This window comes from Pelodiscus sinensis, chromosome 19, assembly GCF_049634645.1.
Source record: "Pelodiscus sinensis isolate JC-2024 chromosome 19, ASM4963464v1, whole genome shotgun sequence".
NCBI lineage: Eukaryota > Metazoa > Chordata > Testudines > Trionychidae > Pelodiscus > Pelodiscus sinensis.
In genome coordinates this window covers 15,367,440-15,642,091 of record NC_134729.1, presented here as the reverse complement: position 1 = coordinate 15,642,091, position 274,652 = coordinate 15,367,440, and the positions used below count along the sequence as shown (strand labels likewise).

The window sequence follows — 274,652 nt, the reverse complement described above, 5'->3', positions numbered from 1 at the left end:
AAGGGCAGATGGGCCTCAGCCCCACCAGCTGGGGGGCGGGGCAGGAGAGGGGGAGCAGGACTGCTGCAGAGAGTAAAGGGCGTGTTTGGGTCCCAGCCCAGTGAGCCGGGCGAGGGTCGTGTACTCCTGGTTCTGGCAGAGAGAATCTGGGCTCTGGACTTGGGTGCGGGGTTAGCCGTGGAGCTGGCAGGAGCTGCGCTGGCTGGGGGTTCCCTTGATTGGGGGGAGGTTTGCAGGGCCGGGGTGTCGCTGGAATAATCCAACAGGATTCCCCCTGCTCAGAACAGGGGAGTGCTTTAGACCAAGATGGGCTGGACGGAGTTTTTCAGGAGCCCCACAAGAAAGGGAAACGGAGGCAGGGATGTCCCAGCCCATCAGAGGGTGCTTGAGAGGCGCCCTGGCCTGGGAACAGCCATTCAGCCCTGCAGCATCAGGCTGCCTCACAGACACTGATGAACTGAGCTGCCTGCAGCAGGGACAGTGTATCCTAGTGGGTAGCACCCTGGACTGGGACTCCGGGGTCTTCAATTCTGTTTGTGTCTCTGCCACTGCCCAGCTGTGTGACCCTGGGCAGGTCACTTCACCCCTCTGCTCCTCCTTCCCCATCTTGTCTATTTATTGTCTCGCTGTGTATTTACGTACAGTGCCTGGCACAGCAAGGGGCCTCCTCTTACTTATGGACAGCTCTTGTACATTTCATAGGGAGAGGCGCAGGGACACCTCTGCCTCCCCTGCCCCAGATTTTAAGCCAGCTCCCCCCAGGACCAGCTCCTGCTCCCCCCCCCCCTTGCTGCCTCTCTCTGATAGAGGCAGCAAAGGGGATGGGTGAAGTAACTAGTCGAGTTACTACTTGACTATCCGATAAGCTTATGTTATCGGACAGTCAACTAGTTGCTTCTATCCTAACTCCAGCTTGCTTGTCTCCTGGCACAGGGTGGAGCCAGAATACGGAGGCTTTAGTGCCTGCAGCTCAAGGCCCCGGATTAAGATGTCCTGGGCTGCATCCTGGCTCCGTGTGCTGCCATTCCTCCTCGCCCACTCTGGGCTGGAGCTGTCATTCTGCGGGTGCCATTCATGCATGTCCCTTGTTTGCAGGCTCCACCCCCGCAGCTCCCATTGGCCAGGAATTGCAGCCAATGGGAGCTGCTGGGAGCAGTGCCTTCAGACAAGCACAGGGCAGTGGGCAGAACTACCAGGCCCCTCCCCTCCTGGAGACCTGCACCACCAAAGAGGAGCTGCCCCAAGTAAGTGCCCTGCAGCCTGCCGCCCTGCCCAGCCCTGAGCCCCCTCCTGCACCCTAACTCCTGCCCTGAGCCCCCTTTGGCACCTTAATTCCCTCCCAGACCCGGCACCCCAGTCCCCTGGCCCAGCCCTGAGCCCCCTCCTGCACCCTAACTCCTGCCCTGAGCCCCCTCCTGCACTCTAACTCCTGCCCTGAGCCCCCTTTGGCACCTTAATTCCCTCCCAGACCCGGCACCCCAGTCCCCTGGCCCAGCCCTGAGCCCCCTCCTGCACCCTAACTCCTGCCCTGAGCCCCCTCCTGCACTCTAACTCCTGCCCTGAGCCCCCTTTGGCACCTTAATTCCCTCCCAGACCCGGCAACCCAGTCCCCTGGCCCAGCTCTGAGCCCCCTCCTGCACCCTAACTCCTGCCCTGAGCCCCCTCCTGCACCCCACCTCATGCCTCAACCCACAGCCCTCTTCCACACTCTGAGACCCTCATTTCAGGCCCCACCTCGGCACGTAGAGGGACCCACAAATTCTAATAGCCCCGGGCCCCCAGAAGAGTTAATCCAGCCCTGGCCCTCTTTGCCCACTATGGGCCTTAAGGACTTGCTCACTCACTCAGCAGCTCCCCCCACTGGGGCACGGGAGGAACCCCAAGAAACTTGAGCTTTCACTTCTCCCTGCAGCCCTGACTGACTCAGACAGCCGCACTTTCTAAAGCCACCTAATTATTCTGAAACCCGCTGGTAGCTCACAGTAATCAGGGGCTTTAATCCAGGTGAAGGAGGCCGGCATTATCACAGCTGCCAGCAGCATTAGTCTGTGGATTTCCACCGGAATCCACCACTCGTTATGGGGTGACTGGTCGGAAGGGCCGTCGCAGGGGCCGGGGGGCGGGGGCAGGAAATATCTCTGGGTCTGTCTACACTACAGCGCTAATTCGAACTAACGCATCCAGACAAAAAAACTACTTTGAATTAGCGTTTTTCTAATTCGAACTAGCATGTCCACATTGAGTGGACCCTGAACTGAGGTTAAGGATGGCCAGAAGCAGTGCCGGCAGGGCATCAGAGGAGGACTTAGAGCCGTGGTCCCCAACACGGTGCCCGCGGGGGCATTTCCATGCGCCCGCCAGGTGCTCGGGGCTGGCCTGGCACTGGGCGCATGGCGGGGGAAGCGCCGGCCCCGGGCGCGTGGCGCTTGGCGGGGGGAGCGCCGGCCCTGGGCACGCGGCGCTTGGCGGGGGGAGCGCCGGCCCTGGGCACGCGGCGCTTGGCGGGGGGAGCGCCGGCCCTGGGCACGCGGCGCTTGGCGGGGGGAGCGCCGGCCCCGGGCGCGCGGCGCATGGCGGGGGGAGCGCTGGCCCTGGGCGCGCGGCTATGGGGGGGGGCCGACCCTGGGGCACAAGTGTCCCCGCCTCCTGGCGCCCGACAACCTTGAAAGATTGGGGACCACTGACTTAGAGCATGGAGATGCTGTCTCAGGCTATACACCCCTTAATTCGAACTAGTAAGTTCGAACTAGGCTTAGTCCTCATAGAATGAGGTTTTCCTAGTTCGAACTAAGCGCTCCGCTAGTTCAAATTAAGTTCGAACTAGTGGAGCGCTAGTGTAGCGCATATCAAAGTTAATTCGAACTAACGTCTGTCTGTCTGTCTGGGTATGTCTACACTACCACCCTAGTTCGAACTAGGGTGGTAATGTAGGCAACCGGAGTTGCAAATGAAGCCCGGGATTTGAATTTCCTGGGCTTCATTTGCATCTCGCTGGGCACCGCCATTTTTAAATGTCCGCTAGTGCGGACTCCGTGCCACGCGGCTACACGCAGCACGGACTAGGTAGTTCGGACTAGGCTTCCTATTCTAGGCTCCTTGTGAAATGAGGCGTAACGGTAGTTCGGAATAGGAAGCCTAGTCCGAACTACCTAGTCCGTGCTGCGTGTAGCCGCGTGGCACGGAGTCCGCACTAGTGGATATTTAAAAATGGCGGCTCCCCGCTTATGCAAATGAAGCCCGGGAAATTCAAATCCCGGACTTCATTTGCAACTCCGGTTGCCTACATTACCACCCTAGTTCAAACTAGCGGGGTAGTGTAGACAGACCCTCAGAGGGTAGAGATGGATGGCAGGAAAGAGATCACTTGATCATTACCTGTTCAGTTCACTCCCTCTGGGGCACCTGGCATTGGCCACTGTGGGCAGACAGGACACCGGCCTGGACGGACCTTTGGTCTGACCCCGTCTGGCCGTTCTTACGACAGGACACTGGGCTACATGGACCTTGAGTCTGACCCAGCCTGGCCGCTCTGTGTTCTGATGCGGAGTCTGGCGGGGTGAGTGGTGGTCTTGGAGCAGAGGCTATGGAGAAGGGTGACCTTGGTGAACGAGGCGGCGATGGAGGGAGGGAGCGGGACGCATGGGGACGGGGTTGGCCGGGAAGAGATGAAGGGCCATGGAGCATGCACGTTTGGGAAGGGCAGGAGAGAGAACAAGGGGGAAGAGGCAGGAAACAGGTGAGAGAGGAAGCAAGTGGGGGAAAGCAGAAGACGAGGGAAAGAGGCAGGTTGTGCACCTCCCCGCACATGGAGGCGGAGGCCAGGCGGATCAGGCCGTAGGGTAGCAGTGAGGCCTCTTGGGGCTCCCTGGCTCTAGCCGCAGGGAGGGCGGGGCCGGTCCTCGGCGTAACTTGGAGCAGCTCCACAGTGTCGCTCTGCTGCGTCGGGCCTCAGGCCTCAGGCCTTGCCCCTCGCACTGCCAGGAGGAGTGTGCAGGGCAGAGGGAGCCAGGGGCAGATTGTGGAGAGCAAAGGGCCGATTTCAGTCCTGGGCTACGGGGCCTTTGGGCTGGTCGAAGAGCTGGTCAGAGCCGCCGGGCCCCTGCCCGCGTGTTGCAGGCGACGTGGGCCGCGGTTCCTTCCCCTCGCCTCACCGCCGGGGCTCTTTGGCCTTGCAAATGGCAGCTTCCCAGCGGGATCCGCCAGCGAGCACGTGAAATGCCAGCAGCAGCTGAGGCCCAGTGGCAGCTGCCTCGCTCACTCTGTCCCACGCCCCTGCGCAGCCGAGCCGGCGGGGATCTACTGCACGCGGCAGAAGAGCACACGGGAAACAAACCAACCCGCCTCGCGGGCAGGAGGGAGCGCGCAGGACTCGCTCACGGGCCGTCTGCCGTGCGGCCGAAGCAGAGCACCTGCCCGACTCTCCCGTGCCACGCCTGGCCCTCCCTTTGCTGCCTCGGCGCCCAACGCCAGCCACACTGAGCCCACCCTGGGTTTCTCACAGGCCTCGTCTGTGAAACTCATGGGTCACCGGCCCCCTCTGTGCTCAGGGCACACGAGACAGGAGCCCCTGGCAGCCCTGGGTGCTGCTCATTACAGCTGCCAGCACCAGCTGGGAGTGGCCGGGGGGGAGCCACTGTGGAGGGGGCTCCGATCGCCCCATGTTTCCTGACTGCTCTGAGCAGAGGCGAGCAGGGCACTGGGGAGCCAGGCATGGAAGTATCTGGCCCGTTGGCATCTCTAATCCCCATCCAGGACAGGAAGCCAAGATCAGCTTCCCTTGGCTGGCCTGTCTCTAGCTGCCCCGGTCTCTGTTTGAAATGGGACGGGGGCAGGAGAGTCCCAAAAAGCCTCCGGTCGCCCACGGTCGCAAGAGAGGACTATCCGTCTGTCCGTCCATCCATAGCCATTGGTCCATCCATCCATTGCCATCCGTCCGTCTGTCCATCCACCCGGAGCTCCCCTGTGTAATCTCCACCCCACACCTGCTTAAAGCACAGCCTGGAGCTGAACGCCCACAGCAGCTCCCCCGAGACCTGACCCTTCCCAGCTTTGCTGAGGGCCCCCTCTTTATCTGTCTCCTTTTCTTGAGGCATCCCCCCGCCCCCCGCCGGGCCCTTTCAGTCTCTCTCCCTCTCGTAAAGGGAGCAGGAGCGCACGCGAGATCTTCCCTCCCTTGCTTTCCTGGGCACGCGCCCCCTGAGGCCTGGAGCCCCCCAGTTTAGCAGCCTAGCTACCCCCCACTCACTAGACGCAGGCTGGCCTGGGGTTAACCCCGTGGTGGCTGCTGAGACAGCAGGTCTGCACCGTGCAGAAGAGAATTCTAAGCCTGAGCCACTGGGCCCCTTTGCACGCACACGGATGAGCATCTTCACTCTTCCAGTCAGCCTCGCCCACCTGGCCGCACGCCCCCTCTAGCGCTCAGCCACATGGCCACCTCCCACGCCGTGGGCCAGGGCACCTTCCCACACTTGTGCAAATGCTCACCTCCACTGGCAGATGGGCCGGTGGCACAAAGCCACACACAGAATAACCACGGAGAAAGGGCTGAATTTAGTCTTGGGGATTTATTTTAGTCGCTGGCTAATTACGACGAGTGTTATGCTCACCTCTCACAGTTAGTTGACGCGCTGCTGCAAATTAGCTGTAGTCATTATGGGTCTGAATCCCTCTCCATCACATTTATTTAATTAAAAACTTCTAGACTTCAGCCTTTGTTAATTTGAATCATCGCATGCAGGGTAAAGGGGGTGCGTCTTTGTTGGAAGGAAGGGACAAAGAGAAGAGAGGAAATAGGGAGCGCTGTCAGGATTTTTCCATGAATCACTTGTGTCATTATAAAAATTTCCAATTTCTCACAAGCAAACCTGCTTGAGAACTAGCCGTGAGTCTGACAAATTTGCCAACTGCAATCTTAAGGGAAGAAGTTTTTAAATGACTAAAACGCTCCTTGTTTTAAAACAAAACAATCCAGCTGCTTCGAAGCGTCTTCTCAACGTGTAAGCTAATTAGACGGAACGAGGTGGAAATCAAAACAGAACCTTTTGATTGACCCCAACAAACATACGCCCAGCAGAACAGGTTTTGGTCCACAAATATCTTTGACCTCGTGTCCTGTGTTGTGAGGCGGGGGCGGGGGCGAGAAATGTCAAACTCTGTGATGGGGTGAGGTTCCCACACTAGCCCTGAATTGGCCCAAGTGGGCCCAAACAGCTAATTAGGCTGCATCCAGGAACTTTCGGCTGGAGGCAGCTGATGAGGGAGGCTCCGAAGCGGGTTGCAGACTGTGCCGTGGGGCAAGGCTGCGGGAAGCAGGCAGAGGCCGCTCCCTGGGAGAAGAGTTCTGGGAGCTGATGTTCCCAGCGAGAAGGGACACTGGGAAGCAGGGAAGGAGCATGAGGGCTACGAGAGGCAGCTTGGTGAGGGTCTGTGGGCTGGCACGTGGGCCTGGGTTGCCACCATGGGGCAGGGAGGGAGACTGCCCCCTAGGGGGAGGGATTTGCCACCCTGGGAGTGGGGGAAGGCTGAGGGACCTAGCCAGGCTGCTGGTCCTGGAGCGAGAGGAGCTGCAGACCAGGGTCCGAGCGCTGGGGTGAAAGGGCGAGCGGCAGCCTCAAGCGCTAACCCCAGAGAGACCAGCAGGAGGCGCCAGAGCAGCCGTGAGAGTTGCACCTCGGGACGCTCAACTAGTCGTGTTAAGACGAAAGGTTTCCCGCCCGCCCGGAAAGAGGGACCAGACCTTGTCCTGGAAACAGGTGACGGCTTCTCCCGGTGCAAGTCAGAGCAGCCTCTGGACAGGCACTGCCCGCCCCGGTGCTGGGAGAAGGGTCCGAGGAGCGGTCAGGAAAGAAGCGTTGCCACGTTCCGGAAGCCCAGAGATGCTGGGCGCACGGAGCCATCTGGGTCTTGGGAATTCACCCGGACAGAACAGCTGCTCTGCGGCGGGTGCGTAACGGGCTGGAGAACCGTTCTCGGAGTAGTGACCGGGGGGCACAGTCACTCCGAAGGGCATCACAAGTGGGGTTCTGCAGGGGTCAGTCTGGGGACCGGTTCTGATCAATATCTTCAGCCATTTAGATAATGGCCTAGAGTTCGCTTATCGGGCCTGGGGCCTCCCATGCTGCTGACGGACCCATCCTAAGGACTTTGGCACCAAGCTCTTGCTGCAGAGACTCTTCTGAGGTTGGAGCTGGTGGTTTTCACGTCTGAACGGATACACACCGTGGCCTGAAAGCCTCAAAGGAGGTGTACAGGCCACTGCTCACCTGTCACCAGTGTGCCCTGCAAGCTGAGCGTGTGGGTGGCCGCCCAGGAGAGGTTCGCCCAGCTGATTAGCAGAGTGCCCACAGCACCACACACGGCAGCAGGTGTTTCTACGGGTGGTGCATATCCACACATGCCTTGGTGCACAGAACAAAATTGATTCCACACATAAATGGAAACAATTAGAGGGAACATCACCCCCCACCATTGTGTGGATGCCAAAATCCACCCGTTCCCACGGCTGAGGCTTATTTTTAAAAAAGGCAGAAGGGAGGGAGCCTTCCTCTTCCAGCAGGCAGCTGGGGGCCGAGGGGCAGAAAGACAGGTGGTCTGACCCCAGCTGGCTCCTGAAGGCCAGCCTGGGGCAAGTGCTGGTGAGAGGTGATTGCCTTTAACATCAGTGCGAGGTTCTTTGCAGAGCCCGCAGTCTGTGAATGGCCTTGATGCAGTAGGAATATCAGCACATCCAGCTGGGATTTTTCCCCTCCCTGGCAATCAAAGGCTGCCATGTGGTCTAGGGGGAACATCATCTTCTGAGTTTGAGCCATGACGCCGCGGTAACTTGGCAGGTGAACACTGGTGACGCTGGGGAAATTGCCTGCCTAGACGTGGCCGGGAGGAGCCCTGTTTCTGGACCACACGTTCCCCCTTTCCCAGCCCTTTGGCGACAAGAAATGAGCCTGGCTCTGCTCCTCATTCAGCTGCGTGCCCCGGAGGGAAATCATAGCCCAGGCCCTGAGCGCAGATGGGAAACGCAGAAAACCGCCCAAGTGCCAAGAGCAGCCTACGTGTGAGCACCTGGCCGTGCTGCTCGGCTCCGTTTCTGTAGGGAGATTATGGGCCTGGTCTGGTGGAAGGAAAGACTTTTACAACAAAACGCTCAGCTGCTCTGTGGACTCTATCGTCACGGGAGATTATGGAGGACGGAGCTGGGCCGGGTTAGACGCAGCTAATGAGAACAGACAAGGGCATATTAGATCGGGCGCCCAATGATTGGACGGGATGTAAACCAATTTCCTTCTGGGCTAAAGCCACCCCCCAAAGAGGATTCCTCTGGAGGTGCTTATTCCATAATTACCCAGGTCAGGCTTCCTCATTGCCTCTTCCTCTGCAGTCTCTGGGGCTGGCCATTGTCAGAGGCAGGTTACTACTCCAGGTGGAACGTAAGAGCCGCCAGACTGGGCCAGACCAAAGGTCCATCCAGCCCAGGGTCCTGTCTGCCCACAGTGGCCAGCGCCAGGTGCCCCAGAGGGAATGAACAGAGCAAGGAATCATCTAGCGATCCCTCCTGTCGCCCCTTCCCAGCCTCTGACCAACCGACTTGGGGCACCATTCCTGCCCAGCCTGGCTAAGAGCAATTGATGGACCTAACCTCCATGAATCTCGCTAGCACTTTATTGAGCATCCTCTGGCAAGGAGTTCCACAGGTTCACTGTGTGCTGTGTGCTTGTTGGTTTTAGACCTTCTGCCGATTCATTTCATTTGGTGACCCCTAGTTCCTACGTTACGGGAAGGGATAAATAACTCATCTTTCTTCACTTTTTCTACATCAGTCATGATTTTATAGAGCTCGGTCATTGCTAAAAACAGCCCAGCTTAATGACGTCTGCAGTAGGATCCCAGTGTGTAAAATTGGTCCCACTCCAATGGCTCCTTCCATCAGTGGCCCCGGACAGTCAGTTCTCATTTCTTCCCTTCCTGCACTGGGGCTTGGGCAAATGGCCTCAGGGAACCTGTGACTTAGGTTCTGTTGTGTGCGTGTGCAAGCCTGCATGTGTGTGTGCGCACACGAGTGTGTGTGTGTGATGCAGGGAACAGCCACAGCACAATGCATTCTGGTCCCACACTCAGCCTGTCCCCGGTCCCACACCCTATGCTGCAGGCTGGGTCAGAGCTGGGGGCAGTCTCTTATCCAGCACAGGGGGTTTGCAGAGTCCCGTTCACTCTCTTCAGGCCCCATTATGGCCCCTACGAAGCACAAGGGGCCTCGGCATTTGCTGGGCAGCGGGGCCCAGCCTCACCCACCTCCCGCCAGCCAGGGGGTTTCGTTCCCAGGCCAATGGTGGGAAGCGACTTGCCCAGGGCAGCTGGAACAGAGCCCAGTGACCCAGGTCACCAGCCAAGAGGTCACTGGCCATTTTTCTCTTGCCTGAGCCTGTCTGATACTGGGGCCGGCTGGCTCGTGCGGGAGACACACAACCCTGTGTCCTGTCTCAACCCTGCAGTCCTCAACCCTGTGTCCTGTCTCAACCCCGCGTCCTGTCTCAACCCCGCGTCCTGTCTCAACCCTGCAGCCCTCAACCCCGCGTCCTGTCTCATCCCCGCATCCTGTCTCAACCCCGCGTCCTGTCTCAACCCCGCGTCCTGTCTCATCCCCGCGTCCTGTCTCAACCCCGCGTCCTGTCTCAACCCCACGTCCTGTCTCAACCCCGCGTCCTGTCTCAACCCCGCGTCCTGTCTCAACCCCACAGTCCTCAACCCCGCGTCCTGTCTCATCCCCGCGTCCTGTCTCATCCCCGCGTCCTGTCTCAACCCCACAGTCCTCAACCCCGCGTCCTGTCTCAACCCCGCGTCCTGTCTCAACCCCGCGTCCTGTCTCAAGCCCGCGTCCTGTCTCAACCCCGCGTCCTGTCTCATCCCCGCGTCCTGTCTCAACCCCGCGTCCTGTCTCAACCCCACAGTCCTCAACCCCGCGTCCTGTCTCATCCCCGCGTCCTGTCTCATCCCCGCGTCCTGTCTCAACCCCGCGTCCTGTCTCAACCCCACAGTCCTCAACCCCGCGTCCTGTCTCAACCCCGCGTCCTGTCTCATCCCCGCGTCCTGTCTCAACCCCGCGTCCTGTCTCAACCCCACAGTCCTCAACCCCGCGTCCTGTCTCAACCCCACAGTCCTCAACCCCGCGTCCTGTCTCAACCCCGCGTCCTGTCTCAACCCCGCGTCCTGTCTCAACCCCGCGTCCTGTCTCAACCCCACAGTCCTCAACCCCGCGTCCTGTCTCATCCCCGCGTCCTGTCTCAACCCCGCGTCCTGTCTCAACCCCGCGTCCTGTCTCAACCCCACAGTCCTCAACCCCGCGTCCTGTCTCATCCCCGCGTCCTGTCTCAACCCCGCGTCCTGTCTCAACCCCGCGTCCTGTCTCATCCCCGCGTCCTGTCTCAACTCCGCGTCCTGTCTCAAGCCCGCAGTCCTGAGCCGAGCTGCTTGCGCCGAAGCCAAAGAGAAAGCGCCCACCGGGAGCCGAGCTTGATCGGCCCAGCGGGGTGGAATAGCCCAGCCAGGAGCAGGCCTAGACCCCAGATGGAGCCCTCCGGCGGGTGAGCCCCAGGCTGCGTGTGGCAGGGGAGCTCAGCTCAGCTGGAGTTTGTGCTGACAGGCTGTGGCCAGAGCCAGGAGGTTGGGGTGCGGGAACCCCCTTGGCTTGATGCAATACTCACATCCGCACGCACAGCGCGATCGCACCGTTCGTTCCTGGCTCTCAGCGAACTAGAAACCCTGTCCCAGCACCCCTGTTCTTCACCCGACGTGCCAGTCCCAGGACCAGCCTGTGCTGCCCTCGTGAGGACTAGGGGCCTCACCTTCCCTGGCATGTGGCCCCTCCCCGTGGGTGCAAACCCACCGCCCTGTGCCATGGTATGGCCATTCCCTCCCCCCCGCAAAGCCCTCTCATTTCCATGCGTTGGGGTGGAGGCTGGCAGCGGCAGAGCGTTGATCCAGGCCTGGTTTGCAAAGGGGGAGTCCCTGTGCGGCTTTCCAGCGAGCTGGGCAGACGGCACCATGGGCTGAACCCAGCTGACTGATCCAATCGGCCCGCAGGGGCTGGGAGCCGGTCTCCCCAGCCCCCGCCCTCGATTTTGCATGAGATCTCTCCTCCCTCCAGGCTCCAGGGGATGAGCGATGGATGCAGCAGGACAGACGTCCGCCCCCAGACGGCTGAACTTGGGGAGAAGTATGTGCCTTGTTTCCATGGGAACAGGAGGAGGAAAGTTTCTTGGGCAGCATCTCCAGGCTGCCCTGGCAGAGGTGAGCCGAGCGCAGAGGTGAAATAGCAGCTGGTACTCAAACCCCCCTTCCTCCGATCCCCGCGGGCCCGCAGCCCGCCTGCCCCACACAGCCAGTCGCCCCTCCCCGGAGCAGAGGAGGCAACGGTGGTGAGAGTCAAACCCCCTCATCAGAGGGGAGTCCTAGGCCTTTGCTGGTTCCCGTCACTGCCTTTCAAGCTGGAGATGAGGCTGACATTTCGCTCTGCAGCAGAACGAATATCCCCCCCCCATCTCTCTCCCCAGAGATGAAAAGCTGCCGCTGTTCTGAAGACTCCCAGGGCTCTGGCAAAGCTGGGGGGGGGGGGGGTTGTGGTACCGTTTGATGCCAGAAGGTCCCCTGCCGCTGTGATTTCTCGGAGTAGTGAAACGCTCCCAAACTGCCCCCTCCCGGCTGCCGGCTGGGTTCTCCCCCGGGTGTATGGAAGGGGGATCCCCCGAGCCCGGGGGAACTGGAACAGTGCTTATGTGGGGTGCTGAGGGGAAGCCAGCGCCTCTGGGGGACTGTTTGCCTTCGACTGGAAATACCGGCGGCTAGCAGAGCGGGGGCAGCGGATGCAGAAGGGCGAGGAGCGGGAAGGGCTGCAGAAGAAAGCGGAGCCGCGCCGCTTAGCAGAGAGCTCTGCTCCTTTGTGGAGCCTGCGATGGGGAGGGCGCCCAGGGGGACGGAATCCAAATCAAAGCACAAGCAGCTCTGACTGCACCAGACACAGAAACACGCTTCATGAAAGCAGCCCCGCGCTGCGGAGGAATAGATTAGCCCTGGCACACGGGGCCCCGAAAGCAGACGCAGCCTTCGGTCTGGCGTCTGCGTCGCTCTTCTCTCTGCTTTCTTCCTCCCGGCCTCCCAGTCCGCCCCCTCGCCCTCCATCTCTTCTTTCTCCTTCCTTCCAGTCCATCCATCTCTCCCCGCCTCCCTAGCTCCCGCACCAGGGCCGGCGTGAGGCGTGTGCCGTCGGCTCCCTCGCACAAGGCCCCGTGCTTTATTGCTGGCCCTGCCCCGGGCTCCTTCTGCGTGTGCAGAGGTGTAGACGACTTGCTGCGTTCCCTAGTGAAACACTGAGGAGCACCTTGCAGACTAACCGAAGTGCTGGAGCACACGCTTTCGTGAGCAGAGACCCACTTCATCACATGCATGTCCTCTATACGGTGCCACAGGACTCCTCGCCGCGTTTGCAGCTTCAGACTAACACGGCCACCCCTCTGCTACTGAGGAGCAGTCCCTACTGCAGGATCACGCCCGAGGGCCTTACGCTCGGTGTGTAGGAGTCAAACGTTGCTTCGACCCACCCCAGCGAGGTGGATGTGCAGCCCCACGGGCGTGCAGAGCAGGGCGAGGAGGGAAGATGCTGCGGCTGGCAGGAAGCACGGGAAGAAGGGCAGGGCCAAGGTGCCAGCCCTGGGAAGGGTGAGGAGCTGGGCTCGGCTGCAGCACAAGGCAGGGGCCAGGGCCAAGGCTGGGCTAGGTTGGGGCTGGGCCAGTGGGTGGCAACGGGGCAGCCGGCAGGGGGAGCTGATCTGAGGGAAGGGGAGTCCTGGTGCTTAGGGTCACCCACTGGGGGTCCATGGTCGGGGTGCGGGGCCATAGGGTGGCCACGGGGTGGCTGCCTACGCCCTGGGTCCAGCTGCCAGTGGTCTGCTCCAGCCAGACCTCCGCCGGGGCCCAGAGCTCCCTTTAGGCCGAGGTCGAACTGGAGCCTCCCACCCCTCCTCCCATTTGCACAGTGGCTCCCAGGCGGCGACTCGTCAGCGTCCATGGGCGAGCAAGCCGGCGGCGGGGACGGAGCTGGGCCGTGTCACTCACTGCTCAGGAGCCTCCTGCTCCTGTGCCTGAGCCGCTGTGCCATGGAGCCCCTGGCTGCCCAGCGTCTTTGCCCATTGCGAGGCCACGGCCAGCGAGACAATCCCACCCGAGCCCCGCAGACGTGGCCGTTCCAGGGTCTGAGGAGCTCCGGCTCCTCTCTGTGTCCGGGGAGAAGCCTCACACTCCAGCTCTGTCTCCCAGGCCGGGAGCCCAGGTTGTGACTTCACGGCACACGTGCGGGGGTGAGCGCGCATGCACACGCAGCTGCACGAGCAGCCTGGAGACTGGCCAAGTGAGGGCCTGCACACAATTGTGCGTGGGCCACGTGTGAGTCCCTGGACCAGCTCACTTTGACGGAGACGGAGCCACCCCGCCGGCATTCGGTGGCCTGGGCTTAGCCAGCGGCATGTGGGCACCGTGCTGGGATCTAAGGGATGCTAAAGTAAGACCCCTCACGGCTGCTCTCCATCCCGCTGCTCCTCGGCACAGGCAGGACCCGGGCCTGCCTCAGCATCTGCGTTGCGTGTCACTGAGCAGCGGGAAGAGCCCCAGCCCGGCCAACGACCAGGGCACTTGCTGCCGCTGGGCTGGAGCGCAGCAGAGCGGAGGGTTAATCGTGCATCACAGGCAGGCTGCCCTTTGTACCTTCTCATTTCACCTGCAGCTCCTCTGCCCCTTCCTGAGCTGCCGGGGAGCCCGGGGGTTTCATTTCCATATTCATGGCGTTTTAATGACCCTGTAATATCTTGACGCTCTGCAATTAAATATGGAATATTTTCCAGACTATTATCTGCCGCGGCGAATTTGTGGCAATGGTCCAGAGGAGGGCGAGGGGATTCATTACATTTGACGGGCCAGCAGGCTCTTCGGGGAGCCTTTGCTCTGTCCACGCCAGCAGAGGCGAGGGCTGGAGAAGCTGCCGCGCCCCTGCACCGATCGGTACTGGGCCCCCCACGGGAGACGCCGAGCTGCTCTGTAACTAGAGGAACACGTGAGGTCTGAGCCAGACAGACCCTCTTGCACGTGTGTGCGCACACGGCTCTGACCCAGGCTTCCTGCCGCCGCTCCTAGCCTTGGTAACAATAATGCGCCATTCTCCATTCATGCCTTCTCCTAATCTAGGCCAGTCTTTCACGCAGGGTTCGCTGCTCCCTGCCTCGAGTTTCCTCTGCCTTAAACCCTTGAGTACTCCTGGGGTGAAACAAACAGAGCCCCCAGGTTGGGCTGCCAGGCTGAGTCAGCCGATCAGCTCTGCATCTGTGTGCTTGGGCCTAGCTCCTGGCAGAAGGGGTCCCCCAGCTCTGCCCCTCTCTCTGCAAGCCCCAAGGATGGGGCGGGCAAGAATTTTGGATGGGGGTCATGCCAAGATTTTGGTAAGTGGAAGCCCTTTTCTATGGAGGCAGGGAGCAGAAAGGAGCTCGGGGTGCAGGGCCTGGGAGGGAGGTGTGGCCAGGGCTGTGTCTACAAGAACCTGCAAAGCATCCACACTGCCCACCTGCTCGTGTGCAAGAAGAGTTACAGGACGGTGTTGGAAGACAGGGCTTCTTGCGCAAGAGCTACGCTGTTTTCTAGCAGGTGTGAGCCCTCTTGTGCAAGAGGGCAGTGTGGACGCGCGGCAGGGGTTTCTTGTGCAAGAGGGCAGTGTGGACGCGCAGCAGGGGTTTCTTGTGCAAGAGGGCAGTGTGGACGCGCAGCAGGGGTTTCTTGTGCAAGAGGGCAGTGTGGACGCGCAGCAGGGGTTTCTTGTGCAAGAGGGCAGTGTGGACGCGCAGCAGGGGTTTCTTGTGCAAGAGGGCAGTGTGGACGCGCGGCAGGGGTTTCTTGTGCAAGAGGGCAGTGTGGACGCGCGGCAGGGGTTTCTTGTGCAAGAGGGCAGTGTGGACGCGCAGCAGGGGTTTCTTGTGCAAGAGGGCAGTGTGGACGCGCGGCAGGGGTTTCTTGTGCAAGAGGGCAGTGTGGACGCGCGGCAGGGGTTTCTTGTGCAAGAGGGCAGTGTGGACGCGCAGCAGGGGTTTCTTGTGCAAGAGGGCAGTGTGGACGCGCGGCAGGGGTTTCTTGTGCAAGAGGGCAGTGTGGACGCGCAGCAGGGGTTTCTTGTGCAAGAGGGCAGTGTGGACGCGCGGCAGGGGTTTCTTGTGCAAGAGGGCAGTGTGGACACGCAGCAGGGGTTTCTTGTGCAAGAGGGCAGTGTGGACGCGCAGCAGGGGTTTCTTGTGCAAGAGGGCAGTGTGGACGCGCGGCAGGGGTTTCTTGTGCAAGAGGGCAGTGTGGACGCGCGGCAGGGGTTTCTTGTGCAAGAGGGCAGTGTGGACGCGCGGCAGGGGTTTCTTGTGCAAGAGGGCAGTGTGGACGCGCAGCAGGGGTTTCTTGTGCAAGAGGGCAGTGTGGACGCGCGGCAGGGGTTTCTTGTGCAAGAGGGCAGTGTGGACGCGCGGCAGGGGTTTCTTGTGCAAGAGGGCAGTGTGGACGCGCAGCAGGGGTTTCTTGTGCAAGAGGGCAGTGTGGACGCGCGGCAGGGGTTTCTTGTGCAAGAGGGCAGTGTGGACGCGCAGCAGGGGTTTCTTGTGCAGGAAAGCCCTATGGCTAAAATGGCCACCAGAGCTTTCTTGCACAAGACAGCATCCACACTGCCATGGATGCTCTTGCGCAAAAGCACATGGCAGTGTGGACGCGCTCTTGTGGAAGACCTTTTGCACAAGTACTCTTCTGCAAAACAGTTCTTGTGCAAGAAGCTGCCAGTGTAGCCATGGCCCAGGGGTGCAGAGGGTTTGGGGTGTGACCTGGGACAGGAGGTTGGGCTCAGGCTGAGTGGTGATTACCCGGTGACTCCCAGTCAGCCGCCCACTAGGACCCGCAGCCACTTGCCTGAACTTCACTTAGTGGCTGGCTGAAGGGGCCACTGGAGCTGCTCACGCCTGCAAGCATGGCTCAGGCCACGCCCATTGGCCAGTTTCCAGCCAATAGGAGCTGCACGGATCGTGCTGGGGGCGAGGGTAGTGAAACCAGCTGTGTGCCTGGGTTCTGCGCTGTCTAAGAGGGACTCTTCTCTTTGCACTAGCAGCACAGGGGCTAGGGGGTATTGTGGTGGGGCAGCTGCCCCGCACTGGCCAGCAGGGGTTAATGCTGGCTGGAGGGAGCCTGCGAGGAGCCCTGGCCAATCGCGGAGAGGATTTTTGTAGCCAATCAGGGTGCAGTTTGCTGGGGCAGCCCAGTATAAAAGGAGCTGCCCAGCAGCAGGGTGGCAGTCTGGCCCTGGCCAGGGAAGGGGCAGGACCTGGCTCCTATAGAAGCCCCTTTGGGTGAGCCGGGCTGGGCAGGCTCAGGGGGCTAGTGAGGGAGGCTCCTGCCTGATCCCTGCCAGGCTGTGGCCTGGCCAGGAGGATGCAGGGGTCCCAGGGGAAGTGGCCCAGGCAGCAAGAGGCAGGGAAGGGGAGGAGAGGGGAAGGACCAGGCTGCTGCCAGAGAGTCCCTGGGTTGGGACCTAGAGTAGTGGGCAGGCCTGGGTCCCCCCTTCTCCCTTGCCAAGGAGTAAGGGGCTGGGCTTGGTGGTCACAGCTGGCCACGGTGGCGGGCAAGTTGCAGGTCTGCTGATCCCCTCCCGGGAGGAGGGCGTGGTCCACACAGACTGTGGCTGGCCCTGTGACAGAGAGGCTGAGCTTGGAGGCCACGGCACACCAGAGCCACGGGGTGGCCGATATGCCCTTGGCAGGGGGTGAGAGACCGTGGGAGTGGGCGCTGCCGGAGGGCCGTGTCCTGAAGTCGCCATGGCCCGGGAGCAACGTGGGTCCAGAACGAGAGTGTGAAGTGTGGCCGGGGGGACACCAGCCCGAGAGCGGCGCCCGGCAGACGAGACGAATTCTCTGGAGCTACTAGCCGGAGGTGCCGTGGCGGTGAGCCGGCCCTGTGCCGGAGATGCGTGCGGCGGTGAGCCGGCCCTGTGCCGGAGATGCGTGCGGCGGTGAGCCGGCCCTGTGCCGGAGATGCGTGCGGCGGTGAGCCGGCCCTGTGCCGGAGATGCGTGCGGCGGTGAGCCGGCCCTGTGCCGGAGATGCGTGCGGCGGTGAGCCGGCCCTGTGCCGGAGATGCGTGCGGCGGTGAGCCGGCCCTGTGCCGGAGATGCGTGCGGCGGTGAGCCGGCCCTGTGCCGGAGATGTGTGCGGCGGCTCTTGGAGGAGCATTTGGAGGCATCCAGGGACTGGAGCAGGTGAGTAGATGCCAGGAGACCGGGGCCCGTTCCTGGCTCTGCTGTGGGCTGGCTGTGTGACCTGGGACAAGTCGCTTCTCTCTGTGCCCGTCTGTAAAATGGAGTGATTGATGCTCCCCTGCCCAGGGCATGTCAGCTAGTGGCCATGGAGCATTTTACAGCAAAGTCTCATCCATTGCAAGAGCAGAGCCGCCTTTCACCGTCCGCTGTGGCTACATCTACACTGGTGGCTTCTTGTGCACGAACAACCATTCTTGCACTGACTTGCCGGCTGTCTACACTGCTCGTGCGTTCTTGCGCAAGTAAATTTACAGTCTAGCGTTGTAAAACAGGGCTTCTTCCGGAAGAGTTATGCCTCTCCCTATGAGGAATAAGCCCTCTTGTGCAAGAGCACAAGAGGGCAGTGTAGTCAGGCAACATGACTTTCTTGCACAAGAAGCCCCTAGGGCTAAAATGGCCATCAGAGCTTTCTTGCGCAAGAGAGCGTCCACATGGATGCTCTTGCGCAAAAGCACATGGCAGCGTAGACGCGCTCTTGTGAAAGACTTTGTGCAAGAACTCTTCAGCAAAACAGTTCTTGTGCAAGAAGCTGCCAGTGTAGATGTAGCCCGTCTGTTTGTCTGTCCCCCCATAGCACCTCTGTCTGTCCCCACACACCCCCTCTTGCTATTTATCTGTCCTTGTGAGACTGGCCGTAGCAGGTCAGACCAATGGTCCATCTAGCTCAGGGTTTCATCTTCTGGCTGTGGCTGGTACCAAACACTCCTGAGGGAGTGAACTCAACTTAGTTAGTTGCCCAATGTGTCCTCTATTAGTTGGAATCAGACTGCTCACCCATGTGTCATAGGCCCTGTACTGCTAACTGCCCACAGAGACTCTCCTGCTGTACTGGAAGCAAACCCTGGGAGCTGGAGTGTCTGCACTCCACCCCATGTGGAGCTGGCTGGCCTGCGGCCCAGGGGGCTCTGTCTTTCTAGAGCAGCCAGGGAATTGTTACAGTGGAACAGGCTTGTTGGCCATAAAGATCGGCAGGGCTGAGCAGAGAGCTCCGCTTACCACTGCTTGTGTTGACCCGCCCCCCCCTTCCTCAGGCCACCCTTCTCCGCTGTGCAGTGCTAGATCGGCCTTCTTAGACGTTTCCACCTGGGGCAGCACATGGGTCGATCACGCCGAGGGACTTCGCAGGTAGAGAATCGACCTGGCTGCAGCACGCCGGGGCTGGGCGCGGCTTATTGCTAAGTCCTGCAGCTCTGAGCAGCCAGGGGAGGGAGGTCGGATCTGCCGAGGGCAGCCAGGCCAAGCCCGGGCCAGTTTAATAAGGCCACTGCTTGCTGTTTGCTGCTGCTGCTTCACCCCGGCTTCCCTGGTCTCTTTTCCTCTGTGAAAGATGAAGCCGGCGGCATCCGTGCCCTGTTGTCCGCATCCTAATAGCCAGAGGGCCCAGCTCTTCGGCTCCAGGGGCTGCCACAGGGGCTGCTGATGGAGACAAAGAGGCCGATTCTGTGCTCCCTGAGGATCCCCTCAAGTCATGGTGTGCGGGGGGAGAGAACCGAGCCCCTTTGCTGGTCCCTGCAAGCTGAGAACTTGGGCAGCCGCCCAGGAGAGATTCCAATGCTGCCCAGCTGATTAGCACAGGGTATGTCTACACTACCCTCCTAGTTCGAACTAGGAGGGTAATGTATGCATACCGCACTTGCTAATGAAGCCCGGGATTTGAATTTCCCGGGCTTCATTAGCATAAGCGGGGAGCCGCCATTTTTAAATCCCCGCTGCTTCGAACCCCGTGTAGCGCGGCTACACGGGGCTCGAACTAGGTAGTTCGGACTAGGGTGCCTATTCCGAACTACCGGTACACCTCGTTTCACGAGGAGTACCGGTAGTTCGGAATAGGCACCCTAGTCCGAACTACCTAGTTCGAGCCCCGTGTAGCCGCGCTACACGGGGTTCGAAGCAGCGGGGATTTAAAAATGGCGGCTCCCCGCTTATGCTAATGAAGCCCGGGAAATTCAAATCCCGGGCTTCATTAGCAAGTGCGGTATGCATACATTACCCTCCTAGTTCGAACTAGGAGGGTAGTGTAGACATACCCACAGTGCCCACAGCTGAGTTTTGTATTGCTGCTGGTGGTGCACATCTGCACATGGCTCAGTGCACATGACAAACTTTATTCCGCACATGGAACATATTAGAGCCGTGGTCCCCAACACGGTGCCCGCGGGGGCACTTGCATGCGCCCGCCAGGTGCTCGGGGCTGGCCTGGCCCCGGGCACATGGCGCGGCGCTTGCGGGGAGCGTCGGCCCTGGGTGCGCGGCGCTTGCAGGGGGGAGGGGGAAGCGCCGGCCCCGGGCACGCGGCACTTGCAGGGGGGAGGGGGAAGCGCCGGCCCCGGGCACGCGGCACTTGCAGGGGGGAAGGGGGAAGCGCCGGCCCCGGGCGCGCGGCACTTGCAGGGGGGAGGGGGAAGCGCCGGCCCCGGGCACGTGGCGCTTGCAGGGTGGGCCCCGGCCCCCCGGGCGCGTGGCTATGGGGGGGCCCCGGCCCCCCAGGCAACCAGCTATGGGGGGGGGCCGCCCCCGGGCGCGCAAGTGTCCCCACCCCCTGGCGCCCGGCGGGCGAACGGCCACGCCCCCTGGCGCCCGGCAACTCAAAAGGCTGGGGACCACTGTATTAGAGGGAACACTGCTGCTGACCCAAAGGCCCCGTTGCTCCAAGTCCTGCCCCCAGGAAGTGAGCAGAGCTGATTGGAAAAGAGAATTGGTCAAGAAGAACTCGGAAGGGAAGGGAGAATGGGACAGGTCCCTCCATTTTGGTTTTTTATGGATATTTTTCATTAATTTTCAACCAAAAAAATCCCCCCCCCTTTCATATTTCAAAAGCAGCTCGAGATGGGGTGTGAGGGCTGGTCATGAAAACTGAAATTTTGGGGGATTTAGTTGAAAATATCCAAAGAACATGAAAAATCCCAAACAGTTTCCAAGCGAGTGATGAAACCCAGCTCTCGACGGCGGCCAGTGTCTCTGTGCCGCTTTCTGTGATCGTCAGGCTACCCAGAGCCGGCAGCGAGTCATTGCCGTTCATGTGGGGAGTCCGGGACGCAGCCTGGAGACCCGCTGCGGAGTTGCGGCACCCCACGTAGCTACAGGGCGGGAGGGTGTCAGCCGGGTTATATTAGAGCCCCCGGGCCTAAGGATTGCAGGTAGCCAGGCTGGTTTCTCAGCTCGGCTCACGCTGAATGTGGCCGCTGGATTCAATTCGGGGCAGCAGACAGGCCAGCGGAGGGTCTGAACTAAGGCACCAAATCAATGGGATAAGCTGTCGCTCATCCAGGAGGGAGCGAGAGCCAAAGGGAGAGCTGAGCACCGCGATCAGCCAGGCCAGCGGGGAGGGCGGCCGGAGGGGGGAAGCTGGTGTGTTAATGCTGTAGGATTCTGTGCTCCTGGGGCTCTCGCTGCTCCGTCCTCCCCATGCAAAGGGAACGGGTTCTGCAGTACGTGTTAGCAACTCGTGTGTGTGTGTGTGTGTGTGTGCGCACGTGCAAGTGCACACCCTGTGAGCTGGTGTCTCTAGGAACAGTAGGGGGCGTTTGCATCCTTTCTGAGTTTAGATTCCAGGGTATTGCTCCGTGTCCGTGCATGTGGTGTGTCCCTCTGTATTTATGTGGCTGTGGCATGTTTTGGCATGTGGGGGCTTGGTGTCCCTGTGGGGTGGGAGGTTTGTGTCTCAGATGTGGGTGTGCAGTTGTGTCTGTGTACAGGCGTGTGTCTCTGTGGGACTGTATCTATGCGTGGTTGTGTCTGGGCGCGGGGGTTGGCAGACGATTGTATCTGTGTGTGTGTGTGTGTGTGTGTGTGTGTGGGTGGTTGTTCATAGGTGACTGTATCAGTGTGTGACTGAATCTGGGTGGGCGTGTTGGTGTCCGAGGGCATCTTTGATTCTGGGCACATTCTACACGGGAGTCCTGCTGGGCCGCATGAGGCTGCCTGTCCTGCTGCATGGGGCCGTGGGCCCCGCCGTGCACACCCAGGCTTGGGGCAGTAGCTGCTCCACTCGGAGGCTGGGATGGGTCGGGGCTGGGTTTGTGTGGGTGGCAGAGAGGTGGGGAGCTGGAGGACTCGCCTCTGGGCATTGGGCAGCAGGGCCTGGCGGATGCCCGGACCCAGATCCCCCAGCTGCTCAGTCGCACCCCGGAGCCCAACCCGTGTCTCCAGTGCCGGGGAAGCCAAGCACCAAGCGCAGGCTCAGTGGGGCTGAGGCTAGTGCAGGGGCCTTGTGTGGCCCAGCCAAGCCTCCCAGCCTCCGGTCTCCATAGAGAAGCCATTAAGATCAGTATCAGTGCTGGGAGCTGTTTTAATCCTGAGACGCTGGAGCTGGGGAGGGGACGGCTCTATTGCTCGGGGGAGGGAGGCCTGGGGAACCGACTCCACCCTACGGGGCGCCACTCGGGGACAGGCTGGGCTGCGGGGGAGGTATCCAGGCTGTGGGCCCCGTGGATGCCCCCCGTGGATACCACCCGTAGATACCCACCTTCTCTCCATCACCACGAAGAGGTTCCCAGGGGCCACCCAGCACCTTGTAACCCCCTGCCAAGCCCATGGTGACTGGATCATGCTGATTTCCCGGGGGGGGGGGGCAGAAAATGGGGGCCAGCCACTGGCAGGAAGGGTCACGGGTTGGGCGTGGGAGCTGGGCGGCAGTGACCCCAAATGTCAGGGCCCAGGCTGGACACTGGCTGAAGAAGCCGGGGGGCTGTGGTCTGGGTCTGAGTGAGGGGGGGCAGGCGTAGGGGGGCTGTCAGGAGGCAGCTGATAGAAGGCAGAGCAGCCTCATCTCAGCCCCCCCCCCCCCCCCACCGCCTCCAGCTCCTTGCCCAGGGCTCTTTGAAGATGCAGCTGCCAACAAGATGTTTGTGCTGCGCTGTGGGGGCGGGGGTGTGGGGGGAGGGAGGGGGGCTGAAAGCACCTTGTCATGCAGCTGTTTGATCTAAAGGACAGGCTGAATTCGTTAGGATCACTGCCAGGCCCTCGGTGCTGGGCAGGGAGGGGCTGGAGCCCGAGAGGGGGAGGGACAGGAACAGACGCACAGATGTACATGCCCAGACATGCAGCGTATGTGCCACGACACGTGCAAACACCCTGACCATGCTTGGAGAGATGCAAATGTCCACACTAAGTCATGCATAGACATACAGCGTACATGCCACAACATCTGCAGATGTACTGAAACACGCCTCAGAAGAGGAGGGACAGGAACAGGTGCATGGATGGACATGCATGGACATGCCACATGCTGACACACTTCAACATACATAGATGCAGATGTACTTAGTGAGACATGTACGTACATGCAATGTACATGCCATGACATGCAGATACACTGACACACCCTTAAACATGCAGATGTACACACTGAGCTACCCAAAGGCGTGTAATGTACATGCCAACACACACAGACACAAAACGTACAGACTTGCTGATGCGCACAGTAAGACACACCTGGACATGAAACATCCACAAGACACACACTAATTCATCCCCACTGGCCCAGGTCGATATTGTACATGCCAGGACACGCAGAAAGAGCCACCCCATTTCCCTACAGAAATACACATAGTGCTGCACGTCCAGGCACCCAGGAAGTGCCCCACAAACACGCACCACCCCCTGCAGCAGGGCCGCACGCCCACTGTGACACATGCGCAGAGCCACACAACAATTCTGCCTCACGCCACTGGGCGCAATGGGAGGGGGACAAGCCCCCGTGCGCTTGTGTCTGTGTGAGCAGCTGTGGGTGCAGGTGATGCGGCGAAGTGCCTGCCCTTGGATTGCCAGGCACGCCAACTTGCATCCTGCCGCTGCCTTAGGCTCTGCTGACATCCCCCTTCCGTGTGGCGTTTGTCAGGGCCCTTCCCGACACCAGCCAGGGACAGGAGAAGCTGAGACGCCCCAAACTGGTTTGATTCCTCCCCTGTTCCCGCCTCCTCCCCCACTTCTCCATAAATGACTCACGAAGCATTTAAAATACCCATAAAAACCCAAACCCTGGAAACCCAAAGCCAGGCCCTCCGGAACTCACCTCCTCCCCCTGGTGTCAGAGTACGCTTGCCTGGCTCTTGCTGCTGTGCGTGTGTGTGTGTGTGCGTGTGTGCGCGCCTATCTGTGTGTGCATTTGGTCCCTGCAGTGGGCATGGACGTGTGCACTTGTTTGTGCACATGTGCGGATGCATGTTTTACAGGAGATCAAGGGTCCTGTATACTGGTTTGAGAACTCTCCCACGTCTGTTTGCACATGGGCACACAAGCGCAGGCACATCCGTGCACGCACACGCTATTTCAGCTCAATGCCGGGTAGCTCAGGAGCCTGGCAGGGAAGAGCCGTGTGCCCACCAAGGGGCTCTGCAGAGCCAGCCCAGGGGTCTGGTGTTATTGCTCTTGGGCTGGATCCTGAGGACTTGCGTCTTCTCTCTCTGACGCTCGTGCCAGGGGTAACGACTGATGTCGATGGCCCGGCCCTGGCGGCAGTGAGCTCAGAACCTGCCTCCTGTTCCGTCCTGGCACCCAGCGACCTCCACGGGAGCTCCAGGCGCTGCCCCATCCGGAGGACACGGTGGAGGTGGCTGCTGGCACAGCGCCCCCGTCGGGTTAGCGGGAGTGTCCCCCCCCTCCCCCTCCCCCGGCCACACACGCCTGCTGGAGGCCTGGGCCACACGCCGCCAGCCCTTCCCCCATGCAGGGCCCTCTCGCCTGGCGGGTGATCCACAAGTGCCGGATCTCCTGGGACTAGCCCCAGCTGGCAGCCCAGGCTCCAGGAAAACCTGGCTGCTCCAGGGGAAGGCAGAGGAGGGACACAGCCCATCAATCCAGCCTGGAAATTCAGGCCACTGCCCCAGGGTCTGCCAAGGAGCAGCCATGTGACCGCACATGAAATTCTCCAGCCCTGGCGGCTCTCCCTGGTGAAAATGGGAGGAGGCCCCCGGCCCCCGTGCACACACTTACCTGTGCCCCTGGCGTACATGCTACAAATACACACAGCACAAAGACATGGCACGCACACGCTGGATGCACACGTGCCTACACCTGACGCGCGCACATTCCCGGGGGCTTGTCCGGCTAGAGGCCTGCTCCTGGGGAAATGGATTCTTTACCCGCCTCTTTCTCCTCTTGTCTCTCAGCTAACGCCGTGATGGGTGTGGAGTGGACAGACAGACAGATGACAGACAGACAGACCGCATTCTCTTCCCCTTGCTGCATCCCATCTCTACAGACCGATGCATCCCTTTAGCCCCTCCTCAGACTGCAGACAGGCACCGGGGTAAGGTCTGATCCTCCCCCCTGCACCAATCTTGTTCCGTTTGAACTCCCTCCTCCCAACTGCATCCCAGGAAGCAGGATCTGGGGTACCCCCTTCCCCCAAAATTCCCAGCCAGGGGGAGGTCACAGGCTCACTGTGGCTTGGGTGGATTTACTCCCCCCCCCCCCCCCCATGAAAGAAAGTTTAGTTTCGAGTGGAGCTTGCTGGGGTCTTTATTGGGGTTGTGCTGCCGCCCAGTGGCAAAGACGGGTTCTTCCTGTTCGGGCCCAGGCAGGCTGAGCGGCTCCAGACGACACCCTGACGGATGCTGAAGTGAGTTTCCATTCTGGCTCCCCTGTCCCCAGGCCGGGGACCCCGTGGCACGTGAAGCTGAGCCTGATGCGGTAACAGCTTGTGTCGAGCTCACACGTCTCCCTCCATAGCTCTGTGCCTGCGTAGGCACCGCCTGGCTGCAGGAATGCAGCTGCCTCTGGGGAGGAGGGCAGCTGATGCACCAGAGTAACAATGGTGGCGAGAGGGATGGACTGGAACAGTGACATATGGGTGGACAAGCATCTCTCCGAGGCATCTTTGACCCTCCCCCGTTATTAATGACTAGTGCTTATCTCGTGTGCGTCGTGGCCCCGTCGAGGATCAGGGCTGGGTTGTGCGAGGGGCTGAGAGAAAGACCACGCCGCACGTGGCAGCAGCGGGTGACCCTGCATGACTGTTCGGCACCACCGGCGAGGGGCGCGGTACGAGGCACCGGCGGGCCCAGAACGGAGCGGGTGCAGAGGCCGGGCACAAAGACCGGGCGTCGGGGGAGGCTTTTCCGAGGGGTTTGGAAGGCCAAGCGCCTGCCTCTCTCCTCCCGGCGCCCTCTCTTGAGAGCTGGCGGAGCGAGGGGTAGGCTGAGACAGTGGCAGAAAGCTGGCGGGGGCCTGCTACGTGCCTGGGGCTGAATGAACAAGCCTGGGGCCCTGGCCCCAAAGGCCGCTTCATTCGCCCGCCGGCTGCGGGGTTGACCCCAGCGAATGCCGGGCCGGCAGCTTCATTAGCGCCTGCGCTGGGGAAAGGAGCCGGGTTTGGGGGTTTCTCCTTCTCCGGGGGGCTAGGAACCCAGGGCAGGGAAGGCCGAGGGGGGGCAACGGCTGGCGTAACGCGCGGCACTGAACGAGCCGTTCGCAGGACGTAACACGTTTCATTGGGGCGCCCCCTCCCCCCGGGTCGCCCTTCCCGTCGACACCTCTCCAGGGCAGAGCTCTCCGGTCACAGGCTAACTGGGCCGGCCGGCATGACGTTCCCCTCCTTACCTCACCCTCAGCCAGCCCCCTCGGCCCTGAGCATCCAGGCTGACCCTGCAAATTACACCCCCGCCCCGCTTGGCTGTGAGGGGCCCACGCCAGGTGTGAGCGCGGGACTCGTCCAGGCTCCCTTCCTGAGAGGCAGGTAGAGCGGCCCGAGAGCTCGGGAGGGCTCTTTGCTCCGGTGGAGAGCAGAGCAGAGGGGCAGGGAGCTGGCCCTTTAAGGGGGGGGGTGTTAGCCCCACAGGTGGGGCAGGAGGGGTCGGGTGAGCCCATCCTGCCGCTGAGGTAAACAAGGCCAAGGCCTGGGCGGGGAAAGGGAAGATGCTGGAGAAGGGACCCAGCCCTGGGAGCTGCTGCTCTTTGCTGGGCAGGGAGCACACCCCCTGCCCTGGCCGGAGCGCGCCTGGGAAGGGGGCCGGGGCTGGGGGTGGGGCAGGGTCTGTCGCGGGGAAATTCCCGACCACGAAGGCCCCCAAAGGGACTCAGTGCAGGACTGCGGCTCGGAGGGTTCGCCTGACAGCCGACCCCTCGCTGACTCCGCTGGGCTTCGGCTCGGCTCTAGCGGAGAGCGGAGCCCACCCAGCTGAGCTGCTCCGGCTCCGTCAGCCGCAGCGGCCGGGAGAAACCTGCCTCCTCCGTGCCGCTCACCGGCTGCCGCGAGGGCCTGCCCCTCTGCAGCTCCACTGGGCTCCAGGCACACGCCTCGTCCTGGGGCTGCGGGCTGGCGGCCACCATCCGGGTCCCCACTGCTCCCTGCAAGCTCTGCGGCGAGACCAGAGAGAGGGAGGCCAGCTGAGTTGCCGTGTGTGGAGGGAGCTGGCCGCGCTCAGCCCCATGCCCGGCGGACACGTCTCCACAGAGGCGCCCCAGTGCGTGGCCCCGACGGGCCCCCTTGCGCCCCTCCAGACGGGCACCGGGGTCCCACACAGAGGGCAAGGCAGTTCAAGCTGGGATAATATGAACACCAATCCTGCGTGGGCGGGGCTAGCGCTCTGTGCCTCAGTTTCCCAGGTGCTCCCCTCTGTGTGACGAGCTGCGCGCGAGCAGCACTGGGGAAGGGTGGAGAGTCACCCCCTGGGGCACAGGCCTGGGCGCGGCGGTTTCCCTTCGAACCCTCCCGCCCCTCTGTGCTTAACTCCCAGGTGAGACGCTTCCTGAGCTGGAGCCCACACAGCAGCCTCTGAGGACTGCAAACCTCTGCTCCCATGGTGCCCCCTGTGACGTAGTGGGGGTACTTGCTGGGCTGTGGTGACCCCTGCTGTCTGGAGCAAGACCCAGCAGGGAAAACCTCACTAGGCCAAGCTAATGCCAAACTTGTTGAACCAGTGGCCAGACACCCCCCATGGAGAGGAACAAAGGGAGGTGGAATGCTGCCCTGGCTGGGGGGCAGGGCTGGAAGTTAGTTGGTTGGTTGGTGGCTGTCTGTGAGGATGGATGAGACAGCCTAGGGAGAGGAGCTGGAGTTTAGGGGCCCAGTCTCCCCCCAACTCAAGGGGGCCTGAGGCATCCTAGCCCAGCTCTGTGACCAGACTACATCTGTGCTGTGCTGTATCCTGGAGAGGCAATAAACTTCCTCAATTCTACTGGCTTGTGCCATTTCGGGGTGCAGGAGACGGGGGACCCCAACGCGCCGTCACACCCCCCCTTCCACCTTCTCACGGGGTTTGCAGCCTGGACCCCGCTGCGTCTGGCGGGGACCCCAAAGGGACCTCGACGGGAGACGCCTCCCGTGGGGCGGGTTTCACCAGCGCAGTTAGTGCAGGTTTCACACTCAAAGCCACTCAGGCTCCGAGCTCCCGCAGCAGAGAGAGCAGCCGGGGGCTGCAGCGTCTGCAAAGAGCATTTTCCAGCTCGGCTCCCGGCCACAGACCCACCCTGTGGGCCTCTGGTTCTGCAGCCCCCTCGGTGTCCTGGCCTGGCTTGGACGGTCCAGGGCTGAGCTGCGCTCCCCCCTTACCAGGGCTGGCGGCTGCAGCTGGCCTGGCTGGTGCGCGAGGCTCCGCTTCTTGTCCTTGCAGCGCTTGTTCTGGAACCAGACGCGGATGACGCGGGGGCTGAGGCCGGTCAGCTCCACCAGCTGCTCCTTCAGCCCGGCGTCGGGGCGTGGGTTGGCTGCGTAGCAGGAGCTCAGGGCCTGGAGCTGCTGCTCGTTCAGGACAGTGCGGACGCGGGTCAGCTTGCTGGAGGCGCCGTGGGCCCTGGGGCCGCTCGAGCCCATCTCTGGGTCAGAGAGAGGCAGGGGTCAGCCCCCAGCAGGATGAGAGAGCGGGTGGCTGGGGGCCTGGGAGGGGGTAGGGAACCATCCCCCCATCGCAATGGCAGAGACTGAAAGCTGCTGGCTGGCTCCTGCGTGGAAGGAGTTTGTTGGGTCTCAGCGTTCCCAGCGGACGGGTGTCCCTGAGCTCAGAGAGGGGGCCTGACCCACGGCCCCTCAACCCCAAGAGGAAGGCTCCTAGTGACCTGAGACCAAGGACTCGCCGAGACCCTCCCCGCCCTGTGTGTGAGCAGACAGGTGCTCGCATGTCAGCTCCCTGCCTTGCTCTGACCTGGCTCTGCGTCCACACTGCCGAGGTTCTTGTGGAAAACCGTCACTTACGTCCACGCTGCAATCGCGCTCTTTCGGGGGAAATCGAGAGAGCAGCTGGGTTTTTCCGACGTGGGCAAACCTCTTTCTACGAGGAAGAAGCCTTTTCCCGAAAGAGCTCTTTCAGAAAAAGGTGCGTGTGGCCGGGGAGGGGGGGCTCTTTCAGAAAAAGGCGCGTGTGGCCGGGGAGGGGGGGCTCTTTCGGAAAAAGGTGCGTGTGGCCGGAGAGGGGGGGCTCTTTCGGAAAAAGGCGCGTGTGGCCGGGGAGGGGGGGCTCTTTCGGAAAAAGGCGCGTGTGGCCGGGGAGGGGGGGCTCTTTCGGAAAAAGGCGCGTGTGGCCGGAGAGGGGGGGGGCTCTTTCGGAAAAAGGCGCGTGTGGCCGGGGGGAGGGGGGGCTCTTTCGGAAAAAGGCGCGTGTGGCCGGGGAGGGGGGGCTCTTTCGGAAAAAGGCGCGTGTGGCCGGGGAGGAGGGGCTCTTTCGGAAAAAGGCGCGTGTGGCCTGGGAGGGGGGGCTCTTTCGGAAAAAGGCGCGTGTGGCCGGGGAGGGGGCTCTTTCGGAAGAAGAGGGAAGAGGAAAAAGCACCGGTGCCCTGGTGGCCGCTCCGCCCATAGCAATCGCAGCGGACGTGCGAGAGTCTCCATCCAGTCTGGACGCTCTCTCCAACAAGCAGCCCGCTTTTGCGATGTGCTTTGGCAGTGTGGACGCTGTCGCAAGACGTTTTTTCAGAAGTTTTCTTCTTCCCAAAGACGCCTGCATTCTGGACGCAGCCTGCGTTTGCCTTGGAGGTCCCCGGGAGGAGACAGGCTGGGGCTGGGTAGCCCAGCATGGGGTCTCTATCGCGGCCTCTTCTAGTGCCACCCAGGCAGTGCCTTTCTGTACCAGCCCCGGCCCGGAACTTACCTGAGCGGTGCACCTTGGTCCCTGCTGACGCCGGCATCTCTGGCCCTGCCCCTCCCTGCCCAGGCCACTGGTGTGTGGGGCAGAACATCCCCTCGGGCTGCAGAGCAAACTGCTCGCCGGGCAGCAGCCGACGCTGGCACCGGGCGCAGCGGAAGCAGGCCTGGTGGTACACGGCCCCACGTGCCCGCAGCACCAGGTCGGAGGGCAGCAAGGCCTCCCGGCAGCAGGCGCATCTCCGGGAGAAGAGCCTGCGGGGGGCGAGGGAGCAGAAGGAAAGGGGCCTCAGGCCGAGGGGCAGCGTGGCATGAAGGAGTTTGCTGGTTCCCAGTGGCCTCACCGACACAGCCGCCCCTCGGCACGTGCCACAGGCGGCCACCTGGCTGTGCTGGGGCCGCAGCATGGGAGCCGCTGGCCCGTGGCACCGCGGTGAGGCCGAGAAGGCCCTGGGTCACGCTGAGCCCCCCCAGGTGGAAAGGCAGAGGCGTAGCCCTGGGGCAGCCCAGCCAGCCACGACCCCCCTGTGCCTGCTTGGGCTCTTTGTCGCCCCCCAGTGGCTGCTCCGGAGGGGCAAACGAGCCAGCGGCGGGCCCGGCGCTGGTCCCTTACCGGAGATAGTCGGCTCTGCAGTACACGCTGCCGTTGCGCAGGAAGCAGGTGGGGCTGCGGGCCAGGCTGAGCCGGCAGCAGCTGCACCGCAGGCAGCCCACGTGCCACTCGGTATCAGGCGCCACGCGGAGGAGGACGGGGCCTCTGATCTGCCCCCCGCAGCCAGCGCACACTGGCCCGGGGCCTGGGGAGAGGGGGCAGCAGAGTCTGCTTAGCGGCCGTGCCCAGTAGATCCAGGGCGCCGACCGGTCTGGCAGCGAGCAGGACCCCCCTTGTGCCAGGTGCTGCCCAGACACGGAGGGAGACGGAGCCCCGGCATTGGCATCAGCAACTCCCCGCCCCACGGCCGGCGTCTGCCGCGCTCCCGGGCTCAGCACCAGCCCCTCACCAGCACGGGGCTGCGCAGGGAGGTGTGGAGCGGCCCCTCCGAACCTGGCCGGAAGGGTCGGCAGGGAGCCAGGCCGGAGACGAAGCCGCTGGCTGAATCCAGCCCAGCTCGGCCGTCACCAGAAACCTTTCCCAGCCGTGAGTTTGCTGGGCCTCAGCGCGGTTCCTAGCGGGCAGGCGTCCCCGCAGCACGTGCCTGGTGCTGACGGACGCAGTGATGCCCTAGGAGTCTCAGGGACGGAGCCGCTTCCTCTCCCTGTCTCAGCAGCGTGGCGAGCTGGCGCTGCGGGTACCGGCCCTGTGGGGTGCAGGGGGGACCAGATCGGCCCCTCTCTGGTCTTGCCGCTTCCCAAAGGTGGGGGGGTCTGGGGCCAAATGCAATCGCTGCTCTGTCCCAGAGGGAGCCCCCTTCCCAGCCCCTCCCCTCAGCGCCCACAGGGTCGTTAGCAGGCTCGCTTACCCTGGGAACCTTTGCCACAGCCTGGCACGCAGCCCCTCTGTCCTTCCTGCCGCTCCTCCTCCCCAGTGGGGTGGGCTCGCGCCGGCCCCTCTTCCATGGGCCGGCTCCCTGCACTCGCCCCTCCTGCCTCCAGCCCGTCCTGCTCTCTTCCGCTCTTCCCTTCCCTCTCTCACCTGCTCTCCCTTTTCTTCCCCCCTCTGCTTCTCCTGCCTTGGGCCCCCGTCCCTCTTGTCCTTCACTTTCTCTGGCTCCTCCTGGCTCCTTCCCCCGTCTTCTCCCTTCCCCGAACAGTCTGGCTCCCTGACAGCCCATGGGGGCTGCCCCCCTTTATACCCGCTCGGCCCCCATCCGTCAGGTTAATTCCGACAGGCCGCCCGCCCCTTCATTAAGGAGCTGCCAGGAGCTGCCTCCCTCTTAGGAAAATTACCCTTCACGTGGCACGGACCTCCCGCCCTTCCCTTCGCCGTCCTTGGCTGCGCTGGCATCTGAAGGGCAGAGCTCCGTCCCCGAGAAGAGATCCTGGACACGCCCAGGGTGACCATGGACAAACCCTCCTGTCTTTGGCCAAGCTGGGCAGGGCCTTCCCCCACCGTGCCCCTTAGCCACTGCCCCCATGCAGTCCCGCGCCCGCAGGTTGCCAGGCAGGCCCCCAGCCAGCTCAGCACGGCCCTGCCAGGGGGCAGCACGAACCATGCTCCTCCACAAGACCCCTGGCTTGGCACTTTGCCTCCTCTTGTAGCCTGCCTCGGCCAGTGCTTCAGCTGACGTCAGCTGCCACCGCCGATGTGAACGGAGCGCCACCGATCCCCCCAGTCATTCTTGTTGCCCTGTGGCACTGCTCCTGAGGAAGACCGCAACCTTGCCTGTAAGCCACTGCCCAGTCCACATGCCCTCCACCTCCTCAGGTTCAGTGTTCATTCCCCACTGCACTCGTTGCCTCCCGCCCCATCCAGGCTGCTCCCCACTCTGGCTCTTCGAGTGCACAGGGAGGGGGCCCACTAAAGGCATCTGTTTAAAATTCCCCCAGGTTACAGATTCCCTGGCCTTGGTGCCGCTGCCACCTCTCCAAGGCAAACACCCCTTGCGGCCCCAGGAAGACGCCCTCGGGAGTTTCCTCCTCTGGGTTCCTCCCAAGCGCTTTAACCCAGAACTCGACCCCCCCCCGCCATTCTTGTACCTGCTGATGTTGCAGTTTTAGACACGCGCACACACAGCCGCCTGCCTTCCAGGACACAGGAGTGAGGCCACGGTCTTAAGAGCTGATTTACGCACAAAACAAACCCCACTTGGTAAAACACGACTTGGTTGCTGGGTGTTACAGAGCAACTGAAAACCAGAACGGGTAAGACAGAGAATTGCTCCCTGGGAATTCGGTTTACGCGTTACAGTGTGAGGGGGAGCATTGGGCGCTGCACAGACCAGCCCAACAAACGGGAAAATAATCCCATCGTGTCTGACTCACCATTCCCTGCTCTACTCCCGTCTCTGTGGGCCCAGGCGCTAGTCCTTCCCCAGCAGGGACCTCACTGAGTTCTCCATGCCTGGGTTCCTGGCTCAGCTCTGCTCTGGTCACACAGCCAGCAGCCCACTGGCTCTCCTAGCTTCCTGCCAGCACTTCCCACTTCCCTGGCATTCCTGGGGACGCTCCAGGGCCTTACAGGCAGCTGAGTTACCTCAATGGCTGGCATGCCCAGAAAGGGGGTCATGCCCCTCCCATCTGTGTCAGCCCCTCCCAGGAGTTCCTCCGGGGACGAGCCATAGGGCTCTGCTGGGGGGATTGGGCTTAGCCTGGCAATGGGACAGACATAGAGGGAACATGAACACCAGCGAGAGGGGACACGTCCATGCGCAGGCAGCAGGCAGGTGGCTGCAGGCCCCAGATCCGTCGTAAAACCAGCCTCAGTCAAGCCCAGTGGCTCCTTTACCGCGTGGCTGGCTGGGTAGTAAAAACGGGCCCCAAATGCCGACAGGGGCCGGCGCCTCCCAGCTCCCAATGGCGGGGGTGCTGGGTGCTGAGCACTCCCGAATCTGCCTGGCCCCGCGAGGAGACCCACTTCGCCACGGGCCTGAGCCTCTTGGCTTCGCAGCAGGCCAGCTCCGTGCTCGGATTCGGCCCTTTGGTTGCAGCCGTATCCTCCTCTCTCCCTGCGTCCCTCCCTCCAGCACGGCCCCTGCCGAGGCGTCTCTTGCAGGAGGAAAGGCAGGACATCAGGGGGGTTCTTCGCTGTGGCTGTGGGGCAGACAGACCCGGAGACTCTGGCTCCCTAGTTGCTGGTTTATGCTGCTGGGGGGGGGGAGAATCCCTGTGGAGGGGCAGCTGCCCCACACTGGCTGGAAGGGGTTAATGCAGGCTGGAGGGAGCCTTTGCTGAGCCCTGGCCAATCAAGGAGAGGCTTTTGAGGAGCCAATCAGAGTGCAGCTTGCTGGGGCAGCCTAGTATAAAAAGAGCTGCCCACCAGCCAGGAGGCAGTTTGGCTCTGAGCAGGGAGGGTGCAGGGCTGGTTCCAGAGACACCCTTTGGGAGAGCTGGGCTCAGGGGGCTAGCGAGGGAGGCTCCTGCCTGATCCCTGCCAGGCTGTGGCCTTGCTACTAGGTGCAGGGGAAGTGGCCCGGGGAGCAAGAGGCAGGGAAGGGGAGTAGAGGGGGCAGGACAAAGCTGCTGCCAGAGGGTCCCTGGATCGGGACCCAGAGTAGGGGGCAGGCCTGGGTCCCCCCTTCTCCCTTGCACGGTGTCTCGTCACCAGTGCTGTGTGGCCTGGCAGGGCTGTGGCTGGACCCTGCAATGAGAGCTGAGATTAAGGCTGCAGTTGGCCCTGGTGGCAGGTACTAGACCGGGTTGGGGAACAGCTGAGCTGTGTCTACACTGGCATGATCTTGCGCAAATACTCCCTAATGCAAGAGTTTTTGCGTTAAAGTATTTGCGCAAGAGAGCGTCTACACTGGCATGTGCCTTTGCGCAAGAGCATCCGTGCCAGTGTAGACGCTCTCTTGTGCAAGAAAGCTCCGAGGGTCATTTTAGCCATCAGGCTTTCATGTGCAAGAAATTCATGTTGCCTGTCTACACTGGCCTCTTGCGCGAGAACAGTTGCGCAAAAGGGCTTATTCCTGAGCGGGAGCATCATAGTCCTTGCGCAAGAAGCCCCGATTTCACACATTAGAACGTCAGTGTTCTGGCACAAGAACTTGTGGCCAGTGTAGACAGGCGGCTTGTTTTTGCGCGAAAGCGGCTGCTTTGGCGCATGATCACGCCAATGTAGACACAGCCTTGCGCAAGAAGCCCTCTGTTCCAATGCCTTACTGCAAATTTACTTGCGCAAGAGCGTGTGTGCAGTGTGGACACTCTGCGAGTTTTTGTGCAAGAACGGCTGTTCTTGTGCACGAAGCCTGCAGTGTAGACGTAGCCTAGAAGTTACCAGGGGGGTGCAGGACTAAGCAAAGGGGCAAAGCGACAAGTGGTTCTTCAGTCTCTGCTTCTGCTTTATTCCAGCCCCCATCGGAGTGAGGGGAAGACTCCAATCCACATCAAAGAGCACCTCTCCCCTTTGATTAAAGGCACCGTCAGGCCAGCCAGGGTGATTAATATAAAGAAATAATGGGAGCTCTCTTTGCCTTGCAAATTAAAACCACGCCTCAGCCCTGCCTGCCTTTATGGGGATTAGGCAAAGAGAGAGGTGGATGTGGGGGATGGACACAGAGACTCAAAGTCTGGGAGAAAATTACTAGGCGTTCCTCTCTGCTCATTAGCATATGCATCAGTCACCCCGGCGGGAATGAATCCCAGCCTGCTTTTAATTACCTGGCCTGCGCTGTGTGTGGGGAAAGAGGGTGGAGGGAGGGGAGAGTGTCCTTTGCTTATTACAGATCAACCTCTGAATATTAAATCAATTTCCTGATTAGCCCTCGGCTCCAGTGAGTCATTCAGAGGCGGCCGTGGGGGGAGGAGTGTTGGTGAAGTTTGGGGAGAAGTCAGGGAAGGACTTTGCTAGGTCGTCATGCAATGGAGCGTCTCATGCCATGACAGAAGGGGATCGGTGGGGTTAAAATGGCCTTTCCTGCATGGAGGCTTAAGGTGATGCTTGGCATGGACCCAGGCTTGAAAGGGCAGGGCGGTTGGGGGCCTGGCTTCAGGCCAGAGCCATGCCAAGGCACAAGCACCACAGGATCTTGCTGGCTTGGGCAGCTTCGCGGGGCATCCAGGGCCTGGCGGTCGAGCTGGAGGTGCATTGGCAGAGTTGAGTGAGAGCCCATCATGGGAGCGGCAGGGGCAGCCAATCAAGAGCGAAGGGCCCTTCCCCCACTCTCCCTGGCTGGCTCGTTTCAAGCCTCGGGCCTCGCTTCTGGGGTTTGAAAACGAGTGGCCAGCGTGAGAAGTGCAGCGCGTTCTCTGGCCCCGAGGCGTGGCCCTGTGGTGTGGGGCTGCCACCGTGCCTATGGGCTGCTGCCGGCCCACCCGGGCACGTGCCAGCTACCTCTCTCCCCCGCTGACAAGTGAGAGGAGAGGCACAGCAGGCTCCAAGCGCGGTGCAGGCTCACATGGCGCATCCCCAGCTTTCGGCCCCCAGTGCTCAGGGGAGTTCAGGTCAGGAGCGGAAGGAAACGGATTCTGCTCTGAATTGCTGCTTGAGGAGAGCATAACGCCTGGGGACTCGCCCAGGGTCCGTGCCCGGAACATCGCGCTACACCAAAGGGCCAGCTCGCTGCATCTGACGACGCTGGTTTTACCCACACAAGCTGCTGCCCTGATAAGTGAGTTAGTCTTTGTGGTGCCCCAGGACTCCTCGTCATTTTAGCTAATTGGGGGTTTGCTTCCTTATCCTCCCAGAGAGCCGGGGCTTCACTTGCCTGCTGGAAAAGAAGCCATTTGATGTGCACACAAGGGACAGCCAAGATCACAACCCACAGGAAAGTTAGATGTCAGCAAGTCACCAGGTCCTGATGAAATGCATCCCAGGATACTCAAGGAGCTGATAGAGGAGGTATCTGAGCCTTTAGCTATGATCTTTGAAAAATCATGGCAGACAGGGGAGATTCCAGAAGACTGGAAAAGGGCAAATATTGTGCCCATCTATAAAAAGGGGAATAAGAACAACCCAGGAAACTAGGTCAGTTTAACGTCTGTCCAAGGGAAGATAATGGAGCAGGTAATTAAGGAAATCATATGCAAACACTTGGAAGGTAATAAAGTGATAGGGAATAGCCAGCATGGGTTTGTGAAGAACAAGTCATGCCAAACTAATCTGATAGCTTTCTTTGATAGGATAACGAGCCTTGTGGATAAGGGAGAAGCGGTGGATGTCATATACCTAGACTTTAGTAACGCATTTGATACGGTCTTGCATGATATTCTTATTGATAAACTAGGCAAATATAACTTAGATAGGGCCACGATAAGGTGGGTGCATAATTGGCTGGATAACCGTAGTCAGAGAGTTGTTGTTAACGGTTCTAAATCCTGCTGGAAAGGGATAACAAGTGGAGTTCCTCAAGGGTCTGTTTTGGGACCCGTACTGTTCAATATCTTCATCAATGATGTAGATATTGGGATAGAGAGTACGCTTATTAAGTTTGCAGATGATACCGAACTGGGTGGGGTTGCGACTTCTTTGGAGGATAGGGACATAATTCAAAATGACTTTAGCAAGTTAGAGAAATGGTCAGAGGTAAACAGGATGAGGTTTAATAAAGAGAAATGCAAAGTGCTCCACTTAGGAAGGAACAATCAGTTCCATACATACAAGATGGGAAGCGACTGTCTAGGAAGGAGCATGGCGGAAAGGGATCTAGGGGTCATAGTGGACCACAAGCTGAATATGAGTCAACAGTGTGATGCTGTTGCAAAAAAAGCAAATATGATTCTAGGTTGTATCAACAGGTGTGTTGTAAGCAAAACTCGTGAAGTCATTCTGCCGCTCTACTCTGCACTAGTTAGGCCTCAGCTGGAGTACTGTGTCCAGTTCTGGGCGCCACATTTCAAGAAAGATGTGGAGAAATTGGAAAGGGTACAGAGAAGAGCGACAAGAATGATTAAAGGTCTAGAGAACATGACCTATGAAGCCAGGCTTCATGAACTGGGCTTGTTTAGTTTGGAAAAAAGTAGATTAAGGGGGGACATGATAGCGGTTTTCAAATATCTAAAAGGTGTCACAAGGAGGAAGGAGAAAATTTGTTCCTCTTGGTTTCTGAGGACAGGACAAGGAGTAATGGGCTTAAAGTGCAGCAGGGGAGGTTTAGATTGGACATTAGGAAAAAATACCTAACTGTCAGGGTGGTCAAATATTGGAATAAATTGCCAAGGGAGGTGGTGGAATCTCCCTCTCTGGAGATATTTAAGAACAGGTTAGATAGACATCTGTCAGGGATGGTGTAGGTGGAGCTTGGTCCTGCCTTGAGGGCGGGGGGCTGGACTCGATGACCTCTCGAGGTCCCTTCCAGTCCTATTATTCTATGATTCTGTGATCTCCTGAGAACCTGCCCAGCACTCTGTTCTGCAGGCTGCACACGGCGAGGCGGGGCAGCTGAGAGCCCCCTGGAAGTTGGGTGGTTTCTAATGGATGGATAATGCTGGATTTACAGAACAGTGTCCAGTGATGTTCAAAGCCTGGACAGAGATTTGTGACTTTTATTGTTGTGTGTCATGGAGCAAGGCCCAACTGAGCAAGGGGCTATCCAAACACAGCCCAGTGGGTCTGCCCCTCACCTCCGGTGACTGCTGGGGAGAGCCAGTGTCCGTAGGATGCCCCCTTCATCCTTGATTGGCCCTGGCTGTTGGGGATGTGGCCCAGCTGTGGAGAGACAGATCCCGCCTCAATCTCATTCCCCCACACGCACCAGGCTCGGTCTACCCCTAAAACGTGGGTACACCCAGGACAGCTGCCCGGGGTGTGAAAAGTTCACCCCCACAGAGGTGTAGGGAGGCTGAACGCAGAGAACTTGTCTGTCCTTCCAGCTAACTGCAGAGACACAAACGTCTGGGGTGGTGGCGAGGGTCCCCACCACAGCGGAGCTGCAGCCATTCTAGTGTAGGCCGGAGGCTCTCACGCTTCACTGCAGCGTGACCCCTTCCGACACCAAACATACTCCATGGCCCCCTGAGCCTCGCCACCGGGGGCTAAAGGCCTGAGCCCCAGGGAGTCTGGATCAGCCCTCCTGACCCCACAGGTCCTGACCCACAGTTTGCGCATCTCACCCCAGCGGGGGCATTTATTCACATAGGACAAGGGGCCGGGGGAGGCCTGAACACAGAGACCAGCTGCTGGATCACGAGGCAGCAGCACAGGGTCCTGCAGCCTCCAGAGGGGTTCCAAGTTTCCCCGCCTCCTTCGCACACAGGGTGGGACTTCAGCACCAGGGGAAGGAACAGCTCCCTGAGCTGCTCCCAGGGGCTGGCCGGATCCGGGAACTGAACACGGTGCTGAGGTGCCGGGCTCACCAGCCCCTTCTCCATGGGCTAACCCTACGTTGCTGATTTCCCTGGGGATTCCTCTTCAGGAAGAGCAGTGTTGCTTAGCCCACGGGCTTGCCAGGCAGAGGTGGCCTTTTCCTAAGGGGGGCCTGCTGTGCTGGGTGCTGGCTGGACACAGGAAGGGACAGCACCCATCCCACAGATCTCCAAAGGGTGGGAGAGAAAACACAAGGCACCTAAGTGACTTGCCCAAGGTTTTCTAGGAGGACAGTGGCAGAGCCAGTCTCAAATTCTAATCCCCAGACCACTAGGCACTCAGCCTGGGGTTCCCCTGGCTACGGAAGGTGCAACCCCCCTTGCCATGGCAACCGCCTGTCTGCATCGCTGTGTTCCATAGAGGAGGAAGGCCATGAGGAGAGCAGGCCAGGTACGGGGGGGAGCAGCCCATGAGTCCAGTGGAAGGGAGAGTGGCCAGGCAGGGCCAGGGGAGAAGTCAGAGCAAGGGGTGTGGGAGAGTTTGTGGGACTTGTACCTCTCTGGCTTCCCAGAGATTGGGGGAGCAGATGTGTGGGAAAGGAACCCCACTCAACCGTGAGGGAAGGGGGGAAGCCACGTGGGGTGAAACCCAGGCCCCATTGAGGTCAGTGGGAATTTAGCCATTATCCAAGTGGGGCAGGTTCTCATCTCTGCTCTCCGAGTTCCCTGCTGGTTACCGTAGCGCGCAGCCTCCCTGGGTCTGGGACTGATTTTAGGGCAGCATTTCAAGGCTTCCCCTCTGGTCGTTTGCAGGTGAAAGACTCCCTGTCTCAGCTCCAGAGGCCTGAAATTGACAACGTGTGTTACCAACAAAGCCCATAATTGTGGTTTTAATCTTGTGTAATTTAGCCCTTTTAATCTGTATTAGTCTGATAGGAAAATGTTCGGCCTTGGGACAAGGGCTAGGTAATTACGGCGTCCGCTGCGAAGATTAACAAATAACGGGTCCCAATCTGTGGACTTTAAACACGAACAATCACTGTTGATTTCAGTGAAAGCCGCGCTCAGTAACAGACCCCCCGACCATCCTCATCATCCTCCTTGTCGTGCAGGCCCGTAGGGATCGCCACAAGATATTGGGGCCCTGTTGTGCTAGCTGCTGCACAAACACATGCACCCCAAAATAGGCAGGTTGTTTATTATTATTATTATTATTATTTTATTATTACTAATAATAAATAAACAGGTGGGTGTTTAACAGCTCTGCCCTAGGAATCGTTTTGAGAATGTTTTCTGTTATGCTGGAGGGCAAAGGAGACGACCATGAATCCCGTTACACAGTGTAATAAATATAATCATGATCTGATCTAGGTAATCCAGATTATCGTATTTAGTCCACAGCTGACGCGGGTTGGATTTCTAGCGAGTCCTGTCATGGGTCAAAGCTGTATTGTGCTAGGGGCTGTACACACAGACGAGGAAAAGACATTTCCTAGTATTGATTCTGTCACCCTCTGATTGACCAGCATGTTCCCTACGGGGCTGCATAAGGCGACTGAGGGTAGCAGCACAGCGCCTTTTGTCCTGGGTCTCCCTGCAAACCCCTCTGGCGTGTTAGTCACCAAGTGGTTCTCTTGGACGCAAAAGCTTCTTCATCCTCCCCTCAGATATGCAGTAACACGAAGCGGGCGTCCGGAAGCAGCTCACATCATCTGGAAGGGGCCTGAGCTCAGGCGCGTTTCCCAAGCAGCTGATTGCTATGGTAACTCATGCTCAAGCATGGGACAGCTCCAGGGAGAGACGCATCAGTTATCTCGCCCGGCCAAAAGTCAATCAACAGATCATCTGCAACAAGTGAGCGCAGTTCTGCCGGGTTCCTGACGTGACGGGTGGTTTCAGTCCGGCGCCTTCCTTTCTCACCGCTTTCCCCAGACACAAACCTCGGCATCAGTCTGCTTTCCTGTACGCCGGTGTCAGTCTGGGGTCACCCCTTTGGCTGAGTGGACTGACTCTGGTTTCAGTCCGGTGCGGGGGAGGTCAAAATGTGATTTTAGGCGACTCTCGGTTTCGTGTTGCATCTTGTTTCCATTGCCAGCTTGCCCTCCGTGTCTGTTACTCTTTGCATGAAGTAATAGTGCTGGGCATGTCCATAGCCGCTCATTTTGGGAGGGGCGACTGTAGCACAGGGCAGTGAGGTGGCTGCCCTGGGGCTCGACACAGCTGGCATCCAGACTCCTTTGGACTCCTAAGATTCCCAGCTTGCCAGCCTCTCAAGGCCAGAGTTTAGCAGCCCGCTAGGTGGTTTTTCTGGGTGTGGCCTGATGTGGGTGCCAAGAGCCCAAAGCTGCGAAGAAAGAGCCGCTCTCAGCCGTGGGGTGGGGGAGCAAACGCAGCCCCGATGCGCAGAGCCGGTGACCCAAAGAGTCCGTGACAGAGAGGAACCCACAGTTCCTGAGCCCCGTAACTAGAAGCCCAGCCTTCCGAGCCTGACTTACGGCGCCTCTGGCCGCTGCAGGGGGGCTGTCTCTCAGGCTGCCGCTGCCATCCGGCAAGGGGTGGATTGGCAGTGCTGTCTGCTGGGACTGCGGCACCCTGGGTGCTCGCCCTGGCTTCTCCATCTGTAACTCCCTTCCTCTGCCTGTTACGGGTGCTGGGCTCCCCATGGGGGCTGCTAGGCCCTTGGCGGGACAGCCCATGGTTCTCTGTGCTGCCCTAAAGGAGCCGCTCGGTGAATCCCAGTGAATTGTGGGAAACTATCTGTCCTGCTGGACACACAATAGAATTGTGGGACGGCTCTGGAGGACGTACCAGCGCCCGAGTGCTGCTAGCTCTAACGGGGTGTTACCAGCCCAAGGGAAGGCAAATCTGGACTCTGCCCAGGTAGCGATATGGGCATGAGGGCTGCTAGGGGCTGTATCGGAGCTAACAACAGACCCTCAGTTTCCCCGCTGCAAAGCAGAGATAATTGTGCTCACCCACCTCTAGTGCTTGGAGACACAGGGAGGCAAAGTGCCCAGGTAAGTCCTAGGAAGGATTGTCAAAGGGGCTGTGTCCATGCAGCTGGCTGGGTGGGACAAACACCCCCATGGCTCTGGTCAAGCCAACTCCTAGCAAGAGGGGTGTGGCTGGGGCTGCTCCGGCTCCTGGCCTGAGTGTGTAGCCTGCAGGTCAGGCGGGTCCCCATTTGACCATCACCAGCGACACCCCCAGGAGCAAGATTGGGGTGTAGATGAAGCTTGGCCTGAGACTGGGCACAGGAATTGAACTTTTACCCCAAGGGGGGGCACATTCCGTTACCCCCGCAGCAGGAGCTCACGCTTCCTTCCCACCCCAGGCCCGGTGGAAGCTTGTTCTTCCGCCCCCCGCCCCCCCCCCCCCCCCCCCCGCGGTCCTGGGGCTGGCCTAGTGCTGTGCCCTGACGATTAGCAAGTGCCCCTGCTCCCCCTCCCCTGTGCATGCCTGAGCTGGGCCGAATGGGCCGCCAGTAACCTGGCTGTGTTGGATGGTCCTTGCAGGGTCTCAGTGTACTGGACAGACAAACCGCCACCCAAGGCTCACAGGTTCACCGTCCCTGGTAAGTCGAGTGTTTTGCTGCCTGATGGGAAATTAAACAACAATTCCACATGCCCTAAACGCAGTTCAATGGTGAGTCTAGGACAGCGGGGGAGGGGGGCCCCTTCAGCAGGCACCCCTTGCAGAACCGCCCTATCCCGGGAGACCGCCCTGGTTATGACAATCTTGTGGCCCCCTGAGATGAAGGAGGCTGCTCATGCGACTTACTCATGAGGCCAGGCTGCCCATTGCTGCTCCAGGGGTATGTCCCTGGCCTCTGTTCGTCTGGAGGTGGGTGACAGGGGAGGGATCGCGTGAGGATTCCCTGTTGAATTCCCTCCCTCTGGGGCATCTGGCATTGGCCACGGTCGGCAGACAGGACACTGGCCTGTTGGTTTGACCCAGTCTGGCCGTTCTTATGTTCTTATGTGGTCAGAATCAACCCAATGGACAAGTGCTAGGGCGGAGCAAACTTCCTTTTGCCCAATGTCCCCCCCACTCAAGCGCTGCACCTTCCAGAATCCAGTCGGGAATGCCGTCCTGTCCCGCTGGCAAGCAGGCAAGTAAAAGCTGAGTCATGAATAACCTCCTCCCTTTTGCTCCCCAATTCCTGCCGGACCAGGCAGAGAATGCCTCGCAGCAAAACATCTATTCAGGTTTTTATGGGCTGTTACACAGCTAACGCAATGTGAGTTCTTCAGAAAAAGCTCTGTGGGTCTCAGTTTACTTTTCTTCCTCCCCAGTCTTAACGCCAAGACAGGAAGAACTTTCTCGATCCAAAATGATCTACCGAGGATTTGAAGAAAACAGGTGGGGGAGAAATTGACTAGAAAGAATTCTGTGTTACACAGAGATCCAATTGGAAAACTGTTAACATTCAGCTGCAGGAACGTCCTAATGAATTATTTGTTATTCCCTACTTAAGAAGGCTTAGCCATCCACTGCGGAAGTAGTGAGAATGCCCCGTGATCTGAGGTCAGCAATCATGCAGCAGAGGGGACATCAGACAGGGCCACTGACGGAGTGGGGGGAGAACAATTGCTAACCCTAACCCTAACCCTTGCCAAAGCAATTTAACTACTGGGATGGCTCTTCATCAAAATCACTTAGGATGCATCTGCACTGCACCCTTAGCTCGAAGTGAGACACGCAAATTGCAGATCTTCTTTCGATTCTTTTTCAAAATAGGCTATTTCGAAATTTGGCACCTCTACACAGCACCAAGTTTTGAAATAACACACTACTTCGAGACATCCCTCATCCCTCGTGCGACGAGGTTTACGGGGTGCTGAACTATTTCGCAATGGCGGACGTGTTGAAAAGACATGGGGTAGCTTTTCGGGATACATCTGGTACCCTGAAATCGCAGTGCAGTGTAGACGTACCCTCCAGGTGACAATTTTGTCAAGTCGACATCCCCTCAGGAAGCATGGATCACAGATCACATTTGACTTGTGAGCCAGTCAGACGGTGCAAGTGAAGCAGGATTGGCCAGTTTGGCAGTGGTATGGATGAGCTTGAGCAAACGCCTCCATGTTGCCAGAAATGCTGATTCCCCAGGTTTCTGAGTGGCGGCGCTGACCTCCAGCATGGTGGGGAGGGAGTGTGAAGTCAGGAAAGAGGCCCGTAGTCTGGAAGAAGCAGTCATGGGCTGCGGATTGTGCTGCTGGAGGTACTGCACACGAGGAATGGACTGCGGCTTGGCACACTAACGCTCCTGGGGGAGCAGGGTTCACAAGACATGGGGGCTGCGTCTAGACTGGCATGATTTTCCGCAAATGCTTTTAATGGAAAAGTTTTCTGTTAAAAGCATTTGCGGGAAAGAGCGTCTAGATTGGCACGGATGCTTTTCCACAAAAGCACTTTTTGCTGTGCCCATCTAGACACGGTTTTGCGCAAAAAAGCCCCGATCGCCATTTTCGCAATCGGGGCTTTTTTGCGCAAAACAAATCTGAGCTGTCTACACTGGCCCGTTTGCGCAAAAGGACTTTTGCCCGAACGGGAGCAGCGTAGTATTTCCGCAAGAAGCTGATTTCAGACAGTAGGACGTCAGTGTTCTTGAGGCAATTCAAGCGGCCAGTGTAGACAGCTGACAAGTTTTTCTGCAAAAGCAGCTGCTTTTGCGGAAAAACTTGCCAGTCTAGATGCAGCCGGGGTGTTAGATCCTCAGAGTTCTTGCCTGATACGGACTTAGATTCCTCCTGTTGCTTCAGTCACAGACAGCATCCTTCTTCCCGTCCAGCCATAGGGAGCTGTCTAGGGTTGCTGTGTGCTGTTAAATTGTGACCTCACTCGACTCCAGAGGTGGCTGCATTCCTAACTAAATCACCCCCTTCCTTCCCTCGCTGAACACAGGTCCATTCCAATATGGCCAGTGAGTGCCCCCTCCAAGCATACTGTGGCTTCCCCCAGGGTGAAGGAGCTGGCACGTCCAAAACTGGTCAACAGTGCCTGGAAAATCGACCGCCCTGTCTACACCACAGTATGTATTCGCCACAGTGAATCAGACACCCCTCTGACCGCAAGGTTCTTCATATTTGACAGCATCCTCATTGACAACAGGGATGTTGATCTGTGTGTGTGCGCATAGGCGTGCCCAGGTGCGTGCTGGCTTTTTACTCGTTTGCCTGCGTTTGCCATTACAGTTTCAACCATCAGACTCTGCAGTCTCCATTTTCCTGCGGCAGGGCGGGCCACAGGTGGAACTCCTCTTCCACTGATGATTTTGGCCTTGATTCACTTCTGCTGCCTGCCTGGTGCATTCATTTGTACCTGTGCCAAGTGGGTGTGAAACTAACTACTGACAAAAACAACAAGGAGTCCTGTGGCACCTTAGAGATGAACATTTATAGGGCATAAGCTTTTGTGGGTAAAACCCACTTCCGAAATTACAGCAGCAGGGGGATATATATATATAAAGTACTGGTATAACAGAAGAAGGGTGTCACGTAGCAAGTGTAGGCCCAATGTCAATGAGGCCAATTTAATCAGGGTGGATGTGGCTCACGCCCAACAGCTGCTGGGGAGGTGTGAATACCAAGAGAGGGGAAATGGCCTTTGTAGTGACAGAACCATTCTAAGTCCTTATTCAGTCCTCATTTGATCATGTTGAATTTGCAAATGAATGGCAGCTATTTGTAGAAGGATGGCTACTTTTAAATCTATGTCTGAATGTCCAGGTGTGGATATACCCCTCCCTCCATAACTTCCACTCCAACTCATCGGACAAAGTGGGTTTTACCCATGAAAGCTCATGACCTAATAAATCTCTAAGGTGCCACAAGACTCCTCGTTGTTTTTGCAGATACAGACTAATACAGCGACCCCTCTGAGGCTTGTAATTACTTACAGTAGCACCTAGAGGCCCCAACCGAGATTATACTAGGTGCTGTACAGACACATGGTGAAAGTCCCTGCTCCAAAAAGCTCACAGACAATAGGGTGGGAGGGGAAACTGAGGTACAGAGTGATGATGGGATTTGTCCAAGTCACACAGCGAGTGTGCAGCAAAACCAGGGTAAGCACCCAGATTTTCAGATTCTCAGTCCCAAGAGGTTAGCCTCAAGACCACATCACCTCCCCTTTCTGGTGTGGTATTATTTGTATAGCAGCCAGAAAGCCCAGCCTTGGACCAGGTTCTGCTGTGCTAGGTGCAGCGTTTCACACCCACTCTGCACTGGCAGGTGCAAGCCAGTGAAGAATCAGGCCCTTCATATCCTGTCGGAAGAGAATTAGGCCATAGAGCCAAATAACAAAGAGCACATTAGCTGTTAACAGCCACACTGAGCATAGCAGACAAGTCACTGTTTCTACAGGGCCCCCAGGACGCAGAGTGCTTTGCAGACAAACCCCAAGAAAACAATCTCTGTTTCACATTTGAAAACCTGAGCAAGTCCCTTTGCAGCTGACTCCCCCCAGCTTTGAAAGGGTGGCGTATTTTGTGGGAAGGAAAGGGGCTTGCAGCAGCTGGCATGTCGTCATATCCACGTGTAGCAAAGTTTCACGTCACATACATGGCTAACGGCTGCATTCACGTGACGTCTGCTGCTGTTTGCCCAGCGTGACTAGAACTGTGGACGTGTGCAGCTCATGGTAATTGTCCATTTGTTTTCTTTACTCAGGAAAAGTCGGTGCTAAAGCAACATCTGGTTTTTTTGTTTTTATGTTTCTCTTTATCCAGGTTCCCATTTGGGTGAGTTACTTACCCACTCCCACATAGTAGGGCATTGGCTCAGCGTAGCACCTCCAGACTGCTCTACGATGCTTGTGTGTGTGTGTGAGTGTGCAGCACTGCTTTCTGCTAGACAGAGTCAGAACTGCACATGGGTGTGTCATAGGCCTTATGCTGCTTGGTGATACTTTCCTGTAGTGCTAGTGATGGGCACCCGCACTGCTGCAGCACATTGATCTGAGATCTTCCCACACTGAAGACATCCAATTCCAAATGACCACGCTATGTGCCATGGGGGAAGTTCAGAGCCATTAAAAAATGCTTCATTTCTTCAATTGATCTCCAGCCAGGGCAGCTGGAGGAATTCAAAACTGACCTGATCCTAAGCATTTGGGTTTCAGGTGAGCAAAGGAGCGAGGACTGCTGTGACCCGAGAACGAACCATTCATCTGGCTAAACCAAAGAAACGGGACTTCTTAGCCAAGATGGACGCCTCGTCCACACCTCCACGGAGCATCGCACAACTCACCAGGACTGAACACTTAGCCCGTAAGAGCCCACATTCCCCTCCTTTTGGACACTTACAGACCTTTTGCCTCAAGATCGGCCCTGCTACGTCCCAGGGCTGTGCAGCAACAGAAATCTCTTGTAGAGAAACATCTGGGTTTTGGGAAACCAGCTTTCCAAATAAAGGGCATTGTGTCTCCCCAAGGCTGCACAGCTTCTCTGGCCTTTCTTGGGCTCTGCAGAGATGGAGGAAGGGCTGCCTGTGTCACTGGGCGATAAGCTGGCAGGGATCGAACCCAGAATTCAAATCAGAGCCCTCGCTTTCTCTCAGCAGGTGGTAAAGAGCTCTTCTCCACTCCACAGCTCTCGGCAGCAGGTGGTTCGAAAATGCCACCTCTAGAGTTCAGGATGGATCAGTGTCTGTAGCGCTAATGCACCATACCGGTGCTAAGGATTAGTCCTGTGATGAGGAGCATTGTCTAGTGGTTAAAGCACAGAACCAGGAGCGTTGGACAATCCAGGTTCTAGCATGAAGCTCAGCCATGGTGTCTGACCTTGGACCCTTCCCTCATCCACAAACTAGGGGTAACACACTTGTCTCCCTGGGGCACTGTGGAGCTTAACAAATAAAGGCTTGTGAAATGCCTTGAGATCCTCAGAGGGAAGGGGCTAGCGACAGCCCGTGGAATGCAGAAACCTCAAGACATTTCCCTCAGATTAAAACATGAAGCATATTCCTTTTCTTTCCCTTCTGCTCTGTTCTCATAGGGCCGAAAACGGAACACCCGTCCTGCCTCCCGGACAAACCAATCCGGTGGCCTGTGTCCACGGGCGCCAGGAATGCCGTCATGTCGGCAAGGCTCTCGGAGCTCGCCCAACCCAAGGTCCGCAAGCAGATCTTTGAGGGCTACAACCCGTACAGGATCTCCGGTGCTGCCCTGCATGCAGAAGCAAGTGTCCGTGTGCAGGAACTCAGCATCCCTCAAAGAATAAGAAAAAAGAGGTTGTAAGTTTTGGGCTGCCCTGCACTGACTTGGGTCTGTCTTTGCATGCACATTAAATGGTTTGCAATGTAGTTCAGCATGCTGTCCTGTGTTGTGTGCTCATGGTCCATCCCAGAAGGTTGCTGGGGGCTGGAAGTTTCTGCATATGCTGACTGTGATGGCAGTCGTGGCATGCTGGGGAAGGGAGCTGTCGGGTGGAAAGTCCTTGCTACCCAGTGCAAGCAGGGAGGTTCTGAGAGCGCCAAACGAGCGACTGGCTTTGCAGACTTAAATACAAGGTGAAAACTGCCTGCCATTGTGGTGTCAGGAGGTATATCTGCATCTCACAGCACCCACCTCCTGGGTACGACTGGGTGAATGCTGCAGAGGAGGTTTAATTGCAATACAACTTGTGAATTTACTCCCGGGGTGCCTCCGCCCCCTTCTAGTCAAACATTTGTGCCAGCGAAATTTAATTTGCAAGAATATTCCTGGAAAGGGAAAATGTCAAAAGGCGAATGTGTATTCACAAGGGAATGTGCACCCTGCATGCCTGCACAGCCAGCTTTCGGGGTCAATCTGTCAACGAGTGGAAGCAATGCTGTGTGACAACCAGTTCCACCAGGCAGATTCCAACCAAAGCAAATAGAATGGCAAAGAGCAGTTTGCAGACTGAAATATGTCCCCATGAACCATTCATCAAATCCTGCTGAACGACAAGCAAAATCAATAAGTCCATTCATGGGTAAATCACAAAAAGAGCTAAATTCAGGGACTGGACTAGGTCTCCCAGCTGTGTCCCGCTCCAAACACCTCTGCTTTCACAGTGACAATCCCATAGATCTACTGTGGCCAGGCACGAGAGAAAGCAACGGTTCTTCTAGAAATGGGCTTGGAAGCAAGACATGGCTGGGTTCGCTTGATAATGACTGAACAACGTGTGTAATCTGATGGACGTATTCAAACAGAACTAGACAGAGAGGCCGTGCCACCGGAGAAAGGGCTGCTGAAGTGTCCTTGCTCTCAGCTCAAGGGCCACAACCGTCACTCCAGAAACACTCGAGAGCGCTTTGCTTCCCAAGCTCAAACGCATGAGTGAAAATGAATAAGGCACAAATTGCTGGGACGCCGGGTATGAAGTCCTTCCATAAGAGCTAAATGCTAATAAAGCTCCATAACCACATATTTGTGGCTGAACCTTTATTGTTAGTAGCAACCCTGGGCACAGCCTCAGAAGAAACTAGCCTGAGCAAAGCCATTGCAGAGCAAAGCCATCTTACTGGCCTTCAGAAAACAGTGGGATTGGTGTCGAATGCAGAGCTGGCTTGTCTACCCCCAGCAGTGCTGTCTCCTTCTCAATACAGCCCTGGAGCGGAAACACAATTGGGCCTATGGTTGCAGCTGGATGCCACAGAGGATTCAGGGGACCTGTTGGCTATGGACAGCCTTAGAAACACATGCAGTTAAACCGAAACTAATCCCATTGGATGGCAAATGTTCCCTCTACAACCTCCACATTCCCTCTAATTTTTTCTATCCATGTGTGGAATAAATGTTCTGTGCACCGAGACATGTGCTAATGTGCACCACTAGTAGAAACACATGCTGCTGGCTGTGGGTACTCTGCAAGTCAGCCAGCTGGCATTTGAATCTCTCCTGGATGGCCGCCCAAGTGCTCAGCTCACAGGGAACACTGATCATGATCATATTACAAAGAACTTGAAGGAGATGTAAACACGGCAGCTCATTGCTAGTATAGCCACCACAAAAAATCATTGGCTAGCATGTCACCTGAAGACAGGAATGCCCTTCACGTATCCACCCCACGTAACTAACCTGCCTCGTCTGTGCTCTTCTTTGGTTGATATTAGCCATAATAATTCCCTAATACTTAAAAATAACTTTATATTCTATTATAATCTTTATATAAAAGAATACAGGTGTGTATATATATAAATGTGTATGTACTGTATTAATATTCCTCTCCCACTCGTATTAATATTCCACCTGCCTGGCATGGAGCCTTGAGCTCTACCACTTGGCTGCTGGGTTACCCTGGGCAAGTCACTTCACAGCCCTGTGCCTCCATTTTCCCCTCTGTATAATAGGGACAGTGATACTAACCTCCTTTGAGATCAAAGAGACGGAGATTTCTGTTTTTCTCAGGCCTTGGGTAATGCATAAGTGATTTAGGAGCCTAAGCAGCATTGATTTTCAATTAAACGTAGGCACTTATGTCACGTAGGTGCTTTAGAAAACTGTAGCACATGTCTAAACAGGACTCACTTTGTTTTAGGGTACAATGAAATGATTTAGCTTAAATTGGTAAGGAGTTAATTGAAGTAGACTTGGTCTATGGCATCTGGAATAAGAATTTCAAGCAAAGTAGTTGAGCCAATTTAACCAAACTTGTTCTAAATTGATTTAGTTAAACTTACAAGCATAAGTGTATGCAAAATGCATGTGAACAGTCGGTTCTTGTGGCTCCCTATGACTGTGGTCAGTGCCTACCCAAATTGTGAGTGTTACCAGAAAACAACATATGTAAACATTTCCCACACCCATCAGATAACATCCGAGTTTTAACCCCCTAAAGTTCAGTGACCTTCTGCAATGGACTCATTTGTTTCAAAATTTGAATTGAAATGTTAGTCCAAAGATTACTCAATCATGGGCCAAAATCAGTGAATTTGCATCAGAGATGGGCTTGGTCCCATAACAGAAGCCTGGTTTTTATGACCAGGCTCTGGCACCATCACAATCCAACTGGGATCCCAAGCAGCATCTCCTATTTGCCTCCAGCTGGCTGCTGCAGGAAGAACAGTCCTACAAGACAGAAAGCACCAAGCTTCTCTCCCAACTTGGATTGTTCCAAATGTAAAGCCCATTCTGGTTCCAAAATGGTGGCATTTCCAGAGCTGCGCCTGTGAAATAATCTCCACTCATCCCAGCAGGGGCCTGTGTGTGGGCACTCCACCGATAGAATGACATTTCCTGTGTGTGGGCAAGGTGCTGAGCATGTCCATTTTCATTGCTGTTATTGGAAGTGAAAGCGCTGGGCCTTTTGCAGGATTAGGTCCCAAATTCAGAAACCAATGTTTTCCAGACAAAGCTTATCTTCACCGGCTGTTTCTGTTTAAATCCAAATGCAGCTGGGGTGGGATAGGGAAATAAAATGATCTAAAAATCTGCTCCTACCTCCAACCCCCACCCGAACTGCCCTGTCCCAGCCCTCTCCCCAGTTTCCCACCCAACCTCCCCCTCCATGCCCAACCCCCCTGCAACTGCCCCAAACCCGGTGACTCCTCCTCATCCACCCTAACTTTGTCCCAGCTGCCTTCAAGTCTGTCCCCTCACAGCACCCCTCCTTCCCTTGTCTCCCGCCCCCACTGTCCCCTCCCAACCCGCGCAGCCCTCCATGCACCCTCCAGCCCCCCACCCCAGACCTCCCCATCACTTCTCCCCGCCCCTCCTCCTCAGCCCCCCCGCTCCAGCCCCTCCCCACAACTCCCCCCACATGCACCCCCTCCCCATCACTTCTCCCCGCCCCTCCTCCTCAGCCCCCCGCTCCAGCCCCTCCCCACAACTCCCCCCCACACGCACCCCCTCCCCATCACTTCTCCCCGCCCCTCCTCCTCAGCCCCCCGCTCCAGCCCCTCCCCCACAACTCCCCCCCACACGCACCCCCTCCCCATCACTTCTCCCCGCCCCTCCTCCTCAGCCCCCCGCTCCAGCCCCTCCCCCACAACTCCCCCCCACACGCACCCCCTCCCCATCACTTCTCCCCGCCCCTCCTCCTCAGCCCCCCCGCTCCAGCCCCTCCCCACAACTCCCCCCACATGCACCCCCTCCCCATCACTTCTCCCCGCCCCTCCTCCTCAGCCCCCCGCTCCAGCCCCTCCCCACAACTCCCCCCCACACGCACCCCCTCCCCATCACTTCTCCCCGCCCCTCCTCCTCAGCCCCCCGCTCCAGCCCCTCCCCACAACTCCCCCCCACACGCACCCCCTCCCCATCACTTCTCCCCGCCCCTCCTCCTCAGCCCCCCGCTCCAGCCCCTCCCCACAACTCCCCCCCACACGCACCCCCTCCCCATCACTTCTCCCCGCCCCTCCTCCTCAGCCCCCCCGCTCCAGCCCCTCCCCCACAACTCCCCCCCACACGCACCCCCTCCCCATCACTTCTCCCCGCCCCTCCTCCTCAGCCCCCCGCTCCAGCCCCTCCCCCACAACTCCCCCCCACACGCACCCCCTCCCCATCACTTCTCCCCGCCCCTCCCCCGTGAGCCCCCCGCCCCGCCCAATTTACACCACGCCCCCTCCGGGCCGCAGCCAATCAACGCGCGGCCCCACATCCGGGGCTTCCCCCGCCCGGCGCCGCCCGTCCCCGCTCCCGCACGGCCATGGCGGAGGTGAGTGCGCGGGGGGCGGGGGCCAGGCCCCCCCTCCCCGCCGGGCCCCCCGGGGGCGGGGCCACTCGGGACCCCCGCTCCGCCCCCCCGCTGGGCTCACAGGGACCCCGGCCCGGGGCGGCTCCGTGACCCAGGCCCGGCCGGACCGGAGGGCCCGGGGGGGGGGGGGAATGTAAATGGGGGGGGCCCGGGGTCAGCAGCAGCTCCCGGGTCCTGGGGGCAGGGGCTGGGGCGGTATCTGGGCCACATGGGGCTGGGGTGGAGCCAGCGGGAGCATCTTGGGCTGGGGGGGGTAGCGGGGGCTGGAGGGGGGCAGCGGGGGCTTGGAGGGGGGTAGCGGGGCTGGAGGGGTAGCTGGGGCTGGAGGGGGGCAGCGGGGGCTTGGAGGGGGGAGCGGGGGCTTGGAGGGGGGAGCGGGGGCTGGAGGGGTAGCTGGGGCTGGAGGGCAGCGGGGGCTTGGAGGGGGGTAGCGGGGGCTGGAGGGGTAGCTGGGGCTGGAGGGCAGCGGGGGCTTGGAGGGGGGTAGCGGGGGCTGGAGGGGTAGCTGGGGCTGGAGGGCAGCGGGGGCTTGGAGGGGGGTAGCGGGGGCTGGAGGGGTAGCTGGGGCTGGAGGGCAGCGGGGGCTTGGAGGGGGGTAGCGGGGGCTGGAGGGGTAGCTGGGGCTGGAGGGCAGCGGGGCTGTGAGGAAGCGGGATGCGCAGGGACTGCAGAGCAGCAGAGGCTGGAGTGAGGCAGCGGGGCTGGAGGCGGTGCAGTCTGAGCCTGGGGGGAGCGCAGGAGGCTGTGGAGGGCAGCGTGGGTGGGTGGAGGTAGTGGGGCTTGTCATGTCCATCAGATGGCTCAATGAGAGGGTCTTACAGCATGCAAGACAGCATCACCTCCATGCCTGTGGTGACACCATATCGCACAGCGATGGTAAGCGTCACATTGCCAAGCTTATGCTGGGGCATCGCACCCTAATGCCATCGACTGTCCTGTCTTGACGTCACGTTGAAACATCCCCATTGTGTTACACCAGTTACCCGGGGCATCAGGGTGTCACATTGCAAGATCCTTATTGTGACGCTGACTTGGAAAAACAGCATTGAGAAGCCATCAAGATGCCTACTTGTTGCATTGCCCGCTTTTCTTGAGCACCACTCACAGAGGCATCCTCTCCATCACAAGAGGTCAGTTGCACCAACTTGCCACGGGAGGTGGAGAGTTGTCCCTGTCAGTGTGAGGCAGTCCTCACTACCTCTTGTCAATGGCCCTTGGCTGCAGCATCCCTGTTGCCTTGCAATATTTGTTCTGAAACGTAATTCTGAGACTTCACCATGGCATCGTCAAGTTCACCCCCTCAGCATGTTGCATGGAGTTGCTGTCCCAGAGCACTGTGACAATGTGCATCCCAAGGGGATTTTGGAACCAGTTAACATCCCACAAACTAGCCTTGCAGTGTGTGGGATCATCGCTATAAAGTTGTGACTGTGATTCCCTGCAATGGTTACGTGGACAGATGGACTGGATGGCCTATTATGTCTTTTCCGTCATCAGTTTTACGACTTGCAGAAAGAGATTACACATGTGGAGATTACAAAGGGAGTGAGATTCAGACATGCGCCTTTGCTCAGTTGGAAGTAGCCAGTAGCACACTTTCCTCAAAACATCAAGGAATGTGTACAAGGCAAGAGCAACAAGGAGTATTTCTGTCATGGGCCGGCACTAAGGGACATGCTTCACTAGCCCATGAAATGCCCTTAGCTGGCTTGGAAAATCATCACTGTTAAAAAAGCAATAAAATCTGAAGGGAAGCCTTCTTCTTTCTCTTTGTCTTCCTTTGTAGTGAGACTGCTTCTAGCCTGAGGTGTTCTTTCAGCTTGTGCTCTGGACAGACACACATCACCATTGCATTGAACAGCTTTGACAGTGCGTGAATTCCACCGCTTCATGCAAAAATCCCTGGATTTGTTAAAAATCATTGTTGTTGTGTCTTTAATGATGTTCCTGGAATCCTGAATCTGGAACCAGGGAAGGGATGTTAGAGTGTTTGAAGATTGATCAGCCAGTGGTTGTGTTTGTAAATGTTGTGAGAGGAGGGTCCGTTTCAGATCAAAGGAGCAATGATTTGGAGAGTCAGAAAGGCCTAATCCAGGTGGCCGTTTAATTTTGCAGACAGGAGAGCCAACTTTGGCATCCACTCAGGTGATCTCAGAATAATCTGAGATGCCCAGCCAGAATTTTGGAAGGTGATTAGAACTACCTCTACATCATCACGCCTTAGATGCAGCCGTTCATATCTTGGGGCCTTATCTGTCAATTTTTTGACCCGTGTAATGCTGTTGGGTTTTCATCTCCGTATCTGACAGTAGGATTTAAGCAATGGCAGCTGTGTCTTACATTAGAGAAATAACTTTACATTGCATGCCATTAACGCTCAGTCCAGCCGAGAACGTTTTCCCTCCTTGTCAATTTCTACACTTTTGAGCCTGACCTTTTTCACCCATTGCTTTGCTCTACTTCTGTTACATGGTCTTTCACATTCAAAAATAATTATGGTATTGGTCATCTGTATGGCTCAACTTCATCCATGTCTATGTTGGGATCTACAAATTGGCCATCAGCTCTGCCTGCCATCTCTTTGGTCCATTCTCAGTCCACGTACACCATTGTGATTTGATTTACTTTCATTATTACAGTTGTCTTTGTAGTGATTTTCAGCGGAGCTGGTTTCCATGTCCAGTAATGTCCTGTTGTTACTTCAGCTTTGAGTGCTTCTTCATCCTCATTAACCTGAAGATGCTCAAGTATTAGATTGTATCTCATTTATTATTAACTGTTACTTTTTATTTCACCTAGTGGCCTTTGATATAATGTATCTTCATTTATCCAATGTTGTCATTGACATTTTTACAACTAAACCATTTTCCTTTGTTGTTAGTAGAAACTTTCATCTTTGAAACATTTTGAACACATTTCGTTGCTATTCCTCCATGTGGTAGTAAAGTCAGTAGGTAGATTGTCTCATGGACAGTCAGAAAATGGGAGGTTAAATGGAATTATGTGCCCTAAACGACAGGGTGAATGATTGTAGACCACACCTTGTAGATCATCTTCATAAAATCAAGGTTATGTATGGGAAGTATATTTATTAAAATAGTCTTGTTCTTTGTCACGTCCCTTCACTCCCTGGAAGAGGGACATCTCCCCTCTTTGAAATATGGAGCCATCTTTCCAACCTCAGAAAACATAGAAATGACCAATCTGAAAACAGAGGCAGCCCTAAATCTTTTCTTCCTTTCTTCTTTATTAGCTCATAAACTCCTCCCTTCTAGCACGCACAGGTACTGGGCTGTGTCTGGAAGAAGATGAGAGGGTCTCCAGAGAGACCACATTGTTGCTCTATAATCAGACACTTGGGGGCCGATGAATTGCAATACACAGTGCATGTTCCACTTGAGGCATTCTCTTTGCATTGTGCCTCGTAGACGAAGGAGCAGTAGTTCCATGGGGCTTCACTCTTGGATCTCATGAAAATATCTGTTACCTGGTAGATGATCAGCTGTAAAAATCATCACCCTCATTATCTCTACAGCATAACCCGCACTGCCGCTGGCCTCGCAAAGACCCAGAGGCATTCGTTTTAAGCCGGCCATCTGATTTCTGGTTGGAAAGCCTTGTGTGTGATTGAGAACATGTACTTTGTGCCATCTATAGTAGGGGGAGGAAGGTCTCCCATTTTGATTTCAGCTGATCCTTTCTTAATAAGCTATGGAAGCCTTGTCCTGCTGGACCAAATGGGTATTAAGGGTGCTAGGGCTGGCATCACAATTCTGTTCTACACTGTGGTGTTCTCCGTCTGCATGATTGTGTCACTTGATTACTCGCTTGCTCCCTTCCTAGGCCTAACAACCACACAGCAGTCTCAGAAATAACAGGCGTTCTCAATTGGTACCTCGACTGCAGCTCCCATTGAGCGAATGCAAAGTGCTGCAAAACAGCTGCCCACACACACCTCCACCTGCCCTGTCCGTTATCCATCTTGCCCTTGCTGCGTGCAACCACTGGTTCCCTCACTGCCTGCTCAGCTGCTAATGCCAGTCGTGACTGTTCCAAGTCTTCGAATGCTTTGAAACAGGAGAAGATGGAAGCACTTGGTCAGGTGTCCTTAGTGGATGTATAATTTCTGATTCTACCTGTGGTGGATGGCGCCGAGTTTAAGGGAGTGCTGCATTCAAACAAAAGGGTGATAGGGTTTTAGAATAACGTTTGTGGCAGGCTAAAACCCTCCTCGCAGGGCAGTATAAGTCCTAAAGACTTTGATTCTCAAATGAACCTGTGAGAGAGCAGATCTCAGTGGTGTGATGAAGAGGCGGCACTCAGACACGCCCTTTGGGATTCTGATGAGAAGGTGATAAATCTGGGGCAGGAGAGGCTTTGGCGGTCCCTTGAATACGTCCGATTAGAAACTCTTCTTTTGGCCTCTCTCGTTTTTGTTACTTGGTGTTTACACTAATTGGCTGTGTCTACACTGGGCCACTTATTCCGGAAAAGCAGCCACTTTTCCAGAATAACTTGAAAGCTGTCTACACTGGCCGCTTGCTTTTCCGGAAAAGCAATGACAATCTACTGTAAAATTGTCAGTGCTTTTCCGGGAAAAACTATGCTGCTCCCGTTCGGGCAAAAGTCCTTTTCCGGAAAAACTATTCCGGAAAAGGGCCAGTGTAGACAGCACAGTAGTCTTTTCCGGAAAAAAGCGCATCTACATTGGCCACAGACGCTTTTCCAGAAAAAGTGCTTTTCCAGAAAAGCTTCCTGCCAATGTAGACGCACTTTTCCGGAAATACTTATGGCAGAAAAACTGTTCCGTTTTAAGCATTTCTGGAAAAGGGTGCCAGTGTAGACACAGCCATTGTGTTGCTTTTGGGGCCTGGGAACATGGTATGTTAGTAGGAAGATGTTTCTCATCCGTGTTTGTTTGTTTTCGAAGGCCTCGGTCGGCAGGCAGAGTCCGAGGGTCGTTCCATACCCAAACCACAGCCTGTGTCCTGGCGAGCCAGGTCTTCAGACTGCGGCAGGTACCAACAACTTGAATGTGTTTGTTTTCCCCATTCCTCCTCCATCTACAGGTTGGACCAGCCTGATCTAGCACCCTCAGGACCTGAGCAGTCCCGAAGGAGGGAGTTTGCTGGATCAGGGCAGGTCAGGCATGAGGTGCTCCTGGGATTCCCTTCCTGGCCACTGGCCCGGCCAGGAGGCTGTTGCTCCTCTTCGGCTGCAGGGGCTCCTTGTCCGGGGCCACTGGCAGTTCCACGCTACTGGCCACAGAGGCTCCATGTCCCTGACTCACCTTCTGGCTGGTGGGGTTCCCAGCACCAAACTGCCTGAGCCCCCAGGAGCTGGCAATCTCTGTGGCTGGGGCGCTTTGGTCCAGCAGCATCTGCAGTCTTGCCGGACCATGGGTGTTGCTGAACCAGAGAGACCGGTAGTCCCTTCCCCCACAACATCATCTAGGCAGGCACATGAACTTGTATTACAGCACTGCATTGGCACAGCTGCGGCACAGGTGGGGATGACACGCTGTGCCAAGGGGAGAGTGCTCTCCCGGTGGCGTAACTACTCCACCCCTGCAAGAGAGAGAAGCTATCCATGTGGAAGGTCGTCTCCTGCTCATCTCACCAGCGTGGACGGCACTTAGGCCGATGTAACTTTCATTGCTCGGGTGGGAGAAGGTGTCTTTGTCACACGCCTGGGTGGTGTAAGTTACATCAACTTAAGTGGTAGAGTAGACCAGTCAGGGGTCTCTCCAAATGTTGCTTCTGTAGTATGGAGTCAAACGTGGCTAATGGTTGACTTTCTGATCCCTCCAGTTGTGTCCATGGGCTCAGCTGACCACCGGTTCACCCTCGCCGAGATCCTGTCGCAGAACTATGGTGTGCGAGAAGAGAGGGAGGAGGAAGAAGAAGATACGCAAGAGAAAGAGAAATCTTTGGAAGAGCTGGAAAAGAGCTTCACTGCCTCTCAGGTAAAGGCAGCAAGGGAGGGGAAGGGGAATTATCTTTTGGATTTCTTGTCTACCTTGCTGAATTGTTGAGATCAAAGGTCTCCACTGAGCCAGCATACGGGGAGATCTGCCAGCTGTGCGCTGCACGTCAGTCTCCTGAGCATAAGGCCTTGCTTGGCCATTTGGATGTGGGGGGTCAGAGGAGCCAGTAGTGAGCGCAGGGCTTTCTGCAGCGAGGCTGCCAGTTCAAATACAGCTCGCATCCCTGGTGACACCAAGCTGCTGGCTGGCTGGTGCAGAGCCCCATAGAAGATCCAGGATGGCAGGGACCTTAGGAGGTCAGCTGGTCTGGCCCTGTCTCAAAGCAGGACCAACCCCAACTCAGTCGGGGCTTTTGTGCCACCCACGTCTCAGCAGAGATCTGTCCGTTTCTCTGGAAACACTGACGATCTGTTGCTCCCCTGTGGGTGGCCAAGAATTCAGAGAGCACCCTCCCCTGACAGAGACTGTCCCTTCAGGTCAGGGTCAGTAAACAAACGGGACCTTTGTGCTGCCCTCTTCCCTGGGCAGATACGGGGAGCTAGTCGCCAGGGCTGCACACAGGCACCTACTCAGCAGCATGAAATCCAGTGTAAACAGCCTCCCTGGAATCTGCTGCTCTGGCGTCAGGTCCCCGGTGAGCCCACAGCTTGGGGAATCGCCAGTTGTCCTCGCACATTTTGGTTTCCTTCCTGGTGGAGCAGGGCCCAGGCCAGGCCAGCGCCCCCAGAGGAGCCTGACTGCCTCTGCGTGTCTCTTTGCTGCAGCTGGCGTTGTACTCGGGGCTTGTTCCATTCCTGATGAAGCTTTGTCCTCCTCTCGCTCAGAGCAGTGACATGCCGTTCGAGGAGCTGCTTGCCCTGTACGGCTATGAGGCCTCGGATCCGATCTCCGAGCAGGGCAGCGAGAGCAATGACATCCCTCGCCACCTGCCAGACATGACCCTGGATAAGGTAAGGGCCGGTTCGGGCTATGGGCTGGCTGCTAGCAAGGGAACAGCCTAGAACAGGCCATCTAGTGGGGCCCTCACCGAGCGCTCAGTGTATTCGCAGACTCCGGAATCCCAGTAGGTGGGAAGGGGTTAACCCGCTGGCCCCAGTGTGTAACTGCAGAGGTGCTCCCAGAAACGGGGTTCAGAGGAGACTAAAGGAGGAGCCACGAAGTACAACCCCAATCCGGAAGGTAGATTCTGCCTTTCCTCCCTGTGGTGTGAATGAAGGGAGATTTACCAGACTCTGCCTGGAAACCTGCGCACCCCTCTGTTCCCAGGGCCCCCAGGCCTGTCACTCTGCATGGGAGTCGCTGAAAGCTCAGTCCCTGCCAGCACCTCTGAAGTCCCCCACGCTGTGGAAAGGGCTCCTACCCCTCCGTCCTACAGCGTCTGCAGGGAGCCCCTCTCCTCTTGTCCCTCCCAGTGGGGCCCTAAGAAACCGACTTGGGGGGGCAAGGAAACGCATGGAAGAAGGGATCTTGGCCAGGGTTGGTTTGCTCTAGGCCTCCCCTCCCTGTTTTTTTTTAATTTAAAAACATTTTTCACTTTCTTGTTGTTGTTAAAAGGAACAAATAGCGAAGGATTTGCTTTCAGGGGAAGAAGAGGAGGAGACGCAGTCTTCAGCGGATGACCTGACTCCGTCCGTCACGTCCCACGATGCGTCGGACCTTTTCCCAAACCAGCCTGGCTGTATGTGTCCCTGATTTCTAACGGGCCTTTTGTACGCGGAGGTGGCTCCAGCAGAAAGGGCATTTTTAGAATGATTGTTACATTTCTGGTTGCTAAAATTCCTGAGGTAGCAACTTTTGAGATAACATCAACCTTCCTGGTGCTGTTGCAAGGCACAGCCAGAATTAGGCTGCCATGATCAGAGGAGCTGAATGATCAGGGGGTGCGAACTGATCAGCTGTGGGGTCAGGAAGCAGTTCTCTTCAGCTGTAGTAAACAGCCTCAGGGAGGCGAGGACTTCTGTTACATGCCCAGCCTGGAGTTTTGGGGCAACTGCACAACTGGTGACGTGGATTGGGATATTGGGGTTTCTTACCTTCCCAAGAAATATCACTGCAGCATCTTGTCTCAGAGTAGCAAGGCCACTGGTCTCGTCTAGTATGGCAGCAGACTGGATCACTGATCTTTCTAATGCCTACAGGGGGAGTTTCAGATTAGTAGACCCAGTGGTCCAGCCTAGTATGGGAACTCCTGTGTTCCTGTGGCTTACATATTGGGGGTTTGTAGCGAGCCAAAGCAAGCAAGGGTCTCAGTGTGGAAGGATTGATTGGGCTAAGACCCCCCCAATCCTGCTCACGTTGGGAGCCTTGGCTCTGCTGACTGATCAGTGCTCACGTGGCTAGGAACTGAGTCTCTTCTATAGGCAAAAACCAAAAGAGAATCTGGGTAAGTTCTTCTGAATAATGGAGCAGGCCCCAGATGACTCCAGGATGGGGGCTGAGGGAAGGAGAGAGAAACTAGAGATGTAGAGGGTGAGTATTAACCAAACGACACCTCTCTCTTCAAAGCAAACTTCCTGGCTGATGATGACAAAGAGCCCTGCTCTTCTCCGTGCGCTTCCTCCTCGGCCGAGGATTCCGAAGAGGATTCCATCCCCGCCAACGAGTGCAAGAAGGTAAGTGAGCCGGACCAGCTGCGCCTCCCTGGGGAGCTGATGCTCTGTGCTCAAGCTCGAGAAAGCCGAGACCCAACTCCGACCTGCCTCCTTGGGAGCTCACTGGCAGGCTCCTGCCCCTGGGCCTTAAATTCTGGGCATGGCCATGGCAGGCCAGTCAGGCGTGTCTGCGGCCTGTGTCCGCGACTGTCCTCACAGTGAGGGGGACACTGTACCCCAGAATTCAGAGCGGCATATCGCAGCCTAGGAGAGGTACCGTCTGGTGCTGCATGCCCAGCCTGTGGAAGGGCAGAATAGACTCCTCTTTGGATGCCCGGAAAATGGAAGAGGTTCTGCTGCCTCGTCTCTGCAGCCTGAGGCAATGCAGGGTCCTGGTTAAATATTCAGCATGGAGACCAGGCTGAAAGCCAGAGGGTCCTCAAACTGCCATGAGCTTGAAACCCCCTTCATAATTGTTCTGTTGAATAGGCAGAATCCCCCTTGAGCGAACACAGACGCTGTGGGCCACCGATGCTTAGCAAGGCAGGTTGGGCCTATTCGTTGCCTGGTCTTAGACTTGATTCCAGTGCAAACACATAACACAGTTGCCTTGTGTTCATACCCTTCCCTGTGATGATTTTTCAGGAGATCATGGTTGGACCTCAGTACCAGGCTGCCGTTCCTGTCCTCCTCTTAAACAGGCACAGTGAAAAAGGTGAGACCTCCTTCCTTCCTTTGACTGTAGCATTTGTGCCTCATCCCAGGAGGCATACCTGGGTGGTCGACAAATACCTTTGATGTCGACACCCGCCCATCCAGACTAGCGCTCTGAGCCGACAAACAGCTGATCAGCTGTTTGTCGGCTCAGCGCGGCAGCCATGTAAATTTAAATGAAGCAGCGATTATTTAAATCGCCGCTTCATTTTCCTATGCCTGGTAGCCTAATCTACATGTCTCTAGCGACAGAGGCATGTAGTCTAGACGTACCCAGAGTGCTGGCTCTGTAGCTGAGGTGGTCTCGCCAGGACGGCGATGTGTCCAGCAGTACTCATTCCTCCAAACAGAAGGGGGCTTTTTAGGGTCCGGGTGGAATAGTTGTCAGCAGTGTGCTCTCTTTACACAGGACAGTTCCTCGCTCCCCAGGAGCCAGCCGTATGCTTTCTGGGATGTGGCCGTGTGTACTCGCTGCAAGATTACAATGAAGGCAGCTTAAAGGCACCTTTCATTTTTGGAGTCTCTGATAACATGGTTTCATAGACTTGAAGGCCCTGAGGGATCATTGTGATGATCCAATCTGATCTCTAGCACAGCACAGGCCATAGGACTTTTCTGAATTTATTTCTGTTTCAAGTCCAATAGCTGGGCTTGCACTAGAATGGAGCTGTTGGAAAAACGTCCCGTTTTGATTTACAAATTGCCGGGGACGGAGACTCCAGCACAACCTTTGCTAAGTCGCCTCATGGTTAATTACCCTGATGGCTAAAAATTCACCCCTTGCTTCTATCGCTTTTCAACTTCCAGCTGTTGGTTCTTATAGACACCTGCGCTCTTGGAGGAGCACAGTGCCTCTAGACACCTGGCATTTCGCAAAGCAGTGAAGTGCAGCGGAGTTAAGATTTTTTTTTCTGATTATTTTATTTTTGGTCGTTTTCATTAAAAGTTTGACCTTGAAGGCTTTCTTGTTGAAGTGGATTTTGTGTTTAGAAAGCTGTAGTGGTCTCTTGCTGTTTGTTCCCGAACAGCTGTGTTAGATCGTTCTCGTGCTCAATTCCAAGTGAACAAAGTTCTTAATCTGAGAATTTGCTCTTTTTTCTCCCCTTTTTCTTGTGTCTCTCAAATAATTACCCACAGGAGCTTATTTTGGGTTTGGAAGCCATACAGAGATGGCCTTGTTCCTGCCCTCGTGTTGATCTTCTATTTGAACCGTCGTGTCTGCCAAACTTGTCTTATTAGCCTCAAAGCTTTCCTGAAAAATCCTGCCACCGAGCATAATTCATTAGCTTGAGACCCTGCATCCGTTAGGTGGAGCTGAGATGCAGTCTGCTAGCCGGATGTCTGCTTAGTAGAAATGACTCATTTCCTCTCTCCTTCTCTATGCCGGGCAGACTCTGGGCAAGTCAGTTTCAAGGGTACACCGCCTACAAGTGTTAAGCTCATATTTAGGAGCACTGGATGCCCTCAGCTTGTATGACGTGAATGGGAACTGAGGGGCATGTTCTCCATTGTGGGACACCAGTGCGAGGTGGATGTAGAATGTGACCAGATCAGAAGGGGACAGCAGTCTACCCCACCTCTGCATTGACCGTGATCTGGTAGAAAAGAACGGGCCAAGTAAAGGGCCAAGGAGAATCAGAAAAATAACCAACTCACTACAAAGTACGTTGGATGCCAGTGGTGATAGAGCCTTATCTCTGAATAGAAACGTTTCTCTGCCTCTAATTTGAGGGCACCTCAAGTGTGTGTCGTCTGGTTGCTTTGTTTAGATCGGTTTCCTGCCTTGCTGCTGACGTAGGAGGGCACAACACACAGCTGTGCGCTAATGTGTGAGACTGGGAAGGCACTGGGATCACAGCATGGGGCCCTTCTGCTAATCTGTGCTGGCAGGACGGCCCACAGGAGGTCATTACAAGCCAATACAATGGAGAGCACCCCTAAGGCCTTAGCAAGTTAGAGAAATGGTCAGAGGTAAACAGGATGAGGTTTAATAAAGAGAAATGCAAAGTGCTCCACTTAGGAAGGAACAATCAGTTCCATACATACAAGATGGGAAGCGACTGTCTAGGAAGGAGCATGGCGGAAAGGGATCTAGGGGTCATAGTGGACCACAAGTTGAATATGAGTCAACAGTGTGATGCTGTTGCAAAAAAAGCAAATATGATTCTAGGTTGTATCAACAGGTGTGTTGTAAGCAAAACTCGTGAAGTCATTCTGCCGCTCTACTCTGCACTAGTTAGGCCTCAGCTGGAGTACTGTGTCCAGTTCTGGGCGCCACATTTCAAGAAAGATGTGGAGAAATTGGAAAGGGTCCAGAGAAGAGCGACAAGAATGATTAAAGGTCTAGAGAACATGACCTATGAAGCCAGGCTTCATGAACTGGGCTTGTTTAGTTTGGAAAAAAGAAGATTAAGGGGGGACATGATAGCGGTTTTCAAATATCTAAAAGGGTGTCACAAGGAGGAAGGAGAAAATTTGTTCCTCTTGGTTTCTGAGGACAGGACAAGGAGTAATGGGCTTAAAGTGCAGCAGGGGAGGTTTAGATTGGACATTAGGAAAAAATTCCTAACTGTCAGGGTGGTCAAATATTGGAATAAATTGCCAAGGGAGGTGGTGGAATCTCCCTCTCTGGAGATATTTAAGAACAGGTTAGATAGACATCTGTCAGGGATGGTGTAGACGGAGCTTGATCCTGCCTTGAGGGCGGGGGGCTGGACTCGATGGCCTCTTGAGGTCCCTTCCAGTCCTAGGATTCTATGAAGGCTGCTCAGTTCTGTGCATGCAGCTAGAGGGCTGCCCAGGCCAGAGCAGTGGTTGCTTAACCCCCTCCCCCCCCTTCCCCATGTCCGGAGCCGGAAGGGGCAGAGCAGAATCTGGCTTTATAAAGCCACATGCCTCGATTGACGTGTCCTCTAACAGACCTCGAGACGTCTTGATCATTGAGAAGCCTGAGCAAACAGAGCCCATCACAAGCTCTGAAAGCCAACGGCCTTGGACAAATCAGACTTTGGGCAAATCGGGCATCACCCCCAGGTTAGGAGGGAAAACATCTGGGGTCCAACCCTGGGGACCCTCGGAGCATTCCCTCTGACCATTCTTGCCAGGCTGGTGCTCAGCAGCTTCCTCTCCAATCCGTCCCCAGCCCGCCTTCCGGAAAGCGAGTGTGCTCTTTGCTCCACTCGTTTCTGACATGCCCTGCTGTTTCCATTAGCCTACGAGAATGAAGACCAGCTGCTGTGGGACCCAAACATCCTTCCCGAGAGGGAGGTGGAAGAGTTCCTGTACCGAGCAGTTAAGCGGAGATGGGACGAGGTCTCCAGTGCCAGTCTGCCAGAAGGAGAAATGGTGAAGGACAATGAGCAGGTGAGCACGAGAGTCTCTGTTGTCTCGGTGTGTGGACAGAAGTCAAGTAGCACTGGCCCTGGGGGCAGGGACGTTGAGAGATCCGCTCCCTTCCCTCTGAGGGGAGCAAGCGATCAATTCTGGGTGAGGGAGACCTGTCTAGCTGCTACTTCTCCCTCTGGATGCTCCGTGACTCAGACAGAGGGAGCCTTTCTTGCTGCATCCTGCTGAGTTGAGGAGCTGCGTGTTGTGTGCCACCAGGTTGCCGAGCTGGCCAGTTCAGGCTGGCGGGGTAATGAGCTGTCTGCGGACACGTGCACGCCCGCGGTCCCTAGGCTTCTCCGCAGGGACTGTCCCCGCTGACTGTGAAGCGGGTGGTGTTGGCCAGTGGCTCCGGAAGAGGAGGTGGCTGTCTGGGCAGGGGCAGCTGCATTGGGTGGCGGTTCGCGGGGCCAGTGCGTGTGATCAGTTCTCTCTTGCTTGCGTAGGCGCTGTATGAATTGGTTAAATGTAACTTCAATGCAGAAGAGGCGCTGCGGCGGTTACGCTTCAACGTGAAGGTCATCCGAGGTGAGACACCCCCCCCCATGGTTAGATTCGCTTGCCTGCTGTATCCCAAATGTCCCGGTTCGTTCTGCTACCCCAGCAGCCCCTGAATGTCTGTCCCAGGAGGCCCAGGCTGGTGTGGCGCTCCCCAAACCCTGTTTCCTTGTGCTGCAGATGAGCTTTGTGCCTGGAGCGAGGAAGAATGCCGAAATTTCGAACACGGCTTTAGAGTCCACGGGAAAAACTTCCATCTGATCCAAGCTAACAAGGTAAAGGGCCATGGGCCTTTCTGACCGAGGGCTGCAGGAGCGCATGCTAGCACCAGGAGCAAACCTCAAACTTCACTCCAGCTGGGGGAATTAGGGTGCTGCATTCTGATCCCAGTTTATTAGCTGTGTGGTCACAAGCCCCGTGCTTGTTGTCTGCACTGTTCGCTGCTTGATTTCTCCCATCCGCACAGCGGGGTAGATCATGCTAACTTCCAGCAGAGGCCTCATCCATTCACAGTCAGCGCTAGCTGGCTGAGGCCCTCCAAAGAGCTTTGCAAATGCTCTTCCCCCTCGCAGAGTTTCCGGGGTCAGTGATAGCAGAGTATGGGCAGCTCCCGTGAATACCGCATGAGCCTCAGAGCCGGGAGATTCCTGGCCCTGCCCCGACTCCCCATGTGATTGGATGAAGTCACTTGAATCACCTTGTCTTCCCCATCCACACAGTGAGGTGATGGTACTGACCTTCCCAGGCCCTCGGGGCTCTGACTCATTGTCCCCCGCAGGTCCGCACCCGGTCGGTGGGGGAGTGCGTGGAGTACTACTACATGTGGAAGAAGTCGGAGCGCTACGACTACTTCACACAGCAGACGCGCTTCGGAAGGAAGAAGTACGTCCACCCTGGAGCCACGTGCGTGGAATATTCTCAGACTAAGATTAGTAAACGTTCCGTACCCGCGAGGCTCCTGCCTCGACCTGCTCCCTGCTTCGGGGACCTTGATCTTAAAATTGTGCTGCCTGCCATAACCCTCATGCGTTGGAAGGTCTCCTGGCCGGGAGGGGCCGGGAGGCAGCGGGCCAGCAGCCACACCCGTGGCAGACGGAATGTAGCCCAGTGTCCCTGCTCGAGGGAAACGAAGCCGCAGGTGTCTGGGGATGGAGCTGATTTCACACGAGCGTCAGTGGTTGCAGGGGGTGGGCCCATGTGGGAACAGAAGGGGCCTGCACACCTTGAAGGGAAGGATGTTTTCTGCCACGCCGCTCCCTGTGCGTGGGGCTGAGAGGGCCGTTGTCCAGGGCATGTGGGGTGTTGCTTAGCCCCACCGAGCGGCCAGTCAGTGTCGTCTCTCCCCCTGCAGGGATTACGTCGATAATGACTTGGATGGCGGGGAGGTGGAAAATGCCAGCCGCTCCCGGAGCTCCCCACCCATTCCCTCCGCCAGCTGCCTGGAGTCTCACTTCAGCCAAGACCACCTGGCAATTGAGTGTGCAGGTAACTCCTTGGGTTGAGGCATCGGCCTGCACGGCGCTGGGGTGCAGCGCTGCCGTTTGTCCTTCTCTCGCGACCCCCTGTGGTGCGCCTGCTACTGCAGCTCCTTACGTGCCGCTGGGTTCAGCCGGGTCCTGGGAAAGCCCCGGGGCGGGCACCCCCCAGCAGGAAAGGGCTCGGTGCTGGCCTTTGCTGAATCCGCCCGTCCCGCCGTCAGGGCACGAGCTTGCAGATCCCCTCTGGGGAGCTGAGCGTGAAGGGGGGGGGGGATGATCTGCCTCTTTTCCCATCGCCTAACAGACCTGGGGAGAAAACCGCCTGGTGTGGGGGGGCCCTAGCGTCTGGTGCATCTTGGAGAGTCACGGAACAGGATCATCTTCATTTCCATAGACGCCCTGATTTCCTCCCTCCCCCCGCCCCGAGCGATCTTCCTGCGTCCCCGCTCCACTAAGAACGGCCAGGCCAATGACCCGTCCAGCCCAGCGGCCTGGCTTCCAACGGTGGCCAGCGCCAGGTGCCCCAGAGGGAGTGAACAGAGCAGGGAATCCTCCAGCGAGCCCTCCCCTGTGGCCCGTTCCCAGCCTCTGGCAAGCAGCCGCCATAAGAGCGATCCGCTGTGCCGGGTCGTGGCCCCGTGTGGGTTCACTCAGGGCTCTGCTCCGCAGCTGTGACTAGGAGCCTGTATGTGTGTGCAGCGGACTCACCCTCCCCTCCCCTCGGGCATGCAGATCCGCGGAGCGTGGAGAGCGCAGCCTGCAGCCTGGGCAGCATGAGCGAGTCGGGCCAGGGCTACGATTGCAGCACCCCCTCGGAGACAAACTGTTCCTTCGACCCAGCGGAGGACGCTTCCTCGGCCCCTTGCACGCGGCATCCCGGGAACCCCACGGACCCGGGGCGTTTCCAGCTGCCCCCGGCAGGCCCGGGACTGGCAGACAAGCAGGAGACGTTGCAGAGCTCCGGCGAAACGATAACGATGGACTTCACTCTCCCCGGAGACATTAACGAGGGGCTGCCTTTAATTTCCGGCCGGGTGGCTTTGGACAGGGACCCCGAGGCACTGGTGTCGCCCGCTCAGGTGGCCTTGGCAGTCACAGATTTTGGCATCATGGGCATTGGAGATGTGAATAGTTTCCTGGCTGCTCACCAGGGCTGCCCGGGGCCCGTGGCTCGGTCGGAGCCTTTGTCGCAGTGAGGATCTCCAGTCTGGTCGCAGACCGAGTTACGGCTTTGACCGACGGAGCGAATTCCCCGGCCTTCCGTGTTGCACGGGGCCCTTGGAGCTGTCGGTTGGAATCTGTCTTTCCGTCCTACTTGATGTTTTGGCGTCTGTCCTTCCACGGCTCCAGTGAAACCAAACACCTTTCTGCTCAGTGCTGCCGCCCCTGCGCAGGGTTGTCAGTCGGGGGCCGAGTCCGTGAGCCCCACCCCCGGTGTCGCGCAGGCAGGCACTGCCCTGAGGACGGTGGAAGTGTCCGTGACCCCAGCAGCAGGCACGTTCTCTAGGGCAGGCCGGCGGCAGAGTGGGGTGCTATGGAGGAGGAGGAGGTGTCGCGGGCACTTTGGGGGCTGGGCCGGAGGATGGAACGGGAGGTACTGACCCGAGCCCAGTCAGGCCAGGCTGGAGGGGCCGTCTGGATGCAGAGCAGGGCGCGTTTGTGCCGAAGGGGGAGTGGAGAGGCTCTTCCGTTCCCCCTCGGATTTGGTGCTGCAATAGAAGTAACTCTCCTTTTCCTCTCCAACAGCGGGAGAAGCCTGCTGATTTGTTAATCCAGGGGCTGCCTTTGTCCTCTCCCCTGCCAGGTCCATCTGGCTGCCCCTCAGCTCTGGGACCGTCCCATTTAGGGTGGGCAGCTTGTCTGTGTGTTGCCCCGTGCCAGGCCCAGGGTGTGCTGCTCCACGGAGAACAGGTTCTGGCAGGGGAGGACGTGCTCTGTGAAAATCCTTGCTCGCTTGCAGAGGGGTTACGTCCGCACGAGCTGCCTCGCTGGTTCCAGATGCTGCCGGCTGGGGAACGGGGCAGTGACTGGATCTTGGGGCTGGCATTGGGGCTTGACAGGAATGGAGGAGAGGCTAGCGGGCTGCCTCCAAGCGCATGGTGTATGTGCCCGGGGCGCCGGCCCAGCTCCAGACGGAAGGTGTCCAGCACCAGCACGTGGCAAGGTGATGCCTCAGCCCCACGGAGCATCAGCCCCGATACTCAAAAGCATAAAGAGACCGTGTTTGTGGGAGTGCTTAGCCTTGTGCTGCAGGGTCGTTAGCCGCTGCGTAAAGTGCCAAATGCGCCCAGGCTGCCTGAGCATTGCCCGATACCTCAGACTGGGGCCGAATTCTCCTTCCTGCTCCCACAGGAGTGCCACATGCCCCTGGTGCGTCTGCGTTCACGGCCACGTGCAGCGTGCGCACGCAGCCTGCCCAGCTTGCACTGGTGCACGCAGCAGTGGAGAGAGCCGGACACGCCTCCGCTCCCAGAACACACGGGGGAAGAGTCTCCTTTCAGACCACTGACCCCCAGAAAAAATCAGTCACAAGCCACATACAGCACCGGGGGGCAGGCTCGCACCAAAAATGGGGGGTTCAGGGTGCAAGAGGGAGCTCTGGCAGGAGGCTGAGGGGGTGGTGCTGGGTCTAGGTGGCTGGGGTGGGGTTTGTGGGGTCGGAGGGGTGGCAGCTTGTGGCGACATGTCCAGTGGACAAAGCCACAGCCTTCACCCCGTCTCTGTCCAGCCAGCCCCGCCCCTGGTCGCAGCCTGGGTCCTCTATGGGCCAAGCAGGCTGTGCTCTGTGAGCGTGAGGGGTGGAGAGTGCTGCTGTCACAAGCATTTCACACCCGCTTTGCACGGGGGAGTGGCTCCTCCACACGCCTGGTGACACTAGCAGACCCCGCCTGGGGGCAGCGAGAGGCAGAGGCGCTAGCTCGGGAGTCTCCCCGCCCGCGAACCTCTGCTGCTTGCCCCTGGCCGAGCTCCTCGGGGTCTGGCTCCCTCTGGGGGTCTCTCGGAAGGGAGACGGTGGGAAAGGGAAGAGGCTTATCCTGGGACGGGGGAGCTCCCAGCGCCCCACCAGCAGCCAAGTGCATCGGAGGAAACTTTCCTTTCGTTTGTTTCATTTCTGAGTCCTGACGCGGGGGAATGTCTCTTATTTATAGTCTTCAATGTTGTTTACAGACGAGCGGGGTGCGACGCGGCACGTTTTCCGCACGGCCTCCCCGGGGCGGGCAGCCTGGCTTTGGTCCGGTTTGTCTCGCAAAGCGCATTTACTTTGACCCGCTCCTGATGCCGGACTCTTGCCCCTCCCTCCGCCCCAGAGCCCCGCACTGTGAAGTGATGCTGCCTTGAAAACCCCTCGCCGTTATTTATTTAATTAAACCAATCGGATTTGAAAGCGACCGGGGGCCTCGTCTTGCTTCCAGAGGCGTTGGGGACGCGAGCAGTAAGGGGACGTGCTGGCAGAGTGTCGTGGCGGGATTCCCCTACGCGGCTCCCGGACGAGGGGCGTTGTGCGTGTGGCTGGCAGGAGAGGCGCGGCTTTGTTTGTTCCGGGCTTTAACGCTTTTCAGGGTGCAGCTCTAGGGTCTCTTTCTGGTGTAGATTTGCTTGTGCTGCGGTTCCAGTAGAGCGAGTGGCACTTCCGTAGGGATGAAGATGGTGGCCATCCAAGTTACAATCCCTAGATCTCAAAGCACGGTACATAGGAGGAGGTGTCTTTACCCCATTATATAGAGAAACTGAGGCACAGAGCAGGCCTGAGAGTCACCCAAGATCACCCACAGAGAGAACCCGGTCTCCTGAATGCCCGTCTAGTGCTCTGTCTGCTAGGCAATGCTGCCTCCCCTGAGATGGGCTAGTAGAAGGCAGCAAGGACGGGACCAGCGAGCCCCAAGAAGAGATGCCTGCCAGCTCAATCCAGCAAGAGAAGGCAGCCCAACGTCTCCTCTGCCTCGGGCCTCCCTGAGCAGCTCTGCTGGCTGGATTGGGGCCTCCCTGCTGAGTTTCTGCCTCCCCTTGCAGGCCTCAGAGCCGCTCTAGCCTGGGGGTTTGGCTAAAAGTTCTGTGGAGTCTCAGCTGAAGCTCTCCAGCCTCCCATTTGTTCACAGGGGTCCGACCCCTGAGTGGGAGGGCTGAGCTCGCTGTTCTTGCCCCGATCCAGAGTCGAGCGCCAGGAGTGCTGGGCCCTTCAGGTGCCTAATGATGGAGATGGGCACCGAGGGGCAGAGGGAGGTAAAGATGCCTAAGGGGCGATCCGCGTCTCTAGGTGCCTAAACACCTTTACGGATCTGGCCCTTCAGCCTTAGCCAGTGCTGGGCCCATTAGAAATAGAGCCACCCAGAGAACTTCTCCCCTCTTCTTGTGGCCCAGCCTTGCAAAATTCCACTGGCCCGGGGCGCGGGGGGCGAGAGTTTCGTTTCTTTCAGTGGTGAACGGCTGCAGCTGGAGCGTCCAGCGTGTGGGACCAGTTCTAGGTGCGTGGGCTCAGCCGGGTCTCGGTGCCGTCTGGCCCGTGTCAGACACAGCATGTGTGGCTGGCAGAGGGGCTTGACTCAAAGCAGAGTCTGCTCGGGCTCCCTGTGCGGTGCAGACAAGCCATTTGGCAGCAGGGGAAGGGGGGTCCAGCCAGGCAGGGCTGGGGGTGGCCTGCCAAGGCAGGGGAGGATGAATGCTGAGGTCTGTTCTGAAGGGCCCTTGATCACAACCTGGAGCTTTATCGGCCAAGTGGGGGCAGAGGCTGGGCTGCAGGTGGGGTGCCAGGTGGCTGCGCTGCGGAAGCAGGGCCTGGCTCCCCGAGTCCCGTTCACCGGGCGGGCGCAGGGCGAAGGCTGCGGGAGGGAGCCGGCTTAGCCCCTTGCATGCTGCCCTGGCCCGTCGGAGTAGGGGTCGTCCCCAAACTCCGGGCCAGCTCCGCTCCAAACTCCCTGCCTTGGCCGCAAGGCCTTGGGCCTGGGCCTGGAACGGCCCGAACCTGGAGGCAGAGTCCGGCGGGAAGGAAATGCCCTTGGTCCCCTGGGGAGCGATTCTGGAGAATCAGAGATTCAGGTGGGCGGGCCTGGCGCATCAGGGGCCCTATGAAGGCGCAAACTCCCCCCTCTGTGGGGGGTGGCCGGGGGAGCAGCTGGCAGGGGCCGAGCACTGGGCGCCCGGGCGGCTCTCCCGGCCCCTGGGCTGCCTTGGGTCGCACAAACCAGGCAGCCTCGAGCTGCTCAGTGATGCTCAAGGGAAGAAATTGCTTGGTGCTGGCAGCATCCTCCTCTTCGTGCTGATTGGTCCAGGCTGAGATCCCCCCCTCGCCCCCAGCCCAGCTGCTTTAAACCTACAGTCTGAGCAGCCCCTGTTGGCGGCGGGCAGGGGTATGAGTTGAGGGAGCAGCAGCCCCAGCTCGGGCCGCGGTCTCCTCGCTGGGGGGACACGGCTCTCTCCTCCCCAGCAGCAGCAGAGGTAAGTGCGGCTTTGGGACGGGCACGCTCGTAGAAGAAAGTCCTGGCGCATCCTGGGGGCGAGGGAGGCAGAGCTCCGGACTGTGCCACCAAGTGCCTGTGGCAGCTGGAAAACTGGAGCAAAGCGGGTGAGGAAGAGAAGCCAGGGAGAGTGTGTGTGTGTTTCAGATCAGAGGGGTGTGTGTGTGTGTGTATGTTTGAGCAGAGGGGTGGGTGGGTGTGTGTGTGTGTGTGTGTGTGTTTGTTTCAGAGCAGAGGGGTGTGTGTGTGTGTGTGTGTGTTTCAGAGCAGAGGGGTGTGTGTGTGTTTCAGAGCAGAGGGGGGTGTGTGTGTGTGTGTGTGTGTGTGTGTGTTTGTTTCAGAGCAGAGGGGTGTGTGTGTGTGTGTTTGTTTCAGAGCAGAGGGGTGTGTGTGTGTGTGTTTGTTTCAGAGCAGAGGGGTGTGTGTGTGTGTGTGTGTGTGTGTGTGTTTCAGAGCAGAGGGGTGTGTGTGTGTGTGTGTTTCAGAGCAGAGGGGTGGGTGTGTGTGTGTGTCTTTCAGAGCAGGGGTGTGTGTGTGTGTTTGAGCAGAGGGGTGTGTGTTTCAGAGCGGGGGTGGGTGTTTCAGAGCAGGGGTGTGTGTGTGTGTGTGTGTTTCAGAGCAGAGGGGTGTGTGTGTGTGTGTGTGTGTTTCAGAGCAGAGGTGTGTGTGTGTGTGTGTGTTTCAGAGCAGAGGGGTGGGTGTGTCAGAGCGGGGGTGGGTGTGTTTCAGAGCAGAGGGGTGTGTGTGTGTGTTTCAGAGCAGAGGGGTGTGTGTGTGTGTGTGTTTGAGCAGAGGGGTGTGTGTGTTTGAGCAGAGGGGGGTGTGTGTGTGTGTGTGTGTGAGAGCAGAGGGGGGTGTGTTTCAGAGCGGGGGTGGGTGTGTCAGAGCAGGTGTGTGTGTGTGTTTGAGCAGAGGGGTGTGTGTGTGTGTGTGTGTGTTTCAGAACGGGGGGGTGTGTTTGAGCAGAGGGGGGTGTGTTTCAGAACGGGGGGGTGTGTTTGAGCAGAGGGGGGTGTGTTTCAGAGCGGGGGTGGGTGTGTGTTTGAGCAGAGGGGGGGGTGTTTCAGAGCGGGGGTGGGTGTGTGTTTGAGCAGAGGGGGGTGTGTTTCAGAGCGGGGGTGGGTGTGTGTTTGAGCAGAGGGGTGTGTGCCTGCACGTGTGCGCGCATTTCAGAAGTGTGTGTGAGGCAGAGCATAGGTCTGTTCGGCACAGACCCCCCCCCCCACTTCTCCTCTTGCGAGGGCGGGTTCCACCTCGTGACCTCTGCAGGCTGAGGGGTAACAGCTGGTTTATCGCTACCGCTGTGTCGCATCCCGCGGCCCACGGGCGCTCGCTGCTTGTCGCCGCGTCAGTCGAAAGTCTCGTAGACTGTTGTGAGCCAGGGTTAGAAGCAGCAGGCTGGTCCCTAGACAGTCGAGTATCCGTTTCTTTAACCCCCGCAGAAGCGGGCTGTGCCCACAACGCCCCGGTACCATCACAGGGTTTGTCCGGTGCTCCCAGACTCTTGGTTGTTTTAAGTTGTTCCTGTTACAGACCAGCTCGGCTCCCCCCGACGCTTGATGAGCTGTTTGGAAGCTGCATTTCAAAACCAAGTGTAAGCGGGAGCTGCGGTTTGGAGCCGTGCGTGTGTTCAGCGGGATGCGGCTAGCTGGAGACGGTGGGTGGGTGTTAGAGGGGAGGAAGCGGCTGGAACTTAGCAGTTTGGCTTTTAAAAGGGGGGACCCTTGAATTTGGCGGCTCCCTAGCCCCTCCCATGTGCCCCGGGCCCTTCAGTTTCTGAGGTTTGCTGAAATGAGACTTTTGCTGGTTGGTTTCTCTGATTTCAGCTGGCTGCGATCAGGGCCGCAAGTGAACAGAGCGCAAGGGAGGTTTTCCTAGCACCACGCCCAGTCCAGGTAAAGAGACACCAGGATCTCACGAGGAATCATGAGGACCCCCACCCCAAGCTAGGTCTTCCCCAAATTGCCAAACCTCCATGGCCCCCCCACATCCTGTGGATCCCAAAGCTGACAGCACAGGAAGTCCTGTCCTTATCTGACCCCCCTTGCCATAGTCCCTCAGTGTCTCTGTGTTTATCCTGTCAACATCCCTGCGAAATAGGGCAGTGATCATGGGGCAAATGGGGAAACTGAGGCACGGAAAAGTGAAGCGACTTGCCCAAGGTCACAGGGGGAGTCTGCGCTGTTGGAGGACAGCTGCTGCCCACTGACTGCCCGGGCAGGCCTGGGGCAGATTTCTCAGTGATTGATCCTTGCTGTGACGCGGGGGAGAAGGCTGCCCCCCAAGGCTGAGCTGCCACCACAATGTGGTTACCCAGGTAAAACCGTAGGCAGAATGTGGCCCTGGCCCGCTGCCTGTTTGGGGTCTTACGCTGGCGCCTATCACTGGTCTCCGAGCCTTTCGTGTAAAACCAACTGGGGGGGGGGGGGGGGGCGCGTCGTACAGCATGGCCCCCCTCTGGTCCCCGGAGCAGACCCGACGTTTCGGGGGCTCTCGATGGGAATCCCAGATGCTCAGCTCCCCTACGGATCAGTCTTGGGCCGAGACAAACTTCTGCCCAAGGAATCTCACTAGGAGGGAAAACTCTCCCCCACCTGCGCAATCGCCCAGTAGCGGCTCCGTAACCCCCCAGCGCCCCACAGCTCCTCGCCAACCACCGACGTGTTAAGCAAGGGGCGTCCTTGGCTGCTACAATCTTCCGTCTGGCACAAAAGCTCCCGATCCCAGCAGAGTGGCGGAGCCGCCCCTGTGCGCCTAGCAGGCGCCTGTCTTCGCGGCTTTATGGCTTCCGCTGAAGACTCGATCTCTGCTCGGGGACCGGGTAATACTCCGCGCCGAGTCTCGATGGGCGCTTAAAGCTCGCTCCTTGCGCAGCCGCGCTGCAATTGGCGGAGCTGCGCTATTACCTGTCGCGCTAATTGCGAGCGATTCCTCCGCCCTCCCGCAGGACAGGCACCAGCCTCGTTGTTTATGGGCTTTGCCGTGGGACTGCCCCCCCCCCCGAAAGATGGAGTTTTGCTGTACGACTGTCGGGGCGGAACAGACACACTTGGAAGCCCAGCAGGCTGGGAGCTGCCTCCCTCGGGGAGGGGCTGGAGCTCGGCTGTGCCAGGGAACCGGCTTCTAGGGGACGTGCAGTAGCACCCGCTGGGATGCGCCTCGGAATGCAGGAGTTTGATGCCCAGTCGTGCTACTGCCTGTGTGCTGGGCCTTGGGGGAGTCACTTGATCTCTCAGGGGCTCAGTCCCCCATCTGCCATGCGTTTCGATCATAAACTCTTCGGGGCAGGGGCTGTGTCTGCGGCACCCAGCGCGATGGGGTTCTGCTTTTGGCCTGTCACCAGGGATTCAAATGCTGCCCAGCTGATTAGCAGAGCCCCATAGACGCCAGGGGGGTTTGTGCTGGTGGTGCACATCTGCACATGCCTGGGTGCACAGCACATTTATTCTGCGCATGGAAAAACCCTAGAGGGAGCCCTGCCTGTAACCTTTAACCACCCCTTGCAACGGGACTACCTTGGCCATATGACACCTGCGGGTCCCCTTTGGAAATCGCATTGTGCCTCCGATGGGGCAGCGCCGCCTTTCCAGCCCAGAGCCCCCGAAGCACCGTGCCGAGCTGGTTTTGCAGCTTTCCAGTGAGCGCGAGTCTGTCTGTGGCGGGTGGGACATTTAACTTGCCTGCGTCTAACTCCCGGGCCAGGCCAAGAGGTGGATTAGCCAGGTCTCCTGTGACGTGGCGTGGGCATCCCACTTCCAGCCACAAACCGGAGGGGAAGGGGCCCCTGGTGCTTGCGGGGTACTGGCGGGAAAGCGCTGGCTTCAGGCAGCCGCCCCTTGTCCCTGAGCCCATGGGATGGGGCACTCTCCGAGATCAGCCTGCGCCCGGTGGGAGGCTGGGCAGGGAGAGAGCGGGGTGCGGGAGGGGCCGGGAGGGGCAGCTCGGGGGGAGCTGCCAGGCGGGTGCCGGAGACGGGGCAGTGGGACTGACTCGTGTTTTGCCAGTCCCAGTCCTGGCAGGGTTTGCTCTCGGGCCTGGAGTGGGAGCAGCGCTGGGGGGGGGGGGCAAGGGAGAGGCAGGAGCCCTGCCCGCCCCAGGAGCTGGGAGAGCACCGGGCTGTGCCGGTCTTCCCGGCTGGCCCCAGGCACAGAGGCGCGGAAATCGCCGCTGTTCTCGGGATGGGGAAGAACCTCTTGCTGCGGACGGGACGCCCGAGAGGGGCTTGGTAACCCGCAGCCACCCGGGCAAGCCGAATGAGCCAAGGGCTCGCTGCTGCCTGGGCGCTGGGGCCTGATCAAAGGCCACTGGAGCCAGCTGGGGTCGGGTCTGCAGCGCAGCAGCGCGTCCCTCCCTGCGCTGGAGACCTGGGCAAGCGGGGACTTTGCTTAAGCTCCAGCGCCAGAGTTTTCCTCCCTGCGCCCCAGGCGGTGGCTGAAACGGCCCGATGTGGATGCCGCGAGGGAAGCGCTTCCTTCTGCAGTTAAATCCTCTCCACTCCCTTCCTGCGCCGTGGGTAGGCGCCTCTGGAAAGGCTGGCTGATGTTCCTCCTCCTCCTGGAAGGGTGCAAGGGGCTCTGGGGCTGGGGGTTCATTCTCAGCACTGCCACTGACTCAGCGCACATCCTTGGGCATGTCACTGTCTCGACTCTGTGCCTCAGTTTCCTTGTCTAAGAATGAGTGATTCTCTTCCCCTAACTTACAGTGTCTGAGGGGGTGGTAGCGAGTCTGTAATTAGTGCCTGACGCGCTATCCTCGGCAGAAAGGAGCCCGTGAGTGGGAAATCCGATCGCGACTGAAGGATCAATCGCATTGGGGGGGTGGCTGCCCACGGAAGTCTCCTCAAGAGCCACTATTCATCTCGTTAAAGAGCCAGTAACTGGCAGCGCTAATCGCACTCTGTCGTTCCAGCCAAATCTTCCCTCTCGACAGAGCGGTCCTCTGGAGAGAATGGAATCCCCGCCAGGAGCAGGAGAGCTCTTGCTTTAGGGCTTGGAATTTGCCTCACCCCATCCCCACCCCCCAAACAAAGCTTTGCCACAGGCACGCTCGGAAGAGCCTAGTGACCCGGCTCGGTTCAGGGAGGGGAGGCTGAGCCCATTGCTCCCTGCGTGGGGATGCCAGTGACTTGCTCAGGTACAACAGGGATGCTGAAGGCTGCAGCTCCCAGGGCAGCGTGGGGGGTGGCAGGAGACCGGCCCAGCCCCATGGAAATGCCTCCCTGGCTGGCATCCAAAAGGCACTTTCGAAGTCCTCCCAGGAGCGGGCCTGGGAGACACTGTGTCTGTTCACAGGCTGCTCCCAGGCGGGCTGAGCAGAGCCCACCCTATGCTGGGCCAGCCAGGGCTTCTGCGGCTTGGGAGCCCCCAGGTGTAGGGGGCTGGGGGAAGCAGGCAGAGGCCAGACCCTGTCCCTGCTGAGCGAGTGAGGCAGGGACGCCCGTGGGCCTCACCGCAAAGGAGTTCTGTGCTCGCTGGGTAGGGATACCGGGAGCTGTGGGCCCCGGGTGAGAACCTACAGCCAGAGTCCAACCCTGCTTCTAAGCGCTGGACCCAGGCTGTGAGAGGAGGAGGAGCCCCCATCGCCCAGGGGAAGTGCTGAGGCACAGAGTGCGGATCGGGTTTATTTAGTCTCACGCCCTGCCCATCACCAGGGAATCTGGCTGCTCCCACAGGTTCATGGCATTAAAGCTGCTTTTGTGTCCCTTTCTAGCCCAGCTTATCCAGAACCAGGAGGAATTGTTCCAAACCCTGTTGCTTTGCGGATGCGGATGCGGATGCGCCTGCCGCTTTCCGAGGGCCAAGGGGGATACGTTCACTGGCATCAGTGGTGTCACTCCTGATTCACACTAGGGCAAGGGGGATCCGGATCAGACTCCTGTTGTCCCCTTTCCCCTGCCCCCCATTTATTTTTGTAAAGGTTTCCCACCAAAGCTGTCGTTCGTGACGTGACATCAAGAATGTGGCTGAATGTGATGCTGCCGTGGATGTTCTCATTTGGCATCTCCAGGTCCGGTAAGGAAGAGGGGGAGGAGGCGGGGACATGAGGAGTGTGGGGGGGACACGAAGCAGAGTGTAAAGTAGAGCAACCACCGGGCTGCTCTAACTCGCGCCAGCATCCAAGCAGCAAGCCCCCGGACACAGTGAGCGCAGAGACAGCTGCCTTGTTCCCTGCACCCCCTCCCTCCGCCACGCGCAGGAGTGGAGTCCCGCAGATTTGCCCCAAGCCAGGCTCGGGGAGAGTGAGAAACACCCAGAGGAGCACAAAGGCTTTTGACCGGAGATGGAAAATGGGCTGAAGCGAGGAGGCTGATGGATGCAGCAGGTCGCCGCCAGCCCCACACACCTGCTGACTGTTTCAGTGAGCTTGTTTATTCCATCTCCGGATGCCGGGGCTGGTTTTCCGTGAGTCACGGCTCTGTGCCGGGCCTCCCTCTGCTGCTGCTGTGTTGTTTCTCTAGGGCAATTCTGCTGTTTGGTTACATATTTTAAGTCCCCCCCCCCCCCGTCTTTCTGAAGCAGAAGGTACATTGTGTGTGTCACTGGCGTAGGGCCAGCCCCGCTCCGTAGCTCTGCAGGGATTTGCTTCTGATTAGCACTGAAAGGTTTCCTCTTTGTGGAGAAAACATCCCGGGATTAGCATGCGGCCCCGAGGTAGCAACCCAACTGCACCAGATTGGAACTGATGGTGGGCAAATAGCATCCCCCTGGCTTCCCAATTGGGCCAGGCATATTGGCATGTTTGCAGGGGGAGGGATGCCATTCCCACCTACGAGCGACACCGATTTCAGTACCTGGTTCCGTGCCCTTGTGTAAGCCGGAGGCACTGAGACAGGGTGCGCTGCGGTGCCGGAAAGTGGCCTAGTTTGAATGTCCAGCAGCTGAGGATCCATTTGTCACGTACAGGAGGGGACACGCACCTGGCAGATGGCCGTCACCAAGCTTCTACCCCACTTATGCCCAGGGCAGGGAGGTAGATGGTGCACGGAGCTTCTGCTAGTTCTCTGCACCGGGTGAATGTGTCCCCTTAGCGCTTCCCTCTTTAAAGGCCAATCCTGCAATGCTCTCGCGAGTTCGACAAGTGGCCCTTGCCCTCCCTGGTACGAAGATAAACCTGCCCCGTTCCAAATGCCGTGCGTGCTGAAGCGTCCGATGCTACCGATTCTACTTCGTCTCCGGGTGATGCTCTTCCAGCCGGCCACGTTCTGAGCGTGCGAGCAAGGTTTTAGTCTGGGAAGGAATGCTTGTCGTGATTTGGTTACAATGGTCCTAGGTGGAAGGAACCATGGGGCGTCTGGCTTTGGCCTTGGTCTCTAGATAACAATGAATCCCTGAGGCAGAGTTACTCCCAGGGAGCCCGGCCCTAGGGCTGAGCTGGGGGAGCTTTCCATGGAAAACCTAGGTGCTGCTCCTCTTTGCAGTAGGTACCGAATCCCAGGGCGGTGCCATAGCAGGCCCTGCGCAGCTGCGGACACCTCCCAGAGGAGAGGTAAAAGTAAGGCCCGTGGCATCTGAGCTTGTTACAGACCCTGTAGGTCTTTCTGCAGCAGAGCGAGAATCTTCCCTCATCTTCCATCTTGATGTCAAAGGCAAGACGCAAGCCAGAGCAGCCTCTGCCCTTGGTCCCCGTCAGCCTTGGGACGCTCCCGCCTGCCCAAGGAGTCGCCGGCTGGGCAGTCCCTGATCCTACTCTGCAGTCGCATGGTGCTGGGGCTAGGAGCTTGCTCCCCCCCCTCCCCCCGGCAGCAGGCCGTCTCCAGTCTGTTGTCCCTGCTCCTTGCGGTTGTCAGGAGTGGCCAGTGTGCTGCCCGGGCCAGTGTCTCACCGTTCGGCTGTGTCCTTGCCCCTCTGCCTGTCGTACTGGCACTGCTCAGCTGGCTGGCACCAGACCCCAAGGACCACAAAATGGAACAAGGACCAAAGGCGCCAGGCCAGGCCAGTGCAAACAAAGCGCAGTAACAGCTTCCCAGGCCAGTGCTACAGGTGGGCCAAGAACGTGGGCTGGTGACCAGGGCCGCGACTCAGACAGTGGCATGGCCTCCGCCGCTGCCCCTCGGCCGGGCACAACGCTGCTGGGTACAGTTGTGCACCCAGGGACAAGCAAGTCCCCCATCACTGCTGACGTATCAGGGTGCCAGCCCGCCGTACCTAGAGCCAGTTACCCTGTAGGCTCGCTATCAGCCACGCAGTCAGTTCCGAGACTGTCCTGAGCCAGGGTTGGTTCATTCCTGTTACCTGTGAGGGGTTTCTCCACCGGGTGCCCTGTTACTGCCCGGCCTGTGCCTCGCGCCTCGCGCCTCGCAGGTACAAACGCTGCTGTGAAATCAGCCCCGTTCTTGCCGACGTCCGCGCGTGGGGCCTACCTCTTGCTCACCGTTTAACTCGGCTTTATATTAGCAAAGCCTTGACAGTGCTGTCTAGGCTGCAGGCCTCGCTCCAGGCCGGTAGTACGTGGGCTTGTGCTTCAGGGCCCCATCTTCCTACGCTCATTGCAGGTGGCTGTTTCCCTTTCCAGTCCCACCACTGTAGAGCTGCCAGAGAACCACAGACTCCTAGACTCCTAGAACGCTAGAGCTGCAGGGCCCTCGAGAGACCAGCGAGTCCAGTCCCAGCCCTCACGGCCGGACCCAGCACCACTAGGGTCGCCAGGTGTCTGGTTTTGAACCGGACCGTCCAGTACTGGAGCTTTCTGTTGGGGAAACAAATTGAGACACTAGAACTGTCGGGTGTTTTCTAACTCAGATGGGATGTGGATTGTGAAGTCATGTCCAGCGTGTCCGGTACTTTTGTTGAAACCATCTGGCAGCCCTAAGCACCATCTAGATCATCCCTGCCAGGCGTCTGTCCAACCTGCTCTTCAATATCTCCAGGGAAGGAGATTCCACAACCTCCCTGGGCAACTTCTTCCAGTGCTGAACCACCCTGATCCTCCTTTGCTTCTATTTAAGCCTATTGCTGCTTGTCCTGTCCTCAGAGACCAAGGAGAATATTTTTTCTCCCACCTCCTTGTAACACCCTTTTAAGTGCTTGAAAACCACTGTCATATCCCCTCTCGGTCTTCTCCTGTCCAAACTAAACCAGCCCAGTTCTTTCAGTCTTCCCTCCTAGCTCTTGCTCTCTAGTCCTTGAATCATTTATGTTGCGCATCTCTGGACCTCCAATTTCTCCACATCCTTCTTGAAATGTGGCGCCCAGAACCAGACACAAGACTCCAGCTGAGGCCTGATCGGCGCAGAGTAGAGCAGAAGAACGACTCCTCGTGTCTTGCTCACAACACGCCTGTTGGTCCCAGGAAACTTGTCACGTCGCACACACGTGCACCACGTGAGCCGGGGGGATCCCTGGCTTGATGGCTGACCCCTGTGGCCCTCTGACGGCTGCGGCGTTGGCCCCAGCCCCTCACCCTCGTAGCCTGCACCTCACTCGGCTCTTGCTGGGTTGGCGAGCGAACCCGCTCTGCACTCCTCTCGCCAGAGAGCTGAGCCTGCTCTCCGCCCTGGGCATGCAGCTCAGAGCCCTGCTCCTCGGGACGGGCCAAAGCTGAGTGGGGCTCGGACCCCCACGTGCCAGGTTGCAACGCCACTCGCTTGGGAGCCGCTTAAATGGGGATCTTGGAAAAACTGCCCCTTTTGCCCCTCCCCAACGTCAGGCCGCTCTGCTGCCCACAGTCCACACTGCACATATTGTACGTTTGACGGCAAGCGCCACTGACTGCCCGCCTGGCCCCTGTCTTGTTTCTTTTGCCTCAGCTCAGTTCCTCCCCTCCTGCCTCCCGCGGCAGCCTGTGGCCCCATCTGCCCATGTGTGTTGGGGCTTGGCGCTGGACTTGCTGCAAGACGGTAGCACCCCGGCAGTGCTCGACCCTGTGGCCTCTGCCCAGCTCTCTCCACCTCCCCCAGGCTGGGTGCGTGCACGGGGATGGTTATCTGCCTGCCTCTTTGCGCTTGCAAACGGGTGCCTGAGGCGGGGTGGGTGCTCCAGACAACAGCAAGTGGGTGGCCGTGATTCCACCGGCTTTGGGGCTGCAAGCGGCCTCCATTCGCACAGACCCGGGTTCCCCGAGCGGCTGCTGCAATTCGGCGTGTTCCCAAGAAAAGCAAATCCAGGGCCTGTCTGGATTCTTCTCCCTGGCTCCACCTAGTGCCCACGAGTGGGTACTGCATCTACTAAGTGTCCACACTGGGCAGTCCGGCGTCCCCTCCATGGGCCGCTCAAGTGTGCTGACTTAAGTGAGTTTTCCAAGAGCCTGGGAAAGACCCGGAGCGGAAAGCAGCCAGCGCCTGGGGGGCCTGCTCCGGCCAGCGTGGAGGCAGGTTTCTAGTGCAGGTTTTGAGGAGGAGGAAAACGGGCCCAGACCAATTCCCTGCCCTGGAACCCTCCTGCAGGGAGCAGGCGAGACCCTGGTCGCTTTCACCTCCTGGCCCAGTGCAGTTTTGCTCGATGGGCGGGCCTGGCTCTAGGGTAGCACTGAGCATGCCCCCGCTCTCTCGGGGCTCCGGGCAGCCTGCCAGTGTAGGTGCAGCATCCTGGGAGCAGGGCTGGGGGCTAAACCAAGACAGGCCCGTGCTGGGGGCCCACAACCTGTGTCCGCCTGGCAGAGACCCCAGCTTCCCTCTTCTCTGTGTCCTGCCTCTCTCCCCAGGAGCCAACAGCCCCGGCAGTAGGATCCCTACGCCGCAGCCCAGCTGTGGCATGCTCAGCCTGCACCCCCCCGTGGCCAGCCTCGGCGCCCCTTTGATGGCCTCCTGCAGCCTCGATCCCAGCTGCCAGCAGATGGGCCATGCCCGCCCGAGTGACATCGTCTGGAGGCTGAATGGAGAGAGCAGGCAGCTGCCGCTGAGCCAGGGCGCGGCGAGGAACGGCACGGTGGCTGCGGTGGCCGTTCTCCGGGCAGAGTGGCCCCGTGGGGAGCTGAGCTGCTACCTGCCTCACCGGAGCCATCTGCACCTGCTGGGGACAGCAGAGTACCAGGCAGGAGGTAGGTGCAGAGCCCTGCACTCCCTGGCACGGAGGGAGGAGATGCTCCGGGTTTGGCCTTCCACAGGGCTGGTTAAGGGCGCGCGGCTCCCACTGGCAGCACCGGCCGAGGGGGGTGGTCAGCCAGGCTGGCAGAGAGGCTGAGTCCCTGCCAAGCCCATTGGCTTGTCCAGTCCAGGGGGGTTGGATGGAACGTTCCCACCCGGCGTTTATTCTGCTGGAAAGCGACGCGCGTCAAACACTCGCCAGCGATGCTGGAATCTCAGGGGGACACGACGTTCCCCTTGGCCGCCTCCCCCCCACTCTGAGTTTCACCCTTTGCCCTCTGCACGCGGTTCTCGCACACGCAGGCCGGAATCCCCTTTTCTCACATTCCATTTCAGAGGAGGGGGCCTGTTTTGGTTCTGTTTCGGGATGGGGGTGGGGAATGGAAGCCCAGTTCGTGCCCAGCCCCTGGACCAGCTGCTGCACCCTGCGCTCAGAGCCGTCCCCTCCAGCACCGGACGCTGGTTCTATTGGCTGTTCCTTTTCCGCTTGTCCAGTCCCGCCAGGAGGTCTGCGTGTGGAGCGTTGCGTCAGCTTCTGGGGAGGGAACATCACCTGCTACTGGGACCCCGGGCCGGAGACCTACCTTCCAACCACATACACCCTCCACATCACCGAGTGAGTCCCCCACGCCTGACAGCCAAAGGGCTGTCCCTGAAAACTGTAGCTACAGCTGTTGATCCCCCCCCCCCCCCCCCCCGCGGCCTTGCTCAGAGCTGGCGGGTGCAAGGATGGGGTTGGATCCCCGCCCCTCGTGTTCCTGGCTAACCTGGGCTCTCTCCCGTAGAGAAGCAGGCCAATGCCTCTGGGAGGTCAGAGAGGCCGGGACGTGCGTCTCCAGCCGGGAGAGCCGCTCCTGCACCATCCCCGTGGAGAACCTCTTTGCCTCTTTCAGAGTCAGGCTCACGGCCGTGAACCCGCTGGGCCAGGCCAGTGCTGCAGGCCAGTGCGTGCATGGAATGAGCATTGGTAAGACCCAGCACCAGCGTGGGGAGCCGGGGTAGGGGCCCTGGGTCACCGGCAGGGGGCTCCCAGGTCCGGCTTGGGACCGACGTTTCCCTGCACACGCTGGGCTGGCAAGTCGGGGCAGAAGGGGGTTTCCTGCGACGTGGCCCTGGGGAGCGCACTGGGCTGTGCCACTGATTCTCTGTGTGCCCTTGGGGCTGGCACCTCCCCCTCTGTGCGTCTGGGCAGAGCTGCTGGTCCCTGGCAGTTGGGGGGGACGGCTGCAGAAACGCCGCCCAGGCTTGTGTGTCTCCTGTCCCAGTGAAGCTGAGCCCGCCGGAGCTCAGCGCCACGGCCAACAGGAGCGACTGCTTCCACGTGGCGTGGCGGCCGCCCAGCGAGGAGCTGCTGCAGGTGACAGATGCGCAGTATGAGCTCCGGTACCGCGATGTGGAGGGGGCGCCCTGGAGGCAGGTGGGTGGCTGTGTGCGGGGGTGGGGGAGTTAGCTGCAGGAATGACACGGGGGGGGGGGGGGTGCTGGCTGGCTCAGCCATCTCGCCCTCCATCTATCCAGGCAGGACCCGGCTGGTTCATCCCCTAATCTAGTCCCTGGCCCAGCGCTCTTGGGCAAGCGCACGACGCTCCTGAGAACCAAGTCCCACGCTTGAAACAGGGATGAACGGCCAGAATGTTCTAGCCCCTCCCCCCAACACACACACATTTACTCAGACCCCCCTCCCCCCAAAAACCTGGCACCTCCTCAGCTTTCAGTCAGCAGCCCCGGGCAGAGCCGCCGGCCGAGGGGCTGGCCCGCACATCTCCTCGCTCAGGTGGCCTGGGCTCAGAGAGCTTGAGAGAGTGGCAGCCAGTCCCCTCGCTCAAACCCCCGGTGCTTAGCCACCTCCCGTGCGAGCCGGGGGTGCTGGTGTAACTCACGGGGCTTGTGTTTCACGTTTCCCTCCCCCACCCCCACGGCTGACCCACTGAGGGATGAGCCTGTAACAGGCGCCCAGGGAGGGTTGACTCTGGCTCAAGCTGTAGCTGTTCCTGGTTTGGGCTCTGGAGGTCCCTGATTAGCTGCATCCCTCTGTGACGCTCAGGTGGCCGGTGGGGCCAGAGCTGGTGCTCACCCCTTGGCTGGGCGACGGGGGAGGGAAGGGCCCAGCTGGCTTGATCTCCGGTCTAGCGCTGCCCGCCCTGCACAGCAGATCGGGGCTCCTGGGCAGAATCGGGGGCAGCTACAAAGAGGAGGGGTAACAAGGACCCGCCCCACCCCCGTGCAGGTGGAGGTCCCAGGTGCGGAGGCCGAGCCCGCCTCGAAGGCCGTGTGCGGCGTCTCGCCCTTCACCAACTACTCCGTGCAGGCGCGGGCGCGGTACCGGAACGTCGCCTTCCGCTGGAGCCAAGGGAGCCCCTCCTGGAGCGCCTGGAGCCCGGAGAGATTCGTGAGGACTCTGCCCACGGGTAGGGAGCCGTGCTGCCCGCTCCAGCCCCTCCTGACCGCCTCCTCCCTCCCTTTGCAGCAGACCAGCCACGAGTAGGGCGCCAGGTGTCCGGTTTGGAACCGGACAGGCCGGTGTTGGAGCTTTCTGTTCGGGAAACACACGGAGACAATAGAACTGAGACAATAGAACTGAGACAATAGAACGGAGACAATAGAACTGTCCGGGACTTTCGAAATCAGCCGTGATGTGGATTGTGATGTCGTGGCCAGTGTGCCCGGTATTTTCGTGAAACCATCTGGCAGCCCTCGCATGAGCTGGGGCAGCATGGACAGGGCGGGAGCTAGAAAACGCCGGCCAGACTGTCCACCCCTACTCCGCCCTGCCCACGCACAGTGCAGGGGCATCAATGTGAGTAACCCGGGTCACGCCGGCACGTAACTAGCATGCCCGAGCCAGCTGCCTGCGGTCACCCCGATCTCCGTGCGTGGGCAGGAGGCCCGCAAGAGGGCAGGGCGGAGTAGGGGTGGACAGTCTGGCCGGCGTTTTCTAGCTCCCGCCCTGTTAGACTGCCTGCTCCTCAAGGCAGGGACTGTCCGGGTAGCCGCTAGGCGAGCGCCACTGTCACACAATCCTATTCGCCACGAAGGGTTAAACTCCCGAGTCACTGCCTGGGGTGGCGGGTCTGGTCCGGTCTCCCCCGGGTGGCAGCACAGAGCAATCGGCGCTCAGCTCCTCCCTGCAGGGCCCACTCTCTGACGGCCTCTCCCTTCCTTTGCCATGGCCTCCTCTAGCCCCGTCCAGAGGGCCCGCTCTTTGGAGGAGACTTGCCAGGCCCGCGGCTGCCGACAGGAACGAGATCACTCTGCTGTGGAAGGTAGGGGGCTAAGCGAGGGCCCAGCCTGGGAAGGGCCAATGCCAGGTGCCCCAGAGAGCGTGAACAGAGCAGGGAGTCATCCAGTGAGCCCTCCCCTGTGGACCATTCCCAGCCTCTGGCAAACAGAGACCAGGGACACCCCCTCCACCCATCCTGGCTAATAGCCACTGATGGACCAAACCTCCATGAATCTTTCTAGTTCTTCTTTGAACTCTGCTAAAGTCCTGGTCTTCACAACATCCTCAGGCAAGGAGTTCCACAAGTCGACTGTGCTGAATGAAGAAATACTTCCTCTTGTTTGTTTGAAACCTGCTACCTTCATTCCTAGGTGTGCAGGGTTGCACTCAGCCATATTAAAACGCATATCGTTTGCTTGCACCCTGCTTACCAAGCAACCTAGATTATTCAGTGTCTGTGATCTGCCTTCTTCCTTACTGGCCACTCCCCCAGCTGTACGGCAGCTGCCAGCTTTATCAGCGATGACCTTATGTTCTCATCCTGCCAGCGACCAAAGCGCTTACTTAGCTCAGGGCCAAGGACCCCCCTAGAAACCCCCCCACGTGCTGCTGACTCTGTTTGCAGTTAGGAGGCAATGGAAGATGAGCGCGCTCCTTTGGGCTGGTTGGTTTTCCTTGGTAGCGGAAGGGGTTTCTCAGGATAAAATGGACGTTTTTGCAAAAGGTTTCCATTTCTGTCCAAAGCAATTGCAGCTTTTCATCGGGACTCTGAGACTCCAGAGGGCTTTTTAGTGAACCCCCAAATCCTGGGGGGAGGAGAGTCATTTCTCAGTCAGCTCTACCGTGTCCCTCAGTCCGGTGCTAGTGGGGGAGCGCAGCCCCCCCGTCTCCCCGCCGCTTTCTCCCTTGCAGCCCCTCAAGCCACAGGACGCCAACGGCCGGATCCTGACCTACCGGCTGCGGTGGCAGCAAAGGGGGCAGCCGGCTGCCCTGGAACGCCTCACCCGCTCCCTGCACTACACCCTGGAGCTGCCGGCCTCCGAGGAACACACCTTCCTCCTCACCGCCACCAACGCCGCCGGCGAGTCGCCCGCCACCAAGCTGCGGCTCCCAGCGGGACCGGCCCAAGCAGGTTCGGCTGCTCTCTGCGCCCCCCGACACGGGGGTTCACTCGCAAGGCAACCTCTGGCTGGACCGGGGTGGCCAGGCCTGGCCTTGGCTGTGCCGGGGAACGTGGGAAGGGCCATGCGTCTGGGCTCTTGGCTACATGGGGCGGCTCCCAGCTGGAAGGGGACATTGGGTTCTCATGGGGGGAGCCCATAATGGAGCATGTGTGCACAGCGTGGGCCCCGGGACCCACTCGGCTCCATCTCTCCCCGCCCAGGTGTTGCTCCCCCTGACCTGTTCCCCCTTCAGAGCAGGGCCTGGGGGGAGAAACTGTCCTGCCCATGGGGCCAGGCCTCCCACTCCGCTCTCCCCATGCTCCTTCCAGTGCCGCTGCCGCTGCCAGTCCTGGTCTCTCCAGAGAGCGACCGCAGCCTCCTCCTGCAGTGGGATCCGCCTGGCTTCGCTGCACCCGCCTACGTCTTCGAGTGGGGCTGGGCCTGGGAGACCCGGGGGCCCAACAGCAGCTGGCACTATGAGCCGGGGAACATCAGCAGGGTGGTCCTGGCAGGTGAGTGGCTGTTGCAGAAGTGACGGGGTGGGAGGGCAGGAGGAGGGGAAAACCGAGTCAGGATCCCCCTCCACACTCCTAGCCAGGACTTCACATCAGATCTCGTTTCGTGAACAAGGCCGTGCGGAGCGCTGTCACTGCATGCGGCACTAAGGCAGCAAGAGACGGGTCTTTGTCCTTTAGTAAGCGGCGAGGATAAGAACCTACTACTGCTCCCAGCTTGCAGAGTTACTCCCTTAGCTCTGGTGCTATGGGCTCATCAGGTCCCACGTTGGAACCCTGTTGGCAACCCAAGCACGGCTGTAGGACAAGGTGTGTCCAGCCCGACGGCAGACGCAGGCTGGGGAGGTGGAGAGATGGGGGCTTGCTGGGCTGCCTGGGGGAGGCCACGCCAGGTGGGGGGCGGATGGGACCAGGCGGGGCAGCAGGAACAGGAGTGTGGGGCTGAGGCCTCAGAGGGTGCCAGGCGAGGGGGGAGTATAGGAATTGCCAGCTGGGAACAGGCTCCTGTAACAATAAGCGAAGCTGAGGGCTTCGTGGGCCTGGGAGGGAGGGGAAGGGATTCCTGCCTGACCCCTGCGATCAGCAGATACCCAGAAGCATGTGGGTTGAGGCTTCGTGTGAGGTGCGCCCCAGCGTAGAGAAACACCCATTTGTGTGTTTGAACCCCCCTTCCCCAAAGCTCCCCTGCAGCCTCTCGCCCTGTGGGGGCTACAGGGAGACCTGGGGGGCAGCGCGCACTCTGCGAAGTGGAAGAGCCTGGAGGTTTCATCATGGTTTGTGGCTGTTGTTTCCTCCAGAGGCGATCGAGCCGGGGTATCTCTACAGCCTGACCGTCTTTGCCTTGAGTGACGGAGCCGTGCGGGCTGTCGGCTCTGCGAGCGCTTACTCCAAGCAGATCGGTAAGCACGGAGTGTGTTGGGCAGACATGGGCAGATCCCTTCCTGCCCGAGGAGACACCTGGCCGTGCTCCAGCCAGCCCATGGGGAGGGCAGCTCACCGAAGAGAGCCAGGGGCTTGGCTGGGGAAGCATTAGCCTGGTGTGAGCTGCTGAGCTCATGTCCCCCAAGCCCTGAGGGTGGTTTGGGGAGCTCCTATGAGACCGAGTTGGGGCTATCTGGTTTCTACACATTTGGGACTCTTCAGCCCTGCAAGGAGGTGGGAGTGAGGGCTAGTGGTTAGGGCAGGACTCCTGGGGGCTATTCCCTACTCTGCTACTGACAGCTGAATAGCCTTAGGCAAGTCACTTTGCCACGCCATGGCTCAATATGCCTACCATTAATGGAGCGGTGGGGAGAGATGGAAAGGGCTAATATTTGTAGAGGGCTTTGAGATCCTTTTGCTGAAAAGCCTAAAACACAACAGTTGCGAATGAAGGGGGGGAGGCGGATGGAGCTGGTTAACCCTTTCCTCCCCACCCGCTATGTGGCTGCAGCTCCCTTCCGTGCCCCGACCCTGCACCCCTCCCGCATCTGGCCAACGCAGGTGGAGGTGCACTGGGAGGAGATCCCGCTGGAGGAGCGAGGCGGCTTCATCCGGAACTACACCATCTCCTACCAGGAGCAGGGAAAAGGCGCCCAGGGTAAGGCACCGACCGACCGGCTTTCTGAGCCTGCTGGCCGGGCCTGGGCTCACCAGCCAGGCCTGAGCAGCCGCGTCTCCTGCATTGCAGCCCTGGTGGTGAACGGCTCCGTCCGCCGCTGCCTCATCGCGGGGCTGGCCCCTGACTCCGTGCTGAGGGTGGGCATCTCCGCCAGCAACGACGGGGGAAGCGCCCAGGGCTCCGTCCTCACCATCAGAACCAGAAGCTTAGGTGAGGCGAGGGCAGATCCAGGCGCTGTGCCCTGGGTGGGGAGAGTTGGGGGTTCAGCACTGCTCCTGGGGGCATCCCCTCACAATGTCCCATACTGGTCCTGCCCACCCCGGGGTGAGCATCTCCCCCAGGCTTAGCTCTGTCCCCCCAACCCCCCCGCAGCGTGCGAGACACAAGGCTTGTGACTCCGCTGCTTTGCACAGCCCTGTGCACCAGGGCTCCCCAGCCCGAAGGGTTACATCTTCCATCCGCCTTGCACGGGTGCAAGGGAGCATGCCGGGCAGCAGAGAATGGGAGACAGTCCCTGTGGGCTGTGGGTCTGCGCGTGGCACCAAGCCGCTGGGGAGCTCTCGCGCACGGGCCCCGGTGGCTTTGCCCCAGAGCAGTGGCCATTCCCTGCTTCCTTCCCAGACGACGACACGGTGGAACTGCTGCTCTCCTCCCTGTGCATGGGGCTCGTGGCCCTGCTCCTCGCTGCGGCTCTGGCCTGCGTCCTCAAGCACCCCCTGTACGTATGTTGGGAGCCCCTTGCCAGTCACCCTGGGAGGCTGAGTCCCCTGCACTGGGCCCTGTTGGCTCGGGGGGGCCGGGCCCGGCCGGGCCTGGCTGTGGGGCTCGCGCTTTGGAGCACCCGGCACGACGGGAGGGAAGAGCGCGCCCCCAGCCAGCGCTAATGTGGGGGGGCTGGGCAGCGGCGTGGGCGACTCAGCGGCGCGGGCAACTGAGCTCCGTGCAGCCGCGGGATGCGGCCTGTGGGGAGCATTTGCATTCAGTCTCCAGAAGGGTTTTGGTCCCGAATTGATCCTGCGGCACATCCCGGTGCCCTGCGTCCCTCCCCCTCCCCGACTGTGCCTGCCAGACGAGCTGGACACAAGGTTCCTCTCCCCACCTTGGCCCGAAGGACAGGGTGGGGCGCTGGGGGCTGCTAAAGAGCCGCCCCGTTCCCCTGGGTCCCACCCCATCCGCCTGCCAGGGGCCCGGCAAGCCCGGGGCAAGGCTGCACTGCAGGGGCAGGTGAGGGAGGTCCCGGGCGGAGTTAGGATGGGCAGCGCATCCCCTTTGGGACTCCCACCAGCCCTAGTCCCTCCCCCACCCCCAGGGCTTTTAGAGCCCATGCCCGGAGCCCGGTGCACCCGGGGATGGGACTTTGGCAGGTTAGTCAATGCCACAGGCACCCCATGATCAGTAAAGCCTAGAGGGCCGAAGCCCGATACAGTGAGCTCCGGAGTCAGGTACCTCGATCAGTCTCAGGGCTTAGGTGCCCCCCTCCCTGGGGAGACCCCACGGCTGAGCAGGAGGTGGAGGGAGGGGTTCCCTCTCCAACGTGCTCTGGCTGTCGTCCTCTCCAGAATACGGGGCTCCTTGTGGCCGCAGGTCCCTGATCCGGCTAAGAGCCACCTGGCCAGCTGGCTGCCACAGCAGATGTGGCCGGTGAGTGTCCGTTTTCCTGCCTGGGGAGCTGGCGGGGGCTGGTTAGTAGCCGCAAGTTGAGAATTAGCCGAAAGCTGCCAACAAGCAGAAGGCGCCGGCTGAGAGCGCAGCCTGGGCCGCCAGTGGGAGGGGGGCTCCGAGGAGAGCCGCAGCAAGAGGGGTTGTAGCTGGATGCCCGGCTTCCCCAGGCAGCGGTGGCACTCGGGCGCCCGTAGTGCTGCCTGGCCTGGCACCAGGGGCCCAAACTTGCCACATCCCAGGGTTTCCTTGGCTGGCTGCAGCCCCAGGCGGGCGTTCCACAAGGAGACTGGTGCCGGGCTCTGCCGGGCTCTGCCGGGCTGCAGACTGACCAAAGCAAGTGCCAGCAAGTGGCAAGGCAGGTGCGAAACGCCAGATCCACCGCGTGGGCAAGCCAGGAGGTCGGGCTCTGTGGCCAGCACCTGCGTTGCCAGTGTGAGGTCAGCTAGGAACTCGCTTCACCTCTCTGCTGCCCCCTTCTTCCCTCCCTCCCCACCGGTTCCTGCTGCCTCCTGCCCGGACCTGGTCCCTGCCTCTGGCACATGCCCAGGGACCAGGCTGTGACGTCTCCCTCCTCCCCCCACCCCCCCAGGCTTTCAGGGGCCCATACGAGCTGGTGGTCGTGGCCCCACGGAGCAGGGTATTAGGGTGGGAGTGGAATGGGGAAAGAGCCCAGGCTGGGAGATCTCCGTGTGTCTGCCAGGGTCCACCCTCCCCGTGGGCCTTCCCCAGTGGCTGGGCATCGGAGAGCTGAGCATCCAGGACTGGGGCCCATTGTTCAGCTGCCCCATCACTGTCCCCACCCGGGGCAATGTCTCCGGCCCCCCGTCGGTGCCTGGCCTGCCCCAGCCAGGGGTACCCAACTTCAGCTGTGCTCCCTGCCTGCCTGCCAGTGGCCAGTACCACTGGGGGGGGCAGGGGGACAAGTCAGCCGCCGTGCGTCTTACTAGAATGGCAAATGGGACAGTCCCTGACGAAGGCCCCTGGGGGGCAGGGACCCACGTCAGATTGTGGCTGAATTCAGCAAATAGTTTCAGCTGGAAAAACAAAAGGGGGGGGGGGGCTTGTAATAGTCAAAGGAGTTTTAGTTTGGCCGTTTCGAAAGGAAACGTTTTGACTTTTTGTTCCCAAACGGTATTTTTCTTTTCAAACGTTGCTGCTTTGCTTTACAAAGTGGGCACACCCCCCCCCCCCATGAGCTGACAAAAAACCGGAGGGGACAAAATTGTTCCGAGTCCAACACGACGTTTAGCTCAGCCCCAAAGGAATTTGCCTGGGTGGGAGAAACCCCAACTCTTCCCACACGGATCCAGGCCAAACCATCAAGCTCTTTGAATGGGGGGGCCCTAACGAGGGAGTCACTTTGCTCTCCATGCAACCTCCTCCCCCTGGCAGGGCCCGAGGACCGTGCCGGCGGAGCAGGGCGGGAGGCAGCGGGCGAGGGTTTCCGACTCCCCGTCCCACGCACTCGTCTGTGGCCGGCAGGACAAGGGGGTGACAACGTGCAAGTCGTTCCCGGAGGCCGCGTGGGCAGCAGAGGCCTCTAGCGCAGGAGATAAATACAGGCAGCCCCTCCAGACCATCTTCGCCCCAGGAGACGTGGCCACCCCAGGCCGCTGCCCGACGGGAAGCCGAAGCAAGGTGGAGTATTCTGCGGTGATCGTCTGGGTGTATCCTGGTGGCACCCCACCGAGCTCCGGCGCTGCCTGGCCCCTGTGCACTCCCCAGAGTCCCGAGAGCACTGGTCCGAGCCAGGAGCCTGGCCGGGGGGTCTGCTTCCAAAACCCATCCTACGAAGCTCTGGATGGGCCGTGCTGGCGATCTGGCCAGCAGCCGGATGCGGGGGTGGCCTCCTTGGGTGCATTTCCGCTCCTGAGGACCGTGGTGGCGGAAGGGTCTGGAGACCCCCACCCTAACGGAGATCACCCTGGGTGCACATCCAGCCCTGTCGCACCCTAATGGCCGCTCCCTGGGCATGTGTGCGAGGAGGGAAGGCGAGCAGGCTGTCTCGCTGGACCCCCCAGGCGGGCAGAGGGGGAGCACGGAGGCAGAACGTCTCCCGTGGGAGGTGGGAGCGAGAGCCCTGCTGGTCAAAACGCGGCCTCAGTGATAGCGGGGAGGCGAGCAAACGGGGCGTGTTGAGCTGGGTCTCCGTGCACCAGAAGGGGGCAGGGCGGAGTCCCTCTTCCCCTCTGCTGCCGGCTTTTCCCCGTGCGTAGCCAGCCGGGGCCGTCCTGTCCCGCTCGCCTCGCCCGCTGATCGCCGATTGCACCGCGTCACTCCCTGGGCCGAGCGGAGCCTCTCCCAGGCGCTGGCCGCCAAGCTCGGCTCCGGCTCTTCGTTGCGGATCCCCGGTCTGTCCCGGGCGCCCATCCAGCTGTCCCGTCCTGCCAGTGTGTGACATGCCCCCCCCCCCCCGCTACATGCTGCATGAGCCGTGAGTGCCGGGGGGACTGTTCTCCCTTCCCGTGGCCTATGCGGGACCCCCCCCCCCATGTCATTGGGTCCCATAAGCCAGGTCAAGCTGCCGATCTGGTGGCTGCCACAAGATTGAACATGGTGAGTGGCCTGGAGGGCCCCAAACTCGTTAAAGGGGTTTCCTGCCCTTGCTCTCCATTCCTCCGTGGCTTCCGCGACCCACATCAATTAACCCCCCGGCTTTGCCGGCCACCTCCCTGCCGCTGATGTTCGCTTGCCTGACGCAGGATCGAGCCGGTCTCCCTTATGGAGCTTTCGCTCCCAATTTCCCGTGAGCTTTGCCCTTTGGGGGCGCATCTGACTTTGAGTCCCCCCTCATCTGCATGGTTGTGGAACGGTTAAGCCGCACGTGTTTGCCGGCCCGTGTTGTTCGTGTCTGGTCCAACAGGGGTTGGATTGTGTCTTATTGTAACAGCTTGCTCAGCACCAGAGTCTTTGGCAAGGGGGGAACCATCTGTAATCATTTTACACCCGGTTATTAAACCTCCAGAAGTCGCTGCTGTTTCATCCCCCTCCTGTTTTCTAGCAGCCGTGGGTTTCAGACCCCTCTGCCATGCTGTGGTCGCTACTTATCCCCTGGCCTTGTGCTGCTTGTCGACACCTGCTGTGGTCTCATCCCCTCCTGACCTTGTGAGTGAGCACTGCAGGGCCGGGAGCGTCCCGTGGCTGCGTATGTACAGCGCCTAGCGCCAAGGGTGTTACAAGGGTGGCTGGTCCCAGATGCAGAGACATCCTCTCCTCCCTGGGCCTGCTCCCATTCAGCCTCGTGTCTCTGTGGCACCCCGTGGAGCTGACACCCTGGGCTCGAGGTTGCCCCCTTCCTTGCAGCTTGTGTCCCCACACCCGTGGGCAAAGTCGCTGTAGCTAGAGGCGAGATGGGGAACGTGGCGCGTGGAGCGTTCTGCACCTGCCTGGCCCGCGGGCCGGGGCCCACACACGTCGCTGTCGGGCTGGAGGTTCGGACTAGTGTTCTCGTGGTGGTGGGGAACTGCTGCCTGCACGGATGAGCCCTCAGCTGAGACCAGGGCTGGGGAACCTTCTGGGGTCGGGGCCAGTGACTCACGGAAAAATCAGTCGGGGGCCACATAGAAGTGAGAGCCCCAGAAAACCCTCGCAGAGCTGCTTGGGGCTGCCTGGCTCAGGGGCCTCAGCAAAGGGACCCCCTGAGAAACACCCTTGCGCTGAGGATCTTTAAAGGGCCCTAAACAGGAAGGGGCAGGGAGCCCAGGAGCAGGGGTGGGCACAATATGGCCCACAGGCCGCCCAGCGTTTCTATGCGGCCCACCCAGCTGCTGAGCAGCGTGTACTGGCACCCTGTGTTCGGCTGCCCCTCCCCTCCCCCACTCCCCCGGCTCTCTCCTGCAGCCAAGCTGCTCCCAGGACCCACCTACGAGCTGTGCAGAGTGGGGAGAGAGGAGAGCTGAGATCTGGGTGGCACCCTGCCCCTGTTCCCCGTCTCTGCAGAGCAGTGGCGGGGGAGACGACAGAGCAGGACAGCTTTCCCTGTCTTAAAGGGACAGTCCTGGCCTCTCTCCAAAATTTACCAGCAGCAGCCAGTGTACACATGCTCTGTCACACACCTTGGGGCCTTGGGGTGCTGATTACAGACAGCCTGGGCTGCAGGAGCTCTGGCTTTGGTCCCCAGATCTGACACTGACTCTGTGACCTTGGGCAAGTCACTTCATCTGGAGTGAATGAATTCAATAGCCAGAGAGTCGGATATGCCAGCCCTTGCAGCCAGAGCAATGTTACACATGCCAGTGTTTTTAAGGCCAGATTAGCCATGGTCTAGGCATGCTTAATCCCGCCTCAGGCTAGGAGGACGGACTCTAGAGCCTACTGCCAGCCCTACTACATTCATTCAAACTGAGGCACTAGTCCAACACTCCCAGCCTCAGTTTCCCCAGCTGTAAAACTAACCTCACTAATCTTTCTTTTCCCTCACCCTTTGTCGGCCTGGTCTGTTAGAGCATCAGATCTTTAGCACAGGGCCTGTCTTGCTCTGTGGCTACGCAGCCCCACTCTGGCCTGGGTCTTGTAGCACAACTCAGCAAGAACGGCAAAGAACTCCTGGGCCGAATGGAAGAAGGTCAGCGCAGAGCTGGTAACAAACCAGAGCCACTTGTTTAAACACAAAAATAAACCTAAATATAACCCCCAAAGAAAAGACGCTGGGGGTTGAACAAAGGCGAGCGAGACGCTGCCCAGGGGCTGTGCTGCCACGGAGGGAGAAGGACAGCCGGCTGCCGGCAGTTACAACAAACCCTGTGGCCTTGCATTGTGTGGGAGCAGAAAATCCAGGCGTTGGAGCCAGGAGCCTCAGCTGTGAAGGCCCTTGGCAGGGACAAACCGGGAAACAATTGAAAACGGGAACAAAACAGTGATGACAAGGAGAGAGAAAATTAATTAAAAGGCGCGGTGGGGAGGGGCCGAGCATCCAGCCTGACGTCTCCACGCGGAGGGTGAGAATCGATGCGTTCGGGGGGGGGAGGTACAGTCCCCCCACCAGCTGGGCTATGGCAACTCCATGGGACCTGCCCTCCAAGGCCTGCCCTCCAGGAGTCCCATCCCGGTTGCAGAGTCTGGCTGCAGGGGCAGTGGAAGGGGCTGCCCCCGGTTCGTACCTCTGGTCTCAGCGGGGTATGGACAGGGTTCAGCTAGTCTGGCCCCCTGTCGCTGCTGCGGCAGGATACACTGGCTGGCTTGTCCTGAGCTCCCGGGGCTGGAAGCAGACCCCTAGCTCCAGGCGTCAAGCCCCAGCGCCATCATTCCTGCCCTAGGATGCTTGTGTACGGAATAGACCGGATGCAGGCCGGGAGGAGGGGAGGGATCGTCTCTGTTTTACCGTTGGGGAACCAAGGCACAGAAAGCTGCAAGCAACTTGCCCGGGGCAGCCTGGGGCCTTTGGGGCAGAGCCGGGAACTGAGCCTGCATCGCCGAATGCCCAGGCCCTGGGGCCGCCCTCGTCCAGTGGGTGCTCAGAGGAAGCTGGCTCCGTTTGGTTACCGAAAAGCAGCTTTTCCAACAGCAGGCACTGAGAGCTGCCTCCGGGCTGTGCGCAGGGCTGTCTCCCCCGGGACCCTTCCTGCCTAGGAAACATCACAAGCAAAGCAGCACTGGAAACAGGAAACGACCGACCCCAACACCCTTGGGCACCCTCCCTGTCACCTTTCCATGGCCAGCTTGGCTGAGGAGGGAGAATGTGGCTGCCGATTGTAGAGGGGGCCGCTTGTGCTAGGGATGTGCAGGGTGAGTGGCGCTGGTGGCTATGACCCAGGTCGCAGAGGGTATCGTAACAAAGCCAGCCCGAGCAAGGCCCTTGACAGCTGTTAGCATACAGTGTGCCACAGCCGAAGTGGGAGTGAAATACTAGCCCCTTTAGTGCTAATCATCTGAGTTAATGGAGACTCTTCATGAGCTACTCGCAGTACAGGGCTTATGACACCTTCAGTTCAGACACCCTGCAGCAGAGGGCAGTACTGCACGTGCACACACTAAGGAGGTTATTACACCATTCGCCCTGGGTCATTTTCACCTTTTAAGCCAGTCGGGCAAAGCTTCCCTGGCTCCCGGCAGGAAATGCAAGAAGTGCTCTGGGATTTTCCTGCCTCGCTTCGCTCCCACTTCCGTTTTCACCTGCCCACCCTTGGCTGAGCGGCGTTAGAACTGCAGGGCCCTACAAAGCTCCCCGCCTGGGCTCCCCGGGGGATGGACTCCTGTTCAGTTTTTCAAGGGCAGGCATATTCACGTAGCTCCAAAGGGAGGTGGGTATTTTCCAGGCGCTCAGCACAGGCTAGAAACGGCTTTCCCGGTCTCTCCCCGTCCCGGGCTCTGGAATGCTGCTGGCCCGGCCCCAGGGTTCACCGAAGGACTGGGACTGGCTGGTGCTGTTCAGGCTTCCCGCAGCTGCCTGCGTTGGCAAAGGGCATTCCCCAGGGGAGACAGCTGCAAGGGCTCGATTTGCAGAGGGTGGAGCTCAGCGCTGTCTGAGACTCGGGCCCCTTGCAGGTGGCTCAGGCTCACAAGTCACCTTTGAAAATCGTGGCCCTGCTTGTGGGGTTAACGTATTGCGCCGGCGAGATCGGGTTCAAGGCCATCGTGTGCTTAAGCCCCTTGTTGCGTGAGAACATAGGAACGGCCAGACTGGGTCAGACCAAAGGGCAATCCGGTCCAGTGTCCCATCTGCCAACAGTGGCCAATGCCAGGTGCCCCGGAGGGAATGAACGGTGCAGGGAACCATTCAGGGATCCCTCCTGGCGCCCATTCCCAGCCTCTGACAGAGCTAGCGACACCCTCCCTGCTCATCCTGGCTAGTAGCCATTGATGGCCCTGTCTTCCATGAATGTATCTAGTTCCTTTTTGAACCCTGTTAAAGCCCTGGTCTTCATAACATCCTCTGGCAAGGAGTTCCACAAGTTGGCCGTGCGTTGTGTGAAAAAATACTTCCTTTTGTTCGTTTAAAACCTGCTGCCTCTTAATTTAATTTGGTGACCCCTAGTTCTTGTGTTATGACAGGGCTCGACAAACTATCGAATCTACTCGCCCGTGGCGAGTAGATTTCAGCTCGGCGCCCCGTTTACCGGAAGCACATGCATGCGCAATGCGGCTCTTGTGCATGTGCAGTGCGGGGCTGGCGAGCGGCTTTCCCCGCCGTTTGTCACGCCCTGGGAATAAGTATATAACTTTTCCTTATTTACTTTCTTATTTTCATATCTCCTGTTAGTCTCCTTTTTTCTATGCTGAAAAGTCCCAGTCTTACTAATCTTGCCTCATATGGCATCTGTTCCAAACCCCTCATCGTTTTTGCCGCCCTTTTCTGAACTTTTTCCAATGCCAAGATAATTTTTTGGGGACGAGATGGCCACTTCTGCACACGATATTCACGATATGGGTGCACCATGGATTTCTCGAGCAGCCATAAGATATTCTCTACCCCCTTCTTCATGATTCCCAACATTCAGGTCAATAGGAATATTATGGGACGTGCTGATTTGCCAGGATGCTTTTTGCACGATCTGGAAACGTGGTGGCATCGGACAAGCCAGTCCATGTTATTTGTACCTGGATGCATGTGGCACTCACTGCAGAGCACAACAAGGGTGCCTTTTCCCAGGGCCTCTTGCGAGCGCATTGGAAACATTTGAGGTTGGTGTGTGTGTGGCGGGGGTGCCTGCCAGCTGTGCGCACAGTTCTCCCCTAGACGCAGAACTGCAGCTATTCCGTGTACTTAGCCAGGTTAGTTAGTGAGCTCTTGGATATCGGCTTTCTGTGTTATTTTTGACCTGGCAACTAACGGGTTAATCCCACCAGCTCCTACAGCACTAGGGAGAGTTTGCTCAACAGGTGCCTGCCGCCTGCCTCGGCGCAGTCCCTAGGAAACGGACACGGTGTTCCAGCAAAACCCAGTACGACACATTGTTCCAGCGAATGTTCTAGCCTGCACTTGTGTCTAATCCTAGAGGAGAACAGCTTGCGAGCTGCTGCGAGCGGGAAGGGCTGGGATGCATCAGGACACAGCAGCTGCCATGGTGGCTGGGAGGAGAGTGTGTTGGAGAAATTCTCTTTCTAGCGAATCAGGGACTTTTCCTGTAGACAGGAAGTATCTGCAGGGTTTGGTTCCTCTGCTTCCCCAAGTCCTGGGGTCCTGTCTGGGCCAGGCTCATGGCTCTGGTTCTGGGTGGGCCGTGGGCCCACAAGTGCAGGAAAGGGTTGTAGCATTTTGGTTTGGTCTCACGTTCCGGTCCCAGGCTTCCTCCGACTCTGGGGCAAGTCACTAGCTCTCTGTGCGGCCGGGTCCCCGTCAGTGAAACAGGCTCATCCCTCACGTGTAACTTGTGATGGTGAGCTCTTGGGGGCAGGGGCTGTCCCTCCCGATGTGTGTGCAGCACCGAGGCCAGTGGGGCTGGCTCCTCTAGGACCGTGTTCCCGCCAGGAGTACATGCGTGCAGAGGTCTCCCGGGGGTATTTAGCTCCTCCAGATCCATGTTTCTCAACCGGGGGGCTGTGGTCTCAGTGGAGGTGCTAGGATGGGCAAAGGGAGGGTCACAAATGCAGGGCCGGCGGTGGTGGTGGCAAGCAGGCCAGTTGCTTAGGGTCCCACGCTACTGGAGGCCCCGTGCAGATAAATTGCAGTCTAATTTTGTGAGCAAGCGGGTTTTTCAGTGAAGTGAAATTGGGGGCTACGCAAGACAAATCCGACTCCAGAAAGATGGGAAGTGGCCTGGAACGAGACTAGGAGCCATTGCCCTAAGGGTGAGACCGATCTCGGCTGCGTTGCACACACTTGTTCCCAGCCCTGCGGCGCCCACATGCCAGCCTGGCACAGGCTTCGTTCGCGGCCGGAGAGGCTTGCAGCAAAAATGCTACCGCAGAGGCACTAGCTCTGTGCTCTAGTCACTGGGGCAGGGTCCTGATCCCCTTTCATTCCGCGCCCTCCATGAAATGCAGCGCCACACGGCCCGTCGGCGCCAGAGGGTACCGGAGCAAGAGTGCCCATGCCTCGTGGACGTGGGACTGAGGCTTCGAGGAGCCACCGGCTATGCCGCGAAACAAGGGCCCAGAGAGACCTCGGTCAGCTGGCTGCGGGGTGAGACTAGCAGGGCAGCCGCTGGGGATTGGGCTGGATTTCGGACTGGAACCTTGGCCTCGAGTACAGCGCAATTCGCCCTCTGCTACCGCCATCCCAAGTGAGCGCTAGAGCAGAGCACGTCTGTTACCGCTGCTCGCTGGGAGACAGCCAGGTGCTGTGGCTGCAGGCGGCTCTCCTGCTTTCTCCCCTCCGAGGGTCTGGCCCTGCTGTTCCTGGCCCCGGTTTGATTCCAGGGCCGGTTCCTGCCGCTGCAGTTTGGCAGTTCTGACAGCGGAGGGCACCATCGCTTCAGCTTGGCCGCGTTCTCGCCCTCCAGCCCCACGGTGAACCCATCCCGCGCCCCTGGCCTGGGCCCTTGTGCCTAGACTTGCCCAGCCGTGAAAGGCCTGCCTGGGCGCCGCAGGGCGAGCCCCAGTCTGCCTCTAGGACCTGTCTGAAAAGAGCCCACGTTTTCCATTGTTCATGGGCTTTCACTTAAGCAAGTCCGAGGGATATCTCAACGTTCTCCGGCCCCGGGCACCGGCCCCTCCACCCGGCTTGTGCCACCCCCCTCCCCCAGCCCCTTTTCCACTGAAGCAATAGGTCAGAGGCGCCCGACCTGTTACAAGAAACGCTCCAGGCGATTGCAGCCTGTGAGCACGGTGTTAGCTGGGGGCTCCCGACGTGCCCCCTCCTTCCAGGCCTGCCAAGGGCTTGCTGGGAAGAAAAGCTGCAGCCGGGCTAAGTAAGCAGGCCAGCAACATGGCAGGACCCCCTGCATTCCCCGTCGATAGCAGGGCTGTGGCTGGAGCACGTCCGGTGTCCTGCAATGTGGCTGCACTGGCCTGGGGTGTTACAAAGCGTTTCTGCCAGGTCGCTCAGTCGCACTCGATGTACGTATGGAGCCTTTCCCCACAAGCCCCTTTGCAGACGGGGCTCCTGCTGGCAACCTGCTCAGCACACCCTGCCACGAGACGTGGAGCATATCTAGGGCAGAGGCCACCCACTTGCACGGGGCATGAACCATGGATGTGGGGACGTCGGTGCCAAGGACAACAGGGAGCCCCCCCCACTCCGGTGCTTATGGAAAATGCTCTTGGATCGTCAGTGTGTGCCTGGAGCAGGCCCAGGCCTTGCCTCGAAGGGCCCCCCAGGGTCAGGGGTGTGGCGCTCACGTTGCCAGCCGTGGAAGGATAAGCTGGGTCAGGCCGGAGGGGTTTGGCCCTGTCTCCAGGGAGGCTAGAGCTTCCAGGGCTGCTCAGGTCATACGCTGAGCCACGTGCCCTCTGCCACTGTCCCATTCGTCTCAGGGCACAGGAGGAGCTGGGGGACCCGGTGCTAGGAGAGGGGGTTGGAGGGTGATACTGAGCCTGATGGGGACCCAGAGCCAGCAGAGACGTGAGACTGCTCTAGGGGAGCTCAGTGCCGGGGGCTGGGAGAGGAAGGGTTTGTGTAAATAACCAGGAATCATCCCCCCAGCCTCCCTCTCGACAACGCTGGGGCACGCTGGGCATCCCAGGGACCGGCTAAAGCGCTGACCACTGGGTCCCCAGGCCGGCTGGGAAACTGCTCTTGAAAGAACCAGCAGAGAGGCCAGGCTGGAGCTGCCACCTTCCTGGGGGAGGGGGGAACACGGCTGCCCACCAGGGTAGGCTACACGGCAGCTGTGAGCGCGCCTCAGCCCCTGGCACCCTGGCCATGCTCCCAGCTGCAGGGTAGACCAGGGCTGCTCAACTTTGGAAGCCCCAGTGAGACTCACAGCACATGCCGAGGGCTGCAACTTAAGTGTGGTTGCAGGTACATGCAAATATATGTGTAAATATATGCAAATAGCATCTTTCACACTGACAGGCGTGGATACAGAGATAGGGCAAGACTACACAATGCGCAGGACCCATTGAAGTCAGTTCTGCTGATATAAAGACAATGCAACGTTTACCCAATATCCACCCATATGACAGCACTTTTAACGAGCAATGTCAGTCCAGGCATTTAGCTACTAAAATGCACGTCAGCCGAAGACCATTATCTTGACTAGTGTTTTGTTTTGGCTTCACAACAGTCCAGGCATTTAACTACTAACACACAAATCAACCCAAACCGCACCGTAAACCCGGCCGGCACTGCGGGCTGCGTGTTGAGCAGGCCTGGCGTAGACACTCCCCCGGGCACCGGTAGCCTCCCCGCCCTGGCCCATGCACTGACTTATGCCACATTCAAAGGGCGACTCGGCCATTCCGGGCGCCGTGGCACGAACACATTGTGCTCCACCAAGGCAAGAAACGGGGCAGGGGGACTAATAAACGCCTCGGGCTGGCTGCCAGCCCAGGGGCACTATGGATCAGCTCAGCTCCTCCCACCGAAAGCCCTCAAGCAAGTGGAGCAGAGCCTCAGATCTTAGCCGCTAGCAAGGTGAAGGCCTAGGTGACAAGGGTTGCAGAGGGGCGCCATGCCCGGGCGAGGGGCAGCGGGGATGGGAGGGGTCGCCTGCGTTGCTGCTAGCGAGGGCTGTGTCACTAGAGAAGACGCCAGCGAAGAGCAGAGGCCGCCATGGCACTGCTGCTTTGGTCCACACCCGCCAGTGGGACACGCCCAGCAGACCCTTTGCTGCGCTGTTGTTGGGGAAGCATCTCAGGCTGAATCCCAGCCCCTGAGCCTGCAGGGACCTCTGGGCAGGCCGATCTTACCCTCACGCAGCCCCCTGGAGAAGTGGGGGCCCCACATGCTTGGCGCTCATTGCAGGAGCAGGGCGTTAAAGGGGTTGGGGGGGGGGCTAGGCAGCAGAGGGAGGACGTGCTGTAAATTTCCCGGGCCTGGCTCTGCAGTTTATGCAACTGTTCTCACTCGTGCAACCAAGGTGCAAAACACCATGGTCGTGTCTCACACCTGCTCACATCCGCTTTGCCCAATGGGAATGACTGTGCAGGGTGCCGGGCAGCGCAGAATCAGGCCCCTCCCCCTTTAGGCCTCAGTCATGCACCCCAGTTTGGCACGGTAATCAAGGGGGCTCCTTCTGCCCAGGCAGGTCAGACTGCAAAAGCCAGCGCATGTCAAGGGCAGAAAGGGTTAAACATCTCCCCAGCATCCCCAGGGCATCCTGCCAGGCCTGCTGGCCTCCCACAAACACCTGGGGCACCCGCTACAAGCCAGCCATGGAGCACGTCAACAGACTGGATTGACAGCTGTCACCAGGCTGGTTCCTGTCTTGTTATTACAATTCCTTCCGTTTCTACCCAAGGATCGGTCCCGGGATCTGAGCCTTTCCTACACAGCTGAAGCAACAGCCAAGATAAATGCAATCCTGACAAGCATCCTCATGGGAATCTAATGCTGTCTGTGGTCCTAGCACTCTAGACTTTTCACTTCTCTGTTTTAACCTTTGCATTATTTGGGTTTCCATTGCCGGCTTCCCCCCCTCGTCTCCCTCGCCTAACTTCTGTGCCCTGCTAGCTAGATTCAAAGAATTCAGATGCATAGATTTGAAGGCCAGCAAAAATATTAGCTCATCTAATCTTGTACGACGCAGGCTGGAGACAGATAGGTATCCCTGCACTGACCCAGGTGACTGGGTCTGCCTCATATCTCTTCCTGGCATCCCGTCTTGATTTGAAGAGAGTGAGAGACAGAGAATCCATCACTGCCCTCGGTCGTTCCTCCCAGTGGTTAGCCACCCTCGCAGCTCAAAATTCATGGCTTGTTTCTCATTTGAGCGTGTCTGGCTTTAATGTCCAGGCCAACAAATTTCGTGTGAAGCCTTTCCCTGCTGGGTGCCAGAGCCTTTTACTACCCAGTGCTTGTCTCCCTCGTGGCACTCATCCACCGGGGCCAAGCCACTCCTCAGCCCTCTGTTGACAAGCTCTGAGTCAAGCCTTTGCTTCAGCCCCTGAATTAATTTTGTGGCTCTTCTCCATTTTTTCAGCCTCTGTTCTGAACTGAGGAGAGCAGAAGAGGAGAGGCCATCCCGCCCCGGCCTCACCAGTGCTGTGTACGGGGGTCAAACCGCCTCCCACCCGACAACTCCCATCTTTAGCCCTCCCAGAATGGCAGGAGCCCTGGGAAAGGCCGGTGTCACCGGAGCCATGGGATGAAACTGAGCATGGAGAGAACTGAGAACGAGCCACAGGAAAAAACATCATAATGCTGAAATCTCGCCAGCAGCAGCGTCCCCCAAGGGAAGCGGCAAGAGGCCCTGGCTGGAGCAGTTTAACATTTCCGTGGACCGCACGCCCTGGAGGGAACAGCCCTGTGCAGGCCCACCGGCTGGGCATGAAGGATCTGCCGATGGCCCAGCCAGTTCCGATCTCGCATCTCTGCAAAGCTTCTTTTCCATCTTGATTCCCTGAGGTCATCTCGTCTCCCTTTTGCAGGTCCTGGCAGGGCCACAGGGAAGTTTAAGCAAACAGTTCCCTCTCTTGGGCCTGGATTTACAGCTGGCACAAGGGAGGTTGTGTTTCCAGGGAGTAAAAGGGGATGGGGGGGCTCTAGTTTGGGGAACGGGGGCGACTTGGGCCACCATAGGAGGTTGGAAAGGGGAAGAGACACGAGCAACACAGGGGTAAGGGAATCTCCTTTAACCAGCCTTCCCCGGGTCTCTGCTCTCAGGGGGAGCTGGGGCTAGTGGGGAGACACGACCTCCGTTGTGCCAGCTGTAACTCTGGGCCCAAGAGGGACCCGTTTAAACTCTCCCACGTCTTCTGGTTTCTCTCTGCCTGCCTGGCTGGTTTCTCCCAGCGGGGGCCAAGCCTTGCACACCTGGCCAGGGGGCAGGGAGTTTGCTGCAGGTCCAGGCCAGCCTAGGAGGCCAGATATGGGAGTGAGGGCAAGCCGCTCAGCAGGGAAGAGGGGAGGGGAGCCCTTATGTGGCAGGGGAGAAGGATTTAGAACCACTGCCCGGGGCGGGGCGGGAAGGGGGGGGGCCAAGCCCCTAAGAAAGCAGAGCTGAGATCCGGGCTCATAAATCTGGGCTTCCAGAGCACGAGGCAACAGGTCCCTGAAGCTTTCCCTGTGTGATCAGAAATGTTCCCTCCCCACCCCTTCTGCCCCATAACTTGCCCCAGCCCAATAAAGTCCCTCATCTCCTGTCCCCTCTCCAGTCTTGTAACACATCTCCTGCCCCATAACTCCACCTACCCCATAATCACCCCTTCCAGTCTCCTGCCCCATAACTCCACCTACCCCATAAGCACCCCTTCCAGTCTCCTGCCCCATAACTCCACCTACCCCATAATCACCCCTTCCAGTCTCCTGCCCCATAACTCCACCTACCCCATAATCACCCCTTCCAGTCTCCTGCCTCATAACCCCACCTCATCCCCTGCCCCATAACATCCCTGCTGGTCTCCTGCCCCATAACCCCACCTCATCCCCTGCCCCATAACCTCCCTGCTGGTCTCCTGCCCCATAACCCCACCTCATCCCCTGCCCCATAGCCCCCTTCCAGTCTCCTGCCCCATAACCCCACCTCATCCCCTGCCCCATAGCCCCCTTCCAGTCTCCTGCCCCATAACCCCACCTCATCCCCTGCCCCATAGCCCCCTTCCAGTCTCCTGCCCCATAACCCCACCTCATCTCCTACCCCATAGCCCCCTTCCAGTCTCCTGCCCCATAACCCCACCTCATCCCCTGCCCCATAGCCCCCTTCCAGTCTCCTGCCCCATAACCCCACCTCATCCCCTGCCCCATAGCCCCCTTCCAGTCTCCTGCCCCATAACCCCACCTCATCTCCTACCCCATAGCCCCCTTCCAGTCTCCTGCCCCATAACCCCACCTCATCCCCTGCCCCATAGCCCCCTTCCAGTCTCCTGCCCCATAGCCCCCTTCCAGTCTCCTGCCCCATAACCCCACCTCATCCCCTGCCCCATAACCCCCTTTCAGTCTCCTGCCCCGTAACTCCACCTTATCCCCTGCCCCATAATAACCCCCCGCCGGTCCTAAGTCCTGCCCCCTCCCCTATCCTGCAGCTCCCACCACTCCCCTCTGCCCCACAGCTCCTGCGCTCCCGGCGCTGCCCCCTGGCGGCCGCAGGCGGCTGGGGAGGGCGGTCCGCTCCCAGCCCGGCCCCCTGCCCGGCCCGGCTCCGCCCCCGCTCCCGCTCCCGCACCATCCCCGGACTTTAACTCCTCGCCAGTCTGTCGCCCCTCTCCTGCCGCCGCCGCTGTGCCCGCATCGGGGCCATGTGAGCCGGACCGAGCCGGGCTGAGCCGAGCCAAGGGGGCAGCGCTAGCGGGGCCGGGCCGGGCAGACAGAGCGGAGCCGCCCGGGCCCGCGGCCAGCATGGAGCGCAGGAAAGTCTTCGTGGTGCTCGATGTGCTCTGCGTGGTGGTTGGTAAGGATCCCCCCCCCCCCCCGCCCGGCCCGGCCCGGCCCGGCCCGGCCCGGCCCGCTCCTCCCGCCCCGTCTGGACGGGCAAAATCTCTGACCGGCTCGGGGCCAGTTGGAAAACTACCGCCCCCCCCGCACCGCTGCCAGCTGGGTAGCCCCCCCAGGTGTGACCCCCCCGCCCCCGCCGTGTAGCCCCCCGCCTTCACCCCCCCCCCCCCCCCCCCGGCTCCAGCCGAGCTTTGCTCGCAGCTTTTCTGAGCCGGGCCCGGGCCCAGCTCGCCTCGGTGCCTGACGCCTTCTCCGGCCGGCCCGGCTCCAGCTGGCCGCATGTCCGGGCTCTGTGCGGGGAGGGGTGGAGCCGGGGGTGGCCTGGGAGGATGGGGGGTGGTTAAGGGGGGCTCCCTTGCCCCTCTGTCGCTCCTGCCCCTTCCCCACCTCCTGTGGGCGAAATTGTTTCCAGTTCCCCAGACCCCTCCCCTGTCTCCTCTGGAGAGCGGGGGCTGGAGGGCGCCCTGCCAGTGGGTGACCCAGCGCCCCCCGAGGGAGCCCTGCCGAGCTGGGGGCACAGCCCCATGGAAGCAGCTCACAGCAGTGGGGCAGGTGCCATGCTGGAAGGCTGAGGGAGTCGGATCTGTGCCGTGTGGGTGAGCCATGGGCTCTGGGCAGGACCCCCAGCCAGCAGCCTTTGCCCCCACACGCCCCATTAGCCAGCCAGCTCCAGGTACGGCATTTATGGCTCAATACAGGAAGTGGCTTCCCCCGATTTCCCGGCGTGGGGCCTCTGCACAGGGGCAGGTGACAAGAACCAGCCGCCTTTGCATCCGTAAGGGCCTTGGCACAGGTGGGAGCGCTGGCACCGCGCCAGCAGAGAGCTTCTCCTGGCCCAGGTGCTGGGGAAGGCCAGCAGCATAGACCTGTGGGTCACCCACCTGGGGGTGGGGACCCCCTAGACAGCCCGGCCCTGAGGTAGAGCCTTGATTCAGGCAGGTGCCAGCGGGGATCCTCTTCCAAGGGGCAAGTCAGAAAAAGGGTTTTCGGGTGCAGGCTGCTGACCAGTGCAGGGTTGAATTAGAGCAAAGCTGGGAGAAGGTCCGTAAACACCAAAGTCAGGCAGGGACGGTGGCCTCAGGAGGCCGCTGGCCAATGCAGAGCTGAAGGGGCGTCCCGGCGGGGAAGCTAGCAGGGCTGGGGAGACTGAATGTGCCTCAGAGGGGAGGGCAGCGGCATGGAACTGGTGGGCTGCAGAGGAATTGGCTGGCGCAGTCAGCCAGCGCGTTGCTGCGGGGGGCTGGACTGGGCTTGCCGAACCAGCGGCCTTGCTCGGTGTTTTTAGCCCGTTATGGCCGCTTGCTGGCACCCTGCTGGCCCTGGCAGACACGAGAGCCAGGTCTGGGCTGGATTTTCGGCAGTGAGGTCATTCTCCCCCACCATGCACCCGTCTCCCCAGATCTCACGAGACTCTAGCAAGGCCCGCTCCAGCACTGGCATCCGCAGGGCCTGCGCCCCCTTGCCAGTGCGCCTCCACCAGGCCCTGGAGAGAGGGGGGGCAGGATAGTCAATCCTCCCTGGCAGCTCCTCCTGTACCTGGACAATGTGAAGCACTGAACAGAGACCTGGCGATATCATCTCACCCAACTTCCCTTTGCTGCCAGCCTGGCCTTTGAACAGGCCCGGCAGGGAAAGGCTGCATGTCCCAAGCTCTTCCACGTCTTAGTTTTAGCCGAATCACACGCCCGTCGCAATGGTTACGAACGGTGCACTTTGCACAGGCGTTGGGCTGTAAACGTAGCGTCATTTTTAGCTCCCTCCCTTGTCCTCTTCACTCTCTGAGCGGACAAATGCTGCCTCAAAAATAGCCACCCAGGAGTCCGTAATTAAAATGCCTTAAAATAAAGCACAGGTCTTAATTTCAGTTTGGACCTCCGCCGGCATCCGTGTAAACCACCGGTGGAAGGGCCGGGCCGAGGGCCCTGGCTTTGTTTTGGTCTCTCTTGCGTGGCTCTGAATTTAATCCACAGCCACTAAAAATATCCTGCGAGGAAATTGGGGCCTAATTTGAGCCGCAAATGAAGGTCTTTCATATATTTGTAAGAACCCTCTGTGTTTACAGTTCACCTGGAAGCCCTGTGCCGGGGCGGGGCGGGGCAGGAGCAGGAGCAGCAGGCCTGTTGCTATTCCCCACCCTCCCCATTGTTTCCACTGGAGAAAGTTGCAAGGGAGAATTTAGCAGGCTGCTGGAACCAGCAGGGTGAGATTTTTGCCTGGGCAGGAGGTGTGCCCGGGCCTGCAGGCAAGGGGCTGGCTCCCGGGAAGGCAGTGGTGACTCCCTGGGTGCAGAGTTTTCCCCACCTCCTTGATTTTGCCTTTGTGCAGCAGGGAGAAGACACAGCTGGTGTGTTTACCCACAGAGGCCTATCAAACAAAGGGCCGATGGAAATGGTTTTAAAGGTGGAACTTGGGAGATAAGTCCCTTTTAAGGTGGCCCAGGGCCTCCAGCTTTGGGTTTTCATGCAGGCCCCTTGGCGTTGGTGTAGGGCTGGGACCCTCTGCAGGCTGCCTCGGCTGGGCTGGAGGTGGGTGCAGTGCAATGGGCTTCGGCAAACCAGGCCTTGTCAGCACTAGGATTTCAATGGTACAGCTGCACTAGTGCAACCCCCTCGTGGACACACACTTTGCACCAGTAGTGCTTATCCTGGTGTAAGACACGGCTATCCAGAAGGCAAAGGAATGTCTCGTGGTGGTTTCGGCGATGGGCTCGCCTGCCCCTATCCCATCTCTCAGCTGTGTCCAGCCTGGTGCAGGAGTTAAACTCCAGAGCCTGGATGTGCAGAGAGTAACTGAGCCAGCCAGCCCCTCCAGTCTGTTCTGTAGCCCAGAACCGACACCATGCACTTCCTCCAGCCCGCTCCTTGCTTCTTAACCCTCGAGGGCCCATGGCTGGGCTCCCGGAGAGGCTGCAACCACCGCAAAGCTTTAAAACAAACCGGCTTTACCTCCTGCCAGTCCCCAGCTCTGCCTCCGATGCCTCGGTGCTGGGTCCCATAGCTGGGAAGGCTCCTGCAGCCGGAGAGAAGTGTGCATGATCCCGCAGCCGGTCTGCACTAGGGTAATGTGCACTGGTGTGACTTCATCCGTGCGGCTATATCAGTGCAAGCCCCTAATATGGACACTGCCCTGGTGCAAAATGGGGCTTGCACAAGTGCAATGTATGCTGGCAGTTGACAGGGTAAAACTAGTGCAAGCTCCACCTTGAACCAGGGCAGCGCATCCCCTCTGGGTGGTTGCCCTGGTGAAAATAGTAATAAGCCCACCCCAGTAAGGACAAGTCCAAAATATTAAACCAAATGGATGCTGGAGCCTTGTCCACACTTGGGATCTCAGCCAACAGCAGAGCTGCATCAGTGCAAACCTCTGGTGAAGAGCCATGTGATGGGAACACCGTATCCTTGTCTTAACCAAAGTGTAAGCTTTGCTGGTGCACCTTGTGTGTTCACGAGGGGCTTGCACTGGTGCAGCTGCGCCACTGGCTGAAATCCTAGTGCTGAGAAGGCCTGGTTTGCCGCCTCCAGTTGGCTGCTGGTTCCTCTGCGAACGCTGCTTGGACGGAGAAGCCCCTCTGCTTTCCAAGTGCTTATAAACCACCTTGCAAACGCCTGGCAGGTTCCAGGGACCAGGCCCAACAAGGTGCCGTTGAGAAATGCAGTTGGCTGGAAAGTTTCACTGAACTTGGAAATGGAATTTTTTCTGACGTTTCTCCCTCTTCCCCCCCCCCCCCCCGCCCAGCTGTGTTAACGGGCCCTGTGTATTCCAGGCCTAGTCCATCCTTGTGGCCCGATGCAGACGGAACCAGCCTATCAGCCACAGCCCCGCAGTCTGCCCTCTGTGACAGCGACACTGGGCTGCTGGCCGGCCAGCTTCCCCCACTTGCTGCACTATGCACGGGCCAGGACGGGGCATGCGGGAGAGGTGCCAGGGCGCCGCCCAGATCGGTCGGGGGGGGGGGGCATATTCCCGCTCGAGGGGGTAAGTGGCCGGGGTGGCTATTGGAGCATGACGCTCGGGGCGCTGCGCCAACACCGGGGAATGCAGCAGGCTGGCTGTGGGACCCTGTCACAGCTGGGGAGTGGGCCCAGGGGGCTCTAGCCCAGGCAGGGCCCGTGGTCTGATCCTCTCGCTGAACCCTTCCCTTCCCAGTTATCCTCCAGTGCTCCCCTACCCCCCGCCTCGCCCTTGGTAAGGCACCGTCCCCTGCTGGGGCAAAGCCTGGTGTAAGGGGGCTGCAGCAGAGACTCGGCTCCCAGGCATCCCTGCAGGCCGAGGGTCTCAGGCTGGGCTCGCCCGGCATGCCAGGCAGGTGGGTGCCTATAGCCATGGCCGCCATGCGCTGCCTCGCTGGGGCTAGTGCTGCTGCAGCCCAGCTGGCTCTGGAGTGGGGATGTGAATGGTTAACTGGGTGATGCCGACTGGCTACAGTTCACCCTGACCCCCCGCCCCCGTGTAAGCGGTTAACTGGTAAAACACAACACTTAACCGGTTCCATCCCTCCTCTGCAGCGGCTCTGCTCTGCTGCGCTGGGCTCACGCCCTGCCACGCTGGAGCTGCTGCTCTTTGCCCGAGGCGCTGGCGCGTTGTCCCCTTGCACCTCCGTGGCAGCAGGCAGGGTTCAGGCCCTTGGGTGCAGGGCCCTCCCTTCCTGCCCCGCCTTGGCGCTGACTCGCTGGTCTCCCGTCCGTCTGAGCTGGCACAGAACCAGCCCCGCCCTGCCGGCCATGCGCCCGTGGCGATGCCGCGCTCTGTGTGCGTGAAGGGGAGCAGCCCCTTGAGACACAGACCGGGGGTGACTGCGGAGAGACCGGCACGGCCCAGCCCTGCTGAGACAGATGCAAACGCGGAGCATGGTCTCCATGGGGAGCGGCTCTGCTGCAGGGGTCCCCCCACAGGTCTGAGCCGGGGGTTAGCGCAGGGCAGTGGCGGGACGCTGCAGCATGGTCTGAGCCGGGGGAAGGCCTGCAGGGGCCAGAGAGGGGCGAGGGAGCCCCCAGGGTGCATGCCGAGCCCCCAGGACATGCACCGTCTGTCCCACAGCTCGAAGCTAGTGCAAGCGGCTTGTCCTTAGCACATGTCCCTCCCCTGCCCCCCAGCCGGGTTCCTGCAGCCCCAGGTAATTGCGGAGAGGCTGCCAGCTGCCGCACTAACGACCGCTTGCTCATCCGCTGGGGCTGCTATTTTGGGTAAAGCCTCGGGGCCGGAAATGGGTGTTTGTGAGCCAGCTGGCTGAGGGGCGCGGGGGAACCTGCGCTGGGAGCTGGCGGTGCGGGCGCTCGTTCCTGGGGGCGTGCTCCTGTTGCGGGCAGAGGGGGCGGGGCCCTTCCGCCCTGGCAGGCAGGGACTGTCCCGTCCCGTCCCAGCTAGGCAGCTGGCACTGGCACGGTTGGATGTCGGGTCACCCCAGCCCATTTTGAAAGGGACAGTCCTGCGTTTAAACCGCCTGGGGGTGTCCTGACTGCTCTTCGGAAGGGGGCAGCGCGAGGTCCTGGCACCCAGGTTCCTTCAGTGGGCCCAGTCAGCCCGGTGCTAGTCCGGCCGTTGGCGCCGTGTGGCGCCGCTCGCCTGTGAGCGCGCTCGGAGCCGTGTGCCTTGTCCCAGTGCCCGCCGGCCGTTGGGAAGCAGGGGCCGGGCCGGGGCGGGGCGCTGGGCAGTGCTGGCCGGAGGGCGGCAGCCCTGGGGCATCTGGAGGGTTGAGGCGGGCAGAGACTGGCGACCTGCTCTGTTCGGTGAGGAGGCAGGGGCCAGCCGTCCCCCAGACGGGGGGAGCCTGAGGCCGGCTAGGCCGCGGTGCCTGCTGGGGAGAGGCTGCCTGCGATCCAGCTCCGCACGGTGAGGTTGAACTAGGGGCGTTCGCTGGGGCCCCGCTGCCTCCCGGGTTTACGGGTGTTGGGGGGCCAGGGCCCCGGTACAGTTGTCCCTGCATCAGCCCTGCCTCGGGCGGCCCGTAGAGCACAGGAGGCAGGCGCAGATGAGAGGGGAAGCCAGGCCCCAGCTGGGTCAGATGTCACCAAAGACTCCTGGGGAGCTGGTATCATGTTGGTGCTGGGGGGTGCCCCACCTCCTCCGGCCTCTGCCCAGCCTGCCGGTGCCTTCCCAGGTCTTTCCTTAGCGCCCCTGCCTGGGAGCAGGGGGTGCGTCAATGGGGAGATAGGGGCTCGTTCCTGGTCGTAAATCTCCCCTTTTTCTCTTCCCCTCCACCCCAGCGCACCCTCCCCCCCCCCGCACCCCCACAGCGAGGCTGCGGCTATGATACAGGGCTGGCCATCAAAGCCTCCTGTGTCTGAATCCCACCTCCTCCCATTGATCGTGGGCAAGCTGGTTCCCCGCTCCGGGCTTCAGTTTCCCCATCAAGCCCCTGCTGTGCAGGGTTTTGTGTGTACCTGGAATCCAAGTAGGCAAGACAGGTAGAGATTGGGCGAAAAGTTGGGGCCTGATTTTTACAGTTGAAGAAACTAAGGCAAAGTCAAAGTGACTTGCCCAGGGTCATGCAGAGAGTCTGTGACAAGGCTGGGGCCTGTGCCAGCGGAGCACCCGAGTAAACACACACGGCCTGAGTTCTGCGCTGCGGGTTGGTGCGGAAAGTTGCTTGGGGCTGGGTTGCAGTTTGGGCTCTGCAGGTGGTTGTGTTTACAGCAGTGTCCTGGCTTGTCTGGCAGCTGCCAGGGCCTGATAACGGGGCTCTCTAATCAGCAGCAGGCAGGGGAGCAGATGGGAGGGGGCTGAGCTGTGTGGCCCAGGGGCTGCCTGCAGCCGGCTGCTTTTGCATCCCTGGAAAGCAGAGTCCTTCTGTGAATCAGGGCAGCTGTGACTGAGGTTGTGGCCTCCCTGAGGGAGTGATTGGGCCCATCCCCTCCAGGCCGTCCAGACCCAGGACTAGAGAGGCCTTTAGAACGGCCATACCGCTCCGTTTCCCTGCTCCAGGCCTCAGTTTCCCCATCTGGCCCAGGACCCTGTCTCCGATCTTGGCTTGGTGCTGGCTAGTTCAGGATCCTTCTCCGGGATGCTGCTCCAGCCTAGCAGTGCATCCGCGCTGGATCGGACCCCGACTCTCCTGTCTGTGAATGGCGGGGGGGTTGTATGTGACGTGGGGCTGCCTTGCTCCCCCTGGGTCCCCTCTGGCTATAGAACGGGGGCTGTGTGGGCAGCGAGGGCACGCCCTTCCCCCGCCTCTCACCTCGTCCCCCAGTTCAGTCCTTATCTGTGCGCCCAGCCTGCCAAGGGCGTGGAAACACCAGCTCCTTCCCCGGAGGCTGCCAAAGAGCCATGGGCCCTTCCAGCCAGGGCCGGCCCCCTAGAAGGGAGGACGCTTGGAATCCCACAGCCGATCCTGGTGGGGTGGCTGGCGGCTGCACCCCGGGTTCTGGTGCTGTTGGGGGGAGGGGAGCTCCCCGAGCCCAGCTGGGCCAGGAGCCGACCAGTCGCCAAGTCAGCCGAAGGGACTGGGACAGGTGATACAGGCTGAGTTGGGGATGTCCGCGTGGAGACGACTGGCTCCCCCCCAGGGACTGTCGTGTAATCACTACAATGTGGTGCAGTTACACGACTGTTCAGTTACACGCTATCTAACATCCCTAGCTGGGCACTGCCCTGCTCTCTGGGGACGGGGGCAGCAAGGGGGGGGATCCCGGTGGAGAGGGAGCCCCCTCTGGCAGCGGCAGCCTCCCTGACACCCCCTCCCTGCTTTGCCTTCAGCTGCCCTGCCCTTCGTCATCCTCACACTGGTGAACTCTCCGTACAAGCGCGGGTTCTACTGCAGCGACGACTCCATCCGCTACCCCTACAAGCCAGACACCATCACCCACGGGATCATGGCCGGCGTCACCATCACCTGCACCATCCTCATTGTAAGGAACCCGGGGGGCGGGCTCCCGGCGGGCTCCCCCCCTCCCCTCCCTCCCCCCCCCCCCCGCCGAGTTCCCTACACTGCCTTGCTCTACCCCAGCCTCACCGAGCTCCCGCTCCAACCAGCCAGCCCAGCCTGCGCTCCAAGGGCATCCTGGGCCCCTCGAGCAGAGCCAACGGCTGGTCCCTGTGGGGAGAAGCAAGGGCAGGAGTAACTCGCAGAGCCGCTGCCCCTGCTGGAGCATCCTCCAGACCCAGCATCTCCCTCCCTCCTGCTGGGATTGGCTCTGCCATCCTTGGCACGCAGCGCCCAGAGGTCGTCCAGAGCAGAGCCAGCATCCGGGGCAGGTTCCCGGCTGCTCCGTCCTCATTGGCTCTCCCTTGGCGTCCGCAGGTCTCCATGGGGGAGGCCTACCTGGTGTACTCCGAGCGCCTGTACTCCAAGTCGGAGTTCAACAACTACCTCGCCGCCCTCTACAAGGTGGTGGGGACGTTCCTCTTCGGCGGGGCTGTCAGCCAGTCCCTGACCGACCTGGCCAAGTACATGATCGGCCGGCTCCGGCCCAGCTTCCTCGCCGTCTGCGACCCCGACTGGTCCAAGGTGAACTGCTCCGTCTACGTGCAGCTGGAGAACATGTGCCGGGGCGATGCCAGGAACGTCACTGAGTCCAGGTGACATGAGGGAGCAACCTCCTGGGGGGACTTGGGGCCTGGTCAGATCCTGAGGAACGCCCCCGCCCGACTGAGCTCCACTCCGTGGACAGGGCCGGCCGGCCAAGGAGACAGGGACCCTCCTGGCTGTTGGAAGCAGAGGAGCTGGGAAGGGAAGGACAAGTGTGTGGCTGGGGGGAGGGGCGGGACAGTCTCGCTGGGCATCAATCTCATCAGAGTTGGAGAGCGTGAGGGGGGTCCCATGGGCTTGTGGGAAGCCTGGAGGGAGGGTGGGAGTCTCCTCCTGATCTTGGCCTTTGTTCATCCAGGTTATCCTTCTATTCCGGACACTCCTCCTTCGGGATGTACTGCATGGTCTTCCTCGCAGTGAGTGTCTCGCTGGGGGTGCATGTGCGGGGGCAGTGGAGTCCAGTGGGTAGAGCAGGGGGGAGAGGGGTACAGGTCAGGACTCCTGGGTTCTGTTCCTAGCTCTGGGGGTAGGTACCGATCAGGACTCTTGGGGGAGGTGTGATGCAATGGGTAGAGCACTGGGAAGGTGGGGGGCAGGACTCCAGTGCCCCTGACTGAGTGAACTTGGGTTAATCCTTGCCGGGGACCAAATGGACTGGTACGCCCTGGCCCGCCCTTCTTGCCCCTGCTGGAGGTGTCGTGCTGCCCTGCATGGTTCTGCCCTGAGCTTTTAGGCCCCTGCGTGGGGTCTGCGTGGCGGTCCTGGGGGACCCCCCCCAGTCACTGGGCTGAGGGCAGTGCTGGGGTGACCGACCGACCTTCCCCCTCTCCCCAGCTGTACGTCCAGGCCCGGCTGAGCGGGAAGTGGGCCCGGCTGCTGCGCCCCACGATCCAGTTCTTCCTGATCGCCTTCGCCGTCTTCGTGGGCTACACCAGGGTGTCCGACTACAAGCACCACTGGAGTGACGTGCTGGTGGGGCTCCTCCAGGGGGCGCTCATTGCCGTCCTCATCGTAAGCGCACCGAGCCCCGCCCCTCCACTCTCGCCTAGGGGAGCACAGTTGCCGGGGTGGGCGGGAATGGCTGATTGCATGACCGTGACCTCCAGCAACAGGATGAGCTCTGAATTCCTGCCCAGGCTCTGAGTCTCGGTTCCTGCGTGGCTGCCAGCTGAGGCTGCTCGGCGACACACCGGCCAAGCCAGCGGCAGCCGTCTGGGATGCTCTAAGTATTGCACCCACCCACCTTCTCCACTGCAGCACTCCGTAGGGTCCCAAAGCAGGACGAGTCGGGCCCTCTGGGGTCTGTTTCCAGTTCTGCCAGTGACTCTCTGCATGCCCTTGGGCATGTCACTCAGACCTACATTTTATTGAGGCTGCTGCATGACTCCAGTGCTGCCGAGTGTCGCTGCATAGGAGCTCTCAAAGGGGCTGCTGGATGCCTGGAGAGGTGCTCCTCGATAGACTTCTCCCCTAACGCCTCCTTCTCTCCTTCCTTCCCCCAGGTCCGCTACGTCTCTGACTTCTTCAAGCAGCGCCCCTCTCTTCCCTGCGAGGAGAAGGACCCGGAGCGCAAGCCCAGCTTACCACTGACCACGAGCGACCCCGACTGCAACCACTACAGCTATCGGGGAGCTCCCTGAGCTGCGGGGGCCGGGGAGGCAGTGCTGCTGGACAGACCCCAGGCCTCGCCAGGCTGCCTGCCAGGGCTTGGGGGGAACTGGGAGGAGCAGCTTATCTTGTTAATTGGTTCTGCAGCTAATGAGTTCCTTATTACTGCACGGTGCCCTGGCACCCTCTGGGGAGAACCCAGCAAAGACTTTTAATGCTCATTTGGCCGATGGCAGAGAAATCAGCCCTGTGGTCGCGGGGCTCCGATCCCTCAATGAGTGGGTGGGAGGGGGGCTCTCCAGCCCTCTGCATGGAAAGAGGAGATGGCCCAGGGGTGGGAGTGTTTGTGACGCAAAGAGCAACCCCCCCGCGAAGCCTGAGACTGCACGATGCCGAGCGCGTCTATATCCACGTCGTCTGCCGACGGCTCTTCGCTGGGACGGAACCAGGAGGGCGACGCCCCCGGCACGTTGCTGGACTTGTGAGCTGGGCCCGAGCTCTTCTCTGCATCTGGATCGGATCGTTAAAATATTCCTAGTGAGCCGCAGCTGATGCAAGGGATCGACACACGGCGAGGATTTGCTCCCGCTGACCTGGGCCCTGCTGGGCTGCCGCAGGGCGGGAGCGAACGGCCACATGAGAGTTTGCAACGTGCCTGCTTTGTGGGGTGAACCGGATGCTCCGTAGGAAATGCCAGGGGTCAGACGTCTCAGCTGATTCTTTTAATGGGGGATGGGGTGGGTGGGAATCCTTCTGGGATAAAGCAGATAAATTGCAGTGTGAAGAGGGTCCTGGATTCTGGCCCTGTGAGAGGGCAGGAGGTGGAGCAGGGAACATGCTCACAGCCTCGCCTCCGCTGCGCAGCTGCCTTCGGCGCCGAGGGTACTTGTGCCTCTTTTAAATGATATAAATTTTCATAACGATGTGTTTTTTGCAGTCAATGCATTTACTTTTCAATTAGATCATCCTCAAAGAACGGCCGTGTCCCAGCTATTCTTTTACTCCAGAGCTGTTTGTGGCCTCAAATACGCAGGCTTAAAATGGGTTTTGTTTTGTTTTTCAAAGGGGGAATCTTTGTGAAGCCCCAAGTTAATAGAGATGTTTGCATCAAATTGCACGTTTTGAACATTTCAGTGGGAATGGGGTTTGGGTTCTTAACGTCGCCCCCTCCCCCATCCCTTGTTTTGCTGGCTTTGCAGCACAAGCGCCAGGAAATTAGGCTTGGGTGTGTGCGATCTACTGTGTATTGGAGAGCGTTCGTCTGTATGGTTGTTCAGGAACTCCTCCTAAGCAGTAAGAGCTAGGGCCTTCGAATTCAGTACCCAGCTTCCTCGCAGCACCACGGAGAGGAATATACGGGCGTGGTTGTGCCAGGCCAATGGGATTGCTTCTCATAAAACCCTACAGAAAAGAGACAGAGTCAGCAGGCAGGTGGAGGGGGTCCCCAGCCAAGACTGCCCGAGCCTCCCACTCCCCAGATGCCTTTAGGGATGGGGGAGGCGGGGGGAGAACCTCCCCAGATTCATACAGGGACATTGCTGGCTGGTTCCCTTCATCAGGGAGCGAGGGGAAAGTGCAGTTTGCTGCATTCCTCACTCTGGCTGGGGAGTGCAGGGGGCAGACAAGCTGTGCGCTTTGTTCTCATTCCCTGCCAGGGACATGACGGGGAAGAGCAAGCAGCCCTGATACGAATCTCCAAGGGGGAAGCATTCTGGGCGAGGGGTACACCCAGACCCCTCCTACACCCCCAGCCCAGAGCCCCTCCGGGTAAATGTGCTAGAGTGGGCGAAACCGACCAATTCTGACTGGCCGCAGCTTCCTGACAATCCCAAAGGAGCGAAATGCGAATGGGAGGAAGCGAACGTGGGCTCTGGCCCTGCGGCTGGCTAGCGAGTGGGAGGAAGCGAACGTGGGCTCTGGCCCTGCGGCTGGCTAGCGAGTGGGAGGAAGCGAACGTGGGCTCTGGCCCTGCGGCTGGCTAGCGAGTGGGAGGAAGCGAACGTGGGCTCTGGCCCTGCGGCTGGCTAGCGAGTGGGAGGAAGCGAACGTGGGCTCTGGCCCTGCGGCTGGCTAGCGAGTGGGAGGAAGCGAACGGGGGCTCTGGCCCTGCGGCTGGCTAGCGAGTGGGAGGAAGCGAACGTGGGCTCTGGCCCTGCGGCTGGCTAGCGAGTGGGAGGAAGCGAACGGGGGCTCTGGCCCTGCGGCTGGCTAGCGAGTGGGAGGAAGCGAACGTGGGCTCTGGCCCTGCGGCTGGCTTGCGAGTGGGAGGAAGCGAACGGGGGCTCTGGCCCTGCGGCTGGCTAGCGAGTGGGAGGAAGCGAACGGGGGCTCTGGCCCTGCGGCTGGCTAGCGAGTGGGAGGAAGCGAACGTGGGCTCTGGCCCTGCGGCTGGCTTGCGAGTGGGAGGAAGCGAACGTGGGCTCTGGCCCTGCGGCTGGCTTGCGAGTGGGAGGAAGCGAACGGGGGCTCTGGCCCTGCGGCTGGCTTGCGAGTGGGAGGAAGCGAACGGGGGCTCTGGCCCTGCGGCTGGCTAGCGAGTGGGAGGAAGCGAACGGGGGCTCTGGCCCTGCGGCTGGCTAGCGAGTGGGAGGAAGCGAACGTGGGCTCTGGCCCTGCGGCTGGCTAGCGAGTGGGAGGAAGCGAACGTGGGCTCTGGCCCTGCGGCTGGCTTGCGAGTGGGAGGAAGCGAACGTGGGCTCTGGCCCTGCGGCTGGCTTGCGAGTGGGAGGAAGCGAACGGGGGCTCTGGCCCTGCGGCTGGCTTGCGAGTGGGAGGAAGCGAACGGGGGCTCTGGCCCTGCGGCTGGCTAGCGAGTGGGAGGAAGCGAACGGGGGCTCTGGCCCTGCGGCTGGCTAGCGAGTGGGAGGAAGCGAACGTGGGCTCTGGCCCTGCGGCTGGCTAGCGAGTGGGAGGAAGCGAACGTGGGCTCTGGCCCTGCGGCTGGCTTGCGAGTGGGAGGAAGCGAACGGGGGCTCTGGCCCTGCGGCTGGCTAGCGAGTGGGAGGAAGCGAACGTGGGCTCTGGCCCTGCGGCTGGCTAGCGAGTGGGAGGAAGCGAACGTGGGCTCTGGCCCTGCGGCTGGCTAGCGAGTGGGAGGAAGCGAACGTGGGCTCTGGCCCTGCGGCTGGCTAGCGAGTGGGAGGAAGCGAACGTGGGCTCTGGCCCTGCGGCTGGCTAGCGAGTGGGAGGAAGCGAACGTGGGCTCTGGCCCTGCGGCTGGCTTGCGAGTGGGAGGAAGCGAACGGGGGCTCTGGCCCTGCGGCTGGCTAGCGAGTGGGAGGAAGCGAACGGGGGCTCTGGCCCTGCGGCTGGCTAGCGAGTGGGAGGAAGCGAACGGGGGCTCTGGCCCTGCGGCTGGCTAGCGAGTGGGAGGAAGCGAACGGGGGCTCTGGCCCTGCGGCTGGCTAGCGAGTGGGAGGAAGCGAACGGGGGCTCTGGCCCTGCGGCTGGCTAGCGAGTGGGAGGAAGCGAACGGGGGCTCTGGCCCTGCGGCTGGCTAGCGAGTGGGAGGAAGCGAACGGGGGCTCTGGCCCTGCGGCTGGCTAGCGAGTGGGAGGAAGCGAACGGGGGCTCTGGCCCTGCGGCTGGCTAGCGAGTGGGAGGAAGCGAACGGGGGCTCTGGCCCTGCGGCTGGCTAGCGAGTGGGAGGAAGCGAACGGGGGCTCTGGCCCTGCGGCTGGCTAGCGAGTGGGAGGAAGCGAACGGGAGCTCTGGCCCTGCGGCTGGCTAGCGAGTGGGAGGAAGCGAACGGGGGCTCTGGCCCTGCGGCTGGCTAGCGAGTGGGAGGAAGCGAACGGGGGCTCTGGCCCTGCGGCTGGCTAGCGAGTGGGAGGAAGCGAACGGGGGCTCTGGCCCTGCGGCTGGCTTGCGAGTGGGAGGAAGCGAACGGGGGCTCTGGCCCTGCGTTATGTGCTGGGGAGGGTTGCATGATGGCTTTAGGTGTGAGTGAGTTTGCTCTGCTGTTTGAAATTTGAATCTTCAGTTTCAGCTGCTGTGGCAGTTGGGACTGAGTGCCTGACCTTTGTTCCTTTGATTGCCTCTGATCAGCCTTCCCCTGTGTGACTCAGAGGGGCAGGCCTGACCCAGGAAAGCAGGCTTTAAAAGCCAGAGGCAGAGTGACCAGTTTGAGAGGGAGTTTGACAGAGGGAGGCCTACGATGGTCAGGAAGACCCACAACACCTGTGCCAGCTCTGCTCCTGTCTCCTCCACCTGCGCCTGTAGCCAGACAGAGCGCCTGAGCATGGATGCCTCTACCCAGATCCTGGTGTGGTTTTGCAGGGACTGTGGCTTGCAATTCCCACTTACTGATATCCAGGCTGGGAGGACCAGCCAATGTGAAAGGTGCCTGCTGGAGGAATCTCTCAGGCAGCAGGTGGGAGAGCTACAGGAGGAGGTGGCCAGGCTGAGGAGCATCCGAATCCTTGAGCAATTCCTAGACAGTGTTCATGAGGAGACAGCTGAGGTAGCTGTCCCAGTACACAGGACTGCAGACGCACCCCTGGTGGAGGAGGAGACGGCTCAGGGTGGACACTGGCAGCTGGTTACTTCTGGCACCAGGCCATGCTCCACCCCTGCTCTGAGCCCTCCAGCCGTGGTACTAGGAAACCGTTACGCTCCTCTTGATACAGGAGATAAGGAATCACCCCCTACACCAGAGGAGGAGAAGCCCCGTACCCCCAAGGCTGGGCCATCTGCTGCCACCACTGCGAATAGGAAACGTAGGGTAGTGGTGGTCGGAGACTCTCCTGAGCGGGGCGGAGGTGCCCGTCTGTCGCCCTGACATGTCATCTCGGGAGGTTTGCTGTCTGCCGGGGGCCCGTATCCAAGACGTTACAGAGGCATTGTCGAGGATTATCCGGCCCTCTGACTGCTACCCCATGCTACTCAGCCATTTGGGCACTAATAATACTGCGAGGTGCGACACTGAGCGGATCAAGAGTGACTACACGGCTCTGGGAGTACGGGTGAAGGAGTGTGGAGCGCAGGTGGGAGTCTCTTCGGTCCTTCCTGTCAAAGGTAGGGGCCCAGGCTTTGAGAGTCTCTGGGTTAAGCTAAAAGGGGTAAAAAACAAGGGTGATGTCATGCTAGGGGTCTACTACAGGCTACCTACCCAGGCGGAAGAGGTAGACAAGGCTTTTTTTAAACAACTAACAAAATCATCCAAAGCGCAGGATTTGGTAATGATGGGGGACTTCAGCTGTCCAGATATACGTTGAGAAACTAACACAGCGGGGCACAGACTATCCAATACGTTCTTGGACTGCATTGAAGACAACTTTTTATTTCAGAAGGCTGAAAAAGCTACCGGGGGGAAGCTGTTCTAGACTTGATTTTAACAAATAGGGAGGAACTGGTTGAGAATTTGAAAGTGGAAGGCAGCTTGGGTGAAAGTGATCATGAAATCAGAGAGTTCATGATTCTAAGGTATGGTAGAAGGCAGAACGGCAAATTAGAGACAATGGATTTCAGGAAGGCAAATTTTGGTAAGCTCAGAGAGCTGGTAAGTAAGGTCCCTTGGGAAGCAAGATTGAAGGGAAAAACAACTGAAGAGAGTTGGCAGTTTTTCAAAGGGACATTATTAAGGGCCCAAAAGCAAGCTATTCTGCTGCGTAGGAAAGATAGAAAATATGGCAAAAGACCACCTTGGATCAATTAGGAGATCTTGCATGATCTAAAATAAAAAGGAGTCCTATAAAAAATGGAAACTAGGACAAATTACAAAGGATGAATATAGGCAAACAACACAGGAATGCAGGGACAAGATTAGAAAGGCAAAGGCACAAAACAAGCTCAAACTAGCTACAGGCATCAAGGGAAACAAGAAGATAGTCTATAAATATATTAGGATATGTCTACACTACCCCGCTAGTTCGAACTAGGAGGGTAATGTAGGCATACCGCACTTGCAAATGAAGCCCGGGATTTGAATTTCCCGGGCTTCATTTGCATAAGCCGGCCGGCGCCATTTTTAAATCCCGGCTAGTTCGAACCCCGTGCTGCGCGGCTACACGCGGCACGGAGTAGCTAGTTCGGATTAGGCTTCCTAATCCGAACTAGCTGTACTCCTCGTGGAATGAGGAAGCCTAATCCGAACTAGCTACTCCGTGCCGCGTGTAGCCGCGCGGCACGGGGTTCGAACTAGCCGGGATTTAAAAATGGCGGCGCCCGGCTTATGCAAATGAAGCCCAGGAAATTCAAATCCCGGGCTTCATTTGCAAGTGCAGTATGCCTACATTACCCCGCTAGTTCGAACTAGTGGGGTAGTGTAGACATACCCTTAGAAGCAAGAGGAAGGACAGGGTAGGCCCATTGCTCAGTGAGGAGGGAGAAACAGTAACAGGAAACTTGGAAATGGCAGAGATGCTAAATGACTTCTTTGTTTCAGTCTTCACCGAGAAGTCTGATGAAAGAATGCCTAACATAGTGAATGCTAGTGGGAAGGGGTAGGTTTAGAAAATAAAAAAAAAAAGTTAAAAATCACTTAGAAAAGTTAAATGTCTGCAAGTCACCAGGGCCTGGTGAAATGCATCCTAGAATACTCAAGGAGCTGATAAAGGAGGTATCTGAGCCTTTAGCAATCATCTTTGGGAAAACCACGGAAGACAGGAGAGATTCCAGAAGACTGGAAAAGGGCAAATATAGTGCCCATCTATAAAAAGGGAAATAAGAACAACCCAGGAAACTACAGACCAGTCAGTTTAACTTCTGTGCCAGGAAAGATCATGGAGCAAGTAATTAGGAAATGATCTGCAAACACTTGGAAGATAATAAGGTGATAGGGAACAGCCAGCATGGATTTGTAAAGAACAGATCATGTCAAACCAATCGGATAGCTTTCTTCGATAGGATAACGAGTCTTGTGGATAAGGGAGAAGGGGTGGATGTGATATACCTAGACTTTAGTAAGGCTTTTGATACGGTCTCGCATGATAGTCTTATCAATAAACTAGGAAAATCCAACTTAGATGGGGCTATTATAAGGTGGGTGCATAACTGGCTGGATAACCATTCCCAGAGAGTAGTTATTAACGGTTCACAATCCTGCTGGAAAGGCAGAACAAGTGGGGTTCAGCAGGGGTCTGTTTTGGGACCGGTTCTGTTCAATATCTTCATCAATGATTTAGATATCGGCATAGAGAGTGCTCTTATTAAGTTTGTAGATGATACCAACATGGGAGGGGTTGCAACGGCTTTGGAGGATAGGGTCATAATTCAAAATGATCTGGACAAATTGGAGAACTGGTCTGAGGTAAACAGGATGAAGTTTAATAAGGACAAATGCAAAGTGCAAATGCACTTAGGAAGGAACAATCAGACCCACACATACAGAATGGGAAGCGACTGTCTGGGAAGGAGTACGGCAGAAAGGGATCTAGGGGTTATAGTGGATCACAAGCTAAATGAGTCAACAGTGTGATGCTGTTGCAAAGAAAGCAAACATGAATCTGGGATGCATTAACAGGTATGTTGTGAGCAAGACATGAGAAGTCATTCTTCCGCTCTACTCTGCGCTGGTTAGGCCTCAGTTGGAGTATTGTGTCCAGTTCTGGGCACTGCATTTCAAGAAAGATGTGGCAAAATTGGAGAAGGTCCAGAGAAGAGCAACAAGAATGATTAAAGGTCTAGAGAATATAACCTATGAAGGAAGACTGAAAGAATGGGGCTTGTTTAGTTTAGAAAAGAGAAGACTGAGGGGGGACATGATAGCGGTTTTCAGGTATCTTAAAGGGTGTCACAAGGAGGAGGGAGAAAACTTGTTCATCTTGGACTCTGGGGATAGAAGCAGCAATGGGCTTAAACTGCAGCAAGGGAGGTTTAAGTTGGACATTAGGAAAAAGTTCCAAACTGTCAGGGTGGTTAAACACTGGAATAAATTGCCAGGGAGGTTGTGGAATCTCCATCTCTGGGGATATTTAAGAGCAGGTTAGATAAATATCTATCAGGGATGGTCTAGACAGTACTGGGTCCTGCCATGGGGGCAGGGGACTGGACTCGATGACCTCTCGAGGTCCCTTCCAGTCCTAGTATTCTGATTCTACGATATGATCCAGTGCCTCAGTTCTGTAAAGTTCATTCCCTTGCCGAATACCTACAATGTCAATTTCCTGTTGTTTTTTAATTAGGGTTTTTAACCTGCCTGCCTTTTATATAGGAGGTGGGCCAATGGGGAAACTGCCACCACCACCACTGAGAGGAATTAGTCCTGAGTGCAATCCCATGTTCTTCAATTGACTTAATCTGTGACCTTGGTCACATCACTTAATCTCATTGGGCTTCAGCGGTTTACCAGTGCAATGATGATAACAACACTGGCCTCCCTCACAGGGATGTTGCTGAGACCAATAGATTGAAAATGGTGAGGTGCTCAGATATTGCAGCAATGGGCGAGAGTCACATACCTAAGAGAAACCAGGAAAGTTTAACGGGTTTCTAGAAGGCAGTTGGCTTCTTGTGGCTTAATGGTTGCTAGAGCAGAGAGGTGTCAAGGCCCCTTGCTAGGCAAAAAGCAGTAACCATGTAAGTTACTTGGCTGTGTGCAACAGGATCAGGGTTGGATTATTATTTTATATCGACATTTTAAAAAGGCCTAAACGCGCTCTGAGAAATGTTTTTTCTTGCATTCCTCTGTTAGTCAGAGCTGAACATGGCTCTTTCCCTTTTGGCATTCAGGCCTGCCATGGAAAAAAATCTCAGTCCAAAAGCTGTGGTTAGGGATGGAAAGTAGGGCTTGCTGTTGGATTTCTTAGTGTGTTTGTCATTGGCAAAGCAATTGGCAGTTTAGAAACAGAAGGGGGTGTTAGGTTGGTGTCCAAACTTGGAAGGTATTTTAAATGCTTCCACAGCTTCCTGGGCTCCTGACAGTAAGAAGCGTAAAATCAAATTATCAGAAACTTGGAACAGTGGAAAGCAGTGCTGAGTAATGGTTAGTGTATCAGGGGTTGAGAAAAACAGTTCAGTTCCTAGCCCTGCCACTGACTTGCTGCATGACCACAGTCATGTCATTTAAGCCCAAGGGTCCAGTATGGAGTAGCTCTTCTCAATGAAGAGAGACGTGCTTTTAGCTGTCTGGAAAATCTTGGCCACAATATCTAATAGTTCATAGAACATTAGCACTGGAGGGGACCTTGAGCGGACATCGAGTCCAGTCCCCTGCTTTCACGACAGGACTAAGCACCATCCCTGATGGATTTGCCCCAGATCCCTAAACGGCCCCCTCAAGGGCTGAGCTCACAACTCTGGGTTTAGTAGGCCAATGCTCAAACCACTGAGCTACCCCTGTCCCGATAATGGATGTAAAATCTTTAATTAGTTAACCGATTAAACCTAATATTTCACTGGCTGGCCGGGCTGGAATGCCCCCTCCCCCCGTCATGAGCACAGGCTGCTCCGTGGGGCTGCTGGCTCCGGGCTGGCAGCTCTCAGCCCCTTGTGGGACTGCTGGCTCACAGCCCAGGAGGGGCCCCGGCAGTTCTGGAGCAGCCCTCCACCTGTTGTAGGACCTGGCGGGGGGCTGCTCTCCAGGTACTGGTTGCCCGATAATATCCCTAATCTCCATGCTGTTGAGCCTCATCTGCCTATCAGCCAGAGTTGATGCTACTCTAAAGGTGCAGCCGCTCAAATAGCTTTGCAAAGAGTTGAGCGCCCGGTAGCGCCTTCCAGCAGCAAATTGGGAGGTGGCCGGGCCGGGGGCATCGTTGGAGGGGTAGATGGTGATGGTGATGCCTTGATTGGTGCTGGGATTGCTGACGGCCGGGGGTGATAAGTGCCTGCTCTGGCTTCGCTGGTGCCCTCCAAGGAGTTCAGAGGGAGCCGGAAAGCAGGATCCCGGGGGGGGGGGAGGGGATTGCACCGTGTGTCCTCAGCTGACACGATTCTCTGGGCCTGATCCCTGCACGTCCACCCCCTGGCGCTGGGCTTCAGGAGAGCCTATGTAAAGCCTTCCTCACCAACAGCGGGTTGACGGCAGCTGGGGTGGCAGGCTGGGACAGGACCTGGCTTCAGGTGCTGAGAGCCTGAGAGCACTTTCAGGGGCAGCCGGGTGTGAGACCAGAACTGGCCAGGCGGGGAGGGGCTGAGCTGTGCCCCTCCCTGTGGAGCCCTCTGCCCCCCCCCCCCCCAGCTGCCAAGCGGAGCCGCTCGCGTTTTGCTTCGGGCGCCCCTTGGGCCTGCCCAGATCTGTAAAACGGGGCACACGAGGGAAAAGCGCAGAGGCACCTGCCTGATGTTTCCAGATGTTTCTGCTGCCCAACTAGCTGCAAAGAAACCTGTAAAACAGGCCCCGGGGGGTGATCTGTTATCAGCCAGGTTCCAGTTGGGCCTGTGCTGCTTTGGCTCTCCCTGCTATTCCCTCCTGCCCTACCCATGCTCCCTGCTAGGTGGCCTTGTTCCCTTCCCCTTAGGCCAGGTCTTGGCCATGTGGCCAGACCAGGGCTGGAAGGTGCTGGCCTGGCTATGGTGTTGGTAAAGCTGCCGCCAGACTGGGGGGCATGGTACCCCGAGACGTGCTCTGGCAGCGCGTGCTGGGCGTAGCCTGTGCTGGCGGGGGACGACTCCTGGGATTTCACTGCAAGTCTTGGGGTATTTGGGGGCCCTGCAGTCAGGTGGGGAAGGGGGAACGGAAGCTCAGGGGTGCTTGGGGTGTAATGAAAGTTGCTGCCTTGTGGCTCTGGAGGAACCTGCGACTCAACAGAGCCCCACGTGGCTTTAGCTCCGAGCTCACCTGCTTTATCCAGCCAACCTTGTGGCATTTCGGGGTGGGATTCCTGGGGTGTTCCCCCCATGATTGGGGAGAGCCCATGGCACCAGCTGGGGCTCCGCCAGCCTTGCTCCCTGCCCTGCAGACCCACCGTTAGCCCAGCCCTAGCCGGTGACAAGCCGCTACCCTGCTCCAGCTTCCTTGGGCTTCTCTGCCGCTCTGCTCTGCGCAATGTGGCTGCTCCCTTCCCCCCAGAAGCCACTGGGCTCTTTGGCTGGATCTCTGGAAAAACCAGCTGGGCCACTGCTGAGCCTCTGGCTCTTAAAGGGCCAGGCCGCTCCGCTGGCCTGCTGAGCACTGGGGGGATGCGGGGACGCAGGGTGGAAGCCCCCGGGCAATCCCAGCTGCAGCAGAGCCCCTGGCAGAGGCTGGAGGGGGCCCTGGCCCACCCCTGCAGAGCAGTGAGCGGGGTTCCCTTGCCCTCAGTGGGGGGGGGGGTGGCTGTTGCACTTTTCACTTCTTCTCCCCCAAGGGCAGCCAGGAGGTTCTGGCCTCCCAGCAGGTGGAGGTGGAGCCGCTGAGCGCGGGGCCTGGCCCAATCAAAATGTTCCGGATGGATTTGTGCAAAGTTGGGTAAATGCCGCCAGCACCAGCCTGGATCCTGCTTCTCCCCCTCCACACCAGGGCCCCAGGGGCCAGCCTGGAGCTGCAGTTTGTGGAGGCAGAAGAGAAAAGCAGGTTTCTGACTGGCCGCTAGCCCTGTCCTTACGTCACCCCCCTCTCCAGCAATGCTCTGGGCTCCCAGGCTTGGGAACGTAGCGGCAGGACTCTGCGTGCGTGACCTTGGGCAAGTCACGTCCCTGGGCCGTGCCTCGGTTTCCCCCACTAGCACTGATGTGGGGGCATCCTCTCCATCGGGCACTAGATGGTGATGTCCAGCCAACGCGGCAGGCTGCTCCATGAGCATTCTGGGAATGATGATGCACCAAGCGCCCAGTGGCTCCGGATTCACCCTGGTTTTCCTCTTGGAAAGACAGGGAGTCACCACCCACCAGCTGAGATCCCCTCCCCTAGTCCACGCCCAGGGCTCTCATCCCAACCCAGCCCCATTTAACTTGTTTCCACTCTGGCCCTGGAACGAATGTGGCCGCCCCCGAAATGTGGGAGCAGGGTGACAGCCCTAGCCTGGAGTGTGATCCTGCTCCAAGTCCCAGGGATGTGAATCCATTTGGGCAGCATCAAGGGGGCTGCTCTGCAGTGCTGAGCTCAGAATCGGCCTTGCAGAGCCCGCCTGGGGGCATGCCTGAGGCCAGGGGGATGGTCGCAGCACCACAGGGCAGCTGGGAGCGTGATGACACGGGGCAGAGGGAGCCAGGCTCCTAGACTCCGCAGTTCTGGGGCGAGCTACCCAGCCTGGGTCATGACGCAGGGGCCTGGGACGGCGGCTCTGTGGAGTCGGAGGGACCATGTGGTTTGTGTCTCTCCCCCTTTCAGGAAATGGCTTTGGCAGCTTGTGCCTGCGCAAACCTCCCTCCCCACAAACTACCCCCCCGCTGTGGGAATCCAGTGTGGGAGCGAATGGGTCCTTGTGCGTCCAAACAGTCAGTTACCCCCCCCCCACACCCCGTTGTGTAGCGTGGGAGCACAGGCCCTGCGGGGCTTCCAGCCTTAAGAGCAAAGACAGGCCCAGCGAGGGGAAGGGATGTGTCCAAGGTCACGGAGCAGTGGCGGAGCTGAGGCTGGCAAGGGCGCTGGAGGGGTTTGTGAGACAGGCCCTTGAGAAGGGGCTGAGACCCACCCAACTCATGTCCATCTAACTGCATGTGGGTTTGCGAAGCATGTTGGGACCCCAGGGCGTGAAAGAAGCCACAGACATATAGCAGCAGGGTCTAGAGGTTAGAGTGGGGAGGGGGGTGGGAAATCAGGAGTGTGCTTGACTCTGACAGTGATTGTGGGCAGGTCCCTTCGGCTAGATCTGTGCCTCAGTTTCCCCAGGTGCGAAGCAGAGTTGATTCTGGCCAGATGGGGCATGAGAGGCTCAATGCTTGCAGAGTGCTCAGAGCCTGTCGAATGGAAGGTGCAGCTCGCCTCACGAGTAGGGCCTGATGCTTCTTTACGCGGGCGTGAATCCGGAATCCCTGGACAAAACTCATTGGAGTTACAGTGGAGGGAAAGCAGGAGGGAATCAATGGACTTATGCTGGAGTCAATCCAGAGTAATTGGCGGGATCGTGGGAGTCATGCCGGGGGGGTGTGGCAGTGACTGGAGGGTCGTGGGAGTTGCGCTGGGGGGACGTGGGAGTGACTGGCGGGATCATGGGAGTCGCGCTGGGGGGTGGGGGACGTGGGAGTCGCGCTGGGGGGACGTGGGAGTGACTGGCGGGATCATGGGAGTCGCGCCGGGGGGACGTGGCAGTGACTGGTGGGATCATGGGAGTCGCGCCGGTGGTGTGTGGGGGGGGGGGGGAGACACGTGAGAGCACCCGGCTCAGGCTCGCTGGCGTTCCAGGAAGCAGAGCGTGGGTGCGACAGGTCAGGCTCCCTGGGGTTCTGCCCCACCGGGAGCCAGGGCAGCCTGGGGTCCTGCTTGGAAAGCGTTCCCATCCCCCGAGTGCGCTGTCGGAAGCGCTGGGCTCCGAGGCGCCCAGCCAGCTCTCCCCCTTTCCAACACAAGCCGCCCTCCGCACCATCTGGCCGGCCTCCTGCCTCCAGCCCCCGCAGGAACTAGGGCTTGGAGCCAGCTGAGAGCCCCCCGCTACCTGTCCCCCACCCTGCCCCCACTCACTCCCACCTCCTGCAATTCCAGGGGGGCTCTGGAGTCCCCAGAATGTGGGGCACCCTCATGAGTGGGGCCTGACTCCTCTTCCACCTGCTCCATTTTCCACAGGCCCCCCCAGCAGGCCCCCCCAGCAGGCTGACAGAGGCAGTGCAATTCCAGAGGGCATGGGGGCAAGGGGGCTGGGCTCATCCTGCAAAGGGGTATGCGGGGAGGGGCAGGGTGAGAGAGGTAGGGCCTCCTGGGGTGGGCAAGGTGAGCGCCTCCTGGTGGCAGAGGGAGGCAGTGCATCCCGGCTGGGTAAGCATGTCAGCAAACCTGATTCTTACATCAAGGAAGGAGAATCCGAAGCGGGGACAATGCCTCCCCAGGCCCTGCCAGCCTTTCCACCAGCAACCCCCCACACACACCCGCCGCCTCCCCAGGCCCTGCCAGCCTTTCCGCCAGCAACCCCCCCCCACACACACACCCGCCGCCTCCCCAGGCCCTGCCAGCCTTTCCACCAGCAACCCCCCCCCACACACACACCCGCCGCCTCCCCAGGCCCTGCCAGCCTTTCCGCCAGCAACCCCCCCCCACACACACACCCGCCGCCTCCCCAGGCCCTGCCAGCCTTTCCGCCAGCAACCCCCCCACACACACACCCGCCGCCTCCCCAGGCCCTGCCAGCCTTTCCGCCAGCAACCCCCCCACACACACACCCGCCGCCTCCCCAGGCCCTGCCAGCCTTTCCGCCAGCAACCCCCCCACACACACACCCGCCGCCTCCCCAGGCCCTGCCAGCCTTTCCACCAGCAACCCCCCCACACACACCCGCCGCCTCCCCAGGCCCTGCCAGCCTTTCCGCCAGCAACCCCCCCCCACACACACACACCCGCCGCCTCCCCAGGCCCTTCCAGCCTTTCCGCCAGCAACCCCCCCACACACCCGCCGCCTCCCCAGGCCCTGCCAGCCTTTCCACCAGCAACCCCCCCCCACACACACACCCACCGCCTCCCCAGGCCCTGCCAGCCTTTCCACCAGCAACCCCCCCACACACACACCCGCCGCCTCCCCAGGCCCTGCCAGCCTTTCCGCCAGCAACCCCCCCACACACACACCCGCCGCCTCCCCAGGCCCTGCCAGCCTTTCCGCCAGCAACCCCCCACACACACACACCCGCCGCCTCCCCAGGCCCTGCCAGCCTTTCCGCCAGCAACCCCCCCCACACACACCCGCCGCCTCCCCAGGCCCTGCCAGCCTTTCCGCCAGCAACCCCCCCACACACACACGCCGCCTCCCCAGGCCCTGCCAGCCTTTCCGCCAGCAACCCCCCCACACCACACCCGCCGCCTCCCCAGGCCCTGCCAGCCTTTCCGCCAGCAACCCCCCCCCCCCACACCCGCCGCCTCCCCAGGCCCTGCCAGCCTTTCCGCCAGCAACCCCCCCCCACACCCGCCGCCTCCCCAGGCCCTGCCAGCCTTTCCCCCAGCAACCCCCCCACACACACACCCGCCGCCTCCCCAGGCCCTGCCAGCCTTTCCCCCAGCAACCCCCCCACACACACCCGCCGCCTCCCCAGGCCCTGCCAGCCTTTCCACCAGCAACCTCCCCACACACACCCGCCGCCTCCCCAGGCCCTGCCAGTCTTTCCGCCAGCAACCCCCCCCCCCCACACACGCCGCCTCCCCAGGCCCTGCCAGCCTTTCCGCCAGCAACCCCCCACACACACACCCGCCGCCTCCCCAGGCCCTGCCAGCCTTTCCGCCAGCAACCCCCCCCCACACACACCCGCCGCCTCCCCAGGCCCTGCCAGCCTTTCCGCCAGCAACCCCCCCACACACACCCGCCGCCTCCCCAGGCCCTGCCAGCCTTTCCGCCAGCAACCCCCCCACACACACCCGCCGCCTCCCCAGGCCCTGCCAGCCCCATCCCGAGCTCACTGGCGCAGCTGTGCCCCCCCAGCAACCTCCCCAAGTCAGTTATTCAGGGAGGGGGAGGCTGCTGGGAAGCGACTGGGTGGGCCCCGCCCTGCTGCCACTGGCTGTTCCCCTGCAGAGGGGCACCCTCCAGGCAGCTGCCAGTCACAGCCCCAATGCCCGCCTTTAGGGGGGCGCAGGCAGGCAGGGTAGCTTGCTGGTGAGTTCCCTGCTCCTTTGCCCCCCTGCCCCGCCCACCCCCCGGGCTGACCTGCAGCGCCTTGCGTGCGTGCGGAGTGGGGACCAGCAGGCCTGTGCCTTGACCCACGCTCCCTTGGGGAGCCCGATCCAAAGTCCTCCACGGTCACATTGGCCCAGGCCTTCAGAGGCCTGTCTCCCTGGGGCGGGGCTGGGCTGGGCCCCCATGACTCCGCAGGGCTTTGGCTCAGTCCTGAGTGAGCCGAGGCAGCGTGGGGTCACATGGGGCCCAGCGTAGCCTGATGCCACGTCATCCTGCCTCCTGCCCCGGGGCATAGCGAGGCAGCTCCCGCATCTCCATCCGAGGGTGGGACCCTCTGCTTAGCACCCCACACGGCGTTACTGCCCAGCCTGACTGACGGGCTGGCCGGCAGGAGAGAATCGGTGACCCATAGGGACCGCAAGGCCCAGCCGGCAGGGTTTGCTGGAGTTCCTGCACCCCCGAGGGCCATGCCCCTCACTGGAGGACAGGCCTTTCCTGCCGCTTTGCACGCTGCAGTAGGAGGCTGTTCGTATTGGCTGGACGGAGGGTTGGCCACCAATTCGCATCAACCAGTTTCGGCTGCAGCGTGTGCTCGCGGAGCCCGTGTTCGGGGCGCATGTGTGTCTGCTTCGCGCACTGCAGGGCGGGGCAGGTGCAGGGGAGTGGTGGGCTGCAGGCGACCTGCTGCGGTTTATTTTACTGGTTCGTCCCAGCACCTGTGGGGGGCTAATTTCGGCTCAGCGGCGGGAGCGATTTGTGCTTGTGGTAGGGGCTGTTTGCGCCACGCGGGAGAGGTTAGCGCCACTGCGCACAGGCACTTACGCTCAGTTATCGCCAGTTACCGTTTGCATTACGACATCGTGCGGGCGCCTCCGTGAAGGGTCCCAATCCCTTTGTGCAGGGTGTTGTGTAAACCTGGAACAAAGAGCCAGGCCCTCCCCCCGGAGCTCACAAGCGAAGGGAGACACCCAGGGTGACGCGAAAAGGCACGGCTGTCAGTGACGGGGCTGTGGGCAGCACGGCCTAGTGGTCAGAGCAGGAGCCAGGCCTACAGACGGTGGTTGCTGGGTGATGGCAGATCTAAGCCTGCCCCCAGATAAAGGAGCAGTACATAAAGGGGAGAGGAGTGAGGAGCCAAACCTAATGGTCAGCAGGAGCCGGGAACCAGAGCCAGAGGTCACGAATCAGAGCTGAGGGTCAGCCTGGAGGTACCGGGCGTGAGGCACAGCTGGGGGAAGCTGCTGGGCTCCTGCGGCCCAAGCAGAATAGCCAGCCGGGCAGGAGACCACAGGCCAGTGGTGCCCAGAGCCAGGCCAGCTTCCTGGCCCTGTGAGCGGCCATCGCTTTGCTTTAATAACTTGGATCTTGTCTCAGAGCCGGGGCGATCGGGGCTGGATTCCCAGCTCGGACGCTGACTCTCTGTGTGCTGACAGACAAAACCGCTGCAGCTCCCTGGGCCACCATTCCCCACCTGTAAAATGGGTACAATAGCCTCCCCTCACACTCACCCTTGGCTTGTTGCCTCTTCACACTGCGGGCTCTTTGGGGCAGGGTCTGTGCAGCGCCTGGTGCCAAGGCTGAATCCTGTCGCTTCTCCTGTCTCACACGTTGCAGTCTCCCCAGCTGGTTTCCCTTCCACCCTCTGTAAGGATTTGGTTTGAGTTCTTGTTTCCTTTTGTGAGTGTGTCTCCCCAATAGCTGCAGACAGAAGGGGCCGGGAGCGCTCTGCTTCCTTGGGAAGCCCAGTGGCAGTGTTCCCTGTGAGCTGGGTGCTTGTGCGGCCCCTCAGGAGAGCTTCCAATGCTGCCCACCTGCTTAGCGGAGTGCCCACAGCTGGGTTTTTGTTCTATTGGTGGTGCACGTTTGCACATGCCTTGGTGCACATAGAAAAAGTTATTCTGCGCGTGGCTGGAAAAAATTCGAGGGAACGTTGGCAAGAACAGGTTGGGCACTGCTTGCCTCTCCCTTTTGTCGCTGAAATCTGGGATTTGGGCCCTGGGCGTCCCTGTCGCCCATGCCCAGCTTGGATGCGGATTCCTGGCCCAGCTCCTCAGTGGGCATGGGGCACAGACCCCCAAATGTCAGGAAGCGATGCACACCAGCTGAGGAAGTGGGCTATTTTTTCCTGCCCCCGTGCAGCTCTCCAGGTCTGGGCGGTGGATCCTAGGACTAGCTACCGACGCCTGCCCCACGAGCAGGCCAGGCGGTGCGTGGCTGGGCTGGGGAAGGCAGCGCAGGAGGCCAACGGGCAGCAGGTGCTCCATGCAGCCCTGGGGAGCCTGCAAGGAGCCGCGCTGGCAGGAGAGGGCAGCACATGAGTAGATTTCGCCCAGCGAGGACGAGCGGAGGAGGGGAGCCCAGCATGCTGATCGCCCCGGCTGCCTCTTTCCGCTTCCTGTGGCTGCTGGGACCCTGGGGCTGCCTGGCCCTCCCTGGTGCCCCCCCCCCCCCCCGCGCTTGCAGCTGATCGCAGGGGGGAGCACAGCTGGCCCTTGGCCCAGACTCTGCCTGGCACCACTCGCTCCCCCAAAGGGCTCTGCTTTCTTTGTGTGGGGGAGCCCAGTTGGCACTGGGCTGGGATTGAGCCAAGCTCCCCCACTGGCCAGGGACGAACAGACTCGGGGCTTGGCTGGCTGCCCTCACATGTGCTTTGCCAGCTCCCACCAGTTCTGCTGTGTCCTTGTGCCTTGCTGGTTGGACCCCATTCCTCCCAGAAGCCCTCCCCCGCAGGACCCTGTGCTGTGAGCTTCCTCCCAACAGTGCCCTGCCTGGCACTGCCTCTGCCGCTAACAGCAGTTCCCTCCAATCACGATTGGCTTGTCAGTGCCAGTGCACGTTCCCTGTCCATGCCTTCGGCCGTGGGAGCTTCCTGCCAGCCAGGCCTTGTCCATGACAGCTGCTGCTGGCTGCCAAAGCGGGCGCTGGCGTGTGCGTTTGCGAGACGTCCCTCGGGACGCAGCAGCCTCTCATCTCTTGGCGGCTCCTTTATTTTTTTTTTTGGCCTGGCCATAAGGTATCACATAAATAAATCGCTAGCCCCAGGACTCTGCTTGGAAGCGGTGCCCCGCTCTGCGCGTGCTCCTCTGGGGCCTGAGTGTGGCACAGATGTTTCCTCGCCCAGCAGGAAGTTCTCCTCCGCTGCACACACTCCCGCCTCCTCCCCCATGGAAGCAAGATGCCCTAAAAGAAGCTGGCACTCAGCCACGCAGGCCTCCCTGCTCGCAGGCCTGGAAGCAGCAATAATGGGAAATCGAGGAGGCTTGTTAGAAAAGGCAGGAAACGCTCCCTCCCCGAGGTTTTTATTGTTGTTATTAGAAACTCTCATTACAGCAGAGCCAAGGAGACCCAGCTGAGCTCCGGCTCCTCTTGCGCCCGGCACTGCCCAGACACAGCGTAGAGGGCAGTCCCTGCCCCCAAAGCAGCCCGGGGAGCGAGAAGGAAAGTTTAGGAACCCCACTTTACCGACGGAGCTGAGGTGCAGAGCCACAAGGGGCCCGATTTCAAAGACGTCTCTTGCTACAGAGGGAGGGCTCTTTGAAAATGGTCTTTCCAGACGCGTCCATGAGAAAGCCAGTTTGACCTCTGGCTCTTGAGCCACATCTGGGGCTTTCCCTGCAAGATCCCTCCTCCCCGACCTCCCTCCACCCCAGACCTCATGAAATTCAAGCCAGCCAGTCCCTGTGCAGTGAAGCGGTGTGAAGTGGATTGCATGGGGCAGACAACAGGCTGTGCAGCCTCTCCTGCTGCCAGAGGGTGCGTGGCTGGCGCTGTGCTTTTACAGATGAGCCTTGAGGAAGAAAAACTGCCCCTTGGGCTCACCCTCCCCAGCTAGCGCCTAGTTTCCTGGCCCAGCCTGCCATTTATCCAACTCACGGACAGCAACATTCCTCTGGGCGTAAACAGGCTGCTCCTGGAGAATGAGCCAGTAGGTGGCGCCCCAGAATTCGCAGCATGGTCCCTGGGCTGGGTAGGGCCAATAAGACCTGTAGCGGCCTGCAAATGGCTTCCTCTATGCAGCAAGCGGCCCAGAGCACAGCTCAGGCCTGCCTCTGGCGCCCGCCACGGCAACACTGCACAGCAGCAAAGGGGGGAGGCACCGGGCGCAGTGGAAACGCCCCGGGCGTATTGACCGCCCGGTGTTGGCAGCTGGGCGCTTGCCAGGGCCCCTGTGACCGTGGGGTCAGGTGCTCGGCTGGACCTGGGCCCCGAGGCCTTGTCTGTGCTACGCGTTCCGGTCGAATTTTTAGCACCTGCTTTTGTGAAGCCCAAGGTGCATGTTCCCCTGAGCGCCAGTCCCAGCGTCTGAGGGCAGGCCCCCAGCAAGCAGTGACTAGTCCGCAGCGGCAGGCCTGGCCTGGGTCTCTGAGGATTCGCGGCCACCAGGCCATGGTAACCTGGTGCACATTTAGCGCTGTGTGGTGAGTCCCAGTGCAGGCTTTGGGTTTACTCATTCAAGCATCAGTCCTCCACCACCACCGGGCGGCCCCTTCCGCCCCCCACGTGCTCCTCAACGCACCGTGAGCCAGGGTGGCACTAGCAGCGGCTGTATGGAAGCAGGAAACTGTTGTGCCGTGGTGGATAATAGTGTCAGCACCCTCGGGTGCAGCACTGGCGCCTGTCCTGGTAGTTGAAGAGCTGTGTGCTCCGTCCCAGAAGGAAACTCAAGGGGGCAGGCACAGGTCTGAGCTAGGAGTAGACAGACGCGGTACAGGCACTTTTTTCACTGTTGTTTTACGTGGATGTCGGGATAGCACAAAGCGTGACTTTTCAGAGGTAGCACTCTGAACTGGGTAGCACCTGGGGGTCTGTCCCTGGCTCTGCCACTGATCAGCTGAGTGACTTTTGGCAAGTCACTTCACCACTCCGTGCCTCAGTTTCCCCACCTTTTGTCTCTTTAGATGGTAAACTATTTGCAGTCTGGGTTTCGCTATGTGTATGTACAGCACCAAGCACAAAAAGGCCTTGTCTCACAATAAGAGACTCTGAAGCCTGCCAAAATAGTGGCTTATGTGTAGCGGCGCCTCTCAGGCAAAGCTCCAGTTCCTGTCTCTGCTCAACAGTAACTGTCTAAACACTGCCGTTTGCCATATGGCCATTTTAAGGTTTGAGGCTATTATTGCAGATACCGTAAGGTTTTTTTTGGGGGGGGGGGGCAGAGGAGAGAATTGAGTTAGGAAAAGAGGAGCAAAAATTTAGGTCTAGAGGTTTTGATTCTGAGCCTCCATGTCCTCACACTCGCTGGCTCTCTCACGTATCATGAATTTGGTGGTGGGAATAAAATCTAATCCAGCCTCTAACCATCCAGGTCCAGGTTTTGTAAATCCAAGAAGTGTAACTCGCAAGGTTTTGTAAAAACCCCAAACCCAGGCTTCTTGGCCCGTTTCTGAATATTTCTTTGCTGCTCAGGATACGCACCAAAAGGCACCCAGAAAAGGAGTGTGGTGCAGTGGCTAGTGCAGGGGATTGGGAGTCAGAATTCTTGGGGTTTCCTTTTGGTTCTGGGAGAAAAGTGTTGCCTAGTGATTAGTGCAAAGCCCAGGGTGTCAGGGCTGCTAACATCTTTTCTGCCACTCTGTAACTGATTCACTGTGACCTTGAGCAAGTAATTTCATCTCGCTATGCCTGGAGATTTATGGCCCAACTCCAGAAATTATCAGCGCCATCTACAAAAATAGAAATATCACCATTATTACATTTTAAAATATAATAAGGGCCGCTGAGTAGCACAAAGGAAGGGCCTGGCTCCACATTACACACCCACTTCCCTAAAGTGCCATCTAGTAGCAAAAGTGCAACCCAGTGTGTGAATGCACCTAAAATGTATAGACAAGTGTGGGGTGAAGGGAACTGTCACAGGTAAAGGAAAACTGCCAGCATAAAAGTTGTGTATTTAATGGAGGAGGGGAAAGGCTGGGCCCCTGTGGTGGAGTGAGTTAGTGATCTTTCCTTTGAGTAGGGGGAGAGCATGCAGTACATGCATGGACTGTCAAGGCGCAAGAGCTGTGGTGGATTAAGTAATCCCCTTGGCAAGCCAAAGCGCAATGTTGTGAGGAGTCAGGCATACAGAAGCGCTGCCATTATCCGGCTGAGGTCAGAGACGGAGCTGCGGGGAGCCTTTCTGAACCTCTGGTTGAAATCCTCTGACCTGTGGGGAGATTTGTTTGTTGCTCTTGAGTTTCAGGATCCTCCCGAGGCCGTTGTCCCAGAAAAAACTCTTCTGGCTTGGCCCAGCTGAACAAGGCCATGCTGAGTGACTGTAAAAAACAAAATTAGAAAAATGCACCTTTTGGTTTCCCTTTGGGATGCTATTCATCTTGGGACGTGATGATCCAAGTCAGTTTCCTTTTCGTGTGGAGTGAATTTTGCTTTCTTGTTCCCACGCTCTCACCCCAGGCTACACTCTCTGGGCTGCAAACCCGGTCGGGGCGTGTTTATTTCAATTTAAAAAATGGAAAATGTTCTGTTGCTCTTGCAGCTGGTGATATTCTTTTAACGTCCATTTCAGCCCGAATTTGATCTGACAGCAGCCCTGGGAAAGCCTCTCTTCTTGCAAACATTGTGCTTTGGTGGCCCATGTTTCTCGTAAGGTTGCGGGCCTGGAGTATCTGTGGCGGGGAGGAGGGGGATAGCAAGCCAATAAAGAGAGTGAGCGGGCAGGACAATTTGCACCACTCCCATTGGTTCAGAACTAAAATGTGTGTATCTGGTCTCCTTTAATGCTTACATTGCGGTAACCCTGGAGACCAGCTAGACTGGGAGCCCGTTCAAGGAGGTGCTGGGCAGACGTGGCCTACAGAAAGGACTCGTGCACTTTAAGTGTGTGAACAGTCCGGTAGAAGCCACTGGAATGAGTGAAGTGTTCAAACCTGAACTTGTGTGTCTGTGTTTGCAGGCTTGTTTCTAAAGCCTGGTCGACACCAGGAAATAAGGTCAGCATAACTGTTGCTCAGGGGTGTTAGAAATCCACACCCCTGCCCTGAGCAACACAATCATCTTCTTAGCGTTTGTGCAACAGGCCTCGGGTGGAAGGTGACCAGGATCCATCACCAAATTGTGTCCGTTGGTGGGATCATTAGCTTGTCCACCCTGCCGGGATGCTGAGTGGGAGTCTGATGCAGTTAAACCGACCCAGCTCCCTGGTGCAGGCAGCACTAGGTCAGTGGATTACCTAGGCTGACGGGAGAACTCTGGTGTACATAGCATGTCTCGAGCCCTGCAAATCCATGGTGCGCTGCTTTATATCTCTGTATCTGCGGACGCGGCTGTGGCTATCAGCAGCTCATTTTGCAGCTACGGATGCAGATACAAATGTGGCTGGAGCGGGCATCCTTGGAAGGTAGGGCTGGAGAAGTGGTGACTGAGCTTTATAGCCGCAGCTCATTTTTGCAGATGCAGCTACCAGTTTTGTATCTGCACAGGGCTCTGTGCATCTCCACCTCAGTACCACAGTGGTAAGTGTGCAGTGTTTTAAGTGTACACAAGCCTCAGCCTTTAACGGATCAGCCACATTATGGTGCCTCCTTTAGAGCATGTAGCTAAAGAAACTGTTTAACTGTATCTAGCTATTTCTTCCTGGGTCTTGTTTACACTGCTCCTGAGATGTTCAGCAGTGGCTAGTGATTCTGGAGGTCTGGCTTGAAACCCCTTAAAGGTGCCCGACATTCGGGAAAAGCTACACTTCCATCTGTTCTCTCAAAGCCAGAACTACTCAACATGCAGCCCGTGGCCTGTTTGTTTGCAGTCCACGGTGCAGTTTGGGCATTTGAACATGGCCTTCATGGGAACACGCTCCACAACGGTGAGTCGATATGATGGTCTGCTGTTGAGATGCGTTTTAGTAGTTAAATGCCTGGACTGCCATATGGGTGGAAATCGGGTAAATATTGCATTTGATTAATATCAGCAAAACCGACTTCAATGGGGCCTGCCTGTTGTGTAGTCTGGCCTTAATCTTTGTATTCATGCCTGTCAGAGCGAAAGAAGCTGTTTGCATAATCTGCATATATATTTGCATGTATGTGCAGCCACACTTAAGCTGCCACCCTCTAGATGTGCTGTGAGTATCACTGTGCCCCCCCCCCCCCCCCCCCGAGCTTGCAAAGTTGAGTAGCCCTGCTCTAAGCCATCTTGGGTGGCTTAGACATCCAGAATGTGTGACTCTGCTTAGAGAATCTGCATTGGTTACTAGGGCTGAGGCAGGATGCAGAATGAAATGGTTGCCTGGAAATGCCATTTGGGCTTCACACGCAGAGCTATGAGGAAAGGTCTAAGCCCAGAGGGTTCTCTCTTCTTTAGCTTGTGGCTCTTGGTTAGATAACAGCACAGGGCTATGGCAGCTTCGAAAGTACAGTGACATAGTCACGGTTGTGAAATTTCTTATACCTTGCTCTGTGACCCTGCATTGACCTGCAGCCATTGCCAAATGCTGAGCGAACAAACGAGCCAGCTAACACACAAAAGAAGATTCCCCGGATCTTGTCTGTCACAGCTGGGAAATGTCAGTACGGAAAAGCCCGCTCAGGTTGTGGGGGAGTCAAAGACACAGGGCGGGGGGCTGGGTACATGGGTAGATTGGGCCCTGCCGCTCGCTGCTCTAGTGATAGGAACAGGGGAAACTTACAGACAAGGACCACCTGTGTACTGTTTCCAACTGTGCCACCAAACCTGCTGTCCTCCCCTGTGCCTCAGTTTTCCCTAGTGAGAAACAGGCATATCAAGGGGGCCCTGCTTCAAGGAATGGGCGTGAGGCTTTACCGCGGCAAATGCTGTCAGCTCTCGGAGTGGGGCAATGGGGCATTCTGAGCAGGGATGTCATTGTGTAGCTGATTAACCGATAAGCAAAAGCTTATAGGGTAATGCTGTAGATGACACGCATTTCCCTCCCCCCGCAACCAATACATTTTTTAGCAGGCTGGCCAGCAGCCTGGCTCAGTTCTGGCTCCCAGCAGGTCTGGGACCTACCCCCGCTGCGGCTCTTCTTTTAAAGTGTATTAGGAGCCGGGTGGGCAGGCAGCCTGGCTCAGTTCCAGCTTGTGCCGGGTCCGGGAGCTCAGACACGCCCCCCCAGACAAGGGCTGCTGCCACGCCACACTGCTGCCTTTACAGGCTCCTCTCGTGGACAGGCTCCCGCCTGGCACCTCATGCTGCTGCCGTCCCCGTCCCCGTCCCCGTCCCCAGGGACTATGGAACAGTCGACTAACCGAGAAGAATTCATGTGGTTACTCGACTATTCAATTAACCGATATTTAACATCCCTAATTCTGAGCACCACGGGCCTTCCCTGGCCTAGGGTGCAGGGACCCTTCTGCAGGGATTCCTGGCCCTTTCCAGAGTGTGCTCCCACCTCACGCTATTGTCGTAAAGAAAAGAAGGGTGTCTGCGCCCGTCTGAAACCATCTGCTACTGTGTCCCACGGCCACAGTTTTGGTGGGTGAGTGAGGGAGCATGGCCTCCAGGCTGAAAAGCCACAGCCTCATGCCACCCTGACCCCGTCCTCCTCTTTCTGCGCCAAAGACCCTGCAGCAAGAGAAGCTGCTACTGATCCCGGGTCCTTTGAAAGAAAGTTTTTTGCTTCAGCCGCTCCAGCTCCTGCAAACATTTGGGTGGCAGAAGAAAGGGAGTGCAACAGGGGTGCCCATATTGCTGGTCTGCATGGGCAGGGGGAGCTGCTCCGTCTGAACGGGTGTCGGACACAGAGATCCTGCCGTGGATCTGGGGAGCCCGGCTGTCCAGGAGGCTACTGAAAGCGGGCCCTGGAGGGCAGAAGGAAGGGTGCCCCGAAGGGAGGGCGCTAGAGTGATACAGCAGGGCAGCGGGGGGCGGGAGAGGACTGCCCAGACTCCCTGAGGGGTGTTTGTCTGCAAGGAGACCAGACGTGCCCAGAAAGCAGAGAGCAGGAAGATGTAGCTGGAGCCGGTGGATTAGGGAGCTGAATGAAAGCTGCCGGGGTGGCTGCCATGCTGGAGGAGCCTGGGTTCTTTACAATGCATTGACACACACAGGCTGCTCCTTGGAGGATCCCTAGCCGCTGGTCCCAAACACTCCAAACCCCTTCTCTGCTGGTCGCTTCTGTTAGCTCCGGGCCCGGTCACTGCTCAGACCTGGCCTCCTCCCAGGGGAATACTAACCGGCAGCCTGGCCGGAGGGCCTACGGGAGGGAGGGGGTGGAAACAGACCTGCTAATTCAAGGAAAAACACAGGCTCTCCTCCCACCTCCCCTGTCTATTAGCCTGGTGATCGGATCAGTGAGTCACTGGCCTGCCTGGTGCTGGAGGAAGAGAAGAGTCGCAAGGGTTGGGGAGGACTTGTCAGAGCAGAGACATTGCTCTCTCCTCTGTCCACCTCCTACATCTCAACCGGAAAAGCGTTCCAAACACAGCTGCCTGCGTGCTTGCAGACCCGTCCTCTCCCCTTCCAGGCTGCATGGGGGCAGGGGATCTGCACAAAGGACAGAGGACTGAATACAGGATGCCTGGGCTTTCCTCCTGCCTTAGAGGGCATCGATTTCGCCTCCCTGCGCGGCTTTGCCTGGAAAAGCAGGTGAAGGAGACTTGTCCAATTCCCTGCTGCGGTGAAGAGGGGTGTTAGCGAAGAGCCCTGGTATCTAGCACCACCTTGAAAAAGCACAACATCAAAATGGGATTGTAATCAATATGGAAACACAAGGCAACGCCGACCCGTGCAGAGAACTGGGGGGGCTGCTTGGTTAGTCTGACGCTCAAGGCTGGAAACACGTCCGTGGATCAAAGCTCAGCTGTCCCAGTTCAACCTTGTGTGGAAGTGAAATTTAATTTCATGCCGTTTCTCCTCTGTGTGTGTGTTTGGATTCCATTGGCTCTCCTCTCATAAGGAGCTGGGCTTCCTCTGATGCCCTTGACCAAAATTTCTCACTCTCCACCCCTCCCCCTGTCATTATTTTGCTTGCAACCTTCAGGCATGGAGGGGCCTGCTGGGTGAGGCCTGTGGGGGGGGGGGGGCATCCTTTTTGAGTGTAAAATGTTCAACAGCTTCCATATGAGAAGAGCTGAAAAAGACTGGGATTGTTCCTTCACAGAAAGAAAGGACTAAGGGGGGGATATGATAGAGGTCTATAAAATCATGAGTAGCATGCACATATCAATAAGGCTGTTAGGGTATGTCTACACTACCCTCCTAGTTCGAACTAGCGGGGTAATGTAGGCATACCGCACTTGCAAATGAAGCCCGGGATTTGAATTTCCCGGGCTTCATTTGCAAGTGTGGTATGCCTACATTACCCCACTAGTTCGAACTAGCGGGGTAGTGTAGACATACCCTTACTTACCACACAGGAACCAGGGGTCACCCAATGCAATGAATTGGCAGCAGGTTTAGCACAAACAAAAGGCAGTATTTCTTCACATGACGCACAGGCAACCTGTGGAACTCCCTGCCAGGAGATGTTGTGAAGACCAAAGGTAGAAGTGGATTCAGAAAAGGATTAGATAAGTTCATGGAGGAATAGGGCCACGAAGGCTATTAGTCAAGATGGTCAGAGGCACAGACCCATGCTTTGGGTGTCTATAAACTACTGACTGCCAGGAGCTGGATCTGTGAAAGTGCAGCCACCTTTTCAAGGATGTGTGGGATCCATGTCTTATTTCAAGCCTCTCTCTAAAAATTCTTACGTTAATCTCTTCCTCCTACTCTGTGCATGCTCACCGCACACTAGTGCAAGAGTCACTCTTAAGTGATGGTCTAAAACCTGGTAGTCCACGAAGTAAATTTCAGCGTCCCTTTGTAAAAAAGGAAATGTCTGATGTAGGTGCTGGAGTGAGGGTGTCTGGGGGCTGCAGCACCTCCTGGCTTGAAGGATTAATAACAACCCACATACATGGCTCCCATCTCCAGCTGTAGCGGTACCACTGATTTCTGGTTCTTGTGGTCAGAGTCAGTTCTCACGGTCAGACACAGAGGCCATTGGGCTTTTGCAGTAATCCGCCACTGTGATTATGGAGAAAAGCCTGAAAACGTGGAAAAGAATACAGTGTATTTTTTAAAATCTCTTGAATTTTAAGCCAGTCTCATGATTTTTGGAGGGCCTGATTTCATGCCTGTTGAGAGGCTGGGGTTGGTAATATTGTGTATCCTCATGCACAATACACTTGCATTCACTCTTCCACTTGGCATGCCTTCTACTTGCTCATTGCTCACTCAGAGGTAAAACTCCATGGACACAGACCACATTTGTGTCCTTACACATACTCAACATGTGTCATCTCTTGAACCCAAAACACAGATGCCACTCAGGAAGCTCTGACCTCCCCCAGCCATGGTTTCTCATGATCATTCTCTCAACTTTCTCTGTCTTCTTCATTCATACCACCCAAATTCTTGCACCCACCATCAGTTATTAGCATATGCACAATGCACGGACACTGTTCCTTCATACAATCCAAGCAGTCACTTGACACATTGCACGGGTTCCCAAACTGGGGGGCGTGCCCCCATGGAGGCCGTGAAGAAATACCAGGGGGGATGCGAGGTGACCCAGCCTCCCTATGCCCCTCAAATTTTGCTGCCCTGGTCAGTTCCTTTTTTTTTTTTTGCTCAACAAGTTTTGCTATTTTTGGGGGGGCGGGCATGTGGGTTTTTAAAAAATCAAAAAGGGGGCGTGATGCTGAAAAGTTTGAGAACTACTGTTTAGTGTGTACACAACACATGCCTGACCCCTCCCGCACACACAACTCTGGTCTCCAGCATGTTGCTGTTGATCCAATCAATCATTTTTGCACATGCAATCTCACCTGCATGCTTTTGTGCACACATGCACTCTTATGCACTCTTGCACACGCAGTAATTTCTCTTGCACGCGCAATCTCACCCGTGGGCCTTGTTCTGTACACACAAGCTCGCTGTTTGCTCTTTTCTTGCACACGCAAGCTCGGCACACTCCTGCACTTTACTCTTTCAATGTCTGTCTCACACGCTCCTTCTCCCATTTTTTCACACGCACTCTCATTCTCTTCCCCGTTCCGCCCCCCCCCCCCCCCCTCTCTCGCCTATCTGGGAGCTCCTGCCCCTTTAAGGGTTAACCTTCCTCTCCACTACATCGCCTTCCACAGATTGACACATCCTCCTGGCGGCAGGTCCCGGCCGCCCAATCAGCAGCAGCCAAGCCGTGGCCCACGTGGGGGCGGGCCGCTCCCGCCGCGCTGCCATTGGCCAGCCGGCTCGGCGATTGCCCGCACGAGCCAGGCCCCACGTGGAGCTGGCGCTAGTTCATTGATCGCTCGCTGCCCGCAAAGCGGGAGGGGCGGCGCGTGGGCAGCCCCCGACTCCGGCCCGCTCCGCGCTGGGTGCAGCCGCCGGGCCCGCGGCGCGGTGAGTCCGGGGGGGCCGCTCCTGTCCTGCCCCCCCGCCGGGCGCTACCTGCTGCGCGGGGCAGGGCCCGGCCCATTGTGCGCGGCGGGCTGCTGGAGAGCCGGGCGGGGGGGCGCGTTGCGGGGCTGGGGGCGGACAGACCGTGTTAGGGGCGAGGGGTTATTGGGGGGCAGGGGGAGCCCCAGTGGGGTGCAGGGACTGGCAGGGAGTTGGGGGGGTCCCCGTGGGGAGGCTGCTGGAGAGCCGGGCGGGGGGGCGCGTTGCGGGGCAGGGGGCGGACAGACCGTGTTAGGGGCGAGGGGCTATTGGGGGGCTGGGGGAGCCCCAGTGGGGTGCAGGGACTGGCAGGGAGTTGGGGGGGGTCCCCGTGGGGAGGCTGCTGGAGAGCCGGGCAGGGGGGCGCGTTGCGGGGCTGGGGGCGGACAGACCGTGTTAGGGGCGAGGGGTTATTGGGGGGCCTGGGGGAGCCCCAGTGGGGTGCAGGGACTGGCAGGGAGTTGGGGGGGTCCCCGTGGGGAGGCTGCTGGAGAGCCGGGCAGGGGGGCGCGTTGCGGGGCTGGGGGCGGACAGACCGTGTTAGGGGCGAGGGGTTATTGGGGGGGCTGGGGGAGCCCCAGTGGGTGCAAGGACTGGCAGGGAGTTGGGATGCTTTTTGCTGGAGGGTGTTGGGGGTCCCTGTGGGGAGGCTGCCGGGGCATCACGGGGTGGGTATCATTTGCATGGACATGCTCGTGGTGGGCTAGGGAGAGGCGTTGCTGGGCAGGGCATTGCCCCCAGCTGGAAGTCCTGTTCCACCCCGGCCGGCAGCGTAGGGAGCCCTGGGAGCTGTGCCTGGTGGGCTGAGCCTTTTCAGTAGGGGGGACAACCTGGGGCTTGCAGCAGCGAGGTGCAAGGCAGCAGGTGGGGTCTCCATGACACTGGGCGAGGGATGCGGGGTTGGTGGTGTTGGACCTTAGGCCATGCGTAGTGATCTGGCCCCTGAGGTTGATGGCTGAATGGGCGAGGGCTGGTGGAATGTTTGAGTGAAATGATTACCGGGGGACAGGGAAGGGGCTTTCTGCATGTGCAATGGCGGAGGGTCTAGCTGTTTTGGGACTTACAGAGGAGGGGTGTAGGGCAGAGGCCTTACCACTGAAACTTAAGCAGCAGTTCTTGGTGGGATCTCGCCTTGTTGCCTGATTGGAGGGGGAGATGAGAAGCAGTGGCTGGCTGGAGGTGCGTGCTCGTGGGGCTTTGGCAGGGCAGGAGTGAAAGAGATTCTCCTCTTTTGAGTTTCCTTGGGTCACACACAGCTGTCCCCTTCCCCCCTCTTTCAGAGCCTGTAGCCTGTGGGAGCTGGCTGCCTTCCTTGGGCCTGGGCCCAGAGAGAGGATCCTGCAGCTGGTGGCGCGAGATAAGGCTGGGATAGCTGGCCTGTTCTGCTCCAGAGATGTTCCCCCAGAGCCGAGCCCCGGTGAGTGCCCTGGTTACATGCGTTCCTTTGCCACAGGCCTGCAGCCCTGTGTGGAGCAGCATCGGGGAACCCCTTGTGTTAATCGGCTGGATTCCCGAGGCTGGTCTGTCTGCCTTGCCCCGCCTAGGAGAGTGTCCATGCTGCCGCCTTGGCACAAGAATCGCACGGGTGCAGCTCTAGGGGTGAATTTCAAGCCTTGCGGAAAGCTGTGTGGACCCTCTTATTCCAGTTAACTGGCTGCAGGGAGCTTAACAGCATCCTCCTCAAACTGGCGCCACCTGGGGGCTTAGGAAAAGCTCGATTTCAGGGACCCTCTGAGGGTACGTCCCACGTGTGTCTCAGGGCCAGCGTTAGCCGGCTTGGCTAGGAAGCCCAGGCTGGCAGAGGATTGCCCTTGGAGGAGCTGAGTTCCTTGGTGACAACTCTCCCTTCCCCGGAAATGCCGGCTCTCTGGCTCTCCCTTGGGAGTTGGCCCCAGGGATTGGGGATTCTTCAGTCCTGGTCCTGGACCTCTGTGATCCCCCTCCCAGAATCCTGGTCCGTCCCAGGCTGCGTGGGCTGCGAATGACTTTTCCTTCCATGCCCTCCGTGCAGGCTCATCTCCAGACAGCAACCGTGGCATCGGCAGCCGCCAGCACAGTTTCTACAACCCCTCAGTCCCTGAAACTGACCTACCCAGAAACATTAGACCGGATCAAGGAGGAATTCCAGTTCCTGCAAAACCAGTACCACAGGTACCACGCTACCAAGGCCCAGCGGGCCAGTGAGGACCGGTACCCCTTTAACAGGCTGGGCAACAAACGCACCCCTATCTCCGGGCTGGGTGGGCGGGTGGTGGCGCGAGCCTTGAGCCGAATGAGCAGCAAGAGTGTAAGAAGCTACCTTGGATCCCTAAACGCGCTCCTTGTGCAGCGCTGCCCAGCCTGTTTACAGCCCGTCTAGGTCTCCTGTGCTCATGGCCAGGCCTTCTGGTACCTCCTAACATGGGTCATTCATCACGAGGGCTTTTGCACATCACCCCCCCCCCCCCCCCGATAACTGGGATCCAGATTCCTGCCTGTCACGCTGCCAGTCTGCGGGATCCCTAAACGTGCCCCCTTCCCCGCCCCTGCTTTGTAGCTTGCTGCATTTGGAAAGCAGATGAGAAAATATCGAAACTTCCCGCAACCTGTATTCCTTGGAGCTCAGAAACCGTGACGTGCTCTCCTTCCTGTGTGCCTGCACAGACACCCCCATCCTCCTTTTCCTGCTCCCTCCTTCTTGGCAGATGGGCTTTAATGGATTCCTGCCAGTGGCCCTGTTCTTTAGGCTAAGGGTGGGCAGGCCAAAGTTTTGTGCAAGTCTGTTACACTCAAGCCTCGTGCTTCTGTGCCGCCGCCTAATTCTTGTCATCTTGGTGGGGGGTGGTGGATTGGGGGGTGTGTCTCGCTCTCTGTATTTTTACAGCTTGAAGCTAGAATGTGAAAAACTGGCAACAGAAAAAACAGAAATCCAGCGACATTACGTCATGGTGAGCGTTCCCTCTGAAGCGAGCGGGGTGGCGCTCCCTTTCCCCAGCTCTGAGTGAGCGCAAGACAAACTGGGTTGGGTTTCCTTGGCTCCTGGTTTGGGGGGGCTGCTGGCTGCGTGACCTTGCTCCTGGGATGAGCCTGGCTGAGCTCTGCCTGGATGGCTGTCTGCGGCGTGTTACTGCTGCCGGGGAAGGTGGAGGGAAGCGCTGATCTTGGGACTGACTGATCCCCGATCGGTGCAGGGGGAGGAGGGAATTGGGAGGCAGGTGCAGCCCCTTCCTTGCTCTTCTGCTGGAGTTGAGGGGAAGGGTTTGGATTCTGCTGGTTAGTTTCCCTTTTCTGGCTGGGCTGGAAGAGAAATGGAGCCGGCCTGCGAGGTGCAAGATGGCTTGGAGGTGGGGGCCTGGTTTGGTCGGTGGCTGTATTGTGTGTCCGTTGGCTGGGCCGGGCTGCTGGGGAGCTCGCTCTGCTCCTGGCGGAGCTGTTTGGAGCATGAGCCCCAAAGGAAGGAATTGGGGGGTCTGGCTGACCTGGCACATGTGCACTGAGGAGGGTTTTGCAGTGGGGTCTTGGCCCTTAGCCGGGCATCTCCCTCACTATCCGCCGTGTCCTTTCCCTTGCAGTACTATGAAATGTCCTACGGCCTGAACATCGAAATGCACAAACAGGTGAGTCTCTGGCGTGCCTTGGCTTCCTGCCGGCTGTCTGCAGTAGCTCACGGCCGCCTCGCCCTCTTCCCACCCGGTGGCCAAGCCTTGTCCCAGAGAAACCCAACCCTGTTGCTGTCAAACGGCTGGGGGCGTGGGTTCCCCCAGAGCGGGGGCGGGGAAGGGTGTCGCCCACCCTGCGTTTCCCCTTGTTGGATGGGATGGGGGGCAGTTTGGCGCTGTGGAGAAGGACAAGCGTCACTGTGGCTGGGTGAGAGAGTAGAAGATTCACCAGCTCCGCCACTAACTCGCTGTGTGCCCTTGGGACTGTTTTCTGTGCCCCCTCTGATTTCTGGCCGACAGAGGCGGACTCCTGTGGCAGGTGCATCCTGTGAACCTTTGCCCGATGCTGGAGGAGGGGAGTTCAGTGAGCGGTGGGGGGGGGAGATGGGGTCCAGGCCTGCACTCTCTTCTCCCATTGCTGCCAGATCTGCCACTCTACCCGCAGTGGCCACCCGGCTTCCATAGCTGGGAGTCCGTGCGGGAGCAGAGGTGGGCGTGGGGAGGCAACTCGAGGGGCTCAGAGACTGAGTCTATCCTGGCCTCCCCCCCCCCCCCTCCTGCACTGCACACTGGGTTACCAGCTGCTTGGAGACAGGAGGTTTCTTCTCATCTATTTTTAAAGAGGCTGCATAGGAGTCTGGCAGCATGTGCCTCAGCCAAGCACATCCCTTCCACCCCCCTCACCCGCCTGTGGACTCCTGCACCCTTCCCTGGCCAGCTGTTGCACGGGTATGACTTGGGAGCCTGCCAGGGTGGCATTTGGTGGGAGACCTGTCTGCAGTCCAGCCTGTGTTGGGGAAGTCCTTCGCTCCAGGCTGCACTGCCAGCTGCCCTGCTCCCCGGCCTTGCAGAGCTGGCCTGGTTCTCGGCTGCCTTCCCAGCGAGAGGGAAGAGGCCACCTGGTGAAGCCAGAGGCTAAGGGAAGCATGAGCCCCTCCGGTGTAGGAGCCGAAGGGAAACGGACACCACTCTGCTCTCTGCCCCTCCCCCTCGTTTCATCTGGCTGCTCGCTCGCCCGCCGCGCCGCTCAGACAGCAGTATTTACTGCCGATTCCAGGTGCCGCTGGCCGCGTGCCAGCGTGCTGTCTGCACTTTTAACGAGGGCCCGTAAGTCTCGGCTCTGACAGCCAATGGCCCTCGGGTGAGAAGTGGGAGCTGCCCGCGCGGGAGGCCGCAGGTTATCGGTGCCGCGGGGAGATAGCGCCGCTCCTTTGCGTGGCTTGCGCAGGCGGAGCCTTGGTCTGCAGCTTGTCCGGTTCCCACCGAATGCCCCGAGCCCGCTGCCTGCTCCATCCCCCTCGCTGCTGCCTCTGCCAACCCGCACAAGCCCTACTTGATTTTGCTTTATCGCACGCCGCTCGCTGCTGGCATAAAGAGCGTGTCATTAACTTAATGCTCAATAAGGAGTCTCGTTAATAAAGCGGACGAGCGACTGAATGGTCTGGCCGAGGAGGCGTGCACCCGCCGCGCCTTGCGGAGACAGGTCTCCTGCCCGTCTCTTGAGCAGCTCAGAGAAGGAGCCAGGGCCTGCCGGGAGGCTCCTCTGCAATCGAACCGGCTGCTACTAGCCAGGTGGAGTCTTAGGGGCTGGGGAACCAAGCCAGCTCTGGTGCTGCTGCCAGGAACCCGGGGGCAGCTGCGGTGGCTGGAGCCCTCCGTTCGAAACGAGTCGAAGGGAACCCATCTCTGCCATCGCACGCTGGTATTCTCGCTCGCGACTTCGAACGATCGAAGGCTCCGCATCCCACCAGCTCTCCACCTGGCCCGTTCAGCCCCCTTTGACTGGCTGCCGGTCAGTACCAAGCAGGACTCTGGTAAAGCGTCTCCCCAAGCTGGCTGGCTGCTCCCTCGTGTCGCGTGCCCCTGGCGTGCCCGGCTTTCCTGTGTGAGCACTTTGAAGAGGCCACTGGGGGAGCGGGCCAAGCCCTGTTGGATGGATTTCTTCTCTGGCCAGTTCCCAAGCTGGGAAGGCAGCCCTGGTCCCTAAGCATCCAACAGGGATCCGTTGCTCTGCTGCCGAAGGGGCTGGATTTTAACGGCTGCTCTGTGTAGCACTAAAACCCTGCAGTGGTCAAGGCAGGAGAAGCTGCAGGCGACTCCCAGTGAGATGATATTTTTGGCATGTTCTTTGTACCAGGAACAACATCTTCCCCCCTTCTCCCTCCCCCCCCAAAAAATCTGCCTGGATTTGGACTTTTCCACCCAAAATAGCGAGCGAAGTGGAGGGGGAAGGGAGAACAAGCCCTGAAAACAGCATGATCATTTTTCATGCTGAGAGCGTTAAAGTGCCAGTAAATTGCACATTAACGAGCGCGAGCGAATTGGAGGCAGGGCTCCCTGAGGAGCTGGCTGCCCATCAGTGCATTAGGAAGGAGAATCCATCACTGCTGGCCCCAGGAGATGGCTAAATCCTTCCCAGAAACTACCTGCTGCCAATTTTTTTTCCTGGGGGCTGGTGTGTGTCAGGGGAAGGGCAGAGGCTGTTTCCTCCTTGGGGCTGGGGGGAGGGGAAGGACGCAGGGAGCACATGGCTCTTGGCTTTGTTTTTCATGGGGCTGAGAGAGATCCTGTGGAGGCTCCAGCTGAGATCGGGGCTTCATGGGGCTGGGTGCTGGGCAGATGGTCCCTCTCCAGAAGAGCTTGCAGTTCCAATGGGGCCCAGAGAGGGGAAGGGATTTTCCCAGGGCGTGGCAGAACCGGGAATGGAATCGGTGGTCCGGGCTCCCAGCGGCTCCTTTGGCACGTGGCTCTAACGAGGGTCGTTGGTGATAACGGGGGTACTGAGCATCGCTGCCGTGCTGCACAACTCTGGTATGTGGTGGTAGGTCAGCATCCCGGGCATACTCCCCTGCCAGGGCCCTGAAAGTCTCCTGACATGGGAGTCTAACTCGGAGGCTGCTGGCCTGCCTGTAGCCCGCACAGCCTGTCTCCCTCCACTCCCGGGGTGGCCTGGATCCGCCCCGCTGGGACTCAAGCACAGAGTAGCCCCACTCTGCTTTTAAGCAGCTGGCTGCTCCCTCTCGTGCTCTGCTCCTAGAAACTGGTCAATGGGAGTAGAGAGATTTTGCTGGGGGCGGGGACAGCACACGAAGCCTCCCCCTCCTCCCAGCACTCAGCCGCAGGGGGCAGCTGGCCTTTCTGAGCTGCCTGGGGCTGCGGCAGGCAGGGGGCTGCTGGCTGGGAACTGCCTAGGTAAGCGCCTCCTGGCCAGAGCCTGTCTCTGGCACCTGCTCCCTCCCTGCCCCAGGTCACCACCCAAACCCTCTGCACCTTCCCTCCCAAACCCTGCCCCAGCCCAGAATCCTCTCCGGCTCCCATATCCCCTCCCGGACCCTGCACCCCAAGCCTCTGCCCCTCAAAGTCCCTCTCAACCCCTCCCTCTCCTGCCCGCCCCCCATCCCCTACTCTGGCCTCCCTCCTGCACCCTCTCCATAGGAAAGCATGGCCCTTGGCCACTTACTAAATCTTGGAGTGTCCCCTCCACCCTAACGTATTGCCCACCCTGCGCTACGCTGGGGTCCCAGCACAGACCCTGCCTCTGGGACTGTGGTGCTGACCAGCGCGCAGGGAGAATGGGGGCTACAGCCAGCCCTGCCTTTACTCCAGCGCTGGGAGAGCAGAGCTGCTTAGAGCCCAGAGTTGGGGGGGCTAAGTTACCCCTCCCTGCCCCACATCCGGGTCTGTGCTCCGGAGGACTGATTGACCCAGCCTTAGGGAGGGAAGCTGATCGGTTTCTGGAGTTCCGCAGTTTGGAATTCCCCAGCTGATTCCTGGGGGGCTTGGCTCCCCTGTGTTTGAAGGGGTCCCTGTCTCTTTAATTCCTTTCAGCTGCTGAAGCTGGATCTGTTTTTTTGCGGGGCGGGGGGGGGGGGGGGGAGAGTCTGTCTGGCCTTGCCCAGCTTGGGCCATTGATTGAAACATGGTGCTGTCCTCTCCACCTCTTTCCTCTCCCTCCCTGCTCTCTTCCTGCATTCAGGCCTCCTGATTGCTTGTGGCACTTGAGTGTTGCAGAAAAACAGCAGCTGTAAGGAGAGCACCTCTCCAGGGCTTCCTGGCAACCCAGCCCCCCAGAGTCAATTAGCGCTCGCAGGGCTTGGGGGGCTGCGGGAGAGGAGACCTGGGGCTGGACGTCTTGGCAGGACACGGGTGGGGTGGGGGGAGCAGGATGGAGCTGATCGCCAGCCCTCAGCACTGTCCAGACCACGGCCCCCTGGCCCCCAGCTCTAGAGTTGTTGGAGCGTGACACTCCAGCGGCGACTTTAAAGGGCCCCAGGAGCTGTCGTAGCAGCGCCCCCAGCCCTTGAGAATCTCTGGGCCATTGCCCCTCCCGTGGGCAGGCCTGCCTGCCAGCCATGCGGAGCTGCTTGCACTGAGGGCTGGTGACGTGTTCTCCAGGGTGGGGTGTAGCTGACAAGCTAGCACCCGGTTTGGATGCTGGTCTGGGGGCCGAGTTCCTGGGCCCCTGGCGGAATGGACCGGGCTGGGGCAGCCCTCGGCACCCCACACTCCCCTCGCCAGGCCTTTCTGCTCCCTAGAGTGCCCTGCCTGGGGCTCTGGCTGCAGTAGCAGAGGCTGGGACCCCCAGGCCCTTTTGAAGGGCCAGACTCTGGGGCAATTGCCCCTCCCCCCCCACACCTGATGCTGGGCTCCGGCTCGCGGGCTTCCCACCCAGCACAGGAACTGCGGCAGCCGGGGCAGAGTTGAACGCGGAGCAGGCCGAGTCGGCAGAGGCCTGGGGTGCAGGGGACTCTGCCGCTTTCCCCTCTGGGGGAGACGTGCTGGTTCTCTAGGGAAGCCGAATGGTGCCCGTGCAGTAAGCGCGGGGCGCTCTGGGTCCCATGGCAGCCTTTTCCGAGGGGGTTCCACTGCCTTCCCACCCCAGGCGGCAGGACGCCTGCTGGGTCGTGGCTGGAAGGAGGCCGGAGAGCGGGTGTCGGTGGGGGAGGGAGGGAGCAGGGCTGGCAGATACAGCCGTGAATTGACAGCTTACTTGTGTGATCGGTGACTCCCGGGGAGTGTCTGCGGCCGTGGCAGGTGCCGGAGGGAGAGGGGCGTGCACAGCAATAGGGGGCATTAGCCCTCTTCCCAGCGGACTGGAAACAATTGTATAATTTGACTTGTGGCAACATCTGGGGGCCGGGTGCCAGGTGCTGTAGAACTAAACCACCCTCCTTGCCCCATAGCTCATCGTCTGCTTCCTCCAAGACGCCCCTTCTGTGAGCGAGCCCAGTGTGCCCTCCTGTCCAGCTCCAGGCTCTCTGCCCACTCCCCTGAGCAGGGCCGCTGGCTTCTGCTGCGTGAGCCGGCTCCCGTAAGGCTGACGGGCGTCGCATGGGCACGTTGACAGCAGAAGAGGCCTTGGAAGGCCTCGAGGTCCCTGCCAGTCCTAGTATTCTATGATGCATCCTGGTGCACTGGTCTGAGGAACGGCTCGGCAGGGCTAGGCCTCTGGCATTCTGTGCACCTCTCTGCTACAGCCCCTGTTCAACTGGGAGCAAGTCACAGCCCTGCTGGGCCTTCTCTGTTTTGCCACCAGTTTAAAAAAAAAAGTGAGACCTCCCTCCCTCTCCAGTGAGGAGGGCGAGAGAGCTAGCTTCTGGGAGCCTCAGCTGACGGGCCAGTGCATGAGCTCATCGGTGCTGGGAGGACCCATGTGTGTATAATTCAGTTTGAAATGCAGCCAAATCTAGGGTGGGACGTGGTAACTGCTTAGCACCAGCAGTGCTACATTGTCAGTGAGGGGATCTACATGTGACAGGATAAGATTTCAATGGAAGCCTGCTATGAACAGCAGGGCTTACTTGTGGTGGCAGTAGTGGGATTGTGGAGATGGAAGGTAGTATTGTGGTAGGGTCAGGACATGGGGCTCTGTGCTTCTGCTCATGGACAGGGTGTCTGAGTCTCCAAGCCGAAGGCAAAGGGCAACCCTTGGAAGGCAAGGGGGGCTGTTTCTTGAGGTCTTGTCAAGGTGTGCCCAGCCCTTCCCAAGTCCGTGGTGGAACAGAAGTAAAACAGGGCAACTTGATAGTGCCACTGACGTGTGTCTCTTCCCTTCCAGACGGAGATTGCCAAGCGGCTCAATGTGATCTGCGCCCAGCTCATCCCATTCCTGTCCCAGGAGGTGAGAAGAACCTGTTGCCTCTGCGTGGGGGGAGGGAGGAGGCGTGTGCTCTTCCAGGTGTGCTGGGTGGGTACCAGACAGGGCTTGCGTGGGCACGGAGGTGGGGGTGGAGGCAGGCCCTTCCATTTCCTCTTCCTGCCTTGCTAACGCAGACCCGAGAGCTGATGACTGTTCTGGTCTCCTCCCAGCACCAGCAGCAGGTGGTCCAGGCGGTGGAGCGAGCCAAGCAGGTGACTATGGCAGAGCTGAACACAGCAATCGGGGTATGTGAACCGCCCCCCGCTGCTGGCCTCTGTGTCCCGCCCCTCCTGGGCTTCACGCCGCCTCCTGCCCCTGGGGCAGCCTCGCTCTGGGCTCTCTCCTACTTTAGCCGGAGCGGTGGCTGTCTGGGACCTTGGGCTGCGTCTATCCCATAATGAGCTCAGAGGGAGGGTGGGGAGGGAGGACTGGGCAGCTCTGGCATGTAACCCGTGACCGGTGGGGCTGTGGTTCTGTTCCTCCCGCCCCGCAGCCCTACGCTGCTTTCTCCTCATTCCTGGCCCTTTCAAATTGGCCCTGTGGGGTGGAGTCTGAGTTCCAGGGAATCCTGTGCCGGGCAGAAGGGATTTTGCTGCAGGTTTTCCTCCGCACTGAGGCAGAGTGGGGGGTGGTTGATGCTGTTCACCGGAAGGGGGGGGTCCTTTCTCTTCATCTCCTCAGAGGCCAGTGAAAGTGCCTCCGAAGGTCCCCCGGAGAAGCCCTCTGAGAGGAGGACGGGCTAGCTCATTAACCCAAGCCCATCGAGCCCCTCCCGCCACAGACCCTAGAACTGTCTAGCAGTGTGGCTGCCCCCTTTTTGGGCAAGGGAGGTGTCGGAGACCGGCGCGGGCCGTGTGGGGGAAGAGCATGGAGCTGAGCCCCTTTGACGGGTGACGAATGCGCCTCAGGACAGCGACAGTCTGTCTCTGGCGTAGCTAGCCAGGGCCTGCTTGGGGGTGCGTGGCCAGCCCCCTCGGTGCTTTGTAGGGGAGGATGAGGGAAGCTAATCCGGCCCCAGAGCCGAGAGCAGGGGGGAAGAAAGAGCGAGGCAGAAATAAAACCAGTCCAAGGGAGGAAACAGGGCCCCAGCGAAGGAGCAGTGACAACTTGCTCCGGAGCTGCAGTTAATGAGCAGATTATGAGAGCCTCGAAACGGAGGGACATGCAAATGCTAATGGAGCAGGGTAATTGGATTTGGCACGGCATGCCAAGGACTGGGGACATGAGACGCGGAGCAGAGCGTCTGGAAGAAAACGCGGCGTGCGAGGAGGCCGGTGGGCGCCCCAGCAGACGGGGAAGCGTTATGGATCCTGGCGGTGAGGAGGGCTGGCAGCTTGGCGCTTGCAGGCTGGGATGGGAAAGCCGATCACGGCCGAGAATTGGAATCCGAGAGACCTGGATGTGACAGAAGCAGGAGAATAGGGGCTGGGGAGAAGCGGTCTCCCAAGTGAGGCTCTGAGAGCATTAGCACTGGCACAGCTTGGTGAGGCAGAGGAGTGCGGCTTAGGAGGTGGAGCTGGATCAGGGCAGGGCTGGATAATCGGGTTGTGAAGCTATTTTGCTGCTGCTGCTCAATAGATTTGGGTGCTGAGGATTCTGCAGGTCGGGATGCGTGTGAGGGATTGCTTAGCCACAAGCATCCGCCCTCTTTAGTAAGGCCTGGCAGAATCCAATGTGTAGATACAATTTTGATATTGATTATCTTTAAGCATTTTTTCTTTTAAGAAAATATATTTGCATTTTCACCCTTGTGGGAAATCATGGGCAGACTAGCCAATAATTATTTCTTGGCGGGAGATGCAGGGATTGTGCGTTAATGGTTATAAACCTTTATTTTTCAAACTACCAATATCTTGTGTATCAAAATATACAAAGTAAAAATCTTTGAATTAAACACTAATGAGTTTACGTGGCGGAATTTTCTTACTCAGCCTATCTGTAAGTTTCGCTGATTATTGATAGAAACAGTTTGTGAGTGTACTGTGAAAATGACATTTACCCACCAAAATCTAATCTTGCTATGCCTGTTTTTAGTTGAAAGGATCCAATCAAGCCATATTGTAACTCCAGATTCATTCTCTGTATTGGTTTTTTTAAAATCAAATATCCCTAAACCTTCTTATAAAAGCCTAACGCCAAGCAAGGTGCTTCTCTGAAAAGCTTTCTGTTTACAGCAGGGAAAATTTGCTGTTTAGTTTCCCCACCTAGGCAGTGCAATCCTCAGAAATGCAAATGAAACCGGACTCTGAACAAAAGTGAAACGGACTCCTCTGATCTCAGAGGGACGTAGAAGGTAGCGTGCAGAATGCGAAGGGAATTGCGGTGACTTTGAATCCTACCTTGTTGGGGGCTCAGGTGCAGAGGGGATGGCTTTGCGCTTGATAAGTGGCCCTACTGGGGAACAGGCGTGTGGGGTTTTTGTGGGTGGGTTTTTTTGTTTTTGTTTTTTGCCACTCTCTTTCCAGTAGTAGCCAAACAAAACTTGCCTGCGACCAAGGAAAGGGGAAGTGGTAGCTATGTGAAGCAGAGGGTCCTCTCCCAGCCTGGCTCGTGAACTCGGGAGGCTGGGGGAAGCCAAGGCAGCTGTGGAAGAGGCAAGAGGGTTATTTTGGCTGCCGTTACCTCGGAGCCGTCTCCAGGGAAGGCCAGGCTCATGTCCTCCCATCCCCGCGGCTGTGCCGTCTCCTGTATTTCTTAAAGCGGCTGTAGTGCTAGGTGCTGGACTGAGTTTGGGGAGAACTTCAGTCTCCGGTCCCTCGCACAGCGGCCAGGCAAACGCTGTCTGACCATGGGCTCTGTCTGTCTCTCGCAGGTCTTGGCCATTGGTTGTTGGGCTGGCCCTGGAGAGCGGGGGGGGAGGGGGGACAGGCACCTCCTCCCACCCAGCGCTGGTTTGTCAGGGGGGTGGGGGGGCTGCACGGGGTCTCATCTTCCCTCCCTTCCTCCCTGCAGCATCAGCTCCAGGCGCAGCACCTGTCCCACCACGCTCCACCCATCCCACTGACCCCTCACCCCTCCGGCATGCAGCCCGCCAGCCTGGCCGGCCTCGGCGGTGCCTCCGGGCTGCTGGCTCTCTCCGGGGCGTTGGGTGCCCAGGCCCAGCTCCTGCCGAAGGACGACAGCGACCTGCGAGGTGGGCTGGGGGCTAACCCTGTCCCTCCTCGGATGGAGTCTCGGGCGTTTCGGTGTCTCCGGGGCACCGTGCGCTGTTGCGCAGGGGCTTAGCGAGGGGCAGGGGGGCTGGTGAACACAACTCGTCCGTGGGGCCGGCCTCTGTAGAGGCTGGGGGGGGGGGGTTGGGTTATCCCAAGGAGTCCCGGGGGCTGGGCACCTCTTGGGATGGAGGGCACTGCATCTTCTCCCCCCCTCCCCCCGCCTTGCTGCCTGAGCCGAGCCTCCATCCTCCCCGGTAACCAGCCAGGCCGCTTAGCAGCCTTCCCTGGCCGCAAGCTGCAGAGGTGGGTGGCAGCAGCTGCCTCCCGGTGAGATGAGCTGGGGGGGGTGCTGGAGAGCGTGTGCCGGGGGGGGCTGGAGATGAAAGCAGCACCCTCTCCTCTCTTCCTTTCTTGCCCTGCTGCTGATCCGTGTTGCCATGGAGACAGAGCGAGACCTGGGTCCCGTAAGTACCCCTCCTCCTCCGCCACCGTGCATTGTTTTCCTCCAGCTGCGAAAGGCTTTGGCCAGGGAGATTGGGGGTGAGGGGGGCTTAGAAGCTTCCTTTAACCGTGGGGGGAGGGGGGCGCAGCTCTGGCGGAAGTGGGGTTGCAGTCTCTAGCAGCCCCCGGCTGCGTGCAGCTGGTACGGAGCTGGCGGGCGGCCACGGTCACGGTGGATTGAGTCCCCCCCCCCCCCATTCTGTGTTGTGAAGGGGGGGCTCGGCTTGTGGGGGGGGGCTGGAAAATGGCGCACCCCTGGGTGTGCAGTTCTGGGGGGAGGAGGCTGCACCCTTCTGACTAGGGCAAAACCGTCCCTTGGGTCCCACTTGGACTGAGCCTTTCTGCAGCTTGACGCCGGCCCCCGGCCCCTCCGCTCCCGGCTTTGTGTCGGGGGCAGGGTTAGTCTCCATGTCCCCCTTCCGCAGCTCGCACTGCAAGTCGCAGGGCCACATCTCTGCCCGGGGCTAACCTGGGGCGTCTGCCCTGGACTCAGTTGGCCTGATGCCTCCCTTCTGATGCCAGGGCTGCAGCGGCTCCCCAGCAGCCCCTGGTGTGTGGGCGCTCACCCACAGGAGGCCTGTGAAGCTTACACCTGGTTTAGTGCTGGGGAAACTGAGGCAGGGGTGGCACACAAGGGGTGGATGCCAGGAATCCCAGCCCCTGCTAACATCAGAGTGGGGGAGTTGTCTCCTTTCTCTGCCAGGGGACACAGAGGGCTGCCACTTGGCTGCCACAGAGCACACAGGGACAGATCAGCGTCTTGCTAGCCCCCTTGAACTCCAGATTGCTCTGCCGCTGAGCTGGTGGCCAGGCTGCCCAGTGCAAGTCTCTGGGCTTGCAGCTCGTTCCTTAGTCACGCTGGCCCCCTTGGCCCCCTTTCTCCTGGAGCGGGAGCCTAACCGTGGCCTGGAGGAGCCGTGGCGCCCGCCTGGCCGTGTTGCAGCTGGGAGAGGAGGTTCCTGCTGCCTGAGTGTCAGGTGCTCAGCTCCTGGAGGAGCCCCCTTCTGGCTTTGCGCTCTGCCCCCTTGGCCACTTGCAGGGCAGGGGCCTGGAGCTGGAGTCGGAGGGGAAACAGCCCTGGGCTGTCCTGAGGCAGCGGCCTTGTGGGACTGTCCCATGTGCGTCGATGGCTGGAGGGCCCGGGGCTCTGCCGGGATCTCTGCCCAGCCTGCAGGGCTAGCAATCCCTCTTTAAAAGGGGAGTTTGGGGGGGCCTGTTTCAGCCTCCTGCCATGTTTGCTCCTTGTCTCCGTCCCCAGAGCTCCCTGGCGCTACCCAACGGGGAGCGGGTGCGAGCCATCTCCGAGTACCTGAGCAGCAGCAAGAAGAGGAAGGCCGAGGAGAAGGACTTTGTCACGGACTACGTGAGTGGTTCTTTGCAGGGAGGGTGGGGGTGCATTCCCGGGGCAGGGGAGGGCTCCCTGCTCCTAGCTCTGGGTTTGCGTCTGCCCAGCTGTGCCCTGACCTGCCGGGTGACGCGCCGAGCCTGGTTCCTGGCTCCAGCCGGGCTGGGCCCTGTATGCGGGGCCGCCCCAGCTGCTGCATGCGAACGCGCCTCTCTGCGTTTCAGGGCAGCGACGCTGACAAGAGCGAAGACAACCTGGTGGTGGACGAGGTCAGTGCTCGGGCGATCGGTGTGCGGCGGGGCTGAGGGTCAGTCTGGAGGGGTCTAGCCACGCTGTGGCTACCTTGCCTTGTGGGAGGGCCTTGCCCTGTTCCTGTGTCTGCCCCTGCTCTAACTACTAGCTTGCCCTGCCTCTGGCTGCTGCTTTGTGGGAGGTGCCTGGCTCCCCTACCGGTCAGAAGCTGGAACCTCCCACCTGAGGTCGGTGGGTCGATGCCGATCTCTCTCTCTCTCTCTCTCTCTGTCCCACAGGATCCCTCCTCCCCGCACAGCGCCCACTCCTACTCCTCCCGGGAGAATGGGGTGGACAAAGTCCCGCTGCCGCGGAAGGAGGCCGTGCCCCTCAGCCCCACCTCCATGGCCTCCTCCAGCAGCACCTCCCCGTCCCGGAGCAAGGACCCGCCCACGGTACGACGCGTCTCGGGGGGGAGGGGGGGCATTTGTGTCCTGCTAGCCAGGGAGGAGGGGAGGGCCAGGCTGAACTGGAGTCTGATCTCCCCTGGGCGCCACCTTGGGAGTCTGTCCGAGTCTCTGCTCCCATGGGAGCGAGCAAGATGAGAATCCGGCCCTGCGAGGAGCGGGTGTGTTGAGTGTGCTAGCAGTAGCAGCGTGGTGGCGTCAGCCTGGGCTACACCTCCCCAGCACAGTCCTGCCTGGGAGCCTACGGGCGTAACCTGCTGCAGCTGCTCTGCTACTTCCAGCCAGCCAGCGCCCCCTGGCGGAGCTCGGGGCTGCCCCATTGCATGTGGGCCAGGCTGTGGGGTTTTGCTCTGCAGCCTAGAATCCGGCTGCCTGCTCTTTTCAGGGGTGTAAGGAGGCAGGTGAGAGGCGGCTCCTCCGGCCCCAGCAGCAGGGCTGGGTTAAGAAAAGGGCTTTTGGGGCTACTGTCCAGGGTCCCAGGCCAAAGGCTGGAAACTCAAGTGCAGCTCGTGAAGCCCCTGTGGGGGGTGGACTGCTCTGCGCATTGCCATTCCTCCCCCAGGCTGGAGCTGCATGGCCACAAGTGCCGGGAAACTGTCCCCCAGGCTGCCCTCACCTGACAGCTCCACCCCTGCAGCTCCCATTGACCAGGAATCATGGCCAATAGGAACTGCAGGTGGGGGGGCTCCCAATTGGGAGCTGCCCTAGATAAGTACCCCAGTTTCCTCCTTTACTCCTACACCCCAACCCTGAGACCCCTCATGCACTGTAACCCCTCCCCCCCACCCCCTGAACCTGCATCCCCACTGCAACCTCCTGCCCTTAGCCCCTTGCACTCCACACCACACTTACATTTCTTACAGGTACTGTCGTACCGCAACTCCCCATCTTCTGCTCTGAGACACTCTCCCCAAGAGGGGACATGTTGTGTTGGGACATGACCTGTAAGAAGCTTAAGTTACTTTCGCCCCTGATTTAGACTGTTCAGCTTAGAAAAGAGGAGTCGAAGGGGGGGATATGATAGAGGTCTATAAAATGACTGGGGTGGAAAAAGTGAATAAGGAAAAGTTATTTACTTATTCCCACAGTAGAAGATCTAAGGGTCACCAAATGAAATTAATAGGCAGCAGGTTTAAAACAAACAAAAGGAAGTTTTTCTTCAGCACACAGTCAACCTGTGGAACTCCTTGCCAGAGGATGCTGTGAAGACCAGGACTTTAACTGGGTTCAAAAAAGAGCTAGATAGCCATTGATGGACCTAACCTCCATGAATCTATTAGCCAGGATGGGTAGGAATGGTGGTGACGGGAGGGATCACGTGAGGATTACCTGTTGTGTTCCCTCCCTCTGGGGCACCTGGCATTGGCCACTGTCGGCCGACAGGACACTGGGCTGGATGGGCCTTTGGTCTGACCCGGTGTGGCCGTTCTTATGGTATCTTGCTGGGCTAGGCGGTTGCTGTGCAGTGGGTGGGAGGGGGCTTGCAGTCCCCAGTGCCTTGAACAACCTGGGGTGAAGGCAGCACCTTGGTGGCTGGGTGTCTGAGCCGGACTCTGCTTGGAAGGTGGAGAAAGCCGCGACTCCCGGTTTGAAGTCCAGCACGCCGACGTCCCAAGGAGAGGCTCCGGCGCCAGGCTCCAGCAGCAGCACCCAGCAGTTCCGCCCGGGCGCGGCGAAGCCCTCGGTGGATTCTTTAGGTAGCGGGAGGCCACGGGGCAGGGGGGCAGCGGGAGGCCGTAGGGCAGAGGCCACGGGGCAGGGGGGCAGCAGGAGGACGTAGGACAGAGGCCACGGGGCAGGGGGGCAGCGGGAGGCCGTAGGGCAGAGGCCATGGGGCAGGGGGGCAGCAGGAAGCATTCTCCAAAGCAGACTGGCTCCGTTGGCTTTGGCTGCCCAGGATGCTGCCTGGCTCGGCCCTGAGAGAGGGGACTAGACCCCAAACTGACGCTCCTCGTGCCCGGAGAGGTGGCTTCTGGCTACTCTGGGCTAGGCCCGGCTGGGCGGGGGGAGCAGCCCTCGCAGCCTCCTCACCTTCGCTACCCCTGAGATCATCTGGTGACTGGAGCGGGGCACCTAGAGCCAAGTCACCAGCTCCCAAAGCCACGAGGCAGCTAGTGGCTGTGGCTGGATGGCAGGTCCGCAAGGGCGTGTCCCTGCTCAGCGCGTGGCCTGCACGGCCAGGGGCACGTGGGGAGCCCACGCCAGGGGCTCTGCAGCTAAGCAGGCCCTTGGGCGGAAGGCTCTGAACGGGCGGACGTGCAGCCTCCCCTGGGGGTGCTGCCTCGCTGGCGAGGCCTGGGGCGTGGGACTGAACTGTGGCGGGTGAGCCAGCTCTCCGTGGCCCCACGCTGGCAGGGCCGGTCTCTGCAGCGAGTGGCCAGAGCAGCCTCTGCCGCACTTGTGCCCTCTCCCCTGTTACCAGCACGTGCGGCACCTGGGCCTGTTTACACCACAGCTTGGTTTGGCCCCTCCTGTTCCTGCTGTGACTGTGGCTTTCTCCTTTCCCAGCCCTGGGCCTGCGGAACCCGCTGGCCATGCAGAGCTCCTATCCAGCCGCCTTCGGCATGGCACATCCCTCCGTCAACGGCGACGTGGCCGGAGCTGGCGCCTATGCCGGCCTGCACCTCATGTCCCCGCAGCTCAATGGGGCAGCGGTGGCCGTGGGAGCCGCCGGCTACGGCCGCTCCCCTCTGGTGAGTGTCCCGGAGGGGTGGCAGGGCAGCGCCTGGTCGCTTCTGAGGGTAGCTGAAGGGAATTCTCTTCTCTGCTTGGCTAGGTTGGCTACGACCCGCACTGCCACATGCGAGTCCCGGGGCTGTCGGCCGGCCTGCAGGCGGGGACCTCAGGCAAACCGTAAGTACCGCATGCCCCGGGGTGGGGCAGGGAGCGGTGGAGACCCCCTCCCCCCGCCCCTGAGCTGGTGTGGGCTGTGCCGAGGTGGTGAGCCCGGGGTGCTGGGTGGCAAAGCAGATCCAGCCACAGATGCTGGCTCTGAGCAGGTGCTTCCCCTGGAACTCGCCCTGGAGGAGGTGCTGCGTTTGGTGCTGGGCTTTCGCTAATAGACGCTTGCTCCGTGGAAGCAGAGGGGTAGCTGGGCCCTGTTTGCACATGGGCCTGGACCTTCCTGATGCCTGTTCATCCATCCCTCCCCCTGCAGCGCCTACTCCTTCCACGTGAGCGCCGACGGGCAGATGCAGCCGGTCCCCTTCCCGCCCGACGCCCTCATCGGCACCGGCATCCCCCGGCACGCTCGCCAGCTGCACACCCTGACGCACGGCGAGGTGGTCTGCGCCGTCACCATCAGCAACTCCACGCGGCACGTCTACACGGGGGGCAAGGGCTGCGTGAAGGTGTGGGACGTGGGGCAGTCTGGGGCCAAGACGCCTGTGGCGCAGCTGGACTGCCTGGTAAGGGGGAGAGATGATGTGCAGGACGAGAGCAGCAGAAATGGATGAGGGCTATTTCCTTAGACCAGCAGGGGGAATGAGAGGTCTATACTCTCATGACTGACTAGAGAATTATTTACCCTTTCATATAACGCACAGTCCAGGAGTCACCTGATGACATGAGTAGGCTGAAGGATTAATACAGATATCAGGAAGTACATCGTGCAATGTATGGCCAAACTGTGGAACTCACTGCTGTGGGATGTTGTTCTGGCCAAATACCTGGTCCTTTTCTGAGCCCAGTTAAGTGCATGGAGGTTAGGCCTGTGATACAGGCCTGTGCCCAGGGCATCCCCCAAATCTCTGCCTGCCAAGAGGGAGAGATGGGGGTACCCCCCAACATGCTGGTCCTGGCCATTGTCAGATGCTGAGCTAGATGGACCATTGGTTGGATCCGGTGTGACCACTCCCACTGCAGACTTGGGGATGGTCCCTGCCGGGCTGGGTGCAGCCTCCATTGTTTGTGGGTGCAGGGGAGAGCACGTGGATGTGTCCAGGTTGGGGAAGCGGTTAGATGGGCATCTTGCATTTTAAGTGCATCCCTGGAGGTGCAGCGATTGCTGGTGCAAAGTTCCTACCCAGAGAAACACGGGAGCTTGTCAGCAAATTCTCCCGAATATCCCCCCTCCGCACCTTTGGGGTGGGACCTGGCCATCGGGCTAATGCCAGGGTTCGAGACGGGACGCTAGTCCAGCAGCAGCGCCACAAAGAGGCGGTTTGGTGGCAGTTGTGGCCTGTGGCAGCCTGGATCGCACTGTCGTGGTGCTTGTCTGGCCCCGTCATTGGACTGTCTTGGCATGTTGCTGTCTGGCCGTCCTGTGCTCTGGCAGTGAGAGATGAAGAGCGTGTAGGCATTTGTGTGTCCCAGTGAGTCAGTTTAAAAAATGAATGGTCACAGCTTGAAACCCTGGTCCGTGTCTTACCCCACCCCCAAATTTCACCTCCCTTTAAACTTTGCACAGATCACTTGGTCTTTTTGCCTTAGTTTACCCATCTGCAAATTGGGCCTAATATAACTGAGCTGCTTTATTACAGAGCTGAGCCTTGAATCAAGCAGTATGGCCTAGTGAGTTGAGCGCTATCTTGGGACTTGGAAGGGGGGGGGTTGGGTTCTCTTCCTTGCTCTGCCATTAGCCTGCTGGGTCGCCCTGTGCCTCAGTTCCCCACATAGAAACCGGAGGTGATGGTACTGCCCTCCTTTGCTCAGTGCTTTAAGATCTGTGGATGAAAAGGGTGTGGTGATAAGGTCAGCGTGCTTTACCATAGGTAGAAGGTTCTATGCATGTACCAAGGGCTAAGTCCTTCCGTCGCAAGCCCCCCGGTTTGAGGAACACCCGCAGCAGCCCAGTGCCGGGTGAACACACATGTGCGGTACCCGCAGAGCCAGCCTAGACCTGTGCATCAGGGCGGGTACGCCTGGCTTGCAACGCTCCGCCCAGAGTCCTTACGATCCGGTGAGAAACGCTCTCCCCGTGGAAGTTTGTGCTGAGCGGTTAGAGGCCTGTGAAGGATTAGTATCGCAGGCAGGGGATAAGCTCCCCCTCCCCCACAGTCTGTTTTTGGCCAGCTGTGTAACCAGTTTCGCTTTCCCCCGGATATGAACGTTAGGGCCCTGGTCCTGCAAATGCTTTACACACGCACCTAAAGTTAAGCAACTCGCGTGTGTGCGGGATTGGCTGGTCAGTTTTTACTCTTGCTTGTGTGGACCGTAGTCTTGTGTTGAGTAGAATGAGATCCTGGAAAATAGAATTGCAAGGCCTCCAGGGCGGGGGATGGGACCTGAAGCTTTTTTTAACACTGACTAGATTTCAAGTAACTACAAAATGCAGAGCGATGTTTTCCTGCTGGCCTTCAGGCTACAGTCTGGTAAGCGATCTTCTTCCTGGAGTTGTGCTGACCTTGAAGATATTGATGCATAAACAAGGAAGTGGATGAGTCATGATTTCAAGCTGCTTTGGAAATTCAGGGTAGGAGCAATCAGTATTTTTGTACTTGTAGGTGGTGCATACATCATTGGGTAAGCGTCTGATTTGTGTTAGGAAGGGGAGAAGATAATGGTCCATTGTAGTCTATAAAAATCCATGAACATGCATGAGACAGGGAACTGCTATTGTCACCATCTTACAGGTGGAGAAACTGAGACATGACAAGGCTAAGTGACTTGACCAAGGTCATAAGTGGAGTCTATGGCAGAGCTGGGAATAGAATCCGGGTCTCCTCCAGTGTTCTAAGCACTAGATTCTTCCCAGCTGGGAGAAGGGCTTGTGTCCCTCCTCACTAATCTGCTCCTCCAAGCATCTAGCCATGAGTCCTATCCCACATACTCTTGCATGGTTGCTTCTTTTGCTCATGTGCCAGAGCTAGTAGTGTCTGGGGAGAGCCGGTGCTGGGGGTTTGAATACTGGAACTGGAAGGGACCTCAGTTGTCAGTCCAATCTCCTACACTCACGGCAGGACCAAGCACCATCTAGCCCATCTGACAGGTGTCTGTCTATCCTGCTCTTCTATATCTCCAGTGGTGGAGATTCCACAAGCCCCTAGGAAATTTATTCCAGTGTTTCACCCCCCCGACAGGCAGGAAGTTTCCTAATGTCCAGCCTAAACCTCCCTAGCTGCAATTTGAGCCCATTGCTTCTTGTCCTGGCCTCAGAGGCCCAGGAGAACAGGTCTTCTCCCTCCTCCTGGTAACGCCCTTGTAGGTATTTGAAAGCTGCTGTCATGTCCCCTCTGTCGTCTTTTCTAAACTAAACAAGCCCAGTTCTTTCAGCCTCCCTTCTAGCTCATGTTCTCTAGACCTTCCATCAGTCTTGCTGCTCTTCTCTAGACCCTCTCCAGTTTCTCCACGTTTCCTGACGTGGTGCCCAGAACTGGACACGGCACTCTAGCTGAGGCCTAATCGGCGCCAAGTAGAGCATCCGTGCCCTAGTGAAGTGAAGGCCCCTCTGGGGCCCACAGGTGTTTGGTGCTGGAAGCCAAGCTCCTGAGGGTTTGGGATGCAGGTCTCTTCCCACCGCCCAGATGGGCACACTGCAGAAGGTCCCATCCACTGGAGTTTCTCCCTTACGAGTCCCCTCCGGAGCTGGGAGGCTGCGACTGGCTGCTAGCTGGACTCAAGTGGCCATCTGAGCCCTGGCGTAACTGTCCCCTCCGCTTTTCCCGCTCCGTCCCCAGAACCGCGACAACTACATCCGGTCCTGCAAGCTCCTCCCGGACGGGCGCAGCCTCATCGTGGGGGGCGAGGCCAGCACCTTGTCCATCTGGGACCTGGCCGCGCCCACCCCCCGCATCAAGGCGGAGCTGACCTCCTCGGCGCCCGCCTGCTACGCCCTGGCCATCAGCCCTGACGCCAAGGTCTGCTTCTCCTGCTGCAGCGACGGCAACATCGTGGTGTGGGACCTGCAGAACCAAACGCTGGTCAGGTGAGCGCTGGGCATCCCTTCCCAGGATGCACTGCAGCGCTGCTGGAGAGGGGAGGTGCTGCCCTGTGCCTGGCCACAGGCCCCTAACTTGCAGCAGGTGACGGCGCCAGACGGCCCCTCTCTCCCCTCCAGGCAGTTCCAGGGCCACACGGACGGCGCCAGCTGCATCGATATCTCCAACGACGGCACCAAGCTGTGGACGGGGGGGCTGGATAACACGGTGCGATGCTGGGACCTGCGGGAGGGGCGCCAGCTGCAGCAACACGACTTCAGCTCCCAGGTGGGTGGGCCATGGCAGTGTTCCCTCTAACGCCTTCCATCCATGTGCGGAATGCATTTTGTGTGTGCACCACCAATAGAAACGTGCTGCCAGCTGTGGGCGCGATGCTGAGCAGCTGGGCGACACTTGACTTTTCCTGGGTGCTCACCCAGCTTACAGGACGCATTAGCCATGGGGCACCACAGAGGTGCCTGATTCTGCCCTCTCCCTAGATCTTCTCGCTGGGTTACTGCCCCTCGGGGGAGTGGCTCGCCGTGGGCATGGAGAGCAGCAACGTGGAGATCCTGCACGTGGCCAATCCGGACAAGTACCAGCTCCACCTGCATGAGAGCTGCGTCCTCTCCCTCAAATTCGCCTCCTGCGGTAGGGATGTGCTGTCGCTTCTAACCTGCTGTGCGGGCCAGCGGACCCATGAACCACCTGGTTAAAAGGGGAGCATCCTGCCACTGCAGTGATGCCCTGTCTGACCCTACAGCCCCAACCCTCTACGCCGTCCCTCGTCTGAGCCCCGAAGGGAAGGCGACCAGCCCCTCCCCCACTATGCGCCAAGGCAGCTCTGCCGTGCCCTTGCGGGAGTTGGAGGAAGCAGAGGAGCCTTCTTGACCCTGGGCACCATGCTCAGTACCCCCTGAAGCAGGAGTCTCTTGCTTCTCGTTCCCTTGGCATCAATCCGCCAATTTGCTGTGCCTGAGTCCTCCACGAAATTCACCTTTGGATTGACATTTTGGTGCATGCCCCCAGCTCGGTGGGTGGGGGGTGGGAGACTTCCCCCCATTGCTTGCCTTGAGCCAGGCGTGCCCCCTCCCTCCCGTCCTGGTGACACGCTGCCACTCTGCCGCAGGTAAATGGTTCGTGAGCACAGGGAAGGACAATCTGCTGAACGCCTGGAGGACGCCCTACGGCGCCAGCATCTTCCAGGTGAGCAAAGGGAGGTGCTGTTCCTGCCAGGGAATCAGTGGGCAAGGGGTTAAACTGGGGACAGCAGCAGGAGAGGCCATCGCCGCAGGAGACCAGTTTAGCCCGGTAGTAAATTTGTCTTAATCCGTTATCCTCAAACAATCGGCTCTCTGAACTAGCAGCCGTGTGTCTCTGGGGAGGGCTTGCTAAGTAGCTCAAGGCCAGCTGGTATAAATCAGGGCAGCGGCAGTCCAAGGCAGGAGGGACCGTTCCGCGATGTGCTAAGTGAGCCGGTTTCATCTGTCCCCTTACTTGCAGTCGAAGGAGTCCTCCTCCGTCCTGAGCTGCGACATCTCCACGGACGACCAGTTTATCGTGACCGGCTCGGGCGACAAGAAGGCCACGGTTTATGAGGTCATTTACTGAGGGCGAGCTGTTCCAGCCCTCCCCCTCTGCCCAACGGACAAACATCCACAGCAGTGTCTTTCCAAAGAATCCCTGCAAGGGCGCCGTGTCGCAGCGGACGGCCAGCGCGGGCCCTCGGCCGCTGGGGCTGGCGCTCAGCCCCCAGGCCAGCGTGGGCCCAGATCTGGCGCTGGGCGCTCTGGTTTTTAATCTGAACTCGGGAGGGTTTTGTAACCGTTGTACCCGTTGATTTCTGTTGGTTTTTTATTGCTCCTGGCTGAATTGGGAAGGAGGCGGCTGCTCCCCGGTGCTGCCTGGCTTTTAGGTTGTATTTAATAAAAAACCGCCCCCCTTGGTCCCCGTGAGAGTGGTGAGCCACCGCAGCCCTAGAGCAGAGCCCCCAGGCAGGGCGGGGCCCCCAGCACAGCGTGTGTGTGCCCCCTCGGTCCCCGTGAGAGTGGTGAGCCACCGCGGCCCTAGAGCAGAGCCCCCAGGCAGGGCGGGGCCCCCAGCACAGCGTGTGCCCCCCCTCGGTCCTCGTGAGAGTGGTGAGCCACCGCGGCCCTAGAGCTAAGCCCCCAGGCAGGGCGGGGCCCCCAGCACAGCGTGTGCCCCCTCGGTCCCCGTGAGAGTGGTGAGCCACCGCGGCCCTAGAGCTAAGCCCCCAGGCAGGGCGGGGCCCCCAGCACAGCGTGTGGGCCCCTCGGTCCCCGTGAGAGTGGTGAGCCACCGCGGCCCTAGAGCAGAGCCCCCAGGCAGGGCGGGGACCCCAGCACAGCGTGTGTGTGCCCCCTCGGTCCCCGTGAGAGTGGTGAGCCACCGCGGCCCTAGAGCAGAGCCCCCAGGCAGGGCGGGGACCCCAGCACAGCGTGTGTGTGCCCCCTCGGTCCTCGTGAGAGTGGTGAGCCACCGCGGCCCTAGAGCAGAGCCCCCAGGCAGGGCGGGGACCCCAGCACAGCGTGTGTGTGCCCCCTCGGTCCCCGTGAGAGTGGTGAGCCACCGCGGCCCTAGAGCAGAGCCCCCAGGCAGGGCGGGGACCCCAGCACAGCGTGTGTGTGCCCCCTCGGTCCCCGTGAGAGTGGTGAGCCACCGCGGCCCTAGAGCAGAGCCCCCAGGCAGGGCGGGGACCCCAGCACAGCGTGTGCCCCCTTGGTCCCCGTGAGAGTGGTGAGCCACCGGGGCCCTAGAGCAGAGCCCCCAGGCAGGGCGGGGCCCCCAGCACAGCGTGTGTGTGCCCCCTCGGTCCTCGTGAGAGTGGTGAGCCACCGCGGCCCTAGAGCAGAGCCCCCAGGCAGGGTGGGGACCCCAGCACAGCGTGTGTGTGCCCCCTCGGTCCTCGTGAGAGTGGTGAGCCACCGCGGCCCTAGAGCAGAGCCCCCAGGCAGGGCGGGGCCCCCAGCACAGCGTGTGTGCCCCCCCTCGGTCTCCGTGAGAGTGGTGAGCCACCGCGGCCCTAGAGCTGAGCCCCCAGGCAGGGTGGGGACCCCAGCACAGCGTGTGTGTGCCCCCTCGGTCCTCGTGAGAGTGGTGAGTCACCGCGGCCCTAGAGCTGAGCCCCCAGGTAGGGCGGGGACCCCAGCACAGCGTGTGTGTGCCCCCTCGGTCCCCGTGAGAGTGGTGAGCCACCGCGGCCCTAGAGCAGAGCCCCCAGGCAGGGCGGGGCCCCCAGCACAGCGTGTGTGCCCCCCCTCGGTCTCCGTGAGAGTGGTGAGCCACCGCGGCCCTAGAGCTGAGCCCCCAGGCAGGGCGGGGCCCCCAGCAGAGCGTGTGCCCCCTTGGTCCCCGTGAGAGTGGTGAGCCACCGCGGCCCTAGAGCTGAGCCCCCAGGCAGGGCGGGGCCCCCAGCACAGCGTGTGTGTGCCCCCCCTCGGTCCCCGTGAGAGTGGTGAGCCACCGCGGCCCTAGAGCAGAGCCCCCAGGCAGGTCGGGGACCCCAGCACAGCGTGTGTGTGCCCCCTCGGTCCCCGTGAGAGTGGTGAGCCACCGCGGCCCTAGAGCTGAGCCCCCAGGCAGGGCGGGGCCCCCAGCACAGCGTGTGTGTGCCCCCCTTGGTCCCCGTGAGAGTGGTGAGCCACCGCGGCCCTAGAGCTGAGCCCCCAGGCAGGGCGGGGCCCCCAGCACAGCGTGTGCCCCCTCGGTCCCCGTGAGAGTGGTGAGCCACCGCGGCCCTAGAGCTGAGCCCCCAGGCAGGGCGGGGACCCCAGCACAGCGTGTGGGCCCCTCGGTCCCCGTGAGAGTGGTGAGCCACCGCGGCCCTAGAGCAGAGCCCCCAGGCAGGGCGGGGACCCCAGCATAGCGTGTGTGTGCCCCCTCGGTCCCCGTGAGAGTGGTGAGCCACCGCGGCCCTAGAGCTGAGCCCCCAGGCAGGGCGGGGCCCCCAGCACAGCGTGTGTGTGCCCCCTCGGTCCTCGTGAGAGTGGTGAGCCACCGCGGCCCTAGAGCAGAGCCCCCAGGCAGGGCGGGGACCCCAGCACAGCGTGTGCCCCCTCGGTCCTCGTGAGAGTGGTGAGCCACCGCGGCCGTAGAGCTGAGCCCCCAGGCAGGGCGGGGACCCCAGCACAGCGTGTGTGTGCCCCCTCGGTCCTCGTGAGAGTGGTGAGCCACCGCGGCCCTAGAGCTGAGCCCCCAGGCAGGGCGGGGACCCCAGCACAGCGTGTGCCCCCTCGGTCCCCGTGAGAGTGGTGAGCCACCGCGGCCCTAGAGCTAAGCCCCCAGGCAGGGCAGGGACCCCAGCACAGCGTGTGCCCCCTCGGTCGCCGTGAGAACGGTGAGCCACCGCGGCTATAGAGCAGAGCCCCCAGGCAGGGCGGGGCCCCCAGCACAGCGTGTGCCCCCTCGGTCCTCGTGAGAGTGGTGAGCCACCGCGGCCCTAGAGCTGGGCCCCCAGGCAGGGCGGGGCCCCCAGCACAGCGTGTGTGCCCCCTCGGTCCCCGTGAGAGTGGTGAGCCACCGCGGCCCTAGAGCTGAGCCCCCAGGCAGGGCGGGGACCCCAGCACAGCGTGTGTGCCCCCCCTCGGTCCCCGTGAGAGTGGTGAGCCACCGGGGCCCTAGAGCAGAGCCCCCAGGCAGGGCGGGGACCCCAGCACAGTGTGTGTGCCCCCTCGGTCCTCGTGAGAGTGGTGAGCCACCGCGGCCCGAGAGCAGAGCCCCCAGGCAGGGCGGGGACCCCAGCACAGTGTGTGTGTCCCCTCGGTCCTCGTGAGAGTGGTGAGCCACCGTGGCCCTAGAGCAGAGCCCCCAGGCAGGGCGGGGACCCCAGCACAGTGTGTGTGTGCCCCCTCGGTCCTCGTGAGAGTGGTGAGCCACCGTGGCCCTAGAGCAGAGCCCCCAGGCAGGGCGGGGACCCCAGCACAGCGTGTGTTCCCCCTTGGTCCTCGTGAGAGTGGTGAGCCACCGCGGCCCTAGAGCAGAGCCCCCAGGCAGGGCGGGGACCCCAGCACAGCGTGTGTGTGCCCCCCCTCGGTCCTCGTGAGAGTGGGGAGCCACCGCGGCCCTAGAACAGAGCCCCCAGGCAGGGCGGGGACCCCAGCACAGCGTGTGTGTGCCCCCTCGGTCCCCGTGCGATTGGTGAGCCACCGCGGCCCTAGAGCTGAGCCCCCAGGCAGGGCGGGGACCCCAGCACAGCGTGTGTGTGCCCCCTCGGTCCTCGTGAGAGTGGTGAGCCACCGCGGCCCTAGAGCTGAGCCCCCAGGCAGGGCGGGGACCCCAGCACAGCGTGTGCCCCCTCGGTCCCCGTGAGAGTGGTGAGCCACCGCGGCCCTAGAGCTAAGCCCCCAGGCAGGGCAGGGCCCCCAGCACAGCGTGTGGGCCCCTCGGTCCCCGTGAGAGTGGTGAGCCACCGCGGCCCTAGAGCAGAGCCCCCAGGCAGGGCGGGGACCCCAGCACAGCGTGTGTGTGCCCCCTCGGTCCTCGTGAGAGTGGTGAGCCACCGCGGCCCTAGAGCAGAGCCCCCAGGCAGGGCGGGGACCCCAGCACAGTGTGTGTGTGCCCCCTCGGTCCTCGTGAGAGTGGGGAGCCACCGCGGCCCTAGAGCTGGGCCCCCAGGCAGGGCGGGGCCCCCAGCACAGCGTGTGTGCCCCCTCGGTCCTCGTGAGAGTGGTGAGCCACCGCGGCCCTAGAGCTGAGCCCCCAGGCAGGGCGGGGACCCCAGCACAGCGTGTGTGTGCCCCCTCGGTCCTCGTGAGAGTGGTGAGCCACCGCGGCCCTAGAGCTGAGCCCCCAGGCAGGGCGGGGACCCCAGCACAGCGTGTGCCCCCTCGGTCCCCGTGAGAGTGGTGAGCCACCGCGGCCCTAGAGCTAAGCCCCCAGGCAGGGCAGGGCCCCCAGCACAGTGTGTGCCCCCTCGGTCCTCGTGAGAGTGGTGAGCCACCGCGGCCCTAGAGCAGAGCCCCCAGGCAGGGCGGGGCCCCCAGCACAGCGTGTGGGCCCCTCGGTCCCCGTGAGAGTGGTGAGCCACCGCGGCCCTAGAGCAGAGCCCCCAGGCAGGGCGGGGACCCCAGCATAGCGTGTGTGTGCCCCCTCGGTCGCCGTGAGAACGGTGAGCCACCGCGGCTCTAGAGCAGAGCCCCCAGGCAGGGCGGGGACCCCAGCACAGTGTGTGTGTGCCCCCTCGGTCCTCGTGAGAGTGGTGAGCCACCGCGGCCCTAGAGCTGGGCCCCCAGGCAGGGCGGGGCCCCCAGCACAGCGTGTGTGCCCCCTCGGTCCCCGTGAGAGTGGTGAGCCACCGCGGCCCTAGAGCTGAGCCCCCAGGCAGGGCGGGGACCCCAGCACAGTGTGTGTGTGCCCCCTTGGGCCTCGTGAGAGTGGTGAGCCACTGCGGCCCTAGAGCTGAGCCCCCAGGCAGGGCGGGGACCCCAGCATAGCGTGTGTGTGCCCCCCCTCGGTCCTCGTGAGAGTGGTGAGCCACCGCGGCCCTAGAGCAGAGCCCCCAGGCAGGGCGGGGCCCCCAGCACAGCGTGTGTGCCCCCCCTCGGTCTCCGTGAGAGTGGTGAGCCACCGCGGCCCTAGAGCAGAGCCCCCAGGCAGGGCGGGGCCCCCAGCACAGCGTGTGTGCCCCCTCGGTCCCCGTGAGAGTGGTGAGCCACCGTGGCCCTAGAGCTGAGCCCCCAGGCAGGGCGGGGACCCCAGCACAGCGTGTGTGCCCCCTCGGTCCCCGTGAGAGTGGTGAGCCACCGTGGCCCTAGAGCTGAGCCCCCAGGCAGGGCGGGGCCCCCAGCACAGCGTGTGCCCCCTCGGTCCTCGTGAGAGTGGTGAGCCACCGCGGCCCTAGAGCTGAGCCCCCAGGCAGGGCGGGGCCCCTAGCACAGCGTGTGTGTGCCCCCTCGGTCCCCGTGAGAGTGGTGAGCCACCGCGGCCCTAGAGCTGAGCCCCCAGGCAGGGCGGGGCCCCCAGCACAGCGTGTGTGCCCCCCCTCGGTCCCCGTGAGAGTGGTGAGCCACCGGGGCCCTAGAGCAGAGCCCCCAGGCAGGGCGGGGACCCCAGCACAGCGTGTGTTCCCCCTTGGTCCTCGTGAGAGTGGTGAGCCACCGTGGCCCTAGAGCAGAGCCCCCAGGCAGGGCGGAGCCCCCAGCACAGCGTGTGTGTGCCCCCTCGGTCCTCGTGAGAGTGGTGAGCCACCGGGGCCCTAGAGCAGAGCCCCCAGGCAGGGCGGGGCCCCCAGCACAGCGTGTGTGCCCCCTCGGTCCCCGTGAGAGTGGTGAGCCACCGCGGCCCTAGAGCAGAGCCCCCAGGCAGGGCGGGGACCCCAGCACAGCGTGTGTTCCCCCTTGGTCCTCGTGAGAGTGGTGAGCCACCGTGGCCCTAGAGCAGAGCCCCCAGGCAGGGCGGGGACCCCAGCACAGCGTGTGTGTGCCCCCTCGGTCCCCGTGAGAGTGGTGAGCCACTGCGGCCCTAGAGCAGAGCCCCCAGGCAGGGCGGGGACCCCAGCACAGCGTGTGTGCCCCCTCGGTCCCCGTGAGAGTGGTGAGCCACCGCGGCCCTAGAGCAGAGCCCCCAGGCAGGGCGGGGACCCCAGCACAGCGTGTGTTCCCCCTTGGTCCTCGTGAGAGTGGTGAGCCACCGTGGCCCTAGAGCAGAGCCCCCAGGCAGGGCGGGGACCCCAGCACAGCGTGTGTGTGCCCCCTCGGTCCCCGTGAGAGTGGTGAGCCACCGTGGCCCTAGAGCAGAGCCCCCAGGCAGGGCGGGGCCCCCAGCACAGCGTGTGTGTGCCCCCTCGGTCCTCGTGAGAGTGGGGAGCCACCGCGGCCCTAGAACAGAGCCCCCAGGCAGGGCGGGGACCCCAGCACAGCGTGTGTGTGCCCCCTCGGTCCCCGTGCGATTGGTGAGCCACCGCGGCCCTAGAGCTGAGCCCCCAGGCAGGGCGGGGCCCCCAGCACAGCGTGTGCCCCCTTGGTCCTCGTGAGAGTGGTGAGCCACCGCGGCCCTAGAGCTGAGCCCCCAGGCAGGGCGGGGACCCCAGCACAGCGTGTGTGTGCCCCCTCGGTCCTCGTGAGAGTGGTGAGCCACCGCGGCCCTAGAGCAGAGCCCCCAGGCAGGGCGGGGCCCCCAGCACAGCGTGTGCCCCCTCGGTCCTCGTGAGAGTGGTGAGCCACCGCGGCCCTAGAGCTGAGCCCCCAGGCAGGGCGGGGCCCCCAGCACAGCGTGTGCCCCCTCGGTCCTCGTGAGAGTGGTGAGCCACCGCGGCCCTAGAGCTGAGCCCCCAGGCAGGGCGGGGACCCCAGCACAGCGTGTGCCCCCTCGGTCCTCGTGAGAGTGGTGAGCCACCGCGGCCCTAGAGCAGAGCCCCCAGGCAGGGCGGGGACCCCAGCACAGCGTGTGTGTGCCCCCTCGGTCCCCGTGAGAGTGGTGAGCCACCGCGGCCCTAGAGCAGAGCCCCCAGGCAGGGCGGGGCCCCCAGCACAGCGTGTGCCCCCTCGGTCCCCGTGAGAGTGGTGAGCCACCGCGGCCCTAGAGCAGAGCCCCCAGGCAGGGCGGGGCCCCCAGCACAGCGTGTGTGTGCCCCCCTTGGTCCTCGTGAGAGTGGTGAGCCACCGCGGCCCTAGAGCAGAGCCCCCAGGCAGGGCGGGGCCCCCAGCACAGCGTGTGCCCCCTCGGTCCTCGTGAGAGTGGTGAGCCACCGCGGCCCTAGAGCAGAGCCCCCAGGCAGGGCGGGGACCCCAGCACAGCGTGTGTGTGCCCCCTCGGTCCCCGTGAGAGTGGTGAGCCACCGCGGCCCTAGAGCAGAGCCCCCAGGCAGGGCGGGGCCCCCAGCACAGCGTGTGTGTGCCCCCTCGGTCCCCGTGAGAGTGGTGAGCCACCGCGGCCCTAGAGCAGAGCCCCCAGGCAGGGCGGGGACCCCAGCACAGCGTGTGCCCCTTGGGGCCCAGTAGAGGGGGAGGGGAATAACTTTTCCCTGCCCCTCCCAGTTGCACCAGGGCTCAGGGGCGGCTGTTCTGCCTGCATGACCTGCCTTCTCCAGCTCCTCGCAGCTTGGCCGCTGTGCGCCGCCTGGCCACTGCCGCACAAGGACGGTTGTTGGCCTTCCCCAGGAGGTTCTCCTTGCGGGGGTGGCCCTTGTGAGAACCAGGACGAGGCTGGGGGCGGGAGCCATGGGGCAGGCCAGCACCAACTAGGGAACCGGGAGCCCTCCAGCGGGCAGGCCCCCCACCCTTGCTCTGGAAGCAAGATGTGCAAGAACCAGGGCCTGGTTCCAGCCTCCTATGCACCTCTCCTGGGGGGTGGGGCTGCTCGCAGGGAACCCTAGAGCTTCCTTCCGTGCAGGGCTGCAGGGGGCCCATAAGCAAGGTGATCTGCCCCACGCCTTGCTCACTGCAGTGGGGGGCTCGAATGGGGGGGGGGTTGAACCGCCGCAGCCCTGTGATTGGCTGCAGGAGGAGGGGCTGGGCTCCCCTGCTCAGTGTCATGTGCAAGAGCAGGCCCCGGCTCCGCCTGTGTCACTAGTGAAAGGAATCTGCGTAATGGTGAACAGGGCCCCACCGGGCAGCAGGGCGAGCAGCCCCCTTCCCTGCCTGCCCCAGAGAGTCCCTTCCATGTGCCCTGGGGAACCCCTGGCGGGGGGGCAAGCCTCCCCCCCAGTCCTACCCCCACAGGCCCAGCCCCCCCCGGGTTGCTGCTGGACCCTGCCCATCTCTCTCTCTTCCCCCCCCAAGCAATGTGGCGGCTGGCCCTTGCCCGTGGCGCTCAGAGGCCAGGCAGCCCCGCCCCGCCCCAGGGCTGAAGGGGTGGCGAACTGGCCAGCGGGCTGGGGCTGAGCTGCCCTCACCCCGGCCAGCAGGGCCACCCTGCAGCCCTGCCACCTGCCCCAGCGCTGGATGGCCGGAGAGTCCTGGGGCCGGCAGGGGAGGCTGTTTGGGGAGGGTCCTGCCTGTGCCGCCTGCCCTGTTCAGCTGCAAGAATAAGGGGCCCTGCAGCTTTGCCCCTGGGCATGTGCCTCAGGCAGGCAGAGCCGGGTCCAGTGCTGTGCCCAGCGGGAAGGCTGCAGGTACAGCTGCCGGGGGGGCCCGAGGCTTCCAGCTGGCATGGGCTGCTGCCTCTGCGTGGGGCCTGGGCCAAGAGCAGCGTGTGCACCTACGTCAGGGACAGCCCGGGAGCCTCCTCCGGCCCCACTCCTCAGCAAACAGCCCCCCCGTGCCCACCACATCCTGCGCGCGCCCCTGCTGCAGGAAACGGGACGCTTAATGGCTGCCCGCCTCCCCCCTGCAGGTGTGTGGCTGCAAGCGGCTGTTGGCGCCGGTTTCCTGCTGGGCGGGCAGCACCCGTGTGGCGAGCCAGAGAACAGCTGTGCTGGGGGAGGCAATGGGGGAGGGGATGGTTGCCCTGCCAAGTCCCTGGCTAGCCAGGACCCCGCCCAGCTCTGGTTTTCCTCCCCCCTGCCTGAAGCCTAGTGGATTCCATCCTGACCCCGCACGACCTTCCTGCAGCCGTGCTAGGAAATGTGGCGTAAAACCGACTGGGATGTTTTGTTTTCCGGGCCGGAGGGGGGGGGAGTTGTCAGGTTTCAGCTGCCTTCCCACCCTGCCCTTCTGCTTCCCCTGGCCGCAGCCTGGGCTGCGGTTCTCGGGTCAGGGACCAGCTGTGATGAGGTGGGCCAGGGGGTCGGGCATCCTTCCCTCTGAGCTCTGCAGCAGGCTGGGTCAGCTGCATCCCCCGTCTCGGAGGCTATGGCTACACTCGCAGCTGCTTCTGCAAGTACGGCCATTCTTGCGCAAGAATCCGCAGAGCGTCCACGCTGCCCGCCCGCTCTTGTGCAAGGAACTGTACAGTGCGCGTGGGAAGAGAGGGCTCCTTGTGCAAGAATCCGCAGAGCGTCCACGCTGCCCGCCCGCTCTTCTGCAAGGAACTGTACAGTGCGCGTGGGAAGAGAGGGCTCCTTGTGCAAGAATCTGCAGAGCATCCACGCTGCCCTCCCGCTCTTGTGCAAGGAACTGTACAGTGCGCATGGGAAGAGAGGGCTCCTTGTGCAAGAATCCGCAGAGCATCCACGCTGCCCTCCCGCTCTTGTGCAAGGAACTGTACAGTGCGCGTGGGAAGAGAGGGCTCCTTGTGCAAGAATCTGCAGAGCATCCACGCTGCCCTCCCGCTCTTGTGCAAGGAACTGTACAGTGCGCGTGGGAAGAGAGGGCTCCTTGTGCAAGAATCCACAGAGCGTCCACACTGCCCGCCCGCTCTTGTGCAAGGAACTGTACAGTGCGCGTGGGAAGAGAGGGCTCCGTGTGCAAGAATCCGCAGAGCGTCCACGCTGCCCGCCTGCTCTTGTGCAAGGAACTGTACAGTGCGCATGGGAAGAGAGGGCTCCTTGTGCAAGAATCCACAGAGCATCCACGCTGCCCGCTCGCTCTTGTGCAAGGAACTGTACAGTGCGCGTGGGAAGAGAGGGCTCCTTGTGCAAGAATCCGCAGAGCGTCCACACTGCCCACCCGCTCTTGTGCAAGGAACTGTACAGTGCGCGTGGGAAGAGAGGGCTCTGTGTGCAAGAATCCACAGAGCGTCCACACTGCCCGCCCGCTCTTGTGCAAGGAACTGTACAGTGCGCGTGGGAAGAGAGGGCTCCGTGTGCAAGAATCCGCAGAGCATCCACGCTGCCCACCCACTCTTGTGCAAGGAACTGTACAGTGCGCGTGGGAAGAGAGGGCTCCTTGCGCAAGAATCCACAGAGCGTCCACACTGCCCGCCCGCTCTTGTGCAAGGAACTGTACAGTGCGCGTGGGAAGAGAGGGCTCCTTGCGCAAGAATCCGCAGAGCGTCCACACTGCCCACCCGCTCTTGCCCAAGGAACTGTACAGTGCGGCGTGGGAAGAGAGGGCTCCTTGCACAAGAATCCGCAGAGCATCCACACTGCCCGCCCGCTCTTGTGCAAGGAACTGTACAGTGCGCGTGGGAAGAGAGGGCTCCGTGTGCAAGAATCCGCAGAGCGTCCACACTGCCCGCCCGCTCTTGCCCAAGGAACTGTACAGTGCGGCGTGGGAAGAGAGGGCTTCTTGTGCAAGAATCCGCAGAGCGTCCACACTGCCCGCCCGCTCTTGTGCAAGGAACTGTACAGTGCGGCGTGGGAAGAGAGGGCTTCTTGCGCAAGAATCCGCAGAGCGTCCACACTGCCCGCCCGCTCTTGTGCAAGGAACTGTACAGTGCACGTGGGAAGAGAGGGCTCCTTGTGCAAGAGCTACGCTCTTTTTTGACAGGTGTAAGCCCTCTCGTGCTGGGGCTCTTGTGCAAGAGGACAGTGTGGACGCTCAGCAGGGATTTCTTGCACAAGAAAGCCCTTTGGCTAAAATTTCCATCAGAGCTTTCTTGTGCAAGAGAGCGTCCACACTGCCACGGGCGCTCCTGCGCAAAAGCACAGCTCGCACGTGGCAGTGTGGACGTTTCCTTGCACAAGAAGCCGCGCGTGTAGACATAGCTGGTGTGAGGGGCCTGGGCCATAGAGCGAGAGTGAGGAAGGGTCACGGCTGTGCTGGGGCTTCCTGGAGGCTCTGCGAGCAAGGTGGGCCAGAGCAGCCGAGGACCACAGCACCTTCCCTAGCTGGGGGGGGGGGGGGGAGTGGAAGTTGCTCAAACCTGCTGCAGCAGCAGGGGACTGGGAGTTGGCAGGGGCAGTATCCCCCTCTGCCAGGGGTGGGTGCAGCAATCAGAGCCTCGGGGATAACTGCCCCACTGCAGCGAGCGCCTGTGCAGGTGGGGCAGATCCAGCCATGGGGCTGCTGCCCCTGCCCCTGCGATGCTCCCGCTCTTCTCCCCGGTCCCATGCAAGGTAAAAGCCCCAGTCAAGTGATGGAGAGAGGCCGGTGGCTCTTGGGTCCTGCCCTGCCCTATCGCCCGGCTGCGCCCCAGGGCCACGTGGGGCAGACAGGCTGTTTCAGCAGCAGCAGCCTCCCTGCGATCAAAGCCAAGGCAGGGCTGGCTGAGAGGCGGCGCTGGCGAGGGCTGGCCAAGCACTTGGCAGGTGCAGTGGGTGGCAGATCAGCCCTCCCCGCTAGTCAGCTGTCTCCAAACCTGTTTTTCCTCCTCGGTGGACAGAGGCTGCTGGCATCAAGCTGGCCTAGGGCTTGGCTGCTCCAGCCTCTCTGCTTGGCAGGGCGCCTTAGGGCCGGGTCCTGCTATGGGCGCTGGGGGAGACACCAAGGGGGCATGCGTGGGGGTTTGTTTCCTGGCCTGAGGCTAAAGCAGCGAATCCTGGGCTCCTCGCTCCCCCCTCCGCTGGGGCTGCAGCAGCCATCCCTGACCTTGCAGCACCCCCGCACAGGGAGGGCTGGTGCTGGTGCCCCGGTGTGAGCTCCTGGGGCCGCTGCTGGCGTCGTTCCCTGCATTTCACTGGAAAGGCTCTTGCAGCTGATCGCTGAGCCCCGCGCTGCGCCACTTCCTGCTGCTCCCATTGGCCAGGCGTGACAACCGGCGGCCAATGGGTGCTGCTCTCGCCCGTACTGCAGAGGTGCAGGTACCTACAGGGGTGGGGCTGGCCCTGCCACCGGGTCATTGCTCAGCCCTGGCAGGAGCTGCGCCCGTGTCACGGGACAGCTGTTTGGGTGACGCTCTCAACGGGAAGGGGGGGCACAGGGCGCTGCTACTGCTGAGCCCGGCCCTCCTTTGCCACGCGTGGCTGGCACAGACTCGGCATCCAGCAGCGCGAGGCCTTGACCTGGGCCCATGAAAACAAACCCTGGCTCCGCCCCGCCCATGAGCAATGGACACAGCGCCCGCCAGGCTGACACGCCGGCTCCTGAGCCCGTCGGGGGGCTCACGGGTGCGGCCACGGCCCATGTTCTCTGGGTGTCGCTGGGCCTGGGCCTCGCCATTCCCAGCCCCCGTGTGGCATGGTGCAAGCTGGAGGGGTGGCAGCCAAACAGCCCCCCCCTTCCTGCCCACAACCATCTTGGGCAAGCCCCCCCCTTGGTGCATGGCCTTCCTCACACGCTGCTGCCCTTGCATGAGCTGGAGCAGCTGCTGTGCCAGGCAGCCCTGGCGCTACCGCTCTGTCCTCTCACCTGGCGCCCGTGGCAGGAACCGTGCAGCCCCCTGCTGCTCCTTAGCATCATTCCCTGCGTGGCCAGACCCCTGCTTCCCCCAGCCGTGGGGCCAACACTGCGTTGATTAGCCCCTGCGGCTGTACCATTTATAGTCACTTGTACCATTTGCCACTAAAATGGGGGCGTGCTAGGCTCTGTGCATCTGCCGACGAGAGGGAGGTCATGCAGTCACGGCAGCCTTCTCTAAGCCTGGGAGAAGGGATGGATTAGCCCCATTTTCCAGGTGAGCGACTGAGGCCTGAAGAGAGGAAGTAACTTGCCCAGGGCCACCCAGGAAGGCAGTAGCAGAGCTGGGATACTCACCCAGCCTGCCGAAGGGCCAGCTCAACACCTAGCCCCCCAGCTCCCTTCCTGTAAGGAGCTGCCTTGTTAGCAGCCCACAGCTTGCCCTGCACCCCTCTTCTCCCCGTGCTGAACGGCCCCCATGCTAATCCCCCGCCACGAGGCCAAGCCCCACTGCCCGACATCAGCGCTGCATCGGCTGCTGGTTACGTACTTGTATTTACTGGGGAGAAATTACAGCTGGCTCCTCACCAGAGAACCAGTGTCTTCACTCAGTAGCACTCACGGGGGAGCAGGGCCAGGCCACTGCGTGACCATGGCAGCACCTGCCCCGTGCCACCGTCCCTCTTTGCCCTGGGATCCAGCCGGCGCTAGGAGGTCAGATCGGTCCCCGTCTCTCCATCCAATGCCGAGCTGGTCAGAGTCTTTATGCCCCCCATCTGCGCCCATGGAAGATACAGAATGGAAGCGAGCCGTCTTGTTTCCCTTCCACCCCGGCTGGGTGCGGGGGCATCGTAGCCCTGCCCCTTGCAGACGGTGCGAGGGGGCCCCAAGGCCGAGCCGGGAACAACAGCAGGAGGTGCTCGGGCTGCCCTGCAGCTGCATGGTGGGGCGGGGCCAGATCCTGGGGTGCGGCGAGTTCGCAGGCCTCAGCGGTGGTTGGCAAGGCTGCCCCGCGGGAGGGGAGGGGTGGCGGGCAAGGCACAGCTCGGTCCGGGCTGCTCCACGCCAGCGTGCCGGGCGCCCCCCACGCACACGCTTCAGTACACCACTTCGTAGACCGTGGCCTTCTTGTCGCCCGAGCCCGTGACAATGAACTTGTCGTTGAGCGAGATGTCGCAGCTGAGCACCGAGGAGGACTCTTTGGACTGAGAGGGGAGGGGCGGTTAGGAGAAGGACCCTGCCCCCATGGGGATAGCAAGGGGGGGAGAGCAGGGCCAGACAGGCCAGTGGCAAAGGAGACAAGTTAAACTCGGAGCCCAGCCCTTCGGAGGAGCCGAAGGCCCGTCGGCCCCAGGGAAAGCCGGCCACTGCGTAACCTGGCGCTCCGGGTTAGAGGAATTAGTTCAGGAGGCACCGGGGGTCGAACTGGAGCCGTGGGGGCCAAAAGCAGGAACCACGATAGCGGCTCCTGCTCTAGCAAACTAGCCACACTCAACCGGCCGAAGAGCCACGTGGGCCTAGCGTGTTTCACCGCACCGCGGGCCCCTTCTGACGCCAAGCGGCTGCACCGCCCCATGCGGGGGGGCCGCAGGGTGAGCCGGCCCCAGCCCCACTGCCCGGGTCGGGAGAGTAACAACACCTGCGGGCTGCAACCCGAGGGCTTTGGCGCTGGCCAGTGGGGTCCTGCTTGGCTTCAGCCCTGGGCCCCATAAGTCTCAGCCAGCCCTCTGGCCCAGAGGGTCACTAGGGTCCATTCTGGCTACCGGGCAGCCCCAGACGGGCTGGGCAGTTGCTCTCACTCCCAGCCTGGCCGGTTTGCCCTGAACCTCCCAGCAGCGTGCCCTTCCCCACCTGGAAGATGCTGGCGCCGTAGGGCGTCCTCCAGGCGTTCAGCAGATTGTCCTTCCCTGTGCTCACGAACCATTTACCTGCGGCGGGAGAGCCTGCGGTCAGCAGGGCTGGGCCACGCGTGGGCGAGAGCCAGCAAAGGGGCATCTAATGCCCAGCACGGGCAGGGTCGACTCCCCGCCGCACGGTGCGCACGGTGGCCAGTCCTGCCCACGCAGCCCTCCATGCCCTGCCCAGCTCCTCTCTGCGTCCTGCAGATGGTCACTGAGCCCAACTCCAGCCCCCCCCGAGCTCTGCCGTCAGGCTGACATGAGACTGGGTGGCATTAGCAACGCCAGCCCACAGCCAAGGCCTGGTCCCCATCGTGCCAGGGCGGCACAGACAGGACGTGAAACTGCTCCTGCCCCAACGAGCTAGGGCCCCAAAGGGGGGAGGGGAAATTGAGGCCCAGAGCCAAGGTCACCCAGTAGGCCAGCGGCAGAGCCCAGAATAGAACCTTATTCTTGAGTCTCAGCCACTGCCCTACCCACTAGGCTGTGCAGCCCTTGGGCCGGCCTGAGCGCGTATCTCCGCTTGCACTCCTACCGCAGGAGGCGAATTTGAGGGAGAGGACGCAGCTCTCATGCAGGTGGAGCTGGTACTTCTCCGGCTTGGCCACGTGCAGGATCTCCACGTTGCTGCTCTCCATGCCCACGGCGAGCCACTCCCCCGAGGGGCAGTAACCCAGCGAGAAGATCTGGGGAGAGGGCAGAATCAGGCACCAGGAAACGGGTCCCTCCGAGGGAGGGGCGAGCGCAGCACAGTGGCCTCCCCACCCGCTCCGGCGCTTGGTGCCCCTTGGCCAATGTTCCCCGTAAGCTGCGCCGTGCACATCAGCGTACACAACAAAATGCATTCCGCACATGGATGGAAGGCGTTAGAGGGAACACTGCCATGGCCCACCCACCTGGGAGCTGAAGTCGTGTTGCTGCAGCTGGCGCCCCTCCCGCAGGTCCCAGCATCGCACCGTGTTATCCAGCCCCCCCGTCCACAGCTTGGTGCCGTAGTTGGAGATATCGATGCAGCTGGCGCCGTCCGTGTGGCCCTGGAACTGCCTGGAGGGGAGAGAGGGGCCGTCAGGCGCCGTCGCCTGCTGCAGCTTAGGGGCCTGTGGCCAGGGACAGGGCAGCACCTCCCCTCTCCAGCAGCGCCGCAATGCATCCTGGGAAGGGATGCCCAGCGCTCACCTGACCAGCGTCTGGGTCTGCAGGGCCCACACCCGCAGCCCATTCACCCCAAGTGTGAGCAGCACCAGCCAGCTGCAAGCACCAGGGGTCACCCACTTGGCCCGGCGGGGGGGCTGTGTGGAGGTGCGGGGGAGGGGGGCTCACCTGACCATGGTCTGGTTCTGCAGGTCCCACACCACGATGTTGCCGTCGCTGCAGCAGGAGAAGCAGACCTTGGCGTCGGGGCTGATGGCCAGGGCGTAGCAGGCGGGCGCCGAGGAGGTCAGCTCCGCCTTGATGCGGGGGGTGGGCGCGGCCAGGTCCCAGATGGACAAGGTGCTGGCCTCGCCCCCCACGATGAGGCTGCGCCCGTCCGGGAGGAGCTTGCAGGACCGGATGTAGTTGTCGCGGTTCTGGGGACGGAGCGGGAGCAGCACCCATGAAGCCAGTCACTGCAGAGTGTGTGGGGGGGGGCGATCTAGTGCCCCTCAAGGCTCAGGGGAACGTCTCCCCCGAAGTCAGCAGACTTTGGTTCAGCCCCCAGGTGCCAGCCACAGGCTGTGCCTGCCCAGTGCCACCTGTCCTGGGAGGAGGCGCCTGGGCCAGGCCTCAGTGGAGGTTGGTGGAATTCCCCCTGCAGGGCTCTAAACTTTTGCAGGCCCTGAAGCAATTTCGACCTTACTCCAAAGCAGTCCCAGGTCCCCACCTCTGCTGCCACCCCCAAGCTGACCCGTGTCCTGCCCACTGCCAGGGGGCTACAGCCCTTGGCAAAACGGCCTGGGGGTTTTGGCTGTGTCAAGACCATGAGGGGCAGGACAATTAAATGACTCACCTGAGGCCACACAGAGAGTCTGTGGCAGAGCGAGGAACTAACCCCACTCTCCTGTAGCCCCGGCCAACTCCTTACAGAAGCCCATTGGTTGTTCCTCGTGACTGAGGCTGCCAGCGCCCCGCGATGGACACTGGCCTGTTTACCCTCCATTACGCTGTGGCATGGGAGGGACAGCAAAGCCTGCCCACCCTTCCTGCAACGCGCCCGGCCTGGCTGTGCGGAACCAGCCCTCAGGCTGCCGCTGCTGCAGGCCTAGCCCTGCCACGCTTGGGGCACTGGCAGGGCCACCCAGGGCGTGAGGAATTGCACTGGACTGGGCATTTCCTGCACAGCTGGCTTAGGCCACCGGCTTCCGCCACGCGCCCCTCCCCCGGTCTGTGGCTCAGGTCAGGAGCCCAAACACCAGGGCGGTTCTGCACGTGGCCGAGCCTGAGCTGTTCCCCATGCTCAGGGACACCCCCAAGTGCTGCAGGGACGAGCCGTCACACCCCGCTGCGCAGCGCCGTCCAGGCAGGGCAGGCGCCGGCGTCGCTGGCGTGCTAATGAGCAGGGCCCCGGGGTAGCTCAATTATTAATGGCTTTTGCTTGTGACCAGGGTTTTCTAGCGGCGGAGCCATGCCAGGCCCTGCTGCTCCCCGCGTCTTGAGGATGCAGTCGCGCATTCAGCGCCACCCCGCCCTTTCACACCACTATGTGGGCAAGGCTCCTGTGCTGGCTCCGTGGGGAAACTGAGGCAGGGGACATGAAGGTTGGGCTTTGCACACACGCTCCTGGGGGAGCAGAGCGGGACCCACGCAGGGCCCAGCCCTCGGTGGGTGCAAGGCCCAGCCTAGGACCCACAGCAGGGGCCTTGGGAAGGTGCCACGCCAGCTCACTACACTGACAATCTCCAGTGCATAGCACCTGCCTTTGGCTACAGGGCCAAATCCTCGGCTGGCGTCCCCGCAGCCATGGCAACCTCCCCACTAGGGACCTGGTCCTCAAGGGCAGCAAGGAAGCATGCTGGGTCCAGCAGAAGCAGCCTCCTCCCTGCGTCCCTGCCGGGCTAAGGACGAAGCCCTGACCCATTTCTGCAGCTCACGTCCCGCACACCCGCCCCCCCCCCCTTACCAGGCAGTCCAGCTGCGCCACAGGCGTCTTGGCCCCAGACTGCCCCACGTCCCACACCTTCACGCAGCCCTTGCCCCCCGTGTAGACGTGCTGCGTGGAGCTGCTGATGGTGACGGCGCAGACCACCTCGCCGTGGGTCAGGGTGTGCAGCTGGCGGGCGTGCCGGGGGATGCCGGTGCCGATGAGGGCGTCGGGCGGGAAGGGGACCGGCTGCATCTGCCCGTCGGCGCTCACGTGGAAGGAGTAGGCGCTGGAGGAGCAGGAGAGGCGGGTGAGCTGGCAGGGCTTAGAGACATGCAGCCCTCCTGGGCATAACGCGCTCAGCCCCTTCTGTCCTGTCATTTCCAGTGGGCTGTGCTTAGGGTTCCCTGCCAGGGGAGGCTGGAAGAGGAGGGGCCGCTCCAGGCAGGTACATACCCAGCCCCCTTACTGTCGCAGTAGGTAAGCCTCGGCCAGCTGTAGTGTATTGGTCCAGGAGGGAGGGCAGGCCTGTAAACCTCAGCATCCCAATAGGGAAACTGAGTCCGAGAGCGAGGCAGCAACTCAGCCAGGGAGTTGGGGGCCCAGCAGGGAATCGACGCCAGGGATACGGAGTCTCACCACGGTGCCGACTACTGGGCCAGCCTTCCCCGAAGCAGCAGCGTGGCCATGGCCTGTTTGGTGCCATAGGCCAGTGGCAGCTTGGACACGCCGTATCCTGCCACCTCCCCTCACCGATTCCACCCCCCCCCGCCCTCAGCCCCTGCCCGGAGGCGTCTGCACTTACGGTTTCCCGCCGGGGATGGCCGGCAGAGAGGAGGAGACCGTGGACGCCCTCAGGTGCGGGTGGGATTCAAAAGCCACCTGCAAAGGCCAAGGGAGCACAGTCCACAAAGCGGCGCGCCGGGGAGGGGCCGTAGGGACCCCCGGCACCGAGGCTGGGGGAGGACGCCCTCTCCTGCAGGAACATCACAGGGCGGGGGGCACAGCTGACACCAGGGTCCCTCCCAAGGGCCAATTTCTGCTCCGCTGTTGCGGGCTGCACAGCTGGGCCAGGAGCAGGGCGCCCCGGCCAGCCCCGTTCCACCGGGGAGAGGTGCCCCATGGGAGCAGACTGGCCCATGCCCTGCACCCAGTCCCCCCGCTGGGGCTGCGCGGGCACCGGCGCGACTCACCAGAGGGGACCGTCCATACATCACCGTCCCGCTGACTTGCGGCGAGAGGTGGATGCTCACGTACGTGCTGGGTGCGGCGAGCTCCCCATTGAGGGTGGCGTGAGGCACCACCCCGAAGGAGGCTGGGTAGGTGCTGGGCACGCTCAGGGGGCTGCGCAGAGCTGCGGGGCGGGAGAAGAGAGGCAGCCGTGAGCAGCACGCCTGGGTGCTTGTCACCCACCTTGCCCCAGTGTGGGCCATGGGCAGCTGGGGCTGAGCCTGGGCGCACGGAGAGCCAGCTCTGTGAGTCAAGAGCTTGTGTGCAGTACCACAGCGGCACCATGAACTGAGGCACCTGGCTGAGGTCTGGGCCCTGCTGTGCTACAGGCTGTACAGAGACACGGTGAGACAGCTGCAGCCTCAAAGGTCGCAGGGAAGGTGAACAAAGGGGAGGAGGGGAAACCGAGGCACAGACTGGCGGCAGGACGTGCCCAAGGTCACCCAGTGGATCAGTGGCAGAGCCAAGAATAGCAGCTAGGTCTTGTGAGTGCCAGGCCAGCGGCCCCGAGCCACGCGGCCTTTCCTGCCCTGGATGGCGAGGCTCTGAAATCCCTCTAAACCGGGCTCCGACGGAATTAAGCAAGCGAGTTCCAAGCTGAGCCCAGGAGATTTCTCCTCTCGGGTCCCACTGGCTTATCGAGATCCACGCCCAGCCCCCGCCCTTCCGCCGGCATCACTGGGCAGCATAGACCAGGGCGCCAGGTCTCCATGCCTTGCTCAGATCCCACTTTGGAAACTAGCCCCGGGCATCTAACGCCTTGGGGCCGCGGCGCTGGGCAGCTCAGGCTAGTGCGGGAGCACCAGTGACCTCCTGCCTTGCAGGGGCAGCCGAGTGTCAGAACAAGCCAGTCTCCCGGCCCAGGGCCCTTTCGCTCTCTGCCCGCGTGCGGCAGGAGTTTGCAGGGTGTGCGGATTGCCCCGGAGCAGCGCTGGGACTGGTGCAGGGGGAGTGCCCGGCTCTCACGGTCGGCACTGGGACTGGTGCAGGGGGAGTGCCCGGCTCTCACGGTAGGCGCTGTGACTGGTGCAGGGGCAGTGCCCGGCTCTCACGGTCGGCACTGGGACTGGTGCAGGGGGAGTGCCCGGCTCTCACGGTAGGCGCTGTGACTGGTGCAGGGGCAGTGCCCGGCTCTCACGGTCAGCGCTGGGACTGGTGCAGGGGGAGTGCCCGGCTCTCACGGTCAGCGCTGGGTGCAGGGGGAGTGCCCGGCTCTCACGGTCAGCGCTGGGTGCAGGGGGAGTGCCCGGCTCTCACGGTCGGCGATGGGTGGAGGGGGAGTGCCCGGCTCTCACGGTCAGCGCTGGGTGCAGGGGGAGTGCCCGGCTCTCACGGTCAGCGCTGGGTGCAGGGGGAGTGCCCGGCTCTCACGGTCAGCGCTGGGTGCAGGGGCAGTGCCCGGCTCTCACGGTCGGCGCTGGGTGCAGGGGGAGTGCCCGGCTCTCACGGTCAGCGCTGGGTGCAGGGGGAGTGCCCGGCTCTCACGGTCGGCGCTGGGTGCAGGGGCAGTGCCCGGCTCTCACGGTCAGCGCTGGGTGCAGGGGGAGTGCCCGGCTCTCACGGTCGGCGCTGGGTGCAGGGGGAGTGCCGGGCTCTCACGGTCAGCGCTGGGTGCAGGGGGAGTGCCGGGCTCTCACGGTCAGCGCTGGGTGCAGGGGGAGTGCCCGGCTCTCACGGTCAGCGCTGGGTGCAGGGGGAGTGCCCGGCTCTCACGGTCAGCGCTGGGTGCAGGGGGAGTGCCCGGCTCTCACGGTCAGCGCTGGGTGCAGGGGGAGTGCCCGGCTCTCACGGTCGGCGCTGGGTGCAGGGGGAGTGCCCGGCTCTCATGGTCGGCGCTGGGACTGGTGCAGGGGGAGTGCCCGGCTCTCACGGTCAGCGCTGGGTGCAGGGGGAGTGCCGGGCTCTCACGGTCAGCGCTGGGTGCAGGGGGAGTGCCCGGCTCTCACGGTCAGCGCTGGGTGCAGGGGGAGTGCCCGGCTCTCACGGTCAGCGCTGGGTGCAGGGGGAGTGCCCGGCTCTCACGGTCAGCGCTGGGTGCAGGGGGAGTGCCCGGCTCTCACGGTCAGCGCTGGGTGCAGGGGGAGTGCCTGGCTCTCACGGTCGGCGCTGGGTGCAGGGGGAGTGCCCGGCTCTCACGGTCGGCGCTGTGACTGGTGCAAGGGGAGTGCCCGGCTCTCACGGTTGGCGCTGGGTGCAGGGGCAGTGCCCGGCTCTCACGGTCGGCGCTGTGACTGGTGCAAGGGGAGTGCCCAGCTCTCACGGTCGGCGCTGGGTGCAGGGGGAGTGCCCGGCTCTCACGGTCGGCGCTGGGTGCAGGGGGAGTGCCCGGCTCTCACGGTCGGCGCTGGATGCAGGGGAAGTGCCCGGCTCTCACGGTCGGCGCTGGGTGCAGGGGCAGTGCCCGGCTCTCACGGTCGGCGCTGGTTGCAGGGGGAGTGCCCGGCTCTCACGGTCGGCGCTGGGTGCAGGGGCAGTGCCCGGCTCTCACGGTCGGCGCTGGGTGCAGGGGGAGTGCCCGGCTCTCACGGTCGGCGCTGGGTGCAGGGGCAGTGCCCGGCTCTCACGGTCGGCGCTGGGTGCAGGGGCAGTGCCCGGCTCTCACGGTCGGCGCTGGTTGCAGGGGGAGTGCCCGGCTCTCACGGTCGGCGCTGGGTGCAGGGGCAGTGCCCGGCTCTCACGGTCGGCCCTGGGTGCAGGGGGAGTGCCCGGCTCTCACGGTCAGCGCTGGGTGCAGGGGGAGTGCCCGGCTCTCACGGTCAGCGCTGGGTGCAGGGGGAGTGCCCGGCTCTCACGGTCAGCGCTGGGTGCAGGGGGAGTGCCCGGCTCTCACGGTCAGCTCTGGGTGCAGGGGAAGTGCCCGGCTCTCACGGTCAGCGCTGGGTGCAGGGGCAGTGCCCGGCTCTCACGGTCGGCGCTGGGTGCAGGGGCAGTGCCCGGCTCTCACGGTCAGCGCTGGGTGCAGTCAGCCTGCACCTCGCTTCCCGGGCCCGGGCTTTCCGTGCGTGTCCCTTTAGTCGCACTGGTAGGGAGAAGCTATGGACAGAAGCCCGTGGAAAGTGGCACGGGGGCCACGGCAACCAAACATCTCGCGGGCCACACGTAGAACCCAATGGGCCACACGCGGCCACGGGCTGCTCCCCACTGCTGTGGACACACAAGCACAACCCCACAGAGAAATCCACCCCACACACGCACAACCCCACAGAGAAATCCACCCCACACACGCACAACCCCACAGAGAAATCCACCCCACACACACGCAACCCCACAGAGAAATCCACCCCACACACGCGCAACCCCACAGCGAAATCCACCCCACACACGCGCAACCCCACAGAGAAATCCACCCCACACACGCGCAACCCCACAGAGAAATCCACCCCACACACGCGCAACCCCACAGAGAAATCCACCCCACACACGCACAACCCCACAGAGAAATCCACCCCACACACGCGCAACCCCACAGAGAAATCCACCCCACACACGCACAACCCCACAGAGAAATCCACCCCACACACGCACAACCCCACAGAGGAATCCACCCCACACACACGCAACCCCACAGAGAAATCCACCCCACACACGCACAACCCCACAGAGAAATCCACTCCACACACGCGCAACCCCACAGAGAAATCCACCCCACACACGCACAACCCCACAGAGAAATCCGGCGCCAGCTCACAGCACCCTGGTCTCTGGGAGGGGTCAGGGTCTGATGTGCCAGAAGGAGAGGCGGCCCCCCCCGGCCTCCCCGGTTCCCCCGGCCCTCCTGCAACATTCGCCTTGGGTGGGGAGGCAAATACATTAGGATCCAATAATTGTATCATTATCCCAGGGTCCCACCTGCCCCAACCCCGGGGGCCCTTTGTTACTAGGCACTTCGCAAACACAGGAGATGAAATGCCTGAAATCTCTTTTTCACGGCTGGCACAGGGAGCTTAAGGCCCAGATACTCAAAGGTCTTTAGACACTTGAGTTAGGTGCCTTTGAAGATCTGGGCCTAAATGATTTGCTCTAGGCCATGCAAAGAGTCTGTGGCAGAGCAGTCCCTAAAAGACAACCTTCCCTTGCCAGCTCTTTCCTGAGCCCACCAGCCAATGTGCCTTGCTCAGCCTTGTTTTCACATGCAGAACCAGAAATATGATTAGTCAGAAAACAATGTGGAGCCCTTTCCAAAATACAGATTCAATTTTTGTGGCTCTGAATTCCTGCAGCAGTGAGACCCACCAGTTGACACAAACCATATGATGGACCCAGACCCGAGAAGCAAGGAGGGCCTTGCATGCCACAGCAGGCTCCCGGCACCTTGATGCATCATGCCTGTCAGTGTAAGTGACTGACACACTGTATTCCACAGCAGAATCACTTTCATAAAATTGGCTGTGATACAGGTGGAAATCCAGAGCTCTGTACATGGGTGACTGCATCAGCTGATGTGTACAGAACACCACCCACTCCTGCACGCACACATGTGCTTTGTGATGAGGCCAGGCAGTGTCTCAGAAGGACACAGACGCCTTAGAGAGACTCACTGATGGTGTCGGTAGCAGGCGGCTTGGAGGAAAGTTGCCGGAGGTGGGAGGCCGAGCTGGGGCCGGGTGTTACGGAGTCCCGTGGTGGAGAGGAGCTGGAGGACTTGGAGGCGGGAGTGTTGGCGGAGACATCGTTCTACAGTGGAAAGGAGATAGGGAGGCATTTTTCACGGTGCCCTGCTAGCCAAGAACCCCCAAACGCGACCTTGGCTCCCATGAAACCTCTCACCACCCCAGTGTGGGAAACTGAGGTACAGCGCGGCAGTGACATTTGTCCAAGTTCACAAAGAGATTCCGTGGCTGGGCTTGGTACAGAACCTACGAGTCCCGGCTCCCAGCCCCTCGCACAGCGTCCACCCCTAGGACTGGAGCCCCCTCCTGCCCGGAGCTGGGACACCCACCACCAGAGTTTTGACTCCCAAAGAGAACCCCCCCTCCATGTAATGCCCACACAGAGCAACTGCAGGCAGCCCCCACCCCCGGGCTGCGCACACCAGCTCTTTGCAGGATGGGGCCCATCTCTGACAACCAGCCCCCTTGCAGGATGGGGCCCTTCTCCCAGCCACCCTGCCCTGCTGGCGGTGCCGCTGCACGATCCCAGATCTGCCTTCCTCGGGTGGAAATCCAAGTGGAGGCTGCAAAGCTCACACCACTCAGGTCCTTTTGCCTGCCCCAATCAGACTGTCCCAGAGAAAGGCCAGCAGCGCTAACAAGGCTCCCGAACCCCTGCAGCCGGCAGATTGCTCCTGCTGGACCCTCTCGCTCCTCCCCGTGGGAGCTAGGCTAGGGCTGACGGTGCAATCAATAGCCTCGCTCCCAGGCCGCTCGCCTGCTGATGTTTCAATCGGCGAAGCAGGCGGCCGCGGGGCCAATCGATGGATTGCGCAGCACGCGGCGCAGCCCAGGGGAATTCTGCAGGCAGCCGAATGGAAAATACCTGCAGAGCCGGGCTCCAGTGACCAGCGCCGTGACCGGCACGCGCCGCCTGCCAGGCCGCGGGGGGGGGGGGGGCACCAGCGATAGCAGGGATGCAGGATTCACGAACTAGGCTCATTGGTCAGGGCCTGCTGGTGCTCCCCCAGGCGTTACACGTGGTACGGAGGGGCTGAGGCGAGACCCGGGGCGGGGAACTGGCTGGCCCAAGGAGGGGCAGCGAGTCAGTAAAGAGCAAGGAACAGAACCCGCGTGTCCTGGCTCCTAGGCCCCTCCTGCTCCAACCACTAGGCAGCAAAGCCCCCACAAGCCTTCCCTCTCGCTCCCCCGCCCTTAACCCGGAGTGCGGGGAGGCCCTCCAGGGGCCATGCTGAGCGGGGTGACTGCAGTGTGTTGTGGCTTGCAGGGTTAACCCTCTGGGGATTGGTTCCTGGGCTTCTGGCAGGCGCTCAGGGCTGGAGCCGGAGGGAAGGACCCTGGCAGCATGGGCAGGAAGGGAGTGTCAGGAGGAGAAACCCAGCGTGTCGCGCCCTCCCCCATCTCTCTACCTGGCCAGCCCGACTTGATCCCTCCAACGACCAGGAGCTACTGGGGAGAGGGGGCCACTGGCCATGTCACTGCCCCCCCAGCTCAGGGAAGGGCCAGGACAACCCCCCTCCGCCCTGGCCCCGCCTCGTTCCCAGCCCCCTCCCCTGAGCAATGCAGCCTGGGAGATGAGAGGGGTGGGGGGGAAGCAGAGCAACAGGGACCCAGCTGATGATGGGGGCAGTCCCACCTCCTCCTGCCGGTGAGTGTGTGTGGGGGGGCCTGACCCCTTCTGCTGCGCTAGACTCCTGCCTCCCCCAGACGCCCAGAGACTCTGGCCTGGCACCCTCCTGCCCACTCCGTTTGGGGGCGCATGCCCCTTGTGCCCCCCACACCCTGCTTACCCCATTGCCAGTCCATGGCCCCCTGGGCAGGGAACCAGCATGGGGATGTGGGGTGCTGGGGGAAATGCAGTGCAGGATGGGGGCAGGGTCCTTTCCTGGTGGCTGGCAGGGCCAGGGACGTGGGGGGCAGGGAGTAACAGGATGGGCACTCACGAAGGGCTTGAGGGGTTAAGGGCCAGTGGGGCCCACGCAGTTGCCTGTCATGAGGAAAGGAGCAGGCGGGATTGTGGGGGCAGCATCTCCTTCCCTGACCCAGAGTTTCAGCCGGGGCACCTCCCGGCACCTCGCCTGCAAGGTGCCAATCGCAGACCCATTGGCCAGGCACTCGGCTGCAGCAAGGAGAGACACCAGGGGCAGTGCCCCCTGCGAGACTGGGGGTCCCCTCCCCATCCCACAGCCTCTGCAGCTTGCAGCCCATCACCTTACCAGGCTCTGGTCCTTCCCTTTGAGAGGTGTGGTGCTCCGGCTGGAGGCCAGGGAGGCAGGGCTTTCTGGCATGTCCCTGCGGGCAGGTGGGAGCTTGGCGCTGGGTGCATGGGCAGGGCTGCTGGGCTCAGACGGCGGATCCTGCAGCGGGAAAGACGACAGAGCTTTCAGAAAGGAGTGAACTGGCACCCAGCGCAGACAGCCAGCAGGGCCAGCAGCAGTCGGCTCTCCTCCTGCCGGTCTGAGCCCAAGCGTCAGAGCTACGCAGGTGGGGGAGCAGAATCCAGCCCTGCTTTTGCAGAGGGACACAAGTTCAGGAGAAAATCGGCTCGTCTTTTCAATGCCCAGGCAAATTGCAAAGCCACATTCATTCTCGCTTGCTCTCTCTTAATGCAATTGGCTGGGAGAAGTGGGGAACGCCTGCTGATTGGCTACAATATAATCAACCAGGCAGACAAAATGACTGTTTGCAAATCAGTCGAGTGTCCAGGACAGACACCTCCAGGTTGCCGACCTCACGTGCCCAGAAAGTCATGGTGAGATTTTTTTTAAATAACAACTTTGGGGTTCTTTCTCTTTGCCTTTCCGAGGTCTCGTGTCCCAGCTTCTCCCCACAGTCAGGAAGGCTGGAAACTGAGGGTTGGTTGGTTTGTTTTTAAAGAAAACTTGATTCTGATGCGTTCACGTGACTTCCAGAATGGGGGCTTCTCGAACACCAGCAAAAATCACAAGACTTGTGATCGTAGAGTCCTAGAACACTAGAACTGGAAGAGACCTTGAGAGGTCCCCTGCCCTCACAGCACCATCTAGATCAGTGTTTCTTGAGCTTTTTAAGACGGAGGAACCCCAAACAACAATTGTTTTTATGAGGAACACCAAGGACTTTTTGTTGAGCAAAAAAAGAAAAAAAGAGGCTGGGGAAAAGTTATTGAGCAAAAAAAAAATATATATATATATATATATAGGGTTGGGGGGAAGATTATTGAGGGGGGGGGAAAAGTCGTGGCCATTTTGAACTCTGTTGTTCTCCGCGGCCCATCTCCGACTGCCCCGCGGCTCACCGGTATGCCAGGGAACACGGATCTAGGTCATCCCTGACAGGTGTGTGTCCAACCTGCTCTTAAATATCTCAAATGGTGGAGATTCCACAACCTCCCTGGGCCATTTATTCCAGGGTTTAACTGCCCTGACAGGTAGGAAGTTATTCCTCATGTCCAGCCTAAACCTCCCTTGCTGCAGTTTAAGCCCATTGCTTCTTGTCCTGTCCTCAGAGGCCAAGGAGAACAATTTTCCTCTCTCCTCCTTGTAACACCCTTTGATGTACTTGAAAACTGCTCTCACGTCCCCTCTCAGTCGTCTTTTCCAAACTAAACAAACCCAACTCTTTCCGTCTTCCCTCCCAGGTTATGGCTTCTAGACCTTTCATCATTCTTGTGGCTCTTCGCTGGACCGTGAGAGGTGTGAATCTGCCCAGGAGTTGCCGTCACTTACCATCAGGCCTGGTCTAGACACAGATTTCAGACCAGTACCCAGATATGGTTTTATGGGGACAGCTGCGAGCGGGGCCATACACCACTCGAGTTCATTCCCCTTTCGGAGTAGCTGTTACTTTTATACTGACCTATCCTGGACTGGAGCTGTACCAGTACCGCTACCGTAATATACATTGCGTGTCTAGACATGGCCTTAGGAGATCTAATTAAAAACTTCTCACTCACCTCATCCACTACTAGGTTATAATCACTCTTATCCCCGTCGCTGTCCTGCCAGTGGGGGAAACAGAGCAAGGAACAATTAAAACAGCAAAACACCGACACAGGCCAGATCTTGGCAGTGTTGCCTAGTGGTTCAAGCACTTGAGTGTGACTCAGAAGACCTGGGATCTAGTCCTAGCTCTGCCACTGGGCAGTTACGGCACCGCTGTCTGCCTCAGTTTCCCCATCTGGAAAATGGGACTGATGAGACGGATGTCCTTTGTTTTATGTTAAGAGATGGAAACCACTAGAAAAACCCAAGGGGTATTTATGATCTTGCCACACTCTTGGCATGTCTCTCTGACCTGAAACCCATGGAAACGAGGGGAATGTTTCCCTGCCAAACTCAAGGGGCTTTGGATCTGACCCCACAAAAGCAGTCTGTCAGCTGAGCAGAGACCCACAAGTCCCTCGGATTTAAGGTCTCCTTGTGGAATTCTTTTTTAAGGCGGTTTCCCAAATATTTTCTGCAGCACTTTCAAGCTAGTACATAAGGCTGAAAAGTCCCGTCTGGTTACAAAGCGCTGCAGAGTCATTATTTCCTACCCCCATCGGCACTGGAGCAGGTGGAACTTTGGTTTTGTTATAATCATCATCTCTCGGCTTTCTCCCCCACAGCACCTGCAGCATCTGGGAGACAAATCCCACAGCCTCCAGCCAACATTAAAAACAGCCACAGGCAGGGCAGGGGTATAATCGTTAGCAGTGTTAGCGCAGAGCCAAACGCTCTCAGCTGAGACTGGGGCGCTGCTGTGCTGGGTGCTGTACATACAACTATCGAGAGATGGTCAGGCTGCAATCAGTCTAGACCAGACAGAGCAAGGGGAAACTGAGGCACAGAGAGGCAATGTGACTTAACCAAGGTCGCCCAGCAGGTCAGAAAAGAATGCTGGTCTCCCAAGCCCCAGTCCAGTGCACTAACCACTGAGCAATGCTACCTGTCTATGTGACCCCCTAATGAGAGAGGCTGGAGTAGAGATTCTGTTCTGGACAAAGCCCAAGCTCTTCTCCATTTGCCTCCAAAGACTCCAGTAGGGACTCAAGCTCCCCCAGGTTCCTGTGTGTATGTGGGGGGGGGGGGGGGGGGGTCTCGGTTGCACCAAGACTGCCCCAGCAAACCCATTGTGGCTACAGCATCAGGGACGTCCCCCAACCCAGGGCTCTCTCTTGGGATGCACGCGCTCCCACCCGCGGGCCGGACTCTCACCAGGAAACTGGCACAACGACAGGTCGCCCCAGCAGAATCTGGCTCATTGACATGGAAGCCAAGTGATGCCTGTGAGCAAGGCCCATCCCTGCCCAGGGATGCTGCCCGATTGATTCACTTCCCCAGCCTTCCCTCCCGTCAGGCATCCGGCTCCTCACCCCGCAGGGCCGGGACTAGAACTCCGGCCCTTAGACGCCCAGCGCGGTGCCCTACCCACTGAACCGGGAGAGTCTGGGGACGGCTGAGCAGGCCCCTCCCCTTGCCTCTCTTGGCGCGTCCCCTGCACCGCACTCACGTAATGTCCTGGCAGGTCCTTCTCCTCCCGTTTCCGCTTGACCCCCGTGCCTCCCGGCCGCTCCTCGTCCTGCAGGCTCTCGGGAGGGGAGGCGGAAATGCTCTGCTCCGGCAAATCAAGAGGAGCCCGAGTTAATGCCCAGCCAGAGTCCCAGCAGCTGCCAAGCTACTTCCCACAGCTTCCTGCCGGCAGGCCAAGGGGAGCAGGCTCAGCCCACGGCTGGCAGCATGCGTGGCCCAGCTCCTTTCGGGGTGGAGGATGGACCCCGGCATCTGAACCCCCCTCAGAGGCCGGCAGAGACTTGGGATCCAGGGTCTTTTCGATTCCGCAGCTCAGCCGATCTCCCTGCCAGCCAGGGTGAAAGTGGCTTGGCACTGGCCCCATCCTGCCCCCTCCCTGGGAGCCCCATCCTGCCCCCTCCCTGCCAGCTCATGCCCTCAGCCCCTGTGACCTGCCCCCACAAACGCGCCAGCTGGCACTGTGCAAAATCACCCCGCACATAAAAAGGGGGAGGCGGGTTTTATCCTCCTGGCCCGAGAGACGGGTACTCAGAGACGGGATGCTGGGTTCTAGTCCTGCCCCTGGGGCAGAGTGCAACCTACAAGGTTAGCGCGGGAAGGGGACTTGGAGACAGGACTCCTGGGTCCTGCTCCTGGCTCAGGGAGGCAGGATTTTGTCTAAGGGTCAAACATAGATCAGGGAGTCCAGACTCCCAAGTTCTGCTACCAAGAGCAGCAGGGTGGGGAGTCTGGACTCCAAGGTTCCAGGCCAACTTCTGTCCTGGACTGACTCAGGCAAACTGCTTCTCTGCATCTCAGTTTCCCCATCTGCACAATCAGGGCGATGCTCTTTACTTGCCTCCCACGGAGGGGGGAGACCAGGAGGCTGAATTCACTGACTGGTTATCAAGGGCTCAGAGATCTCCTTGAAAAGGCCTTCACCAATCGCTTCGTCAGTTTCCCATTCTGCCCTTAGCTCCCATGGTTCCCTGGAAGCTGCCACCCACCAGCGTCAAAGGCTCCCCAGCTGATGAGCAGAGCGCCCATGGCTGGCAGCATATATTTCTACTAGTGGTGCGCACATCTGCACGTGCCTTGGTGCACATAACAACATTTATTCTGCACAGGGATGGAAACCAGTAGAGGGAACATTGGCAAGAACAACCTGAAGAGCCGGAAGCCCATGCCAATATTCCTTCTCTGCCCCATGCCCCCCGCCGCGGGGCACGGACACTGTCCAGACACCGCATGCCATTTCCACAGCGGGTTCTGCGCTTGCACTGACGGGAGAGAGGGCTGATCAGCCCACCCGCCCCGCGAGGCCGCAGCGAGCCTTGCCAAAGCCAGCGCAGCCTGGCTGCCGGCATCTGGATGGGGGGGAGGGGTCACTTCAAGGAGAGATACCAGCCAGCACATGCAGACAGATCTGTGCAGCAGGTGGGCCTCATAAATGACCTATTTAAATAAACATTTTCCAGAAGGAAAGGGGGGGCAGAAGAGCCACCCCCTGCTCCGCCCCCAGCCGAGGAAGCGCTGGCTCTGTGCAGAGCTGTTTGTGTAGGGGCTAAATTAAAACAACAGTTGAGTAACGCGCCTCCCTTAGTGCCTGGACTTGAAGGCAGTTCCGCCCCTTGGGAGATAATGAGGCATGACAGGAATGGAAAATCCCCAGCCACCGTCTACTGTTTGCGCTGCACTTGGCCTTAACCCCTTCACCACTGGAACAAGGAGCGTGGAGAAATCAAGAGCAGCAGCACGTCCCTCCCCCCAGCCCAGTCCCATTGGCACTGGGCTGGTGTCGATTTGATTGTAACTAAACCTGCGTGGGTGCCTTAAATCCCTTTATCCCTGCCATCAGGCGCTTCTGCTTCCTCTGACGATAATATCATCAACTTTCTCCTCCTCCTCCCACCCCCACACACCTGCTTTGGCCGGATTCTGATCCCCAGAGAACGGGTGTCAAATCTGGAGTGACGGTGCTGTGACAGGATCCTATTCGACCTCACCCAGCTCAGCGGTCGTAAGGATATCGGCAGGCCCGGGTTTCTAAGCGGGCTCTGGTGTTAGGGTGCCTGGGTTTTGGGGGCTCCTCTTGGGGAGTTGGGCACTCGCAGCTCCCAAGAGTTGTGTGTTTTCAGCATTTCCCACCCACCCCCGTCTCCTCCCCATGACCTTACACTTGCTCAGAGCTGCTCTCCCTCTCCCCTACTCAAAGTGGTCCAGAGTCAAGGACCTTTTCACCCCTCAGACGGTTAACTCTCAGAACGCCCTGCTGCAGGACACAACTAGCTTGCAGGGACTGCACATTTGTCTGAGCAGGGGTGGCCTCAGGTGTCAAGAGGAAAATGACAAAGGGCCATCAATCCTCCGGCTTCAGACCAAAAGCTCATCTGCGGCCGTGGCCAGGCAGACTTTCCCGCAGCCCACCCCGCTTGTTTTGGATTGTGTTTCTACTGCAGTAATGCCCGAGAGCCTCAGTCACGGACCACAACCCCATTGTGCAAGGCACTGTACAAACACAGATCGTATGTGCCCCAAAGAGCTTACACCTTCCTCTAAGAGTCTGGAATCGATCCCTGGTGGAGCAATCCAGCCGTAATCACTGCACTTCCTGTGCGGCGCCTGCCTGCCTAGCACATCACTGGTCCAGCCCACACCTTTTCCCATCCCCCCCAAGGATTTCAAGACCATCCTTCGCTGTGGATCAATGCAAATGACTCACCAGCTGGAGGGGCACAGCCAGATCTCTAACCCTTCTGCGCCCTTCCTCCACCGCACACTGGAGACCAGAAAGGCTGAACCGCAAAGCAATGTAATACCACGGCATGGCTAGTGCCTGTCAGCGCAAGCTGCCTCCGCCTCGAAGCATTCCCTGTCCTCCTAGTCCAGGAGGAATGTCTCAGTGGCATGAATCTGAAACACACCTGAACTGGGTCTTTTCAAACACACCTTCTCTCCCACTGCTGCCATCAGCAGGTTACTGCCAAGTCTCTGGGATTTCAAGTGGCCACGGTTCAGATAGCAGACTACCCACAGCTAGGTTTGTGTTTCTAGTGGTGGTGCACATTCACACATGCCTTAGTGCACACAAGAACATTTATTCCACACATAGATGGAAACGATTAGCGGGACCATTGGTGGAGGGTCCAGGAGGTTGCGCCCTCCAAAGCGTCCTCTCAGGTTTTGGGCTGGTGGTGGGACTGGCTCTCTGATCTGCCTCCAGGCAGCCCTGCCAGGGAGCGTGGGGCCCCGAGGGGACATTCCCACCGGGTGAGCTGGAAACGCTGTCTCTGAAAGGACGGAAGAGGCTATTTTGGGAGCAGCGCTCAACCTTGGCTGAGTCAGGCTGAGCACCTCGGCTGTTAAACTGCTCCCCCCACATTTCCCCCCGGAGCACGCCTGCCAAAGCCGGGGGGATTTTAGCCCCTTTATTTTGTATAGTCCCAACCCAGACTCGACTGCTGATTCCCCCTGCCCCCGTTTCCTTACAGCAGCCCACCCCAACTCCACCTAAAGCTCCTCCTGAATTTCATCTGGCTCCATCACCCTTTGTTTTCCACCTTGAGCCACACTGCCGCTCTGCTGGGGAGCTGTTAAATAGCTGCCATGCTCCACCCCAGAGGTGGCTGCATTGTAGTGGTGGGTGAATAGGCGTCCTGTGTGCTTTGGGTAGAACATTTAAGTAGGATGAAGCTGTCAGTGGGGGCAGCCCAGCTCTCCCTTTCTGAGGTCAGGAACGGAGCCATGTCTCTGCCTGCTTCCTACGGGGATGGCTCAAGAGGACTGTACTACCAAGGGGGAGGGGAGGCCACCCCAATACCCAGAAATCCTCCTTAGGGGACACAAGGGTGCACTGCAGGCATCCTGTTTGACACACTGCAAGCTACAGGCACCCGCCCCTGTGTATTACTGTGTGTATTGTACGGGCATGGCTGCATGGGCAACGTGTGTGTGTGTGTGTGTGTGTGTATGTGTGTGTATGTGTGTTGAAAGGTTATGAGGGCACACGTGCGCATGTGTGTGCTGAAACGCTCTCAGGGTGTGTGTGTGTGTGTGTGTGTGTGTGTGTGTGTGTGTATGTGTGTTGAAAGGTTATGAGGGCACACGTGCGCGTGTGTGTGCTGAAACGCTCTCAGGGTGTGTGTGTGTGTGTGTGTGTGTGTGTGTGTGCTGAAACGCTCTCAGGGTGTGTGTGTGTGTGTGCTGAAACGCTCTCAGGGTGTGTGTGTGTGTGTGTGTGTGTGTGTGTGTGTGTGTGTGTGTGCTGAAACGCTCTCAGGGTGTGTGTGTGTGTGTGTGTGTGTGTGTGTGTGTGTGTTGAAAGGTTATGAGGGCACACGTGCGCGTGTGTGTGCTGAAACGCTCTCAGGGGGTGTGTGTGTGTGTGTGTGTGTGTGTGTGTGTGTGCTGAAACGCTCTCAGGGGGTGTGTGTGTGTGTGTGTGTGTGTGCTGAAACGCTCTCAGGGTGTGTGCACGTGTTGAAAGGCTATGAGGGCACACGTGCGTGAGTATGTGTGTGTGTGTATAGAGTACAGCCCCGGTGTGTGTGTATTTAAGGCTCGCAGTGTCTGAGCCCGAAGGGGGTGGGAAGTGTGACTCTCTGGGAGGCTCTGCGCGAGTCCCTTGTGCCTAAGGAGGGTGCTGGGGCTGGTCTGCTCCCCCCTGGCAGTGACTGCCGACGGGCTGCACAGGGCACAAGGTGAGGCCCAGGCAGGCTCAGTCCCCGTCAGGCCAGCTCCGAGCGAGGCCAATGCCCAGGGCTGCCCTCCAGCAAGCTTCCCACATGGCCCCCCAGCTCCTGCCAGCCGGCACCAGCCCTGGAGAGAGGAGCGGAAGGGTCCAGGCTCCGTGGCCCGCCAAGGCCAACCTGCTCTGTGGACGTTCCCAGCCAGAGGCTGAGTTTTCAGCTCTCAGAACCCAGGCATCTGGCCCCGCTCTTCCAAAGGCGCCTCAGTGCAGAGCCTGTGCGCCGAGGGGCCGAGTCACCCTGGGCACCTCCTGAGCCCTTTGCTTCTGGAGACGGCGGCAACTGAGCCTCCAGCCCTGTGGGGACCACCGCCCTCCTCTGACAGCCGGGGGAAACTGAGGCACCGCACGGGGCCGGGCCTCCCCAGCCCCGCGAGAGAAAAGCAAAGTGCTTTGGGGAATGTGGCCATTGTCTCGGTGTCACTGGTGCAAATGCCAGTTCTGGGCCAGCTCCTCAGCGGGTGCAAACAGCTGTAGCTACATTGGTGCCAATGGCCTGGCCCTCTGGATGGTGCAAGCCATCACAGCTCCACGGAAGTCAGTGGGGCCCAATCTCCCGCTGCTGCCCAGCAGCCTCGCTCCACTGAAATCCATGGGGGACTGCTCCCCTGAGGGGTGGAAATTCCCCTGGCGTCAGCTCCCTAGTGGCAGCTGCCCTGAAGTCACGGGAACGAAGGCAACGGACTCCTGCCCCCAGAGGGGCTGCCCATCGTCACAGCAAACCCAGCCCCCGCCCCAGGAAATGTGCGGACAGAAGCAATTTACAAGTGCAGAAGAAACAGCCTGTTGGCTCCCACTGGTTCCCTCCCAGCCGCTAAACCTCCCACGCAGGAGAGTAACAGTGGAGTCGATTGGCTGATTCCTCCCCTCCCCCTGCCCCGGCAAGCACATTGGTTAGCAGGCTGGCCAGCAGCCTGGCTCAGTCCTGGCTTGCGCTGGGTCTGGGACCTATCCACCCCGCTGCGGTTCTGCATTTCAGGTGTGTTAGGAGACGGGTGGGCAGGCAGCCTGGCTCAGTCCTGGGTTGCACCGAGTCTGGGAGCTCAGACCTTTATCAGAGGCAGCAGCACTCGACGACAGGCAGCCGGTCCCTGAGGGGGGCTGGTTTTGAAACCGGCTCCCCTCACCGACCAGCTCCTGCCTGGCACCCCGCACTGCTGCCTCAGATACAGAGGCAGCAACAGAGAGGCCGAGCACACTGGCTGTGGCCCCGCCCCCAGGGACTATAGAACAGTCGACTAACAGATACGAATTTGAGGTTACTCGACTATTCAATTAACCGATGTTCATAGACTCATAGAACCACAGAGCTGGAAGAGACATCAGAAGGTCATCACGTCCAGCCCCGTTTAACATCCCTAGCCCAGACAAGTCATGTCCTGGCCCCAGCGCATGGCTTACCCGGCTTGGCGTGCACTCTGGGGTCCGTCCGGCAGGAAGAGACAGGTGCGTAGGTAGCCCCAGGTTGGGAAAGCACAAAGGGAGAACAAAGAGGTTCAGTTAGAGGTCTGATCTGGGGTGTGCGCCCCCAGCGTAACCAGGGGAGGCTGGACAGCGCCATTCCTGGCCACCCGGCTCCTGGGGCTGGGTTCCTTGCACTAGTAAATGGACGGGTCAGATACTGGGGGACAGAACTCGGCTGTTGCACACGCTGGGCTTTGTTCCGGTCTCAGAGACTATTCTGGAGAGGCAGGGAGGACCCAGGCCAGTCACCCCCCAGGCAACCACAGCCAGAGTATCTGTAACACCCCTCGGAGCCTAGCCCACTGGCCCCGCGTGGGAATCAGAGACCCCCGAAGCTGCAGACCGGGATGCGCCAGCCCATGGAAAAGAACAGCAAATGTTCCCTGGGGAGACAGCGTGAGCCCTGCACCTTGGCCCGCGCTGCAGCGCCGATGTTGCTCGTTCTCATGCCGGATCCGGAGCCTGGCTGGTAATGATCGCATCAGCATGTGGAGAGGATCAATGGGCTCTCCCAGCAGAGTCCCAATCTTCTCTGGCAGGAGAACAGATGCTCAGGCATGAAGCAGACAGAAATCAAGAGACGGAGGAGCTGAACATATTTACCCGCCCCAGGCCTCGCTGGTCAGCACAAAGGAACAGGGCTGAGGGAGATCAGCGTCTCAGAATGCGGCTTGGATGTAATGGGACCAGCTCTGGAATAATGCACCCGAGATACTAGGATTACCCCTGGGACGTGTGCAGCGTTGCCCGGATTTTTAAGGGTGAAAGGAGCCAATCATCCAACATAACACCGGCCCTCAGAGGACACCGAACGACGCTGCATCTGGCCAAGCAGTGCAGGAGTCATTAGCCTAGCTCTCTGGTTTGCAAAGGGTTATGCAAGAAAGACTAAAACCTGCTTTTCTCCTCTTCCAACTGTTTATTCCAAGGGGGGGGGGACACCTTTAAAGAGACACTGTCACAATTAAAAGCCTGCACGTACATGTGCGGAGGGATGCACACGTGCCCCCCACCACACACACACACAATTGCTGGTGCCACGTACATGTGCGGAGGGACGCACACGTGCCCCCCACCATACACTGACACAATTGCTGGTGCCACGTACATGTGCGGAGGGACGCACACGTGCCCCCCACCATACACACACACAATTGCTGGTGCCACGTACATGTGCGGAGGGATGCACACGTGCCCCCCACCATACGCAGACACAATTGCTGGTGCCACGTACATGTGCGGAGGGATGCACACGTGCCCCCCACCATACACACACACAATTGCTGGTGCCACGTACATGTGCGGAGGGATGCACACGTGCCCCCCACCATACACACACACAATTGCTGGTGCCACGTACATGTGCGGAGGGATGCACACGTGCCCCCCACCATACGCAGACACAATTGCTGGTGCCACTCACGTCACCTGACATTATTAAAAGCAAAACTGGATCATTTGTAAAAGTCAGTTTCCCTTTCATCATTTTTGCCATTATCTATGGACTAGTCGCCCCTGAGGACCCCTGCGTATGAAGAAACCAAAACTGATGGAATCGTTCCTTTGGTGCGTTTGGCAACGGGCACCCTCGTCTGAAAGCAGCGCGGAGGGTCCTTGGCTAACATGCCGCTGTCTGCCTAGGCGCCTTTGCCATGTGTCACCAACCCGGGCCAGCACCGCTCTTCGTGCGTGCTCATGGAGCCAACGTGCCTGGCCAGAGCCTGGGGTGAGCTGGCAACCGGGCAGCAGCGGGCAGGGGGTGGGCACGGAGCGCCTGGGTAGGCAGAGAGAGGAGGCACACACAGGACCAGAGCCAGAGAGGCGAGAGGCTGGGAGAGGACGGCAGGAGGAGGTGGCTGGTTCTCGTTCACTTTCAAAGCAATTTCTGCCCAGCGAGTGGCAAATGGACACAGAGAATACGCTGGGCTGAGGCTGGAAGGGTCAGAAAGCAGCGACAGCAAGTGACAGACAGACGGAGGGCGCAGCACAGGAGGGGCAGAGGCTGCTGCAGCAGGGAGAGGGGAGATGCCCCAGGACGGGGGGGGGGTGTCACGCACAGCACAGCCGGGCCACCCTCCTTCCTGATTTCCACCTCGCTCAGCCGGGAAGCTGTTTCTGTGGAATCCTCCCTGCCCCAGCCCTGTTTGCTACATGCCCCCGTCCCAGCGCTGCCTGGTTCACACCCTGCCCCCTTCTCCACAAGGAGGGGCTGTGCCGGGCGACTCAGCCACCCCCCTGGGAGGACAGCGTGGGAGGTGCGAAGGCTGGCTTTCCCGCCCCTCAGCCATGCTGGTGGGAGGAGATAATGGGCTGGATTTTAGCCCCCCCCAGGCCCACATGGCTGCAGTCACACAGAGACGGCTGCTAATGGCATCTTCCCCTGGCAATTTGGAGACGGAGTCAGGAGCAGTTTGGTTCACAGGCGCTTTACTAGCTAATGCCGCTGGTGGCAACCCACAGCGCACTCTCCGGGGAGATGTGCAGGGCACAGCATCAAAGAAACAGCAGCCCTTCTGCTGACTGCCTGGCGGAGCCCACCACGCACGCCTCTGTGTGTGTACACTCGTGTGCGTGCACAAGCACACTCATGGGCACACAGAAAGACGTGTGTCGGGGCGCATGGACACAACCAGGCATGCCTGCACACGCGCAGGTGTCCAGGTTTGCACACTGCAATGCTGCTGTTCTCTCCGTCAGAACCAGCATCAACCTCGCGAGCTTCCAGAGACTTAATTCGCTTTCTCGGTCACTCGCTGTGTCCGGCGCGTCTCTGACCGGAGAGGCAGCAACCGCACGCCAGAGCATCCCGGGAAAGGGCAGAGGGTAACGTCTGCCCTTGCTGTAGGCCCCTGGGTGGGAGGCTGCTGGGTGGTACCAAACAGCAGCATCAGTCTCAGTCCTGGCGCTGCCTTAAGGACCGATCATTCCCCTTCCCGTCCTGCCCCCAAGCAGCCTGGCTCTGCTCCCACAACAAGGGGCTGGGGTCTCCTTAGCCAAGCAGCTTTCCTGAGCCACAGCAACGCCAGCAGCCGCGTCAGCAGAATACGAGCTGAGAAGCACCTTGCAGGGGCTGGGTCATGCGCTCTCCCGCGCCCGGCTGCTGGTCGGTAGCTCCCGGGCACTCAGGATGCTGTGCCAGCACGTGGGCAGCTCTCGCTCTTTCAGGCCTCCAAGGGCTAACTGCCCCTTCCCCCCCCAGGCCTGTCCCTTACCTCTGTTGTTCTCGGCACCCGGGGCCCCCCTGTCCTCCTTTGCGGCAAGCTGAGACTGGGCGGACAGGGCCCCGGACAGGGCCAGGAGGCCGGAGGCGCTGCTGATGCTGGCCAGGCTGGCCGGCTGCATGCCCGAGGGGTGCGGGGTGAGCGGGATGGGAGGCACGTGGTGGGACAGGTGCTGGAGCTGCTGCTGCTGGAGGAGAAAGAGCAAGGGCTGTGGGGTGTTGCTAGGAGACGCTCTTCCCAGGAATTACCCTCCCCCCCGATTCACCCCCCAGCTCCCAAGCAGGTCCCAAGACCCTGGGTGCCCACAGACCCTGGGCAGAGCACAAAGAGGGATGCAGCGGGGAGGGGGTGATCCGGCTCCCTGGGCCCGCAGCAGGAATCTGGCCATTGTCGGTGTCCGTGTGTGGGGGGGGCTGTCGGGCTTGCTCCGCACAGGGCTGCAAAGGGGAAAGTGTCAGGCGAGAGCCCAGGGACCATCTGTCTGCTCTGGGGCTACTCTGCCAGGCGTCCCCGCTCCAGAGTGCCCCACTGGGCCCTGAACAGAACCCCTTGCCCCTCCCCCTCGCTGGGCTACTCACCCCAATGATGCTGTTCAGTTCCCCCATGGTCACCTGCTTGGCCCGCTCCACGGCCTGCAGCACCTGCTGCTGGTGCTGGCAAAGGAAGACAGGCTGGGTCAGGGTGTCCCGGAACAACTGAGGATCTGGGGGTCCCGGCGGGCTGGGTCCCGCGCCGAGCCGCCCCCTCCGGGGAGCTAAGTCCAGGGAACGCTCCCGTGGGAACAGCCCTTCAGGGGCCCTCTCGGTCCTGCCAGCACCGCTACTCATGGCAGCCTGGCACCCCCTGCACAGCGCAGCTCAGTCCTGGGCCAGCCAAGGTGCCTGGTCCTCCCTCTTACCTCCTGTGTCAGGAAGGGGGTGATCTGGGCGCAGATGGCACTCAGCCGCTTCACTATCTCCGCCTGGAAAGAGAAAGGGCAGCTGAGTGACGCCAGGCGCGGGCGCCGCTTGGGGAACGGGGGCCCTTAACTCAGGAGCTGGGGGGGGCTTCGCTGCTGCTGGGCATGGGCCGAACACCCAGCTGCCACCCAGCCTCCCGGGGCGGAAAGACCAAGGTGGCGTCTCTAGGGAGCACTGGCGAGGACGTTGCAGGGCAGGGATTCCAGGCATGGGCTGTCGCGGGCTGCACCGGTCCTGCTGGGCACGGATGCTGCAGCCTGAGCCTCTTGCCCATTGGTGCGAGGGCCGGGGACCCTCCTGGAGCTTGGCCAACCCGTTTCCAGGGGGTTGGGCGAGTAGCCGGAGTCAACCCCGACCATCTCCTAGAGGCTTTGCCGCCGGCTGCCTCTCCCCGCTGCCCGGACACACAGGTCACAGCACCCTCGGCGGAGGGAGCCTCGCGGTTCCCACGGCACAGATGGGAGAGAGACAGAAAGAGACCGAGCGCCTTACAGGGCAGGATTTAACCCTGAGCCCCGGCCAGCGCCTTCGCCACATCCTGGCTCAAACACCCGGCTGTTCTTTCACAGCTGAGCCAACTGAAAATCTCCTCCTAGCCAAAGGGCAGGCTGTGCTCAGTGCCGACCCTGGAGCGCCCGGAAACTCGGCTGGCACCCGGCCAGGGCAGAAGGGCCGCCCTACACAGGACTGATGTTTCTCTCCCTTCCGCTCCCGCTTCTGCCAAGTGGAACGTGACACCGATCGCGTTAGAGCTGGAGTCAAACTTTCCACCCCCCCCCCCCGCATTTGAGTGGGTTCAAAAGAAGGTAAAGAGAGTTCATCCACCCTCTCCTTGCCTCCCTGAGCCCTTGCTGGCAGGCTGCTTCAGGGAATGGGGCTGTAACTAGGGATCTAAAATCTGCCGCCCCCACCCTCACTCTGGGCTGCATCTGTCTCCCCACCCAGGAAATCTCTCTAAACTGTCTGGGTTAGGGGGCTGCCTAGATCCAGTCTGTGCACTGGCATCTATTTAGATGCATCACTGCACTTAGCCCTTCTGCTGGCTTCTCGGTGACACATCGCAGAGGGGGCCCACAATCATCTCCCGTTTACGGGGGGGAAACTGAGGCATTTCTGGGGCAGTGTCTTGCCGACAGTCGCAAAAGGAAACTGGGTAGAACCCAAGTCTTCTGCCCCCCAGCCTTGTGCCCTTCCTGCAAGGGAACAATTTCCCCAGGGACGCAGCAAGAGCCTTAGGGCTCGATAACATTTAAACCACATGCCTCACGCAGCAAATCTACCTTGGCACTCATCTGGGGACACACAGGAGCTGGGCTGCTCTATTTTTCCATCTCAGATTTCTAGGGCTCTGCAACGGAGGTGCAGAGAGATCTCGAGTGCTAATAAAAAGCCCAGGGGAGAACGCAACCCCCTAACCATTCCCAGTCACAGCCAGTGGCAGGCAGCTCGCCCTGCCTCCCCTCCTGATGCCTGGTGGAAAGGGGCATCTGGCATGCAGCCACCAGAAACCAAAAGGGGTTAATGCGGTCCAAAGAAAATAAAAGCAGCATCACTCCTCATATGCACCTCTAACCACTAGATCGTACTTCCACCTGCAGCAAAGATGAGAACCCAGGAGTGTGTGCTCCACACACACAGAGCTAGGAGAGGAACCCAGGAGTTCAGGGACCCACCCCCACGCTAGCTTATATGCATTCCCAGAATTGGGAACAGAACTCAGGCATCTCTGTTCCCAGGCTCCTCTGTTCTAACCACTTGGCAACGCTCCTTTCCATCTCTCCGGGTCTTCATGGCCTTGTAAACCAAACAAATATGGTTTGTTCCTGTTCAGTTCCTGGGGCTCCCGTTGGATCTCAGGATCCCATCAGCGTTTGGAGTAAATTAGGAAGCTGAGAATGAAAGTGACTCTCCTGCACCACCCTGCTAACAAAAGGAGCAAACTTGGAGAGCGGAGCCAGCTGGAGAAATATGGCAGTCGACTTGCCACTTTGTCAGGCACCGTTCCAAACTAATTTCCCTGGCAGCGAGCCCTGCGATGACTAGATTGATCAATCTGAAGAGGAAAGCAAATTACAGCTGGAACAAAAAGAGACTGGGATGGTGAAAAACACTCCAGCGTGTTTGGGAAGGGAGGAAAGAAAAGATCCATTTGATTTCCGCTCCTGTAGGCCTCCCCTCCAGCTCTCCGCTGTTCAGCCCCAGCTTTCTGTGTCATCGAGGTGCCAGATGAGCCCTCCCTGTAAGAGGGCTAATGCCTACTGTGCGTGGCCTGACTAGGGGACTTAGGGCCAGATTTCAAAGGTCTTTTGGTGCCTAAAGTTGGAAATAGGCACCAAGCGGGGTTTTCAGATATTAATGGGTCTGCAGCTTTTGATGTCGAAGGACGTTAAGAAATCTGATCGTTGGCTCCCCCTTAGATGGGCTAAGACCCAAAGGAAGCAGCACAGCCCTAGCCGCCAGAGTCCAGGGTATGTCTGAGCCTCGTGCCACCCCTGCCCTTCACACCCGTCTCCTTCTCAGCCCTCCCCTTCCTTGTCTTTTCAGTTTAGCTGCTCACCTCCTCACGAAACCACCCGGACATTATTAAACTAACAAAATCCTGGCTCTAAGCTCTATTTTCAGCCATTACATTGATTGCTCTGCTTAGGTCCTCCATCCTTTTCCTAGGGTCGCCTTATCTATGCAGAGCGCAAACATTTCAGGGCCAGGACAGCCTCTTCCGCTGTGTTTGCAGGGTTCAACATGCTACTGTACTAAGCATAATTCATAATGCAACACAGAGGGTCTGCCAAGTAGACATGGCGCACAGGTAGGCTTGGTAGAACTCCATTTTTATTTTGGGGGGTATAATGTCAGCACATGCCTTTCTGGTATATTTTAAACCATTGTTCTTCACTTGTTACCAGCATCAGTTTTCAGTGACACAAATGTAGGTGTTATAACCATTCCTCCTTCTCTTTAAATTTTCACAGTTGCAGGAAATTCTGGGGGACCGCAGACAATTATTATTTAATGACAGGAGATGCTGAGATTCAGCAAGTTGAAGCGTTATAACCGTTAAAACACAAACTGTCAACATCACATGTCAAAGTCCCCACAGGAAATAGCCTGAAACCAAAAGTTCTCTGGCAACATTTCTTTTTTTTTACTTCGCCCACCTGTAAATTTTGATCATCACCGATGGAAATATTTCCGCTGGTTTGTGTGTGCGCCCAATGAAATTGACATTTACTGACATTTACCAATAAAAATCGAGCCCTTCCAAATTACACACAGGCCACCGGTGAATGGCTCCATGCTCTGGACACTGAATGGGGGGTGTGGCTGGCTGGCTAATAGTGCCTTGGGGATACCCTTCATTGGCCTCCTCAGCCGGCTGCCTATTGGATTCAAGTCCCTGAGCAAACCAGAGGACCCCATGTGGACCCCATTTTAATCCCTAGGCTACATCCCTGCGGGGGTAAGTAACTTCTCCCAGCCTTTGCTCCAAGCCAGAAGGGTTAGAAAGCGCCGAGTTCAGATCCAGCCTCAGATGAAGACAAAGAACAGTCTGCGTCAGAGTTAACTGGGCTTGGGCTTGGGACCAGTTTTCAGAGATGCTGGTACCCACATTGCCTCCAAAATCCTTGCCTCCCAGCTGGTCAAGAGCCCACCTTGCTTACCTGCTTGTGCATTTCGATGTTCAGCCCATAGGACATTTCGTAGTACTGAAAGTAAACCAGAACACAACCGGTTAGAACTCCCCATTTGCCACTTGACAACCAATAGTTACCAGCCGGCCTCGGTAGCTATTCCACGTGGCTTCCACCCGTCCCGGCCAACCTGGCCCTGGTGTAACTCCATCAGCAGTCGATTGCAGAGACGGGTTTCGCTTTCCTCGGGATCGGGCCCAGATTTACTCTGCCTGTCAGAGGGGCACGCTCGTAATTCTATCTGGTTGTAGGGAATGGTGCGAGGCACTGGCCTCCTCCAGTTCTGAAAGGGTGGGAGGAGCCCACAGGACAAAAGCCCCCTCCCGCCCCCCAGAGGTGGGAGGGGCCACACAACCAGGATTCAGCTTAGTAGGGAGGACAAAACCAGGGCCAGGGGAGTGGTTCACCAGCCTTGGAGACTGAGGGTCTCTCCCTGGGCAGCCGTGGAACAAGCTCCAGGGGCATTGTTCCAGGAGGGGTGTTCAGACTCCGCAGCCCAGTCTAACCCGGGCCTATTCTGATGGGCCTGCCACAGCACCGGCTGCTGAGTGTCTGGAGAGGGTGCGTTAGGGATTCAAGACAGTAGCTCGGGATCTTTGATTGGCCCTGGGGGCGGAACACCCACGCGAAGGAGCAGTCAAAGAAACAAAAGGCGGCGAATTCACAGACTCCTAGAAGATATGGGTGGGAAGAGACCTCAGCAGGTCACCTCCCGCAACCGCCTGCTCAAAGTGTGACCATCCCCAAGGACTTCAAAGCTGGTCCCAGGAACTGACTCTTTTCTCCGGACGAAAGCTCCGTTTATTCTGCAGAACTCCTTACCACAAGAAGTCACAGAGGCCGAGAACTTGGTAGGATTTGGAAGGGGATCATACCCATAAGAAAGTAAAGCCAGAACGACAGTAAAAATTAAAAAACCAATGTGTATTCTGGAAGGAAAATAAACCCTTATGCTTCAGGGTATGCACAACCCCTAGCTTTTGAGGTCAGGAGGAAGTTTTCCCAGGAGGCAGCCTGTCCCAACACTGCATACCAGCCTCCTTCTGAAGCAGCTGGTAACATCCGAGACAAGATATTGAGCAGGAATGGGATGCCAGGTTTAATTCAGCATGGCAGTCCTGTGTCCCTATCCCCTTGCCAACCTCAGCCCTAACCCCACCAGACCCTTCCAGCAGGCGGCTTCCATTTGTCGGAATTATGGGATTCCATTTCCAGAGCCCCTGGCTGAGTCCATCTTGGAAGGACACCCGGCTGTTCTTTCTGAAATGACCCAGGGTTTGGGTTGGGATTTGGCTTCTGACGACCCCCATCTCCACCTGGACGTTAATAGTGCCGAGGCCAAATTAAAAAATGGCATCATTCCCAGGATCTCACCGCACCAGGGAAGCAGCAGCAGACGTGACAGCAGGAAGCGTTGCTAGGAATAGATATTAACTCCTTCCTGACCGATGCCCTTCCCCACCCCCAGCCCCAGGGAGAGCACCCAGAGGCACATCAGTGCTCCAGCTTTCAGCCAGGAGTGGTGGCCCTTGGGGGCCAGTTCCTAGGCTGAGTGGCTTGTTAGCTGACCCAGCGGGATGACCACTAGGCAAGAGGCCCCCTAGAGAGGTGCAGGGGCAGGTGGCGGGTCTCTTACCATGACATAATGTCTCTGCATCTCCGTCTTCTCACTCGCCAGCTTCTCACATTCCAGCTTCAAGCTGCAAGGGAACCGCCTTCTTTGGCAGCCTGCTCCACCTCCGCCCCCAGGGCCACTGGGCAGAGCTCCCCCCAGCCCCCCTACTGCGGGAGTCACTCCGTGCCACGCACGACCCCCCCCCAAGGGCTGCCACCACCGGCTCAGTCCTGGCACCTGGCTCCCTCGGCAGGACAGAAATGTAGCCCTCAGCCCCACTCCCCTCGGCTCCTCTCCCCTCCGCGCTAGGCACCTGTAACACCGAGTCTAGCCTGGCTGCTGCTTCCCCCGTTCCCTAGGACCCTGGGCACAGCTCGGTGCTCTCCTGACATCCCTCTGGCTCCTTGTGCAAACTACCTGCCCTTTCCCTGAGCTGTGACCCAAAAACCCTCCAGAGCCCCCCCACCCTGACAGGTGTGTGCCCAGCCATGCCTCATACTCCTGCCATACCTGTGACCCACAGAACACCCCCCATGTAAACCTAGACACCACTGCCTCAATCTCTCCTTTTACCTGGGATCCTAGACACCTGTCTGGCTGTGTCCCTCACCTGCCCCCCATACTCCCCGTCAGTCACCTGTGATACTGAGCCTGCAGGAACTGGAATTCTTCCTTAATCCGGTCGCAGATTTCCAAAATCGAGAACTTGAAGGGCTGCCCAGACTGAAGCGGAGTCTAGAGCGCAGAGCAGGGGGAGATCAGACACAACGCTGCTGCCACCCACCCCATCGCCAATGCACTGCCCTCCCCTCCCTTAGCTCACGGCCCAAGGACTGCCCCTGCCCCTGCCCCATGCCAGAATCCAGCCCAGCTCCTGGCTTTCCCCAGCCGGCCCGGAGCACAGGATGGTACTTACAGGGTGCCGTCCTTGTGGGTACATCCTGGGGGGCTTGCCCAAAACTGACGCCCACCGGAGGAGAGAGGCCACTCTCTTTTCCCTCCCCAGCCCCGCTTCTTTTTTAACTTCTCCAAAAGCCGCCGGTCCCCGGGAGATCAAGAGGGCGAGGAAATCTTGTCTCAGGGAGGGATGGCCGGATATTGGAATCTTCCTCGGATTTGTTTTTAAATAAAATTATTTATTGTTGTGGGTACGGCTCAGCCGGGGTGAAGAACATTTCCGTCGGGTGAAAGGGGCGCGAGGCTTCCTCCCCAGTGGGTCGTACTGGTCCGGGTTGCTTCAGCCCCCCCATCGGACACAGGGCTGGGGGAAATACAATCTGTCTTAAAGCGCCAAAGGGAAAAAAAAGAAAAGAAAAAGAACCAGCAGGAACAGAAGGTCAGTAGAAAATCTGGCCGGATTTCAACAGCGGTCCCTGGCTAGAATGAAAACTGCCTCCTGGCAAGGCAAAGGGAGAGTAGGGGAGTCTGTCGAACTGGATCCTTAAGGTGGCTCTTTCTCGGCAGGAGGTGGCACCAGGGGCTTTGCCCACGGCTCTGGGAGCCACACCAGGGATGCTTCCCACCCTCTAGAGGTGCCGGAGGGCAGCAAGGCCTGGGAGAGCGACCCCCCCCAGGCTAACTGAACTGAGGGAAGCAGCTGCTCCCACTTCCCTACCAGCACCCCCACATCCTGCTGGGCCGGGGAGGGTGGGTTGCAGCCGACTGGCCGACTCAGTCTCCAGGTTGCTTGGCCAAAATGGGGGGGGAGGGTCAACCGCCTCATTGACCTTTCATGTCCTAAGGGCTCTTCAGCTCCCATCTGGCTCTGCTCTATCCCTGCATGGCCCCCCTTCAAGTGTGGGGCTGGGCTGCATTCAGATAACAATGGGGACCCCCTAAATATTCCCCTCCCTCATGCCCTGGGCACACCCGCCGGTCTCAGGCCCCTTCCTTGTCCTTCCTCTGTGCCCCAACATTTTCTTCCTTCTCCTCTGCCCCCAGACTCTCCCCCCTGGAGTTCTCCCACCCTACTGACTGCTGGGATCTTCCATGGCCACAGGGACCCAGGCTGCCCCCCCGTAGAGCCCTGCATGGGTACAAATTTGTATCCACATCTGTATCTGCAAAAATGAGTCGCGGCACTCTGCATGCACATCTGCGGCTGCGGAGCCCCGTGCTATAAAGCGGATTTGCTGGACTCGACCCCTCCGCCAGTGCCTCAGACAGGTGGGCCCAGATCTGAAGGGGCCTGGGTGAAAGCCCCCTCCCCCAGACCCAAATGAAACCAACCTCAATAAGCATTGCCCTCTTGGGGCCCGCGGTGCCTCCATCTACTTGGGTTCGTTCTTCCTGGCCCTTTGGACAGCAGAGCTACACAGCCGCTTGGCGCTAGCCCCTGGCTTGACCCTGGGCACAGGGAGCAGCACGCACTGTGTGCTCTGCAATAAAGGCGTCATAAATCTATACTCATCAAATATATTCAGGGTTAGAATCTCTGTTTGACCCAGTGATCCAAGCCAGGCTACTGTGTTCCCCAGGCCCTGAGCTGCTGCCAGGACTGGTTTCCATGGAGAGAAAGGAGAAAAACTAGGAGCTGGTTTTGGTGGTAGGAAGGCACCTACCCCACTGATCCCATTCCTCCCAGCACCTCCTGCAGGGAGCAGACCAGCGCGGCTCCCCACATGGCTTTATAGCATGATTCATACAGAGCAAAGTTCTCCTCCACCCATCACATCTGCCCCATCTCTCCTACACCCATCATGTCTGCTCCCATCTCTCCTACACCCATCAGACCTGCCCCATCTCTCCTACACCCATCAGACCTGCCCCATCTCTCCTACACCCATCATGTCTGCTCCCAGCTCTCCTACACCCATCAGACCTGCCCCATCTCTCCTACACCCATCAGACCTGCCCCAGCTCTCCTACACCCATCATGTCTGCTCCCATCTCTCCTACACCCATCAGACCTGCCCCATCTCTCCTACACCCATCATGTCTGCTCCCAGCTCTCCTACACCCATCAGACCTGCCCCATCTCTCTTACACCCTTTTCTACAGCGCCTCCTGCTGGCAGGGTCAGAGCCAGGCCCAGCCAGCACTCCCGCCCCATTCCCTACAGCGCCTCCTGTTGGAACGGTTGGAAGAACAATGTCTCCCTGCGTTAGAGTGATTCCAACAGGAGAGTCCCCTGAAACCACAGCTGCTGATTATTAGGCCGGGAGGCAACAGTGCAGCCGGGTTTTCCCAGGCTCCCGAAAAACTGGGAAAGGCCTGATCATTCCTGAAGCAGAAGCTTCCAAAAGCCCCCCCCTCCCCCCAGGATCACCATTAATTATTATTATTATTATTACACCCGAGCCTTCATGCTGGTGCACAAACCAGCCCCTAGGTCCACCTTAAACAGCTTTGCAGCCTTTGCTACTGGGGACCAGCTTCCATTGGCTGCAGCTGGCTGGGCGCCCCAGCCAATCGGCCCCGCCAGTTCCCACATGGGTCTATGATGTCAAAGGCTTCAGAGGCTAATCAGGAGCCAGAGAAGCTGGAGGATAAACAGAAGTGAGCTTGGGGTAGGGGAGGGAATAGCTCGGGCAGGCTGGGATTTGTAGTCCACCCCACCCCCCAGCACCTGCCTCTTGGGGCAGCTCCCAGAGTTCCAGAGTTAGTTTATTGGCAGCCGTAGGCTGCACAGACTGGGGCTCTCAAGTCCCCCCTCCCGCTTTTTTCAAGCATCCTTCCCTACTCCGTTGTGAGTTGCTGTCACCGCCCAAGGCAGCATCCTGCTTAGACAGACTGGGGACCGGATCACTGCTTCCCAGCCTTTGGGCGAAGGCAGCGCGGACCACTCGCTCACCCCCAGGGCCTGGCGTAGGCCGACTTCGACTTCTCTATTGGGGGAGCTCCAGGCAAGCCAATGGGGCCGTGTGGGGAGCAGCAAATTCCACCCCATCAGGGGCTTGCATTTTTGCAGGGGCAGCAACATGCCTGTGCTCCCCCAAACTATGCCCCTGGGGCATGTGTATCCTTCTGGAGTAAGGCGGTGGGGGCAACTAGGAGCTTTTGGCTCATGCCTCAGCTTCCCTGGCTGCAAAAGGAGGAGAAGGATCCTGACCCTCTTTGTAAAGTGACGGGAGAGATGCAGCTGGAAAGTGCTAGATAAGAGCTAGGGATTATGATTTATTGACAGGGACCAGGGTCCTTAATCTCCTCCCTAGCTTGCCCCCTGACGGGCAGATCTTTGGGGTCAGGGCTGTCCTTGCTCCATGCCTGCACCAGCTGTCCTCCCCTCCTCCCCCTTGGCAAGCAAATTAATGCCCTGATCTTCAACCCCTGGCTGTTCCAGCCACCCCAAAGTGCAGAGCAACTACAAACTACATTGCCCACAAGCTCCTGCGCCTAGCTCCTCTGCCCTGTCAATCAAAGTAACGTGGGGCCCTGCTCCCTCCTCACCACCCCACCCGAAGTGGCTGGCTGGTATAATTACAGCACATTGATCTAACTGAGCAAGGCTTTCCTGCTGGCCATGAATCAGGCTTTCCAGAGAGGAGCACATATCTTTAACACAGCAGCACCTTCCATCACCATGGGGGCCTCGGCAGACACACACACGCCAGCTCCCTCAGCCCACAGCAGAGTGAGCCACAAACAGAGCTAGGGCCGCTCTTCCCCTCTGAGAGTGAACCCCAGCCAAGTTCTGCACCTTCCGCCCCAACGGCCCCAAAGACAGAGCCACCTTTGGGGGACGCCGTCGGAGCAGCAGGCTCCTGAGAACACTGCAAATTCCAGCCCCTGCTGCTGGGCCATCACAGCCCAAATTCCACTCAGCAGCAAAGCTTGTCCCATTTGCAGGGATGTTAAAGGTGTTATTTCCCTAGGAGGGTGGGGGAGCACTGGGCTGGGTTCCCTGGGGAGGGGGTGGAATCTCCATCCCTAGAGGTTTTTAAGCCCTGGCTTGACAAAGCCCTGGCTGGGATGATTGAGTTGGGATGGGTCCTGTTTTAGTAGGGACTTGGACTCGACCTCCTGAGGTCTCTCTCTTCCAGCCCTTTGATTCTATGATCCTCAAGTTGCTTGGCTCATAAGAACAGCGTCTCCCCCTCTGCCCAGCCCAGAAAATAAAAAAGTTCTTTCCTCTCAGCAAAATGCAGGACTATGTAGCACTTTAAAGACTAACAAGATGGTTTATTAGATGATGAGCTTTCGTGGGCCAGACCCACTTCCTCAGATCAGATCTGAGGAAGTGGGTCTGGCCCACGAAAGCTCATCATCTAATAAACCATCTTGTTAGTCTTTAAAGTGCTACATTGTCCTGCATTTTGCTTCAGCTACCCCAGACTAACACGGCTACATTTCTATCACTTTCCTCTCAGGATTGTGTAGCGTGCTATGGGCCAGCGTCTGTGCTACACCCCAGAGGTGGCTGTGTTTGTGTGGCTGCTGTAGTTGTGAAGCATGGTTGTTGGACAGTGGTGGCCCTTAGCAGTGCCAGTTTGATATCAGTGTTAGGAGGCAGCCAGAGGTCTCCTGAGTCCTCTTCTGGGCACTGCCACCAATTTGCTAATCTCCTTTGGTGTGTCCCTTTGCCTCAATTTCCCCAGCTGTGAAAAGAAGATAATATGGATGCACTGAGAGTGGCAGATGTGCTGCATGACGATTATTCACTGGGTTTCAGCAGGCCTTGTTTTTCCATCAAGGACAGAGACAAGGGTGTGAGGGGTAACCCTATGGAAACAAAAACCAAACAAACCCCAAAGTGCTAGAATTTTGGCCAAAAAATTCCAAAGGATGATTTCATTTGTTTTGCATGTTTCGCTGCAAACCTAAATGCTGCAATTAGGAAAATGGCTCCCGTAAGGCAGCAACTGCGTGGGACGTATTGTCGACACCGTCCCCCCAAACGCTCCTGACCACAGTAAATTCCCAGGATTTCAGGGTATTAACCACACTTGGCTTGGCACCCAGCTAATACGCAACAAACCTTTTACTGCCACTGCTAACCAACCGCGGAATTCCTGAGGATGGCTGTCCAATTAAAACTGTGTTCAGGGCTCAAAAGCGGGGCTGATACGGAAACGCACAGGGCTGTCAAAGCCCTGCCGCTCCCTGCTCCTCTCCGCCAGTTTCAGCTCTTGGAATAACAAAACTCCACTCTTCCCTAAAGCCCTTTGGCAGGGGAGCACTTGAATCAATTAAGCATTGCAGCACCCATGGGAGGCAGGGAAGGATTACTACTCTTCCTGGGTACATGAGGCAGTGAGTGAGTGAGGAGTAGAGCTCAGGACAGAACCCAAGAGGCCCCCATGTTCTAACCACTAGACAATTCTGCTTCCCTCCCAGAGCTAGAAATAAAATGAACCCAGGAGTCCTGGCTCTCTGCCTTTCTGTTCTAATCACTAAACCCACTCTCTTCCCAGAGCTGGAAATAGAAAGGGCCCAGGAGTCCTGGTGCCCAGTCAATGTTCCTTCTAAGTTTTTTCCATCCATTTGCAGAATACATTTTGTTCTGTGCACCAAAGACTGTGCAGTTGTGAACCACCAACCTAATCAGCATTTGAATCTCTGCTGGGTGGCCACCTGAGCGCTCATCTCACAGGAAACGCAGTTTGAAGTCCTGTTCTAGCTGCACGACCCCCTTCTTTTCCCACAGCTGGGTCTAGAACCTATGGGTTGTGGTTCCCGCTGCGCTGCGCCCCGTCTCTCCCCTTCCCAGAGCTGGGACTAGAATACACAGGCCTTGGCTCCCAGCCCCTTCTCAACCTACGAATCACAGAACCTTTGCATTAGCAATGGAGGAGACGTGCTGGGTGTGTGGTTCTGGCCAGGAGAGGGTTGCACGCGTCACCCCCCCCCCCCCCCCCGCTTGCACGTCTGGAGAGTTCCTGCTGCGGGGAGGGGCCGGGGATGAGCCAACCCTTCAATATTGCAGGAGCCAGCTGTACCTGGCCTTCCACACGCAGGCAGCCACCAGGTTAAATATTTAATGTGCCACATTTCCTCCTAATCTTTTATTAATTATGTTATTTACTTGCTGCACGATGGCGGCTCTCAGCGATGACACAGACAGACCAAGCTCTCTTCCGAGCCCCCAGCCCCCAGATCGCCCCCCATGGCTGCCACGGGAGCAGCAGCTCTGTAAGAGGGGTCATGTGGACAGGGGCTGGTGTTTTCACCACCGCAGTGCCTGGTCCTGCTATGGAGTGAGCTTGTTGGGGTGATGCGCTCCCGCCAGGGGGCTGCCCAGGTGGAATATGTCAGCAGACAAGCCTGGCACATGTAGACAGAACACACAGCAGGGGAGGGAGTGTGGCAGACAGGCTGGGACTCAGGAGATTGGGGGTTGATTGCCAGCAATGCCCCGGAGGCCCTAGATCACGCTTTGAATTTAAGTGCAATCCAAGATCTACCTCAAATCCAAATACCGTTGCTCCGCCTCCTCTGCGCGCCTTCTCCGAGGCCCCGCCCCTTCTCACACTGTCCTCCCCCATTCTCTCTCCCTTTCACCAGGCTGGGGCAGAGGGTTGGGGGCAGGCTCTGGTCTTGGATGAAGGGATCTGGAGAGCGAGAGCGGCTCTGAGCTTAGCTTGGGGCAGGCAGTTGAGGGGTTCTAGGTGCTGGCTCTGGGAGGGGTTTGGGTGCAGGGGTACTCAGGGCTGGGGGTGCAGGAGGAGGCTTATGACGGGGTAGAGTTTGGGAGGTGGGCTCCAGCTGGACACCGCTGACCTCAGGTGACTCCGGGGTGGGGGTGCAGTGGGGGTAAGGCAGGCTCGCCCCTGCCCTGGCCCTGCACCCTCCCAAAAGCAGCCAGCAAACTCCCTCCCACGTCCTGTTGTGCCCCCCCCTGCTCCGGAGAGAGGATACAGAGCGGGGCGGGGGGGCACCTTGACATCAGCACCCTCCTCTCCCTCCCCTGCCCTGCACAGAAAGCAGGGGCAGCTCCAAGGCAGAGGGCAGGAGCTGTGAGCAGTGGGGGAGGGGCAGCTGAAGCCAGACCGGTCAGGATCCCGTCAGGGGTTCCACGATCCACCTCTAGATCCCGACCTCCTGGCTGGTGACCACTGCCCTAGTGACCCTGGGCAAGGCATCCCATAGTCCTCAGTTTAGTAAAAGTGGCTCCGTTATTCTGGCTCCTAACTAGGCGCCAAGATCTTTTCAAAATCTGTCCTATCCTGGCTCCAGGCCTCGGTTTCCCCACTCATAAATAGGAAGAATAACCCTTTCTTCCTCCTGCCCTGGCTCAGGCTTGCCTGATGAGACGGGCAGCGGTTGTGTTGGATCGTGCACCCGCGCAGCCCACATGGGCCCGGCTCTTTCTGATACACCAACACAGGGCGGATCCTAGCCGAGGAGGGGACATGTCCTTTTCCCGCAGTGGCTGAACACAGAGCCTAGGTCTTCAGGTCTAAGCACCGTGTGGTGCGGCGCTCCGCGCTCTGCCCAGACGGCCTATTTCCGTAGCGTGGCACGGACACAGAAGGGTTCGTCAGCCCTTTGGAAAACGGCTAGGTATCTGCAGCCTGCCCAGACAGTGGGGCTACCTGGCATGACAACGCTTTGGTGGCATAATTGGTTGGTCAAATCAGTCATCATTCACTGTCCCTGCAGCTCACCCCCAGGGGTGAATTAATCTCTCTTACTGAAAAGCAGTTGGTATTTTTCCCCACTTCACCTTTGGGAACATCCCTCCTGTGCTCCGCAGCTGCTATCCCTGTGCCAGCTAACGACTTCCTCTCTCTGCTTTTCCTTTTCGTCATTAAAAATCCCCCTTTGACGTTTTTAGGAGCAAAGGCAGCCCTGACCTCTAGCAATACGCTACAGTTAACAGCCGCAGGCCAAAGGCAGCTAAACGGTAAAAACTCAACGGGGCAAAGATTTGCAGAGCAGAGCGGAGCTGGCAGAAAGGTTTGTGCTGAGAAATTTTAACAGAAAATGGCACTTGGCTGAGAAAAAAAATTTCCACAGGAACTTTTCAGGGTTTGATGACACTTCCCGGGGTTCTGACCCCTCAAGAATACAACCTGGATTTCTATTGTTTATAAACTGACTTTTTAACCAAGCAGCTGATGCATCAAGGTGGGGAGAGTTTGTTTTGGTGTTTTGAAAGGGGAACAAGTTTCACTTTTTCATTTTTCTGGTCAAATACATTTTGGGGGATATTGTGACAAATTAACCCCCCCTTTTCCCTCATTTCCTTAACAAAAAGACCAAACACCCCCCACATTTTTAAAAACCAGCACTAGCCACTATTGTGCCAAGACTGGAGACACAAGGAAGAAGTTACAAGTAGCCCTGAAATAGGCAGTGATGGAATAAACAGGAAAAGGTAGAAAAGCACCTTGACTCAGGGTGCGTCTACACAGCACCCTGAACCCAAACTAAGAGATGCACTTCACACTACGCACATTTTGTATCTTCTTTCAGATCTATTTCAAAATAGCTTATTCTGAAATTTGTCGCATCTACACAGCACCACATTTGGAAATAACGCACTATTTCGAGCCATCCTTGACCCTCATGCAACGAGGTTAACTGGGATGGTGAAATAGCATGCCCGTTATTTATTTCAAAATAATGGGTGGCTTACGGGGTAGCTATTCAAATATGAAATAGCCATGCAGTGCAACATGCCCTCTGTGACTGGTTCATTCCTTGAAACGGGTTTAAAGCCAGGGAGTAATTTGGGTCAGCACGCACTGGAACTAGACCACAACATCGCGTGCTTATCAGCACCTAGGTGAGCACTTTTGACAGGTCAGCAATAGCATTCTTCTTGTTTTAAAGATGAGGAAACTGAGGCATGGGGCAGGGGAAGTGACTTGCCCAGGGTCACCAGGCAAGCTAGTGGCAGAGCCAGGAATAGACACCAGGAGCCCTGAATCTCAACAGCCTGCTCTGTCCACTAGTCCTGCAGCCTTCCACTCCGGTCTCTGTCTTTTTGTTTGTTAGCAGCGAGACTAACCAATGAAAACCACCCGTCTAAAAGGCTAAAGCCAAAGAGCTGCTCCCCCCTCCTGCTGGCATGTGGGGACTTTCCTGCGCTGGGGGTTGCACTTTGAATCCAATGGCAAATAAAACGGGTTCAGCTTAAGATATGTGGCCCCCAAAACAGCCACCATAGAGAAGCCACTCTGGAAGGGCTCCATCCCCCCCTCACCTCGTGGGACAAAGGATGGTCTGGGAGGTTCGAATCTTGGGACAGGGCTTGGGAGATCTGGCCTCAGCTGCTGGCTTTGCTGCTGACTCTCTGCATAACCTCGGGCAAGTCTTTCCCCACTCGGTGCCTCAGTTTCCCCTCAATAAATAACCCTCCTACTCTTCCTCTGGGGGCAGTGACTGTCCCTGTCTGTGCATGTGGACAATGCAACAGGGTCCTGATCTGTTGGAGTTTCCAGCTGTGATGGTCAATTCAAATTAGGATGCCCTCTTGGGGGTTCTCCCTTTGAACCCTCCTCCCTCCCCCGCAATCCCAGCAGCTCATTTGGAAAATAAGAGGAGACCTGCTTTGCTGGGAGCCAAAGGCTAAGGCAGCTCCCCCCCCACCCCCAAGAACACTAAGAACCTGCACCAGGGAGCTAGGTCCCGTGCCCAGCCGGGCAGGCGCTGGCAGGATTTCCTCCGTGCCGGGCCGGCGACTCAGGGTCTTTGCAGTCTGCTACCTCAGAACCCATTTGTGCTCACGAGCTGAAGACCCCCAATGAGCTGCCCCCACAAAGTCCGCCAGCCTCCCAGACTCTACCATTCATGGAAGGTGGGGCAGCGCATGAGACATGCCCTCTCCCTTCCGATCTACTAAGGGCTGCCCTTTGTTTAAATCAAGCGAAGAAGGTATGAGACTGGGATGGAGGTGACTTGAGCCTTGAGCCCATCTCTGCCACTGATCTGCCAGAAGACCTTGGGCAAGTCACTTCTTCTCACCATGCCGCTGCCTTCTTTCCCTGCCTTGCCTGTTTAGGCTGTAGGCCAGTGGTCTCCAACCTTTTTAAGCACAAGATCACTTTTTGAATTTAAGTGCAATCCAAGATCTACCTCAAATCCAAATACCGTTGCTCCACCTTCTCTGCGCATCTTCTCCGAGGCCCCGCCCCCGTTCACACTGTCCTCCCTCCCACCCTCCCCCATTCTCTCTCCCTTTCACCAGGTTGGGGTGCAGGCTCTGGTCTTGGATTAAGAGATTTGGAGAGTGAGAGTGGCTCTGAGCTGAGCTTGGGGCAGGCTCTGGGAGGGGTTTGGGTGCAGGGGTGCTCAGGGCTGGGGCAGGGGCTTGGGGTGCAGGAGGAGGTTTGTGGCTGGGCTAGGGTTTTGGGATGTAGGCTCCATCTGGGCCCTGCTGACCTCAGGTGACTCTGGGGTGGGGGTGCAGTGGGGGTAAGGTAGGCTCGCCCCTGCCCTGGCCCTGCACCCTCCCAAAAGCAGCCAGCAAACTCCCTCCCACGTCCTGTTGTGCCCCCCCTCTGCTCCGGAGAGAGGATACAGAGCGGGGCGGGGGGGCACCTTGACATCAGCCCCCTCCTCTCCCTCCCCTGCCCTGCACAGAAAGCAGGAGGCTCCTGAGGGGGCAGCTCCAAGGCAGAGGGGGAGGGGCAGCTGAAGCGCTGGCACTCGACAGCCTCTTGGCCAAACCGGTCAGGATCCCGTCAGGGGTTCCACGATCCACCTCTAGATCCCGACCTCCTGGCTGGGCACAGGCCACGGGCTCCGCTCAACGCACCCCAAGCAGGTCATTGGCTCGTCTGCCCAAACGTCCGGGGAGAAGCAGGCCCGGCTCAGGCCCTGGCAGATTAGGCCAGTGCTGGCCAAGGCTCAGGGCACCGTTCACTTGCTGTGCGGGAACCAGAGGCCCACAGGTACGTCCTGGCAGGCAGACTTCACTCGCATGGGGGCTGATCACTGGCTGAGCTGTAGCAGCCGGGACCAGCTCTTGAGAGGCAGTGGCTAGTGTGCTGGATTGGGTGCTATTCCCAGCCCTGCTGCTGACCTGCTGGGTGTCCTTAAGCAAGTCGCTTACCCTTTCTGTGCCTCAGTTTCCCCTCCCAGTCAGTGTCTCACTTTCCCTCACCTGTCTCACCTATTTGTACTATTAGCTCTAGGAGCCAGGCAGCGTCTCTTGCTGTGCGTATCCAATGCCCAGCACAACAGGGCACCAATCACAGCGGGGGCCTCCATACACAATTGTTCAGACTATAAATACATTTTTAGGGCTTTGGCCCCATTCGCCAGCCCCACATGACGGATCCTGCAGGCGGCAGGGGTACAAAGGGCCCATCCACACCCATCCCAGAGCCCAGCTTGCTTCCTACTTGCACACCAAGGGGGCCGAAAGGGAGGCCCACCACAGAGACGCTGTTTGGCCACTGGCCCTGCTGCAATCGGCCCTTGGGGTGCCCTGCTGGTGACAAAGCTGCTCTCAGCGTAGCCCGACTCTCAGATGCAGAGGGGGGCACCTTGCTGGAGAACCTCCCCAGTGGGAGAGGGGGGAGGAAGTGGGGAAGGGGCTCCCACTACACCCCCTCCTACAGGCAGGGCCAGTGGTCTTCCATAAGCACAGCACCAAGGCCTCGAGAGCGGCAGCCCTCCGCCGGGGATCCTGCAGCAGCCTGTGCACACAGGTGCCCACCAGAGCCCTTGGCTCCACGTGGCCTGCGCTACGTCCACCCAGGCTGGCAGCAGCTGATGTTTGCTTCTAGGACCACGCGAGACGAGTTTGGAGGGTCTCAGCCCAGCCTCAGGCTGTCCACGTGGCACAGCTCTCTGGCCATTAAATTAACCCCTTTGTGGGCAGCCTCAGCAGACAGGCCAAGAACACAGAGACTGGACTCCCCTCTTGCAGGGCCATAACACACCTATAGAGAGAGGAGCCCCCGCTGCCCTCAGCCTGCTAGCAAGCTGTCTCCAGGGTTGTTAACATGCACTCCCCTCTCAACCAGGAAGCTAGGGCCCTTCCCCTCTCCAAAGGGCACTGCGTGTGAGACCTCCCCCCAAGATCCGGCAGCCACAGCCCTGCCCTTGCACAAGCTGAACAGACAAGATCACTGCAGGGCAGGGAGGGAAACTGAGGCACAGGTTGGTGCTCTGACTAGCCCAAGTTCCCCCAGCAGGTCAGGAGCAGAGCTGGCAATAGACCCCCGCTCATCCATCTACCCCTTGGATGTCCCCGCCTCCCATTAACCAGTCGCAGGCCTTGAATAGAACCTCGATCTCACAGCCACCTTCTGCTCTTCAAAACCACATGCTCCCGCCTCTCCCCATGCTGAGGCCACGTAGGAGCGGGGGTCAGTAGGACCCGGCAGCTCCAAGAAGCTAAATTCTCAGCTCCTGCCATGCCAGGGAAAGAGGAGACAGGCAGGGCTGCTCCTGTCTGTGTGGCTACCAGTCTGTTACATGTCCCGGACACCTTGCCACCACCTCGCTGCAGGGGTGAGGGCTGGGGCAGGAGTCCTGGCTTAAAGGAGCACAGCAGCTGCCAGCACCTCTCCTCCGGCGCGCTCTTCGATCTGCTGCTGGCTGCACTTACCGGCTCCTGAGTGGGTTTTAATTATTGATGCCTCTCTTAGCTTTTATCTCGTGTTCGCCGCAGCCGTGAGGGGCTTGCGGCTCCTGCATTAGTGATGAATTGGGAAGGAGGAACCGTCCCCCCGCCCCGCCAGCTCCTGCCGTTACAAAGTACTCCTGGTTTGCGGCTTATGGCACAGCCAGGCCCCACGCCCCAGGGACAGGGACCTCGCAGGCTCAGCCGCTGACAAAGAAGGCCGTACGGTGGTGATGAAACCCACAGAACCCAACGGCCCCCCGTCTCCAGCACTTCTAAGCAGGGCTTAATTGGTAAGGAAAGAGGAGCCAGGGCGCAAGGAATTCTTTTACATTCATCATTGATGTGCTAGGCCAGAGGTGCCTGGGCTCAAATTTAACTCTGCTTATATGTCACTTTCCACCCATAAATCTCCAAGCGCTTTATAATAGAAGCCAGTATCCTCACCCGTTTTACAGACAGGGAAACTGAGGCACAGAGAGGGGACCATGACTGGCATTAAGCCACCTAGCACACCAGTTGCAGAATCAGGAAAAGAACCCAGGACTCCTAGGCCTCAGTCCAGTACACGAGCCACTAGACAATGCTCCGCCCTAGAACAAATCAATCCCAGCCACTTCCATCTTTAATATGTGCAAAACACTGTTGATCCCCTAATGAGAAAGGAAAGTGCTTTTATCCCTGCCACAGTGCAGCCAAGTTTAAGTGATTCACCCACGGCTGCAAGCAGGAGTCAGTGCCAGAGCAAGGAAAACAGGCTGTGCTGTCTACAGGATAGGGCACTAGGCTGAGCAAAGACTTGCATTATACACCTCCCTCCATCCTGCAGACATTGTTCTGAGAGGCAGTGTAGCCCATGGGTAGGGCGCCGGACTGGGAACCTGGACACCGACTTCTATTCCTGACACCGTCGCTGACATGGCAGGTGATCTCGGGCAAATCTCCTGCTCTGACGTTCCTCTTTCTACTCCCATTCTGGGCCTGTTGCGAGCTCTCTGGGGCAGAGTCACGCTCTGTTTATACCCAGCCCTGGGATCTGCCCTGGACGGGCTGCAGAGCAAGCACAGTCTCTTGTTATGTGTCTACAGAGCCCAGCACAAGGGGGCCCTGCTCTCAGCCAAATATTAATTCCTGAGTTCCTGACCCCAGCCCCGTGCTCTGCCCAGCCTGGGGAGCAATTAAGCATGTTCCACTAGTAGGACTAGCTCCATGGTGGACTGCAGGTTATTCCTGGGCTCCATCCCAGCAGTGAACATCAGCCGGCACGGTCTCCTCCCAAACACTGACCTCTCCTCACCTGATTGTTGGAGGAAAGATGGGACAGCAGAGACAGCTCTGAGAAGAGGCACCTGGAGAAGCAGAGGCTGCACTGCTTATGAGTAGGATAAAAGCATGTAGAGGCCCAGCTAAGATTAGGGCCCCCTTGTGCTAGGCACAGGCCTTGTCCTGAAGAGCTACAAAGAGCAGACAGACAAATGATGGGATGGGAATTACAAACAGTGGAGAAGTGACTTCCCCAAGATCACCCAGTAGGTCAGTGGCAGAGAAACCAGGTGTTTTGACTCCCAGCCCTGCGCTTTAATGTCTGGGCACACTGCCTCCCATGACAGCAGCAACCAGTGGATGGCAAGGAGTTAAATTATTTTTCTTCTCTTCACGGGAAGTGACATTTACCTGCGAGCGACCGCTCCGGAGTCTCAGATCTTCACTGGTGCCGCATTTAGAAGGAAAATTTGCCTCTGAATTTTTTACTTCAGCTCGGGTAACTTTCTGCTTTGCACTTTGGGGAGCCCACCCAATAAAACCAGCTTCATCCGTGCTCACAGCATGTGTGCATGGGTAACTCTAGCCACTGCTGGAGCCAGGACTGCTGGGTTCTATTCCCAGCACCACCCCCTTTCCCGCACTGGCATGAAACGCCACCTGAGCTAGGCGCTGTGTTCACCTGCTTGGCTTCCCTTCCCAAACACGGCTTGCACCAGAGGCAGCAGGTTTCAAACACCTGGACTCCCTACAGTCACAGGCTGTGATCCCGAATCACCGCAGACTTGTGTCTCCCCCCCCCCCCCCGCCCCCGGGGGATCAATTGAGCACTGGTTAGTGCTGCCTGGAAGCCAGAAATCCCCCCGGAGCTCTTCAAAAGAGCAAGGGTCAACCCAGGCATCTCTGCCCCCAATGCTCCCTCTTCCCACATCCTCCCCCAGGCAGCTGCATTTCACTGGCTATGGAGTAAGGTTGTGGGGCCCTTTAAAACCAAAGGCACTGCAGACATGCAGGGGAGACACACACAGCAAAAGGTGAGGTGCTGTGAACCAGACAGCCCAGCAAAGCAAAAATGAGCAGGGGTGGGGGTAGGGGTGGGGGGAGCAGCTTCCCTTTCAGAGCAGCGTTTCTGCAGGATTTAAAGATCCTAGTGCTAGGGGCTGTTTATTAACCTGTCTGCCTGGGTTTCTCTTTTGACATTAACAAGCTTCTCCTGCCTTAACCTCCTGCTCACAACTCTGAGCTGCCTTGAATCCAAGAGCTAGTCGTTAAATCACACGGAGGGCTCTGGAAAACGCCCTCTTGCACCTGGTCAGGAAAGGGGCTTGTATGAGCAGACACCAGGTCAAGAGGGAAGAGCTGCTCTGCGACCCGAGCAGCGGTCTTAGCTAGCGAAGGAGTCACTGGGGTGGGGTGCTTTTAAGCCCCTTCTGCTGCCCGGGGGTGGGAGGGGATGTTCGCGCCATGTTTTGAGAAATGCAGCCGCCGTCAGAAGCTGCCAAGAGGAATGTTCTTTGAGTGATCAAAAGTCTAAGCAGGAGACAGATATGGCGCCCTGCTAGCACCAACCTGGGAAGTCAGACGCACTGGCGGGAATGCCCGAGGCATGTAACCAAGAGGCTCCTAGCGAAGAAAAACGCAGGATGAGCCCAGAGATCCCAGGGACTGGAGAGGGAAGTGGTTCTCTGTGCACATTTTAAAGTGGGTTTAGGCCCCTGGAGACTCACACTCCATACACATAGCTCTGGGGAGGGCACGTATACTTGCTACCTGTCAGGATCCTGTGGCTCTCAGCTGACTGTAAACAGGGCCTCCGTCATTCAGCCCTTGACTGACCTGCTACAGCTGCAAATTCATTCCAGTGCCCGTGAGTTTTGTAGTTGAGCTGCAAGGCCAGCCCTCCTCCAGGGAAGCAGATCACAAATGCACCAGACTGACTTCACCCGCAAGCACTCGGTCCCACCTGCCCACAGGCTCGATCTGAACCCGTGACCTAGCAAAGACAGGCGGCATGGCACAAGCTAGCCCTAAAGCCAGTGCCCGCCCCACAGCTCTTACAGAGCAACTGCATGAGCAAACATGGCTGTAAAGACACCCCGAGGGAAAGCCACTTGGCCTCTTGCATTAGAGCCCTCAGTTCCATAGCAAAGGCCATAGAGCAGCTGTCAGACTGGAGACAGCTGGAGCTGCTGCTTAACAGAGCCTGATGCGGGGTTGCATCTCTGGCCCCCAGAGCCCCAGGCCTTGCGGTTCAGGCTGCAGTGCTGACAACAGGACCAATCAGCGACAATTTGCACGGTGCTTTTTTATGGATGTGCACTGACAGGCTTTGGCTGCCCCCGGGAACCAGGCTGAGACCCTTCCAACTCATTTCACATCCGTCCCAAAGCTGTGCCTAGCTGGTGGCACCTAAGGGGCATGGTCAGCAGGTGAAGGCTGCACCAAGACTGATCCAGCCAGTGCTGCAGCAGCTGGCAGTTCCCACTAGGGAACGTTTCCCTTTATTTGTAGAATTGTCGATTGTGGAATTTACTGGATGAGACTCCCTAGGGAACAGGAATCCTCCCTGCTTCTGCTGTTCAGTCTCAGGGCTCCCCTGCCAGTGGCTGGTCAAGGTACCTCCCTTTCTCACGCCCACAGCAGGATACCGCACTCCATGAACCTGCAGTCTCGTGGGACGAAGCAAATTCTGTCTTAGAAGGGGTGATCTTTGCTAAATACAATCCCTTTGCAGGCCCAGCAGCTCGTGCTCCAATTCAGCTGCACGCAGCTTTGCCAGGGCCTGTGCCCACACGGCTGCCTGCTTTGGCAGCTTTCCTCTACTGACTTCACCAGGCGCGAGATTATGGGCACGGGCCCAGGCAGCAAAAGGCTCCCCTCTCCAGCTGGCATGACAGGTACCCAGAGCAGAGGGATGTTCTCAAGTTAGAACAGGGCTCTCGGGCCATTCTGATTATGAAGAGCTAGCAGCCAATTCTGTCAGCGTGATTGCAGGGCAGCCAGGGACTGACTGTCCAGGGGTGCTGAGCAACATGGATGCAGATGATGCTCATCACCTTGTAACAGGGGGCACATGTATTTGGAGAGTGCCAGCCTGTTACAAGGCGCTGAGCAGCCCTGTTGCGTGGCACCTCCGGACAATCAGACCTGGCTGCCCTAGGATCAACCCAGGAAAGCGCCCCCCCGGCTGAGTGCCGTTCCCGCACTGCCTGATGCCGAAAGCCTCTTCAGCAACTCAGCCCTCCGGCCGAGTGACATGCTGCATCATAAACGCCTGCCGGGCAGGGGCCTCACCCAGGTCCATCCCGGTGCCCTCTGCTAGCGCCCCTTTTCTCTCCGCTTGTTTCCTCACTCAGCCGTGAGCCATGCCTCCAGGGCTCTTCTGGAGGTTTCTTCCCCTAGCTCAAGGCTTTACCTCAGCTCATTGGAGTCTTACACTAGCTCCCGGGGGTGCTGCTGCTGCTGCTCCTTCGGCCAGCCAGGCTTCTCCTCTTCTGGGCTTCAAAGACACTGAGCTGACTCTGGGCCTGCAGCTCCTTTTTAGCATCTCTCTGGCCCCTGATTGGCCAGTTCCTCCACAGCCACTCTAGCCTCCTGGAGGACTTGTCTATGGCCTTTTTCTGGGGTGGGGTGTGGCAGGACCACAGGGCCTTCGGCAGGGGGCCTCAGGACCTGGTCCACCCCACCACACACTCTTGGGGGTAGGAGAGAGAAATCAGGCCTGCAGCATTTCAGGGCGTGCAGGGGAGACTTGTTCTGCATCTGGAGAGGTCACAGAACAGCTGCAAGGCAGCCCCAATCACTTTCATTTTACAGATGGGGGAACTGAGGCATACAGCAGGGCAGTAGAGGGCCACGGATTTGGTCAGACAAAGAACCCAGGCCCTTTGCTTCTGCCCTAGAACCAAAATCTCCGCATTTATTTACCAAGAGTCCTGAGTCGCAGCTTTAACCAACCTTCTTATTTCTTTATTTTAAAGGCACAGCTAGTAACACCCTCCATACAGCATTTTCAGTTCCTCTTCTTATAGGTTGAGTGATTAAACACAAAAAGCAAAACAAGATTTCTCTCTAAAGGACTATATACAAACACGAGATTTTTTTTAAAATTCCATTTTGTTTTTTTTAAAAGAAAGACACGCTAGCGCACGGAAATAGAAACAGAGAAAGCTGCAGTATCCTTTTCCAAATGGGGGGGGGGGGAGGGAAGGGAAGCAGGGGGAGGTTCTAATCTGGTCTGATTTTTCCCCTCCACCTCCTTTCTCCCACCATCTTAGATAGCCAGGTACCATGCTGGAGAAGGCCAGCTGGAAGTGGGGGAGCAGCACGCAGAGACACACCTGGCGACTGAGGGCACTGGAGTAGGTATGGTGCCCCTGGCACTGGTTAAAGAGAGATACATGCAGGACAGCAAGGTGCAGAACTGGTCCAAGTGCAGGTGGGGTGCCGAGAAGGAACAGGGCCAGTGAGATGCAATGGAAACCTACAGAGGCTGGGGCATGTCGGGGCAGGAACAGGGATGTATCTTTAAATATGCACCGGCTCTGGGGAGGAGAGGACGGGGGCAGAAAAGAGGTGGAATGGTACCACTGTGAACGCATAGTACCCAGAGTCCAGACTCGATGCTCTGCTGGCCTAGAGCTGCGGAGAGCAGCGCTCCGAGCCCTGGCGTGACTGAACAATACGAGGCCTGCAACAGATCTGGGGGCGGGCAGAGTGGAATTTAGCAACCATGTGTGCGTGACTGTGGCCACAATTGCTGCCACGTTTCTACTTGGTTCAAGGGAGGTGGCTGCTCAGATCCCCACCCATCGTGGGCACGGAAGGGGGGAAACGCGCACGTTGTGCGCCTGGCGGGATGCCACCCTACAAACTACTGCAGTTCTAAGGAGCACTGACCAGAGCGATACTGCATCTTTTACTGAGCCCCTCCCCCAGCCCCACCCCCTCACTTTAATCTGACTTCTCCCCATCGTCGTCTTGGTGGGTGTCCCCATCGTGACCGTTCTTGTCCTCCTTGGAGAGGTGGGCTTGGGAGCCCAGGGCCGAGAGCGAGAGGAGCCCGGTGCCGGTGCTGACGGCCGGGAGAGACGGGGGCTGCAGGCCCACGGGCAACGGAGTCAAGGGGAGAGCGAGAGCCTGGAGCTGCGAGAGCTGGTGAGCTTGAAGCTGCTGCTGTAGGGAACGATGGAAGAGACGGACAAGAGGGGCATGTGTCATTTGGAAAGTGGGCAGCCCCCTCCGCGACGGGCCCTGCTCCCCTGGGGTAGCGGCCAGCCAAACGGGGCTTCCTCACACACTGCAGCTGGGGCGGCCGCTGTCTTGCAGGGACTGCACCGGTGACCTCCAGAGCAATGCACAGGCTGCTCCTGCCTGCGTGGAAGCTGCTTAGGCCCCCATAGGAGCCTGGTGTTCTTCTGCAGAACCCCTCCTCCCCTCAAACGCCCCTCCCCCCATCACTTATGCTCATGGCTGAGCTGAGTCCTGGCCCACCCCCAACGCTGCACTAGCCCTGCAGCCAGGATCTAGCCCTCTGCCCGTGCTGCTGGATGGAGCCAAGCGGGCTAGACACCTGCAGCTCGGCCTAGACGCTTGCCTGCAGCTCAGCTGCCAGCGGCTGAACACGGCCTGGCCTGATGCAGCCCAGGTCAGCTCCTCATCCACCCTGTTGCTACCTGCGCTGCTGGGCCACGCCAGCCCGATGCACCCCTACGGCCCAGCTTGGCCACGGCAGAGCTGCAGCCAGCAGGCATATGCTGTGGTCCAGCGCTCTGCAGGGGCGCGTGATGTCGGTGTAGGGTTTGGCGAGGGACTCGGGGCTCATCGGAGTAGAGGCGCCATTGCACGGTGGTCAAAGGCTGCTGGCTATGACAATGTGCCAAGAGCCTGCCTCAGGTAGGATGGGAAGGGGGCAAAGGATGCAGCAGAGGCAGCGCTCAGAGCCCCCATCCCCCTGCAGAGCTACAACCTTCTTTGCCCTGGCCCCCCTGCAGCGTGCCAGGGCCTGTCTGTTTTAAATAATTCAGGGTAGCTAAAGTGATTGGACCTGGAGCTCACCCCCCACCCCATCTCCACGCTTCTCCCCTGCTCCCCACAACCCGCTCCTGACCGCGCATCACGTACACGGATGATGGAATTCAGCTCCGGTGCGGTCACTTGCTTGGCTCGTTCAATGGCTCCCAGGACCTGCTGTTGGTGCTGGGTGGGAGGGAGAAGGGGGAGGAAATAAAACCTTCAAGTCATGTAAAGATCACTGTGTGGGACTCAGCACAGCCAGCTCCAGCCCAAGCTAGGTTCTCCCAGCAGGTTGCACGGCCAGTCAGGTTAAACTCATCCCGCCCTGGACTAATTGCCGGCCAAGGAGAGGCTCTGGGGAGGGGGAGGGGAGGGAGAGCAGGTGCCTGTAGAATAAGTGCCTGAATCTGCAATGCTCCCCGAGGATGAAGGGGACAAGAGACATTCCTTTGAGCATGTGCTACAGGATCTGTCCCCATTAAGTACACCACGAGGGGGCCATAAGCCAGCCAAAAGACTTTGCTTGCAGGAGGCAAGTTCCTTCTGCTGATTCCATCGGTGGACTTATCCTCCATGAACATATCTAGTTCCTTTATGAACCCAGCTACCACATCACCTGGCAAGGAGTTCCACAGGTTGACTCTGCACTGTGTGAAGAGGTACTTCTCTATGTTCATTTTAAATCTGTTGCCTATTCATTTCATTGGGTGACCCCTGGTTCTTGTCTTATGGGAAGGGGTAAATAACACTCCCTCATTCACTTTCTACACACTCGTCATAATTTTATAGACCTCTATTACAGCCTCTCTGAGTTGTCTCCACAGCACCAACCAGAAACTCCCCTACCAGCACCTGGCTCAGTAAGATCGATTGATGTAAACCAAAATGGGTTAAAATAACCAATTTTAATCATGATTTCGATCAGCAAGCAACACCCTTGATTATAATCACCCATTTTAATTTTGTTTTACATTTCTACATTTTTGTTATTTTTCCAAAAGAAAGGTGGATTCTTGTTGGTTGGTAACTAAGTATACCCTTTAATCTAAATGTGGTGCTTTTTTGCAAACCAGGAGGATATAGTATCTGTTCACATTTGTGCAAGAAATTCTATGGTGAATGATTCAGTTCTTATTTCCTAACTGATTACTTTTGTACTGGGGTGTGTCAAACTCTACAGGGGTTGAAATACAACCAATTAAATGCACAAACAACATTTTAAGAACTGTTAGCTAAATAAAGTCGCATTAAGTGGGCAGGATACGTGACAAAAATTAAGTTTATCAAAATGTGTTTTGCATTGGAAACCGATGGATTTATTAAATAAGTGAAGTGTTCCCCGTAGTAAGTGAATGGAATTGATTGTTTCTGGTCACCATGTCCCTCTACATATTAGATCTAGCACATCTCATCCTTTCATACCTCATTTTTATACACCAATGGAGAGTGACTAAGGGGGAATAGGACAGGGGTCTACAAGATTCTGACCACAGTATTACTTATCCTTTCACACAAGAGCCAGGGGCACCCACATTGACAGGCAGCAGGTTTCAAATTGCAATAAGGAATTACTTCTTCGCACCCCACACACGTAACCCATGGTGCCAGGTGAAGCCAGGGTTGGGGTGGGCAAGCCCCCAGCGGTGGCCCTTGTGCCTGAGACCCCACCACTGTGGGGGCAGGCCTCCACCAAGCGGGGGCAGCCTGTAGCCTTCCACTGCCCCAGCTCCTCCACCTGGAGCACAGGCGGCCCACAGACCTAGCCTTCCCCCCTGCCCGGGGAGGGCAGGGAGTACACAGCACTGGCCAACCTGGAGAGGGAACTTCTCCCTGCCCCTCGCCCCCCTTCATCCCAGCCTCCCTGGCACCAGAACATTGGGAGGGCTGGCAGCGCAGGGTTGAAGCCCAGGCAGCCCCTCCCCGGAGACTTGGGGGGTGGGGTGAGAAGAGGGTTGTACTGAATGGGGGAAGCATGCGAGCAGTGCCAGCTGGCACTGCCTTCCCCTGCCTCTGATATTCACCACCCATGAGTCAATCTGTGGAACTCAATGCCAGGGGATATTGTGAAGTCTAGTTGGATTAGAAGAGTTGGCTGTATCCTCTAACTGCTAGCCAAGATGGTCAGGCATGTAACCTCAAGCTCTGGGCACCCTTAAACCTGGGACTTCCATAAACTGGGACTAGATGGATTGGAGGGGAGGAGAGGAAGGGGTGTCGATCACTCAATTTCCCTGCTCTGCTCATTCCTTCTGAAGCTTTGGCACCAGCCTCTGTCAGAAGACAGGATCCTGTGCTAGACGGACCCTGGTCTCCAAGATGACCATTCTTGTGCGCTAACAAACATTTCTGCTTTTTCCAGCCACCTATTGGTCTCTCAGGTTCGAATGAACAAGCCACGGAACTGAATAAACTGAAAGGAAGGAAATATTCCCTCTGCACCTGCAGAACCTGAGTTAGCCCTTCAGGAAGCCCTGGTTAAAGGTGCTTCACTAGGGCCTGCTACCGGCTCAGTACAGTACTGGGTAAAATTATTTACCTAGTATTAACCGACTAGAGTAAGTTAAGGCCTCAACATTTTTCCACCATTTCACTTTAATTTTAAATTTATTTATTTATTTGAAATAAGCCGTTATGTAAAATATCCATTTTTTCCAAGAAAGGATGGATTTATATCCACCCTGGATCCCCAGTACAGCTGGACTTTGCAACCTGCAGGCCCCAAATCTCTCCCACCCCCCAACAGAAGAGGGGGGCAGAATTTGCTCTAACTGGACGTAACTGCAGCAACAGGGCGAGAGTAATCCTTTACTCGGGCCATGCAGCAAACTCCACACTACGGCTGTAAGCAAGGGGCTACTTCAAGGCCCCAGAGCCCCTCTGAAAAGCAGCAAGGAAGAAACACTCCACAGGTCAAATGCTCTTTGCCCTGGAAGGTGACCTGGATGCAAGTTCTGAATAACAGGCAGCCTAGAGAGTCACTGGGAAGACCAGCAATAATGCTAGAAAAATTTAGAGCAGCAGCAGCTATATTAAGAATATGTACTAAGTAACTGGCCCACAGGGGTAGCAATAGGAAAAAGACCCTGAATACAATCGCCAGCAAGTAGATTCTTAGCAGAGGGCGAGGGCACTGTGCTAAGACAGAGAAAATGCAGCTACAGCTACACTATTAGAGAGCTTGGACCTCCATGTTCCTTAAATTCCCCCCAAAATGGAGAACAGAGCCCCCATACCACCACCGGGTGGACTAATTCTGACCAGAATTCAATTGTGCCTCATGCTATTAGCCAAGATGGCTCGGGATGTAACCCTTCAAAGGTAAACACGCCAAGACTGCTCTGTCAAAATCAAATTGAGGTGTCATATTCTTCCCCAATGCTCTTTCCTCTCCAGTTAATCCTCTTTTTTTTTTCCTTGAGAGAAAGAGAGAGGCAGGCAGCAAGTATATTAATTAATGAAGCAAAGAAACTAAGATCTTAAGAATCAGCCATATGGAGGTTTTTTTAATACACACTCCAGCCTCCTAATTAGCTGCCAGCATGGCCCAGCCATAGTTCACAGAAGCAGCTGATGACTCAAATCATGGGAAAAGCAGGGGAGCGAACAGAGACCATCTTTGTCTGTGGATGTGCCACAAGATAGGCCAGGACGTTTTAGCCGTACCACGGAGGGTGTTGAGAAACTCAAGAGCTACTTTAAATGTTCCAGGCTAGAGCCTCAGCAGAGTCAGCTACCAGGGACACACTAGCCCAAGTGGCCGTCTCTCCCAGATTTGGCACAGTGGGTGCAGTTCTTTGGGAACAACCCCAGCCAGGTCAATAGCGCTAAGCACTTGAAAAATATCTGCCCCCTTCTCCCACCTAATTCTATGGGGCTGCCCCACAACACCCACTGAACTCCTGAAGGCACCTGGCAACAGGCAAGGTGGAGTGCACAGAAGCCGTGTGGTTAAAGCCCCCACTGCTTGCAATTCACAGTATAGAAAGAAATGGGGGGGGGGGGAGGGAAGTTACCTCTTGAGACAGGTAGGGCAAAACTTGAGCACAAATCCCATTTAGCCGCTTGACAATTTCAGCCTGGGGGTGGGAAAAAAAAAAGGGTCAGAAGAGAGGCACATTCCCTGTAGATTAACTGCCCTGGTCAATATCCGTCCACGAGCGTCCCACCCACCTTGCTGTGTCCCCAAGAGGGTGGGGGAAGGGGTGGGGGGCCCTGAAGGATATCCACTCCAGACCCCTGCACAAATAAATCCTGCTGGTCACATCGTGATTTTTCAGTATTTCCTTGTCCTACTCAGGGACTCAAATATGCATTTAATAAAGAAAGCAGAGACCTATAGGAAGGAAATGTATTAGAAACCAGGCTGGGAAGCGCTGAATTACGTACACTGCTTAGATTCCCAGACACACTTTTGTTTCACTGTGGCTGACTCACTTCGAGAAGGAGAGGCCGTGATGAAATCAGCTGTGGGTCTCCTTGGAGTCATCTCCCCTCTCCCTGCACATCTTTAAAAAGTTCTATAAATCTTGAGTTTGCGCACCAGGAATATTCTCACCAGCTGAGCTAGTAAGAGGAGACTTGGCTAATAACCAGCAATAGGCCCAGGGAGAGACAAAGGCCGACTCTTAATAGGAAGGGCAAAGAGCGCCGGGGAGGGAGGGTTTTTAAAAAAACCAAAACAAACCAATCCATAGCAGAGATCAGATAAAACAACAGTGTCAGCTGGTTCCCATGGGCTTTACAAAAAAAGACTGTTAAGTGTTTTTTTAAATATTTTTCTCCTGGGGAATGACAAAGCTGTTCATTCAGTCAGAATCCAGCCTTTATTTTTATTTGTTGTATGGCGAGTAGTACCGGGCTAGGTTGACGATGCAGAAAGGCACCTACCTACAAGGGTTTACAGAAGCCACCAAGCAGGATGGGGACCTCATGTGAAAAAACTAGAAAGGATTCAGAGAAGAGCCAAGAGAGAGATTAAAGGGTTGGAAAGCATGCCTGGCAGCGACAGGCTCCAGGGACGTATCACAGAGAAGGTTAAGGGGTGAACTGATCACAGCTGAGCACTTGCATGGGGAAGTTTGATAAAAATCGAGGGCTCTTCACTCTGGCAGACAGAGGACTAACAAGAGCCAACGGCTAGAAGCTGAACCTAGACACATTCAGACTAGAAATAAGGTGCACGTTTAAGAATTGCAAGCAATGGACCACTGCAGTCGCTTGCCGAGGGCTGTGGTGCGCTCTCCATCCCTGGAAGTGGGTAAATCAAGATGGGATGTTTTCTTAAGAGAGACTCTAGTTCAGCCACAGCTGCCAGACGAGAAGTAGGAATTAACCCAGAGAAGTCCCACGGCCTATATCACAGAGGTCACAATAGGCATGAAAATCTGTGACTTTAAAGTCAATAAGGCTTACTTGCCCCACCTGATTGGGGACTTTTGCTCTTCCCATTAGGTGCCTATCTGCATCTTTCGGATGCTAAACACCTCTGTAATGTGGCCCAGGGCCTCAGCCAGGTCACTGCACGAGTCTAGTGGCGGAGAGAGCTTAGAAACACGGAAGCCAATATTTTGCACATCTCTCACATTTGCCTGATCACCTCCGTCTGCTTCCCTCTTGACAGACAGAAAAAGGCTGCTTACCCCCAAAATGGATGGGCAAACTCAAAGCTGGAATCCACTCAAGGGCTTGGCAGTTAAACTCCACCGCTAACTGGGCTTGCATTGTGTGGGAGACAGTGCGACAGTGGGAACAGACAGAACCCAGTTTGGGGTTTTATTTAGATAGCCATGGAAGGAAGGAAGAAATCCATGTGTGAAAACAGAAGCCCATTATCTCCCCAAAGCCACTGGGCACTTCAATATATCACCCACGTGAGACAACAGAAGGGGCTGGGCATTTCCAAAGGATGGGGGCTCAGTGCTTTTGGAAAGCCAGGCTCTCAGAAAGCACTGAAAACATTGGCTGTGGTCTACAAACTGTCCCCCCCTTGTTCCCCAGTTAGGCCTGCCAAATTCTGCAGCATCTCCTGTCCCAGAGCAGGGACTGCCCTTAAACTAAAAACATGCATTTTGGATTGGAGCTGGGACATGAGTCAGAGGCAGGAGCTTGAAGTTACCCAGAGGCCCACAAAGGAGACCTAATTGTACAATCTCCCCACCCCAAAGAGAGAGCTTGAAGAGGTGCCTAGGATCTGCCACCTTCCAGATTCTCCCCTCGCCTGTCCTGGAGCTGCTGCATGACAACAGATCACAAGAATTTCCTACGGCCCCTGAACAGTTAAACCACCCAGCACAAGCCCTTGGGAATCACAGGGTAATTGTTTTCAAAGAATCTTTAAAGGATTCTTCCTGCTTCCCCGGCCTTTTCAGCAGGACACGTGACAGGGAGGAAGCAGCAGCTGCTAAAGAGCTCAGCAAGTCCAAACAAGATTTCAGGGGGTTGTGAACCAGGCACGGCTCAGGCTCAGCATCATGTACTGAACATTCCAGCAGCTTGGCCTGGCAGCGCATTCCTCCTGGGCTCCGCCTTCTGCTCTTTCCCTGTCTAGGTGCTGCTCCCTGAGCCCACGGAAATGCCCAGCTCGTTCGGGCCCCACACCTCCTCCACCGGAGCTTAACATCTGAGAGGAGATGCAGAATGTTCTCCCCCAAGTCTCGCCTCTCCATCTGGATTCAGCCCCTAATCCATCTGGCAGAACCATGAAGGTCTTCTATGGACTCATGAACAACCAGCAATGGGGCGTGAGTGTGTCTCTGCAGGGGGAGGAGGAGGAAACAAATCAATCCCAAGAGGAGCTCAAATCATACCCGCCAGAGGGGAACCGTCACGGCTTTCCAATGGCTTCCACAAGGAAATTAAGCCGGCAGAGGCAGGGGAGCAAGGTCAGAGACGTCTGGTGAAGGAAATAACTCCCCCCGCCCATCCTAGCAGCTGCAGAAAACCCTGTCTCACCTGTTTGTGCATTTCGATATTGAGCCCGTAGGACATCTCGTAATACTGCAGGGGGAGAGGAAAGAGAAACAGCAACAACTCAGACTCCCCGCACCACGCAAGGGCTGCACGAGCGGCTTTCCTAACGAAGCTGCAAAGGAGCCGGACGGACGCAGACCAGCACTGGCGAGTTCCTGGACCGTCTCAGAGGTGCAAGCAGCAGCTCCAGGAGAACCAGTCATGGGAGGAAGTTCTCTCCCCACCCTATTAAAGGCTGGCTCATGGTCACAGCCCTTCCTGCACACTTGGGGTGAAATCCTGGTTCCATTGGGAAAAGCTCCCAGGCATCTCAATGAGGCCATAATTGCCTCTGGAATGTTCCCGTGTTCCCTGAGTAGTGCCCTTTGGATCCCCTTCCTGCGTCGCTCAGAGCAGCAGCCGCCATGGTCCCATGCAAGGGGTTTCTCCTCTTCCTTTCTCAAGCTGGGCAGAGAAGGGGTCCATCGCTAACTGCAATTCAAACTTCCGCAGGCCCGGTAGCCAACCAATTCAGAGATAAAACCCTTCTGCTAGCTTCCCACTAGCGGGCTGCTGGCTACACTAGGCAGACGGCAACCTCTGTTTGCAGGGACAAACTGGGATTCAATGTAATCATTTTACTGTCAGCTTTTGAGCGGCAGGGACTTGCCTGTATAGCACCTGGCCCAATGGGGCGATGGTCCCAGATGGACACTACCTAACACACACAGGAATTCTCTCCTTCCCAGGCCCAACAACTAGCTCCAGTGGAAGGAGGTGAAAATTGCTGGTATTTCCGCATCATCCCAAACCCCCTTCTCCTCCACCAGCTCTTACGATGGTTCAAAGCCTGTCTCAGCGAGAATCAGGGCTGGCACCCAAAGTGAAAGATCCTAATCCCTGTCCAGAAACCCCTATAAACCAGCTCTCTGGGACACCCTCCCGTCTCCGCGAGCCCCCGTACGCGCATTGTTCTATTGCTCGTCATTGCCACACACCAGCTGTGGCTCACAGCAAGGAGCTGAATTTCAGTCAGGCAGCCAACCTCCCCCTTTCTGGGAGCAGCCACGGCCTGTGGTGGAGGAATGGGGATGCTGCCCTTTTTATTTGTGCTTTTAAATCCCTCACTCTTCTCAGAAGCACTGTGTTCATCCCTGCCACTTCTCCCCATCCCAGGACGGGCAGCCGCTGACAGCTCAACCCGGCCACAGACTCTGCACTTCCGGCCCCAAGCCCACCTGTGCCCAGGAGCTCACATATGGCAAATCCTCCGCAAACAGGCACCTCTGAGGGCTGAGTGCTGACCACATCTGGGAGAGGAACAGAAGAGGGTTTCCTTACTGAATTAAAATGGCACAGCATGCATCTAGCAGCCAGCTCCCCACTGGCCTGCCCCACTCCAGCGCCCACCACGCGGATGTGGCAGCGTTTCCCGCCCACTCTGCGTCGGCGGCGATGACTGTGCAAGGCAATGAAGGTCTAATTTGCACCCTGCAGCTGTGCTACAAGTCAGCATCGCCTGGCGTTTGCATCACAAAGCCCTGCTTGGCAGCCGTTTCCAGCGTCGCTATTTTCTTGTCTCTGCTCCCAGCCAAGGCGCTCACAGCCCTTCCCTGCCATTAGCAAGTCAAAGCCTCCTTACTTCCATCAGGTAGGTTCGGCCAGTGCCATTCCACTTTACAGAGGCACCGAGATGTCAAGATGACACACGTGGTCAGTAGCAGAGCCAGGAATCAAACCCCAGGCCTGAGCTAAACTGCTTGAGCGGGTGTCCTCTCAGAAGCCCTCCTTGGACTCCTACTCCTCAGCACACTCGCCTCTGCTTCTCCAGGGGCCGGCTTCCGAGTTCATCGGCCTGTTGCTTACCAAACAAGCAGGGATGTGACAGGTTAACCTTCCACCTCCAGATCAGCTACTAGAAGTGGGCCTCATCCTCCCTGACTGGATCCACCTCGTCATCTCCAGCCTGATCCTGGCCTGCACATTTATAGCTGCCTCTGGAAGTTTCCACTACATGCAGCTGACGAAGTGGGTCTTTGCCCACAAAAGTCTATGCTCCAACACTTCGGTTAGTCTATCAAGTGCCACAGGACTCCTCGCTGCTTCAGGCAGGAAGCTGCTCCAACCCCATGAGGCCTGCCGTGGAGGGGTGCTGCTCCAAGCAGGGGCTGCCCCAGCCTGGCCAAAGCAGGTGGGTGGAGTGTGGGGAAATGCTCCCACTCCCCCGAAACACGAAGTTTAACCAGTTAGTCAATTAAAGGGGATTTTACAGCCCTAAAAACGACACCCCTTTCCAGCGGGCTGTTTAACCATGTCCTTTCCCCTTCGCCTGCACCCCAAACCCTCTGCTATTGCAACGGAGTCTTACCATGACATAGTGACGCTGCATCTCTGATTTCTCGCTGGCCAGCTTGTCACATTCCAACTTCAAGCTGAAAGAGCAAAACCAGACAGGTGTTCAGAGAGCTCAGCTAGAGATCACAACAGCTAGAGCTCTCAGCTCGTGAACAGCTGTGCCCTGTGTGTTTGTACAGAACCTAGTGCAATGGGACCCCCAAATACGACCAGAAGAGAGAGCTTATACGTAGGGCTGTAGAGGCTTTGGGATACAGACTGTTCGTGTGTCTGGCGCTGTACAAAGAGAACACAATGGGCTCCTACATGCTACCACAACACTAATAATTTTTAAAAGATACTCAAACAGCATTCAATTGCCCAGTGATGAGAGGATCTTACACTCAGTTACCCACAGGCCAAGCCTTTATTTTTCATCTGGAACAGGAACACTGGAAGGAAGTAGAGTTTCTCTAGCTGGTCCTGCAGCCCTTACTAAGGGAGTCAAATCATGTGTGTCAGGAAGGGCTGATGCATGGACCAGTTTCCAGACCCTATCAGTAATTGTCACGTGGGCTGTAGGGACTAGGGATGTAAATACTTATTCAAAAAGTTAACCAATATAATTTTAATTGTTTAACCAGTTAACTGTGGAGGGCTGGAGTCCCACAGCCAGGGCTGCTCCAGGCAGGGCCCCCCTATAACTATGGCCTTGCTAGCCCCCCTGCTATGGGCAGGGGGGCTCCTCCAGCCCAGCCCTTCCTGGGGGGACCCCCAACCAGGCCTGCTGCACCACGACCAGGGGACTGCTCCAGCCAGGCCCACCGCAGCTGAGGTCCTTCCTGCTGGCCAGGCCACCGCAGGCAGGCAGCTGCTCCCCAGGTCCAGCCCACTTAAAAGGTTATTGGGAAAGCATGCCGGTAAGGCTAATGCTTAGTGGGTAACCAGTTAAACTTTTACATCCCCTAGTGGGGAAGTATTATATAAACTCTCCTGAAAGATTTTAGGTGCATTGTGTGAAAGTAAAAATAAAAAGGAGTGGTCCTGTGACACCTTAGAGACTAACATAGTATCATGAGCTTTCACGGAGGTTGAATGTCGCATTATAAAGCCAATTCCCCTTGCCTTCAACAACTGCATTTTTACATCAAAAGCTAAGAGTGGGACACTTCCAGCCTTCTTAATTAGCCTCATTAGCACCAGTCCTACAATTGACAGGGACTTTGATATATAGATCTATATCAATATTTCTTTTATTTCCACTCCAGCTCATCTGATGAAGTGGGTTTTACTCACGAAAGCTCATACTATATATTTTTGTTGGTCTCTTAAGGTGCCACAGGACTACTAGTTTTTAAAATTACAGACTAACATAGCTACCCCCTCTGAGAATTTCCTGACTAGTTTCTTGATAATGAGACACAAAAAAAAAGCCACTAAAGCAGCATCTTCTATTATTTGATGTATTTAAATGTAAGAATGCAGGCGGTTTGTACACCTAGAATTTCAGCAAGCATGTGCCATGGTTTTACATTTCAAACCAGGAGCAGCATTAACTGCACAGAACCTGTTTCTTTTTCATCCGATTAGATCTTGCAAATGTGTCCCTCTGAAAGATCTACAGTCCACTGCAGATGTATGCCTTATGCAATTGCCAGAAATACATGGCAGCGCTTAAAGGCAGAGGTGTTCTGGGAAATCAGCCATTTCTGAATAGTGACTTCTGGCTGCCACAGATTCCATTGTAATCCTGTTGGCATGAACCTGCACTCCTATTTTCCATCTGAAGCCCCGCCTGGGACGCAAGGCACATGGGAAAGTCAGAGCAGAACAAGCGAGCAGCCACAAAGTCATATGCATAAGGACACAAAATGAAGAGATCTCAATGGTGTATTAGATAATTAAAGAGGATACCCTCAGGTTGATTTAAGCTCTGTTCCAATAAAAGCCAAATCTTAAGATCACTAGAAAGGTTTATTGGAAAACATGCACATTGAGATTTCAGCATTTCCCAGCAGTGTTTGCAATGGGTTCACGTGGGCAAGACAGAACACAGCACAGACTACAAACTCCCAGCCACAGTGCAATCGGCTAGTCCTCATTGTCCTAGCTGAGCAAAGGGTAAACCAGGAGTACTGCTGCTCAGGGGGGGAATTTAAAGCCTTCAGCTTTCATGATCGTCAGGGTTATAACACAGCAGGACTCATCCCCCACCCCTCCCCCCACAACTAGGTGCCATTTTAGCCAAGGCAATCATGCTCTCCATCGCATTTCAAATCTGGCTGCTGTGAAGGAATCTTCCTCCAAAGCACATTGCTCGGGTCTGTTTCCTTGGGGGATCAGCTGTGAGGGTCAGTTCGGTTTCCTACACGAGTCATCCTCTGACAACTGCAGCAGTACATAAGGCTGCAAGAAACTGCGCCGGTCCTCCTTCCTGTCTATCACCATGTCTCTATCTAGCAAGTCAACCTCTGAATATCCCGTCCCCTCCCCAGGAGCCCTTAACAAAAAAATCCTGAAAACTTCATGGCAGAAGCGAGCAAGTGACAGGCCCCTGGGACCCACCTGTGAAAGCATCGTTTACTGCCACCATCTCTGGCTAGCTACTGAGAGCATCGCAGTGACAGCACGCAGCCGATGAGAAGAGCATCCCTTACGGCAGGCTGGGAGGAGGGACGTCACCAAGACAACACTCACTTTGGCATGGGCCCTGAATAGCATCCCCGCCAGCTCCCCGTGGGCCGTAGACATGGAGAGCCGCAGGCTGCGGCTAGTTGCACCGCAGTGCACTAGGCTCACCTGTGGTACTGAGCTTGCAGGAGCTGGAATTCATCTTTAATCCGGTCACAGGAATCAGAGGTCGTGAACTTCAGCTGCTGCGGCAGATGAGACGAACCCTTTGGACACAGAAGAGAGCGCCGGGCAATATGGCAGGAGGGAAAGCGATGCCCAGACAAGCCTTCCCCCTCCAGCACAGCTGTCCCCACAGATGAGGGTCAGCACTGGGCAGCACCCCCAACCCCCAAGCAATGACTGCAGCATCAGCCTCCTTCCCTAGCACTCTTGCACCAAGGACCTGGAATTAAAGCCCCACCTCCAGGAGAACTATTTCTCCCCGCCTCCGCCCCCTCAGATGGGGAACACAGGCCCCAAAAGGGGCCCACGGTCATGCAGCCCTGCTGCTGCTCTGCTAGCTACGGCAATCAGGAAGGTGGAGAGGTCCCAGTTTCTAAAGGCCTCCTTTAATGCGTTTCGCCTCACAGCACCCCTGTGAGGGAGGGCAGGGCTATTACCTCAATTCTACAGACAGGAAACTGAGGCACGGACAGACTAAGCCACTGGCTCTAGGAATGGAATCCAGCAGTCGCCAGTCCCAGGCTGGCATCCCAACCAGTGAGCCAAGCTTTCACTCAGCTGATCTGAGCTCACAATGCCTCCTGCCTCCTTTAGCAACAGGAAGGACAGCACCTCTGCCACCAGGCAACACCCCAGAATTAGAGAGAGAGTTGATAGGGGCCAGGGGATATTTAAACCCACCCCAATCTGCCAGCCTAGGGTTTGTTTGTTTGTTTGTTTCAAGGCAATCCTCCTCCTCTACGGCTCTATCTAGACTCGGGTATTAAAAAGTGGAGGAACAATAAACATTTATTCTTTTCCCATCAGGATAATCAGGGGCTCAAAGCCCCGATGGCAGTAAGCTCGGGGGGGGGGGGGGGGGGGAGATAAATATTCCCATCAGTGCACCGACCCCTCACAGAAACTGGAAGAAGCAGAGCAGCCAGCTTCAAGAAAAGGAAAAGAGCTACTCAGGTAAAAGTGCCCTCACCCCTCCCCCGTCTCCTGCCCCCCACATACCACCCTCTCCCAGACAGCACCTGCACCCCGCCCCTCACCCTCATAAAACACCAACTTGGCCCCCCAGGGCCCAAAGCGGTTTCCACCCAGCACCCCCGTGTCCCTTCCAGCTCGCCCCAGACCCCACGCGAGGCAGAGACGCCCCTTGTGCATTGGCTGGCCCAGCTGCCAGGGTCTTCCCAGCACAAGAGCAGTGGCCGCTTCGCCCCGCTGCACTTCCTGGACCAAGGCGCCCCGAGCCACCCCCGCAGCGCCCCGCCGAGCCCGACACCTCCAGCCCAACCTTGAACTCCCCCCGCACCCCCCTTGCCTCGGGCCCGCCCACGCATCCCCTTACCCGCAGGAGCCCCCGGCGCTTGCCCCAGAGCGCGCTGAGCAGCCCCCACCTGTGCGCCGACCCCCCCGTGGGGTGCAGAGCCCCCCCGCTCCGTGCTTCCCCCACGCACTAAGCGCCCCCCCCCCACGCGCACCCCCCACGCGCGCCCCGGTGCAGCCCCCGGGCCGGGCCCGCGGCTCACCGAGTGCCGGCTTTGCGGAAACATCATGTCAGGCTCGGGCTGCTCCGGCTGCTGCCTGGGCCGGGCCCCGCTGCTCCGCCTTTGTCCCTGCGCAGCGCCCGAGCCTAGGCCGCGTCCCCGCGCCGGGCTGCGGCTCCGCTCGGCTCCGGCCGCCTCGCCTTTTGTCTAATGGCGGCTGCGGCTCCGTCCTGCGGCTGATCAGCACCACCTGCTGCTGCGGCTGCGGCTGCCCCGCGCGCCCCGCTCCGCCCCGCAGCAGCCCGGCCGTGCGCCCCGCTCCGCTCCGCTCCGCTCTGCAGCAGCCCCGCTCCGCGCCGCTCCCCCGGAGCCGGCTCTGCAGCAAAGCCGAGCTGCGCTCCCCCGCCTGGCTGCAGCTCCCCCCAGCGCCCGCCCCCTTGCAGCTCCCCTCTCCGGCAGGGACCTTAGCGCCTCTCCCGGGCCAGGGAACGCCTCCCCTCCCCAGGCGGGTGCAGCTAGCAACACCCTCCCTCCAGCGCATTCCCTCCCTGGACGTGCTTCCTGCTACTCCCGCTCCGGCTGAACAGCTAACGCGTCACCCGGGCCTCCCCCTTCCAAAGATGCTGCAGCGGCCCTGGCTTGAAAGGGTTTCCATTCTGTGCTATTTGGGTCAATGGCGCCCCCCCCGCCCCCCGCCCAGTACAAAAACTGCTCCAGCCCCTCTGTGGGCAGGACTCAGTCCCAGAAAGGCTGCAGGGATCCTCTTCATAGGGGTCTAGGCACAGTAGGGTTTGTGTGTCTAGGCCCAAGTTCCCTATGAGCTAAGGCTTGTGCAGCCACACAGTTGAGACTCCAATGCCACCCCACTGGTTGGCAGAGCACCCACAGAGAGTTTTTTTTCTCCTGGCAGTGCACTTTCACACATGACTCAGTGTACATAAAAAATTTATTCTGCATCTGGATTGAAAAGATTAGAGGGAACACTGCTCTAAGCCGGTGGCTCTCAACCTTCGCACGCTACGCTGCCCCGTTCGTCAGATGCATAAATCAGCCTGAATTTTTCAGACGTGGAACTTCCAGTGGGCTGTAATAGTAGCCGCTGGAGTGAGTGGCTACTACACCTGCCAGGTGAAGGGGATATAACATGAATCATGCATCTGACAAAGTGGGGGTCCAGCCCATGAAAGCTTATGACCAGGGCTCGACCAATCGCCATATCTACTTGCCTGTGGCGAGTAGATTTCAGCCAGTTGCCCCGTTCACCGGTGCTGTGTGCATGCACAGTGCTGGTCTGGCGCATGCGCGGTGTGGGGCTGGCGAGTAGATCTTGCCGCGGTTTGTCGAGCCCTGCTTATAACCAAATAAGTCTGTTAGTCTTTAAGGTGCCACAGGACTCCACCTTGTTTTTGCTGAAACAGACTGACACAGCTACCCCTCTGAAACATGGCTACTCATTTCAGGACTCTGATTTCTCTCATGTCCCCCTCCCCCAAGTTTCGCCTAATTTAAAAACGACTTGCTTACAAAATCAGACATTAAAATATTTAAAAAGCGTCACAGCCACACTATTACTGAAAAATTGCTGACTTCCTCCTTTTTACCATATAAAATAAATCAACTGGCATATAAATATTGTACTTATATTTCAGTGTATGTAGTACATGGAGCAGAATAAATAAGTAATTGTATGATATTTTTATTTTATATTGACTTCACTAGTGCTTTTATGTAGCCTGTAAGCAAATATCTGGATGAATTGATGTACCCCCCAGATGATCTCTGTGTACCCGCACAGGTACATATACCCCTGGCTAAAAACCACTGCTGTAGGCCCTACAAACATAATCATTCTACCATTACTCTCTGTTTTCTTCTCACACAGGATCCCTCCTCCTGTGTTGTGCTGAATGCATCTCCCCTTTAAAATGTCCTTTCCTGCAGTGCAATTTGGGAGCTGGAAAAGTTAGGCCAGAGCCCCAAAAACCCTAATGGTTTCCTTGTAGCCTTCAGACTGAACATAGTCACTTAACCCCCAGCTATGCAGTGAGCAAGCCTTGGACATTACTCTGATTCTCTTGGCTATTCCAATCTCTTATGGAGTGATAAAGGAAGTCTATTTTCCACCTATATGCAAACAGCAGGGGCCATGGTTTAACATCGTGCCCATGACCAGATGCCTGCCCCCTCTAGCAGTGTGGTACTCCCTAAATTGGTGTTAGCATGAGGTATGCACCCACTGATAGAGATGAAAGAGCTGTATCAGCTGAACTATTGTAACATGTTGTGTTCAGGGGCCTTGCTTTATGTCTTGGCTGTGAGTAACTCCAGAGCTGAAACCCAACATGGCTAGGAATTTTCAGACCTGGAATCCCAATGGGCTGTAACAGTAGTCACTGGAGTCACTGCAGTCAGGTGAAGGGTATATACCCTTTTGCAACCCTGCCCCATAACTCCCGCCTGTCACGTCTTTATTGCATGGTCTCTGCAGCACTTCCAAATTCTCCTGAAAGCAAGTGACATGGCAGAGAAATCTGTGAGGGTGAAGTTCCCTTCACTTTTACCTGGGAGGGACAAGCCTAAAATATTGGTGAGCTATGGTAGGGAGCATGAAGAGGGCTGCAAATTGCAACATGCAGCATAAGAACACAAGAACGGCCAGACTGGGTCAGACCAAGGATCCATCTAGCCCAAGGTCCTGTCTTCCAACAGTGCCAGTTGCCCCAAAGGGAATGAACAGGGAATCATCAAGTGAGCCCCCCCCCCCCCCCCCCAATGTCACCCATTCCCAGCTTCTGACAAACAGAGGCTAGGGACACCATTCCTGCCCGTCCTGGCTAATAAGCATTTATGGACCTATACTCCATGAATTTATCTTGTTCTTTTTTGAAACCATTTAACATTTCATTCAAAAATTCTTGGAGCACAGTGATCCATGCAAGAAAGTCAGTTGGGAAAAGCATATTTTTCTCTAGTGCCAGATGAGACCGTTGATCCTTATGTTACAAACCTGTGTATTAAAGCTAGGCCATGCAAATTTGAACAGTTAATAGCTATATACTAATTAGAGACAGAATTACTTGTGGCATAACTGATAAATAGGTCAAAGCAAGGTGTTTATGAGAAATGGATTTGACTTTGCAAAGGACTGGATATTTTCAAGGCTGGTGAAAACTGCTTCTCAAAGTGTTAAAAAGCAGTGAAAGAACTGAAGTGCAACTAATTAAAAATGCATAAAGACAGAACACAAAGGCAAGTAAACAGCAGATGCAGTGAATGCGGAAGCAATCACGAGATGACAGAAAGGTGTGCAGCCCAAGGGATGCGGTGTCATACACACAATAAAGGCAACCATTTTGCACAGGGCATTGCTTTCAGCACAATCTGAAACGCTGTATAAAAGCAAAATACATTCATGGACGGACAGCTCTCACGATGATCTTTGATAGATCCCTTACAGAGCAAGTTGATATAATAGTTTGGTTTATGATGCTGGAAATAAATGAACAAAAAGTGAATTCCAGCACAGAGAGGGAAATTGAGTGCCACATAATCACAGTAGGCAAATACAAAAATACTAGTGACGACCCAGTGTTAAATATCTAAGCTTGCTTCATATAGTAAACACATAATGAGCCCACCTATCTACGGTATCCCAGTGTCTCAGCATAAGGACAGATTTCACTCCATAGAGTTTGAAACACTGGAACAAGAAGGACCCAATGGGTTTGCACTGAAGAGCAGTTTGCAAATGCATATCTATTTAAATAGGTGCAAAACCTGATCAAAATGCAGGAAATGGTCTGGGAGTGTCTCGAAAGGTATTTGAGAGGCTTAGAAGCGAAGAGCCCTGCAAATCTGCAGATATCCACTTTATATCCATAGGTATCCGCATCTGTAGATGTGGATGCAGATATCTGTGGCTCATTTTTGCAGATACAAATTTTGTAGCTGCGTAGGGCTCTATTGATGCATCATACAGCAAAATACATGTTCGAGGTAATACAGTGGCAATACGGTGGAAGGGGGGAGGGCACCCCTTTTCAAACACAGGGATGGGAGTCCCTTCATGGCATATCAAATGGTCTTGGGATTGAAACAGGAATTGATGAGATTAGGGCTGCCAGCCCATGAATTTGGTTCCCAGTCATCTCACAATAGGGGTGCTATGGCAGCAGCGCAAATAGGCATGGAAGTGGAGGCAATCAGGCAATCTCTCCCTACCATCAATCTGTAATTGTGAATGCCCTTGATATATTGGACCATCTTCTGTAGGTGAGAGAGACCTGCTTCTGAGCTCCCATAGAGCTCTTTTTTGGGTCATGTTCTCTGTAAAGTGCAGCTAGCATTGAGCAATAAAGTAAGAGCTGAACTTGGCCAGGCAGTAAAATTCGATGCGACTGAGTGAACACACATTCCAACTGCTTAGGGTACTCGCATGGTCACCACAGTCAAACCAAGCAAGTTAAGGATTGCATAGATTTGAATAAGGACATCAAACTTGAGAGCTACCCCACGAGAACAGCTGCAGAAGCCCTGTGTCACCACTCCGTTATTTTTTTTTAACTGAGCTGTTGCACATCGCATCATAAGAATGGCCATACGGGGACAGACCAAAGGTCCGTCTAGCCCAGTATCCTGTCTTCCATCAGACAACAATAAGCCTAGCTCTTATATAGCACTTTACACAAGTAGCTCGCAAAGTGCTTGACAAGAGAAATGTCTATCACTAACCCTTTTTTTACAGATGGGAAACTGAGGCATAGCACGTTACACTGACTTGCCCAGGATCACCCAGCATCAGAACCAGAAATAGAGGTCCAGTCTGCTGAGTTTCAGGCTGTGTTCTGGGCCCCAAGACACACTGTTCACACACCGTGGAATTCCAGATACACAGATACCAAACTGACTTACAGTTCACTAGTGGCTCATTTTGGCAATTTTCTTTGCTGCATCAGTTTAAGGATCACAGGTCAAACCATCATCATGTAGAGACCAATGGGTCAGCAGGAAAATCAATGCAATCAGCAAATAACATAATTTTAAGAAGTCCTTGCAATTTCAAATAATCCATACGTCCTTCACTGCTAGAATAACACGATGCACCACACAATGCTTTGGGTCATACAAAGCTGGAGGTCTCCTAAAAGGAACACTCTAGTTCAACCACAAGTGACTGGGCTAGATGCAGGAATTGCTGCGTGAGGCTTATGTGATTTTCATTTACATTAATGCCCCTTGACATGTAAAGTGAGTGAAAATGTAATTGTCTGCTCTAGTAATGTAAGGAGGGACCTTAGTATAAATGAGAAGCAGGCCCTATGAATCTAAAATCATGAATAGAAATGGCCGAGTTTCACACAGCTCTAGTGGTACCAACTTGGAATATATTTGTGTGTGCATGTGTGAGTGTAAAATACTGCCCTCTGTGACAGAAAGTTAAAACTAGCCTTCTCTGTGGCACTGGCCCTATACTTCAAGCAATTAAATAGAGATTTTCCTTTAACTCTAGGCACCCTGAGCTTCTAGAGCCGGAGGGTTTGAATTATCTCCCTAACATCAATCTGTAATTGTGAATGCCCTTAACATGCTGTATAGTGACAGCCATGACATCCAGGTTGCTCTGGATTGATCTTTTCCTTCTTACTATATATTTTAGACATGTTCATCTGTCTGTCTGTGAGTCCATTTGTTCAAGAATGCCTTTTAAATGGTAAGAGCTAGGACCACCAAATTTGGTATACAGCTTCTTCTTATCATAACTTAAAGCAAGGCCAGGATTTGGTTGTGCCAGGATAATGAGATGTATGTTGAATTCAATTGTTTCTCATATGATGGAAAGGAAGGGATCAGGTAAGAAGGACAGTTATACTGCAGAATGACCACAGGGGGGAGCAAGGGGCCAGAGATGGGTACCAGAACAACTCTAATTCCATTGGGCCAGCCAGAGACAGGGGTAGAGAAAGGGATAGATATCTTCTATATATTTTAGAGAGTTTGTCTGTTTATGTGTCTAGTTGTCTGTCTCCGCTGGAAGCTGCTGTGGCGAGAGAAGGCCGCAGTTGTCCTCTCTCCCCAGGGCAACCTGCAGACTGAACCCCTCATCACCAGTCCCACCCCAGAGCCATGATTTAAATGAAAAACAAAAACAAAACATATCTAGGTTAAGGACCTAAGCAACACCAGGTACATTAAATAGATGTGTAGGTTCAGCCCAGAGTGAAAACTCTACTACTTGGGGTTCCTCAACCAAACTCTGCAGCTGTTCACAGTTGGGCTGGATCAAATCCTCCAGATCTAAAACAATGGGGAAATTCTGATCTGGATGTAACTTTGGGCCTGGATGTTGCAAAGAGGTTAGCTTAACTTTAACTTTATGCCTGTGAGTGGTCCCACTGAATTCAGTATATGAAATCCTGGCCCCTTTGAAGCCAATGGGAATTTTGCCATTTACTTTATTGGAACCAGAATTACACCCGATCAAAATTACTCATGTGTGTAAAAATATGCATGTGCATCAGTGCTTACAGGATTGGGTCCTTTGCACCCCTACTTTGACACAGGAATGCAAAAGATGAATAATAATGCATAAGATACAAAGTGTGGAGAGGAGAGAGATTTCCATCCATTTCAGGTGCTATTTTATGCATGTGGCTTGCAAATCGATGCATTTTCTGATTAAAAAATAAAATGCGAGACGTCACAGCTCCAGCTACATGGACTGAGCTGTTGTGGTATTTATTTTTAAAGAGAACAATGTAAACGCCTGAGTTATTGTGACAGCAACTGTGCCGTGGTGCTGCAGCTTCTATTCCCTTAGGCCTATCCATATTAATGAACAGTATGACAGCTTCATGTCAAGGATTATTAAGAGTACTGTGAGTCTTTGCATCTCTGTAGCACCTTTTATCAAAAGGTTATGAAGTTCTTTCCAAACCCCCAAATCTAGCAACTCCCCCGCCTCCAGTGTGTAGTATCGTTACCCCCATTTCACAGATGGAGCGACTGAGGCACACAATGTGTGCCTCAGTCTCTCCATCTGGACTGTAACTGGATGACAATCTAAAGCCTGTGTTATATAGATCAGACTAGCTGATCTAATGGTCCCACCCAGCCTTAAAATCCATCTGTTGCCCACAATGAATCAGGAGCAGAGCTGTGGTTTGGATGAAGATCTGCCTTTCAGTCCTTACCGATTTCCCAGCAGGCCACAGAAGGCTGGTGTAGAGTTATGCAAAAGAAGCACATGACCATTGGAAGCAGGGCTTCTAGGACTGTGTTGGAACCATATGGTCTGTCATTTATTATATGCGCGTACAGCACCTAGTGCAATGGGGGCCCAGCCAGCTTGGCCTCTAGGTACAATATCAACGTTAAACACTAATTATCAAGCTGATCAGAAGGTCAGGAAGTGCATTTTTAAATAGAGTGAACATGATTTTTTACTGGCATTTCCATGTGGATTTAGGGGTCGTAAAAATACAAGACTGATAGCTCTAGTGCTAACATCCTCTGCTTTTTTTAAAAAAAAATTATTATTGGTAGCACAGGTACTGCATAAACAGCACCATAAGATGATATCTTCTGAACGTAGAATCTCTCATGGTGATCATCTTCCAGCCTCAACATGTGTTTAACCCAGTTTCAGCCACTCCTTTTGCAAGTGCTCTGTCAGAGCGCATGACTCTCCCATCACACCCCTTCCAGTCAGACATGGAGCTGCAAGCACACCCTGCCTCAGTTTCCTTCTCTGAGGCAGCTCCCCTCAGCCTTCCGCACACAGGTCGGTGCGGTGGCTCAGGCCTCCTCCAGCCCAGTCATTAAACAAATGTAATCCCTTCCTGAGCAACCAAGATCCAAACAAAAGCTTCTTTCACTCCTCTTGGGCTACCTGCCAGCCTCCTGCTGGGCTCAGCTCTCAGCAGCCTGCGGGGAATCTTTAACTCTTGCCCTGTGTCTTCCACAGAAGCAACCTCAGAGGCAAGCCCAGCCCACTTCCTATAGCTCCTCTCTCCTCGTTCACTCAGTCCTTTATATGAAGCCAGGTGATCAACAGGCAATCACCTGACCCTCTTAGTCCCGCCCCCTTAGTCTGGGAGGCAGCTAATTACGGCACAGGCAGGTCAGGCCCCATTTCTCTTTAAAGGGGCTCATCACCCACCCTATGACAAGCTCACATGTTGTTGGCATAACAATTCATTGTTTTTAATTGTGTGGCTGCTGGCATGCATAATGCAGTGGGGAAGGAGGGGCACACATTGCTTCATGTGTTGGATAAAAAAGAGATTATTTGATCATTATTTATCTTACCGTAAGAGACTTAGCCAAAATTACAGCCCCATTGTACAAGCCGCAAAGTAAGAGATGGACCCTGACACACAATCTAAATTGGCAAGACCGACACAGAAAGGATTAACTTAAAAAACAACAAATAGTCTAGCAGCACCTTAAAGACTAACAAAACATGTAGATGGGATCATGAGCGAAATGATGTCATCTACATGTTTTGTTAGTCTTCAAGGTACTGCTAGACTATTTGTTGTTTTTTAAGTTTTTCCAGTTGCAGACTAACTCTGCTACCTCTCTGAAGCTTTTAAAGAAAGGATTGTGCATATGAGGAAACTGAGGCATAGAAAGACTAAGTGACTTGCTCAAGGGCATACAGATGCAATTTGCAAAAGGCTCCACCCACATTTTTCCATACCTGTGATTGGCTTATTCCCATCATCACTCATGGGATCACCCATTGGTCAATACACTGGCTATTTTACTATTTGCATTAGCGCCATCTACTGTTACACACAGAGAAAAATCATCCGGCTGCACCGAGCTTGGGACTTTGTATGGCTTTCTCCATTTTGGTCCCCCAGGGAAAGGGGAGCTCTTTCCATCACTAAATGTGTGTGCAGGGAGGCTGCTGTCTAGATTTTTCTTTCCATGTAGGACAGTGTGTGTGTGTCTTTGAAGTGAGACCTTAAGAACTGTGGTCGTTTCATGCAGAAGCTCGTCTGTCATTTTTGCTAAGTGCTGTGGGTAGCCCTCTCTATCTCTGGTGAAAAACGTGATGATTTTTATTGGCTGAACGCTCTACCCCAGAGGTGGCTGCATTTCAATGAACCTATGTGAGCATTATCTGTGAAATGCTCTGGTGTCCTCCGAGATGAATATCTAATCTAGCCATCTCTCATGCTTCATTCTTCTGACTGTCTGTATCCACCCTTCCCCTGTGTAGTCTTGCTCATTTGTAACTGGCTTTTCTGTCTCTTCTTTCTCTCTCTATAAAATTTCCTGTGGGACAACGGAGTGATGTCATCACGTCACTGTGTCCACAGGAGCCAAGCCCCACCCATTCCCAGCCTGGCCCTCCCCAGGGCTCATGTGGAGAGCTGGGGCTGCCTGCGGCCCCAGCCTGGCCTTCCCCTCCCTAGTGAATGGGGGGAGGGGAGCTGGGGCCAGGCGGGGAAGGAGAAAGAGCCTGGGGAGAAGAGGGGAAGGAGCTGGAGCCAGGCCTTCCCCAGGGGGAGCAGGGAAGAGCTGGGGCAGCCTCAGGGCTGGGGCCCTCCCAGTGGCTGGAGGCTGGAGAGAAGAGCTGGGGTGGCCTTGGGGAACCTGGCCCTCCCTGGTGGCCAGGGGGAGAGCCAAGGCTGAGGCACCACCTGCAGAGACCCAACACCCTCTGCCCCCTCACTCATCCCTTCCACTGAGACCCCACCCCCAAGCCTGCTCGTGCCCACCCTGGGCAGACACCTATCTCCAGCCTGCTCCTGCCCTCCCCCCGCAGCTCGATCCTGCCCCCTCTGCCCGGCCAGACACCTACCCCAAGAAAGGGGGACTGATGAGCGTAGGTAGGGAGCAGGAGACACAGCCCCCTAGTAATTGTTTCAGTGTTAATGGTATCTTGTCTGCGGGAGACAGCAACACTTACTGTGATGCCCTAAGTAAAACCCTACAACAAATAGAGAAACATGGTTAACTCTGGGGTAATATCCTGGCCCCACTGAAACCAATGGGAGTTTTGCCATTAGGCTCAATGTGGCCAAGATTTCACTTCTGGTTTACATGCTGCTTTAAAAATAACAACAAAAAAGATTAAATCCCACAAAAATATAAAGCAAAGGAACTACTCCAGCCCTCCTGCCCCAAATGTCACTGGGAAGGTTCCCATTGGCTCCAGTGCAACTACGCCAGTTTGCACTAGCGGAGGGGGATCTGACCTGGAACAGAAGTTAGTCAAGGTGAAAACCACCCTCTGTGATTCCCAAACTGCCAAGCCTGGCTCCTCAATAGCTTATGAGCTGCAGCCCCTAGACTACAGGCAAGTGCCCATCAAGGAGAGAGCGCTAACCTTGACTGCATTTCCTGGCTGTTGGGTTGAAGTCAGCTCTTTAAACCTTAACTGATCAAAGTAATGTGGCATCTTTACCTTGAGCATAACCTGAGCCCATCTCCCTCCCCATTCTGTGTTTCAAGCTATTTATTTGCAGCAGGTTTCTGAGGCTCTGTTCAAATAGGAAATGAAACCGTATTTTGCTGGCGTTTATGTTTGTTACAAAATATCTGCGTTTTTTTGCTTGCTTTCGCCAGTAAATGCAATAATTTATGGTTTAATCTTGGCATGGCTAAATTCAGGAGGACAAAACTGCCTTGAGCCGGATGACACTTTAATTAGCTGGGTTACAGGCAGGCCAAGATGCACGTATTTAAAGAAGAATGAATTTGAATATTGGCTTCAAAGGCTGGGCTGGCAGCTGTGGAGGGGGAAGCTGTCTGTGGGTAGCAGCAGCACGCACATCAGCCCGCTAACAAGCTCTGACCTCACGCATTGCAGACCACTTGCAGGGAGCGGGTCTTCATGGCTCATTCAAGTTCCCATTCAGGAATAGGCAGGGGGCTTTAAGCACATGCTTAAGGGCTTTCCTGCCATAATCCTTGGCCTCTCCTCTGGGAGAACCAGCAAGGGATTTATTAATTGATTGTTATAATATTTTACGACAGTGCAGAGAAGCCCCAATAGAGGAATAGGGCCCCCTTGTGCTAGGCGCTATCCACAGGCAATTACTGCCGATGTCAATCACAATTAGTGCCCCACACGCTGGTTTTAGGGTCTCGACAGACAGAAGGGAGTGTTACGGCCATCTCCTCTGGCCTCTGACCTAGCCCAGGCCAGAGAGCGTCACACAAGGGATCCCTGGGCCTGGGGGTGAGACCGACAGCCGATCTCACGGAGCTGCCACTGCAGAACGTGAAGACAGACCCCAGCAGGCCTCCGTGTGATTAAAGCTAGTGCAAGCTGTGAAACAGGCCAGCCAAAGGATCTGAGTCCCCACTTCCTCCCTGACCTCGAGGGCTTCCACTCTCCTGTGCGGCAGAGTCCTGTAACCCCAACAAGGCTGGGCCCAGGAACCCTGCCATGCTCATGTAGGGCTGGGGCTTGGGTGGCCCCACTCCGGGGTGCTTGCTCCGCACTGGCCCTTCCTGACCCACAGATCATTGCAAACAGTTCAAGGCAAACACAATGCATTACACAGCACCCGCTTACAGGAGAACAAGGACAAATGGGAAAGGTACCAGGGAGCCCATCCCCCTGCTCCATGACGGGGGAACATCACACACAGTGGCTGTGGGTCACAGCCTGCTCCCCACACACCCAGGCCTCTTCCCAGGGCCGGGCTGCGCTGCAGGTCCCACACTTGCTCTGGCCACACCCCTTCAGGCTCTGGGCGGCAGGGTCCCTCTCCCCAGAGCCAGCCCCCTACCCCGTTGTGGTTACGACCCCTTCCCAGTCCTGCCTGCAAGGGCTCCTGGCTGGGGGGCATCTCCCTGCGCTGGACCCTTTGCCACGGTCCCCCCTGCTCGCCCCAGCTGCTCACCGCACCTGACTCCAGATTGCTCCAGCTCCACTCTGCTGCTGCTCTGCCTCTTGCCCCAGGGCTGCTCCTCGGGGTGGCCTGGCTTTGCTGCCCAGCTCAGCCCCTCTCTGTCTGACCCAGGCATCCAGCTCGCACAGAGGATCGGGCTCCTCAGCTCCCTCGTTAGCCTGCCTGCCCTGTCCATCAGGCTGACCTGGAGAACTGGCCTCTCCCCTTTGCCCTTGGGGACTGTCAGTCCAGGGATCTAATACCCCCTTGACCCTGCCCCTTCCTTTTAGAGCTGGGAGCCAAGCAGCCAACTCCCACCCCCTGAGGGGCCAGCAGTCCCCTTGCGCTAGCGTAGGGACATCCTGGGCAGCAACCACAACCAACGAGCATGGGAGACGCGCCCTTTGGCCTGTTCATTCTGCACAAGCCATCAAAGTGTGCTGACCCAGGGGCCCTGTGTTGTATTTATCCTGGCCACCCACAGGTGCCACGTCCCCTTCCCCGTGGAGAGTTAACACGGCCACGCTCCAGTGAGGCCACTGCCTCTCCCGCTTTGTTCCTAAAAGGAACATTCTAACAAAGCTGTCAAAAATCAATCTGTCTAATGAAGAGCCTTTGTAAATTATTCAGCTATTCTCTCCCACTTGGGCGCTGGCTCTCAGAGACAGGCTATACAGAGCAGTTCTCTGCAGTGCTGTTTGCAAGGTGAATGTCACACAGTCCCTGCAAGATCTTTGTTAACTTGGAAATCCTCAGGAACGGGAGCGCGTCTCTTTGTAGCCTTGAACAGAAATGAAAAGGCCAGGGAGAGGGCGAGGTAGAGAAATGCTGGTCTGCACATGCTGCCTTTGGATATGCCTCAACCCAGAGTGGGAGAGGGCTCTGCTAGGGGTGACTGGAGCCAGGGTTTAGTTGGTAATGAACGAGGTGCCATGGCTCTTGCCCCACTGGGAGCCAGGCTGAGGCTTTTCAAACTAATTTTGGGTCAGCCGCCATGCAACCATCAGCTGGGACAGACGCCGGACCCCGCCCTGGATTCAAAGCACTGATCTGGCTTTGAAAGGCTCCCAAATCCATCACTGCCCCCAACCAACACCCACTTCCCTCACCAGCTGGTACTACACAAGCCAGCCCTTGTCTCTTCTCCCACTGCGCGAGAGGCTGGACTCCGAGCTCCGCAGAACTGCTGCTATTGGGGTCCTCCAGCCATCGCCTCCCCCGACCTTAGTGGTTCTCACAGAGCCTCGTGCGAAATTTCCTGTGGACATTAATGGGGCGGTGTGGTTCAAAGCGCTTTGAAGCAGCAGGCATTATATTCCTGTGGTTTGCTTCCATCTCCTGGGACTGTATTTGGGTTTCTTTTTTTCCTGTTATTTTTCTCCCTTCCTCTGCGGATATAATCTTTGGAAGCTCAGTGTCAGCGATTTTCTACCACTGGCAGATTTTGCCCCAGGGGGTCGCAGTGTTCCCTGTAAGCTGAGTGCTTAGGCAGCCACCCAGGAGAGAATCAAATGCCATCCAGCTGATTAGCAGCGCACCCACAGCCGGCATCATGTGTTTCTACTGATGGTGCACAACTGCACATGCTTTGGTCCTTAACAAAATGTATTCTGCACATGGATGGAAAAAATTAGCACATTGGAGGCTAGTGCAAAAGGACTGATTACCCAGGACAGGGCATTGATGTGGCTGAGATGAGTTTGATTAATTTATACTCACGGCATGGAAGGCGGCGATGCCTTTACAGCAAGGCTACTCAGTATGGAGCCCGCGGCCTGTTTGTTTGCGGTTTGGGTGTATGCGGGGCTCAACACGTGGCCCACAGGCGGGAGCCAAAACAAAGAAGTAGTCAATATAATGGTCTTCTGCGTTTTTGTAGTTAAATTCCTGGACTGTCATTGCTCATTCAAAGTGCTGTCATATGGGTGGAAATCGGGTAAATGTTGCATTTGATTAATATCAGCAGAACTGACGTCAATGGGGCCTGCGTGTTGTGTAGTTTTGCCTTAATCCTTGTATTCATGCCGGTCAGTGTGAAAGAAGCTATTTGCATATCTATTTGCATGTGTACGCAACCACACTTAAGTTGCAGCCCTTGGCATGTGCTGTGAGTATGGTTGTGGCCCCCGGGGCATCCAAAGTGGAGTAGCCCTGCTTTAGAGCATTGATTCAGAGGGTGGCATTTTCCCTGTCTCTTCCCCACAAGTTCTGGACGGTCCCACACCTTCCCCCAGCCCTTCTACAAGGCTAGACTCATTCCCAGTCCCTCTCCTTCAGGGCCTTGGAACATGTACTCCATCTTAGGGCAGGCTCCCCTTGCTGCTGGAGGAAATGCCAGCGTTGCTGTACCACGGGTGGACGTAACTGAGCTAGCTTTAATCGAGCCCACTTGGGTACCGGAGCAACAAGGCCATGGCACCGCATACACCTGGGTAGTCACAGTGCAAGCTGCTGCTACGTCGCTGCCCTGGAATGGCTGGCTCCAGGAGCTGCGATTGCACCTCGTGCTGGCGATAGAGACCTACCCTCTGAGGCACGCTCCCCATCTGCCCAGGTTACCAGCATCGCATGCCCCCTGCCTGCCTGCCCCCACTCACCCAGGAGGGTCTTGTGAAATTGACACAAGTTTGGCATCTGTCCCCACCCCAGAGAGAATGGCAGGGAAGTTTTATCTCAGAGGCTTCCTAGTTCACAGCAGCCTCCCCGCGGGTCAGAGCAGAGGGCTGTCACTCAGAACTGCTCTGTCCTCTCCCTTTCCACACCCCTTAAGTTACATTATGCAGCACCTCTCACCCCAGAGGACTTCACTCATGCCATACCCACATGCACCACTGTAATGCAGCTGTCTCTGGGGAGGCGCTCCACTGGCCGCAGCACGCTACACAACAGGGTCTGGGGGAGGAGTAGATTTGGAGGCAAGTCCCCAGGACAGATCTGCTCCTCCTAAAGGTGCCAATGGGAGTCTGGAATTCCAAGCCCTGCGTAGAGTTTTAAGGTCTCATTGGAAAGAGCCACAAGAGCAAACCACATGGAGCTGGCTTCACCTTCCTGGGTCAGGGCTGCATCAGCACCCCTAGGACTTGAGCCCCCAGCTGAAGAGATTCTCTGGCTGATGCAGACAGATGAGCCAGCCAGCCCAGCTGTGCTCAGCTTGCAGGCCCAGTGCAGGGGGCATGAATGTATCATGCAGACAGCCCTGTGACAGCGCCAGCTCTGCTGGTTTTCTCCTTCCTTGGGGCTGGCTAACTGCACCTTGGGGGAGGGAGAAGCTGGGGAGACTCTCAAAGCGCAGCAGCTGGTTTGAGTTTCCTCCTCAGGTTAAATATTTCGCAGGGTGCTGCCATGCGATTCCGCATGACCCCGAGAAGAGGCAGAGACAAGTCCAGCCCTGTGTTACCAGCTCGTGTGATGGCACTGGAAGCCCCAGCACTGGGAATTGCATGGCGAGGTGAGAATCACAGCATTTGTTTCTAGCCCTGGTGTTAGGGGAGAAAAGCTTGGAAACGTGCCCCGAGGGCCCCAATATGCACAATGACAAAGAACCCCAATTGGAGTTTATTTAAAAAAAAATCTCATGCATTGTGAGCCTGGCTCAGGATTCTGGAGGGCCGTGGAGTCACACCTGGGTGTGGCAACATTGCAAGCCAGTCCTCTACTTAACTCCCACCTGCCTGGCTCTCTACTTCCTCCCATCAATCCAGCAGCTCCTGGCTGGGTGGTACAGCAGGTGGATCCCAGCACAATAGGTCAATCCAAGCACAGTGCTACTTTCATTTGAGCATTACACCCTCAGCTGACTGGGCAGCGGTGTGACAGCATGGTTCAGGCCAGGGCCTTGGTCTCATTCCTGCCTCCGCCACAGACTCCCTGGTGACCTTGGTCAAGTCACTTCTCTTCTCTGTGCTTCCATTCCCTACATGAACAATGGGGTAATACCCCCTTTGGTTTGTTTACACTGTGATCTCTTCTCTTATGCTTTTTGAACGTGCCGCGCCTAGCACAGTGAGGCCCCAATTCTGACTGGATCTTTAGATGCTAGCATATAAATAGTAACAATACTTCTCTTGTAGAGGAGGCCAGGTCAGGGGGTTCTAGCCCCACTGATTCATTGGGAGCCCTTAGTCAAGTCACTTAGGCTCAGAGCCTCTAAGGCAATGGTGGGCAACCTGCGGCCCATGGACCTCTCCCCCATGAGCCTCTTGAGCACTGGGGCATGGGAGCCTGGCACTTCCTACTCCTCCTTCTCCCTCCCAGGACTTTCGGAGCCCCGCAAATCTGCTGTCTGAGCTCTGGGAGGGAGGGGGAGGCACAGAGATGGAACATGAATCAGGCGATTTGTGGTGCTCTGAAAATGCTGGGAGGAAGGGGAAGGGGAAGGGGAAGGAGGAGGATGTGCGGAACCCCAGTGCACAAGAGTTATCAGGAAGAGTGCAGGGGAGTTATCAGGCAAAAGCGCAACTGGAATTGCGACTGGCAAGGGATGTGAAGAGTAACAAGAGAGGTTTCTACAGGCGTGTTAGCAAGAAGAAGGTGATCAGAGGGTGTGGGGCCCCTACTGGATGAGGGCAGTAACCTAGTGACAGATGATGTGGGGAAAGCTGGAGTACTCAATGCTTTCTTTGCCTCTGTCTTCACGGACAAGGTCGGCTCCCAGACTAATGCGCTAAGTGATGCAAGATGGGATGAAGATGGACAGCCCGTGGTGGGGAAAGAACAGGTTAGGAACTATTTAGAAAAGCTAAAAGGACATAAATTCATGGGTCCGGACTTAATACATCCAAGGGTACTGAGGGAGTTGGCAAACATGATAGCGGTTTTCAAATATCTAAAAGGGTGTCACAAGGAGGAAGGAGAAAATTTGTTCCTCTTGGTTTCTGAGGACAGGACAAGGAGTAATGGGCTTAAAGTGCAGCAGGGGAGCTTTAGATTGGACATTAGGAAAAAATTCCTAACGGTCAGGGTGGTCAAATATTGGAATAAATTGCCAAGGGAGGTGGTGGAATCTCCCTCTCTGGAGATATTTAAGAACAGGTTAGATAGACATCTGTCAGGGATGGTGTAGGTGGAGCTTGGTCCTGCCTTGAGGGCGGGGGGCTGGACTCGATGACCTCTTGAGGTCCCTTCCAGTCCTATTATTCTATGATTCTATGATTCTATGAAATGTCATTGAGGAGCCTTTGGCCATTATCTTTGAAAAGTCGTGGCGATCAGGAGAGATCCCAGGTGATTGGAAAAAGGCAAATGTAGTGCCCATCTTTAAGAAAGGGAAGAAGGACGATCCAGGGAACTACAGACCACTCAGTCTTACCTCAGTCCCTGGAAAAATCATGGAGGGGATCCTCAAGGAATCCATTTTAAAGCACTTGGAAGAGGGGAAGGTGATCAAGAATAGTCAGCATGGATTCATGAAGGGCAAGTCATGCCTGACCAATCTGATTAGCTTCTATCATGTGGTAACTGGCTCTGTGGATATGGGGAAGTCAGTGGATGTGATATACCTTGACTTTAGCAAGGCTTTTGATACAGTCTCCCACAATATTCTTGCCAGTAAGTTAAGGGAATGTGGATTGGATAAATGGACTGTAAGATGCATAGAAAGCTGGCTGGAAGGTCGGGCCCAACAGGTAGTGATCAACGGCTCAATGTCAGGATGGCAGTCGGTTTCTAGTGGAGTGCTCCAAAGTTCAGTTCTGGGACCGGTTTTGTTCAACATCTTTATTAATGACCTGGATGAGGGGATGGATTGCACCCTCAGCAAGTTTGTGGATGACACTAAGCTAGGGGGAGAGGTAGATACGCTGGAGGGCAGGGATAGAATCCAGAGTGACTTAGACAAATTGGAGGATTGGGCCACTAGAAATCTAATGAGTTCAACAAGGACAATTGTATAGTCCTGCACTTGGGACGGAAGAATCCCAAGCATTGGTACAGGCTGGGGATCAACTAGTTAAGTAGCAGTTCCATAGAAAAGGACCTGGGGATTACAGTGGATGAGAAGCTGGACATGAGTCAACAGTGCGCCCTTGTAGCCAAGAAGGCTAATGGCATATTAGGGTGCATTAGGAGGAGCATTGCCAGCAGATCCAGAGATGTGATTATTCCTCTTTACTCAGCTCTGGTGAGGCCACATCTGGAGTATTGTGCCCAGTTCTGGGCCCCCCACTACAAAAAGGATGCGGATGCATTGGAGAGGGTCCAGCAGAGGGCAACCAAAATGATTAGGGGGCTTGGGCATATGACCTACGAGGAGAGGCTGAGGGAGTTGGGTCTATTTAGTCTGCAGAAGTGAAGAGTGAGGGGGGATTTGAGAGCAGCCTTCAACTTCCTGAAGGGAGGTTCCAAAGAGGCTGGAGAGAGGCTGTTCTCAGTAGTGACAGATGGCAGAACAAGGAACAATGGTCTCAAGTTGAGGTGGGAGAGGTCCAGGTTGGATATTAGGAAAAACTATTTCACTAGGAGGGTGGTGAAGCCCTGGGCTGGGTTCCCTAGGGAAGTAGTGGAGTCTCCATCCCTAGAGGTGTTCAAGTCTCGGCTTGACAAAGCCCTGGCCGGGTTGATTTAGTTGGGATTGGTCCTGCCTAGGGCAGGGGGCTGGACTTGACCTTCTGAGGTCTCTTCCAGCTCTATGGTTCTATGATTCTAAGAGGTGCATGGGGGAGTGGGGCAGACAGCGGGCTGCAGCTGGAATCCCTGTGGGCTGTGGGTTGCCCTCTTGCAGCCCACTGAGATGGAGGAGGGCCACTTGCTGCCCACGGCTGCTCTCAGGCACTGGGATACCTGGATCTGTCTGAACTCAGCACCTTCGAGGGTCTGAGCTTGTCTATAAAGCAAGTATAAGAAATGCTTGCCCTGCCTCCCGGGGGTAGTTGAGAGGCCTAATCCACTCCCTGTGCCAGGCAGTTTGAGCGCCTGGGGCAGATGGGGCCAGGGAAAGGCCACACTGTCAAGTCCCATTAGGATTCCATCTCAGTTGGCCCCAGCCAGCAAAATCCCCTACTCCCTCCCTTAGAGAGAGGCCAAGAAGGCTGGCTCCCTTGAAACCTGAGGCAATGATGCTGCCTTATCCTTCTCCCTCATCACTGGGATTATTGGCTTTTTATATTAAGCCTTCTCCAGATGGGGTAACGAAATCAGCAATAAGGTTAGCAGAGGCTTGTCGGGCCGAGTGCTGATTTATAAGCAGCCTGTCTATTGTCTCTCTCGCGCGTGCACACACAGACTGATTTTTTTCTTTCCCCCAGCCACAATTTTTATTAATAATACAATCGGTCTCCTACAGTGCAGGGAAGGGGCGCTCCCCCAAATTAATGCCTGACAGCATGCAAATCTTCTCAGATAGAGAAGTAGAAATGGCTTTCCCACTATGTTCCCTCTGCAGATATGACATTTTCCTTGCCTAAAGTGCTTCATGCTGTTTTGGTGTACGCTGTTGAGCAGCCACTGCATTCCAACCCAGAAGTGGCTGCATTTTAATGACGAGGACAGTAATTCTTGTGTGTGCAATGTTAGTAAAATACTTAGGAGTAAAAGGTGCCTTAGGAATGAAGTTTACTTGTACTGATTGTTGAATAGACTGTTACAAATGGCAAAGGCTGAAAGCTCTTTGTTGGCACCTTTTACCAACAGGTACAATCTGTTTTGGATCCATCTCTGTCTGCCTAGCCACCAGTCTCTCCAGGTAATGCACTGTTATGGAACCCAGTTGCCTAGTATCTGGACACCGTATTCACAAATTCAAAAGCATCAATACGTGAGAAGTTCCTCCACTGATGTATTGCCGTGGCTATAGCACCAACAGGGCATTGATGAAGTAGCACCTAAGACCACCAAGGTTTCTGAGCGCCTAACTCCCTTTGATTTCAATGCAAGTCGGGTGCCTAGATGCCTTTGAGGATGTGGGGCTCACATGGGCACCAAGCCCCCCATTACAGTAGCAGCAAACTGGGTGCCTGCCCTAGAGAGTCTGGAACTTGGACAACAGGCAGCAGGTGAAAGTGCAAGTGGAGCTGAGAGGAGAAGGTACCAGTACGTGGACAGGTGCAATGGAGAGGGACAGCTCCTTGCTAGCCCAGCCAATGCCCGGTGGAAGGGACTGGGATGTACCCCATTTAGGAAAGGCAGTGTGGACTAGTGCATAGAGGGCTGCCCCATGAGACCTGTGTTCTGCTGCTGACACGCCCTGGGAGGGGGACTCCCCATTTGCACAGTGCTTACAGCCATCTCAGCTGGGGCTGCCAGGCACTGACTAGTGTAATCCAGATCATAATCACAACAGAGGGACGGTTTTTAAGGCGTTGGTATTTATGAGGCCCATTAACCTTCCCAAGCGCTTTGCAAACATTAGCTAATCAATGCATCCCTTCAGAACCTCCGGGAGGGGGAGTATTAGCCTCGTTAGCAGATGGGAAACTGAGACACAAAGCGGTGAGGTAACTTGTTGGTGGAAGAGCCGTGAATGGAAGGAACCCAGGAGTCCTGACCCCCACTCCGCTCACTAGACCCCAACCCTCTCCCACAGCTAGGGGTCCTGTCTCCACAAGCCCTGCTCTGACCACTAGCCCACATGCCCCCCTCAGGAGTCCTGACTCCCCAACCCCAGCCCTGATCTAACCAGCATTTTAGAGGAGGGCTGCATTCTGTTTGCTCAGTACGACAACAAGGCTCCCCACCCCACCCCAGTGCAGAGTGCATTCTGGTTCCAAGTGACACGTCTTTCCTTTCCTGTGCCTGCACCGGCCGGGTCCACCTGGCTGAATGGGGCCACCTGGCACTGAAACCAGGGCTGGGCTGCAAACCAGCCCGTGTTTGGCTCCTGCCCATTCATCAACCCACAAGTCACGTGCCCTGGTTTTACGTGTGTGTAACACCAGTGTGGAAAACGACATGGATCGAAAGCAGCAGAATCTGGCAACTCAGCTCCTGGGCAACAGTGAACACGTCTCTCAGGCCATGGGAGGTTCCCCCTCCGACCTAGATGAATTGTGGGTCTGATCTAGTGTGGCACTTCCTGTGCTTATTCTCCTTCTCTCTCTATTTTGTAAAAACAAGGAGGAGTCCTGTGGCACCTTAAAGACTAACAGATTTATTTGGGCACAAACTTTTGTGGGTCAAAAGCAGGTGCCACCCAGCTGATTAACAGAGCACCCACAGCCGATAGCATGTGTCTCTACTGGTAGTGCACATCCACACATACGTTGGCACACAAAATTTATTCCTCAGATGGGTGGAAAAAATTAGAGGGAACATTGGTCTCCATGTATCTGATGAACTGGTTTTGACCCATCAAAGCTTATGCCCAAATCAATCTGTTAGGGTGCGTCTACACAGCACTCTACTTGAAATAAGCAAATTACATAGCTTATTTCAAGTGTATTTCAAAAGAGCTTATTTTGGAATTTGGCGCTGTCTACACAGTGCCAAATTTCAAAATAACTTGCTATTCCAAAATACCCCTTAACCTTTGTGCAATGAGGATTACCAGGATGTTAGAATAAGCCACCCGTTATTTCAAAATCTATTTCAAAATAACGGGCTGCTTCCATAGATGCAGGATAGCTCTTTTGGGATTCTTCCAGTAGCTCAAAATACCTCTGCAGTGTAGACATTCCCTTTCGTCTCTAAGGTGCCGCAGGACTCCTCATTGTTTTTACAGACAAACTAACAGGGCTATCCCTCTGAGAGCTCTCTGGTTTTGGCACTTGTCTAGCCCATGCACAAGCAACAGGATTAGGAGACTGCATCCAAACTCAAGTTGAAAGGTCACATACTTCAGCAGCTCACAGCTGGGCCATTTCAAACTGTAGCTTCTGCTGCATCCATTGAGAGGCAGTGTCTTCTCAGATCAGCACAGAAGGAACCTAAAAGTAGCTGCCGTTTGCACTCCTGTATGTACAGTGCACACTACGTACACTGGACGATATGCTTTGTCCCTGACTTACACAGTTCACCTGCTGGATTTATGCACCATCCTAAACCCTAAAATCCCAGAGTTAGATTCAAGGGGCCAGATTCTTAGCTGGTGAGAATGAGTGTAGCTTTATTGACAGTATCACAGTGCTTTCCTATTGTACAGGTTCCCAACAAAACAGGTGTTGCAGGAGCTCCACTCATCTTGGGTATGTCCACACTGCAGCATTTCCCCAGAAAGACGATACTTCCGTCTGCACTGCAACTGTGTTCTTTCAACAGAAAGTCGAAAGAATAAAGGGTTTTCCGACAGCAGTAAACCTCTTTCTACGAGGAAGAAGCCTTTTTCGGAAACAGGCGTGTGCGGACGCAGAAGAGGGAGTTCTTTCAAAAGAAGAGGCGTCCAGGAAATGAAATGGGTGTGCTGGTGGGCACTCCATCCACAGCAAACACAACCTAAATGTGAGACAGCGTCCAATCAATGTGGGTGCTATCTTTCGGAAAAGCACATTGCTTTTTCATTGTGCTTTTGCCGTGTGGATGCTCTCTTTCAAAATGAGCTTTTCCGAAAGAAGCTCGCGGTCTAGACATAGCCCTTCAGACCAGGTGTTTAGTGCCTCAGTTTCCCCATTGATAAAGTGGGATTGATAATCCTGTAACAAACCCATGACCACTCAGGACTTCACATGCATCCATCCATCCTAGTACTAGAACATCTAAGCACCTCACAACATTTAACCGACAGTCACTCTTTCATTCCAATTGCATCCTTATAGAAACAGGGGAAACAGGATTTAGATCACCTTCCTCCAAAATCAACCTGTACTGCTGTGTGGCAAAGCTTAATTAGTGACTTGTTAGTAAAACACTCCTAGATCCAGGGGCGTAGGAGAAGGCAGCTAGAGGCTCTAAGCTTTATTAGCATTTCGTTATAAACAAAACACCTTGTGGGTTGCAGATTCAAACAACCTGATCATTCTTGCCCCTCCCCCCACTATCCCTGCTTTCACAATGGAAATTGCACAGCGTGGGGTGCGCAGCCTTCACCTGGGAACACAAGGTGCAAGGTCAGCAGGAAAGAGCCTTCATCCAAGAGCTGTTCGCAGCTGGCATAAGCTCACTCCACATATCCCCCCCCCTTCCTTTCCTGCTTTCCCTTTATCACTGACTTGGAATAATTGGGACCCATTAGTCTTTGTGTCAGCATTTCCCTCCCCGCTCCCCTTTGCACTGTACAGTGTTTGCACTGCAGACTGATTAGAGGGGTAATTATCACCTTCTTACCAGCTAAGGTGCAAGGAACATTTCTCACTCCTGGCAGAGACGCCCCTGATGAACCTGACAAAAAACACAACACACAGAGGCTTCCCTGCTGCAGCCCATGCCTGGCACAGCCAGCAGGCCCAAACACAGCCCCTGCCCAGACATCAGTAGCATCTTTGAGGTGCTTCCCAGGAAATAAAGAGCAGTTTGAGAGATAACACTAGTGGGAAGGCTCAATCAGTTGGAACCTTTGACCGCAGATATGCCACCTGCCATGATTAATTTCCCAAAGCAGCCACTTCAACCGCTCTGCACATTAAACAGAGAAAATCCAGACAGGCATGATCCTGGAGACCCCCTCAGTGCGGGGACGCAGCCTGCTCTGGTGATGCTTAAAGGAGGAGGCAGGATGTCTGAATTCCCAGATCTGACATTCTGTGTGATGATTATTACAGAGGGTTTGGAATATGGTGGTGCCTGGCAAGCCGGAGGCAGGGACAAGTACAAGGCGCTGAACACACACTGAATAAAACACGGGCCCTGTCCCAAACAGCTCTCAGCCTAAGAAGAAGAGGAGAGACAGCAGGTGGATACAGACAGATGGAGGAGCACAAAGGCAGTGATAAGACAATACAGGGCTGCACACTGGCCTGGTAGCAGCCTCCCCGTGGCTTTACTAACCCTCGTGGTAAAAGAGAACTTAAAGGAGGGACCGGAGGTTAGTTTGGTGCATGTTTACAAAAGCACCTGCTGATTGTGGTGTGGGAGAGCTCTCCAAGGGTGACTGACCATTTAACAAGGGGGGAATGGAGGTCCACAACATTGATCAGAGGCAGGAGTTGACCTTAATCCTGAATAAGCGACAACAGGCATGGTGAGGACTGGCCAAATAGAATGTCAAGAGTGAAGACAGAAGTTTATTTCAGACTGGTTAGAAAATAGGGACTCAGAGGGAAGCCTGGCCTTGGCAAACCATTATCCCTGTCTTGTGCCTCAGTTGCTCCATCTGTAAAATGGGGGTTATGACTCAGACTGTTAGCAGGACCTTATGAGCCACCAGCCTGAACTCTTCCATTACACAAGCCAGAGGATTTCACTCAGTAACACCTTCCTGGAGCTTATGGTGGAACTTACAGTACTAAAGAGACCTACCATGCAGGATGGACTGGAGGCTAACATTTACAAAGTTTTCTGAGGTCCTTAGGAGAAAGGCAAAGTATTAAATCCACAATCCTCTCACTGCTCTTGGTTAGTTTAGCAGCACAATCCATCAAGGAAGAATGAACATATCTTCCTGTCCTCAGCTAGTGGTCCTCTGAAGCCTTGGAGCATGAAGATGGATTGTTTGTGCCTTAAGATTCTTGTTTACAATGCTAGCACAGATTCCTTTATTTTGAAATACTGCATGCCATGTGAGTCCAGTTTAATTATGTGCTTTGGGATCCTTTGGGATGAAAGGAGTGACATAAGTGTAAGACTTATTATTTAGAGTCCTCCAACAAGAGACAAAGTGTAGGGTTTAAAATTTTAATCCAGCAATTGATCTTGTATTCTGTCTCCATGTGTTTGATCTGAACATTTGCCTCTATTTTCAGAGCACTGGAGCCTTCTTGTGACATTTTTCTAGGATGCAGTAACTGGGAATTTGTTTAAAAAATGATTCCAAAATGTTCATTGCTGTTTGGCACCTGTGACATAACAATGCCGATGCTTGGTACCTACAGAGCTGAGATTTCAAGCTCTTTACAAATATTAGTTAAGCCCCATGATACTGCTAGATGGTGTTGAACTGGTGGGAAAACTGAGGAAAGGAGCAGGGCCCATTATTACACAGTCAAGTTTGGGATAAATTCTATATGTAACCTATACTAGTATAGCAGATGCCTTTTCCCTAGGGGAATCACTAGCCGGCAGCACCTTTTTGCTGGTATGACTGCACCCACACAAGGGTTGCATCATTTTAACTGGCCCTGTATAGTTCATTGATTCATAGGTTTAAGGCTGGATGACAAGTCCAGTTTCTGGCCCTTGTTAATCTTAGGGAGAAAGGCAGAAGAACCAACTCCTTCAGTCCCCGTGTTTTCTCCCCTTGAAGGTATGTGTGCCCCACAATCATGTCACAAATGGTACAACTTTTGGGAGTGGCCAAGCGCTTAGTGACAGATCTGGGAATAGAACCCAGTGGTCTGGACAGCCAGGCTCCTGCCATACAGTAGCAAACACTGCAAGGTGGCGCAATGCCTGAATTTATATGGCTGCGGCAGTTACCTCTGCCCACATCAACAACTGCACTGCCGGGAGGGAGCGAAAAAATGCTCGCGTGCCCCAGGCACTAAATATTGCTGCAACATGATTGGTGCAGACGTTTGAAACTGACTGCTCCTTATTCTGCTACTATAACGGGCTCCTCAGGAAGGGCTGAAAGTTGAACTCGAGCGCAACACAAGTCCTCTGAAAACTGTAATTGTCGCCTATATATAGTCCCCCTGGAACAGACACCGTCTCGGGGATGGTGCCTCTTAGGCCCACAGAAATGCACAGAATGCTGTGGCATATGATGGGAAAGAAGGGGAGTCCGGTGGGAAGGCAGAATGGAAGGGGAAGGGAAAGGGCAGGAGCATGGAGGCGACAGACCAGGGAAGTGAGTGGCTGGCAGTGAAGGTGAATCCAGATCAAAGGGGCCACAGCGCAGCACTGGAATGCGCCAGGCATGGAGCCATACAATTCCCTGGGGTCAGCACCTGGGTCTGCCACTTAATGTGTTGCAGTAGGCAAATCATTTCCCCTCTTGGTGTGGCTTTGCACTTGGAGCCGACGGAAGGGACTTCATTGCACAGCTTCAGGCGCTTGATCTTTATTCCAGAAAGTCCCATGATGCCTGAATGGAGCTGGCAACCAAGGTCTTCAGCTCAGAACTCGGGGCTCTTTTAGATACCCTGAGTTTTCTGCAGTGTAGTGGCTGTCACATGTGGCTAACATGCAAAAGGTCCCGAGTGCAGAACTGAGCAGGAACATGAGTTTTCTCTCGGCGAATGGATCACTTGATGATTCCCTGTTCTGTTCATTCCTCCTGGGGCACCTGGCATTGGCCACTGTTGGATAGAGACTTTAAACTTGACTCCTTTACTTGACCCTGAGTAGCCTCTGCTGTAACCACTGGTGAGAGAACACATCTTCCCTTGACAATGGCCTGAAGTTTTCTGAATGAGGTGGTTTTGCTAAAAATTAATACATACATCTTTTTTCTTCAAAAATGAAAGTTTTCCACAAAAAACTGACATTGGCAGAA

General features: G+C 58.2%; 8 protein-coding genes across 30 annotated transcripts; 5 read left to right on the top strand and 3 right to left on the bottom strand.

Moving 5' to 3' along the window:
- Nucleotides 1-26,301: 26,301 nt before the first annotated feature.
- On the bottom strand, nt 26,302-30,999 carry LOC142819068 (insulin gene enhancer protein ISL-2-like). Its single transcript, XM_075903406.1, has 5 exons — nt 30,839-30,999; nt 29,992-30,175; nt 29,386-29,633; nt 27,858-28,120; nt 26,302-26,662 (listed from the first exon to the last, which is right to left on the bottom strand). Exons 1-5 carry the CDS (start codon nt 30,933-30,935, stop codon nt 26,459-26,461), a joined length of 996 nt encoding a protein of 331 aa, XP_075759521.1. The 5' UTR covers nt 30,936-30,999; the 3' UTR covers nt 26,302-26,458.
- Nucleotides 31,000-38,595: 7,596 nt separating this feature from the next.
- Nucleotides 38,596-47,526, top strand: SPMAP2 (sperm microtubule associated protein 2). Of its 4 annotated transcripts, none has more exons than XM_075902574.1 (8): nt 38,596-38,667; nt 39,884-40,070; nt 41,732-41,790; nt 42,205-42,327; nt 42,512-42,578; nt 44,124-44,250; nt 46,341-46,488; nt 47,215-47,526. In XM_075902574.1, the coding sequence occupies exons 2-8, from the start codon at nt 39,976-39,978 to the stop codon at nt 47,454-47,456; spliced, it is 861 nt and encodes a 286-aa protein (XP_075758689.1). In that variant the 5' UTR covers nt 38,596-38,667; nt 39,884-39,975; the 3' UTR covers nt 47,457-47,526. The 4 variants fall into 4 exon arrangements, with proteins under 4 accessions (XP_075758689.1, XP_075758690.1, XP_075758688.1 ...); XM_075902575.1 differs by lacking the exon at nt 38,596-38,667 and adding an exon at nt 39,053-39,074; XM_075902573.1 differs by lacking the exon at nt 38,596-38,667 and adding an exon at nt 39,261-39,403.
- Nucleotides 47,527-51,780: 4,254 nt separating this feature from the next.
- MIER2 (MIER family member 2) lies at nt 51,781-69,919 on the top strand. Of its 6 annotated transcripts, none has more exons than XM_075902568.1 (14): nt 52,523-52,755; nt 52,859-53,009; nt 56,810-56,897; nt 57,690-57,844; nt 58,695-58,815; nt 59,420-59,543; nt 60,371-60,477; nt 61,102-61,171; nt 64,382-64,533; nt 65,001-65,082; nt 65,233-65,327; nt 65,831-65,934; nt 66,404-66,537; nt 67,263-69,919. In XM_075902568.1, exons 1-14 carry the CDS (start codon nt 52,665-52,667, stop codon nt 67,724-67,726), a joined length of 1,938 nt encoding a protein of 645 aa, XP_075758683.1. In that variant the 5' UTR covers nt 52,523-52,664; the 3' UTR covers nt 67,727-69,919. The 6 variants fall into 6 exon arrangements, with proteins under 6 accessions (XP_075758687.1, XP_075758683.1, XP_075758681.1 ...); XM_075902566.1 differs by having other exon boundaries at nt 52,525-52,755; nt 65,831-65,955; XM_075902572.1 differs by lacking the exons at nt 52,523-52,755; nt 52,859-53,009 and adding an exon at nt 51,781-51,840 and having other exon boundaries at nt 58,630-58,815; nt 65,831-65,955.
- A 3,172-nt stretch (nt 69,920-73,091) lies between these two features.
- On the top strand, nt 73,092-104,584 carry LOC112546408 (granulocyte colony-stimulating factor receptor-like). Of its 3 annotated transcripts, XM_075902564.1 has the most exons (16): nt 73,092-73,878; nt 77,693-77,994; nt 82,622-82,957; nt 83,499-83,619; nt 83,789-83,970; nt 84,269-84,420; nt 85,231-85,411; nt 86,184-86,266; nt 87,136-87,355; nt 87,716-87,898; nt 88,699-88,800; nt 89,334-89,480; nt 89,571-89,711; nt 90,123-90,219; nt 91,061-91,142; nt 92,556-94,145. In XM_075902564.1, the coding sequence occupies exons 2-16, from the start codon at nt 77,940-77,942 to the stop codon at nt 93,117-93,119; spliced, it is 2,646 nt and encodes an 881-aa protein (XP_075758679.1). In that variant the 5' UTR covers nt 73,092-73,878; nt 77,693-77,939; the 3' UTR covers nt 93,120-94,145. The 3 variants fall into 3 exon arrangements, with proteins under 3 accessions (XP_075758679.1, XP_075758680.1, XP_075758678.1); XM_075902565.1 differs by lacking the exons at nt 73,092-73,878; nt 77,693-77,994 and adding an exon at nt 104,126-104,584 and having other exon boundaries at nt 79,872-82,957; nt 92,556-92,801; XM_075902563.1 differs by lacking the exons at nt 73,092-73,878; nt 77,693-77,994 and having other exon boundaries at nt 79,872-82,957.
- Nucleotides 104,585-106,297: 1,713 nt separating this feature from the next.
- On the top strand, nt 106,298-117,623 carry PLPP2 (phospholipid phosphatase 2). The gene is made up of 6 exons (XM_075902562.1): nt 106,298-106,531; nt 114,268-114,419; nt 114,812-115,089; nt 115,398-115,455; nt 115,874-116,050; nt 116,542-117,623. Exons 1-6 carry the CDS (start codon nt 106,480-106,482, stop codon nt 116,677-116,679), a joined length of 855 nt encoding a protein of 284 aa, XP_075758677.1. The 5' UTR covers nt 106,298-106,479; the 3' UTR covers nt 116,680-117,623.
- A 27,817-nt stretch (nt 117,624-145,440) lies between these two features.
- On the top strand, nt 145,441-169,914 carry LOC102462844 (transducin-like enhancer protein 1). Of its 5 annotated transcripts, none has more exons than XM_075902561.1 (21): nt 145,441-145,598; nt 146,915-147,051; nt 147,646-147,785; nt 148,498-148,561; nt 149,186-149,230; nt 155,331-155,393; nt 155,582-155,623; nt 158,364-158,544; nt 159,014-159,030; nt 160,326-160,430; nt 160,637-160,681; nt 160,943-161,098; nt 162,675-162,807; nt 163,619-163,803; nt 163,887-163,963; nt 164,268-164,517; nt 167,728-167,975; nt 168,108-168,255; nt 168,468-168,618; nt 169,097-169,173; nt 169,471-169,914. In XM_075902561.1, the coding sequence occupies exons 2-21, from the start codon at nt 147,028-147,030 to the stop codon at nt 169,576-169,578; spliced, it is 2,259 nt and encodes a 752-aa protein (XP_075758676.1). In that variant the 5' UTR covers nt 145,441-145,598; nt 146,915-147,027; the 3' UTR covers nt 169,579-169,914. The 5 variants fall into 5 exon arrangements, with proteins under 5 accessions (XP_075758676.1, XP_075758675.1, XP_075758674.1 ...); XM_075902560.1 differs by having other exon boundaries at nt 155,582-155,656; XM_075902559.1 differs by having other exon boundaries at nt 155,546-155,623.
- Nucleotides 169,915-182,557: 12,643 nt separating this feature from the next.
- Nucleotides 182,558-215,399, bottom strand: TLE2 (TLE family member 2, transcriptional corepressor). Of its 5 annotated transcripts, none has more exons than XM_075902552.1 (20): nt 214,903-215,395; nt 214,624-214,721; nt 214,008-214,071; nt 212,342-212,386; nt 208,619-208,681; nt 208,299-208,373; nt 207,712-207,907; nt 204,437-204,453; nt 198,290-198,391; nt 196,752-196,796; nt 195,034-195,174; nt 192,746-192,881; nt 188,171-188,331; nt 187,783-187,859; nt 187,017-187,266; nt 185,240-185,487; nt 184,816-184,963; nt 184,455-184,605; nt 183,873-183,949; nt 182,558-183,226 (listed from the first exon to the last, which is right to left on the bottom strand). In XM_075902552.1, exons 1-20 carry the CDS (start codon nt 214,924-214,926, stop codon nt 183,119-183,121), a joined length of 2,226 nt encoding a protein of 741 aa, XP_075758667.1. In that variant the 5' UTR covers nt 214,927-215,395; the 3' UTR covers nt 182,558-183,118. The 5 variants fall into 5 exon arrangements, 4 of the variants coding, with proteins under 4 accessions (XP_075758667.1, XP_075758668.1, XP_075758669.1 ...); XM_075902553.1 differs by having other exon boundaries at nt 207,712-207,904; XR_012896676.1 differs by lacking the exon at nt 184,455-184,605 and having other exon boundaries at nt 214,903-215,399.
- A 17,252-nt stretch (nt 215,400-232,651) lies between these two features.
- TLE5 (TLE family member 5, transcriptional modulator) lies at nt 232,652-248,829 on the bottom strand. Of its 5 annotated transcripts, none has more exons than XM_075902547.1 (8): nt 248,382-248,829; nt 246,808-246,905; nt 244,043-244,106; nt 242,913-242,984; nt 241,678-241,722; nt 238,740-238,802; nt 234,835-234,909; nt 232,652-233,883 (listed from the first exon to the last, which is right to left on the bottom strand). In XM_075902547.1, the coding sequence occupies exons 1-8, from the start codon at nt 248,406-248,408 to the stop codon at nt 233,665-233,667; spliced, it is 663 nt and encodes a 220-aa protein (XP_075758662.1). In that variant the 5' UTR covers nt 248,409-248,829; the 3' UTR covers nt 232,652-233,664. The 5 variants fall into 5 exon arrangements, with proteins under 5 accessions (XP_075758662.1, XP_075758661.1, XP_075758665.1 ...); XM_075902546.1 differs by having other exon boundaries at nt 232,652-233,886; nt 248,382-248,818; XM_075902550.1 differs by lacking the exon at nt 242,913-242,984 and having other exon boundaries at nt 248,382-248,815.
- Nucleotides 248,830-274,652: the final 25,823 nt, after the last annotated feature.

Coding starts and splice junctions, on each gene's coding strand:
- TLE2 (XM_075902552.1), bottom strand. CDS start 214,926: ATGTACCCACAAGGACGGCACCCT. Junction 195,175..196,751: donor ATAACCTAGTAGTGGATGAG/GTGAGTGAGAAG, acceptor TTCCCGCTGCAG/GATCCGCCGTCTGAGCCCAG. Junction 187,860..188,170: donor TGTATGGACGGTCCCCTCTG/GTGAGTCGCGCC, acceptor TGGCCTTTGCAG/GTGGCTTTTGAATCCCACCC.
- SPMAP2 (XM_075902574.1), top strand. CDS start 39,976: ATGGTAACTCATGCTCAAGCATGGGACAGCTCCAGGGAGAGACGCATC. Junction 42,328..42,511: donor CCTGTCCCGCTGGCAAGCAG/GCAAGTAAAAGC, acceptor CTTCCTCCCCAG/TCTTAACGCCAAGACAGGAA. Junction 46,489..47,214: donor CAGGACTGAACACTTAGCCC/GTAAGAGCCCAC, acceptor CTGTTCTCATAG/GGCCGAAAACGGAACACCCG.
- PLPP2 (XM_075902562.1), top strand. CDS start 106,480: ATGGAGCGCAGGAAAGTCTTCGTGGTGCTCGATGTGCTCTGCGTGGTG. Junction 106,532..114,267: donor TGTGCTCTGCGTGGTGGTTG/GTAAGGATCCCC, acceptor CTTTGCCTTCAG/CTGCCCTGCCCTTCGTCATC. Junction 115,456..115,873: donor ACTGCATGGTCTTCCTCGCA/GTGAGTGTCTCG, acceptor CCCTCTCCCCAG/CTGTACGTCCAGGCCCGGCT.
- LOC142819068 (XM_075903406.1), bottom strand. CDS start 30,935: ATGGAAGAGGGGCCGGCGCGAGCCCACCCCACTGGGGAGGAGGAGCGG. Junction 30,176..30,838: donor CTGTGGCAAAGGTTCCCAGG/GTAAGCGAGCCT, acceptor CCCTCTCCCCAG/GCCCCGGGCCAGTGTGCGCT. Junction 26,663..27,857: donor AGCTGCAGCCGCCAGCCCTG/GTAAGGGGGGAG, acceptor GTCTCGCCGCAG/AGCTTGCAGGGAGCAGTGGG.
- TLE5 (XM_075902546.1), bottom strand. CDS start 248,408: ATGATGTTTCCGCAAAGCCGGCACTCG. Junction 244,107..246,807: donor CTGCAAGCTCAGTACCACAG/GTGAGCCTAGTG, acceptor TTGCTCTTTCAG/CTTGAAGTTGGAATGTGACA. Junction 242,985..244,042: donor TGCAGCGTCACTATGTCATG/GTAAGACTCCGT, acceptor TTCCTCTCCCAG/ATGTGGTCAGCACTCAGCCC.
- LOC112546408 (XM_075902563.1), top strand. CDS start 82,420: ATGGGCGGGCCTGGCTCTAGGGTAGCACTGAGCATGCCCCCGCTCTCT. Junction 82,958..83,498: donor AGCAGAGTACCAGGCAGGAG/GTAGGTGCAGAG, acceptor CCGCTTGTCCAG/TCCCGCCAGGAGGTCTGCGT. Junction 89,481..89,570: donor GCAGGGAAAAGGCGCCCAGG/GTAAGGCACCGA, acceptor CCTGCATTGCAG/CCCTGGTGGTGAACGGCTCC.
- LOC102462844 (XM_075902556.1), top strand. CDS start 147,028: ATGTTCCCCCAGAGCCGAGCCCCG. Junction 155,394..155,545: donor TCCCATTCCTGTCCCAGGAG/GTGAGAAGAACC, acceptor TTGCTAACGCAG/ACCCGAGAGCTGATGACTGT. Junction 163,804..163,886: donor GCTACGGCCGCTCCCCTCTG/GTGAGTGTCCCG, acceptor CTGCTTGGCTAG/GTTGGCTACGACCCGCACTG.
- MIER2 (XM_075902566.1), top strand. CDS start 52,665: ATGTCCATCAGATGGCTCAATGAGAGGGTCTTACAGCATGCAAGACAG. Junction 52,756..52,858: donor CACCATATCGCACAGCGATG/GTAAGCGTCACA, acceptor GTGTTACACCAG/TTACCCGGGGCATCAGGGTG. Junction 61,172..64,381: donor AAACAGGCACAGTGAAAAAG/GTGAGACCTCCT, acceptor TGTTTCCATTAG/CCTACGAGAATGAAGACCAG.